This window comes from Salmo trutta, chromosome 31 (assembly GCF_901001165.1).
Source record: "Salmo trutta chromosome 31, fSalTru1.1, whole genome shotgun sequence".
In the NCBI taxonomy this organism is placed as follows: domain Eukaryota; kingdom Metazoa; phylum Chordata; class Actinopteri; order Salmoniformes; family Salmonidae; genus Salmo; species Salmo trutta.
In genome coordinates, this window is record NC_042987.1 from 12,974,988 (window position 1) to 13,187,070 (window position 212,083).

The 212,083-nt window shown below is 40.6% G+C and overlaps 5 protein-coding genes and 1 long non-coding RNA gene across 6 annotated transcripts; 3 read left to right on the forward strand and 3 right to left on the reverse strand.

Moving 5' to 3' along the window:
• Positions 1-27,515: 27,515 nt before the first annotated feature.
• Positions 27,516-112,936, forward strand: pth1r (parathyroid hormone 1 receptor). Its single transcript, XM_029725309.1, has 13 exons — positions 27,516-28,679; positions 67,823-67,925; positions 81,100-81,210; positions 81,755-81,879; positions 84,863-84,957; positions 89,388-89,574; positions 92,242-92,395; positions 96,312-96,372; positions 97,141-97,207; positions 97,386-97,480; positions 109,349-109,490; positions 109,900-109,941; positions 111,736-112,936. Exons 1-13 carry the CDS (start codon positions 28,608-28,610, stop codon positions 112,108-112,110), a joined length of 1,629 nt encoding a protein of 542 aa, XP_029581169.1. The 5' UTR covers positions 27,516-28,607; the 3' UTR covers positions 112,111-112,936.
• Positions 112,937-126,714: 13,778 nt separating this feature from the next.
• LOC115169571 (uncharacterized) lies at positions 126,715-147,380 on the reverse strand. The gene is made up of 4 exons (XM_029725310.1): positions 146,912-147,380; positions 131,842-131,959; positions 130,271-130,420; positions 126,715-127,812 (listed from the first exon to the last, which is right to left on the reverse strand). The coding sequence occupies exons 1-4, from the start codon at positions 147,302-147,304 to the stop codon at positions 127,679-127,681; spliced, it is 795 nt and encodes a 264-aa protein (XP_029581170.1). The 5' UTR covers positions 147,305-147,380; the 3' UTR covers positions 126,715-127,678.
• An 11,449-nt stretch (positions 147,381-158,829) lies between these two features.
• LOC115169572 (uncharacterized) lies at positions 158,830-160,640 on the reverse strand. Its single transcript, XR_003870887.1, has 2 exons — positions 160,191-160,640; positions 158,830-159,430 (listed from the first exon to the last, which is right to left on the reverse strand). It is a non-coding gene; the product is annotated as an uncharacterized LOC115169572 (long non-coding RNA).
• A 1,461-nt stretch (positions 160,641-162,101) lies between these two features.
• On the reverse strand, positions 162,102-173,401 carry ccdc13 (coiled-coil domain containing 13). The gene is made up of 16 exons (XM_029725311.1): positions 173,233-173,401; positions 171,454-171,674; positions 170,951-171,099; positions 170,602-170,744; positions 170,242-170,328; positions 169,917-170,030; positions 169,727-169,831; positions 169,412-169,582; positions 169,087-169,263; positions 165,710-165,916; positions 165,382-165,479; positions 165,116-165,178; positions 164,847-164,993; positions 164,185-164,339; positions 163,962-164,055; positions 162,102-163,556 (listed from the first exon to the last, which is right to left on the reverse strand). The coding sequence occupies exons 2-16, from the start codon at positions 171,636-171,638 to the stop codon at positions 163,382-163,384; spliced, it is 2,070 nt and encodes a 689-aa protein (XP_029581171.1). The 5' UTR covers positions 171,639-171,674; positions 173,233-173,401; the 3' UTR covers positions 162,102-163,381.
• Positions 173,402-197,594: 24,193 nt separating this feature from the next.
• LOC115169574 (5-beta-cholestane-3-alpha,7-alpha-diol 12-alpha-hydroxylase-like) lies at positions 197,595-199,893 on the forward strand. Its single transcript, XM_029725312.1, has one exon. The coding sequence runs from the start codon at positions 197,634-197,636 to the stop codon at positions 199,161-199,163; it is 1,530 nt and encodes a 509-aa protein (XP_029581172.1). The 5' UTR covers positions 197,595-197,633; the 3' UTR covers positions 199,164-199,893.
• Positions 199,894-203,970: 4,077 nt separating this feature from the next.
• On the forward strand, positions 203,971-206,758 carry LOC115169575 (5-beta-cholestane-3-alpha,7-alpha-diol 12-alpha-hydroxylase-like). Its single transcript, XM_029725313.1, has one exon. The coding sequence runs from the start codon at positions 204,012-204,014 to the stop codon at positions 205,539-205,541; it is 1,530 nt and encodes a 509-aa protein (XP_029581173.1). The 5' UTR covers positions 203,971-204,011; the 3' UTR covers positions 205,542-206,758.
• Positions 206,759-212,083: the final 5,325 nt, after the last annotated feature.

The window sequence follows — 212,083 nt, forward strand, 5'->3', positions numbered from 1 at the left end:
GAGTGCCTACCATCTAGTTTGAATACGCGAGTGGGAGACAGCATTCAACACAGCCGGTGGACATTATGAATACCAGGTCATGCCATTTGGACTCACCAACACCTCCGCTGTTTTCCAAACTTTGGTTAACGATGTGCTCCGGGACATGCTGAACCGTTTTGTGTTTGTTTAGCTGGATGACATCCTGCTTTTTTGCCGATCTGCCCAAGAACATGTACTTCATGTCAGACAGGTCCTTCAGCGCCTCCTAGAGAACCAATTGTTCCTGAAAGCCATGAAGTGTGAGTTCCACCGCTCTACTATCACCTTTCTGGGATATGTCATTGCTGAGGGCAATGTTCAGATTGATCCTGGAAAAGTGAAAGCAGTGGTGGATTGGCCTCAGCCAACGTCCAGGGTGCAGTTGCAACGGTTTCTTGGTTTTGCTAACTTCTACCTCCCTTTCATTTGGGATTACAGCACCCTGGTGGCCCCCCTCTCGGCACTCACCTCTCCCAAGGTACCATTCAAATGGTCTCCAGCTGTCGACAAAGCCTTTGTGAACCTGAAGCATCGGTTCACAACAGCACCCATCCTCATCCATCCGGACCCCTTGTGTAAATTTGTGGTGGAAGTTGATGCTTCGGATGTTGGAGTGGGGGCCATCCTGTCCCAGCGATCTGCCCAGGACCAAAAGCTTCATCCCTGTACCTTCCTGTCCCATCGTCTCCATCCTGCAGAGAGGAACTTAGAAGAGTGGAGGCACTGGCTGGAAGGAGCAGAACAGCCTTTCTTGGTCTGGACCGACCATAAAAACTTGGAATATCTCCGTACAGCCAAGCGCCTCAACTCCAGGCAGGCCCGGTGGGCCCTCTTGTTTACCAGAGTCATCTTCATCCTTTCCTACTGCCCAGGGTCAAACATGTGAAGCCTGATGCTCTCTCCCGTCTATACAGTTCCTCTGCCACACCCTCGACTTCTGAAACAATTCTCCATACCTCATGCCTTGCTGCCACTGTGGATTGGAGTATTGAGAACCTAGTTCACGAGGTGCAACGCAAAGTCATTCTGCACCCTTATTGGGTCGTCGGCCAGCCTGTCATCTGGATTCCATCCCCAAACCAACGGTCAGTCGAAGCGAGCCAATCAAGACCTGGAAACCACCTTGAGATGCCTGGTCTCAACCAACCCCACTACCTGGAGCCGTCAACTGGTTCTGGGTGGAGTATGCCTGGAACACAATTCCCTGTTCTGCCACAGGACTCTCCCCTTTCGAGTGCTCCATGGGGTATCAGCCTCCACTCTCCTCAGAACAAGATCAGGAGGTCAGTGTACCCTCGGCCCAGATGTTTGTCCGCCACTGTCCACATACCTGGAGAAGAGCAAGGGCGGCTATTCTCAAGACCAACTCCAGGTATCGCCGACAAGCGGACCGTTGCCGGACCCCCAGCTCCCCGCTACCGCATTGGGCAGAGGGTATGGCTTTCCTTTCGGGACCTGCCCCTGCGGGTAGAGTCCCACAAACTGTCTTCCAGTTTTATTGGTCCTTTTCCCATCTCTAGAGTCCTTAGTTCCACTGCTGTCCGTCTTGTGTTACCCCGTACCCTCCGTATTCTTTCAGAATTAAGCCCGTGTATCATTGTCCTTTGTCTTCTGTATCCAGGCCCTTTCCTCCTCCCGGGTAATCGATGGCCAGCCAGCGTATAAGGCGAGACGCTTCCTGAGGGTTCGACCACGGGCCAGGGGTTTCCAGTACCTGGTTGACTGGGAGGGTTATGGCCCAGAGGAAAGGTGCTGGGTTCCTGCTAAAGATATCTTGGACCTGGCCCTCATCGCTGATTTCCACCGCCGACACCCCGGTCAGCCAGGTATGCGCCCAGGTAGGATGCCAGGTGGGGGGGGGGGGCGTACTGTCACGTCCTGATCTGTTTCACCTGTCCCTGCGATTGTCTCCACCCCCTCCAGGTGTCACTTATTTTCCCCAGTGTATTTATCCCTGTTTCCTGTCTCTCTGTGCCAGTTTGTCTTGTATGTTTAGTCAAGTCAGCCAGAGTGTTTTTCCCCGAACTCCTTTTCTATTCTGTTTTGCTAGTCTTCCTGGTTTTGACCACTGCCTGACTCTGGACTACTTTTCTGCCTGCCTGATCATCCTGCCTGCCCTGACCTTGAATCTGCCTGCCCTTCGCTACCTATTGGACTCTGAACTGGTTTTGACCTTTTGCCTGTACACAACCATTCTTGCCCTTTTTTAACCCCTTTTTGGATGAATAAACATTGTAAGACTCCAACCATCTGCCTCCTGTGTCTGCATCTGGGTCTCGCCTTGTGCCTTGATAATTATAATATATAAACTTTGATAGTTTTGGTACAATTGTGTCATTTAATATATTTTCACCGATTATTTTATATATATATATATATATATATATATATAATAAAACACACATGGCAATCATAGACTAAAATACTGAATTCTGGTGTGTGGAATATAGAGGAGGTGGTTGCTGTGTGGGTTGGAGGTTCTGCCTGTCACTTGCCAGCTAACAAAATTTTCTTCCAGGACGTGACCACAAAGTTATTTTAGTCCCTACATAAGTCATGATAACGTTATTGTGAAACGTGCCTTCTACGTAGCTGTGGTGTCCGCTGACAAAGTCTTTTCAGGACGTAGAAATGTGGTGGATTTTAAACAGTTAAATATGTGTATCTTTAGGTCAATCTCATAACGTTGCTAAACGTCAGAAAGTACGTTGAGAGCCCCATAAAATGCAGTTTCTGGTAACCACTGGGAACGTAACTTTCGTCAGTGGGTACCTACAGTACCAATAAGGCACGTAACAGTGTGATGGGACAAGGACATCCCGGCCGGCCAAACCCTCCCCTAACCCGGACGATGCTGGGCCAATTGTGCATCACCTCATGGGTCTCCCGGTCGCGACACAGACAGGTATCGAACCAGCATCTGTAGCAACGCAGCTTTCACTGCGATGCAGTATCTTAGACCACTGCGCCACTCGGGAGGCCCTTTAAGACACGTCATTTAATCTACCCTGAACATATACACAGTATCCTGTCGGTAGGTGTCCACTGACGAAATATGCAAAATTCCAGAAAATATTTTTTTTTATTTTATTTTTTTACTTAAACTGTATCACAATAGATTCGTAAACAAAATCACAGCAATAAGCTCACAAAATAACTAGTCAGTAAGAACATGAACACTGCACTCCAATCAAGAAGTGTAAAACTGCTTAAAGCTAGAAGTGAATAACTGTTATGTTTATTCAGGTGCTGCTGCTCCATCCTCATCCACTGCTTCCTCGACCCGCTCCTGGAAGTCACAATAACACAAATTGGTCATTATTTTCCGTAAACAAATGATCAAAATACCGGTTTAATAACGTCGACTCCCTACTACATTCCTTTTGCACTAGCACAATCATTTACCTATACTGACAGACTGGATAAAAGTGAAGCAAAAAAAAACAAAAAAAGTGTTATTTTTAATCATACCTTTCTCTTACTCTTGAGCCGAGCTGGTGCATGTTTGAGAGCGTCTGCTATTTTGTCATCTACCTCTTGGTAGGTAGCCTTGGGATGTGCTTTCAGGGACGCTCCTATGTTGTGAAAAATAATTGAAATGGTACATTCCATGTCATATCATTACTTTTCCACCTATGCTGGCTGAGACAGAGGTTGGGTATTGTCCCTCTCATCCCTCATAGGCAGTTTTGGCCATGAGACCTCTCTCCTTCACCTTTCCTTTGTCCTCTCGCCGATCTTAACACGTGGTAGGATTTCACATTTATTTTGTAACTGTCTTGTTACTGATTTAATTAATTTGAAATGTTAATAAATACACATTTGACTTACCATCACATGACCAATAATACTATCTAAACTTGTGCATTTACTTGTGACAGCATCATAGATTGATAGCTAATTAAAGGCCCTCTTCCCCTTCTTGCCCTTCAAGGAGTAGCCCGTCCACAGCTCCTCTGTTCCAATTTTTCTCATCGTTCGTCTGATTCCTGAGCCCAGGTCCAGGCCACAGCAGAGGGTCAGATATCGGATCTGATAAAAAATATATATATATATTTAAAAAATCCCACTCATTTGTGTGTTCCTCAGCTAAAACAGCTGGCCATAAAGTGATGATTGATAGTGTATCATGTAATCATGGGCTAAAACTTGTGTAAACAGGCAGAGGGCTGATCGTTTCTTCTTAAGGTAAGTTAAGTGTTAATTGGGAAATCAATCCAAACACTAAATAGGCATATATGACAACTGCATTTCGTTGACATTAAGATATTTAGAGTCAATAATATTGCAGGTTGCAATCTTCTCTCAAATCTGGACACATTCAAGTGGCTCTTGATACACAGCTAATTTATTGTCAATTGCTGTTAAAATACTTGATGTAGATTTCCCATTTTTTACAAACAGATACATTTTAAATGGCCATCCTTACCATTTTCTTTCGATAGTGGGAGTCTTTAAGTGTTTCACAGATATCCTTCAGTTCCTCATTTGCTTCTGCAGGGTTTTGCAGCATTTCAAGTTGCCCCAAGGATTCCGACTCCTTTGGCTGCCGGGCCTCTATGGCCTCCATAACTTGGTTCAGAACAGTCTTGAACTCTGTACGGATCATCTCCAGTTTCACCATTATCCTCATCTCCACTGCTTGAAGATCTGCAAAATAATAAAAGACTCAGCAGGTTTGATGCAAGCAGCGTGACGATAGAAGCCATGATTACCAGGCAGGACATGTATCAAGGCCATGTGAGGTACCTCGATCAAAATATCCACCCTTCATATATATTAGTAGTATTGATAACCATATAGCTGCTGACAGCCATACAATTTGGAATTGATGTTGAATATACAAGAGAAGCAACATTTTGTAACATATAGGCTAACATAATATACCTTTAATGTATCCAGCGGGCATCTCAGAAGCCACAGGCTCATCAAGCAGGGATGGTAGCTCTTGGTCTAAAATATAAGTAAAAAATCATGCTGTTAATTTAACTTTCTACATTTACGACTTCGAGATCAATATCTTGATGGCTAAAGAAACCTGATTCTGATGCTCTGTCTTGGCCAGCTTCTTCCTGGCTGCCACTTGGACTAACTGAGAAAACAGAAGGAAAAAAATTAAAACATACTTTGCATGCTTTTGAAACTGGCACAGAACCAAAAGTGAAGTGATGTCAGTCAGGAGCTCAGTGGGAAGGTTAATGAATCCCAACAAAAATAAATGCTAAGCATAGTTTGATGGCAAATACATACAGATATTTACAAACATGGCATCACACTTGTGTTTTACCCAAGAAGAATATGGTGATTTCACTACTGTTGTAAATACAAGTTTCACCCATACACAGTACCACAAGTATTTGGAAAGTTCTAACAGTATGCACAAAGTATAAATTAGACTTGAAATAACCTAATATGCAAAAATGTGATGGTAATTGTATTCTATTGAGTGGCTTTGAAACGTTTGTAAAGCTATAATACTTCATACAATTAAATTGTTTATCCTAACAAACTACAACCAGACACTTACTGTCGCTCTGGCTTGAGGTGGTACATGTCCTGTGCTCCTCGTTGTGGTGCGGAAAGTCCAATACAGTCTTGAGTCACAAGGACTCAGCGTGTCAGATTCCAGATGCTGAAACACCCTGCAGAGGTAAGTATCAGAGGCATCTTCTTGGCTCACTACCTCACAGCATGACCTATCATTAAGTATATAGGCATTGTTTGTCTCATTTTGATGACCTGTTGGCGGGGAGAAGCTCTGTGCGTTCTTGCACTCTTTTACAAATTTGCTCAAGTGGCCGCATTCCTGAACAGACCATCTTCTTTAGTTGTTGCAAGTAGTTCTCAAACTTGAAAGCACTACAGTTGTCAAGGCAGCCATGTTCTTCAGCATCAGCAGTGAGCTGTAGAAGGGAGTGAACATTATACACGAGAAATGTGTCTCCATACAAAACCCTTCCCTGCTCCACAAAGAAGTTCAGTAAAGCACTGTGGATTGAAGAAAGTTGAGGTGAAACCAAAATGCACATGGCAACACTGAAGGCCATGATGTGTGTGTACTGTTCTTTAGACAGGATTCTTCTCAGCACTACTTTCCCAGTATAGAGTAGAAACTGTCTGAATTCTGTGGCCTTCTAATGGTCAAGGTCATCCAATCCCCGTGGTTTGCGAGCAAAGCAGTCTGGAATTGAATCCTTTAGTCGGTTTAGTCGTTGACTTACCTCCTTGACTTGCACCAATGACAACCTGGCCCCAGTCTTTCCCCTAGTCCACATCATTAAGAGCTTCCGGGTTATTCCGAGGCAACAAAGGTGCATATAGTCAATTGGGAATGACTTCACCATATCAATGGGGAGGATGCAAAAAGGAGAGGTTTTCCCTTCATTGTGATGTTCTGGCTGTACCAATTCCCTAAAGTATTTGTCAGTTCTGAGACACAGGTTTTTTTACCTGAGGGTACATCATCCTCCCATCATACCTGCCTTTTTGTGTGCACCTGTCACAGCCATAGTAGCCAGAATACATCTTTATGCATTTTACAATGGCTTTTGCAGGTGCATCACGTTACAGAACAAACTTTCACTTGCAGTGTTGTGTCTCCCCACTTCAAGCCGGTCTGCATAAACTCTTTAAGCTCCAGCAAAGTGTCATTGAGGAATTCCTGGGAGCTTGGTTTCGATGATGCCATTGCAAGTAACAGAGGAAACACTGTGGGTGGTGATAGATTGATGGAGCACAAAGTGGCCATAACGACATATTGGTACTTTTGAACAAAGGGAGACCATCCAGATTAAGGGATATTTCTAAAATATTCAAATCTCCAACAACAGATTGAGGATAGATGCTTAGATGTTTCACTAACTCCACCTTCACTTTAAACCTGACAAACTCCACATTAGACTTGACTTCAACAAAAGCATTGGTCTTTTCTAGGAGAGTTCTAGCAGTGGAAGGCAAATCTGGGTGACCATTAGACTGCAGCATCTTCAGAAGTGCATCAACAGCATTGTGTTTCACTTGGAAATCACTTATCCAGGTTGCCAGGTCCTCTCTGAAGGTAGAATCTTTTTCATCATCATCGTCAGAGTCAGTTGTCTCCTGAATTACACAACCAGCATTGGCTTCAGTCTCTGAATCTATGTCACTGTGTGATGGCAGTCTTGGCTTAGTACCACCTACTGCCTCATGTTCACCATCTGACTCTTCGTCAGCATGTGTTGGCAGTCTTGGAGGAGTAACTTCCACTGCCTCAACTTCACTATCTGATTCACTTTTGCTGTCAGATTCAGTAGGACTGGTATCTTCACTCTTCGTGTCAGACTGGCTGATGAGACTAGATCCACTTTCATTGTCATTGTCTTCCTTCTCTACCCTTTTTTTCTTAAGAGTGGTTTTCTCCCTTGACATTTTAGTCCAGATTCTATTGTATACTCTCTTTCTTGAAGTACTTGACATCCGTGTTACACCAGCGGATTTAACAGTCTGAAAATGTATAAAAAATGATATGACAATGGCTCTACACATACAGTACAAAATGAAATTGGACTGCCTTACTTGTCCATTTAAAATGAATAACCAGTTAGACAACACAGGTTTTCCTTTTTTGAAGACATTTTCAATCTTCAGAACACTACGTAAAGAAACAGAAAGAACATTAATCTCTACTACGTAAGACGTTATCCATAATATCCATCTTGAATCAGAACTAAAATGAGGAAAGAGGTGACTACAGCTTCTCAGGCTATCGTGAAACTGCAAGGCATTTGAATAATGTTGGTGTTATAGAATGGATAAATTGCACTTTTCATTATCTGGATTGTGCAAATTTAGTCAGCCCTTTAGTAAAAATGTATCAATCCATATACTGCATTATATATTTTTACGTGCATATGCTAGTAATAGACCAAGAACACTTGTTAATGTTGTTTTTCATCAGGACCTAAGAACACGATTACTGAACCCTGTAACACAGGCTGTGGTTACACGCGGCACTTTCCAAGTAATGTAGCTAGGCTAAACTATTCATTAGCCAACTGGCTAATTAGCTAACTGGCAAGTTTCCTCGCTAGTTAGATAGCCCGACGTCATTCAAAATGTCTTTATCTGGGGAGCTGGGAGTACACTAACTTACTTGGTTTAAATAGTACACACTGGATAACTTACCTTTCGTGAAAACTTCCAAGAGGTGAACTGTGTTCGGTCAGTCGGAGTCGATGGCGTCTTCGCTGTTCAGCTGTGTTGTTTCACTTTTACCAATTAGTAACGTAGGTGTTTCTTTCTGGCTCCAGCCTCAGTATTGTTAGTTGCCACACCCACTTTGATATTTGCAATGACGGATAATGGAGTCAAAAGGAATATTCAGGATGAACCGTCGTCAGGCCACCACTACTGCTAGCTGCTTTATAATGATTTTTTAAAATTATTATTATTGTTATAGGCTACGTTCATAAATGAATATAATAATAATAATATTATTTGGATGAATCGTTCCCTCTTCCATAGGCCTATACTGAGGTCAAAATTGCATTAAGAATTTCCATACATTTATTAAATCGGTAGAATTATGGAAAAATAAATTGCGGAGGGGAAGAGCTGGATCCACTTCCTTTACTCCAAGCACAAGTATGCTGGCCCCAATATCTTGGGATCTAAAATACTTATTTAGAATGTAACAAATGTTCCTACACAATTAGAAAGTCAACGTTACAGTGTACCACCACTTGACTTAGACGACGTTCCAAAATGTATTTCTATTATTCCGATTGTAACGTTATACGAAGAAAAAAAAACATAGCTCTAAATGTAACCTTATGAAATGTTCCTAAGATATCTCCAAAATAACATGATATTCAGAACCTTTCATGGACTACCAAGGAACGTTTTTAATGTTCCCATGATGTCTGTATAGCGACCAGATATTTATAACCTCTATAATACTTATTAGAAACGTTATGAATGTGCCTATAATGTCCCAAACGGGCTATGACATTCACTACCTCTGGAAGACTTAAGGGGAATGTTACAAATGTCTCAGTTACGTTCCTTGTTACCTGGGTTGTTCTCAACAGACAGCCAGTCTCAGAAGGGGGACTTGAAGAGGGAGACGGCAAAGTCCAGGCACTACTGCTCTCTTTGTTCTGAATGTTTGCAGTGCTAGTGTTTTTGGTTAAGCTGTGTATCTCACATATTGTGTGCCCAGTATAATAGAGCAAAAAAACTTTCTTAGCAGATAATGACAACATGACAATAACAGTAGCTGTAGATGACGTAATGAAAAGTTGGAGGGTGGTTGGTAATGGAGGACATCAGGTGGATCCACATCTGGGTGTTGGGCAGAACCCCTAGCTCCTGGAGAAGAGGAACAGAGTTAAAGGGAACTGGGTAGGAGACGTAAACAAACAAACACACAGGTTACACTTTACTGTGATAAAACTTGATGGATTAGCGCAGTGTTATAAATGGGAGTTATGTACTTTTCAACACTTTTGGAAGGTATAGCCTACCTTAAGCTGGTACCCCTCCGACTCAGAGCAACAAAAAAAAACTCCACATCCTTCTCAGTCCGTGCTTGAAGGTGGTCCTCGAAGGCTTTCTGATCTGGTTCGACAACTTCCATCACATCAAGTGGAGCTTTAGAGATCTGAAAGTACATTATACAAAAATAGCAATAGACAAACAACACTAAGTCAATCACAAATTTGAAAGACTACCGTATATGCAATAAATTGTATATACAATTGCATCGTTTACCTCAGTCAACAGCTGCGGCTCCCGTCCATACAGAGACCTGGATGCTGCTGTTGTGTGCAAAAATAATTACGTTCAGATTGTTCTCCCACTGTTCCTGGTACAAATCAAGGGTCTTGCCCATGGCAGTCTTGAGGGTCTGTTTGTTCCATTCACTAAACCTGGAGCAGGGGGTAGGAAAGCAATATCTATTGACAGTGTAAGATATTTAAATATATCTGATTATGTACCATGAAAAAAAATCAAAAAAATCAATAAAACAAACCATTGGTGACAGAATATAATCAAATCAAATCAAATGTATTTATAAAGCCCTTCTTACATCAGCTGATGTCTCAAAGTGCTGTACAGAAACCCAGCCTAAAACCCCAAACAGCAAGCAAAGCACGGTGGCTAGGAAAAACTCCCTAGAAAGGCCAAAACCTAGGAAGAAACCTAGAGAGGAACCAGGCTATGAGGGGTGGCCAGTCCTCTTCTGGCTGTGCCGGGTGGAGATTATAACAGCACATGGCCTAGATGTTCACATGTTCATAAATGACCAGCATTGTCAAATAATAATAATCATAGTAGTTGTCGAGGGTGCAACAAGTCAGTAACACAAGAGTAAGTGTCAGTTGGCTTTTAATCCTATAACATTCAAACCTTGTTCCAGTGTTCATGACCTCGGTCACTCAAGATGACCTCAAGAGAACCGTGGGTGGTGAAGATGTCCACCATCGCCTTGGAGGTGGCCTCGCCAGTCTCGTCCTTATTGGGTATCAAACAAAACAAAAATCTATTAATGATTCCAAGCACTATTTTTAATGGTTTACAGATGGGAATTTAGAGTTAAGCATGTACTCTTCCTTTACTGACCTAACTAGACAGGGTACTGACCTTTAAGCAAAAAGTGACAAATTGAAACATTGTGTGCTCTCTGATATGACCTTTTTTGAAATCATAATAATTTCAGATATAATAGAATGTGATTGATAAACAAAAGGTTATTTCATTTGCCCGGCTTTCCACCTCCTTGACAATTCCGTCAGAAGAAGCGTAGGTTGATTTTGGCAATCATACGCTTAACTTCGAAATGGCGAGCATGCATCTCGGTCAGCACGGCCTCCTTCTCCTTAGTAAAAATCACCCTCCTGTGTGGCTGGCCATCCTTCCCCCGTAGGTACATATGATTGCCTGTCAAGTTGTAAGAGGAGTTGTTGAAATACTCAAGTCACTCTCCATCTGTCTTCCACTCTGTTCCCACCTCTCTCTCCCTCTCTCCCTTGTATCCTTTCTTTCTTCCTCTTCCTCTCTCTCTCGGTGTCTGTCTAGTGAAGAAACCTAGTAAAGAGCATTTTAAATCACCATAATTGCTTACACCTATCCATTTGATTGATCAGGTTTAACTTATAGCTAGACACCTCAATATGACAGACATATAACTATATCAGTGGAGGCTTCTGAGGGGAGAATGGCTCATAACAATGGCTGGAATGGAGTAAAAAAATAAATATATTTCTCCTTTATTTAACCAAGTAGGCCAGTTGAGAACAAGTTCTCATTTACAACTACAACCTCGCCAAGATAAAGCAAAGCAGTGCGACAAAAACAACAACACATAGTTACACATGGGATAAACAGACATACAGTCAATAACACAATAGAAAACTCTATATACAGTGTGTGCAAATGTAGTAAGATTAGGGAGGTAAGGCAATAAATAGGCCATAGTGGCAAAATAATTACAATTTAGCATTAACACTGGAGTGATAGATATGCAGATGATGATGTGCAAGTAGAGATACTGGGGTGCAAAAGAGCAAAAAAATAACAATATGGGGATGAGGTAGTTGGGTGGGCTATTTACAGATGGGCTGTGTACAGGTGCAGTGATTGGTAAGCTGCTCTGACAGCTGATGCTTATATTTAGTGAGGGAGATATAAGTCTCCAGCTTCAGTGACTTTTGCAATTGAATGGAATCACATTGAAACCACGTGTTTGACTCCATTCTAGACATTATTATGAGCCATTGTCACGCCCTGACCATAGAGAGCCCTTGGACTAGGGGGGTGTTCTAGAATGTGTATTTCTATGTTGGTGGTTTTGTATGGTTCCCAATTAGAGGCTACTGTAGCTGGCGAGCTGACTAGGCAGGCTGAGAAAAATAAGTACAGTAGCTAGCAACATCAATCTAAAAACAGCTTAAATGATTTCTTCCTATTTAACAATATTTACTTATATAAAGACAAATATATGGTAAAGAAAGAGTTCTCTTTCCAGTCTTTTCGGTCCTCTGAAGCAGCAGGTAGTCAGCAGGTTATCACCATCAAAAACACTGTCCTTGGAGAGCAATTCTGAAATAATAATTTTGCTTGGACTTAGCGAACATTTATGAGGTGAAATAGAACTAGAACTGCCCGTGTCCTCCTTCCTTTGCGACTGCTACAAGGTAAAATAGAGCCAAGCAAACAGCATAGCAACGGACGCTTTGGGGGCTGGGGGCACTTTTTGGGCAGAGGGACACTATGTGGCATGTCAGGCCCCCAACCAAAACTTAGTTTGGGTCTCAATTTACTGTTTAGAACTAGAATAGTAGAATACACAAGGTGCAATTTCAAAATTTGGTAGTGCATCAGCAGTTTTTCTCTTGTAATGTAAGTCACTGGCAGTTACTCAATTTAGCCTATGTCAGCAATTATTTTGTTATTGTTGTTGTTTAGTTTAGCCAGTTATCTACACCTGGAAGTTATCATGGCCAAATTAATGACCAGGAATACAGGGCATTTTTCCCAGGGGCCCTGATATCATATGAACATGGCATAAGTCATGGCAAAATGTGTAGAATTGCATGAAATTCATTTTAAAAAAACTGCAACATTTTGTCTCCACCCCATAATAACATATTTAGAATAGCAGGAAATTAGCTGTAAAACTGCTATGTGTTCTGTCCGCCCCCTGGCTCAATGAGCAGAATTGCACAAAGTTAGTTTTAAAACTGCAACATTTTCTCTCTGCCCCATGACATAATCTGTAGAATTGCAGAACATGTACTTTAAAACTACCAAATGTTCTCTATGCCCCATGCAAAATGTGGAGAATTGCAGGAAATGAACTTTAAAACGTACATTTCTTCTCTCCGGTGTAAAGAGGGGGGCCACAAAAATATTTTACAAGCAAGGTGGGGGGACCCAGAAACTAAATCTAGTTTAGGGCCCCCAAAAAGCTAGGGCCGGTCCTGTTGATTGCCTTCCAACCTCAAACCATGCTCCTCCAGGTTCTCTATGTCATTTTACACTTGGGCAGTGCTCAGAAGGGACCAAACGCCCCTGCAGTGCTCTAATAAGGCCCATGCTCCTCCAGGTTCTCTATGTCATTTTACACTTGGGCAGTGCTCAGAAGGGACCAAACGCCCCTGCAGTGCTCTAATAAGGCCCATGCTCCTCCAGGTTCTCTATGTCATTTTACACTTGGGCAGTGTAAAGCTCTGATTGGGAGAGTATCCTTGTGAGTAGGCTACTAGGCTGTAGATTTATCCAACAGTATACCGTTTCCTAAATCAGGAAATATCCTGGATTGAGTTCATTTTGATTTAGATTTCTTTGGATAATTTTTGGGGGGGTTCATCGTCGGTTTGTTTTTGTAATTCCTTTTGCCTATTTTGCCAACATTATTATCTAATCTCACCACTGCTACCGTCACTATCCTTATTTTGTGAATGAAACCACAATTTTGCCTCATGCCTGCCTGCTGCATGCCCTTATTAAGACTGTAAGACATGCTTACCTTTTCACATTGTGGGAATGAGATGAACTATGAACCCTTTAGATTTACATTTAGCCTATATTTTTGTCATTTAGCAAATGGTGTAGCCTACAGTTAGAGCGACTTATAATCGGTGCATTCAACTAGGTAAAACAACCCTGTGACCTGTGTGTAATTATTACAACTTAAACGTTCTTCTAAAGAGCAGCCATCTACAAAAGCTGTGCTAGACAAACTTCACAGCTTGCTAAATTGGGGGGGGATATATTTCTCCTGTTACACACTTGTACAAGGATGTAATGGACATCTGTTTCTTGCATATCCCAATTCCCCCTGAGACACCTGCAGGGAGTGGGGTCATGGCCAGGGCCACGATTGTGCAGCACCCCTAAAGCAATTGGGATGAAGTACCTTGCTCAAGGGCAGAGCAACAGCTTTTTCACTTTGTCAGCTCTGGGATTCAATACAGCAAACTTTCGGTTACTACCCCAACACTCTAACCTCGAGGCTACCAACCACCCCTGGTTTGGTTTGACAATTCAAGGCCCAGATGTCTGCTTCTCTGTCCAGGTGGCATCTAAACTGATTACATGGCATGCATATACCAAATGAGTGACACAAATCTGGGTTTTAATTTCATTGCTTAAATCGTAGCTAATGCTATTTTGTCATATTTACCATCTGCCTAGTTTTCACAGCCTCCCTCCCTAAACTATAGAAAGGCCTTTAATACACATTTACTGGGCACAACTCCACATGCCTTCGTCCATTTACACCATACTAATGAGCTACCATATGAAACATTTCAAGCAACACTACTGTTGAATCTAAAATAGCGATGGGGACATGCGTGCCTGTGCGCACCACCCTCGGTTGCTCGAAGAGAGTGCATCCTTTTTCCTACGTCTTCTGTCAGTATCTGTCCAGTGTTCCATATTTTGTATGAAATATTACCTCAAATTAATTACAATATGAATTAAATAGATGTCCTTCCATTAAATGATAATTAATGATGTTAAAAAGCAGTTTTTCTTGGTGCCCCTTCTTGGCCTGTGAGGAAACAACAGTGTGGAATTCAATCATTAAATAGGATTGGTATGGGTTAGGCCGTATACTGGTAAAAATATTTGATAGCTCAGCCATTAAGACACGCATACACTTGGATATTTAAATTAGTCCCAAGTCAAATAACATGGATGGATTCAGGATGTGGATAAGCACGATGGAACTACTAGGGCACCTTACCATAAAAGCAATAAATGCAGACTGATTATTTCACAAGCGTGAGTCGTTGGTGTCCTTTGCTTTGTCACTATATTCCTGATATTTCTGTTGTTAGCTACCTAACTAGCTAGCTATATCAGTGTGAAGATGGCTATTTAGGTAGCTAAGAACAGAAATATCAGGAACAGAAATATCAGGAATGGGGACAAAGATTGCTAGCTACTGCTGCAACGTACAGTTGAAGTTGGAAGTTTACATGCACTTAGGTTGGAGTCATTAAAACTCGTTTTTAAACCAGTCCAGAGATTTCTTGTCAACAAACTATAGTTTTGGCAAGTTGGTCAGGACATCTACTTTGTGCATAACACAAGTAATTTTCCCAAAAAATTGTTAACAGACAGATTATTTCTCTAATAATTAACTATATCACAATTCCAGTGGGTCAGAACTTTACATACGCTAAGTTAACAGTGCCTTTAAACAGCTTGAAAAATTTCAGAAAATGATGTCATGGCTTTAGAAGCTTCTGATAGGCTAAATGACATAATTTGAGTCAATTGGAGGTGTACCTGTGGATGTATTTCAAGGCCTACCTTCAAACTCAGTGCCTCTTTCCTTGACATCATGGAAAAAAATCAAAAGAAATCAGCCAAGATATCAGAAAGAAATTGTAGACCTCCACAAGTCTGGTTCATCCTTGGGAGCAATTTCCAAACGCTTGAAGGTACCACGTTCATCTGTACAAACAATAATATGCAAGTAAAAACACCATGGGACCACACAGCCGTCATACCGCTCAGGAAGGAGACGCATTCTGTCTCCTAGAGACGAACGTACTTTGATGCGAAAAGTGAAAAGCAATCCCAGAACAACAGCAAAGGACCTTGTGAAGATGCTGGAGGAAACAGGTACAAAAGTATCTATATCCACAGTAAAACAAGTTCTATATCACATAACCTGAAAGGCTGCTCAGCAAGGAAGAAGCCACTGCTCCAAAACCGACATAAAAAAGCCAGACTACGGTTTTCAACTGCACATGGGGACAAAGATCGTACTTTTTGGAGAAATGTCCTCTGGTGTGATGAAACAGAAATAGAACTGTTTGGCCATAATGACCATCGTTATGTTTGGAGGAAAAAGGGGGAGGCTTGCAAGCCGAAGAACACTATCCCAACCGTGAAGCAAGGGGCCCGCAGCATCATGTTGTGGGGTGCTTTGCTGCAGGAGGGACTGGTGCACTTCACAAAATAGATGGCATCATAATACAATGGTATTTTATTTTTCAGAGAACAAGTTAGCTACTGACTTTCAACATGCATAGAGAAGTGTTGGTTAAAATACATGGATAATAAGATGATAGTTGGAGCTGTATTGTTAGATTTCAGTGCAGCCTTTGGTGTTATTCATCATAAATTGTTAATGAAGAAACTCACTTTCTATGGTTTTACATCACCTGCCATCACATGGTTGGACAGTTATTTAGCCAATAGAACCCTGAGAGTGTTCTTCAATGGAAGCTTCACTACCATCAGATACTGCATGTCCAGTGCGGTGTCCCTCAAGGCAGTTGTCTTGGGCCATTACTCTTCTCTGCTTTTACAAATGATTTGCCACTGGTCTTCCACAAATCTAGAAAGACTATGCATGCGGATGATTCCACACGCTACATGTCAGCATCCAAAGCCAGTGAGTTCACTGAAATTCTAAATAAGGAGTTACAGTCAGTATCAGAATGGGTGATAAAAATAATCTGGTCTTAAATACAGCTAAAACTAAAGCATTGTATTTGGTTCAAAACATTATCCAAGACCCATACCTCAGCTGGAGTTGTGTATAAAGTGTGTGACCATTGAGCAAGTTGAGGAAGCTAAACTCCTAGGTATAAAATTGGATGGTCAATTATCATGGTCAAGTAATATTGCTAAAGTGGAGGGGTATATCTGTTATGCAAAGAAGTTCTGCGTTTTTGACACAAATCAACTGTACTAGTTGTTCAGGATCTGGTCTTGTCCCATCTTGATTACTGTCTGGTAATATGGTCAAGTGCAGCAAAGAAAGACCTAGCAAAAATGGCTCAGCATTATTATTTTTTTTACCTTGTATTTAACTAGGCAAGTCAGTTAAGAACAACTTCTTATTATCAATGATGGCCTAGGAGGGGCAGAACAACAGATTTGTACCTTGTCAGCTCAGGGATTTGAACTGCTCTAACCACTAGGCTACCCTGCACATACAGAGCTAACATCAACAACATGCATGCATGTCTTTCCTAGTTGAGGGTTGATGAGAGATTAACTTCATCAAGTATTTATATATATACAATATATATATGTATATTATATTATTATTATTATGTTGAAATGTCAAAATTGTCTGTATAATCAATTTACATATAGCTCTTATTACAGACATACTTACCCCACAAGACATGCCACCAGGTTTCTTTTTACAGTCCTCAAATCCAAAATGAATTCAAGGCCATTATCACATGGAACTCCCTTCCAGCTCAAATTACTCAAGCAAACAGCAAAATGAGCTTTAAAAAACAAATAAAACAACACCTCACAACACCTCTCCCTTATCTGACCTAGTTGTAATGTATGTAAATTGGTAAGTATTTGGTCTGTAATGTTTGTTTTTGCTATGTGTCGAACCCCAGGCAGACTAGCTGTCACCATTGACGTCGGCTAATGGGGAGCCCAATAAAATCCCAAAAATGTAATTCCAAAGTCTGAGTTTATTTTCTCTCGCTTCTGCTACAGTAATGGCCGCCATTGATTTCACCAAATTTTGAATAATTGTTTTATGGTTGCGTCATATTTGTTTGCGTACTTAACATTGAAGCTTGCATCGATACATTCTTTAAAATATGTACAAACATAGTACGCATTCGAGAAGTGCCCTCTGTTCTCCGTTTCGTATACTTTGATTTTGACTCATACTCCGACTCTCCTGTGCTCCGATATGGGTGCTCGGAGCACGGTAGTATGCATTTTGAAAAACATTCTTTATGTTCCTTATTATTTAGTAAGTATTATCAAACTTCGTCCAGATATTACACTGTTGATGTGTATGGAGTACAAAACCACTAGTTAGCTTGCATTCGCCAAACAATAACACCAGTGTTCCTGTAACAGAATGTGTATACTGAAATAAAGGTTATAGCCAAGAGAGGAGGAAGTTGTGGCTTGTTAGAACACAGACATGGTTATAACTTCAGTGGTGCTCATGAGGATCCCCATAACAATCCAAATGTCAATGTGGCCCCCCTCAAACATATTGTAACATAGGAAACCCTCATGTGGTCAATGTGTGATAGGACCCAGAGCGCAGGAGTAGACTAAAACGAACAACTGGGCTTTCTGTACATTATAATAATGTATTTTCCATTCCATTGTTTGCTTAGCTTGTAATTGTAGTTGGTTATAGAAACATGGACCATTCTGTGTTTATTTTTTTACAATTTCATCCACATCCTCCCTTTATGTCAATATTACAATATTGCCAGCTTGCTCAGCCTCTGCTTGGTTCAGGCTATGTGCTTGGTCTGCATCACACAGCCCAGGAGTCCTCAGTTCTGTAAGACACATGAAACACATACAGTAGGTTGTTGAATTGTCATTATGTCTGTCATGGATCTTGTCCATACATGACTATTTAGCCATGCACAATGTGTCTCCAGAATCAGGTAGGGATTCTTGCTCTCTGTATACAGTCAAGACAATGCTGTCAGGTACCTACCCACTGTGCACATCAATGCCCGGGTCAGGCCACCCATGATTGTGCAGCCTTGTCATAGTCCTGACTATACTTTACTTCACGTAGGTGGTGTAGGGATTTTAGGGTTGGATAATTATGGACGGTGACCTGATTTTTGGGAGAGAGAGAATCCTGGGCGTGTGCGAGTTATGATGTTATTTACAGTGAAATAGGCCTACTTTCACAATAAGCTACTCAAATAAATGTGTACACTGCATTTTTCTGGAAAAACTTCGGTGAGGATTAATTGTTTTTGTCTGTTGACTCCTGAAACACAGACACAAAAGGGGAGTAAGTGAATAGTCTCATTGTAAGATTGTCTGTCTGTCATGGATCATGACAGACAGACAATCTTACAATCTAAATCTAAATACAATCTAAATTCTATGAACTTGACAATGGCATACAATGACATACTCAAACATTCTCAGTGGAGAAGGAAGGTGTCTGTCTGGACATGGTTTTACTTCTGTAGCCATGCAGATCAGAGGGGGGGATGGGTAGCCTAAGAGAAAATGGCAAATAGGCAACTACAATATTAGTTCTCACATTTGCTGATTGTTGGATAGGACAGAATGTTACTCTGCTAAACACAGAAGTGCAAAAATTGAGGGATGAACACATTTCACTAGCTACATACATCCAATCTCTGAACTTTGAAAGCAAGCTAGCTAGCTACAGTAATTAAAACCAAAACTGAAAGGAGTCTCTACAGTAATAAACCTAGCTGTCAAAGGGAATGTGCTGACTGGCCAATGTGATACACAATGCTGCAAATTAATATCAAAATTTGCAAACTAGAGTTCAGGTAAGTTGTAAGGACAAGACATAATTATGACGGAACTTTGCGTTTGCTGACAAAGCTAAGCCGATGCGATAATGTTAGTATTGGTAAAACAGTGATTTACTCAATGAGTTATAAATTAACTTAATTCATGTGGATTTACTTCACTGCACAGTTAGCTATGCTAGCTATTGCTAGCTAGCCAGCCAGCCAAACGTGTATAGTTAGCGAGCAACTGCTACTTGTACTCTTGCTGTAGCGCCGCCATGCACAATGTGTCTCCAGAAACAATGAGGTTTCCCAGCTGTGTTGACATTTCATCGGTCCACTTCATCCACTCATCAGAATAAAATAGCTACAGTGGCTTGCGAAAGTATTCACCCCCTTGGCATATTTCCTATTTTGTTGCCTTACAACCTGGAATCAAACTGGATTTTTGGGGGGGTTTGTATCATTTTATTTACACAACTTGCCTACCACTTTGAAGATGCAAAATATTTTTTCTTGTGAAACAAACAAGAAATAAGAAAAAAAGAAAAAGAAAACTGGAGCGTGCATAACTATTCATCCCCCCCAAAGTCAATACTTTGTAGAGCCACCTTTTGCAGCAATTACAGCTGCAAGTCTCTTGGGGTATGTCTCTGTAAGCTTGGCACATCTAGCCACTGGGATTTTTGCCCATTCTTCAAGGCAAAACTGCTCCAGCTCCTTCAAGTTGGATGGGTTCCACTGGTGTACAGAGATCTTTAAGTCATACCACAGATTCCCAATTGGATTGTGGTCTGGGCTTTAACTAGGCCATTCCAAGACATTTAAATGTTTCCCCTTAAATCACTAGAGTGTTGCTTTAGCAGTTTGCTTAAGGTAATTGTCCTGCTGGAAGGTGAACCTCTGTACCAGTCTCAAATCTCTGGAAGACTGAAACAGGTTTCCCTCAAGAAGTTCCCTGTATTTAGTGCCATCCATCATTCCTTCAATTCTGACCAGTTTCCCAGTCCCAGCCAATGAAAACATCCCCACAGCATGATGCTGCCACCACCATGCTTCACTGTGGGGATGGTGTTCTCGGGGTGATGCGAGGTGTTGGGTTTGCGCCAAACAGCATTTTCCTTGATGGCCAAAAAGCTTAATTGTAGTCTCATCTGACCAGAGTACCTTCTTCCATATATTTGCGGAGTCTCCCACATGCCTTTTGGCGAACACCAAATGTGTTTGCTTATTTTTTTCTTTAAGCAATGGCTTTTTTTCTGGCCGCTCTTCCCGTAAAGCTCAGCTATGTGGAGTGTACATCTTAAAGTGGTCCTATGGACAGATACTCCAATCTCCACTGTGGAGCTTTGCAGCTCCTTCAGGGTTATCTTTGGTCTCTTTGTTGCCTCTCTGATTAATGGCCTCCTTGCATGGTCCATGAGTTTTGATGGGCGGCCCTCTCTGGGCAGGTTTGTTGTGGTGCCATATTCTTTCCATTTTTAAATAACATATTTAATGGTGTTCCTTGGGATGTTCAAAGTTTCTGATATTTTTTAGAACCCAACTCTGATTTGTACTTCTCCACAACTTTGTCCCTGACCTGTTTGGAGAGTTCCTTGGTCTTCATAGTGCCGCTTGCTTAGTGGTGCCCCTTGTTAGTGGTGTTGCAGACTCTGGGGCCTTTCAGAACAGGTGTATATACATACTGAGATCATGTGACAGATAATGTGACACTTAGATTGCACACAGGTGGCCTTTATTTAACTAATTATGTGACTTCTGAAGGTAATTGGTTGCACCAGATCTTATTTAGGGGCTTCATAGCAAAGGGGTTGAATACATATGCACCACCACTTTTCCGGGGGGTTTTTTTGTTGAATTTTTTGAAACAAGTAATTTATTTAATTTCACTTCACCAATTTGGACTATTTTGTGTATGTCCATTACATGAAATCCAAATAAAAATCAATTTAAATGGCAGGCTGTTGTAATGGCTTTCGTCGTAATGAGAAGGGGACCAAAACACAGCGTGGTAGGTGCTCATATTTATTTCTATAACGAAACACTTAAACAAAGAAACAAAACGAAAGCAAACAGTTCCGTCAGGCAACAGATAACTAAACGGAAAACAACTACCCACAACCACAGGTGGGAAAAGGCTGCCTAAGTATGATTCCCAGTCAGAGACAACGCTAGACAGCTGCCTCTGATTAGGAACCATACTCGGCCAAAACAAAGAAATACAATACATAGAATGCCCACCCCATATCACACCCCGACCTAACTAAACAGAGAAAAACGGCTCTCTCAGGTCAGGGCGTGAGAGCTGTAATGAAAGAAAATAGGAAAAACGCCAAGGGGGTTGAATACTTTTGCAAGGCACTGTATTTTCTTACTTTAAGTTCTCACTTTGGATTTTCCACTTCAAGCCCAAATATATCATACTTAGACTCAAATGACTACTTATTTTGTTGTGCAACATGATGGGTAAGCTCTAGGCATCGTTTTCCAGCTGAAAAAAGATTTTAGCTGGTGTGGGTGTTTAACACATCTGTCTGGATGTCTGGGCAGGATATGGTAAATTACCTGATGTCTCATTACTGATACCACTAAATAAATATTCACTCTCTAGTATACAGTTTACTGGTTCAGTAAGCAATACGCATTCTGCCTCCAAATGAAGTTCACAGAGAAAACTACAATTAAATCAGTTTAGTTAAGGGTTGCATGTTGTACCCTATTAATGTTCTCCCTAACCATATTAAAATTGCTGCATATTTGGATATAATCAAGTTAGTGCCAGGCTATCGGCTACAGCTGACCTCCAATAAGCCTATGAGGAAAATGGTTGTTGGGTAAAAATCTATTATTGATGGGTAAAGAACTCAACAGAATAGGCTGCCATAATAAATTAATGAAATAATCAGGTTGTTTGAAACACATAGTATTTTTTCCAGCTTGGGGGAAGATTCAGAGATTCCTGTCCGGCTTGGATCTTATTTCCTGTTTCTTCATTTCCCATTGGGAGATCAGAGTGGTGAGCTGCCAAGGCAATATGAATTGCCTTCATATGAGATTGAGTTGACCTAGGTCCTCATTCCCTGGAGGTGTGACTCAACTATTGTTCTGTGGTGTTCAGAGAGAGTGTCCCCCCACCTCGTTTGTTGTTCTGGAACAGTAATGAAATGATAATTAGAGAGATAAGCCAAAGCCAAAGTATTATGTTGTAATTAAGGGTTTATTACCATCTATTACCTCATATTTCTGTGGCAGAGAAATAATGCCAAAACAAAGCATTAGAGGGGATGAAGGAAACTGGCGGACCATGAACTTTTACTGTAACTTCAACATAATGTATATTGGAAACATATGTACAAAGGGGTCCGGAATTATTGACACTTGATAAAGATGAGCAAAAATTACTATAAAATAAGTAAAGTACTGAACTATATTGTATTCTCCCAAAAAATAGGGACATTATATTCCTTTATAATAATACAATTGCTCAGAGAAAGATATTTTGTTTAACAAGTCATCAAGTATTTCTCAAAAAGGTATGGGTCAAATTGTTGACACCCCTGTTTTCAATACCTTTCAATTACTCACCTTGAGAGGATAATGACGCTGAGCCTTTAAAAATGTTTTGTTAGAGAACACATTAGGAGGGATCTTTGACCATTCCTGCATACTGTCACGACTTCCGCCGAAGTCGGTCCCTCTCCTTGTTCGGGCGGCATTCAGCGGTCGACTTCACCAGCTTTCTTGCCATCGCCGATCCACTTTTCATTTTCCATTTGTTTTGTCTTTGTTTTCTACACACCTGGTTTCTATTCCCCAATTACATGTTCATTATTTAACCCTCTGTTTCCCACATGTTTGTGTGCGTGTTTGTATATAATGTTCAGGTCGTTACTTGTTGGCTGGTATTGTTTGCCGGGTTCGTTATTACTCATTTTATTTACACGTAACCGGTATTTCACCCACCTTTTAGTATTTGTTTTATACTGGTGCTGTTTGTGGAATAAATTACCTTGTACACTCATCTCTGCTCTCCTGCGCCTGATTCCACGCACCAGTTACCCACAGTTTGACACATACAGAATCCTTCCAATCTTTGATATCCTTCGTCTGCATTTATGGACTGCCCTCTTCAATTCAAACCACAGATTTTCCATTGGTTTCAAGTCCGGAGACTGAGATGGCCATTGCAAAGTGTTGCTTTTGTTTCCATAACCATTTATTTGTGGATTTTGTTGTGTGCTTGAGGTTACTGTCTTGCTGGAAGATACATTTGCGGCCAAGTTTCAGCATCCTGGCAGAGGCAACCAGGTTTTTAAATAAAATATGTTGGTACTGGGTAAAGTTCATGATGCCGTTGATCTTAACAAGGGCCCCAGGACCGCTACCTTTTTTAGAAAAAAAAGATTACTTGTTAAACAAAATATCTTTCTCTGAGCAATTGAATATCATTTCCCGATGTTTTTGAGCATACAATATAGCTCACTATTTGAATTATTTATTTTATACAGTCATTTTTGCTCATCTTTATCATGGTGTCAATCATTTCAGAGCCCACCGTAAAAAAAAAATAATAATTTAAATGTATGTAGTTCTGCCCTTGAGCTGTTCTTGTCTATTAATGTTCTGTATTATATATTTCTGTATTATGTTTAATGTTTTGTGTGGACCCCAGAATAAGTAGTTGCTGCTTTTGCAACAGCTAACGGGGATCCTAATAAAATACCAAAATACCAATGTCATTGACAAAAAAGAGAGTCCTATTAGCCGACGTGTGGTAAGCATGATGCTTTAGTATGTGGAAAGAAAGCCTCAGGGTTGGATCAGAAGGAAATGTTTAGAAGGTTAAAAGTCAACATTGGAGGTCCAATGATGAATTTTGAAAGATTGTATTTTGCCTTTTGTATATTGATGTGAATGTTGATGTGTATATTGATATGTTTAGAGTATATTGACATGTATTGATGTGTACACAGGGTTCATATGTAAAAGAGACCTTGGTAGAAAGAATCAAGGAAAGTTTTCAGAGCATATTATTTCAAATCACTTTATTATTGTTACGGGTGTGTAAGGGAGGCGAAGTCAGGTGCAGGAGAGTAGCGTGTAGTAACAGGCACACTTTTATTCCGTTCCAAAAAGACAGCACAGAATACAATAAAACGTGCCCAAAACACGGAACATGAACAAAAATCAGGCGCGTGGTAAATACCCACATAACATCCAACAATTTCACACAAAGACATGGAGGGGAACGGAGGACTAAATACATGCAGTGTGATTAGGGAATTAAAACCAGGTGTGTATGGAACAAGACAAAACAAATGGAAATATGACAAATGGAGTGGCGATGGCTAGAAAGCCGGTGACGTCGATCGCCGAATGCCACCCGAACAAGGAGAGGAGCTGACTTCGGCGGAAGTCGTGACAATTATGAGTACATATTTCTCTAAAAGACACCAAAAGTCATAAATTGATCAAATAAAGTGTATAAATGAACTTTCAATGATGATAAATTAATGTGAAAAGACTATGAGTCTGTCAAGCTAATAAACTGTGCCTTGTATCACATTGTGCAGCTAGGGGCATAAAAACAATTCCATATTGTCAGGTGTGTGCGTACTGGTAGTGAAGTCAGGTGCAGGAGAGAAGAGATTTGTGAACAGGCGCACATTTTATTGAGGCAAAAGTACAAAATGCGCAAAACAGTCACAAGCATTATGTTTAACAATAAACATCTTCGTGAAATACCACGGAAAAAACAAACCAGTCTGGTGCGTCAACAAATAACACAAACAATCTTTCACAAAGACATGATGGGGAACAGAGGAATAAATACATGTAGATTGATTGGGGAATGAAAACCAGGTGAGCAGGGAACAAGACAAAACAAATGGATTCATTAAAAATGGAGCGGCGATGGCTAGAAAGCCGGTGACGTCGACCTCCGAACGCCACTCAAACAAGGAGAGGAGCCAACTTCTGCGGAAGTCGTGACACATATAGCATAGTAGAACCCGGCCAAATTCATGTAATGCAAGTTATAGATCTATCACTCTACTTGATTGCTTTAGCAAGTCTAAGAAGCTGTAGATATGCTCTATGTGCGCTAGATCTATGCTTCCCGTTCATGAGTTTTGTTTTTGCATGTTTTACTTTTCAGTTTTGTACACCAGGTTCAAACAGCTGAAACAACAATATTTTTTATGTTGTACATAATGTTTTTGCCACCATCTCTTATGACCAAAAAGAGCTTCTGGATATCAGAACAGCGTTTACTCGCCTCGAATTGGATGAATTTGTTTTATTTAATGAGTCGGAAGCAAACAATTTACTGCTAATACCGGACCTGGCCTTTAAACAGGCAGGATGTGTACTCAGAGCATGCGCTAACCAACTGGCAAGTGTCTTCACTGACATTTTCAACCTGTCCCTGACCAAGTTTGTAATACCTACATGTTTCAAGGTAACCTGCCTAAATGACTACCGACCCGTAGGACTCACGTCTGTAGCCATGAAGTGCTTTGAAAGGCTGGTCATGGCTCACATCAACACCATCATCCCAGAAACCCTAGACCACTCCAATTCGCATACCGCCACAACAGATCCACAGATGACACAATCTCTATTGCAATCTGCACTGCCCTTTCCCACCTGGACAAAAGGAACACCATGAGAATGCTGTTCATTGACTACAGCTCAATGAGTGTGGAAAGCTGTCATCAATGCAAAGGGTGGCTACTTTGAAAAATCTCTAAATATAAAATATATTTTGATTTGTTTATCACTTTTTGGTTACTACATGATTGCATGTGTTATTTCATAGTTTTGATGTCTTCACTATTACTCTACAGAAAATAGTAAAAATAAAGAAAAACCCTGGAATGAGTAGGTGTGTCCAAACTTTTGACTGGTACTGTACATTGGGGTGGTGAGATGCTCTATTAGAGGTAGATGCAAAATCTGTGCTGTGTTACAATCTCTCTCAGTGTGACATATGGTTGAGAATTTCTGTGGCACAGAATAATTCTCTCCCATTTATAATAGATATGGACTGGATGGCATCTTAATCCAAATCAACAGTCCCTCACAGCATGTCCCAAGACAATTGCTTACTCACTACACACATTTCCTTGTCACTTTGTGTGTGGTAGGCTACATGCAAGCTTCTATAAAAATACGCTTTGACTCAGTACTTTTTTTACCACATGAATTGGCAAGTTTTCTTATAAAGTGATACTGTAGTTATTTGCCCATCTGTTCTAATGAGTAAGCAGTAAGATTTACGGTTGTGATCGTACAGTAGGCCGACGTAGCTACTGACCTCGACCGATGTAATATTTCTTGGAATTTGTCATCTGAATGTGTTGACATTCTAACAATGAAAGAGAACTGCCATAGATAGATTACAGATGCTCCTCTAGCAAAACCATTTGATGAACTAATAGTGTCAGACATTTTGCTTATTCTTCCTCCCCCTTTTTGCCCTGAGAAAATCGTCAATTCGTTGCTGCATGGACTTTACAAGGTGTCGAAAGCATTCCACAGGGATGCTGGCCCATGTTGACTCCAATGCTTTCCACAGTTGTGTCAAATTGGCTGGGTGTCCTTCGGGTAGTGGACTATTCTTGATACACACGGGAAACTGTTAAGCATGAAAAACCCTGCAGCGTTGCAGTTCTTGACACAAACCGATGCATTTGCTGTTGGTTTTGGTTGTGTTTCAGATTATTTTGTCCCCAATAGAAATGAATTGTAAATCTTGTATTGTGTCATTTGAGTCACTTTTATTGTAAATTCAAATAGAATATGTTTCTAAACACTTCTATGATAATGTGAATGCAACCACAGATAGTCCTGAATAAATCGTGAATAATGATGAGTGAGATAGAATCACCAGCTGGCCGAATTTGGCCCGCAGGCCGCGATTTGGGGAACCCTGATGTAGAGGATATGTACAGTAGGCTACTAGTAAAAAATAATCAAGTGTAAAATGTTTCTGGAACATTTTACTCCTCCTATGCATTATGTGTCGATAGCAAATACAGTTAAAGATGTTTGCGGAAATGAATTGGCAACACTCGGAAATCGGTTGAATGTGGAGATTGTGTGGAAGGGGTGACAAAATATGTCGTTTTAAGAGTCGTGGTTTAATCTAAAGCAAGAGAGCGCGGACCAATGAGATCCTTTCACGCGCCTGTCTAATACCTGCCTCTTTCCATCCCCCTTTCCATCCACATTACTCACAACTGATCTCTAGCCGCTGCCGTCAACATTTGGAGCCGCGTTGAATATTAGGGATAACTCTTTGAAAGGAAGCTGCCTTTTTTTTTTTTTAGATGTAGGTGGTTCTGAAATAGGTGAAATGAAACCGTTTGTTTTCTCTCAAATAGCGTAAGTGTGATCTTGATAGCCGAGTTGGCGTTTTCCTTGGACTGTCTAAATCACCATGCGTAAATCGCGTTACGTTTTGGGATTTGATACATCCACATAGACTGGTATAACTGAAGTTAAACTGTTTATAGTTCGGTACAATGTATAGATTGATCATTAGTATGAATGGGCCAACTATTCTGTTCCGAAATTAATGTCTGGGGGGGACAGCCAACGATAAGATGTTTCGCCAAAGCAAGAATCTTATTAGGGAAAAGTTCATAATTTTATGACTGACGTGATGGTTTGTCTTGAGATGCACTTTGTATGCTAAAATCTGTCATTATAAACAAGCGTCTTCTGTGAAATGATTATAGAATTAGTTTGCTTATAGTTATTTACTGTGATAGATGACATGATGAGCCATGCGTTTGTGCACTATATGCACATTAAATTAACTTAGGACACATCTTTTAATAAGTTAGCTACGTCTTTTCGTATGATTTTGACCACTTACCAATTAACATTTGGACGGAGTTAGTGAGAAGGAACGTTTGGGGTATGGCATAAAGGCGCACAGCTCCATACTGAAGTGTTTAAGTTAGTCTGAAGGACTAAAAAGACCTAAAAATACCGCGCTGGTTTCTTCTCCACAAAGAATCATTTGAACTTCCCACCGCAGAACGAGAGCGACATAAATAGTTCTGACATGTGGATGTAATTTCAGAAGAAGAAAAAAAACAGACAGATGCAGAGAAATAAAGTGAGTGGGCTCAGTTTGAACGTGTTGCGGATTTAAAAAGAGGGAGGGAGAGCGAAGAGATTATAGTTATGATTTTACAAGCCACTATCAAGCCCATAATGAGAGGACAGATGGAGTGAAACATGACTAGCGCTTTTGGAGACAGTTAAAAGTAGATGAAGTCATTTTAACTGAAGAATCAACCTCTAAAAATTGCTTTCTGAAACGGGATGGGAGCCACTCTAGTGTTCCACAGTTTGCGCTTTCTTCTCTTCAGCTTGGTCCTAAGTCGTGTCTGTCTGGTAAGTTATTTTCATTATAGAACATGTTCTGCATGTCATCTGTGTATGTAGGCGGCTAACCTCACCCTTACGAAAAAATATTCCAGTCAGAGTGCAGAATAATATACCTAGAGTATTCTGCAAATACTATGTCCAAAATAACACAGTTTCTTTACAGCAGTAACTTTGCAGTGTAACTGCAGTTAGAGTGCAGTACAACTGCAGTACACTGCATTTGTTCTGCAATTACTGCGTCCAAAATACCACAGTAGACTGCAGTTGCTGCACTTCTACTGCAGTTTCAAAACTGCAATATTTTTTGCTCGTGCCTTATGTCTATTCAGTCGTAATAGATTGAAGCTACTTTACCAACTGGGCTTTATCTTTTGAAATAATTCTGAATTTCATTGAACATCCAGCCCATTAAAGCTGGAATCATTTTGACAGCTGATCAACCATCTGAATAAACTGTCTAGAGAATGCGTTTACATGAATAGTCAATAATGGCACAAATAAAATGGACACCTTCTTGAACATCTCTTCCCATAGTGCAGGTAGAGCAAGAGTGTTTCAATAGACATTTTACCTGCAATATGATATTCTTAACTATTCCTCTGCCCAGAGGCAGTGCAGTAGGCTCCTCGCCCTCCACAGAGGATGCTGTGGATAGATACAAACCCACTCATTGCATTGCATTCAGATAATAGGTCAGGCCATTCATTCTATGCAGTGCTATTTCCTTGAATTCATGCTATTAAAGCACCTCTTACAAGGTAGACATTTACTTCGTTATATGAAGAATTGTTTTTACTGCGGTAGACTATAATGGTGTGTCATTTGAATAATGCATGAATCATACATGGAGCCCCATCAGACTGAGCGATAGAGTGCTTGTGTTAAATCGCTATGCCAATCCTTAGTAATGTTGACATGTCTATACAGTGCCTAAATACTTCATCAGTGGGGAGAGTCTAAATACAAATGTAGCTTTTTGTTACCATACTTTGCATCCGGCATGGTATCTGTTACATTCATTATAACATGCATTCACTTGTAATTACTTGCCATGTCACTTCAGTGTGGCACTTTCTAAGTTAGAATGTTAGTGTACATGTACCACATAGGGGGCAAATGCTCGTTAACATTTTATGTCTGTGTAATGTCATGCTTATGTAGGTATTTTATGTGGATAGGTAATGCTGACTTATTTTGTAATGCCACAAGGTTGATGATGGTATTTACAAAATGTCAGATAATGTCAGTATAACTGTAGCTCTACTCCATAGCCTACACAGTGGCCTTGCCGACGGCATTACAGGCAACTGCAATGAGCAGTTCTGGTCCTGGTTGTTCTGTGTTTTTTGGCTGAGTGTGTTGAGCGTTCAACAGGCAGTTGGCTGGGGCTGTCAGTGCCTTTCCCTAGTGATGTGGTACATCACTGTGCCGCAGTCACTGGACTGCTGGCCTCATTGGTTTAGATGGCAAGGGAAAACAATTATAACATAGCTAACTGCGTATTTATAGCTGATTCAACATTCAGTCGTTAAAGGCTGTGTCTGTGAATTGTGTTTACCCTTACAGTTTTGATGTTTTGTTTGTGTTCTAAAAAGTTCCCTTTAAGAGTTGTTTTTTTATAGTGTATGACCAAAGATGACATAGATCTCCCCAGTTTATGAAGGCAGAGTAATGAACCACTGAGAACAACATCTATAACTGTATTAGGAATGTCTAAATCCTAACTAATCCAGTTAGTGTGTATCCTTCCATTAAAGCCAGACTTAGTAGGTCTCATTTGCGTAATTTGTGATTATGAAATATCAAACTGTCGGGGTCACAAACCCAGGCAAGACAATGTAAACACACTCAGGCAAGACGTAATGTAAACACACCCAGGCAAGACGTAATGTAAACACACCGAGGCAAGACGTAATGTAAACACACCGAGGCAAGACGTAATGTAAACACACCCAGGCAAGACGTAATGTAAACACACCCAGGCAAGACTTAATGTAAACACACCCAGGCAAGACTTAATGTAAACACACCCAGGCAAGACTTAATGTAAACACACCCAGGCAAGACTTAATGTAAACACACCCAGGCAAGACTTAATGTAAACACACCCAGGCAAGACTTAATGTAAACACACCCAGGCAAGACTTAATGTAAACACACATGCAGGCAAGACGTAATGTAAACACACCCAGGCAAGACGTAATAACGTGCTCTATCTGAGAGTTCTCATGCGGCCGCAGGGCCAGCCGCCCATGATCAGTCAGTATCAGACTGTAGGTGTTCTCGTTTGCTTGTAGCCTATAACAAGCATGTAGACCACTATACTGTATTATAAAAATTACAATTTATAAGTGGAGTCAGCTATGAACCTTACAGCAGTAAAATGTAATTCCAATTTACTTAGACAGGTTAAACAATATTGGTCGCCAACTGCAGGGCAAAGGTAGCACTGTCTCAGCTATATCTTGCGGTGCAAACACTTGCCTGGAAAAGCCGACACTCAGAAACTATAGGGTTGAATTATAAAATAAATTAGACATCAAAAGGTTGCAACAGTAAACGCAACATCCAAGAGGAAAACAATTAGCCAGCTAGCAACTCCAGCAAAGTTTGCATGTACCTGTAACGTGTATTTGTTTGTGGGCTAATCACCCACCGGTAGGCTATACACATTTGCAAGCAATGTATGTGTGGATCTATCTGTTTGCTAGCCAGCTAAATTAGCTAGTTAGTTTCTTCAATTAGCAGTAGACAGAGCTGGCTTTCGTGCTTATTATCTATAGTGTCCAGCATGCGGGCACTGGTCGTGCTGAGGACTCTCAAATATGGTCCAACTAGCAAGTGTTGCACTAGGAAAATATTCTCAATCCCTTGCTGAATGAAAATTGCCCACAATTCCAGTTTTCATTCAGAATATCAAGCCAGCAACATCAAAGCAACTTTGTAACAAGAGACCAGCCAGTATTTTCTAATCTGTGCCCCTGCGCATAGTCAACTGTTGCACAGACGGGCTGACACACTGACAGCCAGGAGCCAATATTATTTACTAATAAGACATGCATTTGTCAGCTAAATTACCCTTCTGTATCACTCAATTCTCATGTATAATGAGTCTTGTTTGTAATGAGATTGCGATAGCTAGATATGTATTGTTGTGTTGCTGTAGTCGTGGATGGATCAGAGGAACAGATAGAATGTGTGCGAGATAAATTATCAATAGGCCTATGTGTCATAATTACCTTGAGAAATGACCTGTAATTTGTAAACAAAGCTGTTGTACTTATAATTCGTGAAACCTTAACTTATCACTTTGAAGTGACCCAAATGACAAATTAATATTTCATCTTGACATTGAGATATTAAAACAAGAAAAAAGTGACATTTTATTTTGGACTTGCTAAGACTGGCTTTAAGCTGTACTTTGTCATTTGAAATCCTTTAAAACAAATGTATACTGATGATGCTTGCTGTAGTTTACATACAGTACATGTATCTAGTAGTGGAAAAAGTGCCCAAATCATACTTGAGTAAAAGTAAAGATACCTTAATAGAAAATTACTCAGGTAAAAGGTGAAAGTCGGCCACCTCTGCCGAAGCGCGGGAACCTGTTGAAACCGGCTGGGGCGCAGGAGGCCGGGGACCTAGAGCGCCGAAGTAGGAGCAGACGAAACAGCACCCCCCTCTCCGACGTGCGGCTCCAGCCGCAGGACACCAACCAGAGAGACGTTCCCGGGGATCAGGAGCGGACCGGTCGCCTCCGTAGAGGCACAGGAACCTGACGAGCAGCCTGAAGCGCCGGAGCCTAGCGAGCCAGCTGTCGCATGGGAGCCTGCCGAGTCTTAAAAACCTGACGAGCTAACTAAGGCATGGAAGCCTGACGAGCTAGCTGAGGCATCCTTGGTAGACTCAGCAGACTCAGCTTGACCCACCAACCGAGTCTTGACACCCAATGTACCAGCTGAGGCATGTAAGCCTGAAGAGCCGGCTGAGGCATCCTTTGGTTGCTCCGGCAGCGGAACCCAGACCCGACGTCACCTCCAACACAAAAACAAAAAACACTCCCTAATGCTTCCCTTTGATGAGGCGTTATTCTGTAACGATGTATGCTGAGAGTCGGGAAGCAAGTTCAGGGAGGGAATAAATGTAATAAATAAATTAACAAAACAAGAAACACTAACAGCGCACTGACATGAAACAGAAACCAGGGGAAGGAACCAAAGGGAGTGACATAAATAGAGCAGGTAATCAAGGAGGTGATGGAGTCCAGGTGAGTGTCAATAAGCGCTGGTGCACGTGACGATGGTGACAGGTGCGCATAATAATCAGTAGTCTGGTGACCTAGAGGCCAGAGAGGGAGTATATGTGACAGCTGTGGTTTCTGACACATATATGGTTGAATCATCAGCACAAGTGGACACACAGGCTTTCTTTAATGCCAGTGACATGCTATTGATAAAAATAGAGTAGAGGGTAGAGGGCCTAGAGAACTGCCCTGCGGGACACCATACCCTACATTTGACATTAGAGAAGCTTCCATTAAAGAAAACCCTCTGAGTTTTATTAGATGTATAGCTCTGAATCCACAATATGGCAGAGGTTGAAAAACCATGAAACATACGTTTTCTTAACAACGGGTTATGTTCAATAATATCAAAGGCTGCAGTGCAGTTCCCTCAATGTTCTTTTTGTCAATTTCTTTAAACCAATCATCAGTCATTTGTGTCACTGCAGTACATGTTGAGTGCCCTTCTCTGTAGCGGAATGACTTTGGCTTCCCTCCAGGCCTTAGAACAAACACCTTCCTCTAGATTTAGATGAAAGATATGACAGATAAGAGTTGCTATAGAGTCTGCGACTGTCCTCAGTAGCCTTCCATCTAAGTTGTCAATGCCAGGCGGTTTGCCAATATTGATCGATAAATCATTTTCCCACCTGTCTCACCCTAACTTGACAAAATTCAAAAATAAAATGCTTTCATTATTTAGTTTTTTTATGCATGGATACTATGGCTCACTGTTCATTGTTGGAATTTCCTGCTTAAGTTTGCCCACTTTGCCAATTAAGTAATCATTAAAATAATTGGCAACATCAAATGGTTTTGTGATAAATAAGCCATCTGATTTGATGAAAGATGGAGGCGAATTTGTCTTTCTGCCCATAATTTCATTTAAAGTATGTCAATGTTTTTTCCCCATCATTCTTTATATAATTGCTCTTGGCTTCATAATACAGTGCTAAAATGGGATCCACTTGAGTGCTGAAATGGGATCCACTGTGCAGCAGACGTATGATTGGCAAAATATGTTTCCCTGTATTATAAACAGATTAGCTACCTGGATTGGTTGTTGTCATTTCATCTGATGCAGGAAGAGAAAGCAGTATCATCAGATGTGCATTAGACAGATATTATTGTCTCATAGCTTTTTCATTCTGTATTATGTGAATAAGTCAACTTTTCAAGTGCATAAAGAAATAAAGGAGCATTCAATAACCTTTTGGGGTTCAAAAGATTGTCACTGTGGGGTAACCTTTTCAGGTCAAAAAGGTTCATTCAGAAACCCCTCAGAAAAGGTTCTTAGAGGAATCGCTGTGACATGATGCATATATTTTAGCAAAGTGTCGCAGATTGATTTTTATATGCTGATACTGGGCTGCCTGTGTAAAGTTTCAAACAGGAACCCTTTTTTTATGGGAGGTGTTCAATTTTTTACCTTTTTAATAATATATTATAGCTGTGGCAGCCTATCATAAGATTGGAGGCGTGGCTTTCAGATAGTTATTTTGGCCGTCCGTGAGAGTAAATGTCATTCCTGTTCATCATATTACTTTTTTACACTACGAAATAAAAATGTCCTTGAATATGTATGCATATTACTGTAAATTATTCTAATATAATATTAAATGGCTACTTCAGGATTTTAGCAATGAAGCCGTTTATTTACTTCCCCAGAGTAAAATTAACTCATCAATACCATTTTTATGTCTGAGTGCAGTTTGACGAAATTGCTAACTAGTGTGCAGCAGTCCCTCCTGCAGCAAAACACCCCCACAACATGATGCTGCCACCATCTTGCTTCACGGTTGGGATGGTATTCTTCGGCTTGCAAGCCTTCCCCTTTTTCCTCCAAACATAACAATGGTCATTATGGCCAAACAGTTCTATTTTTGTTTCATCAGACCAGAGGACATTTCTCCAAAAAGTATGATCTTTGTCCTCATGTGCAGTTGCAAACCGTAGTCTGGCTTTTTTATGACGGTTTTGGAGCAGTGGCTTCTTCCTTGCTGAGCGGCCTTTCAGGTTATGTCGATATAGGACTCGTTTTACTGTGGATATAGATACTTTTGTACCTGTTTCCTCCAGCATCTTCACAAGGTCCTTTGCTGTTGTTCTGGGATTGATTTGCACTTTTCATACCAAAGTACGTTCATCTCTAGGAGACAGAATGCGTCTCCTTCCTGAGCGGTATGACGACTGCGTGGTCCCATGGTTTTTATACTTGCATACTATTGTTTGTACAGATGAACGTGGTACCTTCAGGCATTTGGAAATTGCTCCCAAGGATGAACCAGACTTGTGGTGGTCTACAATTCTTTTCTGAGGTCTTGGCTGATATCTTTTGATTTTCCCATGATGTCAAACAAAGAGGCACTGAGTTTGAAGGTAGACCTTGAAATACATCCACAAGTACACCTCCAATTGACTCAAAGGATGTCAATTAGCCTAACAGAAGCTTCTAAAGCCATGACATAATTTTCTGGAATTTTCCAAGCTGTTTAAAGGCACAGTCAACTTTGTGTATGTAAACTTCTGACCCACTGGAATTGTGATACAGTGAATTATAAGTGAAATAATCTGTCTGTAAACAATTGTTGGAAAAAGTACTTGTGTCATGCACAAAGTAGATGTCCTAACCAACTTGCCAAAACTATAGTTTGTTAACAAGAAATCAAGGAACTCCAATCTAAGTGTATGTAAACTTCCGACTTCAACTGTACCATAGACCTCTAGTAATTTATTGTGTGCTAGTAGATACCATAGACTTCCAGTCATTGCACTAACACTAGTTAGCTCTAATGTCCTTCATACTGGATGCAGAGAATAGTATCCATAAGTGCATCTGACTTTGGGGAAGTTTATTAATGGCGTCATAGCCAAAATCCACAAGTATCCCTTTAACATGGCTGATTATATATAGCAATAAAATGGTAACTATTCCAACATTGGGATTTGTATAGGCTCTTGAGGAACTCATACACCTCTGTAAGCCTCATTACTGAAAAAATGTTAGTGTTCAATCTTAACATGTAATGACAATACAACAGAACAGATTGTCCGGAATGACATTTACTCTAGCGTGTGGCCAAAAATAAATATCTGAAAGCCACGCCCCTAATTAGCAATGTCTCTAGTCTTCTGATCTGACCTGCTGAGTCATATGTTGATAACCCAGCATCAAAAAACACAACCTGGCTGTTTTTAAAGAAAACAATCCAAATAAGTTACCCAATGCCTGCATCCCAGCAGTTGGGTCATCCAAACAACCAAGCATTTTCAAGAGTGTAGGCTAGGTTGAAGATACTATAGCTATTTTGCATTCGGGAAAGTATTCAGACCCCTTCACTTTTCTCCACATTTTGTTACATTAGAACCTTATTCTAAAATGTATTACATTGTTTTCCCCCCTCCATCACAGTAACCCCTAATGACAAATCAAAAACTGTTTTTTAGAAATTTTGCACGTAAAAAAAACAAAAATATCTGAAATATCACATTTACATAAGTATTCAGAACCTTTACTCAGTACTTTGTTGAAGCACCTTTAGCAGCGATTACAGTCTTGAGTCTTCTTGGTTATGACGCTACAAGTTTGGCAAACCTGTATTTCGGGAGTTTCTCCCATTCTTCTCTGCAGATCCTCTCAAGCTGTGTCAGGTTGGATGGGGAGCGTCACTGCACAGCTATTTTCAGGTCTCTCCAGAGATGTTGAATCGGATTAAAGCCTGGGCTCTGGCTGGGCCACTCAAGGACATTCAGAGACTTGTCCCGAAGCCACTCCTGCGTTGTCTTGGCTGTGTGCTTAGGATCGTTGTCCTGTTGGAAGGTGAACCTTCGCCCCAGTCTGAGGTCCTGAGTGCTCTGGAGCAGGTTTTCATCAACGATCTCTCTGTACTTTGGATCCGTTCATCTTTCCCTAGATCCTGACTAGTCTCCAAGTCCCTGCAGCTGAAAAACATCCCCACAGCATGATGCTGCCACCACCAGGCTTCACCGTAGTGATGGGGCCAGGTTTCCTCCAAATGTGATGCTTGGCATTCAGGCCGAAGAGTTCAATCTTGGTATCGTCAGATCAAACGATCTTGTTTCTCATAGTCTGAGAGTCCTTTAGGTGCCTTTTGGCAAACTCCAAGTGGGCTGTCATGTGCCTTTTACTGAGGACTGGCTTGCGTCCGGCCGCTCTACCATAAAGCCCTGATTCGTGGAGTGCTGCAGAGATGGTTGTCCTTCTAGAAGTTTTTCCCATCTCCACGGAGGAACTCTAGAACTTTGTCAGTGACCATCGGGTTTTTGGTCACCTCCCTGACCAAGGCCCTTCTCTCCCGATTGCTCAGTTTGGCTGGGCGTCCAGCTCTAGGGAGAGTCTTGGTGTGTCCAAACTTCTTCCATTTAAGAATGATGGAGGCCACTGTGTTCTTGTGGACCTTCAATGCTGCAGACATTTGGTTCTCAGATCTGTGGCTCGACACAATCCTGTCTCGAAGCTCTATGGACAATTCCTTTGACCTCATGGCATGGTTTTTGGTCTGACATGCACTGTCAACTGTGTGCCTTTCCAAATCATGTCTAATCAATTGAATTTACCACAGATGGACTCCAATGAAGTTGTAGAAACATCTCAAGGATGATCAATGGAAACAGGATGCACCTGAGCTCAATTGAGGGTCTGAATACTTATATAAAAAAACATGTGTTTTTTGTTTTTAATACATTTGCCAAAATTTCTAAAACCTGTTTTCTTTTTGTCATTATGGGTATTGTGTGGAAATTGATTTTAGTGTGTAGTATCGTGATGGTATGAAGTATCGTGATACTAAACCTGGTATCGGTATCAAAGTAAAAATTATTGTATCGTGACAACACTAAATTGTACTAGCAAATGTCCTGGCTGGCACACAAATGTGTGTCACTCTATGTGTGTCATTCATTGCAGACACTTACAGTGCCTTCAGAAAGTATTCACACCCCTTGACTTGTTCTACATTTTGTTGTGTTACAGCACGTGTCAAACTCATTCCCCGGAGGGCAGAGTGTCTGCGGGTTTTCGCTCCACCCTTGTACTTGATTGATGAATTAAGGTCACTAATTAGTAAGGAACTCCTCTTACCTGGTTGTCTAGGTCTTAATAGAAAGGAAAAAACAAAACCTGCAGTTACTCGGCCCTCCGCAATTTTTGTTTTTTTGTCACTGGCCTACACACAATATCCCATAATGTCAAAGTTGAAATGTCTTGAGTCGATAAGTACTCAACCCCTTTGTTTGGCAAGCCTAAACAAGTTAAGAAGAAATTTGCTTAACAAGTCACATAATGAGTTGCATGGACTCACTCTGTGTATAATAATAGTGTTTAGCATGATTTTTAACAACTACCTCATCACTGTACCCAAGACATACAATTAACTGTAAGGTCCCTCAGTTGAGCAGTGAATTTCAAATACAGATTCAACCAGAAAGACCAGGGATGTTTTCCAATGCCTCACAAAGAAGGTCACCTATTGGTAGATTAGTAAAACAAAAAAAAACAAGACATTGAATATCCATTTGAACTTGGGGATGTTATTAATTACACTTTGGATGGTGTATAAATACACTCAATCACTACAAAGATACAGGCGTCCTTCCTAACTCGGTTGCCGGAGAGGAAGGAAACCTTTCAGGGATTTCACCTTGAGGCCAATGGTGACTTTAAAACAGTTAAAGAGTTTAATGGCTGTGATAGGATAAAACTGTGCATGGATCAACAACATTGTAGTTACTCCACAATACTAACCTAATTGATAGAGTGTAAAGAAGGAAGCCTGTACTGAATATAAATATTCCAAACCATGCATCCTGTTTGCAACAAGGCACTAAAGTAATACTGCAAAAAATGTGGCAAAGCAATTCACGTTCTGCCCCGAATACAAATCCAATACAACACATTACTGAGTACCACTCTCCTTGTTTTCAAGCATAGTGGTGGCTGCATAATGTTATTGGTATGCTTGTAATCATTAAGGACTGTGGAGATTTTCAGGATACAAAAGAAACGGAATGGAACTAAGCACAGGCAAAATCCTAGAGGAAACCCTGGTTCGTTCTGCTTTCCACCGGACACTGGGAGAGGAATTCTTCTTTCAACAGGATAACACAAGGCCAAATCTACACTGGAGTTGCTTACGAAGAAGACAATGAATGTTACAGTGTCCTAGTTACAGTTTTTACTTAAATCAATGGAAAGACCTGAAAATGGTTGTCTAGCAATGATCAACAACCAATTTTACAGAGCTTGAAGCCTTTTGAAAATAATAAAGGCACAAATTCACAATCCCGGTGTGGAAAGGTCTTAGAGACTTACCCAGAAAGACACACAGCTGTAAGGTGCTTCTACAAAAGATTGACTCGGGAGTGTAAATGATATATTTTTGTATTTAATTTTCAATACATTTGCAAAAACGTCTAGAAATGTGTTCACTTTGCCATTGTGGGGTATTGTGTGTAGACTGGTGAGATTTTTTTTAAATATTTTTCACTCAAGCTGTAACACAACAAAAATGTGGAATATTTTCTAAAGGCACTGTATGTATTACCATTGTTAACATTGATCTAGTGCTAAATTGATATAGATTGGTGGGTTTGGAGCTTCCATGAAAGGCATTTCACTGTACTTGTGCACGTGACATTAAAACTTTAAACCGGGACTGCTTCCTCACATTCCCTTCAGAAGTACCCATTTTATCCCAGTCACCAAGACGCACTGAGACATTGTGTTGACATTGGAGGGTTTGGCGGGATGAGAAATGCCTAATATTGTGTGTGTGTGTATGTGTGTGCACGAGCGTGATAAACTACTGAGAATGTGAAGAGGGCAGTAGGAAACGAGGTAGTCTTTAATGGGTGTGACACTGAACCAGTACAATTATTTAATTCACACCCCTCCAGCCTAACATTTTAAGTAGTACAAGACTTAAGGGGAATTGCAAAAGGTTTATAAGTCATTTTCCTAGTTAACATGTAAATTCATGAATCATAATGAACCATTATAGCTTATTGGTTCGTAATGTATGATCTTAATTTTAGTGCATTTCGGGGCTATAAATCTGAGTGCCAAATAGTGATTTTACACTGTATAATGAGAGTTAGTTGTGGGCTACTGCTTTAAACATACAAAATATTCATGGTTGAGGACATTTCTTCTCATTCCAGTGGGTTTGAGAAGGTCAACCACTGTCGTCATTGCCTGGTTTCTTCGAAAAGTGTGTTTGTGTGATTTTATTTTTCTTCCTGGGATTAATTTGAGATTCTTCACACATAAGTACACTTTTAGGGGCTAAAAACACTCCTTACACATCCTTATACCAATCAAATAGTTTTTTATGCAGTTTCCTTATATTTGAAATTCTCTATTAAGAAAATGTATCTTTGACATTTCTTATATTCAAAATGTATCTATCTACCATACGTTTATTTTATGTTGACTGACCCATAGCAGGGCTTTTGAAAAGGGCTGTGACTCAGTCTCATAACGGACCTGTTAATAGTCAAGTCTTTAGTTTCGTTGGCATGGTAAAGTTATACCATGGCTGTGTTTGACTCAGGAAAGAGCTTGTTTTCTTGACTTTTTTTGACCTTCGCTTTTTTTCTCTCAACTTTTCCACTTAAAGAATGCAGGAGTGTGAGTAACTCAATGCCACTTTTACACCTCACTGAAAAAGTTACACCACTAATCAGGTTTCCACCCAACCTTTTTATGCGAGCAACTTACATGTCGGATAAAAAAAATGTCATGACAGGCCTGATGGTAAACTTTCCAAATGTCGACAAAACAAAATACGCTAGACAAGGTGGGATCTCTTTGTCTGCAAAATTAATTAAGCGAGAAATATTGGTGAAAACACTTTCATGCGCAATTATTGATATTATAAGTAAACTTGGAGTCACGCGATGACATGTTGTGTTGTCCTCCCATTACGACTCAGGAATGCATGCAGTTTACTAGGCTACAGATTAAATAAATTATGATGAACTTCACAGGGTGGTGAAAGAGCAAGGTGATGAACTTGATTCTCCTTTCCAATAAATATTGATAGTCTTATTCTGGTGACATGATCATTGATGCTTGGCTGCCGTTCGACAAATAAAAATAATCTTGCTCTTTTGTTCATAATAATCTCATCGTATAGGTATCCTGCGTCTGCGAGCTGTTGGCTAGATCACACGTGCCAATACCAGAGTAGGCACATTCGCTATATATATCGAACACTTGGATTTTTTTATTCAATACATGGAAATGTAACCGCAGAAGGTATTTGTATGTGCACTACGTCATCACACTCAGCCTTTTATCTGCAACAAGTCAATTTGATGGAAACACATCCCTGGTGGGAAAATGCCACCATTTATGGTCCCGTGTGGCTCAGTTGGTAGAGCATGGTGTTTGCAACGCCAGGGTTGTGGGTTCGATTCCCACGGGGGACCAGTACGGGGGGAAAAAATGTATGAAATGTATGCATTCACTACTGTAAGTCGCTCTGGATAAGAGCGTCTGCTAAATGACTAAAATGTAAATGTATTTAGATGGAAACCTAGCTACTAACACAGCTATTTTAGTGATGTGTCTCTTTTTTCCATAGGACTTTTGGCGGGTCTCTAATGCTCTTTCTAGCAAAGATAAACCTGTTATTTGGAGTTTTGAATGGACCATTTACATTTTATAGTATACACGTATTGACATTTCTTGACAGGATTACGAGTAACACCATGCTTTATTTTGGAAATAACTTACTAAATAACTGACTAAAAAGTGTTCATGAGCCAATGCAATTCATATATTTTATTTCAGTTAACATTTTGGAGAGATGTTGCTGCTGAAATCAGTACAGCAAGAATAGTGCCGATGGTCTACCTACCAGAAAGTAAAGTCACTGAACTACATGACACTGTGCTTCCATATTGTCATATGTCATTTCTTGTATTTCCACTGACTGCACTGCACATAATTATGTTAAATCATGCCTGCTCTAATATTTTACATTCCCATAATCATAACTCTCTGCATCGGGTCATTTACGGAGTTAATACCTGAATCACAGTTTGAACATCATGCATTTTAAAGGCCAGGAAAGGCAACCGTCTTTATTATTACCTGTATGAAGCAGAGTATGTAAATAGGAAAATATATAGTGAATATGACTGTATGGATATTTTGTACAGACAACCTATTGGAGGTATGTTCTTGGTTTTTCATGAAGGCCTGGTAAAAGAAATGAAAAGAGGGATTTTGTCACATGTGGGCAGCTGCCAAGTTTCAAATGCATATCAAGAGACAAAAATATGTGCAGTGGTTGTGTTTGAAAGTGTAGGCGTCTGTCAAATGGTTTAACCAACCTGCAGGAATTAACACTCTTTCAGTGCCAACATTTGATAACACAGCCTATCAAATTGTATTTGTCACGTACACAGTTTACAGCAGGTATGACAGGTGCAGTGAAATGCTTAAAGTAGAAGGTAGCATCAGTGTCTGTCGGCACCATCTTCTTTTCCTCGATCCAGGGTTGAATTACCTCAACATTGTTCCCAAGATACCTATGAACAGTGTTATCTTGTGTTACAACATGAACCACAAGATATGACATTTGTGTATTTGACCATGAAAAAAACATTTGATAAGTTTTTAATAATCACTAAGTAAATGTCTTGTTCTTCTTCCCTCTATCCAGCAACTGTAGGAATATTCTGCTATAGAATTGTAGAATTCTATGTGGTGAGCATTCCACAACTCCCAGGGTACCTCAATTGCGTTGACTTGTGAAGATTCTCAGCCGTGTTGCTGCCTTCCCCATTGACATAACATCCTGCAACACCCTCCGTCACCGGCGGTGCAAGGGATAACATTTCAAACAATCAGGGTGACGCATGACATATACTGACATATCCACCACACGCCCTCATCACAACATCAAATGGGCTTTCAAATAATCCATTTCTCAGATCAAGGCAGCTGCTGAGATCTGTCGTTACTAGGAATCCTCCTCAGTTGTGATCCAGTTGTTGTTGACGTGATTTGCATGCAGTTCTAGTTTTGGCCAGGACCAACCCTCTCTCCTTGGCTAGTTCATGGCTTATATGCAGGGAGCATTTCTTAAAAGGACCTTTATTACTTTCATTGCAGACCTCTGGGGCTTATGGGTTTGTAAGTATGCAGTTCACAGCTCCAAGATTTTCCATCAGTGGCAAGAGTAAGAAATCCTCTCTTTTCAGCACATTGAGCCAAGTCAAATTCAGGTAACAGCGAGGTTTTGCCTAGATTGCTGCAAAAGCTCCATGGCATTTAGTGCATGATCCAATGAGAACAGAAAATCTCCAAGCTGTTTCAAAGCTTACAGTCTGATCTGGTGATCCATGGTTTTGTCTGGGGAATATATTGTAATTTCTAGGGTTAAATGGTACTTACATTAGTCTGGCTAACACCTAACTCCAAGTCCTCCTGACTTCAGAATCTGGAAAGGCTGTTTTGATGTTGTCGGCACAATGCATCGATAATGGAAGGGGATGTGCTTTTACTGGGTTTTTTTTGTGTGTCTTTCTCACTCAAACACTAACACGCATAGCCATACACAGCCCCTGAGCTCCACCCTTTCCATTACAACTGTTGGATTTTCCAAACAATGAGATGTCTCAACCACCCCCCCAGGAAAAAAACAACCTTTGAGAGAACCAATCAATGCTTCAGCTAAATTACAGAGCAAATACTGCATTTACAATTGACCTCCTGTCCAGACCAGTTTGTCACAGCTCTTCATCTGCTGTGAGTCACATGAGTCGCATAAGCTAGGCTATACTTAAATAGCATTATGTTAAAAATATGAATGATCAGGATGGTGCATTGCATGACAAACGTTCCAAACACAATTTGAAGTGCTCCCTCTGTGGGGAAGACACATAATCCCTGTGACAATGAATGAGTCCTTGAATCAAAGGGAGCAACCACTTGTGATGCACAAACAGGTTTGAAAATACATTTGACAATATAATGGTTGTGTGGGTCGTGATCGTGAGAAGGGTCATTCCACCGATTCGGTGCCCTTTGAGAAGTGTTACTTTGTTAAAAAAAAAATTACTTTAATTTTTAACATTCTATCATGAAGAGCACATGAAAGTTTAATTACAAAACACTATATATCCATTTTCAGAAATGTTGCTAAATTTGCTTTTATTGTTTAAAGAAATTACATTGTGTTTTTTCACTTATCTAATGTTGGCATGGGGTTGTTTAATGACAGACATGTATTTGTTTAAAATCTATCATGTTTTTTTAGCAAAATGCTATATATCTAAGAGAAATTATTAGTACTGCTAGATTTTGCACAGTCAAATGTAAAAAATAACATTTTTTTTTAATAAAGAAATGTACAAATGCTACATTTTTGACATCAATATTAAAAAATGAATAAAACAAACAATTCAATACAGTAATATGAGATCTTTATGTAAAACATTTATATTTGACATTTTGGCAATTTTAACATATGCTCTTATCCATTGCGACTTACGGTAAGTGCATTCATCTTAAGATAGCTAGGTGAGACACCCACATACAGTTGAAGTTGGAAGTTTACATACACCTTAGCCAAATACATTTAAACTCAGTTTTTCACAATTCCTACCATTTAATCCTAGTAAAAATTCCCTGTCTTAGGTCAGTTAGGATCACCACTTTATTTTAAGAATGTGAAATGTCAGAATAATAGTATAGAGAATGATTTCTTTCAGCTTTTATTTCTTTCATCACATTCCTAGTGGGTCAGAAGTTAACATACACTCAATTAGTATTTGGTAGCATTGCCTTTACATTGTTTAACTTAGGTTAAATGTTTCGGGTGGCCTTCCACAAGCTTCCCACAATAAGTTGGGTGAATTTTGGCCCATTCCTCCTGACAGAGCTGGTGTAACTGAGTCAGGTTTGTAAGCCTCCTTGCTCGCACACGCTTTTTCAGTTCTGCCCACAAATTTTCTATAGGATTGAGGTCAGGGCTTTGTGATGGCCACTCAAATACCTTGACTTTGTTGTCCTTAGGCCATTTTGCCACAACTTTGGAAGTATGCTTGGGGTCATTGTCCATTTGGAAGACCCATTTGCGACCAAGCTTTACCTTCCTGACTGATGTCTTGAGATGTTGCTTCAATATATCCACGTAATTTTCCATCCTCATGATGCCATCTATTTTGTGAAGTGCACCAGTCCCTCCTGCAACAAAACACCCCCACAGCATGATGCTGCCACCCCCGTGCTTCACTGTTGGGATGATGTTCTTCGGCTTGCAAGCCTCCCCCTTTTTCCTCCAAACATAACGATGGTCATTATGGCCAAACAGTTCTGTTTTTGTTTCATCAGACCAGAGGACATTTCTCCAAAAAGTACGATCTTTGTCCCCATGTGCAGTAGCAAACCGTAGTCTGGCTTTTTAATGTCGGTTTTGGAGCAGTGGCTTCTTCCTTGCTGAGTGGCCTTTCAGGTTATGTCGATATAGGACTCGTTTTACTGTGGATATAGATACTTTTATACCTGTTTCCTCCAGCATCTTCACAAGGCCCTTTGCTGTTGTTCTGGGATTGATTTGCACTTTTTGCACCAAAGTTCATTCATCTTTAGGAGACAGAACACGTCTCCTTCCTGAGCGGTATGACAGCTGCGTGGTCCCATGGTGTTTATACTTGCGTACTATTGTTTGTACAGATGGACATGGTACCTTCAGCTGTTTGGAAATTGCTCCCAAGGATGAACCGGACTTGTGGAAGTATACAACTTTTTTTCTGAGATCTTGGCTGATTTCTTTTGATTTTCCCATGATGTCAAGCAAAGAGGCACTGAGTTTGAAGGTAGGCCTTGAAATACATCCACAGGTACACCTCCAATTGACTCAAATGATGTCAATTAGCCTATCAGAAGCTTCTGAAGCCATAACACTAAGTTGACTAAGTTGACTGTTTAAAGCACAGTCAACTTAGTGTATGTAAACTTCTGACCCATTGGAATTGTGATATAAGTGAAATAATCTGTCTGTAAACAATTGTTGGAAACATTACTTGTGTCATGCACAAAGTAGATGTCCTTACCAACTTGCCAAAACTATAGTTTGTTAACAAGAAATTTGTGGAATGGTTGAAAAATGAGTTTTAATGACTCCAACCTAAGTGTATGTCAACTTCCGACTTCAACTGTATCACAGTCAAATATACAGGATACCAACATTCCATTAGAGGTAAACAATGCAAAAAAATAAAATAATGTACATCTAAATTCTAGGAATAAAAAATCTGAGAACAGCAATATTCTATACACACATGAAGGTACCCATACGCAATAAATTCTGATGAAAAAAACATGCGAATAGTTGGTGGATATAGCATTTTGTAAATAAACTATGTTCAACTTAATAAAAATATAAGTGTTCCCATCTCAAGAGGTTAAATAAAATAAAAGAAGTGCCAAATAAAGTAACAGGGTTGACCATAACAGGGTTGACCATAACAGGGTCTATGATTTCATCTTAAATCAGCCTTAAATCCCCTCATGACAGGGGCAATGGAAGCCTCTTGTGTGCAACAAAGAGTGGCAATTGAATGCAAGCTTCACAAAAAAATATGAAATTCATAAAACATTTCTAGTCTATGGATAACAGGGTTGACGTGTTAGGCTCAACCCACTCAGTTTTCCACCACAAAATTGCCAAACTTACACTGTGATTTGACTATTAGATAGATGTTCAATGTTTCTTAAAACAAATATTTAAGAAGGAATAGTTTCACCATATTAAAACAAGAATTCAGTTCACGTCACAGGATTGACCTTACAGCAGAATGAGGGAAATACGTAAAGGACTCACTAGTCACATGAAATAAATAATAATATTCAGAAATGATTTTGTCAAAGCAACAAAATAATTAGGGCTTCACCATGATGGTGAAACCTGGAGATTTTTTTGATTTAAGTGGGTTTAAATCTTCCTAGAAGTGACACAGGGTTGACGAAAGGACATGTCAAAATGCTGAATTTTGGCACTTTAGCATGCCTTTATTCATATTAAAATGAATTATCCATGTGGTCTATATTAAAGGGCACTTTATTTAATATAACAGGCTTTTAAAATGCAATATTGTTGAACAATTTCTATTTAAAATATCAAAGTAATGCAAAAGGCACTCATTACGTGGAACGACCCAGAAAGACCACATAGTTGTGATGTTGTAGGAAAACACGGAGTCTCATTTATACTGGACAGTGGGAGGCTTCATGCCTAGACATGAATGTATGCTCAGACCATACAGTGTACTGTACATTTGTGTTATCAACTTCTCCAGTACCTCGAAGAACACATTACAGCATACTTTTGCCTTTTGAATTAGACTCTCCTGCTTTTTCTCTAGGAACCCTAGTTAATTCTACTCAATTATAAATACAAGGTTTCAAAGGCCTCAATACCAGTGGCCTTGTAGTATATGGAAAGTGGAAAAGCCTATGCTGAAAGGACTTTTAGCAGAGCACTTAATTGGAATCTGCTATGTACAGTTCAAGAATACAATGCTGTATGTACACTCTTAGAAAAAAGGGTTCCAAAATGGTTATTCGGCTGTCCCCATAGGACAATCCGTTTTGGTTCCAGGTAGAACTAGAACTTAGCTGAGAAAAATAGAAAATATACTTTTCCCGTTACGGAGCGAGTGCGGTTATGAAGCGGCCATGTTGAGCATAAAAGTGATCATTTGAAACAGGTCCTATTTGCTAGATTTAGGGTTGTTTGGCAACTTTAGTTGTAAATTTATACAAACCTTTAGAATGTATTGGAAATCAAAACCGATATTCGTTGTATGATGACTATAGGCTATTAAAGATTTGAGAAAGTTGTTAAAAAAAGCTTGCGCTCTGTTCCTTGACTCAGGCTACACACACTGTTCTCTCATCAAGTGATCATATTTTCACCCATCAATCTAATCTCAATTTAATCTTGTCTTTACTAATATGTCAAATTAGTTTCGATTTAAAATGGCCCATTTATTGAAGGGGCAGGAATGGGCAGCTAATACAGTCCACTTTCCCACCAGTTAGTTTTTTCAATCATGCCTGGTAGGCTACTCCGGTTATTTCACTCCATGCCTCAACCACTGTTTGAGGAGCATGCAGGCTCTCGCTGTGCGACAGGTGACATTCCGCCCGAACTCTGAACGCCATGGGCTCTCCAACCCTGTTTTTGCAGCTACCCAGTATTTAATTTGGGAAACCAAGTGAAATCTGTTCAGGAATAGCAATAGTATTATGTTTTCACAACAAGACATATTTAATTAAACTGTTGACAGCCCCTCTGCGCGCTTGAGAAAGGAATGGCATTTACATAAATACAGTGGCTTGCGAAAGTATTCACCCCCTTGGCATTTTTCCTATTTTGTTGCCTTACAACCTGGAATGAAACTGGATTTTTGGGGAGTATGTATCATTTAAATTAAACAACATGCCTACAACTTTGAAGATGCAAAATATTTTTTATTATGAAACAAACAAGAAATAAGACAAAAAAACTGAAAACTTAAGCGTGCATAACTATTCACCCACCCAAAGTCAATACTCTGTTAAAGCCACCCTTTGCAGCAATTTCACCTGCAAGTCTCTTGGGGTATGTCTCTATAAGCTTGGCACATCAAGCCACTGGGATTTTTGCCAATTATTCAAGGCAAAGCTGCTCCAGCTCCTTCAAGTTGCATGGGTTCCAATGGTGTACAACAATCTTTAAGTCATACCACAGATTCTCAATTGGATTGAGGTCTGGGCTTTGACTCGGCCATTCCAAGACATTTAAATGTTTCCCCTTAAACCACTTGTCCTGCTGGAAGGTGAACCTCTGTCCCAGTCTCAAATCTCTGGAAGACTGAAACAGGTTTCCTTCAAGAATTTCCTTGTATTTAGCACCATCCATCATTCCTTCAATTCTGACCAGTTTCCCAGTCCCTGCCCATGACAAACATCACCACAGCATGATGCTGCCACCACCATGCTTCACTGTGGGGATGGTGTTCTTAGTGTGATGAGAGGTGTTGGGTTTGTGCAGACATAGCATTTTCCTTGATGGCCAAAAAGCTCAGTTTTAGTCTCATCTGACCAAAGTACCTTCTTCCATATGTTTGAGGAGTCTCCCACATGCCTTTTGGCGAACATCAAACGTGTTTGCTTATTTTATTCTTTAAGCAATGGCTTTTTTCAGGCCGCTCTTCCGTAAAGCCCAGCTCTGTGGAGTGTAGGCTTAAAGTGGTCCTATGGACAGATACTCCAATCTCCGCTGTGGAGCTTTGCAGTTCCTTCAGGTTTATCTTTGGTGTCTTTGTTGCCTCTCTGATTAATGCCCTCCTTGCCTGGTCTGTGAGTTTTGGTGGGCGGCTCTCTCTTGGCAGGTTTGTTGTGATGCCATATTTTTTAAATTTTTTAATAACGGAGTTAATGTTGCTCTGTGGGATGTTCAACGTTTCGGATATTTTTTTATAACCCAACCCTGACCTATACTTCTCCAAAACGTTGTCCCTGACCTGTTTGGAGAGCTCCTTGGTCTTCATAGTGCCCCTACCTTGGTGGTGCCCCTTGCTTAGTGGTGTTGCAGACTCTGGGGCCTTTCAGAACAGGTGTAAATACACTGAGATCATGTGACAGATCATGTGACACTTAGATTGCACACAGGTGGACTTTATTTAAGTAATTATGTGACTTCTGAAGGTAATTGGTTGCACCAGATCTTATTTAGGGGCTTCATTGCGAAGCGGGTGAATATATATGCACGCACCACTTTTCTGTTTGTTATTTTTTAGACTTTTTTGAAACAAGTAATTTTTTTCATTTCACTTCAACCAATTTGGACTATTTTGTGTATGTCCATTACATGTAATCCAAATAAAAATCCATTTAAATTACAGGTTGTAATGCAACAAAAACGCCAAGGGGGATGAGTACTTTTGCAAGGCACTGTAGTCACACCCCTGAGTCAATACATTGTAGAATCACCTTTGGCGGTGATAACAGCTGTGAGTGTTTTCTGGGTAAGTCTCCGTCAAGTTGGTTGTTGATCATTGTTAGACAGCCATTTTCAGGTCTTGCCATAGATTGCCGATTTAAGTCAAAAGTGTTACTAGGCCACTCAGGAACAATCAATGTCATCTTGGTAAGACCCTCCTGTGTATATTTGGCTTTGTGTTTTAGGTTATTGTCCTATTGAAAGGTGAATTTGTCTCCCAGTGTCTGTTGGAAAAACAGACCGAAGCAAGTTTTCCTCTAGGATTTTGCCTGTGCTTAGCTCTATTCCGTTTCTTTTTATCCCAAAAACCTCCCTATTCCTTGCCCATGACAAGCACAGCCATAACGTGATGCAGCCACCACCATTGTGGTTCTCAGTGATGTCTTGTGTTGGATTTGCTACAAACATAACACTTTGTTTTCAAGACAAAGTTAATTTCTTTGCCACATTTTTTGCGGTTTTCCTTTAGTGAGTTTTTGCAAACAGGATGCATGTTTTGAAAAATATTTATTCTGTACAGGCTTGCTTACTTTTCACTCTATCAATTAGGTTGGTATTGTGGAGTAACTACAATGTTGTTGATCCATCCCCAGTCTTCTATCACAGCCATTCAACTCTGTAAGGGTTAGGGTTGTCCTCATGGTGAAATCCCTGATCTGTTTCCTTCCTCTCCGGCAACTGAGTTAGGAAGGATGCCTGTATCTTTGGAGTGACTGGGTGTGTTGATGCATCATCCAAAGTGTAAATAATAACTTCAACATGCTCAAATGGATATTCAATGTCTGCTTTTTTTTACCCATCTAACAATTGGTGCCCTTCTTTGCGAGACATTGTAAAAACAATCTGGTCTATGTGGTTGAATCTGTGTGAACCATCTGCTCGACTGAGGGATCTTACAGATAATTAATTGTACAGTATAAACAGAATATGAGGTGACCAGCATTCAATTACTATATACATGTGCATGGGGCAATAGCCTCAAGGTGCAGGGCTGAGTAGCTGGCTACTGATGATCTGTTCATCAGATGGCCTGCTGATAATGGCTGTTTCTCAGTCTCGGCTCTGATGCACCTGTTCTGTCTCTGTCTGCTAGATGGTAGCAGAGTGAACAGTGGCTGAGGTGGCTGAGGTCCTTAATGATCTTCTTGGCCTTCCTTTGACGCCAAGTGCTGTAAATGTCCTGGAAGGCAGGCAGTGTGCCCCTGGTGATGCGTTGGGCTGACCACACCATCCTCTGGAGAGCGATGCTGTTGAGAGTGGAGCAGTTTCCATACCAGGTGGTGATGCAGCCTGACAGAATTCTCTCAATGGTTCATCTGTAGAAGTTTGTGTGGGTTTTAGGGGCCTTGACGAATTTCTTCAGCCGCCTGATGTTTTGAATCAATTCTCATTTGAAATAAAAATGAATAAATATGATGAATTATACATTTAATAGGATTTTTGCAAACTCTGCCAATAGATTTACATGTGATGATTTCTTTGTTTACCGTTAGGCTAGTGATGATAATCTACTAATGGCCCCGTCTTCTTTGTTACGCATCTCAAGTTGGGTGACAATGCATCTTCTCCCTCTATATGGTCGGCTGTTTCCCACCATCACAGCTCGTCCATGTTTCAATGCCTGGCTGCAGTGCTGTCAGGTCAAAACATGACAGCCGTTGCACTCAGTTTTCTGGCCTTCAGGGAGATATTATCCCATGAAGATTCATCGAAGGCGTCGAATAGTTTGAGTGTTATCGTTTGATAGCATGTCTGAAATGTTGTTTTCTATAATGTTTAGTAACTCCATGCATTCTCCTTATAGCCAAGCTATTTTTTACCTGGCCCCTCTAGTAATGCCATAGGGCTTATGCAACATATGCACATTTTGGAGTTACTTGTCTCTGTAGAGCTTACATGCCACCCCGTCTTAACATTGCTACGGTGGTTGTTTATCTTATTCTTGAGATAAAATGTCCTCTTCATTTGCTTCAACAAGAGCATAGGACTTAACAGGTGATTATCTGCAGTTTGCTAAATGTATCACAAATACATTCCAGTTTTAACCATGGATGCATCAATAAGGAAAATCTGGGCCGATACAATAAGTGCACTGGTGGCAGATCATTTTGGTCATTTTGTACAATATTGACATAGAATATAGGCTATAAAAATGACTTTTGGCCAATACTGCCGATAATGAACACCTGATGCAATGCATTTGTAATTGTAGCATTGAACCCCGTTGTGTTTACTCTCCATGGTCAGCATCTATTAAAGGGTCAAATATCAGAAATCGAATTGATCGTAGCACACTGAGCTTTATTACGGGCGGAATACCAGAAAGTTGGTTGGCCCTCTTTTGATGCCACGTAGGTTGATATATTGCTACGTTTTCATTTATAAAGCCCTTTACAAAAAGTCCCACTGTACCTAACATCTTTACTAAACTTTAGATATACGAGTTACCACAGTATAAACAGATACTGGGGTGGTTAACTCTGGAAATTCCTCTCGTCTTTACTGATTTGGGTAAATCAACTTTTAGTCTCTTGCATCTTATTTGTCGAACATTCTTCAAAATGTTCTCACATTTTATGTTCTGGTGCCTCTAGGGCAAATTCAGAAAGCTGATTGAGGACCATATTACTGACGAATGTGTTTGTTTTTTTATGACTGTTTTTCTTTCTGCTTGCATTTTGTATATTTTGATGTGTGTATTTTCTCTAATTTATGTAATTCAGGGCTCATCTGTAAAATAAACCTTGGTCTCAGTATGACTCCCTGATAAAATAAAGGGAAAACATTTCATAAAACAGACAACAGACTGAAGGAACATGCATAGCTGTCCTGCTGAGCTTTGCGCTCTTTCTCAATTTGAGCTTTCACATAAGTAAACCCTTTTTTGATTTGGCTCCTCAGTTTTAGTGGATGTAGCACAACTCCTCTGCAAGCACTCCAGGCTCCGTTTGACCTTGCCATCAAGGTTCACTTGCAAAAGACCCTTCAACAAGCTAATCAAAGGGGCGGGATGTTTGGGGAACAAGAGACACCTCGGATAATTAAGCAGACGCTGATTATCCTCCAATATGCGATGCAGGCAGTCACAATTAGGGGCATTACACAAACGCCTGATCCTACTCTGCTCCTTTGCTGGAGGTTGGGCATTTGTATGACAGTGCAAATTCCCAATTTTTCATGCAAGGGTGGGGGCGTCAAACCATTTCAGGGAATTGATTGTGCCATGTACTTGGCCCATTCAGAGAAAGATATGGTGATGGTGAAGACGTCTACAACATGTCTTGATTCATATGACAGTTTCATGTGAGGATTGTGGAGGATAAAGATAGATGGTGCAAATCATTCCAACACAGTCATTTTTCTCCATTATGGGCTTGGGCAATTTGGCATCGCACTGTTGGGTTTTGTGGGTTATCGCTAATCAAATATTCCACACAGACCGTTACTAATGTGTTTAGCACAAAATGCATAATAGGGGGAAAAAGTTGAGATTGCCAGCAAACTTTTGTATGTGCAAAAATCTTACTATATTATGTTAGTTTCGGGTGCCATTTTATACTAGCTCAGCTATGGTGGCACTGCCAATATATTTACATTTTTCTATGCTGAATTCTACTTTTGGACATGTGCAATCCATGTATTCTGAGAAGCATGAACCAAGAGAACATCGAACACATTCTGAGGAATGTTCTAATAAATATGAACTGAAACAGCATGCTTGAATTAAATCAACCTTAATGTACTGTAGGTAGTTGTTCATTCATCTGGAATCTTCTCTGGAGCATGACCTAATGCTCTCAGGGGGAAAATAGCTTAACATTTTAGAATGTCCTACAGTGTTCTTCCTCTGGTTAATCCTACCTGACCACACATGTTGTCTGAACCATCTTTTATAAACACTGACTGCCCAAAGAACAGACAGAGCAAGCTTTTGGGTCACTTTAACAACACTTTACTTAACACTGAGAGGTCAGAACATTATTACTTGTTCTAGGCTTTTTTTATTTGACCTTTTCTTTAACTAAGCAAGACAGTTAAGAACAAATTCTTATTTACAATGACAGCCTAGGAACAGTGGGTTAACTGCCTTGTTCAGTGGCAGAACAACAGATTTTTACTTTGTCAGCTTGGGGATTTGATCTTGCAACCTTTTGGCTACAAGTCCAACACTCTAACCACTAGGCTACCTGCCACCCCATTTAGAGGCCTTTATAATGTATAATTATGAGGCTTATGTCTCCATGTAGAAAATTATTTATAATTGTTGGCTTTAACAATTGAAAGTGTTACCAAGCTTTTAAAAACAGGCATCCTAGAAATGTGTAAAATCCCCACTAAAAATGACAAGCGTGAGTAATCACTATGATTCCGCTCAGCTGCCATGGCTGTTGGAGGCCTTTTCATATGGTTAAAGGGTCGACACTGGATGACATTTAGTATTCTAAAAGGTGTTGCGGTGCTGCCTGAGACACCTCTCTATTGTAGTATCTGGCACGACAACCCTCTATTGTAGTAACAATGCTGACAAATCTTTCAGAATCACTTTCAGAGCGGTAGAGGTTATCAGGTATGAAGGTAAGACCCAGATGCAGACAACGTTGAATTAACAATGGTTTAATAATCCAACAGGGGCAGGGAATAGACAGGTAAAGGCAGGCAGGGGTCAGAAAACCAGAGGTGGGGCAACGGTACCGGATGGCAGGTGGGGTCAGGGTAGGCAGAGGTCAATAATCCAGAGGTGGGGCAGAGGTACAGGTCGGCAGGCAGAGTGGTCAGGCAGGCTCAGAGTCAGGACAGGCAAGGGTAAAAACCAGGAGGGCGAGGAAAAAGAGACTGGGAAAAGCAGGAGCTGAGAATTAAAACGCTGGTTTACTTGACAAACAAGACAAACTGGCAACAGACCAACAGAGAACACAGGTATAAATACACAGGGGATAATGGGGAAGATGGGCAACACCTGGAGGGGGATGGAGACAATCACAAAAACAGGTGAAACAGATCAGGATATGACAGAGTAGAGAGAGGCTATACATGAGATGCCGAAGTGCGACAAACTACTGTACAGTATGTCCGTTTTAAACAAAGCAGCAACCCTCTCATTCAATCCATTGGGTTGAAGACAAACCAATCACAACTAAGAGACCAACCTGGAATGATAATGGGATGTTAATGTGTTTTTGCCCCACGTACAGTACAAAACCTATTGAATTAGACTTAGCTAGCAGCAGAATGTTGATTGGTCACATTGTGGACTTAGATTGGCGTTATGGGAAATTTGCTGGAATGAAAAAGAAAGTGAAAGACATTGGTCTCAAATTATAACAAAGCTGTAAATGTGAATGTTGAAAACAAGTCATGAAGAAACTTGAACCAGTTTGGGATATTTTAAAGTGGATTGTGGTGAACCTTTTGAGTTCCCCTGTCCTGGCACTAAACGTTCTTTCACTGTCATCATTCATTTATGGTATTTTTTATTAGGTAAAAAAAAAACAGTACCTGTGGAAAGCTTTTAGACATTTCAGGAGTCTTCCTTCCCCTCTTGATGTGTTATTTTTCTTATTTTTTTATGTAACTAACTTTAAAAAATGTATGAATCCATTAGAACACATTTGTTGTCCATCCATGGTAAATATTGTTGCGTCTGGCTTCCTGACTCACTTTGTCTTTTTTCACAATAAGGTTATGGCTATGTGCAAGCGATTCAATGAGTTTGGTCCACAATAGCCTCTTTCCCCTGTTATATATACAGTATATTACATATTACTTATTCCTCATTCCATTAAAAATAAGTAGCACTTTACATTACAATATTACTTTGTGTGGAAAGCAACACGTTATATTACTTTGCGTTACTTTAATGAAAAAAGGGGGGAAAAAATCTCTCTTTGTCTGACTGTCGTAGGGAGCAAGGCGAGCCGCGCGCGCTCTACCAAAGATAGGCTACTTACTAACTCAGGTTTGATCACTAGTTTCTGGTCTGCTTAATTAGCCATATACACTGACTATACCAAACATTAGGAACACCATCCTAATATTGAGTTGCACCCCACCCCTTTAACCCTCAGAACAGCCACAATTCATCAGGGTGTTGCAGTTCTTGACACAAAACAGTGTGCCTGGCACCCACCACCATACCCCGTTCAAAGGCACTTAAATATTTTGACTTACCCGTTCACCCTCTGAATGGCACACATATACAATCCATGTCTCAACTGTCTCAAGACTCAAGAAACATCTTTCTTTAACCTGTCTCCTCTACACAAATTGAAGTGGATTTAACCCATAACATTCTAAGCCCTGTCTAAGCCAGGGTGTGGGGTTCTACTAAGTTATATGGAATTGTTTTTAGAAGGTCACCGCCTTTCCAACAAGTCAGTCTGTCAAATTTCTACCCTGCTAGAGCTGCCCCAGTCAAATGTAAGTGCTGTTATTGTGAAGTGGAAACTTCTAGGAGCAACAACGGCTCAGCCGTGAAGTGGTAAGCCACACAAGATCACAGAACAGGACCGCTGAGTGCTGAAGTGCATAGCGTGTAAAAAACGTCAGTTCCAAACTGCCTCTGGAAGTAATGTCAGCACAAAATGTCAGCACAAGAACTGTTCGTTGGGAGCTTCATGAAATGGGTTTCTATGGCAGAGCAGTCGCAATCAAACCTAAGATCACCATGCGCAATGCTGAATGTCGGCTGGAGTGGTGTAAAGCACGCCACCATTGGACTCTGGAGCAGTGGAAACGTGTTCTCTAGAGTGATGAGTCACGCTTCACCATCTGGCAGTCCGACGGACCAATCTGGGTTTGGCGGATGCCAGGAGAACGCTACCTGCCCGAATGCATAGTGCCAACTGTAAAGTTTGGTAGAGGAGGAGTAATGGTCTGGGGCTGTTTTTCATGGTTCAGACTAGGCCCCTTAGTTCCAGTGAAGGGAAATCTTAAAGCTATAGCATGTAGCACATTCTAGACGATTCTGTGTTCCAACTTTGTGGCAACAGTTTGGGGAAGGCCCTTTCCTGTTTCAGCATGACAATGCCCCATGCACAAAGCGAGGTCCATACAGAAATGGTTTGTTGAGATCGGTGTGGAAGAACTTGACTGGCCTGCAGAGAGACCTCAACCCCATCGAACACCTTTGTGATGAATTGTAACGCTGACTGCGAGCCAGGCCTAATCTCCCAAAATCAGTAACTGACCTCTAATGCTCTTGTGGCTGAATGGAAGCAAGTCCCCGCAGCAATGTTCCAACATCTAGTTGAAAGCCTTCCCAGAAGAGTGGAGGCTGTTGTAGCAGCAAAGGGAGGACCAACTCCATATTAATGCCCATGATTTTGGAATGAGTTGTTCGACGAGCAGGTGTCCACATATTTTTTGCTATGTAGTGTAAATCGAAAAAAAATGTAATTGATGACATTTTTTGGGGGGCCTTACTGCTATTAGCCCTTACAAATGCATTGAATAATAGATTCACGACATGGAACAACAGATAGTCCCCAAAAAATGAAAAAGGGAGTTTGTTCTGAAGTGTGTGTTCTATATCTGAGAGATATAAGAAAGATTTTTACATGTGTTTAACCCCTTACTTTTGTCAGTAAATGGTCTCCATACACACTTCCATACATTTTTTTCAACTGGTACCATGGGACGAGTCTTGTGAGGCCTGTGTGCATTATAGTTCGTTTTTAAGCAAAACTATTCGGATGCTACAGACGATTATGTGAGGATGTCTCATGGTCTGATAAACCGCTCTAGCTCTGTCACCTTTCACTGCAGATGCGGAAGTGCGACATCGGCTGATGTGGTGGATTGAGATGCATCCAGTGTCATAAAACTGATATCTCTAGCTTAAATTGACTGATTTCTTTGGGATTAGATTCCCGCGGGGCGCGGATATCGACTATTTTCTTTACAAGTGACATCAATAAGGGATCATAGCTTTCACCTGGTCAGTCTGTCATGGAAAGAGCAGGTGTTCTTTATATTTTGTATACTCAGTGGATACTGTAAGCTAAACATCTGTACAGATTTCCTATCTTTTCATTCAAAGTCTTCTCTCAAACCGTCAGTTCTGGTTACAGACCGCAAATACACGGACCCATTAAGATGTATATACTGTACATGCCACTAGACGGGAAATTCTCTCTATGGGCTTTGCTGTCAGAGAAGCGATCAATGGCAAAGATTAGAGGTACGCCCTCTATATGTTTCTATGGACTGCAGCTACAGTATCATGACATTTCCCCAAACAGCCTTCCTCCGCTCGGTCAAGAACTAAATGAGGAAGAAAGTCGAGATCGGATCATGGAAACACGCGTTCGATAGTGATACGATTCTGTAAGTAACACACACGTTGTTTGAGAAAGTAACTAATAATATTACCCAATTTGAAAAAGTAACACATTACTTTACTCAATTACTCATAAAAGTGATCTGATTACATAATGCGTTACTTTTGTAACGCATTACCCCAACACTAGAAATGATACATCGGTGAACGATACAGTAGGATCTACAATGTACATCATATACATCTGTAAAACTTTCCACTAAGTTTCTCTTATACTTATGTATTAACATTATACTTATTTCAGAATAAACATTACATTTGCTTAATTGCATAGTAATGGGGTCTAGCGTTTTTTATTTTTTCTTTGTATGTATCTTTCACACAGTGTTCATGATTTTTAAATAATGAATATTTGCATGGAATAGATAACACACGAACCTGTATGAACAATGTAATTTGCAGGTTGCCTTATGAGTTGACAGGTTACTGTGTCTAACAAAATAAAATAAAAATAAAATAATAATTTATGATCTGAAAAAATATATTTTATTATATTCTACTGTATCTTAGTCTATGCCACTCTGACATTGCTCATTCAAATATTTATATATTCTTAATTCCATTCCTCTACTTAGATTTGTGTGTATTGTGTGTATTGTTGTGAAATTGTTAGATATTACTTAGATATTTCTGCACTGTTGGAGCTAGAAACACAAGCATTTCGCTACACCCGCAATAACATCTGCTAAACACGTGTATGTGACCAATAAGATTTGATTAAAGTGTCACAGTATCAAGAGTAAAACGAAAAGGTTCTGTTGCAGTATCTCAAAATAGAAACCTCTTAGGAGAATTTAAAAAAATACATATTTAATCCATAATCTAGATAATCTGGCATGTGTATGTCAAAAGAACCACTTCCCTTAACAACATACTTTGCGTATACTGCATTCCCTAGATGCATGTAAATATAACCTATTGTCATGCTGGCCACCTCCACCCTCCATCCATCCCTCCCCATGTTAGTCATATCTGAAACGTCCATTAGGATATTATGAAATGTCTGGTGTCTTTAAGTGTTATATAACCATTAGTAGTTTTTAAGCTTTTGATGAAAATTAAAATGCTGTCATCCTGACTGGTATTGCTTTAGTGACAGCGAGACAGAGAACTCTTGCACACTCTGTATTATAGGCAAAGCACTTATATAACTTTCAAAAAAATAATAAAAAAGTGCTCAATTTCCAATTAGAGACAACAACACACATAGACAGACCTCTTCTGGTCCCATGGTCCCATGATATGTAAGGCTCTGCTGCAGCACACACAATGTTTCCATCAGGGACAAAAGTGCTGTTCTTCAGACATATCTGGCCAGGCCAGGGTATAATTAGGAGCTGAATGCTGCTTTAACTCAGAATGTGGTTTGCAGAGCATTTCCAAAGGACAACCAGTTTTGTGGTCTGTGGTTTTTATCATCAAATGCAAATTGCACAGTTGAAGAGGAGTGGCACTGACTCATAGAGTTTATAATATCCAGGAACTCGCGTACGCTAAAACATTCATGCGGTGCAATATGTCAAAAGTAACATATTCATGTTTTTTTCCCAGATAGTGGACAGGCCATTAAAAACAAGATTCAGCGGAGCTATAATTTACAAGATCCTTCTTTTTTTTTTTTTTTTTTTTTAAGTGTGGAGGGAAAGTCGAAAAAGCCCTTGGGATCGCATTTTGAAAATAAGCCAACAACAAGGAAGGAAATGTTAGGCTCTGGTGTAAAGAAGGGCAAATGACCAAAACAAGTACAAAAAACAAACATATACCTGTATTCCCATAATTCAGGCGCTTTACGGGTGCAACAGGGTAAATATTATCTGTATATTATTTATCATCTATGTGACGAAGTGTGATCTGGAGCGGAAAGTCTCACTTTACGTTTAACCAAGAATCCCATCCTCAGTTATTTACTAACCAACAGAAGGAGGATTATTACTAGACTACTTAAGCATTCAGGAAATTGATCTGAAGCACGTTTTCAATCAAAACGCCTACTGATCAGGAGTTTGGTGTTGACAGGCAAATCACAGAAACTGGAGTTGGACGTCTGAAAGTAGACATAGGACTTTTGTGTCAATAATATACAGTGTTTGCCTTTTTCTCCCCCAGCATTAAAAATGATTTAATGGTTTGGTGGCTGGACTTATCCCTAAATGACCTACGTTTTTGAAAATCCATCAAGTGTAATTTGCCATGAAATGAAAAGCAACAGTGAGATATAAAAACGTTCCCTTGTGTATGTTGGGATGTCGGTTATTCACACCTATAGCTGAGCAGAAAGCACAATGGATACTCTAAATCTTCAGAATGAGGAAGCCGCGATTAACCGTTATTCTTAACAATTTAAGGTTTAGGGGAGCAGATTTTCTTTCACAAATAAACTAGCATTATTCTTACAAGCAATACATTCATTTAACACTAATATAAATTGTTCCTATAGTCAGTGTATGTTATATTTCCTTACATTTATATTTCCGACTATAATGGCCTAGCTGTGTGTATTGAATGATACTTTGTCTGTCTTTATGTTTGACCACCCCAAACCTACAAATTGCCCAAAATACACATCATGAACATTTGGAACACAGCTTGTGGCATATTTGTCTGCAGTAGGCTATTGTATCTCTCACTTTCAACTTTCTTAATCTTAACCATCCCAGGTTAAGGTTAATGTATTAAATGCATGTCCATCCACATACAGATGAAGTCGGAGGTTTACATACACTTCGGTTGGAGTCATTAAAACACATTTTTCAACCACTCCACAAATTTCTTGTTAACAAACTATAGTTTTGGCAAGTTGGTTAGGATGTCTACTTTTTGCATGACACAAGTAATTTTTCCAACAATTGTTTACAGACAGAATATTTCACTTATTTCACAATTATTATTATTATTATTTCACAATTCCAGTGGGTCAGAAGTTTATATACACTAAGTTGACTGTGCCTTTAAACAGCTTGGAAAATTCCAGAAAATGTTGTCATGGCTTTAGAAGCTTCTGATAGGCTAATTGACATAATTTGAGTCAATTGGAGATTGATTCAAGGCCTACCTTCAAACTCAGTGCTTCTTTGCTTGACATCATGGGAAAATCCAAAGAAATCAGCCAAGACCTCAGAAACAAAATTGTAGACCTCCACAAGTCTGGTTCATCCTTGAGAGCAATTTCCAAACACCTGAAGGTACCACGTTCATCTGTACAAACAATAGTACGCAAGTATAAACACCATGCGACTGCGCAGCCGTCATACCGCTCAGGAAGGAGACGCGTTCTGTCTCCTAGAGAATGACCATTGTTATGTTTGGAGGAAAAGGGGGGAGGCTTACAAGCTGAAGAACACCATCCCAACCGTGAAGGACAGGGGTGGCAGCATCATGTTGTGGGTGTGCTTTACTGTAGGAGGGACTGGTGAACTAAACAAAATAGATGGCACCATGAGGTAGGAAAATGATGTGGGTATCTTGAAGCAACATCTCAAGACATCAGTCAGGAAGTTAAAGCTTGGTCGTAAATGGGTCTTCCAAATGGACAATGACCCCCAAGCATACTTCCAAAGTTGTGGCAAAATGGCTTAATGACAATAAAGTCAAGATATTGGAGTGGCCATCACAAAGCCCTGACCTCAACCCCATAGAAAATTTGTGGGCGGAACTGAAAAAGCGTCTGCGAGCAAGGAGGCCTACAAACCTGACTCAGGTACACCAGCTCTGTCAGGAGGAATGGGCCAAAATTCACCCAACTTATTGTGGGAAGCTTGTGGAAGGCTACCCGATACGTTTGACCCAAGTTAAACAATTTAAAGGCAATGCTACCAAATATTAATTGAGTGTATGTATACTTTTGACCCACTGGGAATGTGATGAAAGAAATAAAAGCTGAAAGAAATCATTCTCTCTACTATTATTCTGACATTTCACATTCTTTAAATAAAGTGGTGATCCTAACTAACTTAAGACAGGGATATTCTACTAGGATTAAATGTCAGGAATTGTGAAAAACTGAGTTGAAATCCATTTGGCTAAGGTGAATGTAAACTTCAGACTTCAACTGTAAGTGTTCAGAATTTCCTGCTTTTTTTATTTGTGGAAACATGATTTCAGTAACGACTTACTTGTCTGTTGTTTTTATTTTAGATAATTTATACATGTTCATTTAATCATCTTAGAACATATACAGGCATTGTTGTTCAGTTTTTGGATGGGAAAACTTCCACTTTCAGCATTTTAGTCACAAATATACAGAGGGAACGATTTCAGAAAATGCTTTCTGCCATTGTAGAATACTATATGTCTATAATCAAGACTATGGGTAATGTAGTGGAACCCACTGTCTCCACTCTGAGCTCAACTCATTCTTTTTTGCACTCTTGTCATCACTCAGAACCCTTGACTTTTTCCACATTTTGTTACATTAGACTTATTCTGAAATGGATTAAATGAATGACTAAAGCAAAATAGGAAATATCACATTTACATAAGTATTCAGACCCTTTACTCAGTAGTTTGTTGAATCACCTTTGGCAGAAATTTCAGCCTTGAGTCTTCTTGGGTATGATGCTACATGCTTGGCACACCTGTATTCTTCTCTGCAGATCCTCTCAAGCTCTGTCAGGTTGCATGGGGAGCGTCACTGCAAGGTTATTTTTAGGTCTCTCCAGAGATGTTTGATCAGGTTCAAGTCCGGGCTCTGGCTGGGCCACTCAAGGACATTCAGGGACCTGTACCGACGCCACTCCTGCGTTGTCTTGGCTGTGTGCTTAGGGTCGTTGTCATGTTGCAAGGTGAACCTTAACCCCAGTCTGAATTCCTGAGCGCTCTGGAGCCAGTTTTCATCAAGGATCTCTCTGTACCTTGCTCAGTTCATCTTTCTCTCAAACCTGACTAGTCTCCCAGTTCCTGCAGCTGAAAAACATCCCTGCAGCATGATGCTGCCACCACCATGTTTCCCCTTAGGGATGGTGCCAGGTTTCCTTCAGATGTGATGTTTGGCATTCAGGCCAAAGAGTTCAATCTTGGTTTAATCAGACCAGAGAATCTTGTTTCTCATGGTCTGAGAGTCCTTTAGGTGCCTTTTGGCAAACTCCAAGCGGGCTGTCATGTGCCTTTCACTGAGGAGTGGCATCCGTCTGTCCACTCTACCATAAAGGCCTGATTGGTGGAGTGCTGCAGAGATGGTTGTGCTTCTGGAAGGTTCTCTCCTCTCCCCAGAGGAACTCTGGAGCTCTGTCAGAGTGACCATCGGGTTTTTGGTCATCTCCCTGACCAAGGCCCTTCTCCCCCGATTGCTCAATTTGGACGGGCAGCCAGCTCTAGAAAGAGACTTGGTGGTTCCAAACTTCTTCCATTTAAGAATGATGGAGGCCACTTTGTTCTTGGGGACCTTCAATGCTGCAGAATTTCTTTGGTACTCTTCCCCAGATCTGTGCCTCAACACAATGCTGTCTCGGAGCTCTACAGACAATTACTTCGACCTCATGGCTTGGTTTTTGCTCTGACATGCACTGTCAACTGTGGGACCTTATATAGACAGGTGTGTGCCTTTCCATATCGTGTCCATTCAATTGAATTTACCACAGGTGGACTCCAGTCATGTTGTAGAAACATCTCAAGGATGATCAATGGAAACAGGATGCACCTGAGCTCAATTTTGAGTCTCATAGCAAGGGGTTTGAATACTTTTTAAAATGTTTAATACATTTGCAAAACATTCTAAACTGTTTTTGCTTTGTTATTATCGGGTATTGTGTGTAGATTGATGAGGGAAAAAACAATTTAATACATTTTAGAATAAGGCTGTGACGTAACAAAATGTGGAAAAAGTAAAGGGGTCTGAATACTTTCCGAATGCACTGTATATGTGCATTGCAACAAAACAAAAATAATCAATCTTTACTTTCTGCAGTATTTCAACAGAAACCAAATCTATTCTCTCGTGTTACTCAAACAGCATTGATGACAACTTTGAGTGTGCAGTAAATGGGTGCAGTTTTATTTAGTCTATAAACTTAATAAAGCAAGAGTGGATCCAATTGTACTGTATATTCATCAACAGGCAATACCTATAGTGGTACAACACTGACTGTTTCAATGGTCTTGTCCCTTCAGTCTATATGCAGAAAACTCAATATTGGTCTGCACAGTTCCTTGAAAATAGATTTTATTTAATTAATTTTCTTGAGTCTGTTCATTCAAGTAGTGTTTGTATTTAGAGGACCAATGATGAAAACTCATATTTATATGGTGTGTACTTTCCTCATTTTTCTTTTTGGCACGCTGTCAAAAATATTTAACAAAAAGAATACTGTATTTTTTTTATGAAATTCAGATAAATAAGAATGTGCAAAGCTTCTCCCTGTAAGAGTTATGTTTGTTTTGGTGGTTTGGAGCCTGGCCAGTGGAGAAGGAACAGTTTTTGAAAACTATCGTAAGGCTCAGCCTTATTACCCAAGATACTCCTCTAAAGGATGGCTCTAATCTGAATTGATATGTCATGATATCTTGACATTATAAAGAGGGATTATTTCTTCTTTACCAAGTCGTGTGCCAGCTGCACTGTCTTCTTGAGTCTGTGGGCAATTCCATTATACCTGGGGGCCTCTCATTCTCTTTGACCTATTTCTGTCTTAACACACAGCCCCAAATGTAACCCCAATTACTCTTCCATGCAACAGGGTCACAAAACTAAGCCATACCAGAAAGGTCCACAGTAGAATATAGCTTTATTTATCCATTATATAGAGACAACATTTTAAAGGTGACAAATCCCCATCAATTCCTGGCTTGAAGGTATTTATCAAACTGTCATTTGTAGTTCAGGGGCAGACTTAGATAAAATAAAAAAAATAAAAAAAAATATATATTTAGATTAAAAAAGCTGTTTTCTTCCAGGAAGCCTTAAAAACACATTGCATGAAACTAAGGTAAAACACTGCCCTCTCTCTTACCTGCAGAATCAAATTGCAAAGTAAAAATGGTCTATACAGTTATGTTTAAGATCTTTGTTCTTCAACTTCCTTGTGCATAGTTTCTTTAAAGACCTCAGATGGCTACTTAATGTCAAACTTAATTATTTTCTGAATATGCCATCTTTAGATTTGGAACGAAGATGATGAAGACACCAGTCTTTTCAAGGGCTGACGTCAGCAAGCTCAGTTTTGTTGTTTTTCTGGCCTGTCACTGGCATTACCCCTGCATAAAGTAACATAAGTCAGCAGTGATTTAGATGTGAAAATGATCTTCGCTTCTTTGGAATAGACCTGTGGAATATTCTATATTGGCATAGCCAGTACAGTAAACAGGTTGTATCTATCCTTGTCGCTGTGTGGTGAAATGTTGTTCCATCTGTGGTTGTTTACATTTAGGCCATAAATGTCTTCTTTCCTCTATAACCCCATTCAGCTCTCAAAATGGACATCCTTATTGCAAGCCTTAAACTAGTGAAAATATTGATGGATCAAGCATTATGGTTTCAAGTGCTGCAGTGGAGAGGGCCTGGCATTTGTCATGTAATAGTATATCCCCTGAATCACGTGGCTTCAGAGACAAAACTCACATATCTTATTTCCCTAATGATATAAGGTAGATTGAAGTCACAGTATGTTGTTTAGATATACAGACTACTGGAGTAAGCATTATAGGCTGTACTCTGATACCTATTATTAATTAAGACTCAAGTTCACTTTCTCCTGGGAGTAGGCCTACATTTAGTCAAATGTCTCCTTTGGGGCAACTTGGTGGCACATTGGAGCATGCCAGCTTTTAATGCGGTTTATATCGATATCTGTGTAAGACCTACGCTGACATACAGTACCACATGCTGAGATTCTGACACTGGCTGAGGGATGAAAGTTTTATCACTTCTTTAGTCACAGTAGCTAGGTTTCCATCCAATTGGCAACAGATTTTTATGTGAATATACTAAAATATGCAAATTTCCCCACCAGTGGTGCGTTTCCACCAAACGGAAAATCAGTACGTGGTGATGTAGTGCACACAAAATTGACTTTTTTGCATAAGTTTTCATGTACCGAATACAAATCTAAAGTTCAATGTGTTCCTATCGCATTTTCAACTCCACCGATAATTTTGCCACAAACTGTTGCGTTAAATAGCAAATGGGCCTACTCTGGTCTTGGCACGTGCACTCTAGCCATTAACTCGCAGCTACAATGCAGGTAAGTTGTGCGGGTAGTCTACATGATGAGATTTGTATGGAAAACTGCGAGAATACTTTTGTTTGTTAAACGGCAGTCAAGCATTGATCATCATATTGAACTTGATTTTTATTCGGTACATGAAAACTTGAGCGAAAAATGACATTTTTCAATTACATTTCATCACGCACTGATTTTTATTAGCAAAAAGTCCATTTGGTGGAAACACACCACTGGTGGGAAAACGCGCATATTTTCTTTATCCGGATTCTAGAGTATTTGCATGAAAATCTGTCGCAAATTGGATGGAAACCTAGCTATTGATAAGAATAAAAGAATCAAGTTAAAAATAATAAGTAATAGAAGAGGTATTATGATGTAATAATGGACTGTATTTACAAAATAATTATCTAATTTGACTGTATTTTTTTTTTGTTGTACAAATATATAGTGGGTAGTGAATTGGACATGCAGTAGAATAAATAGTATACAGTATAATTGAAAAGCCTTTGAGTGTGTATGTGTGTGAGTTCTAAGTGTGTGTATTTGTGTGTACATTTGTGTGTAAGGGTTAGATGTATGGGTAGTCAGTGTAGTAATCTCTAAAGTGCAGACATTTCATTGAATGGGAAAACCCCACCTGGGATATTATGGCTCTGTCTCCAGCACTGTTTGAAAGTTGAGCAAATGTTGCGAGGTGTAAGAGGAAAAGGTTTGGTCATATCTGATTAGTGCTTAATGGTACACCAGCCACAGAGTGACTAAAATCACAGGAGTACCAGCTGGGACTATAAACAAAGAGCGAAACTGATACTGTTTAGACAAGAAACAGAAACCGCAAGGTCTTTTATAACCCCTTGCCTTCATGGGCAGTTAAGACAGGAATAAAAATATGTAACCGACTTTACGTTTACCTAAACCACCGTGACTCACAGTTGGTTAAAGACCTCTTAGTTGGTTAATCTTAATTGTACTGTGAAAGAAAATGCGTTTTTTTGTGTTTTAGGAAACTGTTAGGCTGGGACAATGAGAGGAATGGGGTTTTGATAATCGGGTTGTATTGCGTCTATGTACACATTACACATGCTACAAGTCTACCACCTACTGTTGTTGGCTAGGCTTGTTGTTTGTATACAGTATGAGGATGGGGTGGGTGTGTGTACAACCTCGCATAAAATAGTGCTGTCAACCTAACATAAAATGCTTATTGATATGGGAAATTAAATGTGGTTTCACAACAATGCATTCCTGCTCTGCTATCTGATGTTTGTTACAAACGTTTCCATTGTGTTTATGGAAGAACGATTGCTCCTCAGTCTACTAACTCGGTGTCATTATCCTTCTTGATGCAGGTAGAGGCAGATGATGTGCTCACCAAAGAGGAACAGATCGGCCTGCTGTTCAAAGCCAAACGCAAGTGTGAGGTAGCCATCAGGAACAAACACAAGCCTGGTGGTGAGTTTTAAAATGGATTTTTAAATGTTCTTTTTCTCAGATAAAAGTTCTTTAAACCTGATGTATCAGCCTACCCTTTTTTTTTATTGACATGAAAATGGTCCTGTCCTGTTGATATAGGATAAATTACATATGTGGCTCCCTGCACAGTTAAATTAATCTCTGTTGGTTCACTGCCTGCTCTGTTAACCAGGCACGAATGTAGTTATGTCACATTGACACCTGAGGGCATATCATAAGTATAAGCATTATTTTGTCTACTACTGTGTGTTGTCTCAGCAGAAAAAATAACACACAGAGCAGAGGAAACAGTCGATTTAAGAGGCTGAGATGTATAGATTATTGAGCGAATCAGAACTTAAACAGGCATTCTGTAGGAATAATGATTTGACTCTGACAGAACGCCGGAAAATGTACACTTATTAATGAATTATCTTGTGGAGAAAATGGTTTCCTTTGTCACTATTTGAATCATATAAGTCAAATTAGTGTGAATGCTGATGGCATTGATCCAATCCCAGATTGTAGCTTTAATATGGAGCGTTCATTCAGGACAATTACGGCTGGACTATAGTTTGAAATTAAGAGTGGAACATTTATTATAGTTCTTCCTGTATGGTTAGGGTGGTCGGGGGGATTTTTGAGAGAATCTGATCCGGTCCGTATTTGTTTACTTGTGGTTGTGTGAAGACCGTCACTTTCAGGCAGACCACAGATTTCCCGTCTCTGTGGTCAGTATATTTTTTTCAGTTTGATTATTCTAAAGAGGTTTTGGATTTCATATCCAGACAGTCATATTATTTTCTCTTTAACCCCAGTTCATTGTGGTCTTCTTGTGTGCTTTCTGTGTTGGAAACAGACACATTCTTTCTCCGTAAATGAAACACACCATTACTAATTTGTATTGTACTGTAGAACTAAGAAATACAAAGGGTATTGTTGATGGATTCCCAGGAGTTATATTATCTCTCACAATATTCCCCAAATGTGCACAGATTCTGCAAGTGTTCACAGCTTTCAGGCTTAACTTGAAATAGAACTTAAAAGAACACCTTTTTAAGATTATCATCAATCATCAAAAGACTTGTTTGTACGAGATGGTTTCAGTGTTTAAAAGGGAAAGGGCATGCCTGTGGTTCCTCAAAGTGTATTGATCAGAATGATCCCAGACACTAACACTAAGCAGAGCACTTGGAGCCACATTAGAGCTGTCTAAAATGAGTCTCCTTACCACCTCTGACCACCATCAGCCCTAATGCAGCTTGACATGTCTGTCGTATGAGGCGTTATTATTTTTCCAGGTAGCTGGGGGTACAATTCCAGGGTAGATTTCATCCTTCAACAGCTTCCTTCTTCGTCATTTGGGAGAGTATTTGACATTTTAAATGAAATATGTGTTGAGTCGGCCTAATATTTTATTACCATGGAGAATACACATCTTACTTCCAGTTGTGGTCGGTTTCTTTTTAAGTTAGTCAATTTGTGAAATGGACAGAAATGCAAATCACAAATTGAAATAATTGTCTTTAAAAACCTCTTATGGATCGGACCCTTTTTTTCAATTTTCGCCTAAAATGATATACCCAAATGTAACTGCCTGTAGCTCAGAACCTGAAGTAAGGATATACACATTCTTGATACCATTTGAAAGGAAACACATTGACGTTTGTGGAAATGTTAAATTAATGTAGGAGAATATAACACATTAGATCTGGTAAAAGATAATAGAAAGAAAAAAATGTTTTTTTTGTACCATCATCTTTGGAATGCAAGAGAAAGGCCATAATGTATTATTCCAGGCCAGGTGCAATTAACATTTTGGCCACTAGATGGCAGCAGTGTATGTGCAAAGTGTTGGACTGATCCAATGACACATTGCATTTCTGTTAAAATGTTTGTATCAAGACTGCCCAAATGTGGCTAATTGGTTTATTAATAACTTTTCAAGTTCATAACTGTGCACTCTCCTCAAACAATAGCATGGTATTATTTCACTGTAATAGCTACTGTAAATTGGACAGTGCAGTTAGGTGAACAATAATTTAAGCTTTCTGCCAATATCAGATATGTCTATGTCCTGGGAAATGTTCTTGTTACTTACAACCTCATGGTAATCGCATTAGCCTACGTTAGCTCAACTGTCCCGCAGGGGACCCACCGATCCTGTAGAGGTTTTAATACATACACACAGCAAGTAGGTCACATGGGGGAGAGGCGTTGTGCCGTGAGGTGTTTCTTTATTTGTTTTTTGAAGCCAGGTTTGCTGTTAACTTGCGCTATATAAGATGGAAAGCAGTTGCATGCACTCATGGCTCTATATAGTACTCTATGTTTCCTTGAATCTGTTCTGGACCTGGGGACTGTGAAAAGAACCCTGGTGGCATGCCTGGTGGGGTAAGTGTGTAAGTTGACTATGCAAACAATTTGGAATTTCCAACACATTAATGTTTCTGATATGCTGACCACACCACTCGTGTCGCAAAATAAATGTACACATACATGTTATTCAATCATTGCACCCACACTGCTCGCACGCATCAACGAGCATCTGTGTAGCCAGGTGCTAAAATAGAACTTGTTTCTAATCTCAGCAAAAGAAGAAACGTCCTCACACTGTCAACTGTGTTTATTTTCAGTAAACTTAACATGTGTAAATATTTGTATGAACATAACAAGATTCAACAACAAACATAAACTGAACAAGTTCCACAGACATGTGGCTAACAGAAATGGAATAATGTGTCCCTGAAAAAAGGGGGGGTCAAAATCAAAAGTAACAGTCAGTATCTGGTGTGGCCACCAGCTGCATTAAGTACTGCAGTGCATCTCCTCCTCATGGACTGCACCAGAGTTGCCAGTTCTTGCTGTGAGATGTTACCCCACTCTTCCACCAAGGCACCTGCAAGTTCCCGGACATTTCTGGGGTGAATGGCCCTAGCCCTAGCAATCACCCTCCGATCCAACAGGTCCCAGACGTGCTCAATGGGATTGAGATCCGGGCTCTTCGCTGGCCAGAGCAGAACACTGACATTCCTGTCTTGCAGGAAATCACATACAGAACGAGCAGTATGGCTGGTGGCATTGTCATGCTGAAGGGTCATGTCAGCATGAGCCTGCAGGAAGGGTACAACATGAGGGAGGAGGATGTCTTCCCTGTAACGCACAGCGTTGAGATTGCCTGCAATGACAACAAGCTCAGTCCAATGATGCTGTGACACACCGCCCCACACCATGACGGACCCTCCACCTCCAAATCAATCCCGCTCCAGAGTACAGGCCTCGGTGTAACGCTCATTCCTTCGACGATAAACATGAATCTGCCATCACTCCTGGTGAGACAAAACCGCGACTCGTCAGTGAAGAGCACTTTTTGCCAGTCCTGTCTAGTCCTGCCTATTGCGGACAGTCTGAGCACTAATGGAGGGATTGTGTGTTTTTGGTGTAACTCGGGCAGTTGATGTTGCCATCCTGTACCTGTCCCGCAGGTGTGATGTTCGGATGTACCGATCCTGTGTAGGTGTTGTTACATGTGGTCTGCCACTGCGAGGACGATCAGCTGTCCGTCCTGTCTCCCTGTAGCTCTGTCTTAGGCTTCTCACAGTACGGACATTGCAATTTATTGCCCTGGCCACATCTGCAGTCCTCGTGCCTCCTTGCAACATGCTTAAGGCACCTTCACGCAGATGAGCAGGGACCCTGGGCATCTTTCTTTTGGTGTTTTTCAGAGTCAGTAGAAAGGCCTCTTTAATGTCCTAAGTTTTCATAACTGTGACCTTAATTGCCTACCGTCTGTATGCTATTAGTGTATTAATGACCATTCCAAAGGTGCATGTTCATTAATTGTTTATGGTTCATTGAACAAGCATGGGAGACAGTCTTTCAACCCTTTACAATGAAGACCTTTGAGGTTATTTGGATTATCTTTGAAAGACAAGGTCCTGAAAAAGGGACGTTTCTTTTTTTGCTGAATTTATTTATAACGCTGTCCCCAAATGAATACAGTTAGTTCATAGTTATTTTTGATATTTCAACCTGCGTGTCCTGATCACGTCTAGTGTGGTTGGATGCAAACACGCGAGCGGTCTGGTCAGCATGTTATAAAAACAAGAAGTGACGCAGTCAGTCTTTCCTCAACTCTTAGCCAAGAGAGACTGGCATGCATAGTATTACTATTACCCCTCTGATTACAATGAAGAGCAAGACGTGCCGCTCTGTTCTGGGCCAGCTACAGCTTAACTAGGTCTTTTTTTGCAGCACTGGACCACATGACTGGACAATAAAATAAGATAAAACTAGAGCCTGCAGGACTTGCTTTGTGGAGTGTGGTGTCAAAAAAGCAGAGCATCTCTTTATTACGGACAGACCTCTTCCCATCTTTACAACCATTGCATCTGTATGTTTTAACCATGATAGTTTACAATCTAAGGTAAAACCAAGTTATTTAGTCTCCTCAACTTGTTCAACCGCCATACCATTCATTACCAGATTCAGCTGAGGTCTAGAATCTAGGGCATGAGTTTTACCAAATACAATGCTCTTAGTTGTAGAGATGTTCAGGGCCAGTTTATTACTGGCCACCCATTCCAAAACAGACTGCAACTATTTAAGGGCTTCAGTGAATTCATTAGCTGTGGTTGCTGATGCGTATATGGTTGAATCAGGAGCATACATGGACACATATGCTTTGTTTTAATGCCAGTGGCAGGTCATTAGTAAAAATAGAAAACAGTAGAGGGCCTAAAGAGCTGCCATGCGGTACAACACAGTTTACATGTTTGACATTAGAGAAGCTTCCATTAAAAAACAACCTCTGAGTTCTATTAGATAGATTGCCATATCATGGATTCAGAGCTGAGGTTGAAAAGCCATAATACATACGTTTTCTTAACAACAGGTTATGGTCAATAATATCAAAGGCTGCACTGAAATATAACAGTACAGCTCCCACAATCTTCTTATTATGAATGTATTTTAACCAATCATCAGCCATTTGTGTCAGTGCAGTACATGTTGAGTGCCCTTCTATGTAGGCCTGAGGACAAAGACATTCCTCTAGACTCAGACTAAATATATGACAGATAGGAGTGGCTATAAAGTCAGCTACCATCCTCAGTAGCTATCCATCTAAGTTGTCATTGCCATGAGGTTTGCCATTATTGATCGATAACAATAATATTCCCACCTCTCCCACACTAACTTACAATGCATTTTTTTCATTGTTAGTTTTTTTATGCATGAATTAGGATGGCTCACTGTTCATTGTTGGCATTTCCTGCCTAGGTTTTCCCATTTTGCCAATGAAGTAATCATTAAAATAATTGGCAACATCAAATAGTTTTGTGATTAATAAGCCATCTGATTTGATGAGTTGAATTTGTCTTTCTGCCAATAATTTCATTTAAAGTACATCATTCATTATACACTACATGACCAAACGTATGTGGACACCTGCTTGTCGAACATCTCATTCCAAAATCATGGGTATTAATATGGAGTTGTTCCCCCCTTTGGTGCTATAATAGCCTCCACTATTCTGGGAAGGCTTTCCACTAGATATTGAAACATTGCTGCGGGGACTTGCTTCCATTCAGCCACGAGCATTAGTGAGGTCAGGCACTGATGCTGGGCGATCAGGCCTGGCTCGTAGTCGGCATTCCAATTCATTCCAAAGGTGTTCAATGGGGTTGAGGTCAAGGCTCTGTGCAGGCCAGTCAAGTTCTTCCACACCGATCTTGACAAACCATTTCTGTATGGACCTCGCTTTGTGCATGGGGGCATTGTCATGCTGAAACAGGAAAGAGCATTCCCCAAACTGTTGCCACAAAGTTGGAACACAGAATTGTCTAGAATGTCATTGTATGCTGCAGCATTAAGATTTCCCTTCACTGGAACTAAGGGTCCTAGCCTGAACCATGAAAAACAGCCCCAGACCATTATTCCTCCTTCACAAAACTTTACAGATTCGTCCGTCAGACTGCAAGATGGTGAAGCATGGTTCATCCCTCCAGAGAACACATTTCCACTGCTCCAGAGTCCAATGGCGGCGAGTTTTACACCACTCCAGCCGACGTTTGGCATTGTGCATGGTGATCTTAGACTTGTGTGCGGTTGCTTGGCCATGGAAACCCATTTCATGAAGCTCCTGATGAGTAGTTTTTAATGCTGATGTTGCTTCCAGAGGCAATTTGGAACCCGTTCTGTGAGCTTGTGTGGCCTACCACTTCACGGCTGAGCCGTTGTTGCTCTTAGATGTTTTCACTTCACACTAACATCACTTACAGTTGACCGGGGCAGCTCTAGCAGAGCAGACATTTGACGAACTGATTTGTTGGAAAGGTGGCATCCTATGACGGTGCCACGTCAAAAGTCATTGAGCTTTTCAGTAAGGCCATTCTTCTGCCAATGTTTGTCTATGGAGATTGCATGGCTGTGTGCTGGATTTTATACACCTGTCAGTAACGGGTGTGGCTGAAATACCCCAATCCATTCATTTGAAGGGGTGTCCACATACTTTTGCATATACTGTATGGTGTGTCATTGATCTTGGCTTCATAATCGTTTCTTCTTCTTTTTGTTGAGTTTAGTCACATAAATTCTTAATTTGCAGTAAGTCAGCCAGTCAGATGTCCAGCCAGACTTATTAGACACTCCTTTTACCCAATCTCTTTCAACCATAAAGTTTTTCAATTCCTCCTCAATCCATGAACTCTTAACAGTTCTAATTAATAACTTCTTAAATGTAATGGCAAAATGTAGATGTCCGCCTAAATAGACATACCCAAAAGTAAGTAATATTCCTGTATAATTACACGATTCTGGCATGGTATATTTGGAAAGAAGACATCTGGGAGATGAAAGAAGACATCTGGGAGATTATGAGGAAATTATCAGAAGATAGTTTGGAGTTACATAGTTCAGAATACACAAGATCAAACACACACAAAGCACACCCTGTTCTTTTTGTTATTTTAGTTGAATTATTGATGACTAGAGCTGGAAACACATCAGATGGCTTCCACAACATGTGAACAATATCAGAAAAAAATGGAATTGATAGACCTAACAACTGGAAATGGGCAGATGTTTTAGTAAGTGGTGTCAGGTGTGGTCACGGGACGCTTCCAAGTGTCCCTAAACCTCTCCAAAGCAGTTTAGGGATATGTCTGTAAATTAGATAATTCCAGTGCTATTACATATTTGAAATCCCTAAATGCAATTTGTTCAGTATAAAAACATAATTTCTACCATATCAACCTCACTCAAACATTGTGGTGGTGTTATGGGATCCAGGATACATTCAAGTGAGCATCCTGACTGGTTGCATCACTGCCTGGTATGGCAACTGCTCGGCCTCCGACCGCAAGGCATTACAGAGGGTAGTGCGAACGGCCCAGTACATCACTGGGGCCAAGCTTCCTGCCATCCAGGACCTCTATACCAGGCGGTCAGAGGAAGGCCCTAAAAATTGTCTAAGACTCCAGCCACCCTAGTCATAGACTGTCCTCTCTGCTACCGCACGGCAAGCGGTACCGGAGCACCAGGTCTAGGTCCAAGAGGGTTGCAAACAGCTTCTACCCACAAGCCATAAGACACCTTAACAGCTAGTCAAATGGATACCCAGACTATTTGCATTGCCCGCCTCCCTCTCTTTACACCACTGCTGCTCTCTGTTGTCATCTATGCATAGTCACTTTAACTCTACCTACATATACAGTTGAAGTCGGAAGTTTGCATACACCTTAGCAAAATACATTTAAACTCAGTTTTTCACAATTCCTGAAATTTTATCCTAGTAAAAATTCCCCGTCTTAGGTCAGTTAGGATCAACACTTTATTTTAAGAATGTGAAATGTCAGAATAATAGTAGAGACAATGATTTATTTCAGCTTTTATTTCTTTCATCACATTCCCAGTGGGTCAGAAGTTTACATACACTCAATTAGTATTTGGTAGCATTGCCTTTAAATTGTTTACCTTGGTTCAAACATTTCAGGTAGCCTTCCACAAGCTTCCCACAATAAGTTGGGTGAATTTTGGCCCATTCCTCCTGACAGAGCTGGTGTAACTGAGTCAGGTTTGTAGGCCTCCTTGCTCGCACACACTTTTTCAGTTCTGCCCACACATTTTCTATAGGATTGAGGTCGGCGCTTTGTGATTGCCACTCAAATACCTTGACTTTGTTGTCCTTAGGCCATTTTGCCACAACTTTGGAAGTATGCTTGGGGCCATTGTCCATTTGGAAGACCCATTTACGACCAAGCTTTAACTTCATGACTGATGTCTTGAGATGTTGCTTCAATATATCCATATAATTTTCCATCCTCATGATGCCATCTATTTTGTGAAGTGCTCCAGTCCCTCCTGCAGCAAAGCACCTTCCCCTTTTTCCTCCAAACATAACGATGGTCATTATGGCCAAACAGTTCTATTTCTGTTTCATCAGACCAGAGGACATTTCTCCAAAAAGTATGATCTTTGTCCCCATGTGCAATTGCAAACCGTAGTCTGGCTTTTTTATGGCGGTTTTGGAGCAGTGGCTTCTTCCTTGCTGAGCGGCCTTTCAGGTTATGTCAATATAGGACTTGTTTTACTGTGAATACAGATACTTTTGTACCTGTTTCCTCCAGCATCTTCACAAGGTCCTTTGCTGTTGTTCTGGGGTTGATTTGCACTTTTCGCACAAGTACGTTCATCTCTAGGAGACCGAACGCGTCTCCTTCCTGAGCAGTATGACAGCTGCGTGGTCCCATGGTGTTTATACTTGCATACTATTGTTTGTACAGATGAACGTGGTACCTTCAGGTGTTTGGAAATTGCTCTCAAGGATGAACCAGACTTGTGGAGGTCTAGGCTGATTTCTTTTGATTTTCCCATGATGTCAAGCAAAGAGGCACTGAGTTTGAAGGTAGGCCTTGAAATACATCCACAGGTACACCCCCAATTGACTCAAATGATGTCAATTAGCCTATCAGAAGCTTCTAAAGCCATGACATCATTTTAAGGAATTTTCCAAGCTGTTTAAAGGCACGGTCAACTTAGTGTATGTACATTTCTGACCCACTGGAGTTGTGATAGTGAATTATAAGTGAAATAATCTGTCTGTAAACAATTGATTGGAAAAATGACTTGTGTCACGCACAAAGTAGATGTCCTACCTCAATTAACCGGTGCCCCCGCACATTGACTATCGGTACCCCCTTGTATATAGTCACTATAGTTATTTTGCTGCTGCTCTTTAATTACTTGTTTCTTTTCTCTTATTCTCCGTATTTTTTTTTAACTGCATTGTTGGTTAGGGGCTCATAAGTAAGCATTTCACTGCACGTGTGACTAATGTGACTCATAAAATTATATTATTCTGTGTTTAATTTATGCTTCACAATCACTCAGCTCAGCCTGCCCTTATGAGTGTACCCATATGGTAGTAATGCTTCTTATTTGTCACATCAGCCCAAATATTTTATCACCACCCAAACAATCAATGTTTTTTTCCCCACATAATTTCAATGAAATTACTTTGAACCACGGTGGGTGCATCAGATGACTACTTAACCTGTATACCTGGTGACGCTGTCAGAGAGTAGTAAAATCGACTTAGCCTGGTGGCTGTATCCTGACCTCTTTTTGAAAGGTTGCACACTATCAAGGCGAGACCCAAATGCAAACACAGGAGGCAGATGGAGTCCTACAAATGTTTATTAATCCAAAGGGGTAGGCAAGAGAATGGTCGTGGACAGGCAAAAAGGTCAAAACCAGATCAGAGTCCAGGAGGTACAGAGTGGCAGGCTCATGCTCAGAGTGACAGGCTCATGGTCAAGGGAGGCAGAGTGGTCAGGCAGGTGGGTACAAAGTCCAGAAACAGGCAAGGGTCAAAACCAGGAGGACTAGAAAAAGGCAAATGCAAAAAAAAAAAAAAAACAGGCGACAGGGAAAACCGCAGGTTGACTTGGAAACATACAAGACAAACTGGCATAGAGAGACAGGAAACACAGGGATAAATACACTGGGGAAAATAAGCGACACCTGGAGGGGGTGGAGACAATCACAAGGACAGGTGAAACAAATCAGGGCGTGACACACGTATTTACAATCATAGCTCAGCTGAAGCAGAAATTTGGGTATGCATATTACCTACCTCTCAAAGAGAGAGGAAAGGCTCTGGTGTACTTTCTGCCTGAAAAAGCTTTTAATACCTTATTTGGTGTGCTTGATTAATTCAGTATTCTTTTTACTTTATAATTTGAGCATTTTCATTTGAACTTCATTTCAACCTAATGTGCACATTGTTTATGTGGCAAATACTATCACATCATTATGTTCTGTACAGTATAGCCTATGCTGTAGTTAGTCTCATGATGACCCTGTAGAAATTTGGAATGATGTACGCTGAGGTTCAGGAAGTTCAGGGAGTGAATACGTTTAATAAATAAACTAATTTGAACAAAAGAAGAAACACTAATAGCACACCGACAGATACAGAAACAATAACGCCAAGGGAAGGAACCAAAGGGAGTGACATAAATAGGGCATGTAATCAAGGAGGTGATGGAGTCCAGGTGTGTGTCAATAAGCGCTGGTGCACATGATGATGATGATGATGATGATGATGATGATGATAGGTGCGTGTAATAATCAGCAGTGTGGTGACCTAGAGGCCAGAGAGGGAGTATACGTGACAAAATGATGGTGGAAACGTTTGCTGTTAACTGGTCATTATGTTTTATGAATAGTTTTTATTTTTGTAATGTTGACGACATTGGCTAAGAAAAGTGTGCCCTTTATTTGGAATATGCTAAAGCTCATTTTGGTCTCCTCTATTGTGGAAAAACCTTGAATCTTGCATGCTGACTCAAACTCAAAGAATAGCAACTGAATACATTTTTGAGGCGTTTGGCTTTTCTTCCAGATTTGCCTTGACCATGTCTTACGTGAGCACCCCTTGGTGTTATGTGCCACTGTAAACTTGTGGTTAGCCAAACTATTATTAGAACTGTGGAGGGATGACTGTTTCAAATGGTTTGCACCGTGTGGTGGTGAAATTAGCAAATAGTAATGAACTGATCTTTCTTTTCTAGCTATTTTGAAAGTGGTGGCTGGTAGGGTGGTGGGCCAACCTCAGCCCAAGGCCAGGGTCTTGTTTAGAGTTGCAGTGTTTCACTGTGAAGTCCCATCTATTTGTTATTATTTCTCATTTGTGCCTTAAATACACATGAGTTCTCCATTACTTCCCCAAGACAACGTTTTCATTGAGGGAGACACTGAGGTTTGCCTGGTTAGGTCAGTGGAGGGATGTGGGCTCAAGACCCCAGACCTTGCAGTGTGTGAAAATAGCTCAGCATTCAAACATGTGGTGTTGGTGTAAAATCATAAAAGCTTGCAACTATCAAAACTCTACTGCGATGTGTTTTGACATCTCCAAGACTTGAATCAAATGACTGGAGGGAAAAGAAAGCGTTATTATAAACCTCAATTACATCACCAATATCAAAATCCCCCACTCCCTCATAGTCACATTTATATTTAAATCATGGTCATGGAATTTATAGGAAATTATATATGTGTGTGTTCTGTGTTTAATTTGAGCCTGTTGGTAGGTGGTCCGATGGGTTATAAAAGTACAGTGAAAAAACCTCAAACCTAAGACCGATTTCACTCCCAGGACATGTGGGCATTGATGTAAAAAAAACGTGAATCATCTTAGGCTTCTCTCTCAATCCAAAACCAGTTGGAAGAAATACAAAGTGTGCTCTCTAATTATGATCTCCGAATGACGGGCGATTTTTGTAGGCACATAAAAATGTCGTCATAGCCTCTTTGTAACATTGATTACATGAATGAGAAAGTAATAGATTTCATAGCGAAGAGAAAACAGTTTTTGTTTTATCCTTATCTAGTTATTAGTGGTGAGTGTTGGGAAGATGTTTTCAATAATCCAAAATGAAAGCGTAGCCAGAAAATGCCTTCTGCCAGGGACCTGTGGGGAGAGGGTACTATATTCCCACTGTCGGAGGGCTAGGATTTCTGCACCATTTGGTATAGCTAACAATTAAGAATCATTTTGTTCTAAAATGCTACTTCTGCCCGTATGTATCAATGAACATAAGGTTGCTTGACATCTATCACCGGTTTGTTCTGTTGCCAAAGCAACAATTCCTTGTGAGTCAAAGGCGTTTTTTGCAAACTTGCTTAAAGTGTACAAACAGCAACTTTACCGCGCTGTAAGCATACCCAGGGGGTGAGGAAGAAAGATTTTACAAGAGGGTGGAAATAAGAGAGGTCAGCAGAACTGCTAACTGCTTGACTCTGCTCTTCCACTGTGGTGAACTAGACTCAGTCTTCAGTGGTGTACCATAGTATCTTTGTTTTTTTCCCCAAGGGATCCAGAACCCTGCACCATTGTTGCTGTTGTTTTCTTGATTTTGCATGGAATTTCCACAAATAAGATCCACTTTAACAGAAGAGATGCGCTTTATGTTAAAGTGTGTGACTGCTGCGGTAAGATCATAAACATTCAATAAATAGTGCATTTAGGCCTATGCCCCTCTTATGGATCATTAGAAACATGCCTGCATAGTCCTACTCAGTTATTTCCTGACTGCAACATTGCAAGTCTCCTTTTCATGCGGCGGAAGCAACATAGACTAACAAGCATGTCTTTCTTGTGAGGTGGACGTAAACAGTGGAAGCAGATTCATGCCAAAACAAAGTACAATAAAAACATTGAAGTATGACACACATTTGCTTGAAAATGTTGACATTTTGAGGTATTTGGGGAATTATATGTTTGTTTGTTTGTTTAGCCTTAATTGTAGTTTTGATGGAGAGCAGCAGCCACAAATCTTCTCTGGATGATCAAACATATCCAGCAGACAGAAGACATCACTGCTATAGATGACTGGTGTTGTGAACAAGGGGCATTATATCCATTTCCTACTTTCCCACCAATTAACAGGCTACTGGGGCCATCTTTCTCTACATGCTATTTATGATCATGACATTAGGTTAAAGTTCATTTGTGTATCCTTTTCAGGGGACAACACAATCTAAAAACAGCTACTCATTGGTGTCTTGGAATATAACGAAGCCTAAGGCGACGTAATGTTGGAGCCAAGGCAGTGAACAGTCAAAGTCACTAGGCTTAAATGTCACTACTGCTTTGGCTCTATTCCTGCAGATGGTTACTGCTCGCCAGAGTGGGATGGCATTGTTTGTTGGCCTGAGGGGTCTCCTGGAAAGCTGGTGTCCACTGCCTGTCCAGAGTACATTTACGACTTCAACCATAAAGGTAAGACAGGCCCTGGGTAGCCTGCAGTTCAACAGTTCTCTTTCACTGAGCTCATTTTCAGTTTTACGTCAAATGTACGCACGCATGACTGTAAGTCGCTTTGGATAAAAGCGTCTGCTAAATGGCATATATTATAGGTAATGGTGTTCACTATTGTAAAATTTGAAAACAACCTCTTGTATCTGCTTTACTCTGGAAGACAGCATGGGGCGTTGCTTTTGAATACATTTCTATAGTTACATCGACGCAACAAGATTTGATCTTTTTAAAACTTGAGTTCTTCATCTAACAAGGCTGCTACACTGGAAAAAATACACATGATTTCTGAAATTCTACCAAACTCCTAACATACTATTCACTTTGTTTCCTAGAAAATGCCAACAGCGTGTTTAAAAATGTTTTTAAAAAATGGGCATGGACATTTATTCTAGGAAGTTGTCACGCACAGTATATCCTAGTATACAACACCAATATGTACTTACAGGTGAAAAGAAATGACATGTGCATTGTCATTCTGTTGTATTCTATGTGTTGTATTCTACAGGACTAGCCTATCGTCGCTGTGACAACAATGGGACGTGGGAGCTGACCACTACCAACAACAAGACATGGGCCAACTACAGCGAATGTGCAAAATTCCTCTCGCACTATAACCAAAATAATGAGAAGGTGAGGGTCATGTCTATCCTAGCATGCATTTCTTCACAACATTAGACAATGCCAACTTTGTCAGAGACGTGACACAATAGCAGGGGACAGGGACAATGGCCATTGTGTCTTTTCTGAAAAAAAGTGTGACATTTTAAGTCTATTTCAATCTATTCTATTGTTTGAGGGCAGTTCTAGCATTAGCCTACACAATCAATGTGGAGGTATTGGAATGTGTATGATATTGGGCGCGTGATCTGATTGGTAAGAAACTAGGCCCTTTTTACTGGTGTAGGCTAGGCCGCTTTTCATTTCTGTCACAATTCAGATGGAGCTGTAGGAGGATTTGTGTGTGAGTATACTGCAGGAGGTAGCTAGCTACTGCTCTCTGAGGGCTCAATCATTCTCTAACCTCACATGTCTGTAACTTCTTGAACCTCTACCGTGTTCATTGTCTGTCTGCCATCCCCATTGTTAGACTCGTTTACATTCTGCTTTTTCTGATCCTTCTACTCATTTGCAGGAAACCTAACAATAACAAAAGATATTTAGAAGATCAACATTAAAAACCCTGTTTACCATTTAGATGAAGAATGTCGCCAAATGGAACAAAAGATGTGTCCCCTCAGAAATGTGAGCCCTACTTCAAATGAAAAGCAGACATGCCAATTCTTTACTATTGACTTATTTCCCCCTTGGAGATTATGTGAACAATGTTTGGAATGATTATACTTGTGTTTGGACCAAAGAATCTATTGCTAGATTAAGCGAAGCATTACCTCCATTGAACCCCTTCTTACAATCTGATATGATAGGCTTCTTCCTCCGACTTAAATGTATTGGAGCTGAATTGGATATCGGAATAAAGGTTATATGACCGGCACATCTCTCCAAAAATGAGTAAGAAAAATGTCTTAAACACTTTAAAGTAACTTTAATCATAGAAAGATTACTGATACTGTTACGTCTTTACTAATTCCATTATCATCACAGAGGTCATTCCAATTCCATTCATTAAATTATATCCTCTGCCCTCAACTGTTATTTGAGGTGCTCATTGATTAAATGGATTGCCTGTTACACTCAGTTCTGGGCCAATATACAACAAGGTTGGGCTCCATTTGAATTGAAGGCAGTAAATTCAGGAAGCAAGAAAAAATTACATTTCAATAATCCGAAAAAAACAACATTTATTTTCAATGACTTCTCAATAAACTGAAAAGTAGAAGCTATTTCAGAAGTTTAGACATTTCTGAATTTTTTATTCAAATCACTTCCTGAATTGACTGCCTTCAATTCGAATTGAGCCCAAGTCTAGGGGTCAGCAAGTTGCCATGGGCAACACTGGGCCATGTAAAAGGAGGCGGTAAGTAATCAGTCCCTGAATGACAAGTCGAGGGCGCTAAGCAGGAAATTGTTGAACGCTACTCCCCACTCTTAACCTGAGCAAGGTTACTTAGCGGTTAGCTCCAGCCAAGGTTCAGAAAAGGTCATCCTGAGTACTGTAAGTTGGATTCAGTCTGGTTTAACCAGGCTATCTGCTTTTGGGCTTACTTTCATAATAACGTGCACCAGAGACCGCTTACTGCAACCCAAAATATCTGGCTTCATATGAATATTAAACCAAACTTCTCTGGTCTCTCCCCACACGTGCATTCTACTCTCCTCCATTTAAATGTGGGTCTCAACATTACGGTTGTGGGCGGAGGATGTCATGGGTATCCTTCCATCAACATTTTGAGGAGAGGGCCCCTGATTTATTTCTTCTTAGACTTCAAATGTTTATGCTGATGGTCTCCCGGTCCCAGGACTCATAGCAGCAGCTATAGTTAATGAAAAATGCATATGCACCAAATTAAACCCTTCAGCCGTGCACCACAACTTAGGAACCCTTGGGTTTGGCACTGGGTCCCCATCCCTAAATGATAACAGCAGTGGAGTAGGCTCTGGTTACAGCAGGCCCCAAAGGAGCCTCTCCACTAGGCTGTGTTGATCCAGCAACCACGGGTAGCTATAGAAGCCAGACCTGGATTCAAACAGTATTTCAAATACTTTGAGAGTTTGATTGAGTCCTGCCTGGAGTGCCAGGTGAACAGGATTTATTTTAGCCAGGCAAGCTCAATCAAGTGCAGCTAAAATATTTGAAATAAAACAAATCCTATTTGAATCCAGGTTTTTTAGCGTCTCACCTCTCCAGCTGTATGTCCTCTGGTTGCCTGCTCTGTGCTGTAATCTCCAGCTGGAAGCCCCAGCACGCACCACACCCCACCCCACCCAGGGCTTTTGTCAGTACAGCACATCTCTCAAGCCAAATATTCTGTTTATTAGAAATCTCTATCTCAGTCTGACACTTGGCGGGCAGCCCATTGCCTGGTGGGCGTCAGTCCTCTGGTGGGCAGCTCACTGTCAGAAGTAACGCACCATATTTTATTCAGAAAATAATCAGAGGCCTGGAATGGTCGCACACCATGAAATTACCTTAGATCTTGGAATGGTCGCACACCATGACAGCACCTTCTTTGAGCTTTAAGATGCATGGTGTTTTGTTTTTGGTCTGCAGCAGTTTTCTGTTTAGTAATGCGTAGCCTGCAACTGTGAGTCATTTTTGTCGTGAGTAACATTATCCTCAGTGCCTCTATAAAGGTTAAACAGTGAGGCACAGAGACCCTATGATTGATTTAAGCAGATTTATGGGGACAATATTGTGTAATTGGAATGTCCTGGGTCAATGACTTTTATGTCGTAAAACAATCAATGTAGCACACCAGGCACACTTATCAAACATCTATCACTTCCTCAAACAGGCTACTGTAAGTAGGTCCGACACCTCTGAGTAGACAGTTCACTCCTGACCTGCCACCTGATATGACTAACAATATCTCTCCTTCATATGACCTTGTCTCTCTCAACAGGAAGTATTTGAACGTCTGTACCTTATCTACACAGTGGGCTACTCCGTCTCTCTTAACATTCCTCCTTCATACGACCTTGTCTCACTCAACAGGAAGTATTTGACCGTTTGTACCTCATCTACACAGTGGGCTACTCCATCTCTCTGGGATCACTTATGGTGGCTGTGATCATCCTGGGTTATTTCCGGTGAGTAGTACTTGTTGTCATTGGGAAAATTCCTTCCTCAGTCCATATTTGATCTCCCACCAAATCTCTCATCAAATGTTTTGTGTGGTGAAACAGAGAGACAAAGCCTGCAAAATGTGTTTGTATAATGTTTTACCTTTGCTTTTCCATGAGCGTTTGACTTTTAAAAGGATTAGAGGTGGCTGCCTTTGAGGTTGTTGCCTTGGAGCCAGCGTGTGATTGTGAATCGTGCCTCATCTTGCTGGCATTTACAGTATATTCTTTGTTATTTTCATACTTATTCATCTCAGACCTCAGAGATCCGTGGTTAGTGCGTATTGTTATTATATTTACTTGGTGGTATGGTTACATGAAGAAATGGGCGGCAGGTAGCCTAGTGGTTAGAGCATTGGGCCAGTAACCGAAAGGTTGCTGGATCGAATCCCTGAGCTGACAAGGTAAAAATCTGTTGTTCTACCCCTGAACAAGGCAGTTAACCCACTGTTCCCCGGTAGGCCGTCATTGTAAATAAGAATTTGTTCTTAACTGACTTGGCTAGTTAAATAAATATCACTAATATATTGGTGTGCAGTTTCAGCCTAATTAATATTCTGTCATGTCCGGGCAGAAGCCTTTAAGGCAGGCTGAAAGAGAAATAGATTGGTAAATTAATTCTCACAGTCAATTTGATATGTAGTGAATTTGGTTGGATTTTCTAGAGACAGTTACTTTGTTCTTATCATTGCCTTAGCCAAAAAACAAATTACTCAAATTCAGCAGCATGAACACTAATCCTTGCACACAAGGTTGAATTTGTTTGACATTTTACATTGAATCGTTTCATTTTTCTTTTAGGTGATTAATGCAAGGAAACCTCCCCATTATTTACAATTTTTTGTTTAGCGGAGGGAGAGTGTCAAGTCCAGGAATTGGTGTAAAGTCGTGTTTACAAACATTGCGCTCAACGTGACTTAGAGCCTAAGCCAGGCTTCTCAGAAGGGAGTAAATGTTTTAAGAGAGAGAGAGATCCTAAACTGGCACCAGGAAATCTACAGGCCAAATTAGTCTAATCACACGTCTCGGAGGTCCCCGGGGGTCTGGGCTGACGTCCCAGCAGCGCATTCAGGAGCACTCCAGCTACGTCTCCCTCTTCCCTTTAACATGTCAGGCTTTTAAAACCCTCAGACACAGGAGAGGCAGGTTCATAAATGTTTTCTGTGGAGAGACCGAGGGATACATACTGCACATTAGCACTGGTGTTTTTCCTCTTCCTGTTCACAAATTAGTTTCCCTCACCACTTCACAAATCAAAATTCCCCAAAGGAGAGCTTGTCCAATATCTTAATAGCCAGTTGAGAGGTGGCAGGTAGCTTAGTGGTTAAGAGCGTTGGGCCAGCAATCCCTAAGCCAATTAGGTGAAAAATCGGCCGATGTACCCTTGAGCAAGGCACTTAACCTTAATTGCTCTTTTAAGTTGGTTTGGATAAGAGCGTCTGCTAAATGACTAAAATGTAGTAATGGGTTTGACTGCAGAGGTTAGACACAAGCAAATAATGATTCATGAGTTTTCTGCGGTTACTTGTTATATATACTCACTGCTTGCCACAGTAATACACTGTAGGCCTACACTGATATAGGGCTGGGAATTGCCAGGGACCTCACAGTATGATATTATCACGATACTTATATGCCGATACAATATATATTGCGATTCTCACAATTTTATGTGTATTGCGATTCAATACTGACATGTTATTGCGATTTGATGTTCCAAAAAGAATGCTCACTATATGTCTGCCGCAGAGAGACGAGAGAACATGAGGAAATTAGTTTTGATCAGTCATGGAAATATGAAAACATAATGGCTCGTTATTTAAAAGATGGAGAACAAGCTATGCAATGAAAAATACCAGAATTTTGGTGCAGGTACAGCCGACTAGAGCCAAATAACGTTACCTAGCAATCGATACTTGGAGTCAAAGTATCAATAAAATATTGTCCAAAATAATATGTAACTGTATCGATTTGTTCCCCCATCACTACACTGATAAGGGTTTTTAGAATATTCGTAGCCAAATTGGTGATCAATAATAATGATCATGATCAATAATAATTTTATATCGCTGGAGGTTAACATTTGTTGCCAACATTGGGTGTCTGAGAAATGCTTGGATTTACATGAAAGCAAATGTCAGAATATAGATAACCGTTTCTAGTTTGGTATAGTCTGTGTATCGACAACACAATACAACCTGACTCCAACTTCATCAAATGCTCCCTTCAATGTTGGCAAGGGATGTTTTGAGGATAATGTGACAGATAAACTTTTGCTTGTCTGGGAGGAAATACGCATGCTCTTGGATCTGCTCAACACATGCTTGCAATTTTGTTTTTACAGCTCACTTTCAGCCCTGCAATTCAATATTTGTGCTTTTCAAGCCCCTAAATCTCAAGAATGTGTTATAGTCAGCGCGGAATTCAGCTGGCTCTAATTAGGATGAGTATTGTTCTGAAGAGTGTGAAAATACAAACACACGTGCACACACAGACACACATATATACGCACAAGTACGTGCGCACACACACTCACACACACGCACACACATCACGCACACATACAGTACCAGTCAAAAGTTTGGACACACCTACTCATTCAAGGGTTTTTCTTTATTTTTACTATTTTCTACATTGTAGAATAATGGTGAAGACATCGAAACTATGAAATAACACATGAAAAAGTGTTAAACAAATCAAAATATATTTTAGATTCTTCAAAGTAGCCACCCTTTGCGTTGATGACAGCTTTGCACTCTCTTGGCATTCTCTCAACCAGCTTCACCTGGAATGCTTTTCCAAAAGTATTGAAGGAGTTCCCACATATGCTAAGCACTTGTTGGCTGCTTTTCCTTCACTTTGTGGTCCAACTCATCCCAAACCATCTCAATTGGGTTGAGGTCGGGTGATTCTGGAGGCCAGGTCATCTGATGCAGCACTCCATCACTCTCCTTGGTCAAACAGCCCTAACATAGCCTGGAGGTGTGTTTTGGGTCATTGTCCTGTTGCAAAACAGATGATAGTCCTACTAAGCGCAAACCAGATGGGTTGGCGTGTCGTTGCAGAATGCTGTGGTAACCATACTGGTTAAGTGTGCCTTAAATTCTAAATAAATAACCGACACTATCACCAGCAAAGCACCATCACACCTCCTCCTCCATGATTCATGGTGTGAACCACACATGCTCAGATCATCCGTTCACCTACTCTGCGTCTCACAAAGACACGGCTGTTGGAACCAAAAATCTCAAATTTGGACTCATCAGACTGAAGGACAGATTTCCACTGGTCTAATGTCCATTCCTCGTGTTTCTTTGCCAAAGGAAGTCTCTTCTTCTTACTGGTGTCCTTTGGTAGTGTTCTTTTTGTTGCAGCAGTTCGACCACGAAGGCCTGATTCACGTAGTCTCCTCTGAACAGTTGATGTTGAGATGTGTCTGTTACTTGAACTCTGTCAAGCAATTTATGGGGCTGCAATCTGAGATGCAGTTAACTCTAATGAACGTATCCTCTGCAGCAGTGGTAACTCTGGGTCTTCCATTCCTGTGGCGGTCCTCGTGAGAGCCAGTTTCATCATAGCGTGTGATGGCTTTTGTGACAGCACTTGAAGAAACGTTAAAAGTTCTTGAAATTTTCCGTATTGACTGACCTTCATGTCATGAAGTACTGATGGACTGTCATTTCTCTTTGCTTATTTGAGCTGTTCTTTCCTTATTATGGATTTGGTCTTTTACCAAATAGGGCTATCATCTGTATACCACCCCTACCTTGTCACAACACAACTGATTGGCCCAAACGCATTAAGAAAGAAAGAAATTCCACAAAACTTTTAACAAGGCACACCTGTTAATTGAAATGCATTCCAGTTGACTAACCCATGAAGCTGGTTGAGAGATTGCCAAGAGTGCTTTGATGACAGCTTTGCAGAAAGTGTGTCTACTTTGAAGAATCTCAAATATAAAATATATTTTGATTTGTTTAAACTTTTTTGGTTATTACATGATTCCATATGTGTTATTTCATGGTTTTGATGTCTTCACTATTATTCGAAAATGTAGAAAATTGTAAAAAATAAAGAAAAACCCTGGAATGAGTAGCTGTGTCCAAATGTTTGACTGGTACTGTACATACAAACACACTCACTGTGGAAAACTCTTCCCCCCTCCACACACTTACCACCTTGATAAGATTTAAACATGGGTTCCTAGTGTATTAACGGCTTAGTAGCGTCAGTTTCTCAGAAGTTTTGCACAAGCATTTCTGTATTTTTTTCAATGATTGTCTTTGGTTTGAGTAAGCCAATAGTATGACCTAGTATTACCACAACACGACTATTGCTTGTCACTGTGAAGATGATATCTTTTTTTTAATATATATTTATCTCCTCCACTCATCCAGGCGGTTGCATTGTACCAGGAACTACATCCACATGCACCTGTTTGTGTCTTTCATGCTGCGAGGCATCAGCATCTTCATAAAGGACGTGGTGCTATACTCTGGTTCTGCCCTAGAGGACATGGAAAGAGTCAGTGTGGAAGATCTCAAGTCCATCACTGAGGCTCCTCCAGCTAACAAAACCCAGTTTGTAAGTACCTAACTTTGGCCCCAGACTATAGGAGGTTTAATACGTGAGAATAGTAAGTTCCAGGCTAAGGTAGTGAAGTTATTGACCAAGGCACCTTTGTAATTATTTACGTAGAACATATTTTCATAAATGCGGTTCTGACTGTTTTTGTGAAATGTGTGTTCTAAATTTGTTAGATCATTGTAAAAGGCCATCCTCTGAGGACATAGTGATCAATGTTATCCAGGGACTATTCGATATGAGTTGCTAAAGTCGTTCCAGCATTCGGTACACGTGACTCTTGAGGCTTTTCATTATGATTGTTTTATTACTGTCTCTCGCAGCATTTCTAAATAAGCTAAATCAATGCTATTTGTAAAGACTTGCCACAAAGAAAGTCTGATTATAAAACTGGATAAGAAAGAGCGGGTAGTAGGAGAAAAAGCTAAGAGGATAAGTCTCTTGGCTCGCGCATATTATCAATAGTTAGTGTGCAAGCCAGGCTGAAGGAAGTAGCTACGTACAGTACCAGTCAAAAGTGTGGGCACACCTACTCATTCCAGGGTTTTTCTTTATTTTTACTATTTTATACATTGTAGAATAATAGTGAAGACATCAAAACTATGAAATAACACATATGGAATCATGTCGTAACCCAAAAAGTGTTAAACAAATCAAAATATATGTTATATTTGAGATTCTTAAATTTGCCACATTTTGCCTTGATAACAGCTTTGCGCACTCGTGGCACTCTCTCAACCAGCATCATGAGGTCGTCACCTGGAATGCATTTCAATTAACAGGTGTGCCTTGTTAAAAGTTAATTTGTGGATTTTTTGAGCCAATCAGTTGTGTTGTGACAAGGTAGGGGTAGTATACAGAAGATAGCCCTATTTGGTAAAATACCAAGTCCATATTATGGCAAGCACAGCTCAAATAAGCAAAGAGAAACGACAGTCTAATACTTTAAGACATGATGATCAGTCATTCCGGAAATCAGGCTTTCATGGCCGAATTGCTGCAAAGAAACCACTACTAAAGGACACCAATAAGAAGAAGAGACTTGCTTGGGCCAAGAAACACAAGCAATGGACATTAGCCTGGTGTAAATTTGTCCTTTGGTCTGATGAGTCCAAATTTGAGATTTTTGGCTCCAACAGCCATGTCTTTGTGAGACGCAGAGTAGGTGAACAGATGATCTCTGCATGTATAGTTCCCACCGTGAAGAATGGAGGAGGAGGTGTGGGGGGCTTTGCTGGTGACACTGTCAGTAATTTATATAGAATTCAAGGCACACTTAACCAGTATAGCTACCACAGCATTCTGCAGCGATACGCCATCCCATCTGGTTTGCGCTTAGTGGGACTATCATTTGTTTTTCAACAGGACAATGACCCAAAACACACCTCAAGGCTATGTTAGGGCTGTTTGACCAAGGAGAGTGATGGAGTGCTGCATCAGATGACCTGGCCTCCAGAATCAACCGACCTCAACCCAATTGAGATGGTTTGGGATGAGTTGGACCACAAAGTGAAGGAAAAGCAGCCAACAAGTGCTCAGCATATGTGGGAACTCCTTCAAGACTGTTGGAGAAGCTTTTCTAATGAAATAAAGAAAAACCCTTGAATGAGTAGGTTTTTCCAAACTTTTCACTGGTACTGTACATTAGGACCAGTAGTGTAGGTATATGCCTTATCAATTATTAAGCCTGATGGAACCGATCAGAATGTTTAGCTTAAAATGTTGATAAACTTTTAGTTCTTCACGTTTTAAGCGCAGCAATGTGCACACGGCGGTAGGCCTTCGCGCAAATGTTCCAAAATGCATTTTGCGGGAAAATTGCACTCTGTCCTGGACAGAGATGGACATTTAGAAAGAGGGGAGATCTAACAATGCAACAACTATTATGGGTTGCTAATATGACAAGGATAATATCTTTGGCTGCCAGACAATGAAAGTTGATTTGAAAAACAATAGAACAGGAGAGCGGAAATGAGAAGTCTTTATAGAATAATTGTCTCCATGTTCCTATGGTGAGATTTTGGCTTTAGGTTACTTTGAAGCAAGGTAAGACATGCCTCATAATATGAAGTAAAACGTCCAGGTTTCATACATTTTAAGGAACCGTAAAAATATAGTGACGCTAATGATAGGCTTAAACATCTTCGGGCGGGCCGTTTGGGGGGGGAATAGGCAAAATTTGAGTATTCCCACTTCTCCAGGCACCACTACACCACTGAGTAGGACAGACAGAGGCATAGAGGTTGGCATCCTTTGGGACATACACAGGCTAACCTACCAGGAATTCCCTGTTGTTAAATTCCCTGTATATTTTATCAACCTCTCCAGGTTTGAGCAACACACAGTATTACTTGGATTAGAATAAATCTTTCATTGTACAAACCGTGCTTGGAACCTAGAAGTTTCATTATGGAGAGGCTTGAATGTTGGTTTACTCCCTGCAAAGTGAATACACATTTGTCATTGTACACACTACCCTTAGTGTTTCTGTATGTCACACAAGCCAAGCAGTATATAACAGTGCAAAGCAAGAGTGGATTCTAAAGATTCAAAATGTATGGCTTCAGGTCACTACAAGAAGAACCTTGTGCTTGTGACCATGAAATAGCCTATTGTATTTAGTAAATTCAGTATATTAGATGTATTTGTCTGTTGTGTTTCCTTTAGATTGGCTGTAAATTAGCAGTGACCCTGTTCCTGTATTTCCTGGCCACCAACTACTACTGGATCCTAGTAGAGGGCTTGTACCTCCACAGCCTCATCTTCATGACCTTCTTCTCAGACAGGAAGTACCTCTGGGGATTCACTTTGATTGGATGGGGTATGTGATGTCATAGAAAACACATTTTTAACTGAAGATGCACTGCTACTAATGAACCCCTTTAAAAAACACATACAGTTGAAGTCGGAAGGGTACATACACGTTAGCCAATACTGTCACGTCCTGACCATAGAAAGCTGTTATTTTCTATGGTAGAGTAGGTCAGGGCGTGACAGGGAGGGTTTTCTAGTTTTGTATTTCTATGTTGGGTTTTGTTTGGGATGATCTCCAGTTAGAGGCAGCTGGTCCTCGTTGTCTCTAATTGGAGATCATACTTAAGTAGGGTTTTTTTTCTACATGGGTTTGTGGGAGATTGTTTCTGAGTTAGTGTATGTTTCTACTCTGCGTCACGGTTTGTTGTTTTTGTTCGTTCAGTTTATTGTGTATGTATTGCAAAGTTTCACAGTGAAAATAAAATGTGGAACGACACACACGCTGCACTTTGGTCCGTCCGCTCCTTCCTACGACAACTGTGACAAATACATTTAAATTCAGTTTTTCACAATTCCTGACATTTAATCCTAGTAAAAATTCCCTGTCTTAGGTCAGTTAGGATCAACACTTTATTTTAATAATGTGAAATGTCAGAATAATTGTAGAGAGAATGATTTATTTCAGCTTTTATTTCTTTCATCACATTCCCAGTGGATCAGAAGTTTACATACACTCAATTAGTATTTGGTAGCATTGCCTTTTAAATTGTTTAACTTTGGTGAAACGTTTTGGATAGCCTTCCACAAGCTTCCCACAATAAGTTGGGTGAATGTTGGCCCATTCCTCCTGACAGAGCTGGTGTAACTGAGTCAGGTTTGTAGGCGTCCTTACTCGCATACCCTTTTTCAGTTCTGCCCACAAAGTTTCTATAGGATTGAGGTCAGGGCTTTGTGATGGCCACTCCAATACCTTGACTTTGTTGTCCTTAACCTCTCTGGGGTATGTGGGATGCTAAAAAAAAATATCTCATAATTCAAATTTCTCAAACATACAAGTATTATATCCCATTTTAAAGATACACTTCTCGTTAATCCAACCACATTGTTTGATTTCAAAAAAGCTTTATGGCGAAAGCATAACATCAGATTATGTTAGGACAGCGCCTAGACAAGAAAAACCACACAGCCATTTTCCAAGCAAGGAGAGGCGTCACAAAAACCAGAAATACAGCTAAAATTAATGACTAACCTTTGATCTTCATCAGATGGCACTCATAGGACTTCATGTTACACAATTCATGTATGTTTTGCTCGATGATGTTCATATTTATATCCAAAAACCCCATTTTACATTGGCATGTAATGTTCAGAAATGTTTTGCCTCCCAAAACTTCCGGTGAATGAGCACATCAATTTACAGAAATACTCATCATAAACGTTGATAAAATATTCAACTGTTATTCAAAGAATTATAGATACACTTCTCCTTAATGCAACCGCTGTGTCAGATTTCAAAAAAGCTTTACGGCGAAAGCAAACTGCAATAATCTGAGTACAGCACTCAGATATCAAAACAAGCCATACAGATACCCGCCATTTTGGAGTCAACAGAAATGACAAAAATTGCATTATAAATATTCACTTACCTTTGATGATCTTCATCGGAATGCACTCCCAGGTATCCCAGTTCCAGAATAAATGTTTGTTTTGTTCGATAAAGTTCATCTTTATGTCCAAATACCTCCATTTTGTTCATGCGTTCAGTCGAGTAATCCAAATCCACTGTGCTCGCGCAGTGAGTTCAGACGAAAAGTCAAAAAAGATTTATTACAGTTCGTAGAAACATGTCAAATGATGTATAGAATCAATCTTTGGGATGTTTTTATCATAAATCTTCCATAATATTCCAACCGGACGATTCCTTTGTCTTCAGAAATGAAAAGGAACACAGCTAACGCTCACGTGAGGGCGCACGATTGAGCTCATGTCATTTTCTCAGTCATCTGATTCCAATGGCTCTTATTCTCTCTCCAGTCACAGTAGAAGCATGAAACAACGTTCTAAAGACTGTTGACATCTAGTGGAAGCCTTAGGAAGTGCAATATGACCCCATATACACTGTATACTGGATAGCGAATCACTTGAAAAACTACAAACCTCAGATTTCCACACTTCCTGGTTGGATTTTTTCTCAGGTTTTTGCCTGCCATATGAGTTCTGTTATACTCACAGACATCATTCAAACAGTTTTAGAAACTTCAGAGTGTTTTCTATCTACATCCACTAATAATATGCACATCCTACCTTCTGGGCCTAAGTAGCAGGCGGTTTACTACGGGCACACTTTTCATCCGGACATCAAAATACTGCCCCTTACCCCGATGAAGTTAAGCCATTTTGCCACAACTTTGGAAGTATGCTTGGGGTCATTGTCCATTTGGAAGGCCCATTTGCGACCAAGCTTTAACTTCCTGACTGATGTCTTGATGTTGCTTTATCCACATAATCCACATAATTTCCCCGCCTCATGATGCCATCTATTTTGTGAAGTGTACCAGTCCCTCCTGCAGCAAAGCACCCCACAACATGATGCTGCCACCCTCGTGCTTCACGGTTGGGATTGTGTTTTTCGGCTTGCAAATCTCCCCATTTTTCCTCCAAACATAACGATGGTCATTATGGCCAAACGGTTCTATTTTTGTTTCATCAGACCAGAGGGCTTTCGTCCAAAAAGTACCATCTTTGTCCCCATGTGCAGTTGCAAACCGTAGTCTGTTTTTTTTTATGTCGGTTTTGGAGCAGTGGCTTCTTCCTTGCTGAGCGGCCTTTCAGGTTATGTCGATATAGGACTTTTACTGTGGATATAGATACTTTTGTACCTGTTTCCTCCATCATCTTCATAAGGTCCTTTGCTGTTGTTCCGGGATTGTTTTGCACTTTTCACACCACAGTACATTCATCTCTAGGAGACAGAACTTGTCTCCTTCCTGAGCGGTATGACGGCTGCGTGGTCCCATGGTGTTTATACTTGCGTACTATTGTTTGTACAGATGAACGTGGTACCTTCAGGCGTTTGGAAATTGCTCCCAAGGATGAACTAGACTTGTGTAGGTCTACAATTGTTTTCTGAGGTCTTGGCTGATTTTCTTTTGATTTTCCCATGGTGTCAAGCAAAGAGGCACTGAGTTTGAAGGTAGGCCTTGAAATACATCCACAGGTACAGCTCCAATTGACTCAAATGATGTCAATTAGCCTATCAGAAGCTTCTAAAGCCATGACATCATTTTCAGGAATTTTCCAAGCTGTTTAAAGGCACAGTCAACTTAGTGTATGTAAACTTCTGATCCACTGGAATTGTGATTCAGTGAAATAATATGTCTGTAAACCGTTTTTGGAACAATGACTTGTGTCATGCACAAAGTAGATGTCCTAACCACCTTGCCAAAACTATAGTTTGTTAACAGGAAATTTGCGGAGTGGTTGAAAAACTAGTTTTAATGACTCCAACCTAAGTGTATGTAAACTTCCGACTTGAACTGTATTAATCAATACATTTGAAAAGCATTTCCTATGTCATAATGTTTCGTATAATATTTCACAGACAGCTGATTTTTGATTGATCAACAATTATTAACTATTCAATGTTTTCACACATACGGTGTGAATGCTGTTATACGCAGAACTCAAGAATAGTTCAGAGAGCTAGGCTGTACGGCTCCTGCATTGTACACACTGTGCGTAACGGTTATGTAAGCACAGCGCATACAATGTGGATGCTGTGTCGCCAAATTGCCTCGCTATATTAACAATATATTACAAGGCTAATTTTGACTTGAACCCACTATAATAATTGGAAGTAAATTGCTGTATTTTGTGTTTAATCATTATTTGTGTGGTTTATAGATCACTATAATCTGTTTTGATGGGGTCTCAGCTGTTAAGTTGTTTTGAGATATATCTTGATGTTCGTTGTTGATTTGCAGGGGTCCCAGCAATGTTTGTGACAGTGTGGGCAAGTGTGAGAGCCACCTTGGCAGACACAGAGTAAGTATTGCGCTGTAATCCCAATTTGTCATCATTGATGTTGGCTCTGAACACAAAGTACTGTACATTTGCCAGAATCTTTCATGAATAAGTTTATTTGGGGCGGCAGAGTAGCCTAGTGGTTACAGCGTTGGACTAGTAACCAAAAGGTTGCAAGTTAGAATTCCTGAGCTGACAAGGTACAAATGTTGTTCTGCCCCTGAACAAGGCAGTTAACCCAACGTTCCTAGGCTGTCATTGAAAATAAGAATTTGTTCTTAACTAACTTGCCTAGTTAAATAAAGGTAAAAAAAGAAAAAAAATGTGAGACAGAACCTTAGAACGTGTTCAAGAATCCCCTTAGGTTCATTGAATGTTTAAAGGCAGAGTGTACGTCTTCAATTTAATCGAAACCCACATTACAGTATTTACAAAGTAGTAACTATTTCCACATGATTATATAAAATCACAGAATGACTTTGAGGACTGTAGAAACATACTACTACAAGCCTATCACGTTGACTCCACTCTAAGGTAGATTCTGACCGTTTTCAAAATAAGAATTGTGTGCGGCCAGGCAGTAGCTTGTATACAAGGACCATGCGTAAAACATTGCTATGGCAGGTTGGGTTGAATTCCAGCCAAGACTTTAGAGCCTAAGACCAGTCTGGAAGGGTTGCCAACTTGCCAATGTGTTGTTGTTACACTAGAATATACCGAAATAGATTCGTTCCACAATCATGCGTATCTATATTCGTTTTTCATAAATTCCCTGTTTATCACTTACAGATGCTGGGACCTAAGTGCAGGCAATCTGAAGTGGATTGTACAAGTACCCATTCTAACAGCAATAGTGGTAAGTAAACATGTCAATTGAAAATGTTAATTGGCATAATGGCATTTAACATTTTCAATTGACACGTTTAATTATCACAATTACTGACCACTATTACCACTATCTGCTTTCTGAGAGACTTAGTAGTTGAGATATTGGGCTTTGGTGTGCTACATTGTGTCATTGTCTGTTATCAAAGGTGAATTTTATGCTGTTCCTGAATATAATCCGAGTTCTGGCCACTAAACTTCGGGAGACAAATGCTGGCAGATGTGACACAAGACAGCAGTACAGGTAAGAAGCCATACTCTGACTGTTCCTTCACTGATTACTTTATCATGACATGTATGCCCAAGCCCAACACAGTTAATACCTACCATTGTGTTGCTGAGTTGTCATAAGCAAATGTACATTATCCTAGGGGCTTTGGTAGACACAATGTAAGTAACCTAATGTACAGTGCATTCGGAAAGTGTTCGGACCCCTTCCCTTTTTCCACATTCTGTTACGTTACAGCCTTCTTTTAAAATGTATACAATAATTTTCTTTCCCTCATCAACCTACACACAATACCCATAATGACGACCTGAAAACAGGTTTCTCTAAGTTTTTGCAAATGTATTAAAAATATAAAACAGATACCTTATTTACATAAGTATTCAGACCGAAATGTAGCTCAGGTGCATCCTGTTTCCATTGATCATCCTTGAGATGTTTCTGCAACTTGATTGGAGTCCACCTGTAGTAAATTCAATTGATTGGACATGATTTGGAAAGGCACATAAGATCCCACAGTTGACAGTGCATGTCAGAGCAAAAACCAAGCCATGAGGTTGTAATTGTTCGTATAGTTTCGAGACAGGATTGTGCCAAGGCACAGATCTGGGGAAGGGAACCAAAACATTTCTGCAGCATTGAAGGTCCCCAAGAACAGTGGCCTCCATCATTCTTAAAAATGGAAGAAGTTTGTAACCAGCAAGACTTCCTAGAGCTGGCCGCCCGGCCAAACTAAGCAATCAGGGGAGAAGGGCCTTGGTCAGTGAGGTGACCAAGAACCCAATGGTCACTCTGACAGAGCTCCAGAGTTCCTCTATGGAGATGGGCGACCCTTCCAGAAGGGCAATCATCTCTGCAGCACTCTCCTAATCAGGCCTTTTAGTTAGAGTGGCCAGGCAGAAGCCACTCCTCAGCAAAAGGCACATGGCAGCCCGCTTGGAGTTTGCCAAAAGGCACCTAAAGGACTCACAGACCATGAGAAACAAGATTCTCTGGTCTGATGAAACCAAGATTGAACTCTTTGGCCTGAATACCAAGCGTCACGTCTGGAGGAAACCTGTCACCATCCCTATGGTGAAGCATGGTGGTGGCAGCATCATGCTGTGGGGATGTTTTTCAGTGGCACTGACTGGGAGACTAGTCAGGATTGAGGCAAAGATGAATGGAGCAAAGTACAGAGAGATCCTTGATGAAAACCCGCTCAAGGCTGCTCAGGACCTCAGACTGGGGTGAAGATTCACCTTCCAACATGACAACAACCCTCAGGACACAGCCAAGACAACGCAGGAGTTGCTACGGGACAAGTCTCTGAATGTCCTTGAGTGGCCCAGCCAGAGCACAGACTTGAACCCGACAGAACATCTCTCAAGAGACCTGAAAATAGCTGTGCAGCGACACTCCCCATCCAACCTGATAGAGCTTGAGAGGATCTGCAGAGAATAATGGGAGAAACTCCCCCAAATACAGGTGTGCCAAGCTTGTAGTGTCATATCCAAGAAGACTCAAGGCTGTAAACGATGCCAAAGGTGCTTCAGCAAAGTACTGAGTAAAGGGTCTGAATACTTACTTAAATGTGATATTTCCAGTTTTTTTTATACATTTGAAAATAATTGTAAAAAACAGGTTTGGCTTTGTCATTATGGGGTATTGTGAGTAGATTGATAAAAAAAAACTATCAATTTTAGAATAAGCTGTAACGTAACAAAATGTGTAAAAAGGCAAGGGGTCTGAATACTTTCCCGAATGCACTGTATATCCCTTTAACTGCCTTGAATACCTCTGCTGATCCTACAGCTATTGTATACAGCAATCATGTGCCTATGAACCAGAATTATACTGTTAGCACTGAGGTGGTGTGCCCTAGTAGGAAGTCCACTGTGCAGCTCACCTTCCACTAACATAAATAACATGAGAATATCTACTCCTGCTACGCTTCCCAGTAAAGCAATGAAAACAATCAAGCATCCCAGAAAAGTGCTAAAAATAGCCTATGTTAATATATGTAGCTTAAGAACAAGGTTAATGAAATCAATCATTTGCTAGAAACAGATCAATCTCTGAAACTCACTTAGATTATACCTTTGATACAGTGGTAGCAATACATGGTTATAACATCTACAGAAAATACAGAAATGCCAATGGTGGAGGTGTTGCTGTTTATATTCAGAACCACATTCCTGTAAAGCTTAGAGAGGATCTCCTATTAAATACTGTTGAAGTAATATGGCTACAGGTTCATATGCCTCACCTAAAGCCTATTCCTGTTGGCAAGCTGCTAATAGTCAGTATCTGGATAACATGTCTGAAAGGCTTGATAATGTATGTGATATCAACATATTATCTGGATGATTTAAATATTGACTGGCTTTCATCAAGCTGCCCACTCAAGAAAAAGCTTCTTATCAGTCAACCTACCAGGGTAGTTACAAACAGCACAGGAATTAAATCGTCAACATGTATTGATCACATCTTTACTAATGCTGCAAAAATGTGCTTTAGAGCTGTATCCAAATCCATTGGAATATAATAGCCATATCTAGTTCCAAAGGCTGGGCCTAATATAGTGTATAAGACGTTATACAAGATGTTTTGTAGTGATTCCTATGTTGTTTATGTAAATAATACTTGTTGGTCTGTAATGAGGAGCAACCCAGATGCTGCACTTGACACATTTCTGAAATTGTTTTATTGTAGTTACTAATAAGCATGATGAGGAATTGAAAAATTGTATGGTTGAGAAGGATGAGGCAAAAGGAAGGGCAAATAAGTCTGGCTGCACAACCGATTGGCAAACATACTTCAAATTGAAAAATCATGTGACTAAACTAAATAAAAAGAAGAAACTACACTATGAAACAAAGATAAATTATATCAAGAATGATAGTAAAAATCTTTGGAGCACCTTAGATTACATTTTGGGCAAAAAGGCAAACTCATCATTCATTGAATCAGATGGCTCATTCATCACGAAACACACTGATATTGATTAATATTAATTAATTCGTTTTTCATTGGCAAGATTCGCATTGCATGCCAAAATCAAACACTGACACTACACATCCAAGTATAACTGATCAAATTATGAAAGACAAGCAGTACAAAAAAAATATATAATAATAAAAATGCATGAAATGAAAATGAAATGCATGTATTCACTACTGTAAGTCGCTCTGGATAAGAGCGTCTGCTAAATGACAAAAATGTAAATGTAATTTTGAATTCCGTAAAATGAGTGTGGAAGAGGTGAAAAAAGTATTGTAGTCTATCAACAATGACAAGCCACCGGGGTCTGAGAATGAATGGAACATTACTGAGGATAATAGTGGACGATATTGCCACTCCTATTTGCCATATCTTCAATCTAAGCCTACGAGAAAGTGTTTGCCCTTAGGCCTGGAGTGAAGCAAAATTATTTCCGCTACCCAAGAATAGTAAAGCTCCCTTTACTGGCTCAAATAGCTGACCAATCAGCCTGTTACCAACCCTTAGTAAACTTTTGGGAAAAATCTTGTTTGACCAGATAGAATGCTATTTTACTGTAAACAAATAGACAACACACTTTCAGCATGCTTATAGGAAAGGACAGTCAACATTCAGCACAGCACTTACACAAATGACTGATGGCTGTGAGAAATGTATGATAAAAAGATTGTGTGAGCTGTTTTGTTAGACTTCAGTGCGGCTTTTGCCATTATCGATCATAGTCTGCTGATGGAAAAACATGTGTTATGGCTTTACACCCCCTGCTATATTGTGGATAAAGAGTTACCTATCTAACAGAACACAGAGGGTGTTATTTAATGGAAGCATATCCAACATAATGCAGGTATAATCAGGAATTCCCCAGGGCAGCTGTCTAGGCCCCTTACTTTTTTCAATCTTTACTAATGACACGCCACTGGATTTGAGTAAAGCCAGTGTGTTTATGTATACGGATGACTTAACACTATACACATCAGCTACTACAGCGACTGAAATTACTGCAACACTTAACAAAGAGTGGCAGTTAGTTTCAGAATGGGTGGCAAGGAATAAATTAGTCCTAAATATTTCAAAAACTAAAAGCACTGTATTTGGGACAAATCATTCATTAACCCTAAACCTCAACTAAATCTTGTAATAAATAATGTGGAAATTGAGCAAGTCGAGGTGACTAAACTGCTTGGCATGACCCTGGATTGTAAACTGTCAAAATATGTTGATACAACAGTAGCTAAAATGGGGAGAAGTCTGTCCATAATAAAGTGCTACTCTGCCTTTTTAACAACACTATCAACAAGGCAGGTCCTATAGGCCCTAGTTTTGTCAAACCTGGACTACTGTTCAGTCGTGTGGTAAGGTGCCACGAAAAGGTACTTAGGAAAATTACAATTGGCTCAGAACAGGGCAGCACTGCTGGCCCTTAAATGTATACAGAGAGATAACATTTAATAATATACATGTAAATGTCTCATGGCTCAAATTGGAGGAGAGATTGACTTCATCACTACTTGTTTTTGTAAGAAGTGTTGACATGAGGAATGGACCAAGGTGTCTGTTTAAACTACAAGCACACAGCTCGGACACCCATGCATACCCCAGAAGATATGCCGCCAAAGGTCTCTTCACAATCCCCAAGTCAAGAACAGACTATGGGAGGTGCACAGTACTACATAGAGCCATTGCTACATGGAACTCTATTCCACATCAGGTAACTAATGCAAGCAGTAGAATCAGATTTAAAAAACGGATAAAAATACACTTTATGGAACAGCGGGGACTGTGAAGAGACACACAGGCACAGACACAAATACACATGATAAGACACGCACTCTACACACACGTACACATGGATTTTGTATTGTAGATATGTGATAGTCACTGCCTGAGGGAACACACTTAATGTATTGTGAAAAGTGTTATGAAGTGTAATGTCATGTAATATTTGAAATTGTATATAACTGCCTTCATGTTGCTGGACTCTAGGAAGAGCAGCAGCTAATGGGGATCCTTAATAAATACAAATAAACATGTACTGTAAGGTAGCCTACTGTAAGGTAGCCTGTGTTATTTCCAGCATGCTGATAGAAGTATTTAATCTTTATCACACCAAAACATGCCACCAACCGCTGGGCACAAACTGGTTAAATCAACGTTGTTTCAGTGTAATTTGTCAACGTATTGTGACATGGAATTTACAAGGAAAATACATTGGGTTTGCAAAAAGTCATCAATGTTGTTTTGAAGGTGACATTTCAACCACAGGATTATGTCATCATGGTTACCAATTTTCAAGCTAGACAAACCGTATGTTGAATTTATACATATGAAACAACTTCAGATTTTCAATGTTATATCCATTATCAGAAAAAAACTATAGGTTGGGCAGCACCTCCTACTGGAGAGTTGATCTGTCTACAGCTATCCCTTTGGTCTCCCATCCAGGATTTTAACAAACTTAAAGATGAGAATGATTATTGAGAGATCATTTAATAACTAAATAGGTTCATTGTTGCTATCAAAGTCATTCCAAACGGTATGTTTAATAGAGCACCTTAATGAAACTATTTCAATTTAACCCAGGGTTCAACTAAAAATAGAGCATACATATAGTCCTAGGGCTGGCGTTAAGGCTACACTAGTGTCAAACGCACACTTTGGCAATTTCAACTTGTAAAAGCGAGAACTCTGCTATTTTACAAACCTGGTGCCAGGGTTGGTAATTTACCTGTCTTATATCAGCTCGCTTGTGCTGAGGTGAGAGGGGTGGAAATATTTGAGATGTGTGTCCTTAAAAATGTGCACCGATGTGCCAATTTCAAGCAGCACTACTAGTGATATTTAAGACTCTGGTCTTAGCGGTAATGCGATTGGTTATGGCATCGATTTTTTTGCCAGTGGAGGCGCACAGTTTAATCAGTAACCTATAACCAATGTTTTATTAAAATATCATAAACAACAGAACAGTCAACTGACATTCCCATTTTTTTCTTTATATTGGACATTATTTTTGTCCATGCAGCTTCTGTTAAAAAGTTTGGACTCATTAGGCCTATGTTCAATGCCCATTGAATGAAAGGTGTCAGTGACTGTAGGAAGTCTGTTTAGGAAGATGAAGTTATTACAATAGACTGCTTATTATTTTTCCTTTCTCATTTTGTTTTAAAAAAGCATCTTGCACTTTCGTCTGTTTTCAACTGTCAACTCGCAGGAATTCTGATCGCTGTCCTTGGTGCTGAATCCACTTGTATCCTAGACTATTTTCCAGTTTGTTTGTTTACCTTTGACGTGGCAAAGTCACTAACGGGCCATATGAACAGCGATGGGAGGCTAATCTTATTCCAACGTTTGGGCAATGTCCAATTGTCTATGGCTCGAACATGTAGTGCATTTTCAAAATGTGAATGCAATGTGTGTAGATGAATATTTGCATGTTGAAACCAATAAAAACTTGATCGGCTACATGTTTGTTATAACTAGGCCTATTGTAGGGTTACTATATACTATTTAATGAACTATCTTGGATAGGACATCAATTCCGCCTGCCGAAGAGCCCTTAGGCCTACGTGTGCACACATTGCCTTATGCTCATGGAACGAGAAATGCAATTTATTATATCATGCTTCTGACCCGATCCTATTCAGAAATATTGTTGTTGTTTAAAAAAAACAGATTAATTGTTTTTCGTTTAATTTGATTAAAGAACGAACTAATTAGAAAGATTAACGGTCCATGTGTTTATTTTAAGAACTCGAAGGCAATGCAATTTGGTCTATTTCTGGAGAAATGAAAACATGATTTGTAAGATGGTTCCATGGTGTTTATAAAACATTACATTTGGGAGCAGTACACTGGTGAGTGGACATTCCCACTTTCTCTTTATATTGGATCTTTGTCCAGCTCCTGTGAAAAGTTTGCATGTGCGTAAAACCATCCATATTCTAAGTTGCCTTGTTTATTGTATATGCCCAATGTAAGCAATTATGTTGCCTGTATTAAGACATGGCCTATTTATGACAGGTTGTTGTTTAATTATTATTAGGATTAGATTATAATTAATTATACACTGTATTTTTAGGCCTTATCAAAAGCTTAGTGAATTTAATTTAGCTTATTAACTATGTTTGGCATGTCCAGACTGCAATTTACAGTAGGCGTAGCCCCTATATCAGTGTGAATGCTATAGTCTGTTTAACAATTTATTCCCATATTGGAGCAATGCAATTGCAAAAATGTTGACTGCAAACATGTTCAACATATTTAGCAAATATGAGGCAGGCTATTTAACAAACTAGGCTATAGCAGACTAATATTCTAATTGGAGTTAATGATGACACAATACATAAAAGACCGTAAATACACAAGTACACAAGCATCCACATATTAAGCCATGGACCACGTTCTGATTGGAAAGTGAGGTGTTAAGCCCCGACACAGCCACAACTTGTTTATTCATGTCACGACTTCCACCGAAGTCGGTCCCTCTCCTTGTTCGGGCGACGTTCGGCGGTCGACATCACCGGTCTTCTAGCCATCGCCGCTCCACCTTTTCATTTTCCATTTGTTTTGTCTTGTTTTCCTGCACACCTGGTTTACATCTCCTCATAATTACTATGTGTATTTAGCCCTTTGTTCCCTCCATGTCTGTGTGGGGTATTGTTTATTGTCAAGGTTGGCACGCTTCCGGCTGGTTTGCGCCGGGTTTTGTTTTGTATCCGTGCTTTGTGGCCGCAGGTACTTTGTACTTGGTTGTTGTACTTTGTGCTGCCTCACTTGTTCTTTGGGCGTTTGTTTTTGTGACGTGGTTGCGTTCTGTTCTAATAATTGCCTCAGTAAAGTGCTTTGTCCACTCATCTCTGCTCTCCTGCGCCTGACTTCCATGCACCAGCTACACCCATCGTTTGACAATTCCTCAAATCACAGCTCTTTCGCGCCACCGCCAGCTACTGCACCCATAATTCCTGTTGTGAAATTAGCTAAAATATTTCTGACACACCCCTGAAGCTATAGCGCTACCGCCAGCGCTAAGATTCATCTTTGCGTTAGGTTTGTTAAAATAGAGCCCCTAGGGTTTCAAGCTTTGGTTGATTTCAAATGTAATATACAAGTTTATAATGAATATGTTGGATTCACATCTCCATCTCAACCAAAAGTCAAAGTTAAAGATTAGGACTACAGTAAATCAAACTTTATTTAAAGTGCATTTTAAGTTTTCTTTGATTTGATTTAGTCCTATTCTTTAACTTTGATCTTTGGTTGAGATGGAGAAGTGTATCCAACATACCAATTATTTATTTGAAGACAAACTGGATATGGAACTGTGTTTGGTTGTCAACGCATGCAAATATCAACATTTGAAGGAAATGTACTGTGTCCTCTGCTTTGATAGTTCCATCTGTGCCACTGACTTAGTGTGGCTTTAGTTCCAGTTTGTCTACAAATGTAAAATATGTTAGATTTACGTCTCCATCTCAACCAAATATCCAAGTTAATGAATTGGACTAAATAATATAAAATCTAAGTTTTTAAATGTACTTTAAATCAAGTTTAATTTGATCTTGTCATATACTTTACCTTAGATTTTTGATTGAGCTAGAGATGTATGGGGTCAATTTCACGCCATATGTATTGAATTCAAAATAAAATAAATCGTGAACATGAAGATAAAGATGAGAATGTAAACATTATATTTTCGAGGACGGGTGAAATAATGGATGTTGAAATCAAAAACCAAACAATTGAAAGTGTAGGCAAAATCTATTCAATAGCATTTGTTGCTGGGGCAGTTTAATCGAAAATGATTTTTGCATTTGTTTTTCAGATACATTTTTTTATAATTTGTCAAAGTTTTTTGCTCTCGCTTTAAAATTATTTGCTTACACATTTTGGGGTTTTGCTTTTGATGTCTTTTATTTACAATTCTATTTATTTTGCTTTCAATTGTTTGGTTTTTGATTTCAACATCCATTATTTCACCCGTCCTCGAAAATGTGTTTACATTCTCAACTTTATTTTTCATGTTCACAATTTATTTTATTTTGAATTCAATTCATATGGCGTGAAATTGACCCCATAGAGATGTAAATAGCTCATTAACGTGTCAACAACTAAAAAATGATATGTTGGATTCACGTCTCCAACTAAACCAAAAATAAAAGTTAAAGAACATGATTAAGCCAGTGGCTCAGATGAAACTAGCCAATCATTTAGATGCATCTCCTTTAAATGTTGATATTTGGTTGAGTTGTTGTAACGTTCGGCGTCTGGTGACGAGGAAGCGGACCAAAACGCAGCTGGGAGCGAACACATGTTTATTCAACACACTGGAATTAAACATGTACACAAAATCAAGAAAAAATGCCAATACGTTACGTGCTCAAACAACGAGACAACACCCCACAAACAGCGTGGGGAAAACAGCACTTAAATGTGATCCCAATCAGAGACAATTAGCGACAGCTGTCTCTGATTGGGAATCGACAGAACCCAACAGAATTTCCCACCTAGAGCCTACACAAGGCTAAAACGTAAACAAAACACAAACCAAGGAAAAATACCTAACATGACACACCCTGACCCAATATACCCGAGTTCACCTGGTCAGGGCGTGACAGAACCCCCCCCCCCAACGGTGCGTACTCCCGGCGCACCAAACTTAAGTCTATTGGGGGGGGCCCGGGTGGGCGCCTCACCCTCGGTGGAGGCTCTGGCCCCGGGCGTGTTCTTTCCCCCGCCTTCACCTTAACCCTACCTCTCTGGCCCGGACTGGACCACTGTGGAGTGGCAGTCTGGCCACTCCGGCAGTTCGGGGCAGTCTGGCCACTCCGGCAGTTCGGGGCAGTCTGGCCACTCCGGCAGTTCGGGGCAGTCTGGCCACTCCGGCAGTTCGGGGCAGTCTGGCCACTCCGGCAGTTCGGCGCAGTCTGGCCACTCCGGCAGTTCGGCGCAGTCTGGCCACTCCGGCGACCGTTGACTGGCGGGCAGCTCCGGCGACCGTTGACTGTCGAGACCCACTGGAGGCCTGGTCCTGGGAGGTGGCACAGGATGGGGAGACCCACTGGAGGCCTGGTCCGAGGAGGAGGCACAGGATAAACCGGGCTGTGGGGGAGCACTGGAGTTCTGGTACGGACACTCTTTACCCACACTCCAGGCTGAATGCCCACTTTGGCCCGGCACGGGCGGAGAGCAGGCATTGGGCGAACTGGACCCTCCCAGCGCTCTGGAGACACAGTGCGCAACGCCGGCGCAGGATAACCTGGACCGAGGAGGCGCACTGGAGACCAGACGCGCTGAGCTGGCACCATCCGCCCTCGCTCGATGCCTGCACTCGCATAGCACTTGCGGGGGGCTGGTATGTAGCGCACCGGGCTTTGAACGCGCACTGGGGACACCGTGCGCTCCACAGCATAACACGGTGTCTTACCAGTACCACGCTGCTTCCGGTAAGCACGGGGAGTTAGCTTAGGTCTACCACCTGACTCCGCCAATCTCCCCGTGTGCCCCCCCCCCAAAAAAATTGTGGGGCTGCCTCCCGTGTCCGTTGCGCTCCCTCTCCTCATACCAGCGCCTCTCAGCTCTCGCCGTCTCGATCTCCCACTGCGGGCGGCGATAATCCCCAGCTTGAGCCCATGGTCCTTTCCCCTCCAGGATTTCCTCCCAAGTCCATGACTCCAGATAGCTTTTCTCCTGGTGCCTCTCCTTGTGCTGCTCCTTGTCCTTGCCAGCCTTCTTCCGCTGCTTGGTCCGTTGTTGGTGGGGTGTTCTGTACCGTTCGGCGTCTGGTGACGAGGAAGCGGACCAAAACGCAGCTGGGAGCGAACACATGTTTATTCAACACACTGGAATTAAACATGTACACAAAATCAAGAAAAAATGCCAATACGTTACGTGCTCAAACAACGAGACAACACCCCACAAACAGCGTGGGGAAAACAGCACTTAAATGTGATCCCAATCAGAGACAATTAGCGACAGCTGTCTCTGATTGGGAATCGACAGAACCCAACATAGAATTTCCCACCTAGAGCCTACACAAGGCTAAAACGTAAACAAAACACAAACCAAGGAAAAATACCTAACATGACACACCCTGACCCAATATACCCGAGTTCACCTGGTCAGGGCGTGACAGTTGTCAACCAAACACAGTTCAATACTACTTTTGTAATACTGTTAAAAGTTATCTTAGAAACTAATGTAGCACTATTTATTACATTTTAAAATGAGTAACACATCCATGGCCACATTTTGAGGTTACTGTAACTATATAAGTCTTCTTATGTAATCATAGAAAGTGTGTATGTTCAAGATAGCATGCAACGGTTGCAGGTCTGTGGAGATCTTCACAATTGCTATAATAATCTGTGCAGAATCTCGAACAGCATTGATCACTTGCACTGTACTTTTAATGTTATCTCAGCTGCAATCCAGGTCATTTGGTTGTGCTTTTAGAGGAAGCACATTTGATTAATTAAGTTGTATAAATACAAAATATCTGAACAGATATCTGAACTTTGATGTGCTTTTAAATGGTTGAAAGCTCAATGATAAAATATTTAGATGACAACTAAACCAAAAATCTTACATACTTTTTCCATTTGGAATTTGGTTATGCATTTAGATGGTTGAAAACAGTGATAACATGATAATTCAACAAACTGCTGGATGTCTTTTTGAGTGGGTGAATAAAGGTTGACATCACATTGATCAACGTCTCAACCAAATATTACCCAAATATCCACGTTGAAATGGTATGCCAAGTGGGGCAGTCATGTCAGTAATACAGTATGTAAAAAAAAGAATAATACAGTGAATGTCCATGATAATATCAAATTGAATCTCCCCATCGCAACTGTAACACGCAGTAAATGTAAAATTAATCACTGCTATTATTCATTCCCTCCACAGGAAACTGTTGAAGTCTACTTTGGTCCTGATGCCACTGTTTGGCGTTCACTACATAGTGTTCATGGCCATGCCTTATACTGAGGTAACTGGAGTCCCCTGGCAGATACAGATGCACTACGAGATGCTCTTCAATTCATTCCAGGTACTGACTGGTCTTGTACAACATGGATGAATGAACGAACAACCAAATTATGTTTTACTGCATGTGGGTTTAGTCACAGGCAGCCAGCAATGGATCTGAAATGATGAGCTGCTACAGTACTGTAAAAAGGAGATATATCAATCAGCCAAAGTCCGCTATGGGGCACTGCATATGCTGTAGTGGTGTGCTAAACATAATTAAGTATTGAGTTGTGATGAAACTTTTATGAGTAAAATTAGCGTGAGCTGCGCAGCTCAGTGTTTTCAGAGTAAGCAGCTGGTGTCAATGACTTGAATCGTCACTTTATATTGCATGACATTCTTCTAAAGTGCTCTGGATAGATGCTCAGGTCAACCTGTGTACTTTGAGTCATACGCAAACTTGTAATAATGGTTTGTCTTCTTTTCAGGGATTCTTTGTGGCAATTATATATTGTTTCTGCAATGGGGAGGTAAGGACAACGTTGAACAATTTTATGAAGATTTATCTATGAAAATGTCTTTAAGGAAATCCTAATAGATTATAGTATATTATTTGAGACACTATGTAATCCTGATATATAATATTATGCTCATGATTAATTGCAGTCACAGCATGCACACAGTATGCACACAAAAAAACCTCAGACTTAATTATCTTATGCAGGGATGTGCACAGACCTTTCAGGGGGCAGGTTCTCAAAATGAAAAAAGGTATATTTATTTATACAACACACTTACTCATCACACATTGTAAGCATGTTAGTTACAGTGCCTCTTGAAGGCATGATTGACATTAGGAATAGAGGGTAGGCGATCAGCTGATTATTGATGTAAAGCTGCTCATTTTTTTATTACTGATTGTGATTTTTATCTTCAATGCTCTTAAATAATAACTTCATAATATAGCCTAATGTTGATTGTTATTTTAGTATATGGTGGTTAGCTGGAGTCTAGACTACCTGTGTTCAGTGCTTAATTTGTTCATTTGAGAGGAACAAAAAGTGAACGAGAGAGGTGGGTCACCTAGGGAGCTCTGAGGTACCGGAACGCCTTAAAAAATGACCTTGCGGCTATAATGAAGCATTGCATGCATATCATCGCATTTGCATAGAGAAGTAGCCTAGAGTAGAGGTGCACACAGAAGTTGCACATATGGTGAACATTTTTAGTAGCCTAGGGTCAGAAAACAGTTTGTGCCTTTTTATAAATGCATTTTCTGCAATTCTACATCATTTAACATGAATTATGTTTAATACCGCACAAATGATCAAAATGACAAGCTACTTTGACAGTGACTAACTGAGAGGCCTAGGTGTGCGGAGACACACACATGGTACAATATGAGGAGGAAAAAAAAGCTTTCCAGTTTCACTGACTCACCCGTCTCTTGTAAACAATGTTCACTCAATAGGCCCATTTGGAAGTTGAAAGATTACTCTTCTATTTTCAGCAGGAGCCATTTGCTTTCCAACCTGTGTTCTCCCACGATTGAATTTGAAATATTGTAAAGGCCTGTTTTGACTGCATGCTGTTCACTGACAGATTTGCCGTGTGTTCCCGACTGCCTTGTTATTGGGCTACACACAATCCACAGCTAGGCAATTTTTTAAAAAGAAGCTATTGATCCTCTGTGGCTAACTTATAGGCCTACTCATGGTGTAGTAGGCTATTGAGAATTATTGAATTAATTTCTGAACAGACAGCAGTAATTCTATAACTTTGGCAAATTTATTTCAATGTATCGGGAGTGCTGCAACACCAGCACCCTTCCCGCGGCTATGCTTCTATAAGGAAATAAATTGTGAAGGGCTGCTGCCAACCAGTCAGATATTGATGATGTAAATCAAGTGTTATCAAGGGTTAATCAAATGTTATGCAGTACTGTTTATATTTAAACTAGGTAGCTTACTACACACACACACACAAACACACTCAACCGGTGACCTGCATCACAAGCCATGCATGTTTGGATACCGGGCGCACGTGAGCTCCGTACAGGCCAGACCAACGGATGGGGGGTGGGGGGGGGTGCCGAACTTGACGACGTCTCGACGACCCGGGGGCAGTGGGTTCAGAACAACGACGACTAAAACTGTATTAGAAAACGTTAGACCACAACCTAAATGCGTACTTGACGAGTGGGAGGGCAAAGGGGAAGATGCTCGGCCACAGGTAGACACATATCGGCGCACGTGCCTGATTATATGCCACTGTCGGTTTAGATGTACTTAGTGACAATCTTATTTCTTTCCATCTTCCTTTAGGTCCAGGCAGAAATTAAGAAAACCTGGAGCAGGAGGACACTAGCGTTGGACTTTAAACGTAAAGCCCGTAGTGGCAGTAACACGTATAGTTATGGTCCTATGGTGTCTCACACCAGTGTAACCAACGTCACTGCCCGGGGGCCCCTGGCCCTCCATCTCACCACGCGCCTTGGGGCCCCAGTCACCGTCAACGGGCACCGGAACCTCCCGGGTTATGTGAAGAACGGTTCCGTCTCCGAGCACTCTATCCCTTCCTCGGGACAGGAGTTACACATTCCCGAGGAGGAGCAGCTATCCAATAACACGCCACCGCATTCTGTTGAGGAGGAGAAACCCTCGCCTGTAGTGGAGGAGGAGCGGGAGACCGTTATGTGACGTTCATGTGACCTCTAGTGAAAGACAGTCATGTCAATAGCCCCTCCGTTGTGATGACGATCTTTGTAGGAATGAGTCATAGAACATAGCACCAGTCAGTATTCTCAGGATGTTATAAAGTAGGAGGATAGCTGTCTTTTGTCGACACTGCCAGTTTTTTCTCCTGTGAATCGAGCCAGGATTTTAGTGGGTGGGTAAAGACTGGAGGACAAAGGCTCAAGGCTAAAAGGGTACCTCAGTGTTTGAGGTGAGCCACCAACACAGACAATCACCTTCTCTATTGTACTGTAGCAAACACCACCGCTCTTTCTGAGACTATTTCCACCTGCCGTACGGACAAAAATTCATATCTGTTTTGTTTTATTTCACTGACTTCAATGAGTTGCAGCAGGTACTTTATAATTGATGAAAACCAACTTGCAGATGTAGCTTTTTCACATTCTTAAGCTATTATAAAACCTGTGGATCATGAATGGTCTGTGGATGGACAGTAGGCTAATGTGTCTGTCTGAAACCTACAGCATTGATGGTCCACAGGTCCTGTGGTTGAAGGTGTCTAACAGTATATGTAGGTCCTCATTCTGGCCGGAGCATGTTAGCTTATGTTAGTGTAGCGGATGGATAAGTTAGCATACAGCTCACTAGCTTACATCTGTTACATTAGGAACTCCTAGTTATATGAGGAAATGCCTGGCTGCAGTTGACTCTGCCTACATGGTTGGGGAGATCTCACTACATTTCGATTGGTTTTAAATATGGATGTCAATTCAGAAAACCTAACCCACTTTGATGTAAAAGGGAATAAAACTCAGGTACTCCAAACCCACCATTCTAGTGCATCAGTTTGAGCTAGTCTGTACTGTAGTTTCAGAGGTGTGCTGGCTTCTAGTGTTGATTTATATGGAGGAAGGCCAATGGAAGACTTTTCTCCATGATTATCAACTTTTTGTACAGTTTTTACTTTTGCTATTTAAAAGATACTATCTTGATATTCAATAGTGTAATGACTATGGAAGGTTATGTTGTTTCCATGATGTGCTGATTCAATTCTTCAATGATAATATTCTCTTTCACAATATATAATACCATAAAAATAACCGAAACATATCAATGGAGTGGGAGAGGCAGCGTTAAGAGGATTAAAAATAAGAAGCTTTTATATACTGTACAGTGCCTTCCCGAAAGTATTCATACCCCTTGACTTATTCCACATTTTGTTGTATTACACCCTGAATTTAAAATGGATTAAATAAATACAAAATCTTACCCATCTACACAATATACCCCATAATGACAAATTGAAAACAAGTTTTTAGAAAATTTAGCTAATTTATTGAAATTGAAATACAGAAATATGTCATTTACATAAATATTCACGCCTCTGAGTCAATACATGTTAGAATCACCTTTGGCAGCGATTACAGCTGTGAGTCTTTCTGGTGCTTTCTCTTAAAGGCTTTGCACACCTGGATTGTACAATATTTGTCAATTATTCTTTTAAAAATGATTCAAGCTCTGTCAAATTTAGTGGTGATCATTGCTACACAACCATTTTCAAGTCTTGCCATAGATTTACAAGCAGATTTAAGTCAAAACTGTAACTCGGCCACCCAGGACATTCATTGTCTTCTTGGTAAGCAATTCCAGTGTAGATTTGGCCTTGTGTTTTAGGTTATTGTCCTGCTGAAAGGTGAATTAATCTCTGTGTCTGGTGGAAAGCAGACTGAACCAGGTTTACCTCAGACTTTGCCTGTGCTTAGCTCTATTCCATTTCTTTTTTTATCCTGAAAAACTCCCCAGTCCTTAACGATTACAAGCATACCCATAACATGATGCAGCCACCAGTATGCTTGAAAATATGGAGAGTGGTACTCAGTGATGTGTTGTTGGATTTGCCCCAAACATAACACTTTGTATTTAGGACAAAAAGTGAATTGCTTTTTTTGCAGTATTACTTTAGTGCCTTGTTGCAAACAGGAAAGCATGTTTTGGAATATTTTTTATTCTGTAAAGGCTTCCTTCTTTTCACTCTGTCAATTACGTTAGTATTGTGGAGTAACTACGATGTTGTTGATCCATCCTCAGTTTTCTCATATCACAGCCATTCATCTCTGTAACTGTTTTAAAGTCACCATTGGCCTCATGGTGAAATCCCTGAGCATTTTTCTTCCTATCCGGCAACTGAGTTAGGAAGGACGCCTGTATCTTTGTAGTGACTGGGTGTATTGATACACCATCCAACGTGTAATTAATAACTTCACCATGCTCATAGGGATATTCAATGTCTGCTTTTTTGTTACCCATCTACCAGTAATTTGTAAACATTTCTAAAAACACAAGTCCACTTTGATATTATGGGGTATTGTGTGTTAGGTCAGTGACAAAAAAATCTACATTTAATCCATTTTAAATTCAGGCTGTAACACAACAAAATGTGGAAAAGGTCAAAGGGTATGAATACTTTCTGAAGGCACTAATTGTAGCAAGCAGTACTTTATTCATGTTTCAAAGGGAGGCACCCTCTCCAAAACTCAGGGTGCAGGAAACAGTTACATTTTCGAAATAAAATGTTATTTAAATGAGGAATTCCAAGGAATTCTCAAATTTCACAGGAAAATTCCAAGGAAGAATTCCAAAGGAGACTCGTGAAGAAACGGTATGAAGGAACACTAGAACTAAATAGCACACAACTGTTATGTTTTATATGGTCACGTGTTATGCTGCTCTTTTTGTATATACAGTATGTATGCATTTGCATAGAAGTCACAATGTTTACAATGATAATAAAAATCCATTCTAGTTGTGAGCTAAAATAGCATCAAGGGTCATGGAAATGTATTCTAAATATAATTTGATGTTTGTACAGACTGTTCAAAAATGTAAGGGATGTTTGATATTTGAAATATGTTATATTGTATATAGTATTAAATGTATAGAAACTGGAGAATATACTGTAGGTGAGGGACAATACTGTATGTATCAGGACCGTTAAAATACGTTTTCAGTAGAATGCCTAACAAAGGTACAGTATTGACAGAACATTAGACAGTTATTTACACTCACATATAATTATTTGATTCAAGAACTAAATTGCACTTTTACCCTACAGTTTCCTCTCCCACCACTGTATATCCACATTTCTACACTCAAGAAACTTTTGTGAAAATATGTTTAGCTACACTTTATAAATATATATATATATATATATATATATATATATATACTGTATATTTATTATTCATATTATTTTTTTCTCTCTCTCTCTGCATTGTTATGAAGGGCCCGTAAGTAAGCGTTTCACTGTTAGTCTAAACGTGTTGTTTACAAAGCATGTGACAAATCAAATTTGATTTTGATTTGAAATACCCCAACTTTACAAGTTCACTTCCATCACACAGCAGTTTGTTTTCCAGCCAATGTTCTCAGAGGGAATTGAAGGGTTAAAATAATTTGTTTGTTTGTTTGTTAGTTAGTTAGTTTGTCACAGAACCAGTATTTGTGTCTTTACGCTGTGTAAAAGTAGCCTTGTCCTATACTCTATGTGCTGTAGCCAATGCTTCTATCATTGTCATGCCTTATGTTTGGCATGAAAATAAAAAACCGCATGGAGGAGTTTACTAAAGCACAAACAGACTGGAGCACCAGGCTTTGTGTAAAGATGTCACAGATCCAATACTTTGTTTCAACCTTATCTGTCCCAATAGTTAATGTACAGTACGTTTCATTCCTATCCATCCCAATATTTCAACGTGGTTTCAAGGATTGACTTAACATAGTAAACATACATTTTGTGTTCCTCCATTTTTGTATGAATTGTATTTATTAGGAGAACCCTTTTGGAAAACCTTTTTTGGTTCCAGGTAGAACTCTTTTGGTTTCCAAGTATAACTCTTTTCACAGAGGGTTCTACCACATGGAACCCAAAAGGGTTCTACCAGCCGAAGAACCCTTTTTTGAGGTTGCAAAGTTACTAATTAGCTAAAATGCGAAAGTTGTCTGTGATGTGATTGGAACACGCAACCTTTGGGTTGCAAGATGTTTGCATTATACTCCCACATATTTCCCTTTCATTTTTAGAGTAACACATTTACGTTTACTATGTTACTTCTAGTCTGAGCGGCCAGGCTGAATAGTTCATATACGGTTGAAACGTTCCCTCCAAATGTATATTTTTATTCCTAATCTTTGTGGTTTCCTATTTATTGTCATGGTCTTATATGGTTAGGGCACATTACCTTTTACACCAAAAAGTAGAGTTAAATATAGAGGCAGAGTTCATTTTCTGCCTTACAAAGATCTGTTGCGTGATATACAATTCAAGTCGGAAGATTGCATACACCTTAACCAAATACATTTAAACTCCGTTTTTCACAATTCCTGACATTTAATCCTAGTAACAATTCCCTGTCTTAGGTCACTTAGGATCACCACTTTATTTTAAGAATGTGAAATGTCCAAATAATAGTAGAGAGAATAATTTATTTCAGCTTTTTATTTCTTTCATCACATTCCCAGTGGGTCAGAAGTTTACATACACTCAATTAGTATTTGGTAGCGTTGCCTTTAAATTGTTTAACTTGGGTCAAACGTTTTGTGTAGCCTTCCACAAGCTTCCCACAATTAGTTGGGTGAATTTTGGCCCATTCCTCCTGACAGAGCTGGTGTAACTGAGTCAGGTTTGTAGGCGTCCTTGCTCGCACATCCTTTTTCAGTTCTGCCCACAAATTTTCTATAGGATTGAGGTCAGGGCTTTGTAATGGCCACTCCTATACCTTGACTTTGTTGTCCTTAAGCCATTTTGCCACAACTTTGGAAGTATGCTTGGGGTCATTGTCCATTTGGAAGACCCATTTGCGACCAAGCTTTAACTTCCTGACTGATGTCTTGAGATGTTGCTTCAATATATCCACATAATTTTTCATCCTCATGATGCCATCTATTTTGTAAAGTGCAGCAGTCCCTCCTGCAGCAAAGCACCCCCACAACATGATGCTGCCACCATCTTGCTTCATGGTTGGGATGGTGTTCTTCGGCTTGCAAGCATTCCCCTTTTTCCTCCAAACATAACGATGGTCATTATGGCCAAACAGTTCTATTTTTGTTTCATCAGACCAGAGGACATTTCTCCAAAAAGTATGATCTTTGTCCCCATGTGCAGTTGCAAACCGTAGTCTGGCTTTTTTATCGCGGTTTTGGAGCAGTGGCTTCTTCCTTGCTGAGCGGCCTTTCAGATTATGTCGATATAGGACTCGTTTTACTGTGGATATAGATTCTTTTGTACCTGTTTCCTCCAGCATCTTCACAAGGTTGATTTGCACTTTTCGCACCACAGTACGTTCATCTCTAGGAGACAGAACGCGTCTCCTTCCTGAGCGGTATGACAGCTGTGTGGTCCCATGGTGTTTATACCTGCGTACTATTGTTTGTACAGATGAACGTGGCACCTTCAGGCGTTTGGAATTTGCTCCCAAGGATGAACCAGACTTGTGGAGGTCTACAATTTTTTTTCTTAGGTCTTGGCTGATTTCTTTTGATTTTCCAATGATGTCAAGCAAAGAGGCACTTAGTTTGAAGGTAGGCCTTGAAATACATCCACAGGTACACCTCCAATTGACTCAAATTATGTCAATTAGCCTTTCAGAAGCTTCTATAGCCATGACATAATTTTCTGGAATTTTCCAAGCTGTTTAAAGGCACAGTCAACTTAGTGTATGTAAACTTCTGACCCACTGGAATTGTGATACAGTGAATTATAAGTGAAATAATCTGTCTGTAAACAATTGTTGCAAAATTACTTGTCATGCACAAAGTAATGTCCTTACCGACTTGCCAATACTATAGTTTGTTAACAATAAATGTGTGGAGTGGTTGAAAATTGAGTTTTAATGACTCCAACCTAAGTGTATGTAAACTTCCAACTTCAACTGTACATGTAAGCGTGATATAAGGATACTATTAGAGAACGTGTTACCATAAGATGCCATCTAAGCCAGCAAGGAAATGAAAAATAAAGTGGAATATCCACATTTTCTTATACAGTGGTTATCTTACACCCACCTACAGCCAACGAACATGCCACTAGTAAATAAGCTTGGTAGTATTGTGTATAGTAGATACGCTAGTCTGGCCTTTAACTGTCTGTGTTTGTTTAGAAGGTTGCGACACTAGAACCAGTGTTGATGGGAAAATATAATTTCAAACAAACATTTGTAGATTTATGCGCACTTTAATACCCTATTCCATTTCATATTGATTGTATCATGTAAATTGTGTTTTTGAATTCGATATGTAAAAAGGCCATTACTTTACAGAGATAATATTGTACACATTTTTTTTTTACCTCTCATGGAAGTATATAAAATCACCTATGATATTTTCGTTGTTTTTTTATTTATCTCATATTGCAAATGTATCTGTCCTCAGAGAGATAGGAGTTGGTATTTTGTGTTAATAGTCTACTGTATATGCCATGTGTGGAGAGGGTGTGACTGTTTTGTTTGAAATAGGACACCATGCCTGGTTGATTTCACTCCATGTCGGGTGTGTGAAGTCAATGTTGTAAATGTAAACGTGGGTTTAAGAGGAAAATGTTTTTCAGTCTGATGTTCATCATTGTATTGTGAATAAGACATTAAAATGTACAATTCTATTGTAGATTAAGTGTCCATTGAATTTGCACCGTACTAATTATGTTCTTGTTGATCAAGATCACTGTAAGTAAATACAGTTTAACCCTTCTGTAGTCTTAACATTCTGTACTGTATACTCCCCTTGTCCTTAGGGTAAAAAATGGCCTGCCTTCACTAAACCCCTAAAATAAAGCAGCTTATTTGAATTTTAAACCCCAAATCTATTTTGCATGAAGAAACAACCTGTCATTCATCACATTTTGTGAATATCTGGGTTTTCCCTCTTCACAATGCAAGAAAGACTGCATTTAATCAGTGGACACCACTCGTTTTTATTACAACACACCTTTCATAATTGTATTCTTTAATAAAGTAAAGGTTTATTATTATTGCTAAAGGTACTGCGTAGGTGTAAACATATTTTTTTGTAGCAAGAGATAGCACTTGTATAGCCTAAGAAAGTAGCAGAAATGTGCAGAAAGTAGTTTTGAATGCATTTTATTGAAGGGAAACAATAAGTCTAACTTTTGTTGGCAACATAGTGATATATTCTTATATATATTATATTTCCCACACCCACAAGGTGTATAAACAGCAATAAATAAGAATAAAATATGATAATAGATACAAAACAAAAACGTGAAGAACATAAATCAATCAGCTCCAATTAGCACATGTAGGACAGCATGCAAGTGTGTGTGCATGGACTTTGCAGACGTATTTCTCACATGCTCTGCACATAGTATTTGTTTTACAGTAGGGGGACAGAATTGGCATCTCCTCTTCTTGCCTGCCCCAGCTGCAGCCTCAGGTGGATCAGGACAAGATTCAGCTCCCTGAACAACTTCCACATGCGCTGCAGAAGCTGCTGTGCGGGGGAGGTGCTCCCGTCTTTGAATGTGTGGGGTTCAAAGTGCCTTTCCCAGCTGCTCCAGGAGCACCCTCCTCTTATTCCGCTTGTCAGGCATCAAGGTAGGGTTTATCTTGTTCCATATCACGAAGGCATTGTATGAGGACACATCAATGATGTTATGGAAAATGACCAGGGGCCAGCAGGCAGTCATCCTCCTGCAACTGTAAGTTCCAATCACCTTGTCCAGGTTGTCCACGCCTCCTTTGTTGTGGTTGTAGTCCAGGATGATGGCTGGCTTCCTGTCCTCATGATCACTGATCTCAGACGTTTTGTACAGTGTGCTCAGAAGGACCACGTTCTTGTTCCTCTTTGGGAGGTAAGAAACTAGAGTGGTGGTGGGGGTGAAGGCAAACTTTGATGAGAAGGCCTTTCTCCCCCTTGTTGTGAGGAGTGCAGGGCGGAGCTTAGGCTTGTTCTTTCTAACTGTGCCAACCATGGTGATCTTCCTCTTCAGTAGCTGCTGGCTGAGTTCATAAGAGGGGAAGAAATTGTCACGTGACATTGTGCCCCCTCAGTCCATCTGTCACATCGAGCACAACCCGCATCCCATGGTTCTTGTCTGGGCCTCCACTGGTCGGCTTCCCTGTGTAGACTTGCATCTTTCAAGCGTAGCTGGATTGTGTGTCACAGGCCACCCATATCTTGATGCCATACTTTGCTGGCTTGCTGGGCATATACTGCCGGAAAGGACAGCGACCTTTTGACAAAGGAGATTACTATCAGTAATTAGTATCAGTGTCACAGAAAACAATCACATAAATCAATGATATTACGGCAATACATAATAAAATGAATAGTGAAAATCACTTACATTACAGATGGATGGAACCAGTTGCTCATCCACTGTTACTTCAGGCCCTGGGTTGTAGAGGTATGGTAGACGCTCCACCCACTTCTCCCAGACCTCTCTTATGGCCTCCAATTTGTCTCACACGTCTTGCAGGTCTTGACTCACGGTTATCAAATTGTAGCATTCTTGAGAAAGTGTGAAAGACTTTCAGTGGCATCGTGGCACTGAAAATCGCCCTTCCACTCTCTGCATCCCAGAGACTACATGTAGCCTCGCCTCGGGACCTATACACACTCCCTAAGATTAGCAGCCCTATGTAGGAACGCAGGTCAATCTCATCCATCCTTTTCCAGTTGTTTCCATACTTACGGAAACCCTCCACATTTGTCACCTCCAGGATGATTTTTTCGATGGCTGGTGTGATGAACATGTAGAATGTTTATGCGATGTCCTGGGCAACTGCATGTCTTGTGGGCCCTGGGGTCATCCTTATGCCATTTTGTGCTGCCATCCTGCCCTGGTTGTCATATGGTGACAAGGACCATGTTATTTTGCTGTTATTTGACAAAAATGTCTCTCTTTCAGCTTGGGGGATTTCTTCTTCATCTGAAGATGATGCATTGTGCTCTGGGTTGTATTCTTCTCCATCTTCTTCTTCAGATACCTCTTCCTCTTCTAAATCATTGTTCTCTTGTTCCTCCTGGACATCTGATCTACGACCTGTTGGGCACTGAGATGTGCACTCATGGCTTCAGCAAAGAGAGAACTGGGGGGACTGTCATCTGCAGCACCTTTATAGCCTCTGACTGCATTCCCCATTAGTAAACAATGCTTTCAAGAAATGTTGTTAATTTTGTCTGAAATGTTGTTAATTTTGTCTGAAATTGTTTTTATTTTGTCTCTGAACTTGAGTCATGTGTGGGGTCGTGGAGGGAAGATGCCGCACATGCACAATAACTTTTTAGTTTTGTCTGAGTTCAATCAGTAGTACACACTCTCAATTTCTCGTGTGTGTGTGTGTGTCTTTGGGGTTTACGTGATGTGTAAATTATTTTATAACTGCAGGGTCAAAATTGACCCTAAGACAATCTTTGTACCCTGGTGGTGTACAGCTTTCATGGAAATATGAACAAAGACAATGTTTCACTTTTTCTTAGGAAAAGTAATCACATTTCAAGTTGAAAAAATATCATTTAGGGGGTTCTCTCTGCTGTTAAACATAGTGGCGGGTCATTTTTTACCCTTAAGACAACACAAGGGTTAAAGATTGTTTTATAGTTAATGTACTTTTTGTCATTATGTACAATCATTTTTACAAAAACAAAAAATACAAAATTGACAACTAAAAAAATTACTTATGAAAAGTTGTTTAGCACAATTTGTGTTTCCGACCCAGTGTTTACTTTTTCGAGGGAGGTTTCTTGGCTCCCCCCTTAGCAGCTCCTTTTGCACCTCCTCCTTTGTCACCTCCTCCTTTCTCCCCTTCTCTACTCTTCTTCCCTTTTCCTTCACTTGCTTCTCCTTTCTTTCCTCCCCCTTTCTCCCCCTTTTCCCCTTTTTCTCCTTTTTTGTTAGCAGATCCCTCCTTTTCATCATCCTTTCCCTCCTTGGCACCCTTGCCCTCTTTCTTCTCCTTGGTCTTCTTTTCCCCCTTTTCACCATCCATTTTTCCTGAGACTGTTGTCACCTCTTCTTTTTTCTCCACAACTACAGCTGGAGGAAGGACAAAAGCACAAGGGGAAACAATCACTTGGAGGCCACGACAACAACAGTTGTTATCATCAAGACCCCTTCCTGCAATAATATGTGGTAAGGAAAATATATAATCCCGGCAAAGTGGGTCATAGTATTCTAATGAATGTGCATCTGTCTCTCTACATTCTAATGAACGTAGCCTATTTTGTCTACTAATGAGGTTTCATAAGTGTACTGGGCTGGTTGGGAAACAAATTAGGGGGATTTGAAATCGACAAATATTTGATGAATGAAAGTTTCAATCTACCAGAAGGCTGTCAAGGACTATAGGCACGCTGCCCTCCAGAGGATTTCATAATCCTGGTGATTGATAATGACAAACATCACAATCTAGATGGCCTCTACTGCACAACATCAAAATAACCATGTTTGTTCTATGCAATGAGTTTTGTTTGCACAAGTCAAGGAATGAGACTTTACTGCAAAGCAAATAGATCTAAAACATATGGAAATAATTGAAAAGGTAGATGGGTATATCCCTTCTGTAATCCAGCATATCCATACCCGTATGTGGATATCATTTTTTTCTAAGGAAAACATCATTTGGAGATAGAGGTTTACATGCAATCAGTTATAACCAAGCATTTGAAACAGCATTAAGACCGAGACTGTGTGCATGCCTTACAACATCCCCTCTAGGCATGAGAGGACTTATACAATGAGAAATTCAACAGCTCCCACTTGTCACAATCTAGAGCTGTGAGGATTGTGAGGATTTCCTCCCCATGCCTCCCTTCCTCCCCTCCATGACACCCATGGTGAACCCCCAGTGTGCTAGTTCCTGCTCTCAGGAGAACCACTGCTGAGAGGGAAATGATACTGCTGCTTTTTTACCACACCTTCTTACTACAGTAGCAGGGGCAGACATCTGTAGACACTAAATAGATCAGGCAGGCAAGGGAACCGCTTCTAGGGAAGCAGGGGCGATTGTCTTTATACATCACCACTAGAGCAGTGGTTCCCAACTCCATTCCACCAGTACCCCCAACAGCACACGTTTGTTGTAGCCCCGGACAAACTCGCCTGATTCAACTCATTGAGGACTTGATTATTAGTTGACAAGTTGTCTGGGGCTACAACAAATTGTGTGCTGTTGAGGGTATAAGACACACACAAGAACAGGAGTTGGGAAACATTGCACTAGAGAGTGTAGACAACCCTTTTGGCTAACGCTTCACATTAAGTGTCTCTATTAATTATGTGTTTATATTGTACCTTACATGGGTAAAGGGTAGAGTAAGTACATTGTTAAATTCTGACTAGAAATTATTATCTGTAATACCCATCTGTGGAATGTGTCACACACATCATTTTAGATTCGGGAACACACTCAAACGAATCACCGCCTCTTCTCACCCCAGAATTATTGCTTTAGATTTCAGATGAATGAACTACAAAATCCATCAACTTGTGCAAACAGTCAAATACAATCCACTGTGTGTACCCTGTACCCACATGTTCAGTTCCACTGTACCAGCCGATGTAATTACCGTGTAAATAGAGTCAAGCCACTTGATGTCAATTGTGACCACTTTATCGTCCTCCATCCCGCTGTGACGACCCAAGGCTACGACTCCTCTCACTGATGGTGTTATTTTCTCAATCCGAGAAGACACACACTCACACAAAACACTCTCTCTGGTGGTGATATTCAGTCCGGCGGAGGCTGAGGTGCAACATGCACGCTCACACTCCTGACCCCTCTATGCATGAGGATATCGTTTGGCAACCAGAATAACCCTCAGAATTAGTATTTTATTAGGCTCCCCCATTAGCTACTGCTAAAGCAGCAGCTACTCTTCCTGGGGTCCACAGAAAACAAAAAAACATGACATAGTACGGAACATTAATAGACAAGTACATCACAAGGATGGACCTACATACATTTTAAATACAGTAAGTATACACGCTTTCATACATGCATGGCTTCATAATCATGTTGTTCATAGACGCTACTAAATCCAAGTGGAACACACAACAACTAAAATAGAAATGCAATAACAAGGAGATGCATTGAAAATAGGCTGACACGTTTAGCTAAATTCCCCTGACATGAATATGGCAACCTTGTTTCTAAAGATACCGCCGCCCGTAATGGGTATCCTGGAATAAAGTATAGACTTTTTACACCTGCGTTGGGTTTCCTGGGGTAACGTGATCTCTCTCAGATGACCCTACGCCTCTGTGTGGGACTAAGATGTGTAAGAAAGGTGTGCGTGTGGATCTGTGACTATGCATGTGTGCCTGCGTGTGTTTGTGCTTGTGCATATGTATGCGCGAGTGTCCGTCCTTCCTGCATCTCTCTTACTGTATAGAGAAAGGTGTGAGGAAGTGAGAAGGTTGCATCAGTCAGTTCTAAGTGGACCCTGTCTGACAGCATGCCTCAGGAGGCTCTTGAGCCACCAGAGAACTGACACAACTCAGAGCATGACAGATCAAAGTGTGCTGGAACAATGTCTACTTTTCATTTTAATAGCTTTATCCATATGACAAAGAATTGGGAGTGGGAAGTTGCACTTCGTCCCTAGTCCTCCCCCGAGCGTTGCCTCCTGTCCGGTACTTGCTCTACCATCTCCTACGAATGTCAAATGTTCTCACAGACATGATTATCTTTTTCATTATCACTTTTATCCAGGCTGCCTGAAACTATATTGATTTTAGGTCATGTAGGTAAAGTGGTGAGTAAAACTTCTGAGAGTGAAGTTATGTCAGTATTCTCAGAGACACTTTGTTGCAGATGAATTCTTCGGTTAAACATTGTTGTCAATGCCCAGAATGGAATCTTATGGATCAGGAGATGCAATAACCACAAGTATAAAGTAATAACTAATTCATATTATAGTAATTTCTGTTTCCAACTGAATATATTCTCAATAATATGTTGGATTATATGGCCAGGAAATTCGCATACACTCTCTCCACAAATACTTGCACACAGCAGCACATAGCTATCAGGTCAGGCGTTACAGAGATGCATATTTTAAATTGCATACTTCACTCATTTCTTAATTAGTGGAAGGCGGCCCTGGAACACTTACTATTTGCTGGAAAATTCACTATCTCTTGTGGATGAATCCAGGGGTAAACAGCTGTGTGGGGTTCATGAGTCTCCACGATTTATAAAACATATCTGTTTATTCTTTTCATTTATAAATGCCAGACTCCCTCTTTCTCACTCTCTCCACCCTCTCTCTCCCTTTCGCTCTCTCTCTTTCGCTCTGTCTCTCAGCACATGGTTGATACTTATAAGTTCACGGCAGAGGTTTTGCTGCGGAAATAAATGCATATTAACCCCAGTATCCCCTGATGCTGCATTATAATATACAGCTGGATGTGACATTATGTACTCTTTCACATAGATTATGATTTCTCTAATGGATTAAGCTTGTCTCTGACTGACACGCTCATTATGGTAGTAATCCCAATACACAGTCAGACCCAAAATCCATTTTATCCATAATAATTGTAAAATAATAATACAGTCCCCTCCTGTACTCCCGGTTCACCCATGACTGCACATCCAGGCATGACTCCAACAGCATCATTAAGTTTGCCAACGACACAACTGTGGTAGGCCTGATCACCGACAACGATGAGACAGCCTATAGGGAGGAGGTCAGAGACCTGGCCATGTGGTGCCAGAATAACAACCTCTCCCTCAACGTGATCAAGAAAAAGGAGATGATTGTGGACTACAGGAAAAGGACGACCGAGCACGCCCCCATTCTCCTCAACGGGGCTGTAGCGGAGCAGGTTGAGAGCTTCAAGTTCCTTGGTGTCTACATCACCAACAAACTAACATGGTCTAAACACACCAAGACAGTCATGAAAAGGGCACGACAAAGCCTATTCCCTCACAGGAGACTGAAAAGATTTGACATGGGTCCTCAGATCCTCAAAATGTTCTACAGCTGCACCATCGAGAGCATCCTGGCAGGTTGCGTCACTGCTTGGTAAGGCAACTGCTCGGCCTCCGACCGCAAGGCACTGCAGAGGGTAGTGTGTATGGCCCAGTACATCACTGGGGCCAAGCTTCCTGCCATCCAGGACCTCTTAACCAGGAGGTGTCAGAGGAAGGCCCTAAAAATGGTCAAAGACTCCAGCCACCCTAGTCATAGACTGTTCTCTCTGCTATCGCACGGCAAGAGGTAGCTGAGCGCCAAGTCTAGGTCCAAAAGGCTTCTAGCCATAAGCCATAAGACTCTTGAACAGCTAATCAAATTGCTACCCAGACTATTTGCATTGCCACCCCCCTCCCCTCTTTTACGCTGCTGCTACTCTCTGATTATTATCTATGAATAGTCACTTTAATAAGTCTACCTACATGTACACATTACCTCAATTACCTCGACTAACCGGTGCCCCCGCACATTGACTCTGTACCGGTACCACCTGTATATAGCCTCGCTATTGTCATTTTACTGCTGCTCTTTAACTATTTATTAAAATGTTTTACTTATCTATTTTTTACTTAACACTTATTTTTTCTTAAAACTGCATTGTTGGTTAAGGGCTTGTAAGTAAGCATTTCACTGTAAGGTTTACACCTGTTGTATTTGGCGCATGTGACAAATCAAATTTGATTTGATATTGTGGTGTCTCTCATTCCAGACCTATGTATGTCCATGTAAGCCTGTGTGATACTTCAAGAGAACAGATGGCATGTACAGAAACACACACACCTGGATCAGATGGAAAGACAGAGATAAATGACAAGTACAGTACAGTATGTCAGTGACCACCAACCTTAGACATGGATGAACTTGACATGGTGTGCAGGCATTTGTTCCCCCCATACTAAAACATGCGATTCAACTAATAATTAAGACGTTGTTGGTGCAAGGTTGGGAAAAAAGCCTGTATGCCTTGCAGCTCTCCAGGACCAGGGTTGGTTGTCATGGGTGTTACTGTATAAGCTTAAATAAAAGATCATATATATATTTATATAAAGCCAAGATTACAGATTGAGTCAGAGAAGGAGAAAGAGAAAAAGACGAAAAACAACGAAGGACAGCCGTAGACATGCAACATCAACGACAGAAGCCTTAAGATTAATCTCTACTTTTTCATCATCCACATTTGCCTACTAAATACTGGACTTGCAGTTCTGTGTCCAATGTACAATCAATGTGTGATCAACAAGGATGAGTATATCAACAAAGAGCATTTTAAGTACGTAACGCATGCAACTACTACTCTTCAGCAGGCAACATTTTCCACAATGTCCATGCCCTTCTTTCTAGGAAGTAGCGATGAATGCTGATCTATTAAATTAACTATTCTATTCAACTATTCAATGCTTTTCTGTGATTTACTGAATCCTGAGCTGCATGTTCCAATGTTCCCTCTAGTGGATTGCCCTCTTTGTCAGAATATAAATAGGAATGTGGAGAGAGGGAAGGTGAGAAGAGATAAGGAGGGAGGTAATCCAGTCTCAGGCTGAGTGAGGGGGAAAGGAGAGAGGAGAAGGAGGGAGGAACGTCATCCTGTCTCGGGCTGAGTTAGGGGGCCAGTGAGCTCCTCCTCCTCTCTCACCACTGGGAGCTGGCTGCTGCTGGCGCTGCGAGCCTGGACCTGCTCAGAGACCGTCGGGAGGGACGCAGTGTCCGGGAGGGCTGGAGGGACAGGATGAAGAGGAGGAGGGGGAGGAGGGAGGATGGAGAGGAGAAAGAGGTCAGGGAGGAGAGGGGGGGAGGAAAATAGGGAGGATGAAGCGAGGGAGGAGGAAGAAAATGGAAGAACGGAAGAGAGGAAGAGAGGATGAAAGACAGGGTTTTGAGAGGAAGGTACAGGTCAAAGGGAAGGGATAGGGTTGGAAGATGAAAGATTGAAGGAGGAAGAAGCCAAAGAGAAGGCATGAAAGTTAGAACCGTTGAAAATGAAGAGACGGACACTGACATAGAGGCCCTATAATTAAAGCTATACTGTTAATCCAATGGAAGTTTAGATGTCCTATATTCCTGTGGTCCTCTGTAGCTCAGTTGGTAGAGCATGGTGCTTGCAACATCAGGATAGTTGGATCGATTTCTGGGACCACCCATCTGTAAAATGTATGCACGCATGACTAACATGCTGACCACACCCCTAGCGTCGCGTGCACAAGCGTTGCAAAATAAATGTACACATACATGTTATTCAATCATTGCACCCACACAGCTTGCGCGCTAACGAGCATCTGCGTTGCTAAAATAGAAGTCAGTTCTATTTGTGACGCTGAACACGCTGCAAGTCCTGCCTCTCCCATCTCCTTATTGGTTTATAGAAGCAGATACCCACGTGCCATCTCCTCATTATACCCACGTGGGTGATTGAAAGATGAACTGGGGTTGGTTGTGGTAATTCACCTTATTATGAAAGTTAGTTGCCAATCGCCATATAAAGTCCAAAGAAGAAAAAGCCTGGAAGGAGGAGAGATGACTAGAAACGATTCGGTTGACCGTTTTATGTGTGGATTAATTGTCGGAGTAGAGGACCTTGTTCATTTCAGGTAAAATAACAACTCAAATGTTTAATGCTTTTCGACCTGTACCCAAATTAATATAATTGGTTCAGAGTTTGTTTTGATATTTCAACCTGTGTGTCGTGATCGCGTTTGGTGTGGGGGGACAAAATCCATTTGCACATGATGCCGCACGCGCGCATCCGGTCTGCGCATGGTATAAGTCGCTTTTGATAAAAGTGTCTGCTAAATGGCATATATTATTTATGCACAGTGTTCAAAACATTAGGAACACCTTGTTAGTATTGAGTTGCACCCCCTTTTGCCCTCAGAACTGCCTCAATTCGTCTGGGCATGGACTCTACAAGGTGTCGAATGCGTTCCACAGGGATGCTGGGCCATTTTGACTCCGCTGTTGTGTCAAGTTGGCTGGATGTCCTTTGGGTGGTGGACCATTCTTGATACACACAGGAAACCCAGCAGCGTTGCAGTTCTTGACACACTCAAACTGGTTCAAACTGATAAATTATTTGTCTTGCCCATTCACCCTCTGAATGGCACACACAATACACAATCCATGACTCAATTGTCTCAAGGTTTAAAAATCCTTATTTAACCTGTCTCCTCCCCTTCATCTACACTGATTGAAGTGGATTTAACAAGTGACATCAATAAGGGACGATAGCTTTCACCTGGATTCACCGGGTCAGTCTATGTCATGGAAAGAGCAGGTGTTCCTAATGTTTTGTACACTCAGAGTATATTTTCCTGTATTCACTCATCCAGAGAGGTTTTTTTTATCACCCTGTGAGGCCAAGACTATTTATGAGTATGTTGACCAATCTACATCTTCAATCAGATAAGACAGGAAAAATATGTCATCTTAAACTAATTCAAAACACTGTTTGTATCCAGAGGGTCAGACAGAGATCTGTGTTATCCGTCGGAAATAAGAGAAAAATATATCTTAGCTCTGCATGGTTAGAATGTGACGAACCATTAGCATAATGTGATGAAATCTGAGAGAAACATTCAAACTAATGAATACAAAAGCTGTCAGGGGCCCAGTCGTGTTAAAACCGTGTCAAGCCGCTATTGATCTCCTACTTTATCAAAAGGCCTAGCAGATGACATTTCATCAATAGCATATAAAACTCACCCAGCAGTTCCCTGTCTACTCTCCTTTGAAAAACTCTCTGAAATCAAAAACAGGGTAGTTCTTAGAGTAGAGTAAGTAAATAAAAGGTGCAAACACCTCTAGTTGAGGTGCTTACTAATGGAAGGTAAATGTTACAAATTAAAAATAAAGTCTCACACTTTAATCTAGCCTTGCTGTGGAGTTTAAAAAAGTGCTAAAGTTCATAGGGAGTTGAGAGTAGGGACTTTTGTCATAGGAAGTAGGGATGTCCTAAAATGTACACCACACCTACCTCCTAGGAATTGTTGTCATAGGGATTTCCTAAAATGTACACTGCACCTACCTCCCAGGGACTTCTGTCATAGGCAGAAGGGATATCCTAAAATGTACACCACACCAACGTCCTAGGGACTTTTGTCATAGGGAGTAGGGATGTCCTAAAATGTGCATCGCACTGTTGTTGAGGTAGAGAGGGTCTGAGAAGTGCATTACTTACCTCCTGGGATCTCTGTGAGCTCGTTGAGAGGAGGCACAGTCTCCAGTGTGTTGGCGTAGTCCTTAGCTGCTACTCTCTGAGCATGTCGCGCCTCAATCTCCTTCTTCGTCCTGGGGATACGGCATTTGAAGATGCAGCATAGGGTGATGACTTGCAAATGGAGAAGGTGGGCGAGAAAGAGAGAGATAAAAGATAAATGTATTTCCCATGTGGAATATTATTTGCTTGTATCTGAAGTACATATGAATATGTATTTAACTAGACATTACTATCACAACGTTGTGACATTGCAGTTTTACAACTATTAGCATTTACAGTGAGCTACAAAAGTACTGGGACAGTGAACCATTTTCTGTTGCTTTGGCTCTGTACTCCAGCATTTTGGATTTCAAACGATACAGTGACTATGAGGTTAAAGTGCAACTATCAGCTTTCATTTTGGGGTATGTTCATCCATATTCGGTGAACCGTTTGTATTTAGTCCCTTCATTTTAAGGGGCCAAAAATATTGGGACAAATTCACTTATGTGTATTAAAGTAGTCAAAAGTTAAGTATTTGGTCCCAAATTCTTAGCCCGCAATGACTACATCAAGCTTGTGTCTCTACAAACTTGTTGGATGCATTTGCTGTTTGTTTTGGTTGTGTTTCAGATTATTTTGTGCCCAATAGAAATTAATGGTAAATCATGTATTGTGTCATTTTGGAGTCACTTTTATTAAGAATAAAATATGTTTCTAAACACTTCTACATTAATGTGGATGCTACCATGTTTACAGATAATCCTGAATGAATTGTGAATAATGATGAGTGAGAAAGTTACAGATGCACAAATGTCATACCCCCCAAAAAATGCTAACCACCCCGTAACTGTAAAGGTGAGAGGTTAGCATGTCTTCGGGGTATGATATTTGTGCGTCTAACTTTCTCACTCATCATTGTTCACGATTCATTTAGGACTATCATTTCAAATCCAAAGTTCTGGAGTACAGAGCCTAAAATTGGTCACTGTCCCAATACTTTTGGAGTTCACTGTATATTACTGTATAGTGACACTTCAAATCAGCTATTATCAGACTACTTTCCTTTTTGTTGATTCGGTCTCTGTCATGACATGGTTTAGTTATTACTGTTTAGATGTCCGATGAATTATGACTAAAGTAGAATGTCATTTTTGTCTTGTGTAGTGTTGTCCTCCTCCTCCCCTTATTGAACCATGCATCATGTGGTCGATAAAGCAAACATAAACAGACAATACCATGACTATTTGGAGCCCTCCCTCACAATAACCATCATGACAATTCAGCAAATGATATGCATTTCCATGTGTCATGCGATCTATCTGTTCTGTATGCAAACTAGTTGGACTATGCTTGGCTGAAGCATTGTACCTTGACTGACTGACTGATTTGTACATTCATTTTACTAATGTGATTTATATAAATAGAATTGGAAGATGGAGGATCGATGTGAAATTGCTAGGTATTTGTATATTTATGTAAATATTTATTTCATAAATAGTCTTGAATGTCTGGCAGATATACTACTATGACAGGTTTAGAGAAATACTTACTGACTGCTAGAATAAACATAGAGAAGATGCCAATGACCTGCCATAACCGCAGTCCCCAGAATACGACTGTTTCTGAAGTGACTGGGTCTGGCTTCTTTGGGGGATCTGTCGGTAAAAGCTGTAGGGGGGAAAAAGAGACAATATATGCATGAGTACATTATTGTGTCATCTAGACAGGTACTCTTCAAATCACTCTGCTGTTTGATAGTCTTCATGACAGTTAGTTAAATGCTATTTGGACAAATACCGCAATTGATGCTAATATCAATCTGATTGAGAGAATAATATTCTTCTCTTCCGCTCAGTTTCTGAAGAGACACACAGTGGCAAGACAATTGGAGGAAATACAGAAGTGTAAAAGACAATTGGAGGAAATACAGAAGTGTAAAAGACAATTGGAGGAAATACAGAAGTGTAAAAGAAAAATTGATGTCACTGTATGGATATGGAAAACCCTGAAACAGGGAAGAAGGGCTTGGCTTGGAATAAAACCCTGAAATAGAGGATTTCGTAGATCATGCAGAATGTGAAACATGCCAGTCGGGTGTTATCACTCATGACCTCTTAGTCCTCTGAATATGTCAGACAGGACATGAGGACATGTCAGGACATGTCAGTCAGGACACTAGTGGGGGAGTGCTACCACCTTAAGCCTAAAAAATGAACTTAAATCTGCCTGAAAAACCATCTCAACAATGGAGACCAATGGGTTGAAATAGAAAGATGACTATCTGAAGAAGTAAAAGGGAAAACAAAACAACAGCGTTGAACTGAACAAGAACATCAAACCACAAAATAGACCAATCTCTTTGAATACTAGACACCATCTCCTGTTTTGTTCCAATTTGTTATGTTATGTCGACTCTTTCACCTTTTTCATAACTTTGTCTGAAAAGCTGGTAATAAAATGCTGGAAAGCCACTGAATGCTGAGAAATACTACAAGAACATAATGAAAACAAAATAATTGTTCACTGAGTAAATGGCAATGATTGAGGAAAATGAATCACACATCATGGCACAAAGAGTGAAGGTAAAAAAAGGAAAGACTTTAATGAATATTGTTTACCCCACAAATACAGATGTTAGATCTTAATTTGACCAGTTTTGTTGCAGGAGTAAAATTATCTTGCAGAAGGAGGATTTGATTATTCAACGAAAAAGTTAACATTTCTAACAAGGACATTTGTTTTGATAGGCTATGGTTGGCTATAGTTTAGGTGTGAGATCAAGTAAGAGAAAGAGACTTGCAGTTTTTTTGTGAATTTATGTAAATCATGAGGCTCATTTAAATTTCCTATGCATGATTTAAATAATACTGACTGGGGTTTCGTACTGTAGGTCAAACTATTCATACACAGTACAAGACGCATTATGAAGAAACTATAAATATTAAACAACATGACATTAATCAAGAAAGATAAGACATCAACGCTCTTAGAGCTGCCTCAAAGTTTGTAGTCCACATCCTTGACATCACAATTAGGCTACAATCCGAGGTTATACTGTATTATTAAGAATCATCATTATGATGAATTCAAAGCCCTGGTGATAAGCCTTAGAGCCCCCATTTTTAAATCATCACTAATACATTTCAAATAAATCACTGTGTGTATTTATTTCATAAAAGAACCTCCAAATATTTTTGTATCATTTCCTTGACCCTGTCATTGCCATTGAAATGCTCAGTCTGATTGTGTGGGCGTGTTGATAGAAATGTAAACATATTTAGATACACAGCCCTGATTGGCGGATAGGATTGTCTAGACTCTAGAGCAGTGGTTCCCAAACGTTTTATAGTCCCGTACCCCTTCAAACATTCAACCTCCAGCTGCTTACCCCCTCTAGCACCAGGGTCAGCGCACTCTCAAATGCTGTTTTTTGCCATCATTATAAGCCTGCCACACACACACACTATACGATACATTTATTAAACATAAGAATGGGTGTGAGTTTTGTCACAAACCAGCTTGTAAGACCAGGGCACAAATAATAATACAATAATAATCGACATTTTGCTCTTTATTTAGCCATCTTACATATAAAAGCTTATTTGTTCATCAAAAATTGTGAATAACTCACCACAGGTCATTTTCCACACAGTCTGTGCTTGTATTTAGTTTTCATGCTAGTGTGGACCGAGAATCCACTCTCAAATAGGTACGTGGTTTCAAAGGGCATCAGTGTTTTAAGAGCACGATTTGCCAAGGCACAATACTCTGAGCGCAGCCCTATCCAGAAATCTGGCAGTGGCTTCTGATTAAATAACATTTAACCGCTTGTTGCAATTTTGATGAGGCTCCATTGTTCAGATATCAGTAAGTGGACTGGAGTCATGGCATGAAAGGGATAACGAATCCAGATCAAATCAGATTGTATTTGTCACATGTGCCGAATACAACAGGTGTAGAGCTTACAGTGAAATGCTTCTTACAAGCCCTTAACCAACAATGAGGTTTAAAGAAAATACCCACAATAACAACAAAAAATACAAAAAAAGTTAGAGATAAGAATAACAAATAGTTAAAGAGCAGCAGTAAATAACAATAGAGAGACTATACACAGGGGGTACCAGTACAGAGTCAATGTGCGGGGGCACATAGGTGGGGGCGGGGGGGGGGGGGGCAATGCAAATAGTCTGGGTTGCCATTTGATTAGCTGTTCAGGTGTCTTATGGCTTGGGTATAGAAGCTGTTTAGAAGCCTCTTGGACTTAGACTTGGCGCTCCGGTACCGCTTGTCGTGCGGTAGCAGAGAGAACAGTCTATGACTAGGGTGGCTGGAGTCTTTGACAATTTTTATGGCCTTCTTCTGATACCGCCTGGTATAGAGGTCCTGGATGGCAGGAAGCTTGGCCCCAGTGATGTACTGGGCCGTACGCACTACCCTCTGTAGTGCCTTGCGGTCGGAGGCCGAGTAGTTGCCATACCAACCAGTGATGCAACCTGTCAGGATGCTCTCGATGGTGCAGCTGTAAAACCGTTTTTAGGATCTGAGGACCCATGCCAAATCTTTTCAGTCTCCTGTGAGGGAATAGGTTTTGTCGTCCCCTCTTCATGGCTGTCTTGGTGTGCTTGGACCATGTTAGTTTGTTGGTGATGTGGAAACCAAGGAACTTGAAGCTGTCAACCTGCTTCACTACAGACCTGTCAATGAGAATGGGGGCGTGCTCGGTCGTCCTTTTCCTGTAGTCCACGCCAATCTCCTTTGTTATGATCACAATGAGGGAGAGGTTGTTGTCCTTGTCTCTGACCAAGTCTCCGACCTCCTCCCTATAGGCTGTCTCATCGTTGTTGGTGATCAGGCCTACCACTGTTGTGTCATCAACAAACTTAATGATGGTGTTGAAGACGTGCCTGGCCATGCAGTCATGAGTGAACAGGGAGTACAGGAGAGGACTGAGCATGCACCCCTGAAGGTCCCCCGTGTTGAGGATCAGTGTGGCGGATGTGTTGTTAGATACCCTTACCACCTGGGTGTGGCTCGTCAGGAAGTCCAGGATCCAGTTGCAGAGCAAGGTGTTTAGGTGATTATCTGCAAGGTGTTTAGTCCCTTAGCTCAGTGATGAGCTTTGAGGGCACTATGGTGTTGAACGCTGCGCTGTTGTCAATGAATAACATTCATACATACAGTTGAAGTCGGAAGTTTACATACACTTAGGTTGGAGTCAATAAATCTCATTTTTCAACCACTCCACAAATTTCTTGTTAACAAACTATAGTTTTGGCAAGTCGGTTAGGACATCTACTGTGTGCATGACACAAGTAATTTTTCCAACAATTGTTTACAGACAGATTATTTCACTTATAATTCACTGTATCACAATTCCAGTGGGTCAGAAGTTTACATCCACTAAGTTGACTGTGCCTTTAAACAGCTTGGAAAATTCCAGAAAATGATGTCATGGCTTTAGAAGCTTCTGATAGGCTAATTGACATAATTTGAGTCAATTGGAGGTGTACCTGTGGATGTAATTCAAGGCCTACCTTCAAACTCAGTGTCTATTTGCTTGACATCATTGGAAAATCAAAAGAAATCAGCCAAGACGTCAGAAGTGTCTTTTTTTTTACCTCCACAAGTCTGGTTCATCCTTGGGAGCAATTTCCAAATGCCTGAAGGTACCACGTTCATCTGTACAAACAATGGTACGCAAGTAGAAACACCATGGGACCACGTCATACCGCTTAGGAAGGAGACGCGTTCGGTCTCCTAGAGATGAACGTACTTTGGTGCGAAAAGTGCAAATGAATCCCAGAACAACAGCAAAGGACACTGTGAAGATGATGGAGGAAACAGGTACAAAAATATCTATATCCACAGTAAAACGAGTCCTATATCGACATAACCTGAAAGGCCGCTCAACAAAGAAGAAGCCACTGCTCCAAAACCGCCATAAAAAAGCCAGACTACGGTTTGCAACTGCATATGGGAACAAGGATCGTACTTTTTGGAGAAATGTTCTCTGGTCTGATGAACAAAAATAGAACTGTTTGGCCATAATGACCATCGTTATGTTTGGAGGAATAAGGGGGAGGCTTGCAAGCCGAAAGAACACCATCCCAACCGGGAAGCACGGGGGTGGCAGCATCATGTTGTGGTGGTGCTTTGCTGCAGGAGGGACTGGTGCACTTCACAAAATAGATGGCATCATGAGGATGGAAAATTATGTGGATATATTGAAGCAACATCTCAAGACATCAGTCAGGAAGTTAAAGCTTGGTCACAAATGGGTCTTCCAAATGGACAATGACCCCAAGCATACTCTCAAAGTTGTGGCAAAATGGCTTAAGGACAACAAAGTCAAGATATTGGAGTGGCCATCACAAAGCCCTGACCTCAATCCTATAGAATTTTTGTGGGCAGAACTGAAAAAGTGTGTGCAAGCAAGGAGGCCTACAAACCTGACTCAGTTACACCAGCTCTGTCAGGAGGAATGGGCCAAAATTCACCCAACTTATTGTGGGAAGCTTGTGGAAGGCTACCCGAAATGTTTGACCCAAGTTAAACAATTTAAAGGCAATGCTACCAAATACTAATGAGTGTATGTAAACTTCTGACCCACTGGGAATGTGATGGAAGAAATAAAAGCTGAAATAAATCATTCTCTCCACTATTATTCTGACATTTCACATTCTTAAAATAAAGTGTTGATCCTAACTGACCTAAGACAGGGAATTCTTACTAGGATTAAATTACAGTAATTGTGAAAAACTGAGTTTAAATATATTTGGCTAAGGTGTATGTAAACTTCCGACTTCAACTGTAGGTGTTCCTTTTGTCCAGGTGTGAAAGGGCAGTGTGGAGTGCAATAGAGATTGCATCATCTGTGGATCTGTTGGGGCGGTATGCAAATTGGAGTGGGTATAGGGTTTCTGGGACAGTGGTGTAGATGCGAGCCATGACCAGCCTTTCAAAGCATTTCATGGCTACAGATGTGAGTGCTATGGGTCGGTAGTCATTTAGGCAGGTTACTTTAGTGTTCTTGGGCACAGGGACTATGGTGGTCTGCTTGAAACATGCTAGTATTACAGACTCAGACAGGGAGAGTTTGAAAATGTCAATGAAGACACTTGCCAGGTGGTCAGTGCATGCTCGGAGTACACGTGCTTGGAGTACACCTGGTAATCCGTCTGGCCCTGCAGCCTTGTGAATGTTGACTGACTTGTTTAAAGGTCTTACTTATATCGGCTGCGGAGAGCGTGATCACACAGTCGTCCGGAACAGCAGATGCTCTCATGCATGTTTCAGTGTTACTTGCCTCGAAGCGAGCAAAGAAGTTATTTAGCTCGTCTGGTAGGCTCGTGTCACTGGGCAGCTCTCGCTTGTGCCTGCGTAATTGCGCACCCAGCTCACTCAGGTGCTTTGCTATATCACAGTTGACATTGTCTGTAAGCTTGAGTTAATTTGCACACAAAAAAAATCATACAATGATGGAAAGACCAGTGTGTTGTCCTTGTTAATGCAGACAGAGAAGAGCTCCAATTTCTTAATCATAGCCTCAATTTGTCCCGCACATTGAATATAGTGGCGGAGAGACCCTGTAAACCTAGATTCAGATCATTCAGGTGACAAAAAACATCACCCAGATAGCCCAGTTGTGTGAGAAACTCGTCATCATGCAAGCGGTCAGACAAATGAAAATTATGGTCAGTAAAGACAACTTTAAGCTTGTCTCTCAATTCAAAAAAATGTGTCAATACTTTACCCCTTGATTACCAGCACACTTCTGTATGTTGTAAAAGCGTTACATGGTCGCTGCCCATATTATTGCGTAATGCAGAAAATACACAAGAGTTCAGGGGCCTTGCCTTAACAAAGTTAACCATTTTCACTGTAGTGTCCAAAACTTCTTTCAAGCTGTCAGGCATTCCCTTGGCAGCAAGAGCCATTGATTTTATTAGTCACTCTCACTCATATTAACATGGCAAAAGTCATGCCAAAATATGTAAAAATTTCAGGAAATTTGCTTTACAACCGCAAAAAAATTATCTCCACCCCATGGCAAAATGTGTAGAATTGTAGGTAATTAACTGTAACTGCATTTTCTTCACTCCACTGTCAAGAGGGGGACCACTAACATGTTTTGCCCGCGCGATGGGTGGGCCCCCCCAACCAAATCTCGCCTAGGGCCCCCAAAAGGCTAGGGCCAGCCCTGGAGGTATCCTTCCTGGTAGTCCTCTATCACGCCTTCTTTTGAAGGAACAACAAGCAGGGGTTACATCTAGCAGCCCCATAGTTCATGCGTACAGATCAATATATGATGGGTCAGGATACAGACACTTATTAAGTTTCCTGTCATTGTAAACAATCTCATCTCACAGAACAATACATCTGGGAAGAGGGCCAAACAACACTTGTGCATTAGTCAAGATGACTTTCAAGCAAATGGGGCTTTTATGTGAAATATTAGATAACTATTTATTTTTTGAAATTCAGAGTGCAATAATTGAAACATTCACAGAAGGATATCCTTTCAGCAAAAACAATTTCTATAGATTTTTTCAGTACAATTTCATTGAACTTGGCAAGGAGGATGCTTTTCCAATAACAATGCAAATGGAATATTACAGTAAACCATTTGACCAGTGCAATGTAATGTAACGGTCAATGAAACCAGATGGGAACAATGTAAAACTTTGATCTTATCAAAACATTGTCTGACTTTCTTCCTGTGGTGTTAACTTCAGTCGTTGTGAAGTGCCTTGAGCACTTGATACTCACACGTCTCAGGTCTCATGTGGATGGAGCCCTTGACCCAATGCAGTTTGTATACAGGAAGAACAGATCAGTCGACAATGCAGTACTGACGGTTTTGCGCAGTGCCGTGAAACACCTGGAGAGACCTCATTCTTATGTGTGCATCCTTTTCCTGGACTTCTCTGCTTTTAACTGCATGCAGCCTCACCTTTTCTGTGACACTCTCCCACCTACAGGTGGACCCCAGTAATACCTTGTGGGTGCTGGACTTCCTGCTGAACATGGGGCAGTATGTCAAGTTCAACAACACAACATTCCTTCTTTTTTGTACAGTGAGGGAAAAAATATTTGATCCCCTGCTGATTTTGTACATTTGCCCACTGACAAAGAAATGATCAGTCTATAATTTTAATGGTAGGTTTATTTGAACAGTGAGAGACAGAATAACAACAAAAAAATCCAGAAAAATCCATGTCAAGAATGTTATAAATTTATTTGCATTTTAATGAGGGAAATAAGTATTTGACCCCCTCTCAACCAGAAAGATATCTGGCTCCCAGGTGTCTTTTATACAGGTAACGAGCTGAGATTAGGAGCACACTCTTAAAGGGAGTGCTCCTAATCTCAGTTTTTTACCTGTATAAAAGACACCTGTCCACAGAAGCAATCAATCAATCAGATTCCAAACTCTCCACCATGGCCAAGACCAAAGAGCTATTCAAGGATGTCAGGGACTAGATTGTAGACCTACACAAGGCTGGAATGGGCTACAAGACCATCGCCAAGCAGTTTGGTGAGGTGACAACAGTTGGTGTGATTATTCGCAAATGGAAGAAACACAAAAGAACTGTCAATCTCTCTCGGCCTGGGGCTCCATGCAAGATATCACCTCGTGGAGTTGCAATGATCATGAGAACGGTGAGGAATCAGCCCAGAACTACACGGGAGGATCTTGTCAATGATCAAGGCAGCTGGGACCATAGTCACCAAGAAAACAATTGGTAACACACTACGCCATGAAGGACTGAAATCCTGCAGCACCCGCAAGGTCCCCCTGCTCAAGAAAGCACATATGCATGCCCGTCTGAAGTTTGCCAATGTACATCTTAATGATTCAGAGGACAACTGGGTGAAAGTGTTGTGGTCAGATGAGACCAAAATGGAGCTCTTTGGCATCAACTCAACTCGCCGTGTTTGGAGGAGGAGGAATGCTGCTTATGACCCCAAGAACACCATCCCCACCGTCAAACATGGAAGTGGAAACATTATGCTTTGGGGGTGTTTTTCTGCTAAGGGGACAGGACAACTTCACCGCATCAAAGGGACGATGGACGGGGCCATGTACCGTCAAATCTTGGGTGAGAACCTCCTTCCCTCAGCCAGGGCATTGAAAATTGGTCGTGGATGGGTATTCCAGCATGACAATGATCCAAAACACACGGCCAACGCAACAAAGGAGTGGCTCAAGAAGAAGCACATTAAGGTCCTGGAGTGGCCTAGCCAGTCTCCAGACCTTAATCCCATAGAAAATCTGTGGAGGGAGCTGAAGGTTCGAGTTGCCAAACGTCAGCCTCGAAAATGTCTGACCTCTGTGATTGCCAACAAGGGTTTTGCCACCAAGTACGAAGTCATGTTTTGCAGAGGGGTCAAATACTTATTTCCCTCAATAAAATACAAATCATTATATAACATTTTTGACCTGCGTTTTTCTGGATTTTTTTGTTGTTATTCTGTCTCTCACTGTTCAAATAAACCTACCATTAAAATCATAGACTGATCATTTCTTTGTCAGTGGGCAAATGTACAAAATCAGCAGGGGATCAAATACTTTTTTCCCTCACTGTACATCTACTGGTTCCCCCCAAGGAACTATCATCTCTCCAGTGCTATTCTTCATATACACCAATGACCTGAGAGGCTCCGACAGGGACTGCTTGGCAGTGAAATATGCAGATGACACCTCCCTTGTCAACAGCTCAGATAACACACTGCGTTACCAAACAGAAGTAAACAGAGTTCATCACTGGTGCGTTAACAGCTACCTCACACTCACACTCAACATCAACAAAACAAAATAACTGGTCATTGATTTCTAGAGGAAGGCAGACCCAGTGAGCCACCTAGTCCTGGGTGGTGAAGAAGTATAGAGAGTGGGAGTTTGAAGTACCTGGGAACCATCATCAACAGCACACTCTCTTTTAATGGCAACACTCAGAACATCAATAAAAATGTCAACAATGACTGTACCTCCTTTAGGTATATCTGTTTCTCTCTCCCTCTCTCTCTCTGATAGAGGAAACTTGCTGAAATGTCAAAGAATTCATAGTCAAAGCTTTTCTTTTAGGCTTTTTATAGAAAAATAAGTTGTGGATGCTTTGCTAGCAATAGACAACAAGAAATCCACAGGGGCCGACCAATTGGAACCCGGTCTGCTTAAGTGTGCAGTGCCCATCATTGTTGGCTCAATAACCCACACTTTTTAGTTAATATTGTTATCAGGACAGCTCTTATCCTGCCACTCCATAAGGGTGGGGATAGTAGTGATGTTAATAATTGTTGCCCCATTACAAGGCTTCCGTGTCTAGCTAAGATTCTACAATCCTTGGTAAATGTACAACTTTGCTCTTTTTTATCTGAGAAATGTATTTTGATGTAAACCAATCATGGTTTAGGCCTGGGCACAGCACTATTACAGCAACCACTTTAGTTGTTAATGATCCTTCAATGCTTTAGACACTAAAATGAAATGTGCTGAATTGTTTGTGGACCTTTCAAAAGCTTTTGATACTGTTGATCATGCTATTTTATTGAATAAGTTGTCCTCAATAGGCCTGAGCTCTGACGCCTGTTCATGGTTTCATGACTATCTTAGTTACAGAACTCAGGCGTTCGTGACTGATGAGGTTAAGCCTGAATTTCTTGAAGTGCATAAAGGTGTACCACAGGGGTAGATTTTGGGACCTGTTCTCTTCACTATTTATATAAAAACCATTGGTCAATCTGTTAAAAAATGTAACCTTTATCTGTATGCGGATGATGCTATTATGTCGGCTATTGCCCCAACCTTTGATCTGGCTGTGTTAAAACTACAGTCAGATTTTATAGCTATGCAGGAATTCCTTGCTGATTTAAAATTTGTGTTTAATATGGGCAACACAAAATACATGCTGTTTTTAAACTCTTGTAAGAATGTTTCAGATGAGCTACATGTTCACTCACTGGATGGTTCTCCAATTGAAGGTGTTTCTGTATATAAATACTTAGGCATTTCGACTGACATGGATTTGATGTTTAAAAACATATAGATGAGCTGGTTAAGAAGGTAAGATTAAAGTTGGCTTTTTCTACAGAAACAGATTGTGCTTTTCTCTAAGCAGTAGGAAGCAGATCAGTCAACCTTTTTATCTGTTCTTAATTATGGTGATATTATTTATCATTGTGCAGCTGCTACTACTCTTAAACCTACCTTACTGCCCTTTGTTTTGTTACAGGTAACAGTTGGCATACTCATCACTGCATCTGATATCAAAATGCTGGCTGGACTTTGCTAAAGACCCGTAGATCTCTACATTACTCCCTTTTTTTACAAGGCCCTACAAGGCCCTACTTCATTAACTTTCATCTTATCTAACTGTTCTGTTGAAGCATAGACACCTGAGTTGCTTAACCCGTTCACAGGATTGGTTAACTCTTGATGTTCCTAGGGTCTCCACCAAGCTAGCTAAATCTGCTTTTAGTTTTAATGCACCGTATTGTTGGAACAAAATTCTCAGTAATGTTCTGGTGTCATTCGGGCAGTTTAGAGTATTGATTGGCAAATTATTTATGGAGGAATGTACAGTTGAAGTTGGAAGTTTACATACACCTTAGCCAAATACATTTTTTTATCGCAATTCCTGACATTTAATCCTAGTAAAAAGTCCCTGTCTTAGGTCAGTTAGGATCTCCACTTTATTGTAAGAACGTGAAATGTCAGAAAAATAGTAGAGAGAATAATTTATTTCAGCTTTTATTTCTTTCATCACATTCCCAGTGGGTCAGAAGTTTATATACACTCAATTAGTATTTGGTAGCATTGCCTTTAAATTGTTTAACTTGGGTCAAACAATTTGGGTAGCCTTCCATAAGCTTCCCACAATAAGTTGGGTGAATTTTGGCCCATTCCTCCTGACAGAGCTGGTGTAACTGAGTCAGGTTTGTAGGACTCCTTGCTTGCATATACTTTTTCAGATCTGCCCACAAATTTTCTATAGGATTGAGGTCAGGGCTTTGTGATGGCCACTCCAATACCTTGACTTTGTTGTCCTTAAGCCATTTTTCCACAAAAGAAGTATGCTTGGGGTCATTGTCCATTTGGAAGAGCCATTTGCGACCAAGTTTTAACTTCCTGACTGATGTCTTGAGATGATGCTTCAATATATCCACATAATTTTTCATCCTCATGATGCCATCTATTTTGTGAAGTGCACCAGTCCCTCCTGCAGCAAAGCACCCCACAACATGATGCTGCCACCCCCGTGGTTCACTGTTGGGATGGTGCTCTTCGGCCTGCAAGCCTCCCCCTTTTTCCTCCAAACATAACAATGCTCATTATGGCCAAACGGTTCTATTTTTGTTTCATCAGACCAGAGGACATTTCTCCAAAAAGTCCGATCTTTGTCCCCATATGCAGTTACAAACCGTAGTCTGGCTTTTATATGGCAGTTTTGGAGCAAGTGGCTTCTTCCTTGCTGAGCGGCCTTTCAGGTTATGTCGATATAGGACACGTTTTACTGTGAATATAGATACTTTTGTACCTGTATCCTCCAGCATCTTCACAAGGTCCTTTGCTGTTGTTCTGGGATTGATTTGCACTTTTCGCACCAAAGTAAATTCATCTCTAGGAGACAGAATGCATCTCCTTCCTGAGCGGTATGACGGCTGCGTGGTCCCATGGTGTTTATACTTGCGTACTATTGTTTGTACAGAGGAACGTGGTACCTCCAGTACGTCCTGTGCCTGCTCCTCGCACTCTCCCTCCAGTGCACCTCCGTAGCCCAGTACGTCCTGTGCCTGCTCCCTGCACTCGCCCTGAGGTGCGTGTTACTAGTCTGGCGCCTCCTATACCAGCTCCATGCATCAGGCCTCCAGTGCGCCTGCCCAGTCCGGGTGTCCTGTTCCTGCTCCCCGCACTCGACCTGAGGTGCGTGTTTCCAGTCTGGCGCCACCTATGCCAGTCCCACGCATCGGACCTCCAGCGCGCATCCCTAGTCCGGAGCCTCTAGCAACGCTCCTCAGCCCGGAGCCTCCAGCGACACTCCTCAGCTCGGAGCCTCCAGCGACGCTCCCCAGTCTGCAGTCTCCAGCAACGCTCCCAGTCTGGAGCCTCCAGCGATGCTCCTCAGCCTGGCGCCCTCAGCGGCGGTCTGCAGCCAAGAGCCTTCAGCGGTGGTCTGCAGCCCAGAGCCTTCAGCGGTTGTCTGCAACCCAGAGCCTTCAGCGGTGGTCTGCAACCCAGAGCCTTCAGCGGTGGTCTGCAACCTAGAGCCTTCAGCGGTGGTCTGCAACCCAGAGCCTTCTGTCACGTCCTGACCCTAGTAAGATGTCATTTTCTAATGTAGGGCAGGGCGTGACAGGCGGTGTTTTGGGCTGATCTATGTTTTCTATTTCTATGTTTCAATTCTAGTTTGTCTATTTCTATGTTGGGATTGTTTGGGGTTGAACTCTAATTGGAGGCAGCTGATCCTCATTGCCTCTGATTAGAGATCATATTTACGTAGGGGTTTTTCTCTGTTGTTTGTGGGTTATTGTCTTTTGAGTAGTGTGTTGTCCTCTCTGCGTCATGGTTTGTTGTTTTGTGTTTTCAAGTTATTTATGTATTGCATTAAGTTTCACGTTTAATAAATATGTGGAATGAAACCGACGCTGCATTTTGGTCCGCTCCTTCGAACAGCCGTGACACAAGTTGATTGACAAAGTCCTGAAAAATTCGAAGAATTTAATTAACCACTTTTGGGCTATACGATTCAAAATATTCCTATGGGGTCAAAATGACCACAGTTGGTAGTTTGAGGGTTAATATTGAATTATTAGTGTGCATGTAAATGTACTTAATGGGGTCCCGGTCAAACCCTTCTGGGCAGCGTACATGTTTTTAAAAATATATATATTTCTTGCCATGAGGTTTGTAGGTCAACTACTAAAATACCATTGCCTTGATGTATTGTAAGAAAATTGTGCTTCTTGGAATTGTAATGTTTCTTGGTATGTTGTCTCTCATTTACAGTGTGACAGACAGGCATGGTTCCGAAAAGGCACAGAATTAATACAGTGCACTACTTTTGACAAAAGCTCATCTACACTGTATTCCATACATATTGTACTACTTTTAAACTAGGGCCCTTGGGCTCTGTACAGAGAATAGGGTGCCATTTCTGATACAGCCAGGGCTCAGTGTTAGAGTGGGCTCTTTTGGGAGCTGTGTGTTAGAGCTGATTGGCTTTTGTGAGTCAGCATGTTAAAAATATGTCATGGGCCTGACCTTGGCTGACTTCTCACCAAATCTCCACATTTCAGGGTACTGTATGAGTATGTCCTCCATCTGCCAAGGCCATCAGGGGCATAGGGTGTTGTTGCCAAAAAACCAAAACAAATCATGCATTTTTGACTAAGATTGTAGCCTGATATGACTTTACTCTCAAGTGTAATGGCACTTTAGCAGGGGGGGAGGTAATATGTTGGCCCAGGGGACAAGAGATTGTAACTCTGCTGCCGTTAATACAAAGTAGGGAATTCATAGTAGTTCACCATGATTATGTACTACTTAATATCCTCCCTCACTCTCCTATTTTATGTGTTGGGATTAGTGGATAAGCCAGAACTTTGGTAGACATATTCAAACAACTCAGATCCAGTGGGAGAGTTGACTCTGGCTGAAGCTTGCAGTTGCTATGATTGTTGAAGTTTCAGTGTCAAACCGGCCTCGAGACACATAGGCTTAGTTGAGATAATTCTGTCCTAATACAAAACCGAACCAGATGTCTTTCTTCAAGCAAGTACACATCACAAAGGTCAAATAGGGGGATGATTATGTTTGTCCTGTTTCATTGCATGTACAAGTGGGAAACCTGTACATGTGTGAGATGGAATTATTATTCTTATCTTTTTGCATATCCCAACTCCCTCTGAGAGTGGGGTCACATCCAGGGATCAGCCATTATTGATGGCAGCCCTGGAGAAATTAAGGTTAAGTGCCTTGCTCAAGGCCAGATCGATAGATTGTTCACCTTGTCCACAAACTTCCAATGTTGCTGACTCTGCTGGTGCAGCATATTAACACAGAAATGATTCAGTCTCATCTTTCTCTCTTACTAATTGAGTCTGGGTATCCGTCAGAGAGAACAGTGCATGTGTTGTCACTATTTCCAGACAGATGTCTCTGAAACTCTCATGTCTATTCTCTGATCTAGCATGGAATACTGCTACTTGTTTTGTACAACTCCCTGTACGCAGTACAACATGAGGTCTCACATTTTAAAACAATGCATTAGCGCTCTTAAGAGCCTGCCACAGTATTTCATTTCTGACACCGGGGATTATGGCATTGCTCCTGGCATCCGAAAATACAAATGGCCGCACATGGTGATCATTACATCTGCACATGCTGTAACAACCCGTCCATGCTACTCTGGGAAGAACACTACACCATAAAATATTGAGCTACTACACATGTAGATTGACTATTGTCTATGGGGCTGCCCAACACCATAGCTCCATAGCGAATAAGCCCCATTTATTAATCACATGAAAACAAGCAACCATCCTTTAAACAGTGGAGGGAACGAGTGGGGATGAGCCACTGCGGACAGAGACCTGTATGAACGAACGCGTTCTTACCTCTGGATCCGGGACCTGGGAGAGCACAGCGGAGATGCAGAAAGAGAGCAGAGCTGCCCCCAAGCCCAGCAATGCCGGCTGGGGAGAGGAACACGAAGAAGGCCGTTCCCCGGCTGCCATTCTTTCCCTCTTACTTTCTCCCTGCAGGCTACAGCTCCCTGCCCCCTCTCTCCTCTCCTCTCCTCTGCCTGTCTGGCTGGGTGGCTGGGCTGGGTGGTTGTGCCGTAGGCTACCCTGGACAGGACCAAATGGCCCTGGGTGATTGATGGTCAGTGAGGGCTGCTGGCGGGGACAGGGTGCGTCCTCTCTCCTCTCATTTGGTGCACTGCCTCTGCCTCCCCTACCCTGTTGTCTTCCCTCCCTACACAGAGTACCATGCACCACTAAATACATCACACCATATTCCTGTAGGCAGTTCCACTAGCCAGCCCCTTCAGTCAGGGTCATTAATTAATTGATAGGACTGGTGTAGTTTACAGCCCATTCTGGAAAGGGAGGTAGGTAGGTTATAGCACTGTGTGGGGGATGGGAGGGAGCTGCCTGCTTGTGAGGGCAGTGGCTTGTGTAGGACGGTCAAGGGAACATAGAGCAGTGAATGACAATCTTTCAGTTATATTGTCCTTGTCCTCTGTGTGGCAGGATGTAATACAGAAGCATAGGTGTCTGACTTCAGAATACAGTGTTCGAACGGACACTGTGTTTGCCAATGAGCTGATGACAGGTATGTTCTGCTGAAATTACAGAAGGATAAATATAATCAATCACTTGGGCAATATACTGAAATAAAGTGACCAGATATTCAAACAAGCCAGACTGGTCCATTTCAGAGGTTTGGTTGCTGTGTCTATTGCTAAAAGTTATGTTAAATCAGTTCAAGCTACTGTATATGCTGTTATGGCCATATGTTTACACCAACACCTCTACAGTAAGCAGACAAAAGTGGTTAGCTTGTTCTCATGGAACACACTGATGACGGTTTAGTTACACAAGAAAACTGAGGCAGAGTGACTGTTACTGAAGCAGCAGTATGAAGGAGGATCCCTTTCCCATAACTCCCAAGCTCACATCCACATCACAGGAAGACATCTTCTGGTTCATTTAGTTGGCTTTATTAAGATATCCATTAGTCCAACAGCTATACAGTGGCTTGCGAAAGTATTCACCCCCCTTGGCATTTTTCCTATTTTGTTGCCTTACAACCTGGAATTAAAATGGATTTAAAATATATATATATATTATTTCATTTACACAACATGCCTACCACTTTGAAGATGCAAAATATTTTTTATTGTGAAACAAACAAGAAATAACACAAAAAAATAAAAACTTCAGCGTGCATAACTATTCACCCACCCAAAGTCAATACTTTGTTAGAGTCACCTTTTGCAGCAATTACAGCCGAATGTCTCTTGGGGTATGTCTCTATAAGCTTGGCACATCTAACAACTGGGATTTTGCCCGTTCTGCAAGGCAAAACTGCTCCAGCTCCTTCAAGTTGGATGGGTTCCGCTGGTGTAGAGCAATCTTTAAGTCATACCATAGATTCTCAATTGGATTGAGGTCTGGGCTATGACTAGGCCATTCCAAAACATTTAAATGTTTCCCCTTATACCACTTGAGTGTTGCTTTAGCAGTATGCTTAGGGTCATTGTCCTGTCATTGTGCTGGAAGGTGAACTTCCGGCCCAGTCTCAAATCTCTGGAAGACTGAAACAGGTTTCCTTCAAGAATTTCTCTGTATTTAGCGCTATCCATCATTCCTTCACTTCTTTCCCAGTCCCTGCCGATGAAAAACATACCGACAGCATGATGCTGCCACAACCATGCTTCACGGATGGTGTTCTCGGGATGATGAGAGGTGTTGGGTTTGCGCCAGACATAGCGTTTTCCTTGATCGCCAAAAAGCTGAATTTGAATCTCATCTGACCAGAGTACCTTCTTCCATATGTTTGGGGAGTCTCCCACATGCCTTTTGGCGAACACCAAACGTGTTTGCATATTTTTTTCTTTAACCTCTTATGGCTAGGGGGCAGTATTTTCACGGCTGGATAAAAAACGTACCCGATTTAATCTGATTATTAGTCCTGCCCAGAAACTAGAATATGCATATAATTATTAGCTTTGGATAGAAAACACTCCAAAGTTTCTAAAACTGTTTGAATGGTGTCTGTGAGTATAACAGAACTCATTTGGCAGGCCAAAACGTGAGAAGATTCTGTACAGGAAGTACCCTGTCTGACCATTTCTTCCCCTTCTTTATTATCTCTATCCATTACAAAGGATCTCTGCTGTTACGTGACACTTCCTACGGCTCCAATGGGCTCTCAGAAGGCGGCAAAAAGCTGAATGACGTAATTCAAAGCCCTGGCTGAAACACACGAGCGCTTTTGCTAAGTGGTCTATCAGAGGACAAAGGGCTTAGGCGTGAACACTGCCCGCCGCCGCCTTTCTGTTTTTCCTTCTGTTTACAGACACGCAGATTCCCGGTCGGAATATTATCGCTTTTCTACGAGATAAATTGCATAAAAATTGATTTTAAACAGCGGTTGACATGCTTCGAAGTACGGTAATGGAATATTTAGACATTTTTTGTCACGTTATGCGCCATGCAAGCGACCGTGATTTACCATTCTGATAGTGTCTAGAACTCACGAACAAAACGTCACTGATGGAACATAACGATGGATTATTTGGGACCAAACCTACATTTGTTATTGAAGTAGAATTCCTGGGAGTGCATTCTGACAAAGAACAGGAAAGGTAAGACCATTTTTCTTATAGGAAATGTGATTTTGGTGAAGGCTAAACTGGGTGGGTGTCTAAATAGCTAGCCCGTGATGGCTGGGCTATGTACTTAGAATATTGCAAAATGTGCTTCATCCGAAAAGCTATTTTAAAATCGGACATATTGAGTGCATAGAGGAGTTCTGTATCTATAATTCTTAAAATAATTGTTATGCTTTTTGTGAACGTTTATCGTGAGTAATTTAGTAAATTGTTAGTAAATTCCCCGGAAGTTTGCAGGGGGTATGCTAGTTCTGAACGTCACATGCTAATATAAAAAGCTGTTTTTTGATATAAATATAAACTTGATTGAACAGACATGCATGTATTGTATAACATAATGTCCTAGGTGTGTCATCTGATGAAGATCATCAAAGGTTAGTGCTGCATTTAGCTGTCTTCTGGGCTTTTGTGACATTATATGCTAGCTTGAAAAATGGGTGTCTGATTATTTCTGGCTGGGTACTCTGCTGACATAATCTAATGTTTTGCTTTCGCTGTAAAGCCTTTTTGAAATCGGACAGTGTGGTTAGATTAACGAGAGTCTTGTCTTTAAATAGCTGTAAAATAGTCATATGTTTGAAAAATGGAAGTTTTCAGATTTTAGAGGAATTTGTATTTCGCGCCACGCCCATCATTGGATATTGGAGCAGACGTTCCGCTAGCAGAACATCTAGATGTAAGAGGTTAAGCAATGGATTTTTTTCTGGCCACTCTTCTGTAAAGTCCAGCTCTGTGGAGTGTACGGCTTAAAACCTCTCTGGGCTAGGTGGGACGTTAGCGTCCCACTCTATTCAACAGCCAGTGGAATACAAATGCTATAACTTCAATTTCTCAAACATATGACTATTTTACACCATTTGAAAGATAAGACTCTTGTTAATCCAACCACACTGTCCGATTTCAAAAAGGCTTTACAGCGAAAGCAAAACATTAGATTATGTCAGGAGAGTACCCAGCCAAAAATAATCACACAGCCATTTTCAAAGCAAGCATATATATCACAAAAACCCAAACCACAGCTAAATGCAGCACTAACCTTTGATGATCTTCATCAGATGACACTCCTAGGACATTATGTTATACAATACATGCATGTTTTGTTCAATCAAGTTCATATTTATATCAAAAAACAGCTTTTTACATTAGCATGTGATATTCAGAACTAGCATACCCACCGAAAACTTCCGGTGAATTTACTAAATTACTCATCATAAACGTTGACAAAATACATAATAATTATTTTAAGAATTATAGATACAGAACTCCTTTATGCAATCGCTATGTCAGATTTTAAAATAGCTTTTTGGCGAAAGCACATTTTGCAATACTCTGAGTACATAGCTCAGCCATCACAGGCTAGCTATTCAGACACCCGCCAACTTCGGGGCTCACTAAACTCAGAATTACTATAAGAAATATTGGATTAACTTTGCTGTTCTTCGTCAGAATGCACTCCCAGGACTTGTACTTCAACAACAAATGTTGTTTTGGTTCCAAATAATCCATAGTTGTATCCAAATACCTCCGTTTTGTTTGTGCGTTCAGGTCACTATCCAAAGGGTAACGCGCGAGCGCATTTCGTGACAATTTTTTTTCAAAATGTTCCTTTACCGTACTTAGAAGCATGTCAAACGCTTTTTCAAATCAATTTTTATGCTATTTTTCTCGTAAAATAGCGATAATATTCCAACCGGACAATGTTGTATTCATTCAAAAAGGGAAAGAAAAAAATGGCGAGGTCTCGTGAATGCGCATCTCCAGTCTCTCTGTCACCAGGCAGTCCACTGACAAACTAAGCTGCTGTTATCTGCCCAGAGACAGGAGACGCGTCAATCTGGTTTCTGAAGGCTTTAGAGAGCCAATGGAAGCCTTAGAAAGTGTCACGTAACAGCACAGATACTGTAATTTTGATAGAGATGCATCAGAAGGACTACAAATTGTCAGACAGGCCACTTCCTGCTTGGAATCTTCTCAGGTTTTTGCCTGCCATATGAGTTCTCTTATTCTCACAGACACCATTCAAACAGTTTTAGAAACTTTAGGATGTTTTCTGTCCAAATCTACTAATAATATGCATATTCTCGTTTCTGGGCAAGAGTAGTAACCAGTTTAAATCGGGTACGTTTTTTATCCGGCCGTGAAAATACTGCCCCCTATCCCAGACAGGTTAAAGTGGTCGTGTGAACAGATACTCCAATCTCCACTGTGGAGCTTGCAGCTCCTTCAGGGTTATCTTTGGTCTCTTTGTTGCCTCTCTGATTAATGCCCTCCTTGCCTGGTCCATGAGTTTTGGTGGGTTTGGCAGGTTTGTTGTGGTGCCATATTCTTTCCATTTTTTAATAATGGATTTAATGTTTCTCTGTGGGATGTTTAAGTTTCTGATACATTTTTTTATAGCCCAACTCTGATCTGTGCTTCTCCACAACTTTGTCCCTGACCTGTTTGCAGAGCTCCTTGGTCTTAATGGTGCCGCTTGCTTGGTGGTGCCCCTTTCTTAGTGGTGTTGCAGACTCTGGGGCCTTTCAGAACAGGTGTATCTATACTGAGATCATGTGACAGATAATGTGACACTTAGATTGCACACAGGTGGACTTTATTTAACTAATTATGTGACTTCTGAAGGTAATTGGTTGCACCAGATCTTATTTAGGGGCTTCATAGCAAAGGGGGTAAATACATATGCACATACCAGTTTTCCGTTTTATTTATTTTTTTACTTTTTTGAAACAAGTAATTTTTTTCATTTCAATTCACCAATTTGGACTATTTTTATGTGTCCATTAGATGAAATCCAAATAAAAATCCATTTAAATTACAGGTTGTAATGCAACAAAATAGGAAAAACACCAAGGGGGAATACTTTTGCAAGGCACTGTAATACTCCTGAGTCTTTATTAGTCTGGCTAAGGCACTGCTTCTCTTGTCTGGCTAAGGAGTCATTTACAGTACACTGAGTATACCAAACATTAGGAACACCTTCCTAATATTGAGTTGAATGTGATGCATTTCATTTGAAAGAGGTTGCATCTGGTCATGTAAGACAAGCCACAATTAAAGATTTCATAAAGGTGTCCAACAGTTTCTTTTCTCAGCCTTTGTAATGATCCAATACCTCTCTCTGACATGCAATTAGCTTACAATGTGGTAAATAACTGCAATAAATGACTCAATCCATTTTGAGTGTTTTGTGTCCTAGGCCATACCAATAAGCTTATCTTAATGACCTTCTTGTGGTTTGGGAATGTCAAATGGCTCAACATCACTGCCGTGTTAGCTCTGACACCAATGATTCTCCATGCCTGTGACTGCACCAATACCTCTGGACAGCCACCTGGAACACAAAAACAAAGAGGTTAACATACGTCCTCCAGCTATTAGTTAACATTTACTGTAGAAAAGCTCATCTCCCAAGCATAAATACATTAAAGTACACACACTAAAGGGTACAAAAAATATGTTTTGAGCTAAAGTTATTCTTTTTTTTTTTACACATCTTCAAACTTTAAGGAGTAGGGCATTCAAGTTGGTCAGATGGGAACCCATGATGTCATCGGCCTCCCCTCTTGCTTGAGGAACAATAGAGGAGCAATAGAAAACAATAAAGGAAAGGCCCACCTCCCACTTGTGTTATGTCATGACTTACCTGGACCACCTATTGAGATGTGGCTTTTGTTAAAGAGCTACTGAACACCCCAATTGGCATGAGTTTTTCTGTTGCTCATTCCAAAAACGAGATTTCAGTCATGGAGGTGTGTTTCCTGACCGATTCCGTATATGGTTAATTATGTTTGTCCCCGATGAGACACTGTAGATGCGGAAGCCAATTTCACTTCCTCAAAATAACCAGAATGAATCTAAGATAACTCAAGAAATCTGTAATACATTTCTACGTTTTTGCCGAGGGTGTTTTAGTTGCACAATTTTACATGTAACTAAGGTGTTTGGTGCAGTATTTCTTAAATTGAAAGATGTGACACGTGTTGTCTTAAGTAAAGAAAGTCAGAGCTACTGGGCAGGTCTGTCTCACTGTCTATGCTATTGGATACAGAGCAATCACTGCAGCTGTTCACCCCATGTTAGAGGTCAAATAGACATTGTAAAATCAAAACCCAACCTTCATTTACCTATTGTGATGCACGGATGTTCCAAACTCCATTTTAGACATGACTGACTTTATGACCAAAATGATCTTATTTACACTTTGTACTCACTTTTGACAATAGAATAACTGTTTCTGACTCGAATCGATGCCACATAGTCCATTTTCAACATATATGAAATAACAGTCTAAAAATCACTTCAGGGCAAATAAATCTGATTTGACCATTCAGATACGTCACATGGACAGGAATCAGATTTCTATTCTGGCTTCAAACCCCCTACGAAGGTGGCTTGAAATATCCGATTCCATGTGCTTTTTGGGTGTTCAGATTGCAGGAAAAATATCAAATTAGAATTGAATATGCGGAAAAAATGGATTTGAGTCATTTCAAACTGAAATGTGAAAAAGGCTATCGATGGGAGAATAATTGGATTAAAATAACCTAAATGACACCAGCAAATTGGTTGAAGGGTCATTACTGGTGATTTTCCTTTGTGGGACGGGTCAAAAACCCGCATCACTACTATAATTCAGTGAAATCTTCCCAACCCCATAACCCATTGTGTTCAATTCTGAAAACTGAAATAGATTTAATCAGATGAAACATGTAAAAGCATTACAGACACGAAACACTAGTCTATCTGCTATTGTGGGGCTGTTATAGGTGGATAAGAAAAAGCACAATGACAGCATGTCTGCCTGCTTCTCTCCCATCACCTCCTACTAACACTTCCTGATAATAATTATATCTGCCGCTTGTCTACCTCACTTAAACTCAGACTGCATGTCTCACAAAGGCTACACACTGGACATATACGAACATTTCACAATGATTAGTAGGCATACTTTAGCACAGCTGATTCGATGTGTTGTTCCCAGTAACGGCAGCATGTTGAAGACTCCTTCCATTAAATCAAATCAAATCACATTTTATTTGTCACATACTTTGTAAACAACAGGTGTAGACTAACAGTGAATTGCTTACTTATGGGTCATTTTCCAACAATGCAGAGTTAAAGATAAATATAAAATTCAAATAGAAATACTGACACGAGGAATACATACACAGTGAATAACAAATAACAATAATGAGTCTTTAATGTGTTTAATGAGTCCGAAACGATTCCATTGATTCCGTTCCAGCCATTACTATGACCCCGTCCTCCCAATTAAGGTGCCACCAACCTCCTGTTGTGTGTGTGTGTGTGTGTGTAGCGTCAGTATGCATGTGTAAACACGTCATCTGTGTGTGGGCTTATAGTGCGTGTGTGTGTGTGTGTGTGCGTGCGTGCGTGTGCATGTTGGGGTGTCAATGTAAGTATGAGTGAATGTGTGGGTAGAGTCCAGTGTGTGCAAATAAGGGTCAATGGAGGTAGTCCTGGTAACCATTTGATGAACTATTTAGCAGTCTTGTTTAGCAGTCTAATGCTTGGGGGTAGAAGCTGTTCAGGTTCCTGTGGTTTATTTGTATCAGCAAGTTAGGTTCCGCATGCTACGGGGAGAGACTTGGGAAACCTATAGAATATAATAAAATGTAACTTCATTAGTCACAGCTGTGATAATCAGAAACCTTTTTTTTAAGGTTAGAAATGGAACCTTTAGGATGCTATCAAGAATCCTTTTCCTAAGGTCCTATGAAGAACCATTAATAAAATGTTCTATATAGCACCAAAAAAGGGTGGTTAGAATCCTTTTTAGGGCTTCTGTATATAGAACCCTATTTAACGGTTCTTTATAGAACCATTATGAAGAATGGTTCTATAAAGAACCTTTCTCAATCTCAAAGGTTCTAGAAATAACCTTTTGAAGATCCATAAAGGGTCATATTTTCTGCTTAGCCATATCAAACAGTATTGTTAAAATCCTATAGGCTATATTATTGTGTGAATTGACAAGTTGAATCAGGTGTGTTAGATCTGGAACTGCTGAAGGTCCCCGAGGAGAGATTTGAGAACCACTGATTTAGACATCGGTTCTTAAATGACACAAGGCCATATATGTCTTTCTCAAGACACTGACGCTGGCCATAGTCATATTTAACATGTAATGGCATAACACAACAGATTACATTATCTGGAATGACATTCTCACGCACTGTTGAACAAATAGAGCTGTGCGCAAACCACACCCAAAATATGCTAATGAGACACCATCCCTAATTCTTCATTATCACTAAAACAGATTTGAGTCATTATTGATCCACATAGAACCGTTCACCCTTCCCAAAGAATACTGGAGGAACCCTATTTTCTTAGTGTGTAGGACGCCTGATAGAGCTTAAGAAGCCAAAATAACCAAAGAAAATATCAAGAGAAACATGCAAAAACTAAAAAAAGACCTCTAGCCTATATTCTTAAAATACAAATTAAAATAACTTTAGACCTTGTCAACCACTTTGAAACAAAGGTTGATGACATCCACCCCTCATTCCCTCAGCCTACTGAGTCCACAGGTCCCACTCACACAGAACTACCCTACGACTTGACATTTTTCTCCCCTCTCTCTCCAGGTGAAATCCTGCTACTAGTGATGTCCAGCCACCCGACAACCTGTCCACTCGACCCCATCCCCTCTATCCTTCTCCAGACTACCTCTGTAGACCTCCCATTCATCACTTCCCTCATCAACTCATCACTGACCCGCTGACTTCTATATGGCCAGAGTTGCTCCACTCCTCAAGAAACCAACACTCGACCACTCTGAAAACTACAGAGCTGTATCCCTTCTTTCTTTTCTTTCCAAAATACTTGAGCATGCTCTGGATCAGATAATCCTGAACTGGGATACGCCAAATAAAAATGTGATTCAGAATTTTAAAAAATATATATATATTTTTTTTTTCTTCACATTTTCAAACAGTACATTTATATTTTCCAACGGGGTTATACATTTGGGTGAGGTTTTCTTCTCGCCTGAGTAGCCTCGTTTCACTGCCAAAAATAAAATTAAACCATCTAGTGTTCAGCGAAATAACAACACAATGTCAAATACAGGTATCTGAGTCAAATAATTAACATCCAATCACTAAAGCTTCTTCAGGATTGGTGGGTCCCCTGCGGGACGGTTGAGCTAATGTAGGCTAATGCAATTTGCATGCGGTTGTAAGAAACAAGAACATTTCCCAGGACATAGACATATCTGATTTTGGCAGAAAGCTTAAATTCTTGTTAATCTAACCGCACTGTCCAATTTACAGTAGCTATTACAGTGAAAGAGTACCATGCTGTTGTTTGAAGAGAGTGCACAGTTTTGAACATGAAAAGTTATTAAAAAACAAATTAGGCACATTTGGGCAGTCTTGATACAACATTTTGAACAGAAATGCAATGGTTCATTGGATCAGATTAAAACCACGTACCTATGTGAGAGTGGATTCTCGGCCCTCACTAGCATGAAAACTAAATACAGGCACAGACTGTGTGTGGAAAATGATTTAAGACTGAGACTCTCTCTAATACAACCCAACATTGCAGAGTTATGTGCATCCTTTCAAGCACACCGTTTTCATTAACCTGTGGTGAGTTATTCACCATTTTTTATATACAAATAAGGTTTTATATTTAAGATGGCTAAATAAAGAGCAAAATTGTTGATTATTATTATATTATTATTTGTGCCCTGGTCCTATAAGAGCTCTTTGTCACTTCCCACGAGCCGGGTTGTGACAAAAATTCACACTCATTCTTATGTTTAATAAATGTATCGTATAGTGTGTGTGTGTGGCAGGCTTACAATGATGGCAAAAAACAACATTTGAGAGTGCGCTGACCCTGGTGCTAGAGGGGGTACGCATCTGGAGGTTGAATGTTTGTTTGAAGGGGTTCGGGGCTATAAAAAGTTTGGGAACCACTGCTTTGGATAATATCTTCTGCTAAATGACTCAAATCTAAATGTAAAAGAGAGTATTCCCTCAATGCTACTCTTCCTGTCATAAACAATACCCCCTGTATCTGTTTTGCCATGGCACCGTGATATAACACAACACCGATCATATCCGCCAGACATCTGTCGGTGTGGTGCCATGGAGCATTGTGCGGAGGAGTTGAGCGAAAACGGTCGTTAGGCCTGATTCCCATCTACCCAGCCTAACTTGATAAGAGATGACTCTTGGCTGCTTTCAGACATCAACTGGGGTAAAAAGGACTTCTGCGTCAGTGGCTATGGCAATTCCTGTGTCAGACATAAAGAAGTCAGTGATTCAGACTTCCAGGCAGCTTGATCATCCTTAAATCATCAGCCATGAAAAGTACATGCCACTTTGACATGAGTGAGATTATTGGTAATAACGTGTGTGGAGTCTGCTCAGTGAAAGGTGAAATAGGTTAAATGGTCATTTTCCATAAAGATTACTATGATAGTAGCTTCTGTCACAGGCTACTATGATAGAGTTGGGTTTAGCTGACAAGGTGTGTGCCCACTGACAATTTGACCAAATTGGTAAATCACACAAAATGTTGTGCTTCCATTCATTTTCAGAATAAATATGTTTATTTGTAGGCTGGCAGATTTGCCATTAGGTGAATGCTCAGAAAACATCTAATCTTTGATTATTTTTGAGAAATGTGTTCTTCCTGGAAATTAAAGCAGTACATGTACATGTCAAAAGATTAGTCTGGAACACAAAGCCCACTGGGCACACACTGGTGGAATCAATGTTGTTTCCACGTAATTTCAATGCAATTACATTGAACCAACGTGGAATAGTTGCTGAATTGCCATCTTGCCCAGTGGGAGGTTATGAATAAAAAGTGACAACGGAAGGGATAATTGTTTTGTATAGAAAATAAAGCTGCACAAATTAATATATTTTGTCTGTAGTGAAATCAGATAAAATGTTAATTAAATGATAATTCATTGTCAACCTCATTTCATCAGGGGTCGAAAATGGAAACAGAATTGACCATACTGCCATCTAGTGACATGCACTGAACGTAAATTGGGACCCTTCACATTGTCAGCTAACCCATCTATACATTTTAAATTGAAGGGGCACTATAACCACACGAGTTAAATTGGTACAGCATTCTCACTCATGGGTGTAACAAATATATTGTCTTACAAGGCACAATTTAAAATATATTAATGAGCCAGAATCAACAATACTATGCACCCACTAGTGGTCAAAAGGGTTTTGCCACTCCAAAGATAAGGTACAGTACTGTATTCTGTGGGGTGGAATTGCAGTAACATTCGAAATACAACAATTTTCCCACAATGCACCATAATTTACAGCATGCTGCAGTAAAACGTTAGTTCTTTTCGCTGTTGATAATACCTAACATTACCGTATAAATTAGTTTTCTGTTACAGTGTAGCCTACACCTTTGTTGTAAAACCACGGCCTTGGCTTGCTTTCCTCCCTACTTACTGTAAATGAACAGATTAGGAGTCAGCTGAAGCAGTGTGTTTGAGAAAGTTGCTACAGTGGGAATGAATGGACTCATAGAGGGGCACACATACTGTCCGTTCGTTTTCAGGGCCTAGAGAAATGTTCACACACACACACAGTATCCCTCAAATACTGACGGCTAACTTTAACCTCTGCGTTCACAGCTTGGGTTGTTGACTTTAGTTTCTGGATGCAGTCAATGGTCTGGAGGTAGCACTGGTCCAGAACGAGGGGGAATACCTCTGAGGAGAAGGATGGAGAAAGGAGTCATTGAAACCTGGAATGACAAATAGGTCAGCCTGTTTATGTACTGCTGTGTTTACACAAGTTTGTGTTTGGCTTGGTGGGTTATTGGGTATTTTGGAATAAATCTACACCTTTCTGCGTAATCCAACTTTCATACAACAATATAAAAACTGTTTGGTTTAAATGTAATTTATTTGAAAGTGATGACACCCCTTTAATTTCTAAAGTCATCAGGAATAGTCATATTAATACTAAGGCTACACGAGTGTTTGTTTATTCCTTGGTGACACAGGAGTGACTGACAGCTCATTTAAGTTGCATATGAATACAATGTAATATTATATATAATCGTATTCCTTAGCAGCTTATATGAGCTGTCAGTCACTAACTGAAGTGAGCAATAACTTTAGAGGAAATGATGGTTTAATTTGTGCAGATTGACTTGAAAAGGGATTCCAATCATGATCATGCATGTTTGGTACAGCCCAAGTGTCAAAATGTAAATACTCAGAATGCTCACATCATCCACTGAGTAGTAGCATCGTTTGAGGACGTTTCTGTATTGTTGTGATGCATTTATTGGATATAACAACTATTTGCTCTATCAACAAAAGCTGTGAAGTTTATTTTATACAAAACCAGCACCGTTGCAGTGAGAGCCAAAAGTAGCAAGTAAAAACGTTTGCTGTCTTACCTAGTCAAAGTCACAGCTAACTAAAACGCTGGTAGTAGAACACTACATAGAGAGTGCCTCACCTTCAATCCTAGGAGGTGTGCATTGCAACACAAGCAGTTTTTTGTTTCTCGCAGTATAAAGGCTTTCTTCATCACGTCCCAAAGTCTGATATTTTTGTCTTGTGGCACTTTTTCTCTCTTTCGCTCAGTCCAGCCGGGACCCGCCAATCTCCCACAGGGTTCTGGGAGAAATAGTGTGGTATTTCAAGCAGCACACTAACTCAGCCATGGGTTTAAATTAAGCGTGATGTGGAGGGGTGGAGGGAGGGAGAGTAGAGGGGGAGCAGGGGGTTCTGCTGAAATCCTTTTGGCTAACATAGTAAGAAAATAACTCGGATGTTAGGTTAGGGGTAGGGGCCACTCCCACAAGGATACACAGTCCAGTAGACAGCTTTTTGGAATCCACTAGTGGAATGAGATGCACAGGTCATATATTATATATACAGTGAGCTCCAAAAGTATTGGGACAGTGACACATTTTTTGTTGTTTTGGCTCTGTACTCCAGCACTTTGGATTTGAAATGATACAATGACGATGAGGTTAAAGTGCAGACTGTTAGGTTTAATTTGAGGGTATTTTCATTCATATCGGGTGAACCGTTTATAGGGTGAACTTTCTCACTAATCATTATTCACGATTCATTCAGGACTATCCGTAATCAAGGCAGCATCCACATTCATGTAGAAGTGTTTAGAACTATATTCTATTATTATTTACAATAAATGTGACTCCAAAATGACACAATACATTATTTATCATTAATTTCTATTAAGACACAAAATAATCTGAAACACAACCAAAACAAACAGCAAATGCAACCAACAAGGTTGTAGAGTCACAAGCTTGATGTAATCATTGCGGGCTAGGAATATGGGACCAAATACTAAACTTTTGACTACTTGAATACACAGGTAATTGAATTTGACCCAATACTTTTGGTCCCCTAAAATGTGGGGACTATGTACAAAAAGTGCTGTAACTTCCAATGGTTCACCCGATATGGATGAAAATACCCTCAAATTAAAGCTGAGTCTGCACTTTAACCTCATAGTCATTGTATCATTTCAAATCCAAAGTGCTGGAGTACAGATCCAAAACAACAAAACATGTGTCACTGTCCCAATAGTTTTGGAGATCACTGTATATACAGTAAGCATTGGGAACATGCTCTAAGGAACCGACAGAATAGTGGCAGAGTGGGGAGTTTGTGTAGCTTAAAGTCTGCATTCGTTTTCAACCACTATTCCCCCACATCTGGTTTTAAGTCAGAAGTGATTAGCCACGATAGCTTTGAATAATGTTGAACTATTGAGGTACTTTACTTTATTTACTATTTGGTTTGGGGCTGTTAAATATTTATGTGTGATACTGTAACCTGGATACAAGTATCTCGGAGGATCCATGTTGAAATGTAAAGGTAATTTCAGATTGAGCCGACATAAAAAATTGTCAAAGACTCCAGTCACCCAAGTCATAGACTGTTCTCTCTGCTACCGCACGGCAAGCGGTACCAGAGCGCCAAGTCTAGGATCAAAACAGCTTCTACCACCAAGCCATAAGACTGCTGAACAATGAATTAAATGGCCACCCGGACTATTTACATTGACCCCCCCCTTTGTTTTTACACTGCTCCTACTTGCTGTTTATTATGTATGCATAGTCACTTTACAAATTACCTCGACTAACCTGTACCCCCGCACATTGATTCGGTATTGGTACCCCTGTATATAGCCTCGTTATTGTTATGTAATTTTCTTATGTTACTTTTTGATTTTATTTCATTTTTTTTACTTACTAAATATTTTCTTAAAACTATTTATTGAACTGCATTGTTGGTTAAGGGCTTGTAAGTAAGCATTTCACGATAAGGTCTACCTACACCTGTTGTATTTGGCATATGTGACAAATAAAATGTGATTTGATATGCAGCGTTTACCGTGAATGCAGTCTATGAGACCGCAGGGAACATTGCCTTTAATTATCAATGTGTTATGAAGCAGATCTTCAGCGCTATGGATTGAATAGAGCCCTAACTAAACATTAGCATCTTAGCTGTGACGGTGAAAAAAAAATGTTATATTTCATTGTCACATGTTGATGACTCTATTAGTGGAAAGCAAACACACTGCGGCCCTCTATACTATATCTTACAAACACACTGCGGCCCTCTATACTATATCTTACAAACACACTGCGGCCCTCTATGCTATATCTTACAAACACACTGCGGCCCTCTATACTATATCTTACAAACACACTGCGGCCCTCTATACTATATCTTACAAACACACTGCGGCCCTCTATACTATATCTTACAAACACACTGCGGCCCTCTATACTATATCTTACAAACACACTGCGGCCCTCTATACTATATCTTACAAACACACTGCGGCCCTCTATACTATATCTTACAAACACACTGCGGCCCTCTATACTATATCTTACAAACACACTGCGGCCCTCTATACTATATCTTACAAACACACTGCGGCCCTCTATACTATATCTTACAAACACACTGCGGCCCTCTATACTATATCTTACAAACACACTGCGGCCCTCTATACTATATCTTACAAACACACTTCGGCCCTCTATGCTATATCTTACAAACACACTGCGGCCCTCTATGCTATATCTTACAAACACACTGCGGCCCTCTATGCTATATCTTACAACACACTGCGGCCCTCTATACTATATCTTACAAACACACTGCGGCCCTCTATGCTATATCTTACAAACACAGGTGCTAAGACGACAACACTATTTTGATATATGACAGTGACATTTAGAAAAGAAAAACACCTATGGTCCATGCATACACATCAAATAATGCAGACACATTCCATATGCGCTGACCAGTCATGCAATCAACAGTAGGAGACACTGTGTGACATCTTCATGTCAAAGTTGATAAACCTTTTGGTCCGCAGGTGCCAAGTTGGCTTTGATTGGCTTGCTCATATTCACTACATGGGGGCAATCAAAGCAGGTTTTTGTTTTTTCCTGGTCAACAGAGTTAGCAGGAAGCAGTCAGGAAACCAAAAACCAGTAATTACATTGTATTGCTGAAGCAGACAGGCCTGCTCCATTCCTGTCCTTCCTCAGAGTTGATATGACTGGACAAGAGGAACTTAAGGTTTTTTGGGGACGTGGTTCAAGTCCAGCAGGTTCAGCAGCCAGGGCCTTTAATACAGCTAGCTAACTAATTCTCCTGGTTTGTGTCTCTGTCCTGCTTGTGTTGTCGCAGCGCCTGCAGAAAGACGTGCTTGACTTGGTTCATCATGTCACTGCAGAGCTGCAGGTCCTCAGCCTTGGCCTGGAGAGTGCTCCTCAGCTCAGCCCTCAGAGCCTTGTTCTCCCCCTGCAGCACCGCCAGCCTGGGGGACAGAGGGAGAGAAACACACAACAACACGTCAACATGGTTGTGTGCTTCAGTCATTTAGGAGTTTGTAATGTATGAATACCCTCTGCATTTTTCGAGCTGTTCTCACTCTTCATAGAAAGTAAAACTCCAATGTATACATGTACAATGTATCTGACACCCCATTTTGGCTTTTACAGTACATGTACAATATTTCTAGTATGTCATACTCAGTATTCTGTGAGTTTCTAGTATGTTATATTCTCTATTCTTGTGTGTGATCTCACTGAAGACTTTCAATCTTATTAGAATTGAACATAGATTGACAGTTTGTATCTCCAGACTGTAACAGACAGAGTCCCCTGCCAGGAGTTCCAGGAGAGACAGAAGAGAAGACAAAAAAACACTAAGTCAAACTCACTGTGTACTTAGTTCAATGACTTGGGCCTCCCTGGAAAGGTCAGGAGGGCTTCGAGGGGATGATGATTCCCTCTGTCTCCCACTAGACGAGGCTCCTGGGATGGTAGAAAAAAAATAACAACAAAAATAAGACAGAAATAGCAGTTATGGATCAATATAAATCCCATTCTCAGTCTTGTCACTGTGTTACTGTTATAGACCAGTGTGCCTACCCTGAGACTTACCTCCAGTGCCCTTGTTGCTAGTTTTTCTGGGAGTCAATCCTTTGCCCAGATCCAGCTTTGCTTTTTCTAGCTGCTGCTCTAGGGCTACGGCCCTTCTGCGTTCTCCTTGGAATTTTTGCTCTGCCCCTAGGCACCTCTGCATCCCTTCCCCCTCCCTGTCACATCAAACACACCAGCCCAGTCTCTTACTACTATATCCCATTCATACCAAAAACAAAAACCTGCCAATTTTAAAATGCTGTGTTCTTTTTATATATCTGAAAGGTGAAGCCAGTAACAAGGCCTGTACTTTTATTTCTGCCAACCGAGGTAGTCATGATTGCGGTATTATGTTTAAAAACTGCATGATCATCATGAAAATTCCGATCAGGTACTGTAATCTGGTCATTACAAAGTAAGGAGGCTTACATTTCCATGCCGGAAAGATGTATAAACACAAAGGTTAACAGAGAGGTTGAGAGAAAACACTCATGCAATGGTTTGAAATCAGTAATAAATAAAGAAATTACAAAAGGCACACACCCAATATTAGCAATCTAAACACCCACCCATATGATTTAGTAAAGGACAGGAAAATAAACTAAACTAATGTAATGTACACAATACACCCGGAAATTTGTGTTGCAGAAATGAAATCCATTGGTAGTTGATGTATGTAATACCTGGATTGCTGGAGCTTGACTAGCTCTAAGAGCCTATCTCTCTCCACACAGGCAGCCTCACAAAGGGTCCGAAACTCTGTACACTCTGCCTTCAGGTACCTCACGTCCTCTGAACAGTTCTGACAACACGAAGGAGCTCCTGCATCTCTGAGATAGTGGTAAATTGTATCAGTAGGTGTAGTCCACCACAAACAGGTTTTACTGTACATCGAATAACAGTTAAAAAGATCAGATGATTTGTACCAGATGTTATGGAGGCTAAGACTTACCTGACCTCTAAACTGACCCCAGCTGCTGACTCCACTAGTTTATGTCCAAGTTTAGATACGGAACTATATGAGAGATAAAAAAAACAACATACATTTAGATAAATAATATATCAATATAGTCATTGCACAATCAATGACACTATCAACTGATAATTGAATAATTTGTAGGCAAGGTAGATGAGTCAAATATTCATGAATGTACTATAATATTTGACATTTATGACACAAGATTATCTTATATTTATGACTCCCACTTGCACACATACCGGGCTGAGCTAATCCTCTTACTGCTGTCTCCCCCTGCTGTCAAAGGCCAGAAACTGCCAGTGGTAGTCTTTGGGCCTGATTGACCGCCTTCCTCTCTCTGCAACACATATACAAAATCCATTCTGTTTAAATTCCAGTCCTGAATTCCATAGGTCAGTTGCATTTGAAAAAATGCTACCATAAAGCATCATTGCTACATTTTTCTATATTGGAAGCGACTGGAAATAAATGGAACTAGCCCAAAACGCTGAAGCCAAAACTCTCAGTCAATAGCAATGACATCACTAGAAGTCTTTTTATCTCCTTGCAGAATCACAGTCAGTTTACCTCAAAGGACTGTTGCTGTATCTCATCCTCCAGCTCTTTCACTTTGGCCTCCCTCTCGGAGACCATGTGTTTGAGCTGCTGGATGAGGGATGTGTGTCTCTGGGCCTCGCTGCTCAGCTGCTGCCCCAGGTTCTGCTGGCTCTCCTTGGTCTGCACGTCCTGTTGGCTCAGCCTACCCAGCACCTCCTGCAGCTGGCTCTGCTGCTTCTACAGTACTCACAACAGGACAGACAGGGGGACAGGGGCAGGTGAGGGGGCAGGGGACAGGTGGAGAGGGAGACATGATTAGGCGGACAGGGGACAGGGGACAGGGTTAGGGGAGGACATGTCAAGAGACACTTCACTCTAGAAACGTATGCGTACTACTGTATGTGTTGGTAAGTGAAGTGAAGCATCAGCATATTACAAACTAAGAGTAACTGATGCATCAAACTGATTATTCTGTGATATGTTGTCACGTCCTGACCAGTAAAAGGGGTTATTTGTTATAGTAGTTTGGTCAGGGCGTGGCAGGGGGTGTTTGTTTTGTGTGTTTCGGGGTTTTGATGTGTGTTCTATATTTTCTATTTCTATGTTCCCTATCTATGTTTTGTATTTCTGTGTTTTGGCCTGGTATGGCTCTCAATCAGGGACAGCTGTACTTCGTTGTTGCTGATTGGGAGCCATACTTAGGTAGCCCTTTTTCCACCTGTCTGGTGTGGGAAGTTGTTTTTGCATTGCTGTGAGTAGCCTGCGAAACTGTTCGTTCGGTGTGTTGCTTCTTGTTTTGGTTTTTGCTGGTTCACCATTTATATTAAAGTATGATGAACCCAACCCACGCTGCGCCTTGGTCTCATTCCAACAACGGACTTTACATATGTATATGTATTTGACGTTGGCAAATGCAGTAGGTCTACAGCATTATTTATTTACCTATATTTAATCATCAGGTAGTCACCATTGAGACCAGTGTCTCTTTTACAAGGGAGCCCTGTATATTTAATAAAATACATCAAAAATAAAATACAATATAAAACAAATAAAATACAGCACAACATATATTGCACAGACAAATATACATAAAACACAGTCAACTAAAACAAACATTCTCCATTATAAAAATCCTACGTCCCCTGCCTGAACTGCCCTAGGACACTAAGACATCTATTTGTAATGTATTTTGGTGATCATTCCAAACATGTGGAATAAAGAAAACTAAAGGCTGACTTACGTAACTCTGCAGACACCAAAGGAGTCTCCAGACTTAACCAACCCTGTAAACGGGTTTGATAACTTGTCATTTTAAATCTTAATAGTGAAGTTAGGTAAGTTGGAAGCTTGTGGAGCAGGGCTTTGTAAACAAAAAGAGAGTAATGATGTGATCTACGAGACTTCAAAGAGGTCCAACCAACCTTTTAGTAAAGAATACAGTAAAGAGTAATACAACGAAGGGTGCTATGAAAAAGGCAACTGCACTTTTATAAATAGAATCACCATAATCAAGATCATGTAGAAAGGTTGACTGCTTCCTGCTGACTAGTGAGAGACAAGGTCTGTTTCTGTAAAAAATAAAAATGTCAATCTAACAAGGTCCTTCTATGTTTTTCAAACGATAAATCAGTGTCAATCCAAATACCAAGGTATTTGTATGCAAGGACTCGTTCAATTATAGATCAATACGATGAGTGAAGATGTAATCCATCTGAAACAATGTTATGAGAACTTGAAAATATGGGATTTTGGCAAATATATCTACTTCCCCAGTGTCAGATACCATAGACTTACAGTCATTGTGCTAACACTAGTTAGCAATTGCACTAGAGCTAGTTAGCAACTCCCTTCAAACTGCACACAGAAACATAAAAATGGTATCCACGAGTTCACCTGACTCTGGGGAAGTAGATAAAAGAAAACGGTTCAGAATATAAGTGATCAATGAAAGAAAACCATGAAAATACATATCTCCTTTTTAGATGTAAAAATACTCTGATCGTGTATATTATTTAGGGTTAGGAAAGTATTTCTGAATAATTTTTTAAAAACAGGGTTGGAGAACCTTTACTCACAAAATATGTTGGTGAATAAAAAAATGGTGGTTTGATTCACCTTGAAATTGCCATATTTAATTGTTCAATCCATGAAATATTGGAAGGTGAAAAAAGTGTACAATAGGGGTTGAACAGTAGTCCTATAAATCTACCATAATAATCACTAATCAGAGAACTGTGATGACAATAGTACAGTTGTCGTGAACCGTGCGCCAGGGTCCAGGTTTTAAAGCATGGTGTGCGTTCCATAATTATTCAAATAGGCTACATGTCCCAAATTATTGCTTGTTATGCGTTAGCCTAATATGACCCACTATTGCTAGAGATCCTCAGGATCAACCACACGAACGTGACAAGAGGAAAGAAAGTAATGGATGTAATGGAATGATGCAAAATGTAAGAACACCAAAGTGACAGTTATAAATGTATATAATAATAGTATTTGGGTATAACTGACGGTGGCTACCGATAGATATTTAACATGATACAAAAAGGAAAAAATACAGTGAAAATGAAAGAAATACAGTGAAAAGTCTGGGCATATGATTAAAACATTCTAGAAATCAAATAGGTAGGTTTGGCGCTATACTGTATGGCTACAGAAGCCTATAGACTGGGTCTCCAAATGTCATCCTTGCAAGTTATAAAGCCAGCATTTCATAAACTTCACTGTGGAAAAGGTGATATGTTGATATGCTTCAGTTTGCTGCCATATGACTGGTCTCCAGCGATCATAAGGATCTAAAACAATTGTCATTTATATTTACAATCGCCTTAGCCAAACGGCTTACTCATTTACCTACCTTTTATCAATTTGTAAACCACAACGCATGGAGGATGGTGTTATTTCTATCAGAAAAATGAAAGTAGATGTTGTTCCACTTGGAACCGACAGGTTGCGCGACCTTATTCATTGATTCATCGCGCGTAAAGGTGGTTGAATTATGAGGGAATTAAGTCAAGATCAGAATACGGCGTATCAGTAGACACACCTCCGCCACACCTTCATTTATTTGATCTCCACCACCAAACGAATAGCGGGTGAATAGCATGCTATTCTCATGTTTAAGTTCAAGGTCAGAATATGCGTAGAGCGAAAAGTGCATAAAAAGGCAATTATGTTCCATTTAGCGCTTAACTCAGGTTGAAGTTCTTCCCATGATCCCCTCAAAGTTCTAATATGATATACCAATATACAGTACATGGGTTCATACTAGTATTTGAAACATATCTATAGAATGGAAAAGTCGCAAAAGTGCAAACCATGCCCATCTGGCACTTGAGACAGGCTCAATCAAATGCTCAAAGCAGTTCAAAGAAAACTATTTGAACCGAGGTCTGCTAACATACCAGTAAGGCATCCACCAGCTCATCATCATGCTTTCCTTTGTCCAGCAGGGTGGAGATCTGGGCCTTCAGTGATTTCACCTCAGTGCTCAGGTTTTTGTTTCTGGCCTTGGAGCCCTCCAGCTTCTTCTTCACATCATTGTGGTCCTTCATGAGGGAATCATAGTCCCCCGTCATCCTCTAACCACACATGCCAGGAGGAGAGAAGCAGAACTAAGGCTGGAGTTCAATTAAACCTCAAAATCTCAAAAGAGCTACTGTGTGAATACCACAATGCAGGTTTGATTGAACTGTCAATCAATTGTCAATCAAGTCTGGCTCTTCCTACCTCCAGAGTTTCTCTCTTCTCCCTCTCCATATTGCGAATGTAGGTGAGGTTTCTGTCCTGGGGGGGTGTCTTCTGCAGGGCCCCGCTCCACAGTAGCTCCTCTTCCACGGTGACGAATGACGGCTGCTTCCTCTGAGCTGATTGGCTCAGCTGCTGCTCCAGGTCCCGAACCTGGGGACAAAAAAACAACAGAGAAACATTAAGATGGCTACATTGCAGTCAACAAATCACCTTGTATGTATTTTAACAGCTTATTGTGTGATCAATATTCTGTGCCTCGAAAGTTCTTCCAATGACAGCAGGCAGTCAGCTCACCCGAATCTGGAGAGCCAGTATCTGCTGGGAGCGACCTCTCCAGTTACCTGGGCTGGTCAGTAGCTGCTGGATGCTGACTTCCTCTCCTACCTCACTGGATAACACCTACAGTAGGAACAAAAACATGCCATGAATAGTATGCCATAACCTTTGAAATGTTTGAACTTTTAACAAACGGCTGTATACGCACCTTCTGAGCTATTTTCAATTCCTGCTTGACAGCTTGAATCTGGTTTCGATATTCTGTCATCTTGAATTGGGCAGCAGATAGTTTTTCCTGTAGAGATTTTACCACTGGACTGTTCTATTGGTAAGAGGAACACAGTCATAACTGTCATTGAAAAGTCACAATATTGACACAAATGCAATTTGCCAGGTTTGCTTAGAATAAACATGTATAAAAGTTTTTGCTAACCTGATACAACAACATAAGCATATGTGGCAGAGTTCCCTTGAGTATTGGCTCATATTTGTTTACGGCTTAAAAATGATGATCAGTCATTAAGACTAATTACCTCCTGGAAGTCCTGGGATGACCTCATGTCTTGTGGCTTTACATCCATTTTCTTCCCAGGAGGACTAAGCAACAAAGCAGCCTGGAGCTAGAGGATTTAGCATAATTGCAATTATTTTAATTACTTACCAATCCAGTCAAGAGCTTACATCATCAGTCTATAAAGCAATATCGCTGACAAATGGCCAATTGGGTCAAGAAGTGGAAAGTCTCGGGCATTTATGTATAAAATTGGGATTTTGTATCCAAATGTCATTGTCAATTGACAGACTGGATTTGAGATGGAATTCTGGTTTGTTACAGTTGCTGATTCTTTGTTATAGTAATGTGAAATGATAAGTTCTTTAAACATCCCATTTACCTCTTTCTCAAGCTGTTTCACTCTGTTGCTAGTTTGTTTTACTTTAACTTTTTCTCGTTCCATTTCAGAAGCAAACTCTCGATTCCTCTTAGAAAGCTCAACAATCTTGGTAGCTGCCGCATCACCCGCCAAGCCAGATGTGCCTTGGACAAGATAGTCATAAAATCAATAAAAAAGGACACATGCCACTTCAGACAACATTCCCAAAGTCAAATGGAGCTCTGAAAGTAAGAATAAAACAAAGACAACAACATATATAATAATTTTACTCAGAATGTAGCCAAATCCAATGCTTATCAACCCAAAAGATGATTTGTTCATTCAAGTTTTTTCATATACTGTACAATACCTGCTAAAGCCAGCCTGTCTTCCTCCCTCTTCTTCTTCAGATGTTTAATCTCAAAGTCTTTCTCGCTCACTAGTTTGAAAAGTCGGCCATTTTCATCCCTCAGCTCCCTCACCTGGTCCTGCAACTGTTCATTTTCATTCTGTAATAGCCTGTGGGGATTAAAAACCCATTAAAGTCAACATTTTAATATGGAGGATGATAAATTCCCTCCAATTACAAACGACAATAACAACACAGTCATATTTAGGTTTATGAAAGTTCTCCCCTAAAGACCCACAACTTGCATATTGCTACAATTGCTATTTCAAAGCTAATGAAAGCCTTTGTCCAAAACAATTGCTCCAAACACTAATCCATTTGGGTAATAATGAGATAGGTACATATAACTAATTCATAATGCTACAATGCCTACGGTAAGCATAATGTTAGGCTGTATTGGGGGAGGAAACGTTGTCTAACTTTAATAATATAGACCTAACCTAATAATATTTGAAAGAGCTCACTTTTTACTACAATCATCCGTGTGATGAATGTCTAGCTGGGACAGGTTCAGATTGTCCTGGATCTCAGTGGCCTTCTGCTCCTTCTTCTGTTTCTCTAGTCTTCTCTGGAGATGCTTCTCTTGCTGCTCCTGCAGAGCCTGGAACTGTAGACGAAGGTTATCCTTTAGTCCATCATCTTCTTCCATGTTGTACAGAAAGGTCCAACCCAGAAATTGCAGTCCCTTGGTGTTGAAAAGAAATGTTAACACTTAATTTGGCTGACAGAACAAAAAAGGGTAGTTAGCTAACTAACACTGTTATTTTGGGGGCCATTTAAATTATGTAATGCATTCTTAATGATATGTATTTACATGGTAGTTACATAGGCAGGTACAGTTGAGATAGACCTGAATTTGAAATGTCAATGTGTAAGGTTACAGTTACATGCTAATTTCCATGAAACACAAACAGGAGCTAGAACAGATCAAGGTAAAATGTGTTTTATATTGGATATCCTGTAGATATTCGGTTTTCTCTCGTCAATAGCTATTGAATCAAGCATGCCATGACTATGAAGATGGTAGATTCTGAATCAGGGGTGGATGGAGAGAAAAATCCACAGCTTTGTTTTGGTTTAAATGTATTTTTTTATTATTATTTGTAGCTTTCAATCTTCAATAGCTCTTACACAAAGTGTGCCTTGACTATGAAAATGATATATTCAGAATCGGGGAGGTTGGACAAAAATCCATGGCTTTGTTTTGGTTGAAATGCATTTTTGTATTATTATTTTTAGCTTTCAATCTTCATCAGCTCTTACACAAAGCGTGCCATGATTATGACAATGATATATTCAGAATGGGGGGAGGACGGACAAAGCTCCTTTGCTTTTTTCTCTCTAGAAATTGCATTTGTATTTATTTTTTATGTTCAATAGCTCTTACACAAAGCGTGCCATGACTAAGAAAAATATACAGTGCATTCGGAAAGTATTCAGACCCCTTCCCTTTTTCAACATGTTACAGCCTTATTCTGAAATTGATTAAATTAACTGTTTTCCTCATCAATTTACACACAATACCCCATAATGACAAAGCGAAAAAACAGGTTTTTAGAGATTTTTGCAAATGTATTATAAAAAGAAAATGAAATACACATGGCACATAACAATCTCTCCCTTTGTGTAAGAGCTATTGAAGATTGAAAGCTAAAAAAAAAGGAAGATAAATAAATCTACCTAAATAAAGCTTTTGATTTTTGTCCATCCTTCCCTGATTCTGAACATGTCATTTAAATAGCCATGGCGCACTTTGTACACTTTGAAGATTGAAATCCGAAATCGTATTATTACACAAATAATAATAAAGGTGTGGATATTTCTCCATCCAGCCGATTCAGAACATACCATCTTATAGCCATGGCATGCTTTGTTCAATAGTTATTGATGAGAGAAAACCTAATATTCACCGAATATCCTAAAACAAATTTTACCGCGGTCTACAACGGTTGTATAAACTGAAACTTGGTGGAGAGAGGAGGGGTGGGGTGGTTATGGTTACAAGACACTAGACCTACATCCAAACAAAATATGTTTGAGTAATTAACAACTCACTTCGTGTAAAGTATGCTTGGGCCTAGTCTCAGAGGTTTTAAACCTCACTAGCATCATATTTTAAGATAGCTCGGCGTTGGCTAAGGACGTTATTAAGGTTAGCTAACTAACGTTAGTTTAGCTAACTTAGCTAGCTAACGTTAGCTGTTATAACAGGCAGGAGATGTAAATGAATAGTTTAAACTCACCTTCGTAACAACGTTCTGTGTTGAGCTACAACATAACAATACACAGGTTGCTGAACAATTGCGATATCTGTGGTTATAAGCTTGACATGTCACAGTTTACGAAACGTGTGTAGAGCTGTTTTGGTATTGGTACACTTCCTCGTCCGATCGAACGCTAGTGTATCCATGGCAACGTGTTCCTCCTTAGAGGCACGCACCGCGCAACAGGTGGGGGGAGCATGGAGGTGGGGAGAACGCAAGCGGTGGCACATGCAAGTCTACTACACCGTAATGAGTAAGTGAAAACATGTTTTTAGAAATATTAACACATTTATTGAAAATGAAATACAGAAATATTTAATTTACATAAGTATTCACACCATTGAGTCAATACTTTGTAGAAGCACCTTTGACAGCCATTACAGCTGTGAGTCTTTCTTGGTAAATCTCTAAGAGCTTTCCACACCTGGATTGAGCAACATTTGCCCATTACTCTTTTCAAAGTTATTCAAGCTCTGTCAAATTAGTTGTTGATCATAGCTAGACAACCATTTGCAGGTCTTGCCATAGATTTTTAAGTAGATTTAAGTCAAAACTGTAACTCAGCCTCTCACTGTCTTCTTGGTAAGGAACTTCAGTGGAGATTTAGCCTATCACTTTACCCCTACCTACATATTACCTTAATTATCTCGACTAACCTATACCTCCTCACATTGACTCGGTACCGGTGCCCCCTGTATATTTCCTCCTTATTGTTATTTTATTGTTGCTTTTTTTTTTTTTACTTTAGTTTGTTCAGTAAATATTTTTCTTAACTCTTATTTTTCTTAAAACTGCATTGTTGGTTAAGGGCTTGTAAGAAAGCAGTTTATGGTAAGGTCTGCACCTGTTGTATTCGGTGGCAAATACAATCTGATTTGATGAGTGGCCAAATCTGTTTTAGGGCATAAACTACATGACCAGAAGTATGTGGACACCTGAACATCTCATTCCAAAATCATGGTTATTAATATGGAGTTGGTCCCCCCCTTTGCTGATAATATAGCCTCCACTCTTCTGGGAAGGCATTCTACGACATGTTAAAACATTGCTGCGGGGACTTGCTTCCATTAAGCCACAAGAGAAATTAGTAAGGTCGGACACTCATGTTGGGCGACTAGGCCTGGATCGCAGTCGGCGTTCCAATTCATCCCAAAAGTGTTCGATGGGGTTGAGGTCAGGGCTCTGTGCAGGCCAGTCAAGTTCTTCCACACCGATTTCGACAAACCATTTCTGTATGGACCTCACTGTGTGCACAGGGAATTGTCATGCTAAAACAGGAAAGGGCCTTCCCCAAACTGTTGCCACAAAGTTGGAAGCACAGAATTGTCTAGAATGTTATTGTATGCTGTAGCGTTATGATTTCCCTTCACTGGAACTAAGGGGCCGAGCCCGAATCATGAAAAACAGCCCCAGACCATTATTCCTCCTCCACCAAACTTTACAGTCGACACTATGCATTAGGGCAGGTAGCGTTCTCCTAGCATCCACCTAACCCAGATTTGTCCGTCGGATTACCAGATAGTGAAGCTTGATTCATCACCCCAGAGAACGCGTTTCCACTACTCAAGAGTCCAATGGCAGCGAGATTTACACCACTCCAGCCGACGCTTGGCATCGGGCATGATGATCTTTAGGCTTGTGTGCGGCTGCTTGGTCATGGAAACCCATTTCATGAAGCTCCCGACGAACAGTTCTTGTGCTAATGTTACTTCCAGAGGCAGTTTGGAACTGGGTAGTGAGTGTTGAAGCCGAGGACAGACGATTTTTACACGCTACGTGCTTCAGCACTCAGCAGTCTCGTTCTGTGAGCTTGTGTGGCCTACCACTTCACAGCTGAGCCGTTGTTGATCCTAGACATTTCCTCTTGACAATAACATCCCTTTCAGTTGACCGGGCAGCTCTAGCAGGGCAGAAATTTGACTAACTGATTTGTTGGAAAGGTGGCATCCTATAATGGTGCCACGTTTAAAGTCACTGAGTGGGCAATGTTTGTCTATGGAGATTGCATGGCTGTGTGCTCGATTTTATACACCTTTCAGCAACAGGTTTGGCTGAAAAAGCTGAATCCACTAATTTGATGTGGTGTTCACATACTTTTGTATATATAGTGTATTTCGCCACAAACCCCGCAACACTGTGCCAAAATATTACTATTTTGCTTGTGTCTGTAAATTGGTGGTTGTAACGTTACACACCATTCCAACCACATCCGATCAAAATGTGGATACATTCCACAAAAAAGGTAATGTGTGTAGACACAAAAATATATTCTTTCAAGCTCTGTCAGGTTGGATGGGGAGCGTTGCTATACAGGTATTTTCAGGTCTCTCCAGAGATGTTCGATCGTGTTCAAGTCCGGTCTCTGACTGGGCCACTCAAAGACATTCAGAGACTTGACCCGAAGCCACTCCTGCGATGTTTTGGCTGTGTGCTTAGTGTCTTTGTCTTTTTGGAAGATGAACCTTCGCCCCACTCTGAGGTCCTGAGCACTCTGGAACAGGATGCTGCCACCACCATGCTTCACCGTAGGGATGGTGCTAGGTTTCGTGATGCTTGGAATTCAGGTCAAGAGTTCAATCTTGATTTCATCAGACCAGAGAATCTTGCTTCTCATGGTCTGAGAGTTTTTAGGTGCCTTTTGGCAAACTCCAAGCGGGCTGTCATTTGCTTTTTACTGAGCAGTGGTTTACATCTGGCCACTCTACCATAAACGCCTGATTGGTGGAGTGCTGCAGAGATGGTTGTCCTTCTGGAAGGTTCTCCCATCTCCACAGAGGAACTCTAGAGCTCTGTCAGAGTGACCATCAGGTTCTTGGTCACCTCCCTGACCTAGGCCCTTCTTCCTCAATTGCTTAGTTTGACCAGGCGGCCAGCTCTAGGAAGAGTCTTGATGGTTTCAAACATCTTCCATTTAGAAATGATGAAGGCCACTGTGTTCTTGGGGACCTTCAATGCTGCAGAATTTTTTTGATACCCTTCCCCAGATCTGTACCTTCGACACAATCCTATCTCGGAGCTCTATGGACAATTCCTTCAACCTCATGTCTTGGTTTTTGCCCTGTCATGCACTGTCAACTCTGTGCCTTTCCAAATCTTGTCCAATCAATTGAATTTACCACAGGTGGACTCCAATGAAGTTGTAGAAACAAGGATGATCAATGGAAACTGGATGCACCAGAGCTCGAAAAAAGGGGCTGAATAGTTATGGAAATAATAATATGTTTTTTATTTTAAATACGTTTCGATTTGTCATTATGGGGTATTGTGTGTAGATTGCTGAGATATAAAAAAAATAGAATAAGGCTGTAACGTAACAAAATGTAGAAAAGTCAAGGGGTCTGATTACTTTCCGAAGTAACTGTATATACAGTACCAGTCAAAAGTTTGGACACACCTACTCATTCAAGGGTTTTTCTTTGTTTTTACTATTTTCTACATTGTAGAATAACCGTGAAGACATCAACACTATGAAATAACACATATGGAATCATGTAGTAACCAAAAACAAATCAAAATATATTTTATATCCTTCAAAGTAGCCACCCTTTGCTTTGATGACAGCTTTGCACACTCTTGGAATTCTCTCAACCAGCTTCACCTCGAATGCTTCTCCAACAGTCCTGGAGGAGTTCCCACATATGCAGCACTTGTTGGCTGCTTTTCCTTCACTCTGCAGTCCAACTCATCCCAAACCATCTCCATTGGGTTGAGGTTGGGTGATTGTGGAGGCCAGGTCATCTGATGCAGCATTCCAGCTCCCAGAAATGTTCCTTACGCACAAAAGGCGTATTTCTCTAAAATGTTGTAGACAAATTTGATTATATCGCTGTTAGTGAGCATTTCTCCTTTGCCAAGATTATCCATCCACCTGACAGGTGTGGCATATCAAAAAGCTGATTAAACAGCATGATCATTACACACGTGCACCTTGTGCTGGGGACAATAAAAGGACACTCTAAAATGTGTGGTTTTGTCACACAACACAATGCCACAGATGTCTAAAGTTTTGAAGGATTGTGCAATTGGCATGCTGACTGCAGGAATGTACACAAGCTGTTGCCAGAGAATTGAATGTTCATTTCTCTACCATAAGCCACATCCAATGTCGTTTTAGAGAATTTGGCAGTATGTCCAACTGGCCTTACAACCACAGACAACCACATCGGCTTCTTCACCTGCAGGATCGTTTGAGACCAACCACTCGGACAGCTGATGAAACGGAGGAGTATTTATTTCTGTAATGAAGCCCTTTTGTAGGGAAAAACTCATCTGATTGGCTGGGCCTGCCTCCAAAGTGGGTGAGCCTATGCCCTCCCAGGCCCAACCATTGCTGCACCCTTGCCCAGTCGTGAATTCCATAGATTAGAGCCTAATGAATTTATTTCAATTGACTGATTTCCTTATTTTTTTTTATTTAACCTTTATTTAAGTAGGCAAGTCAGTTCAGAACAAATTCTTATTTACAATGACGGCCTACCCTAGCCAAACTCGGACGACGCTGGGCCAATTGTGAGCTGCCCTATGGGACTCCCAATCACGGCCGGATGTGATACAGCCTGGATTTGAACTGTAACTCAGTGAAATCTTTGAAATTGTTGCATATTGCATTTATATTTTTCTTTATTGTCTAAATATACAGATTTTAATTTTAATACCATTGGGATGTTCCAGAAAGCAGGATCATTATGTTAGCCAGCTAACTTTGAAAGCAGTCAAATATATCTCTTGATTTTCAGATTAATTTTGAAAGCTAAACTTGAAAATGCGTTGTTAGGATGTCGAGTCAATTATACCTAATCTCGGAAATCCAGAACTAAAATATTGCGTAAATGAGTCATGTGCTCGATTAAGTTCTGGGAGGAAACTTGTTAGAAAAGATACTAGAACAAGGAGTGGAAGCAAGGTGGTAGCTCCATCCTCCTCTCATTCCAAGTTATAGGCAAGTCTATGTTCCAAATGTCCCCTGCAAAAGTGTGATTTGTCCAAATGATCAGTGGTGGAAAATCTGTGCACCAGAGCAAAGTCCGTCGTTAGTTGTCGTATCCCACCGTCTGTTGACAAATGGTTGACAAATGCTTCAATTCCAGTTACATTTGTCTGTCCACAAGAGATAATTATACCATGCCAAATTCATGTCTATATTTCTCGAAAACATTAAGTTGTTTCCGATTTTCCGGGACAGCTGGTTAACTCATTGATCTTGCTTCCTCAAACAGCCCCCATGTGTCAACGGGTTCCAATGGCATGTAAAACTGTACATACCAATGGCCATAGCTCCCACCACAAATCCTTGAGCCATTACACACATGTGGATCAGGGGCACTGACATCTTCATGCATCCACAGATCTTCAACTTGAACAGTCTGTAGCCCACGATGGTAAAGAATCCTGCCATTACTTGAATGCAAAAAACAACAACAGATAAAGTAGAGTACAGAATATAAAGGACAATTGGGCCTATAGGACAATGACACTGGAAGACATACAGTCAATATCAACATCAATACAACAGTACAAAATAACAACAAATGTTGACTGTGTAGAGTAGGCTACTGTATGTGCAGGTTCATATATTGCTTTCATTTGGTGATGTAATCATAGAGGTGCATGAGAAAACTAAACTATGATGGATATGTGTGTGTGTATGTATGTGCGTGTGTGTTGTTGTAAGGGCTGTCGTGAGAGAGAGTAGACCAAGGTGCAGCAGAGGATGTGTTCATCTTCAGGAATTTATTACAGAAAGAACACGTTAGACAAAAAACAAGAAACCAACAGCCAAACAGTCCTGTCAGGTGCAAACACTAAACAGAAACAATTACCCACAAAACCCAAAGGAACAACATGCTCCTTATGTGTGACTCCCAATCAGCAACAACGAGCTTCAGCTGTGCCTGATTGGGAGCCACACACGGCCCAAAACAAAGAAATACAAAAACATAGAAAAAGGAACATAGAACGCCCACCCAATGTAACACCCTGGCCTAACCAAAATAAAGAACAAAAACCCCTCTCTATGGCCAGGGCGTTACAGTTGTATACTAATCACTAATTGCAACAAAAGGATTCTCCTTTGCCTTTCGCATACATTTTGACTCTCCTTTATCATATTCAACTGCAGACATCTTGGCTGAAATCAGAAACATTTGGAGAATTACCGAGAGTTACTTTATAACATAAATCTAGAAAAGATGTTATTCACAATGATTGTCTCGCTACATCAATGACATTAAATAGGCTGCAAATCATATTCTTGGAAAATATTGGGACATAGGTCTCAGTATTTGAGTTTGTAAAACCTACAACACTAAATTAATGATGAATGACGAAGTATAAGTTCAAATATCAGTGACATGGGTTTGTATTGGAAAGTACAGTGAAACTTTGACGTCATCTTTACATTAGAAAATATATCGTAGCAATTTAACAATTCTAATCAAATCAAATTTTATTTGTCACATACACATGGTTAGCAGATGTTAATGCGAGTGTAGTGAAATGCTTGTGCTTCTAGTTCCGACTATGCAGTAATATCTAACAAGTAATCTAACCTAACAATTGTAAAGGAATGTATAAGAATATGTACATAAAAATATATGAATGAGTGATGGCCGAACGGCATAGGCAAGATGCAGTAGATGGTATAGAGTACAGTATATACATATGAGATGAGTAATGTAGGGTATGTAAACATTATATAAAGTGGCATTGTTTAAAGTAGCTAGTGATACATTTATTACATACATTTTTGAGTCAGTATGTTGGCAGCAGTCACTCAATGTTAGTGATGGCTGTTTAGCAGTCTGATGGCATTGAGATAGAAGCTGTTTTTCAGTCTCTCGGTCCCCGCTTTGATGCACCTGTACTGACCTCGCCTTCTGGATGATACCGGGGTGAACAGGCAGTGGCTCGGGTGGTTGTTGTCCTTGATGATCTTTTTGGCCTTCCTGTGACATCGGGTGGTGTAGGTGTCCTGGAAGGCAGGTAGTTTGCCCCCGGTGATGCGTTGTGCAGACCTCACTACCCTCTGGAGAGCCTTACGGTTGTGGGCGGAGCAGTTGCCGTACCAGGCGGAGACACAGCCCGACAGGATGCTCTCGATTGTGCATCTGTAAAAGTTTGTGAGTGTTTTTGGTGACAAGCCAAATTTCTTCAGCCTCCTGAGGTTGAAGAGGCGCTGCTGTGCCTTCTTCACCACTCTGTCTGTGTGGGTGGACCATTTCAGTTTGTCCGTGATGTGTACGCCAAGGAACTTTCCACCTTCTCCACTACTGTCCCATCGATGTGGATAGGGGGCTGCTCCCTCTGCTGTTTCCTGAAGTCCACGATCATCTCCTTTGTTTTGTTGACATTGAGTGTGAGGTTATTTTCCTGACACCACACTCCGAGGGCCCTCACCTCCTCCCTGTAGGCCGTCTCGTTGTTGTTGGTAATCAAGCCTACCACTGTAGTGTCGTCTGCAAACTTGATGATTGAGTTGGAGGCGTGCATGGCCACGCAGTCATGGGTGAACAGGGAGTACAGGAGAGTGCTGAGAACGCACCCTTGTGGGGCCCCAGTGTTGAGGATCAGTGGGGTGGAGATGTTGTTACCTACCCTCATCACCTGGGGGCGGCCCATCAGGAAGTCCAGGACCCAGTTGCACAGGGCGGGGTCGAAACCCAGGGTCTCGAGCTTAATGACGAGTTTGGAGGGTACTATGGTGTTAAATGCTGAACTGTAGTCGATGAACAGCATTCTTACATAGGTATTCCTCTTGTCCAGATGGGTTAGGGCAGTTTGTAGTGTGATTGGGATTGAGTCGTCTGTGGACGTATTGGGGCGGTAAGCAAATTGGAGTGGGTCTAGGGTGTCAGGTAGGGTGGAGGTGATATGGTCCTTGACTAGTCTCTCAAAGCACTTCATGATGACGGAAGTGAGTGCTACGGGGCAGTAGTCATTTAGCTCAGTTACCTTAGCTTTCTTGGGAACAGGAACAATGGTGGCCCTCTTGAAGCATGTGGGAACAGCAGACTGGGATAAGGAGTGGCCAAAAGGCTGTTATAGCAGGGGCAGCGCCATTGAGGGCTTCCACCATGCTTCCACCATGTCGAAGTATTCAAAGTCGTCAATTGGGTGGGGATTCCTATGGATTCGAGCCTCAATGGAGCTCGGCATGCTGTCACAGGTGCTATAATGGCACAGCTATAAATATGAGTCCTCTAACTATCTCTATGGGCATGCACTGCTTGCTGGAACATAAAGGGTTAGTGCTATAAGGGATCTTTGGGATGTCCATACCCTAAACTCTAACCTTAACCATAGCCCTTAACTAACCTTAACCATTTTAAATTTCATCTTCAGTGATGTAAGAGTTGAATGTCCAAAGGATATCTGCTAGCAAGGACTGAACAGAATGTACCAGAGTCAGTCGATTCGGATCTGATGATATGAATGGATTTTCATGAATCTGATTATTTTATTCAACTCACCTATCTATACTAGACCTATATATTCTACATAGATGGAACTGACTAACAGACAGACACGCTTGGTTCATTAACAGTAAGCATTTCAATGTTAGTCTATACCTGTTGTCTGTGAACCATGTGACAAATAAAATTTGATTTGATTTCATGCTATAATATTCTGTAATATCTATTTCTAGGCTGTTTCCTATCCATAAATAACGTTTACGATTAGAGGTATATATAGATAGGCTATAGCGGTCAATTAAGTAACATTTCATAAGCCTCTATATGAGTGAAGTCTATTGAGTTCAAACCTAACTAAAATGTGAATTCAGATTAACTCAGATGTTTGCAAGAAGATTTAGAGTGGCTTTAAGGGATATAGGGCCAAAATTACAACCAGATATGAGATTTACACTAGGCCTAATGAAAAAGAGAGCCACCAACTGGTGGTGGACTCTGATAGAGGTGCTGCTTTAATATATAGGTACAACTGTCCCAGCGCCTCTGTTAGAACGCGGATAATGACCATTAGGAGACAGATGTACCGAATGTGCTTTATTCCACACTCAAGACAGACAGGCACACTCACACACAGCGATAGAAATTGGACTGATGGTAGTCGTCAAAGTGATAGTGTAAGTGGTCGTATGGTTAGTGATGCACTAACACACGTTAAGGAAGTCCAGGATGGAGGCTATTCCTCAGCTTTTACTTTTCCTTGGCTGACCAGCTCAGCTGACTGAGTTCCCTGGCAACCTGGTCCGTAACACAGAGGTGTGACATGGCCTCTGCCAAGGGACAATTGGGTCAGCCTGATGCAGGGGATGGTAGCCTACCTCAGCAGTGAAAGGCTACAAAGTGTACATGATGGCAAAAAAAACATCAGTTCAACAAATGCTGTAATATCTGTGAGCTGCACGCTATAGTGTTTCCATTTAAACAGTTACAATCCCAGTTATGATTTTACATAAATGATACTAATAGGCTACTTTGCTGCTTTAAACAGGGGAATAAGAATAGGAAAAGATTATGACAAATACCAGGAAACGGAGGAATGCCTAATAACTACAGACTAAATGCTGAGTATCATAGTGCTTACTCAAAATAGAATAGCACATTTAATACTGGGTTTTAGGATTTCAGAAACTCTTTTTTTCCAGAGATAAGTCTACTCTAATGCATAATACATCATACAGGAAAGTTGTTTATTCTTCTTGATGATAACATATACAGTGAGCTCCAAAAGTATTGGGACAATGACAATTGTGGGGAAAATTGAAATGATACAATGACTATGAGGTTAAAGTGCATATCTTCATCCATATCGTGTGAACCGTTTACAGCACTTTTTATACATAGTCCCCCAATTTTATGGGAACTAAAGTATTGGGACAAATTCACTTATGTGTATTAAAGTAGTCAACATTTTTGTTTGTTTCCCCATTAAACAGGAAACATCTTTGACCGATCAAACTTTCCACTCTAATTCTTGCCAGGACAGGACACAATCATTGATAAGTAGACTCAGACAGATTGGACTACTTAAAAATACCCCCTGGAAGACTGCCAATAGGCAAACAACATGGACCATTTTACTGTGACCCCTTTGTCAAGAAGAATGTATGGTCAGTAGTGATGGGTCGTTTGCAAACGAACAGCTCTTTTTGAACAGATCTTTTTGGTGTGGGGAACTGAATTGCATCTGTGAAAGAGCCATTAATTTGGCTCCCTTATTTGCATACTGCTATTACTTACAAAATGATCATCCAAAGAGAGTAAATCCACACTGCAGAAACAATAAATTGCGAGAAAAGCACATCAATCTAGTTCAATGCGTTAAAAAAACCCGTAATCTAATAATTTGTCCAGGTAAAAATTTATTTGAACGTGCGCTTCACGATCTGTCATAATGGTAGCCTACCTTTTGGGCTTTCCATTGGATATTTGAAAAAGATCCATGTTTCTAGGCCGACTTTTAAGCATTTTGAAGGAAAGACTCGGAATGCCCACTGACTAATGGTCAGTGGTGGTATATAGAACAAATGCATACTACTATTAATTGGCCAGATGGGGGCGGCATGAGGCAAGAGAGGTTAACACCGTTATCCTGTAGTACACAGATCATTTTAAAAATATGTTTCTAGGCTCCTCAGTGACAAGATAAGGGATAGTATGTGCTTAGTACTGTAGTAGGGTGCTGCCCTACAGTAATCAAGCCCATGGACTTTCACACATCCAAATGAGCCCATAATACGTACACTGTAGTGAAATGTAAACTTGAAGGGTGTGTCTTCAAAGTTTCCCAAATTACTGTTTTTAGATCCAAAATATTTAGACTTTGTTACTTTTCCTGTGTCTACGTTTCAACGCCACATCAAATCCTCTACATCGTTACCGCACTGATGTTTGTGAGGTTCAGAAAGACATTGTGGTATTAGAGACGGTATTAACAAATATCCAGAACATCCATCAATGCGTCATGAATTGTTTATTCTTGTGCACCTCCTGAAAGTTGATGTCAGTGGCCTAGAGTTAGTTGCCCTTTAGAAGGATAGCAGACAGTATTTCACAATACTCTTATCTTTTAGATGAAATATTGCAGGGACGTCAAACTCATTCCACAAAAGCAGGGATGTCAAACTCATTTCACGGAGGGCAGAGTGTCTGCGGGTCTTTGTTTTTTCCTTTCAATTAAGACCTAGACAACCAGTTGAGGGGAGTCCCTTACTAATTAGTGACCTTAATTCAGCAATCAAGTACAAGGGTAGAGCGAAAACCCGCACACACTCTGACCTCCATGGAATGAGTTTGACACGTGCCTTAAAGAGTTCACTTTTACAGGCCAATTAAATGCTCAGAAGATGAAATATAACAGCTTACCATACACAATATTCCAATCATTAGATCTTTATCACTGACCTCTAACGTAAAATAAAAATTGAAACTATATTTTTACTTTTATCACACTCAAAATAGAGATATTAATGTACTGTAAGGCCTAAGGTGTGTATGTAAATTCAGTCTGGAGTGCCAGAGTGTGCTCAGTGTGCTCTGGGTGTTCGTAAATTCAGAGTTTTGTCAGATTGACCATTAGTAAATTCATAGTGTTTCGCTGACGCTCTGGCCGAGGAGTAGGGTTGTTTACATTTACATTTGAGTCATTTAGCAGAGCGACTTACAGTAGTGAATGCATACATTTCATACATTTTTCTTTCCCCGTACTGGTCCCCCGTGGGAATTGAACCCACAACCCTGGCGTTGCAAACACGTTTACTATGTTACATCTACTTTATGAAACCAGGCTGTTGAATCCAGGGGGTGGAAGATCAGCACAATTGCGGGATTGAAATTTAAAGGCAAAATTCTGGCATTTCCAGAGACTGCTTTCACCGGCAAACGATGCAAATGTCAGCTAAATCGTAAATAACCCTTTACATTTTAACACGGATCTTCCAGCACTACGGATTGAATCTAGCCCAAAAGCTACTTACTTATATCCCTTTCATACACAGACCAAAATCCCACTAATTGACCATGCCTGCATTTTAATAAAATATTTTTTGTATATCTGAAATGGGTAGAGGGTAAAAAACATTTAAAAAGAAAAGCCACATATACCTAATTCATTGCGGCATGTTGCGTGAAAGGCATTCGATTTTTATATCCCCATTGCTTTTGCTGGGATGGAACAAGATACATTCAACTTTGACCATGTTGTTATGATACTTGTCATGGTAACCTGAGAGATAGCAAGCTTGTGACGCAGCGAACATGAATATTCCTTCGGAGAAGCTCCCAAGCCATCAAGACCCACGCCCTACTCTATAGGCTGGTCGATAGCCAATGTGCTCTCAGCAACGCTTTCACCACTGCGTTTGAGTAGAAGCAGTCATCCTGCCACAGTGCCGCGTGCAACCAGCTAGTACAGTCATCACACGTGTGGGACACTTACTGATGCTGTTTTCTGTTAGAAACATGCACAGCTGAGGGAAGGGGTGCATGGTTCGCTTTTGAAAGACTCTCTCCAATAAGAATTATTTCCTCAGAATCTACTGATTCGGTCACTCATCTGTAGAGTGTTTTTGAATTTCCCCTGCATGCTTGCGTTCAGTTCGTTCACTTTCCCAAATATGTCTGTTACATCGGCAAGGAGACACTTTTTATTTTCATTACAAAAAAAGTCAACCAAGTCTGTTTTTTTTATATCCATTGTGAATGACAACAGTTCCTCTCTCAATGCAAAAAAATCTTTCCTACACTCCCCCTCCATAACCACCAAGCCTCGGTGTGAAATAGAACATTGTCATGCTCTTAACCCATATCTTCACATAGTTTTAAGAACAGGCATGTGTGCAGTGGATGTGGTTTGATGTAGTTTACAGTCTGTTGTGGAAAATTCGATCCAAAGATTAAGGCAGAGACTATTTAATGATATAATAGAAAAATCTTTAATATGAGCAGCTGCAGGGGAGATCCACCACTGATTTCACGGGGAAGAACTCAAGGAAGAAATGGTTACTTGTCCCTTATATAGTGAGAGGTGATAATATAATCATATTGTTTACACAACAGTTCTTTCAATTCAACAGTTCCGGAACACAATGGCCTTGTGTTAGGGTGCAGACATACCGTGAGTCTATGAAAGGCATAACATCACAGTACAACACAGAACATATCCCTTGAGAAGTTACATCTGCTCACCCCAAATTCTGCCACCACAATTCCCCCTTTGATGCCATGAAAACTATGGGCATCACCATACATGACATATCTGAGAGTTGTCAGACAGAATTGAAAACCTTTTGGTTTCAGAGAAATTGGCATTTTACACAGAAAAGCGTGGTCTGCGTGAAACTCTGAAAAGGTAATTTAATAATAACAATCCAGGGAAAAGGGAGGTTCATAGGGATCGGGGTCATTTCGAGGGAAGCAGGTACTATCATATCCATTAGGGTAATTTGGATCCCCATTAAAGGGTGAAACAGTGGTAACACTCTGCCCCCACCACTGCACAACCCCCCTATCCGCTAGGAGCATATCCAAAGCCAATCTATTTTGTAAGACCATGGTATGTGTAGCAAATAGTTCAGCAGTCAGCGCTTCCAAAGCAGTGGTAGTAGCATTCTCCATTATTTCTATATTGGCTACTTCTCGAATGGAATCAAGAACAGTTGTCATGCCATTCCCAACAACATGTTAGGGTGGAATGTTACATTTTTCAACAGTAAGAGCAGGGTAATGTTTGCTATATAACACAAATAACCAGGGGGAGAGTAGGCCAGGGTGATGGGTTGCTTGGGCAGTGAGTTGGGATTTATTCAAATAAAATCTTCTCATATAAAACACCCTATCCTCCACCCAATCAAGCTTCTTGTCTGTAAGGTGTGGTGGATGAATCAGAATTAGTTGGGTAACATAGATAATTAAGATGTTTTATTAGTATAATATGCTTATGTGAGATACTTGTCATTAGAAATTGTCCTTTGGACACTGGTGTCTTTCAGTTGCACGTTTCCCTTAGCTGGGGCTCAGTCACTTGGGGCCCAGAGAGGGGAGAGGTCAGACTTGTTTTTTAAATGTATCTGTTGCTATGCAGAATATCAGCAAGAGAGGAGGACATAATGAAATATTGTCTTCGTATGTGAGTGTCTTTACCTATTCTTAAACCATGTGAAGGGATGGCGTGATTAATGGGGAACCAATTATTTGTCTCCACAATGTCTGTGCGCAGGTCACTCCCCCCAGTGAGCCTGTCCAGGAGTAGGGTCAAGAGGGGGTTTGCTTGGGATGGGAGTATCTAGAGTTGACAATTGATATATGCCATTGGATGAAATGGTGTTTTTGTTCTATGAAGTAACAGGGACGAGATTAGAATCTCGTCATTAGGGACCAAACTGAACGATAATTTATAGCGAATGCTATCTGGCTGTAGATACTCCTCTCTAAAGTAAACAGTCTTTCTTTGTGAACCGTTCCTAACTATCTGTGGTTCGTCAATGTTCGTTGAAGGGGTGGATTCATGAGTATAAAAGCTCTTTGTATTGAAGGTGTAGTCACCTTTTTCAATGGCATCATTGAAGGTCAAGTGCTTTTGCAAAAGTATCTTAATTATTAAAGATGTAGTTAACCTCTCTAGGACCGGCGGGACGAATTCGTCCCACCTACGTAACAGCCAGTTGAATCCTGTGGCGCGTTATTCAAATACCTTAGAAATGCTATTACTTCAATTTCTCAAACATATGACTATTTTACACCATTTTAAAGACAAGACTCTCGTTAATCTAACCACATTGTCCGATTTCAAAAAGGCTTTACAGCGAAAGCAAAACATTAGATTATGTCAGGAGAGTACCCTGCCAAAAATAATCACACAGCCATTTTCAAAGCAAGCATATATGTCACAAAAACCCAGAAGACAGCTAAATGCAGCACTAACCTTTGATGATCTTCATCAGATGACACACCTAGGACATTATGTTATACAATACATGCATGTTTTGTTCAATCAAGTTCATATTTATATCAAAAAACAGCTTTTTACATTAGCATGTGATGTTCAGAAATAGCATATTTTTATGCTATTTTTCTCATAAAATAGCGATAATATTCCAACCGGGCAACGTTGTATTCATTCAAAGGCTGAAAGAAAAAATGTTAGAATTCTCGTGGATGCGCATCTCAGTCTCACTGTCCCCAGGCTGACCACTCACAAAGCCTGCTGCTGTTCTTCGCCCAGAGACAGCAGACATCCCATTCCACTTTCTGGCGGCTTTAGAGAGTCAATGGGAGCCTTAGAAAGTGTCACGTTATAGCGCAGATGCTGTATTTTCGATAGAGATGCAACAGAAGGACAACAAATTGTCAGACCGGGCACTTCCTGTATGGAATCTTCTCAGTTTTTGGCCTGCCATATGAGTTCTGTTATACTCACAGACACCATTCAAACAGTTTTAGAAACTTTAGAGTGCTTTCTATCCAAATCTACTAATTATATGCATATTCTCGTTTCTGGGCAAGAGTAGTAACCAGTTTAAATCGGGTACGTTTTTAATCCGGCGGTGAAAATACTGCCCCCTAGCCCCAACAGGTTTAAGATGAGGAGTTATCTGGAGGGAAAAACAGACATGACAATCTACACACTAAGGCAAATCTTGAGGACACATTATGCAGAGAAGGATGCTACTGAACTGTGTCACAAGTTGACTAAAGCAACACAAGAGCCGGGAGAGTCTGCCTTGGACTTCCTAGTCCGATTCTTTGACCTGAGACAGAAAGTGTTATCAGCCTCAGCCCATGCCCAATCAGGACTGAAATATGACACAGAGTTAGTCAGGAGTCAATGCCTGCAGGCCATTATTACAGGATTAACAAATGATAATGTCAGGGCAGAGATGAGAGTGCATCTCCAGAATATTAACACTAGTGATGAACCGTTGCTTGAGAAAGTGCAAATTGCCCAGAGCAATGAAAGCGAACGCATGCAAAAGGCCAGGATTTCACGTAAATTCACACCCACACGAGTGAACGCAGTACAGAGGGAGGATAGCGGAGAGGAATGTGCACAGGCAGAGCCCTCACAGACCACAGTCCGAAAATAAAATTGAGTAAAATTGATGCGAGCAATGAAGCAATCAAAGAACTGACCTGTCAGGTTGCCTCATTAGTACAGTCAGTGCAGGGCCAGGGTGACTGTTCAGTTAGGAATCGCTCCAACAGAAAACCAAGTCCAACCAACAGGGAGAATAGAAAATGCAAAAGTTGTTATGAGACTGGTCAACAGACTTGTCATCATTGCTACAAATGTGGCAGTGATAGCCATTGGGCAGTAGGATGTAGGATCAGGGGCAACGCACATCCATCGGGAAACGCCTGGGGGTCACAACCATGGAACGAGGAGTGATCTCAGATACATTTAGTTCCATCCAGTGTTGCAGTGGCTGCAGTGCAAAGGTAGAGAGAATCTCAGAGTTGAAGTTGTGTTCATTGTGTCAGAAAGCTGCCTATTGTTCCAAAGTGTGCCAACAGGATCATTGGAAACAGCACCAACCTACATGTAAGACTGCCCGCAAGACTGAACACAACTCCCCTGGTCCCATGACACAGGGAGAGTGAGGGCCAACTACCCCAGCAACCACAGGACATTGTAATAAAGCACAGCTCATTGGTAAAACATGTCAAGTGTGGTGTTATATGGAGTGGGTAAAGACCCTAGCACTATGGGACACAGGGGCTCAGGTATCCATCATAAGTGAGGAATGGAGAAAACGTAATTTGCCATGCACACAAGTTAGACCACTGGTAGAAATCATGGGCAATACAGAGAAACTGGATCTGAGGGCAGCCAATGGCACTGAAATTCCCTTGGAATTTGGATGGACATGTGCTTAGGTTTGCTTGATCCCAAAGCTGAGGTCATTGCAGGAAAACAGTTGAGGATTCCGATATTAGTCACAAATGAAAGCCTGGAGAAACCAATCATTGGGTTTAATGTAATTGAAGAAATAGTTCAAACAAAAAGTAACAAGGAGCCCTCAGAGCTGATGTATACGGTAGAGATGCTTAGAAATGCACTTAAGCTAGGACAGGGAAAGGCAAAGACTACTCAATCTGCTTCAGCACTCAGAGTACACGGAGGAATGCTTGCTTACAGCAGGCAGGCGTGATGTTGTCATTCCAGGTGGACAAACAAAATGGATTCATCCCTGTATCCCAAGAGAGGCCCCCTTCAATTATGAAATTGTGTTATTTGAACCGGACGTGAGAGTGATCTGTGGCCTGGACCTACAAAGTCAGGTCGTGAAAACATCAAAACGGCCATCTCGAAAAGTTGACATTGCAGTAGTGAATACCACCAAACATGACATTACCTTACCAAGACAAACAATGATAGGGACATTACAGAGAGTAGTAGCGTGTCACCTGGTTCCTGTGCCCAGTGGAGAAAAGGTTACTGTGCACAGGTTCAGGACAGATCCCCACCGGAGCCTGGCCCTGACAAAGGTCACATAGAGTGGTGGGACGCACCTGTAGAGGTTCAGCATTTGAGCCAAGAACAACAAGAATTAGTCAAACGGATGCTCAGAGAGGAATCAGATGTTTTCGCCAAAGATGGCATGGACATAGGGTGTATTGAAAATCTCAGAATGGAGATTGACTGATAACATACCAGTGGCAAAGAGATACAACGGTGTGCCACGCCCCTTGTATGCTGAGGTGAAAAGCCACCTTCAGGGGCTCCTGAACAAAAACTTAATCAGGAAGTCAACTTCATCATACTCATCACCTCTGGTCTGCGTACGGAAAAAGGATGGGAGTTTAAGACTTTGTGTTGATTACAGGGGATTGAACAAGAAGACTGTTCTGGACAGTCATCCCATACCCCGTATACAGGAAATACTTGATGGTTTGGGAGGAAACTCATGGTTTACAGTTTTCGATCAAGGAAAGGCGTACCACCAAGGCTTTGTGGGAGAGTAGTCCAGAAAATACACTGCCTTCAGCACCCCTTGGGCCTTATATGAATGAAATAGAATTCCCTTTGGCTTATCAAACAGTCCCTCTGCTTTCCAACGAAGCATGGAGGAAAGTTTAGAGTCGATAAGAGATAGAATCTTTATACCATATTTGGATGACGTTCTTATTTTTAGTCAGTCATTCGAACAACATGTGGAAGATATCCGTCAAGTACTCAGGCAGCAAAATAAATGGGGTATTAAACTCAGGGCTGATATGTCACAGGATCCAACGAGAGTGGCGCCCCTCCTCGGTTGGGCGGTGCTCGGCGGTCGTCGTCGCCGGCCTATTAGCTGCCACCGATCGTTGTTTCTGTGTCGTTTAGTTTTGTCTGTCTGTTCCGCACCTGTTTTGTGTATGTCATTAGTGGGGACTTATTTAATGTGTGTTTTCAGTTGGGATTTTGTGCGGGATTGTTTATTGTCCACGTTGTGTTACCGACAATTATACGGGAAGGATTTACCGGGCTGCGCTCCTTGCCTTTTTGTGCCTTTGAATTATATTTTGTGTTTTATGGGAAAGTGTTTCTCCCAGGCGAACTTTGTATAGCGCCCTGTGCTTTTCGGCATTTGTGTGTGTCCGTTTTATTAAAAGACACTCACCTCCAGCACCTCTGTCTCCTGCATTTGATTCCGCCTATCCGCCAGTCCAAATCAGACGTGACATGATAAGTGTGACCTATTCAAGAATGAGGTCCTTTATTTAGGAAAAATAATTTCTGCTGAGGGTTACAGAATGTATGTTAAAGAAATTGTAGCAGTGCAAGAACTGGTAAACAGGCCACCAACAAACGTGAGTGTCACGTCCTAACCCTAGTAAGATGTCATTTTCTGTAGTAGAGTAGGTCAGGGCGTGACAGGGGGTGTTTTGGGTTGTTCTATGTTTTCTATTTCTATGTTTAAGTTCTAGTTTTCTATTTCTATGTTGGGATTGTTTGGGTTGATCTCTAATTGGAGGCAGCTGATCCTCGTTGCCTCTGATTAGAGATCATATTAAGTAGGGGTTTTTCTTCCTGGGTTTTTGTGGGTAGTTGTTTTCTGTTTAGTGTATGTCACCTGACGGAACTGTTGTCGGTCGTTTTGTTGTTTTGTTTAAGTATATTCATTAAAAGTAAATATGAGCACTTTACACACTGCGCCTTGGTCTCCTTTATACGACCAACGTTACAGTGAGAGAGCTGAGGAAACTACTGGGGTTTCTAGGGTACTACAGGGGTTATGTACAGAACTGTTCACAACATGCTAAATGTCTCTATGACTTACTAGCAGTGAAGTTGGAGACTCCAGCATTTGGGAAGCGAAGGACCAAGGTATCTATGCAGTCGGGACAGGCTCTGCCCCACCAGAAAGATATATGGGAGGATGCTCACCAGAGAGCATTAGAACACTTGGTGAGTGTGTTGACTAATCCACCTGTGCATGCTTACCCAGATTTCAAGGACCCTTTTATCCTGCATGTTGATGCCTCCGAAGAGGGATTGGGAGGGGTGTTATACCAACCACAAAGTGGCAAACTGAGAGTCATTGGATATGGCTCCCGCACCCTGACTCAAGCAGAGAGAAACTGTCACCTTCACTCAGGGAAACTGGAATTCTTGGCCCTCAAATGGGCAGTGACTGAGCGGTTCCGAGATTACCTATTTTATGCTCCCTCTGTGACAGTGTATAGTGATAATAACCCCTTGACATATGTACTAACTACAGCAAGACTGAATGCCACCGGTCATCGCTGGGTGGCAGAGCTGTCTGACTTTAATCTCACACTGAAGTATCGTCCTGGAAAGGTAAACACTGACGCAGACTCTCTGTCACGCTCTCCTTTGAATGCTGAACATTACATGGAAGAATGCACAGAGAAACACTCACTTGAGATGGTAAAAGCTACACTCAATAATGTTCAGACACAACAGAATGACTGTGTAACGTGGATATCCGCGGTCACACTAAGGCCATCAGTGCAAGGTTGAGCTGTCATTGTGGGGGGGAACAGTTACAGACCGACTGTCTCCACACAATATCATGCAGGCTTAGTTAATAAACGATGCAGCTGTATCGAGAATCTTGGAACTGAAAAGTCAAAGGACTAAGCCTAAACCAACAGAATGTCAACAAGAGTCATACAAAGTCAAACAGTTATTGCAAGAGTGGAACAGGCTCCATGTTTCACCAGATGGATTATTACAAAGGAAAACAGCAAAAAGGACACAAGTTGTGGTACCAAGTCAGTATAGAACACTGATCTACAAGTACTTACACACTGAAATGGCCCATCTAGGAACAGAAAGAGTGTTGAACTTAGCACTAGAACGCTTTTATTGGCCGCGCATGCAACATGACATTGAACACTTTATCACTAAAGTGTGTAAGTGTATCAAACATAAGAAACCCAGTGTAATAACTAGGGCCCCAATGCAACATGTTTGAGCTACAGCTCCTTTCCAGATGATTTCAATTGACTATTTGCATTTGGAGAAAAGCAGAGCTACGAGTACATTTGAGTTATTTTAGATAACTTTACAAAATTTGCAAAAGCCTACCCCACCAGAAATAAGTCAGGGAAAACTGCAGCAAAAAAGCTTTTCAGTGATTTTTTTCCCAAAGTTTGGCTTTGTGTCAAAAATCCATCATGATCAGGGAAGAGAGTTTGAAAATCAGTTATTCAGAGCCTTGCAGAACTGTACGGGAATAGCCAATTCCAAAACCTCTCCATATCATCCACAGGGGAATCAGGTGGAGAGATTTAACCGTACACTGTTGTCAATGTTGCGCACACTAGATGAAGAGAAAAAGGCCAACTGGGGTGATTATCTGAACAAGGTCATTTATGCATATAATTGTACCACCAGTGATGCTACTGGGTTCTCACCATATTTCCTGCCATCTGGAAGGGCTCCACTGCTACCTGTTGACCTTGTCTTTGGGTTACAGATAAAGGAACAGGAGAAATCATACCAGGATTATGCTAAGAAGTGGCAGCAATAGATGGCGGAAGCCTATAACATCGCCAGTAGAAACATGGAGAAATCAACAGCAAAGGGAAAAGCCTACTACGATCGGAAGAAAATTAGTTTGGTTCTTGTCTCAGGGGATCGTGTACTGGTGAGGAACATGTCAGAACGTGGGGGGCCGGGAAAGCTAAGATCACACTGGGAGGACCAAATACATGTGGTGGTAACCAGGAAAGGTGATGACAGCCCTGTCTATGAGGTCAAACCCGAGATGGGTACAGGCAGGGCCCGGGTTCTGCATCGCAATATGCTCATGTCATGTAATTCCCTACCATTTGAGGAACCTGTTGAAACACCCAGTAGAGGTCTGTGGAGAAGGGAACCACCCCAGCAAAAGCTGCAAAATGGGGAGAGCGCTGAGTCTGAGAGCTCAGATGAGGATTCTTATCCAGTATTCATCAATAGGCCACACAGGGATGAAGAGAGCAGACAGAGTAGCACACAGCTAGTATCAGATAATAGTGAGGAATGGGGTCAGACTGATAGAAACTTCACTGTGAAGAAGTGCCAGCCAGTCCTCAGAGAGAGTCTGGAGAGGACGGGTAAATATGGAAACAGCTGAGACTCAATCATCTCATGATGAAGTGGACACTGATTCATTGGGGTCACCCATGACCTTGCCCCGCCGTTCAGCCCGGCAGAGGAGGCCCAGAGACATTCTAACCTATAACACTTTAGGGCTGCCAAGCTCTTATCAGGATACCAACTAGAGATGTTCTGATGTGTATATATTTTCTCGTTTACCTTTACTAATCACAGTGTGATAATGTTTAGTGGGGGTTGCATCTTTGCCTATAAAGGCAGACTGGACATGTCTAGATAGTTATATGGCTGTTAGGCCAGTTTTCTCTGTTGTTCTCATTACCAGTACTTACATCCTCTGTTTGTTTTGAGGACAGTAAAATGTTTGGGACAACACAGGGGGGTGTTGTAAGGGGCTTAATACAGTTGTATTCCAGCCACTAGGGGGTACTCTGGTGAAGCCCATGGGAAATAAAGAAGCCCATGGGAAATAAAGAAATATAGTTTAAGTGAATTGGGAAGAGTAAGAATGAAAAACTAAAGAAAGACTGTAAACGGCTGTTACCCGTGCTGACATGATTAAAAGTGAAGTAAACCGTACTTTTCGCGTTGCAGTTTATATGATAAGCTCATTGGAAGGGTAACACGCACAAAGTAGATGTCCTAACCGACTTGCCAAAACTATAGTTTGTTAATTAACAAGAAATTTGTGGAGTGGTTGAAAAACGAGTTTTAATGACCCCAACCTAAGTGTATGTAAACTTCCGACTTCAACTGTATGTTACAACATTTTGGTTTTACTAATAAATATGTTTAAATGGAAGCAAATTATGTTTCTGTCTTTAGTACTTTTTAAATAGGATAAAAGCCTAGTGTTTAGAGCGTTATTAAACATAATGTTTTCGCATACTCAAATGGCCTACTATTTAAAACGCAGGTATGGGTATTCGGACACGACCAGTGACTTCTCCCAGCAGTAGCATAATATGGGCGGCACCAGAAAACAAAGGCACAATCCTCAAAATGGAGCTTGACACAGGATCTGCAGTGTCTATAACTGTCTACAATGAGCATTTCAAGGTTATCAAGCTGAAGAAAACAAATGCGTTGCTGAAGACATACTCAAGAGAGAGATTGATCCCAATGGTGGTTTTGCAGATCAGAGTGAGCTATGAAGAGCAAAAAGAGCAGCAGTATGTAGTGCCTGGAACTATTCCCCCATTATTTGTCAGGGAATGGCTGTCCAAAATAAAATGTAACTGGTATGACTTGAAAATGCATAATTAACATTTCCCAGCTTAGAGAAAAAGGCACAGACCAAACACTGAAACACTTGCTGAAGAAATATAGTTTTCAGTAATCAGATGGGAACTGCCAAAGGATTCACAGCCAAGCTCCTACTAAGAAAAGATGCAAACCCACAATTCTGTAAAGCAGGATCTGTTCCATAATCCCTGAGACAAAAGGTGGAAGCAGACTTTTTTTCTGAATTCCTTTTGATTTTAGGAGGAGGAAGGGCGTGGGGGTTAGTTGCCGAGAGGCTGGTGTGTTTTGTCAGTGACTCAAGTTACACATCGCTCAGAATGTTTGTGTGGTTTTCTTTTGAACGTTGTGTGGGAACGAGGTCGAAAGAGAATACAAAGGTAGAGTAAAACAACAACGGATGTAGAGAACTGTAGCCTACACAACAAGATTTGAATGTTACAAAAGTCGTAGGTTGAGAAACATGGTTCTGACTAGGTAGTATACAACTAAGACCAGAAGTTACTTTTTCGTAGGAGGTTAGGAGAACTTACGCAGGAGGTTAGAAGAATTAACGCAGCAGGTTAGAATAATTAATGTAGCATGTTAGGAAAACTTATGCAGCAGGTTAGAATAATTAATGTAGCATGTTAGGAAAACTTATGCAGCAGGTTAGAATAATTCATGTAGCCGGTTAGGAGAATTAGGTTAAGGTTAGGAAAAAAGTTATCTAAAATGCTCTCCTAACCTGCTACGAAAAGTCACTTCTAGTCACAATGAAGAAACATAGAAACAACAAAAGTCTATATGAATGATGAATGGTTTAAAGGAGCATGGCCATTATAGTTGTATGCCTCTATCCATAAAATCATCAGATTTCATCAAAGCTTTAAATAGTTGCAGATAGATGGCATGACCATTTTGGGGTTATTGTTTTGTTTTTGCACTCATGCCTTGTTAGGGATTCAGGAGGACTTGGGTATATCTTGGGTATATCTTGGGTATGTGCATGTCTTCTTCAATCTTACCTCTCTTCTCAATGATCTTGTTTTGGGGCTGGCTCCACTGCTCTTTATGGTATGATACAGCATAAAGGCCCAAAATGCAACACTATTACAAATCTGAGAGAAGTTCTCTCTGCACATGTGATCTATTAAGTTTTCAAAATCTCTCTGTAGTCTCCTGACTGAAACCAGCTGAAACCTGCATGGTCCTGGCCCTGAGCCATCTAAATACATATGCTTGAGGCAGAGCTATGTATAAACAATGCTTTTCCTTGATATTAATATTCTAGACATGTTTCATAGGAACATTGCAAGAACATTCCAGTGTCCTGTTTAGAGGGATAGGAGAATATTCCATCAACGTCACACCAAACATACAATATAAGATATTAATGTTCTATTAAAGTTTCATGGGAAAGTGCAACATATATGAGCATTTTGTGCTATAAAATGAAGTGTCAAAAAAACAAAACAATGCTTACATCCTTACTGAGTGCGTATAAGTTCTTAGTGCTTAGAATACTAATGGCACTCTCACTGTGAATGGAATTGGGGAGGAGCATGAGTCATGGGTATTGAAAACACAAAATACACTTCAGCTGTGGCGCAGATGTGCTCTGAAAGAACGAAGAGGAAAGGACAATGGGCTTTCTGCTGCCGATTCTTCTGGCTCTGTTAGCCTCTGTCTTGGGGGGACTCTACCTCCTGGGGGCCTTCAGGTGGTGTCGACCAGGGGAACCCCCCTTGGACCGGGGCCCCATTCCCTGGCTGGGCCACGTCCTTGAGTTCCGCAGGGATACAGCAAAGTTCCTGGAGAGGATGAAGAGGAAGCATGGGGATATTTTCACTGTGCAGCTGGGAGGATTCTACTTCACATTCCTTATGGACCCTCGGTCCTTCGGGACAATTGTGAAGGAGGCCCGCACCAAACTGGACTTCAGCAAGTTTGCACAAAAGCTGGTTCAGAGAGTGTTCAGTTATCACTCCGACCACAGGTTTCCTCAGATGTCCAGCAACAAGCACCTGATGGGGGACGGTTTAGTGGTCATGACACAGGCTATGATGAGCAACCTACAGAATCTGATGCTGCACAGTGTAGGGACAGGGGATAATAACCAAATGACCTGGAATGAGGACGGTCTGTTCAGCTACAGCTACAACATTGTCTTCAGGGCAGGTTACTTGGCTCTGTTCGGTAATGAGACACCAAAATCCACAGGGAGCATGGAGAAAGCCAGAGAGGTCGACATAGTGGAGTCCCAAGAGCTCTTCCTTGAGTTCCGTAAGTATGACCAGCTCTTCCCCGATTTGGCCTATGGGGTCCTGCCTCCATGGGAGAAGAGAAAGGCGGAGAGGCTGAAGAGGCTGTTCTGGAACATGCTGTCAGTGCAGAAGGTGAAGACCAAGGAGAACATCAGTGTCTGGGTGCGTGAGCAGCAGCAGGAGAGGGAGGAGCACGGCATGGAGGACTTCATGCAGGATAGGTACATGTTTCTTCTCCTCTGGGCCTCACAGGGCAACACAGGCCCTGCTGCCTTCTGGCTCCTCCTCTACCTCATGAAGCACCCAGACGCAATGGGGGCCGTGAAGAAGGAGGTGGAGGAGGTGCTGAAGGAGACAGGCCAGGAGGGGAGGCACGAAGGCCCCTTTATCGATCTAACCCGGGACATGCTGCAAAAGACGCCCATCCTGGACAGCGCCGTGGAGGAGACCCTCCGCCTCACCACCGCCCCCGTCCTCACCAGGGCCGTGCTCCAGGACATGTCCCTCAAGATGGCCGACGGAAGCGAGTACCGCATCAGAGAAGGAGACAGAGTAGCCCTGTTTCCTTACACTGCCGTCCAGATGGACCCAGAGGTCCACCCCGACCCACTCACCTATAAGTATGATCGCTTCTTGACCGCAGAGGGGGGCAAAAAGACTGACTTTTACAAAGGTGGGAAAAAAATTAAATACTACAACATGCCATGGGGTGCTGGGATCACTATGTGCCCAGGACGCTTCTTCGCCACCAACGAGCTGAAGCAGTTTGTCTTCCTCATGCTCACATACTTTGACTTTGAGCTCAAGAACCCAAATGAAAAGATACCTGATATTGACACCAAACGTTGGGGCTTTGGGTCCATGCAGCCAACCAGAGACATCCAGTTTAGATACAGACTTAGGTTTTAAAACTGAGTGACTGACAAACCAGCCTTTGACAACGCTTTGAGTGTAAACTTCCATCTCACGAGCTATTAATCCGATTTTGATTATTATAAACTATCTTGTGCCTAAACATAAATGTATCTAGAGTACATAGTACAGCAACAAGTGGTACAGTATTAAAATAACAGCATATAATTGTTTTGTTTATTCAGAGAGGCAAAATTATCTACTTTTTCTGTCTTTGAAAATGGCTAGAACGTTTATGCTTAGAGTCAGCTGGAAATATTACATTTGAAATTTGAAATCAGGTACTATATAATATTTTTGAGTGATGAGTCATGAGGAAATGGTTTGCAGATAGTATTAGAAACATGTAGGAGACGTGTAGGAGACATATTCTACAAGAAACAATATCACTCCCTAAAAACACAATCCTTGGTAGCTTTTCAGAATTTACAGATAAATTGGTCCACATGGAAAATTTCAGGGATTGAAACCGTAAATGACTTGATAATAGGAAATTCATTTATTTCCATGACTGCATTAAAAAGCAATTTTAGATTGACCAAGGTAAATATTTTCAAATACATGCAACTTAAAAGTTTTTTTCACAAAATGTATATTTCAAATCTTTTGGGCATCAGAGCAATCTTGAGGGAATCCTATTTGAGTGAGAAAATGAGATTCATATGATAGGTAAGCTATATAAAACCTTGCAGAGAGCCTTTCCAACTGACAATCTCTGAGAAAAAAATATAAACTATTGGATCCAAGACTTAAAAGGAACTGATATTGGCACAAGATGGAGGGAATGTTGGGACATAGCTAAGGAAATTACAGTTAATGAAAATGTACGCTTAATTCAGTATAAACTAATGTATAGAATGCATTATACAAGAGACAAAATTAACAAATTCTACAGCACAATGGCATAATCATGTCTTAATTGTAAAACTAACAATGACTCAATGATCCATGCTTTCTGGGAATGTTATAACGTCCAAAAGTTATAGGAAGTATTACAATGTACATTTACTTTTAATCCGTCTTTCCGCGTATTATAAAGACATGGCATATGAGGGTGAAGTGAGATACCCTGTGATGTAAAATACTTAAATACAAATATTTTAAAGTACTACTGACAACCAAAAGTACTTGTTACATTTTGAATACTTAGCAGGACAGGAAAATGGTCCAATTCACACACATGAAAATGGTCCAACATCCCTGGTCCTTCCTACTGCCTCTGATCGGACACATTCACTAAACACACATGCTTCGTTTGTGATGTCTGAGTGTTGGAGTGATCTCCTGGCTATCTGTGAATAAAAAAAAAGAAAATGGTGCCATCTGGTTGGCTTAATATAAGGTATTTGAAATGTTTTATATTTTTACTTTTGGTACTTAAGTATATTTAAAATGAAATACTTTTAGACTTTTACTCAAGTAGTATTTTTTCTTGGGTAACTTTCACATTTACTTGAGTCATTTTCTATTAAGGTATCTTTACTTTTACTGAAGTATGACAATTGGGTACTTTTTCCACCACTGGAAATACCCAATGCGTTGGACAATACTTTTCTTGTCAATCTTCTTGAAAAAATCTATACTTAACTTGAAATCAACCAATCCTCCATCCTTAACACAATGGAAATGTCAAATGCTTTCTTATCTAAATGTTGAAAGTGTGTGGGCAATGGAGAGAAACAAAATGGTGCAGTTGGAGGCCATGTTCCCTGTAGCTCAGTTGGTAGAGCATGGTGTTTGCAACACCAGGGTTGTGGGTTCGATTCCCACGGGAAGCCAGCACAGAAAAAAAAAAGAAAAAAAAAAATGTATGAAATGTATGCATTCACTACTGTAAGTCACTCTGGATAAGAGTGTCTGCTAAATGACTAAAATGTAAAATGTAAATGTTACCGGAGAGTGATGCTGGGTGGTGAGCATGTGGGTCAGGGCAGGTGTGATGCGGTTGATTTTTGTGTGATGTTGTCATTTGTATGTGTATATTTTGTATTGTTAAAAAAATTATCATAAAATCTTACAACAACAAAAAAAGAAACACACAGATGTTCAAAACCAATTCCATGTAGGAGATGAATTTACATGTATTTAAAGCTACTGTGTGTACTGTATTCTTGCTTTTATTATCTTTTTAGTCTGGTTCACTCATATTCTGACCCTGTACTATAATAATCATTGCTGTTTTTATAACATTGTAATGTCAAGCATTGAATCTTTGTGCTTTTCCTCCTGTCAAATGTAATAAAATATCCTTATAAAGCCTTGGTTGTGGTATAAGTGTTATACCCCTTTCATACACAGACAAAAATCCCACTTTTTTTTTACCATCCCACCTTTTTTTGAACCTGCGTTTTTGTATATCTGAAAGGGGTAGGGGATAAGAAAGCATGGTATATTAAATCCTACCTCGAGTCCTAGTCATGAAGCCTGCATTTTAGACCCTGTAACCAAAATACAGGTATCGGGTCTTATTCCAACCTCATAGTTTGGAAATATATATAAAACACCGGGAAATCATGTTTTTAACTGCACTGGGCCTTTAATAAAAAAATGTTGCTTGTCTATGGGCACCCTCGTGCATCTGGTTTTCAGGGGAAATAGAAAGAGAGCCTGTGATGCGACTTCCGCTTTTGAACATTAACAAGGTGACACTCCATCTTAACTCCTCCACATTTACTGGATTGGTTCAACAGTGCAGAAGAGAACCTCCCCCGACAGTATTTTTTTCTCGTCAGGACCAGAAAGAAAGAAACGCCGCTCAGGCTGCTATGTTAGGTTAATCGAGAGATAACAGGGTTGACATGTTAAGCTAGACCCACTTAGTTTCCACCACAAAACACCAGAAAATTGTCAAAAAGAGTATTTACCAACTCACCAGCTTTTACACTACTATTTGACTAAATAAATATTTAAAGGAATAGTTTCACCATGTTAAATAGGGTTCAGTTCATGTAACAGGGTTGAACTTAAAATGAGCGAAAGATGTAAATGATTCACTAATCACATGAAATAAATAATAATATTCCGAAATGACTTTGTCAATACAACAAAATAACTAGGGATTTAAAATGATGATTACATTTCTTTTTTAAGTTTTGGCGGTTAAGGAGGGACATGCGGAAATTTGGCACTTTAGCAAGTCTTTATTCATATTAAAAACAGATTTATTGAATTCTCAATGTGGTCTATATTAAAGGGCACTTCATGTAATATAACAGGCTTTTAAAATTCAATTTTGGTGCACAATTTCTACTTAACATGTCAAAGGGACGCAAAAGGCACTCTTTTCGTGGAACGACCCATGTAAAGTATCTTTAGAAAGTATTGACAACCCTTGACTTTTTCCACTTTTTGTTGTATTACAAAGTGGGGTAAAAATGGATATAATTGTCATTTTTTTGTCAACAATCTACACAACATACTCTGTAATGTCAAAATGGAAAAGTTTTTTAAAACATTTTTTTTAACTAATGAGAACATGAATTACATTTTTTTTTATAGACTGCAAGAAATCCAAACAGATGTAATATTTCACTAAATAAAACATAATTGTAAAGCCCTAGTTATTTTGTTGCTTTGCCAAAGTCATTTCGGAAGATTATTATTTATTTAATGTGATTAATAAATAAAAAAATGCTTCAAGCTCTGTCAAGTTGGTTGTTGATCATTGCTAGACAGACATGTTCAAGTAGATTTTCAAGCAGATATAAGTCAAAACTGTAACTAGGCAACTGAGTTAGGAATGACGCCTGTAGCTTTGTATACACCATCCAAAGCCTAATTAATAATTCACCATACTCACTTTTTATTTTTTACAAATCTACCAATCAGTGCCCTTGTTTGTTAGGCATTGGAAAACCTCTCTGGACTTTGTGGTTAAATCTGTGCTAGAAATTCACTTCTTGATTAAGGAGCCTTACAGATAATTGTATGTTTGGGGTACAGAGATGTGGTAGTCATTCAAAAATCACATACTATACCACATCTTCTGTCTGAAATAGGTATTATTGTCAATATAGTTAGTGTATCTCAACTGGGCACAGACGTAAATTCAATGACAATTCAATGCTTTGGTAGAGACTGTCTGTGGTTATTTGGGGTTGAAGTGTCCCCAAGATTCAGCAGCTCCCCAAAAGCTAAACTAGTAAGCTAAATAGAAGGAAGCTTTGTGGTATGCAATGCTACTGTGCACATAAAAGGGTGATGTATACTCCTACAAATGTCATAGGCCATCATGTGGACACAAAGGGCAAATGTCAAAATCAGTCTGAGGTTACTAAAGGTGCTTTCAAATGCACACTCTACATGGACTGCTCAGGAGGTGAAAGTAGCTAGAATTACATCATTTGGTGGCTATGTCTAATCCACTCTCAACGACATAAACAGCTACTAGGCCTAACATTGTTGAGAGAAAAAAAGAATATGCTATATTTTTACTTTCATCACACCCAAAATAGAGATCGGAATGTACTATGAAGCTACTTTTCTACTTTGCTACTGTTTCTACTTTGGGAGTATAGGCCATCAACGATTCCTCTCCATTGCATTCTGTTCTGGGCTGTCTTCTCCAGATTATGAAACATACAGACTCTAAATGACAAAATATTTAGCACTTCCTGTAATATGCAATTAATTATTGGAATTTTTCTGACCTTTATACGTATTAACATTTGTTTAAACTGGAAACACCAAAGACTGTTCTGTACCGTTTGTCGGAGGTTTCTGGTTATTGTGCAATCGAGTTAGTCATTAACTGCTGACAGGAATGTCATAGTTTCACCACGCCATAAAAAAACAAAATCTAGCCGGGGCTCAGATTGTCTGTGTGAGAACGAAGAAGAAAGGACCATGGGCTTTCTGCTGCTGATCCTTCTGGCTCTGCTAGCCTCTGTCCTGGGGGGCTTCTACCTCCTGGGGGCTGTCAGGCAGCGTCGACCCGGGGAACCCCCCCTGGACCGGGGCCCCATCCCCTGGCTGGGCCATGTCCTTGAGTTCCGCAGGGACACAGCAAAGTTCCTGGAGAGGATGAAGGGGAAGCATGGGGATATTTTCACCGTGCAGCTGGGAGGATTCTACTTCACATTCCTTATGGACCCTAGGTCCTTTGGGATGGTTGTGAAGGAGGCCCGTGCCAAACTGGACTTCAGCAAGTTTGCACAGCATCTGGTGCAGAAAGTGTTTGGTTACCACTCCGACCACAGGTTTCCTCAGATGTCCAGCAACAAGCACCTGATGGGGGACGGTTTAGTGGTCATGACACAGGCTATGATGAGCAACCTACAGAATCTGATGCTGCACAGTGTAGGGACAGGGGATAATAACCATATGACCTGGAATGAGGACGGTCTGTTCAGCTACAGCTACAACATTGTCTTCAGGGCAGGTTACTTGGCTCTGTTCGGTAATGAGACACCAAAATCCACAGGGAGCATGGAGAAAGCCAGAGAAGTCGACAGAGTGGAGTCCCAAGAGCTCTTCCTTGAGTTCCGTAAGTATGACCAGCTCTTCCCCAATCTGGCCTATGGGGTCCTGCTTCCAGGGGAGAAGAGAGAGGCGGAGAGGCTGAAGCGGCTGTTCTGGAACATGCTGTCAGTGCAGAAGGTGAAGACCAAGGAGAACATCAGTGTCTGGGTGCACGAGCAGCAGCAGGAGAGGGAGGAGCACGGTATGGAAGACTTCATGCAGGACAGGTACATGTTTCTTCTCCTTTGGGCCTCACAGGGAAACACAGGCCCTGCTGCCTTCTGGCTCCTCTTCTACCTCATGAAGCACCCAGACGCCATGAGGGCCGTGCAGGGGGAAGTGGAGGAGGTGCTGAAGGAGACGGGCCAGGAGGTGAAGCACGAAGGCCCTTTCATCAACCTGACCCAGGACATGCTGCAAAAGACGCCCATCCTGGACAGCGCCGTGGAGGAGACCCTCCGCCTCACCTCCGCCCCCGTCCTCACCAGGGCCGTGCTCCAGGACATGTCCCTCAAGATGGCCGACGGAAACGAGTACCACATCAGAGAAGGAGACAGAGTAGCCCTGTTTCCTTACACTGCTGTCCAGATGGACCCGGAGGTCCACCCCGACCCACTCACCTATAAGTATGATCGCTTCCTGACAGCAGAGGGGGGCAAAAAGACAGACTTTTACAAAGGTGGGAAAAAAATTAAATACTACAACATGCCATGGGGTGCTGGGATCACTATGTGCCCAGGACGCTTCTTCGCCACCAATGAGCTGAAGCAGTTTGTCTTCCTCATGCTCACATACTTTGACTTTGAACTCAAGAACCCAGATGAAAAGATACCTGATATTGACACCAAGCGCTGGGGCTTTGGGTCCATGCATCCAACCAGAGACATCCAGTTTAGATACAGACTCAGGTTTTAAAAATGGTTGACTGACACAAACCAGCCTTTGACAACATTTTGACTACTGTTAATCTGATGATGATTATTATAAACTGTGTCTAAACATTCATTTATCTAGAGTACTTAGTACAGTAAAATGTGTTACAGTATTACAATAACTGGATATAATTGCTGTGTTAATTTAGATGGAAGGAATATTTTTGTTCATGCTTAGAGTTAACTGGAAAGTAGATATTGCATAATTGAAAGCTGACATGGACAGAAAAAAAATCTGTCCTGTAAAGCCGGTGAGTAATAGGAAAGGGTTACAGATAGTATTAGAAATGCACATATGTTATCTGTAAGTGAACTACAAAAAAATATGAAATACTTGTTTAATAAGTGGCAAAAAATATATAAAAAGTTAACTTTATCCCATTACTCAACAATATGAAAGCAGACCTTATTAAATGGAACAATCTTCTCATACAGGACATCTAACCTGTGCACTCTAAGAAAAAAGGTTTCAAATGGGTTCTTCGGCTGTCCCCATAGGAGAACCCTGTTTGGTTCCAGGTAGGACCCTTTGGGTTCAATTTACCTGGAACCAAACAGGGTTCTTCAAAGGATTCTCCTATGGGGACAGCCGAAGTACCCTTTTAGGTTTTAGATATCACCTTTTTTTCTAAGAGTGTAGAATACACCTCTTCAGAATGGCATGGCTCCCAAAGTTTTAGTACGTATTCTATGTAATACCAATTCCCCAGAAAGTATACTCGGTCACAACAGACTTTATATGGGCAAATAAAACTCATAGAATATAAACAAAAGTCTTCCTTGAGGGTGGTTTTAACCTTCCAGACTTGGAATTGTATCAACTCGCTGAGGCTTTTACTTGCCTTATATTGTTAAATGCGCTAAAGAGGAAGATGCGCCTGCATATTGAAGATGCACCTGCTCATCCCCAAAATCTTTTCATGTATCTATTTTCAAAGGACAAAGCTAAGAACATTACCCTCTTCATAGTTAAGAAAAAAAAACATGGAAGAAAATGTAGCGTATTCTACAAGTAACAATATCACTCCCAAAAAACACAACCGTATAGAAGAATCCTTGGATAGCTTTTCAGAATTCACCAATAAATTGGTCCACATGGAAAAAGGCATAGAAACCGTAAAAGACTTGGTTATAGGAAATACATTTATTTCCATGACAGCATTCAAAAGCAAATCATGAATTGACCAATGTAGATATTTTCAAGTACATGTAACTTAAACGTTTTATATCACGAAATTTCAATTTGAAATCTTTTTTTTTTATACATCAGAGCAATCTTGAGGGAATCCTATTTGAGTCAGAAAATGATATTCATATGATAGGTAAGCTATATAAAACCTTGCAGAGAGCCTATCCAACTGACAATCTCTTAGAAAAAAATATAAACTATTGGAACCAAGACTTAAAAGCAACTAATATTAGCACAAGATGGAGGGAATGTTGGAACATAGCTAACGAAATTACAGTAAATGAAAATGTACACTTAATCCAGTATTAATTAATGTATAGAATTAATTATACAAGAGACAAATTTTACAAATTCAACAGCACAATGGCAGAGTCATGTCGACAGCAAGAAACAAAATAGTGCAGTTGGAGGCCATGTTGCCGGAGAGTGATGCTGAGGGTGTGAGCATGTTGGTCTGGGCAGGTGTGATGTAGTTGATGTTTGTATTGTTTCAAAACATTTCATAAAATCTTACCAAAAAAAAATAAAGGCACAGGTGTTCTAAACTAACTCCATGTAGGAGATGAGTTGACATTTATTTAAAGCTACTGCTGTGTACTGTATTGTTACTTGTATTATCTTTTTAGTCTGGTTCACTTGGGAAGTTATTCATTACACTTTCTATAGTTTATCAATACACTCAGTCACTACAAAGATACAGACGTCCTTCCTAACTCAGTTGCCGGAGAGGAAGGAAACTGCTCAAGGATTTCACCATGAGGCCAATGGTGACTTTAAAACAGTTAGACTTTAATGGCTGTGATAGGAGAAAACTGAGCATGGATCAACAACATTGTAGTTACTCCACCATACTAAACTAATTGACGTTGTGAAAAGAAGGAAGCCTGTACAGAATACAAATATTCCAAAACATGCATCCTGTTTTCAACAAGGCTCTAAAGTAATACTGCAAAAAACGTGGCAAAGCAATTAACTTTTTGACCTGAATACAAAGTGTTATGTTTGGGGCAAATCCAATTCAACACATCCCTGAGTACCACTCTCCATATTTTCAAAAATAGTGGTGGCTGCATCATGTTATGGGTATGCTTGTAATCGTTAAGGACTGGGGAGTTTTTCAGGATAATAAATAAACAGAATGGAGCTAAGCACAGGCAATGTCGCCGAGGAAAATATGGTTCATTCTGCTTTCCACCAGACACTGGGAGATGAATTCACCTTTCAGCAGGACAATAACCTAAACCAATAAACCACACCTAAACACTTGAGTTGCTTACCAAGAAGAAAGTGAATGTTCCTGAGTGGCTGAGTTACAGTTTTGACTTAAATCTAATTGAAAATATATGGCAAGACCTGAAAATGGTTGTCTAGCAATGATCAATAACCAATTTGACAGAGGTTGAAGAATTTTTTAAATAATAATGGGAAAATGTTGCTCAATCCAGGTGTAGAAAGCTCTTAGAGACTTACCAAGAAAGACTCACAGCTCTAATCGCTGCCAAAGGTGCTTATACAAAGTATTGACTCAGGGGTGTGGATACTTATATAAATGAGATATTTCAGTATTTCATTTTCAATAAATTAGCAAACATTTCTAAAATCATAGTTTCACTTTGTGATAATGTGGTATAGTGTGTAGATGGGGGGAGAAAAATACAAAATTAATATATTTTTAATTCAGGCTGTTACACAACAAAATGTGGAATAAGTCATGGGGTATGAATACTTTCTGAAGGCACGGTATGTCCTAGGCCACAGTGTGGACACAAAAGGCAGATGTCTAAATCAGTCTGACATTACTAAAGTTTTCCCAAATCCACACTCTACATGGACTACTCAGAAAAAGTAGCTAGAATTATATAATGTGGGGGCATTCAGTTTAATCCACCCTGAACCACATAAACAGCTACTAGGCCTATTCAGTAAGACTTGTACCCATTTGTGCCCTTAAAGAGAGACTGCCTTTAAAAAGCAATGAATCCTTTTGAAAAATGTCTATGTGGCATCCATATGAGTCAGAAGCAGTTATTCTAGTGTCAAAATTGACTAGTGTAAATAGGATACTTTTGGTCATAAAGTCAGTCTCGTCTAAAATGGAATTTGGAACATCCTGTGCGTCACAACGGGTAAATGACGGTTGGGTTTTGATTGGCCCACTAACATGTGGTGAACAGCTGCGGTGATTGCTCTCTATCCAATAGCATAGACAGTGAGACAGACCTGCCCAGCAGCTACGTTTACATAAGATAACACGTTGTGCTTTTTTTTTTACTTGAGAAATACTGCACCAAACACCTTAGTTAGATGTAAAATTGCTCAACTAAAACATCCTCGGCAAAAATGTACAAATTAAATTGTCACGCCTACTCATGCTCCCTCCGGCGCTCGAAGTCGCCGTTCTACTAACCATCAGCCCTGGCAACTATTATTACGCACACCTGTTCCCAATCATTAAGCACACCTGGTCATCATTTACACTGTGATTACTCCAGCTTTATTTATCCCTCAGTTGACATCAGTCATGTAATATTGTTTTCTCTCTTTCTGTACGCTGCTCATGTTTGCTCATCAACATCGTTTCTTTATTAAACTCACCTACTGCATCCTGACTCCCAGTGTATATTTTACATAAATACAGATTTCTTGAGTTATCATATATTCATTCTGGGGATTTTGAGGAAGTGAAATAGGCTTCCGCATCTACAGTTTATCATGGGGGACAAACATCATTAACCAAACATGGAAATCGGTCAGGAAACACACCTCGAAGACTGAAATCTTGTTTTTCTAATGAGCAACAGAAAAACACACGTGCCAATCGGCGTGTTCAGTGGCTCTTTAAGAGCAAAGGCAAATTGGAGATTTGTCTCTACAACAACTGTATGTAAAACTGAAACACTCCATTTAGTATGATTGGTTACGTATCATATAGTATATATTAATTTGTGGATGTTCAACACCCATTTCATATATGTTACGAATTACAATTCATATTATATGTTATGAATTTGCAAAACATATGTTACGAATCATGAAAACGTATTATATGTTATGAATTTTGAAAACCTATGTCATGTCATGAATTCTAGCTAGGTGCCTAATGTTAGCTAGCTGGCTAACGTTATCTAGGTTAGGGGTTAGGGTTAAGTTTAGGAGTTAGGTTTAAGTTTCGGGTTAGGGGAAGGGTTAGCTAACATGCTAAGTAGTTGCAAAGTAGCTAAAAAGTATTAAGTAGTTGAAAAGTTGCTAATTAGCTCAAATACTAAAGTTGTCTGTGATGAGATTCAAACTCACAATCTTTGGGTTGCTAGATGTTCTCATTCTATGCCAACCCATCCACCCCGACCAAAAACCCTACTTACGTGTTTGCCTTAAGTAACAATCTGTCTTATTTAACCGTACCAAACGTAACATATCATACTAATTTGAGTGTCTTGGATTTTAATCTGTGGGACCAGGCTATGAATCAACATGTAAAACTGATTGGATATGCAAAAAGTCAACAACATAAGGGCATTTTTTCCACAACTTTTTACCTAAATCCAATGACATGGTGAAATGTTTTGTTGATTTCACGCTGAATTCATGTTAGTTGACCACTCAACCAAATGTAAATCGAAACTAGATGTTGAAATGACATCTGTGCTCAGTGGCCAAGCTATGTGATTAAATCTGAACTTTCAACTTCATATCATACTCCACATCATACATAGAGAACTTGTGAATGGCAACCAAAAGTATATGGGTTTCTGAAGTCTCACGGTCTGATACATCAACAAATCATTTGTGGAATAGGAATATTTTTGGTTGAGAAGGTGGTATGGTATATCCTTGCTTTAGTTCAACATTATGGCCTATCATTCAAGGCTCAAATTCCTATTTGTATTTAGTGAATATTACCTCATAAATAGCTACAATCAAATGAAATGTCTTAATTATTTGCACACACTATTTGGCTATACCCAATGAAAAGGTTACATTCTCAATATTGTATATTGAGAATTATTTGTGATTTGTCATTATGGTCTTTTTGTATTAATTTAATTAATTAGGTGTATTTTTTTCTTATATGGGTTTTCCTGTGATACATAATTTGGGGAAAGAAATACAAAAATAGCCCGCAACTGGCCAGTAATAGGGTTAGACTGAGCAGTCACCTAACATTAGGCTTCTTCTTAATGTTGGGCAGCCCAAGATGGCAGGGAAATATACAGCACTTCAGCTTCCATAGTGCTGCCTGCATTGTGTTCAACAATATGGGCTATGGTTACTGAAAAGAGCACATACAGTGTGATTGTGCTGTGATGCCTGGGGCAAGATAATCATCTGTTCCAACGTGGAATATTTACTCCCATTTTTCCATTGGTACCTTACAACTGAGCACTGGCAACTAGGCCAGGTACTGTAGAAGACCTGTTTACAACAGTGAACAGCTTGAATTTGATTTACACTAGCAATAATAATAAACAGCATGTCATGTCCTGACCATAGAAATATGTTATTTTCTATGGTAGAGTAGGTCAGGGTGTGACAGGTTTTTCTCTCTCTATGTTTTCTATTTCTATGTTGTCAGGTTCTAGTTTTGTATTTCTATGTTGGGGTTTTGTGTGGGATGATCTCCAATTAGAGGCAGCTGGTCCTCGTTGTCTCTAATTGGAGATCATACTTAAGTAGGTTTTTTTTTCTATCTGGGTTTGTGGGAGATTGTTTTTTGAGTAGTGCATGTGTTCATCTCTGCATCACGGTTTGTTGTTTTGTTCTTTTGTTTATGTTTCACAGTGTAATAAAATGTGGAACGACACACACACGCTACACTTTGGTCTGCTTCTCCTTATGACAACCGTGACACAGCATAACAATCTTGGATGCACGTTGTGCCATTTGAAAGACACACTGTCATTTATTCCAGTTTTGATTACCTTTGTTCTGGATAAATCCACACTCTGACATTTTCTAATCTTTCTGACAGCCTTGTCTAAACCATAAGAGAAAAAGGTTCTGTTGGTTGATACTTTTTCTTGGATAGGGCATACATTTCATACATTTGATTTTAATGGATTGCCTTATGGCCAAACATTTATGTATCTTATGTATGAAATGTATACATTGTTCATTCTAGAAACTATACCTTGGAGAGGTGAAAATACCACAGTATTCATTTGAATACAATTGAAATAGAACCTCCTCATTTGCATATGACATGACTATTCATCTTTTACGTTTCTCCACATTAATACGTAAAGGTTGTCTATTTTACTGCACATATTTAGAGAAAACTGTAGAGGTTATTCTTTCCGTCTGAGTTGCTTCTGTGAGACACACACATACACACGCTG

Bases quoted from the DNA above. Each gene is read 5' to 3' on its own strand.
- pth1r (XM_029725309.1), top strand. From the start codon at position 28,608: ATGGGAGCCACTCTAGTGTTCCACAGTTTGCGCTTTCTTCTCTTCAGC. The intron at 84,958-89,387 runs GTGAGTAGTACT...CCACTCATCCAG, and splicing joins ATCATCCTGGGTTATTTCCG to GCGGTTGCATTGTACCAGGA. The intron at 97,208-97,385 runs GTAAGTAAACAT...CTGTTATCAAAG, and splicing joins CCATTCTAACAGCAATAGTG to GTGAATTTTATGCTGTTCCT.
- LOC115169571 (XM_029725310.1), bottom strand. From the start codon at position 147,304: ATGTATTTAGTGGTGCATGGTACTCTGTGTAGGGAGGGAAGACAACAG. The intron at 131,960-146,911 runs GTAAGAACGCGT...TCCCCCCTACAG, and splicing joins CCCAGGTCCCGGATCCAGAG to CTTTTACCGACAGATCCCCC. The intron at 130,421-131,841 runs GTAAGTATTTCT...TCCATTTGCAAG, and splicing joins TATGTTTATTCTAGCAGTCA to TCATCACCCTATGCTGCATC.
- ccdc13 (XM_029725311.1), bottom strand. From the start codon at position 171,638: ATGGAAGAAGATGATGGACTAAAGGATAACCTTCGTCTACAGTTCCAG. The intron at 171,100-171,453 runs GTGAGCTCTTTC...TAATCCCCACAG, and splicing joins ACGGATGATTGTAGTAAAAA to GCTATTACAGAATGAAAATG. The intron at 163,557-163,961 runs GTGAGTTTGACT...TCTGTCCCCCAG, and splicing joins GTCATTGAACTAAGTACACA to GCTGGCGGTGCTGCAGGGGG.
- LOC115169574 (XM_029725312.1), top strand. From the start codon at position 197,634: ATGGGCTTTCTGCTGCCGATTCTTCTGGCTCTGTTAGCCTCTGTCTTG.
- LOC115169575 (XM_029725313.1), top strand. From the start codon at position 204,012: ATGGGCTTTCTGCTGCTGATCCTTCTGGCTCTGCTAGCCTCTGTCCTG.